The following is a 288,358-nucleotide window of genomic DNA, read 5'->3' as shown; positions in this document are numbered from 1 at the left end:
TCTAATGTTTGTAGCCTAAAGATGGCCTGTTTGAGTCATTTGTCCAATTGCTTTTGGTCCCTTGAAAAAGAGATACTACATATTAAAGAGCTGAGTGTTACAATAACTTACTGGTCCTTAAAGCCTCTAGCAACATTTTAATACTTAATTCAACCTTTTAAACGTATCTAAAAACTCAAGACTAGCCAATATTTTATTTTATGTACCTGTTCAAGAAGAAAAAAAAATACTATGATGTAACCATGTTTAACCTGTTGAATGCCATACTTTCTTTTCATTAAAGCAGGTGAAAATTATTAGGGATAATATTTTTTTTGCACAGTGAAATTTTACTAGTTAAATTTGGCTTACGTTTAACATTTCCTTTTTGTAGCTTGTAAACTTCTTCCCATGTAGAAAGAACATTTGTATTTTATGTAATTTTGTGAGAATTTATTCAGACACTATTTGACACCACACTTCATATTCTATGCATCAAAAGCTTGTTTTTTGCTTCAATAATCAGCAATCAGCAGTAGACTGTTATATCGTGTGATATGATCAGAGCACAGTCTATTAATCACACAATTCATTAGTTCATGCAATTGTAAAATGTATTCCGTTAACTATAGCGGACAGATATTTTATGTTATCAGGATAAAAATAAGCCTCTGTGATGTAAAAGGTGTATTTGTTCTATCTAATAGATGTGAAGCTGCTATATTCTTGTTTTTACAAGCACAGATGAATCCTAAATGACGAACACTCATGTTAAGGGAAGAATCCACTTTCCTGCTAGGTGCTCTGGTAGAGACAAATGTGTGTTTATTAATTTGTTGATGTCTTTATTGTAAATAATTAAGTAAAATGTAATTATCCAAATTGGTTGATTAAGTTTTAACAAACTAAAAAATAAGGAGAAGTGAAACAAAACTAAGGAACAAAGGTTGAGACCATTGACGGGAAACCAGTAGTAGTGGTATGTTAAAGGGACAGTTTAATGTCCTTGACGCCTACATTTTAGAAGAATGCATATAAAAATACCCTGCCAGTTAATTAATATGCATTCTGAAAACCAAAAATGCTGCCCTTCTCCTCCATGGTCCAACATTTCTTGCCACTGACTGGCTGTTTGAAGTAGTCAATCAGTGACAGGAAAGTGCTCCCATTAAAACCAACGGGATGGCTTTCCACCCATGTGAAGCAGAAGCTGGCTGTAGGTGAGTATATTATGAGCATAGCGATGTGTGCAGCAGAACACATTTCTTTCGTGGTTTGTAGCTGGAGGATGTAGAACGGGGCAAATGCATGTGATGGTTGGAATGTCCCTTTCTGAAGTGTTTGTTTTCTCTCCTCAGTGGAAACCTGACAGTTAACAAGATCTTTTTGGTCACCAAACAAGTACTATGAAGGGAATGACTTATATCTTCAAGGAAAAAGATTTTACTTCCTAAGCTTGCGAGAAGGCCTCTCTCCACCTAATGTATCGGTTGGTCTTAGTCTGTCAATTCTCGTCTTGTCATACCCCTTGAATACATGTATTGTATTAAGCGTTGTGTAGATTGTTGGGCTATATAAATAAAATATAATAATAATAATAATAATAACAACTTCCTCTCCGCAGAACATTTTTAGGTAGAGTGATAAGTAGAGCGAGCAAGAGAAGGGAGTGCCTTAGAATTTTTTTCATTTGTACGCTAAAGTAAACAATCCCAGCAATGCCTTTTTTGTCTGTTTAAATTTCATTTTCAATTAAAACTCCAAAAAACTATTGAACATTTATGAAAATATGTCTATTCTATTACAAAAAAACGATATTCCATTAAGTTTTGGAAAGTGCAGACAATTTATTTTAAACATTAGATCCCAGCAGATTTGAGGTCAGAAAACACAAATAATGCTCATGATGTTTTATTATATTAGAACTTTTAAAGTTTTTAATAATTGTATTTTTGTAAAGATTATTTATTATTCACATTGTGTATTTCACTCCTACATGGAGTTATCAGTTGCCACAGAAGCAGGGAGGCAGACATCTGCATGGCAAAATATAATAAATAACATGGAAAGTGCTAAAAGATCCACTGAAATATACAGTATATATATAAATAAATATATATATATGAGAATGAGATCAGCCTAAAAAAATACCCAAAAGTAAAATCAACATAAATCTTATAAGTTAATCATTTTACTGCTATTTTGATCAAAGGTTACAGGGACGGTTGAACCCCAAGCAAGATTCATTTTTGGTGCTTCACTCCTATTAGTTTTAATTTTAGATTTCAGTAAGCCTTTACAAATTTAGTGTAATTTATACAACCATTTAAATGATAGACTTATTGATTGCCGCTTTTATACGTATTATTGTGACTTTTAACACTGCGATATACTCAGCAAACATTCTGGGCTCCTAGAAAAGAGAGACAATGGTAAAAAAGAGGGGCAGAAAGGATTTGGATCCCATTAGGGCAATAAGACCAATGCAAAGTTGCCCAAAAGCTGCTACCACTGCAGACCTTTTTTCCTACAAAAAATATACCACTGCCTTGTGCCCCCCTGATTTACATACCCCAGGCAGTGATATGCTAAGACTGACACTGTATAGTGACATTGTTACAGACAGATGCTCACATGTTGGATTATGAGTTCAGCCACTTTATTTTTTACATTGCATAAGACAAATAGATAAATTCAAGTTAAAGTTTGTTGGACCAACACAGTGTTGTTAGTCGAAGTTGATACTTTTTTGGGACCTCTTAAGGAGGTCTCTTATTCAGATGGAACAATTCTCTGAAAGACAATATCTTTAAGGCCCTGGAAGCTTACGCAACTGTTTCTTCAATGTTGGCTGGATGGGCCAAAGTCAGCCATGTTTCTCAAGGAGGGCTTGAGGACACATAGGCTTACCCTGTCACCATTGTACTTCACATTGTGCCCTTTTCCAAGAACCATAGGGAATGATTTATAAATGTGCAACTGGTTCAAAAATATAGTGCAAAATTGTGTTTGCAATACTGTGCAAAACACATTCAGATTGTCATTTTTTTTGCAGGAGACTAAGTCTAAATCAAACTCTCTAGACCCTGTGGACATTTTTACTGCATATAACTGTTGGCTGTCAGTCCGTTCTATTATAATATTGTAATATAAAGTACAAAGTTGTCGAATGTAATTGCCCTGCTGCTTAAAAGGGTTAAGTACTTCCACTTGTTTCTGCCTCCTCGTTTTTCTACAAGAAGTCTAATAATAGTAATTGGATTTATAATAGAATTTAGTGTCTGCCTAACAGTGTTTTGATTTCCTTGGATTAGCAGTTGCTGCTGTAATTGTAATTCACTTATATTAAGAACTGCACACAGCACTTATTTGTGGACTTGGCTCATTTAGAACCCTCATTCGAATCCCTTTTAGACTGCTTTGGAGTTAATTAAGTAATCTATATTTAGACATTTTGCAACAATTCCTTCTTGTGCACTTTTTAATGTTAATCACTTTTTTTTCTATGGTAAGAAAATTGAACTTATGACAATGACGTGGATACTTGGAAGTACATTTAACAGTTTTACAGTCCAGATTGGTACATATTCCTTCACTGAGCTCTTCATCTCCTGCACAATGAAAAAAATAACTGTGATATTTATAAATCATATACATGTATTAATTTCCCACTGTTAATTATACAAGTATGTTAATTTACATTTTAAATAGTTTGTGAACGTAATTCATTTTGTCTATTGCTTTTCTGCATAGAAAATATAAATCTATATTGCACATTAGCAACGGCTTTAAATAAAATTATAGTCATTAAATGTCTAATTCAAATTGATATTTTTTCCAGTACAACACGTAATAAACTAATAAGCATTGCACTGGATATATTTGTTATGAGGGAGATATGAAATGTAGCTCAAACTACATTTTAAGAGATGCTGCTGGAGGCAAATCGGACTGATACAAAAAGGGTTAAGTATAAAAAGTGATATGTAGTGGAGGATTGGCATCTTCTGGCCCGAGGGGGTCATATAAAGCTGAGTGGCCCTTTGCCCTTTTTTAATATATATATATATATATATATATATATATATATATATATATATATATATATATATATATATATATATATATATATATATAAACACACACACATACACTCACTGTAACATGCATACGGCCCTCACCTCGCACGCAGTGTTAGCTTGTCTTCAGAACGGCTAGCACAGGTGGGTGCTGCAACTCTGGGATCATGTAAAGTAACTTAGCTCCACCTCCACAAGTTGGCCCCTAGTGATAAGGCCATTTTTTGGACCAGAACTACTTTTTATACCTAACTCCTAATATATTTTAAAAATGTTTGCTAAACCAACATCACATCCAGGGGACAAGTAATAACTAACAAAAACACCTGCACACACATTTACACACACTCTCACACAAACACACACTTACACACTCATGCTAACACATACACACTTACACCTTGTCAGGCCCCATCCAGGCCGCGGAGCTTCTTATGTCTAGTTTTTCCCTTGTCTCGCTACAGTTCCCCTGTCTTGCTACAGATCAGTTCTCCTGTCGCGCTACAGTTCCCCTGTCTCGCTGTAATTTATTCCTGGTTTTCCTTATGCTCTGTGCTGTACTTCTAATTCTTTGATTCCAGTCCAGCTCTTAGCATCAGCTTCTGTTTCCTTTATAAGTTGTGCCTAGATTCAATGTTTAGTTTCATCTTATTAGTAATTCAGTAGGCAGGGTTTAGCGCTAGGACCCACCGAATATTGGAGTACTTTGGCGTAGTGGTAGGCTAAGCATTCTATGGCAATAAGATGTGACTAAATCTCCAATTGTGTCTTGTCTGGATATGTTTCTTGCTCGGTCTCCCTGTTCCTTGCTCTGTCCCCCTTGCTTGCTGTGTTTCTTTCCTGAATTCCATGAATGGACTCTCTGGGTCATTACAGTAGTCAGTTTGGCCCCAGCCCCTGACACACCTACACATACACACTTGCACACATTCACATATGCACACTAATACAAATATGCATATTCTAACATTAACACACTCACCCTAAAAATACTTGCATACATACTCACATTAATACACTCACCCTAAAACACTTACACACTCATGCTAACACACACTCACTCATGCTAACCAAAACACATATATAAATGCTGTATATACTCCCTTGTCCCCTTTTGCAAGCTTTTACTGTGAGGTCATCCCCTTGTCTTGCTCTTTTGCTGCTTTTACTGTGAGGTCATATAACATTGTGTTATGTGACCAAGCTGTGTTCCTGTCTCCTCATGCAAGGTTTGAAGAATTTTGGACTGGCCGGGGGATTGTTGCCCCTCGGGCCAACCTACTCCTAGGTATAAACCCAGTAGGAATGATGATAAATTAGTTAGTTATGTTTTTTTCTAGAAAAAAAAAATTATACTATGGATTCAGTTTGTCAGCAGCAGTGAAAGCCACAGTATGTGCGTAGTTTGTTTTGTGTTTTGATACATGATGTTTAACTGTCTTTCTGTACATGCTAAAAAGGAAATGTAGCTACTGCGTGTATCTCAATATTAGCTGCACACATCCTTGCACAAATTGGAATTTAAATCTTAAAAGGAATTTAGAGCAACATTTTAATTGATATGAAATTATGAAATGAAAACTTATATCCAAAATGAAATTAAAAATGCAACATATCTAGCAAAAAATTTTGAAAACACATGTCCAAGAACAATGCAGCCTAAAACAATTATCTGATTAATCTGATTACTATACCAAGGCACATGTCTATATGCTCTTTATATCATATGGTGCACTAAATGTGACACTGAATGTTAGACTGGCTATAGCCCAAAGAAAATTTCTACTCAATTAGAAGCATTATTAAACACTCATCTACAGACACCAGACAAGCCAGAAGGCTTGTTTTTCCCTCAGAAATCTCATGGTGCTGCCATAACCACAAGGGATTCTGGGTAGGGGCATGCAAATAAGGTGACGAAACAGCTGTCCATGAGTGCTCCATGAGTGGTGATAAAATGATCATAGTCAGTAACTATTTCAACCTCATAGTTGCTTCATAATGTCTAGTTGATAGTAAACAGGAACTGCCTGAGCTCAATTTGACATTTAATTCTAGATATATTATCGTGCTCCCTGCAACCTTGCATTGATTTAACAAATACAATCACTTTTAAATGTTGGAAACAGTCTGTTTTTGTTGACCCTTGTACTGCTACTAATGTTTGTTAGATGTTTTTTTTAACAGACATGTTAGATGGTTTCTAATTGATACTGTGCCTTTGCTTCCTTGGACCATTTTTGACCACTGCAGACCATGAACACCAAACAAGAGCTGCAGTTTTGCAGATGCTTTGACCCAGTCATCTAGCCAACACAATTTGGCCCTTGTCATAGTCACTCAGATCCTTACACTTAACCACTTCAACTTTGGGTACAAAACGTTCACTTGCTGCCTGATATATCCCATCCCATGATAACAAGATTATCAGTTTTATTCACTTTAGCTGTTAGTGGTCATAATATTGTATACTGTATATATTTATAAGTAACACAACGTTTAAAAAAAAAAAAACAGAAATAGACATACTTCTGTTCTCTACCTTTCTTTTGTCAGAATATGGCTTGAAAACCAACATCACAGGATCTATGGGTGGTTTTGCTTGCCCTACTTTTCTAATCTACATTTTACAGTAAAGATCTTCAAACAAATGAATATTTATTGTATTCATGTATATTTTTCTGCAAACTGTCATATCAGAAAGTGCATCTCATTTTATGATTTCATTATCACAAAGCAAAAGAAAATAGGTCAGCTCATATCTATAAAGGTAATTACCAAGGGGCAATTCGGACATATAGCAATACATTACAATGCCATCTCCAATATTGTTAATAGCACACTAACACATTTTGTACAAAGAGTAACATAAAAAAATAATTTACATACTTAATATATGAAGATCCAGGGGCAGATGCACATACAAAATGCCATGAGGTAAGAAGACTAAAGTGTCTTCTTTACATGATTAAAAAATAATATAGCGCATATAAATAGGTAGATACAAAGTTTAAAATGGATGGGAAATTGTACCCATTGGTGAGGCTCTGGGTTTCCACCTGTCCTGCACCCACGTACCCCATATCTCCAACTTAAATACAGATGCATTGTTTTCTAGGTAGGAACTTATTTTAGGGGATGCATTTCTTTAACATGGAGGACCATGGAGGGAAGAATGGAAAGGAGTTTTTAACAGGATTTATGTTTTTAACATAGAGATTGTGATGGAGGATTAACATGATGAGTGTGAGTGACAAACTGAGTACAAACATTGTAGATAGTGGCCCTGCACCATGACATAAACATAATTAGCGTATAGAATTCCAGAACTGTCATATTAGGGCAATTATAAAGTACAAATATATCATTAGCTGCATCTAAGAATGAAAGACAACATGTGGGCCTGTGTTAATTGTTACTTTTTGGGTGACATTTCACCAACCTTTGGTTGATTTTGTTTTCAAGAGCAAAAAATGCAAACATGGGCATATAGTCATAGGTAAGTCCCTGTGTGTAAGCTGCATTACGGATAAGCTGAGGTTTCATCATTGTAAGTCAGTTGTGTCTGAGTCTTAGAATGTTAGTGTGTGTGATTGTGTTTCTGGGTATGTGCGTACGTCAGTTGTGTGAGTGTCTGGGACTGTTAGTCTGTGTGTCCTAGTATGTTAGTAGTGTATCTGTCTAGGTGTCTTAGTGTGTGTGTGTCTTTGTGTGTTGCTGTGCATGTTTGGGTATGTTAGAGTTATCTGCTTATGTGAAATGATTAAATGAGTTTCTATTAAAAATATGGAATCTTCTTCCATAAAAATTCTGGGAAATAGATTCATATAAGGGTATTTATAAGCACGGAGTGTTTACAATTTCAGCAAATGAGAAAACAACCATTTTATGTGGAATGACTAATTACTAATGTTGATTGATTTGTGTTGGTTAGAATTCATTTAAAATGATCTAATGTTTTCTGGTAGTAAGTTAAGCAATTAAGCAGCTATTGATCATTACTGATGACAACATGAACGCAATTATGTTAGTTAATTTGTGGGGGTAGGGTTCCAACTGCATGTGTACACAGTCTAACCAATAACTGTAAAGACTTGTGATTAAAGCTGTTTAAATATACTTATGATAAATTATTTTATACACTTCTGAATGGATGTAACTGCTGCAGCACAATATATCAATATCATAAAACACTTAATTAAGCCCCCACTGATATATATGCAGTTATGATTCTGTAGTTGTATCGTTATTTTACTTCCTGTAAAAAAAAAAAAAACTGCAAGGCAACCACGCATTTATAGTTGAGTTAGCTAATGATTTTGGAGCTGAGGCGCAAAACAAAAATAATGCTATTTTTCTATACAGTTTGGTTTATGACCAGAGGAGGACTGGTACTCTCTGACCTATGGGCAAGTAAAGCCCCACAGCCCTTTTCACCATCCCCCTAGTAATTCACATACATAGTTTATAACATAATTGTTACCCTATTACCCACCTCAGTATTATATATACATGATTCAAGGCTCTGGGTAAAAAATATGAGAGCCTCCTCAACAATCCCCAACTCATTTCCGACACATCCGTGGTAACACATTTACCCGTACACATCCATGCTCACACACATTCATGCTCACACAGAAACACTTAGTCAACGTACATACAGTCACACATGCATTCTCCCTCCCTTACCCTCATTCTCATTCATTTATAAAAAACATAATAGCATTTGCATAAATATATATATATATATATATATATATATATATATATATATAGTTTGGAATATCTCAAATAAACAAACAAACATATAAGTTATTTCACATAAGCAGTACCATAGAACTTTTTCTCCAATGCCAAAAATCTCAATTCATTTGACTCCATTTATAGACGCATGTTAAATATCATGCATGTTGACAATGGAGCACATGAAAGAAGATATCTGGTGTTGGACATAACATTTACATAATGCACAGTTACAATATTTTAATCCCTTGTAATTTAAAAAAAATCTGAAAAGGCTAATAGATTCCATGCCACATTCACTTAACATTTACAAGTAACCAAACACTTCATATTATTATTATTGAAGAGGTATATATTGTAGTATTAATCAAGAAAGGTGAGATGTTATTACTAAATTCGCTGTACCAAATGTTGTACATTTACACCTAGGCGCATTAAAAATGTATGCAAAACACAAGCACAGAAGCTACTGCTGAGGTCTGCTGTGATGGATTAAGTATTTAGGGCATATTTTATTAATCAGTTCCTTTGAATTTGCATTAGCATATATGTCATTTAAAATCAAGGTGTGAAAAAAAAATGTAGAATTTTCAAAGATTTTGTGCTGCTTGGAGCAGTTCTCTCTTTTGCTAGAGCAGATGTTTTCTCAATTTAATTCCACAGGCGTCCCAAAATGATGCATGCTTAACTCCTAAATATACTATTTCCCTTTAATTTGCTCTTCCTTAGTTTTTCTACTTGCGTTAAGCACACATTGCAGGTAGAATTTTTAATATATATAGAAAATAACAGTTCTAGAAACCACCGTAGATTCACCACAGGGTACAATTACGTGTAAATTACCCTATCTTGATTAAGAAATAGAAGTCAATTTTATTTTTTCATTGACTGCCAGAATTTTCAGAAGTCGTTTTGTACTTTAGAAGTTCTAAGCATCCAGCACCTCCCTCCAGGAGATCCTAGATAGACCCCCTTTACCATTTATAAGTAATGTCCACAGAAGGAGCAGTAAAAATGGAAGCCCCTGGTCTCTGGTGATTGCCTGAGACACGTGATGACAACTTCACATGCAGCCCAGTAGTTGTCATTCTCACAGCTACAGAAAATGAGGTGTATCTCAGTAGAATAGAAAATAACCTTGGTTTCTCTTAGTGAAGCCAACATTATTTTAAAAGTTTAAAGACACTTTAAAACTGCCCTTTTTTAGGGAGGAACTTCAGAGACCCAGCGAAAGATGACAGGAATAAGATTACAAATTGTGTCAATTTCACCAAATGGTAGATACATGGTAGAAAAATTCAGTTTCAAAGACAAAATATGATCTGTAAAAAAAATAAAAAAACCCAAACATTTTCTGGATTTGTATACAAACTCAGTTATAGTGGGCATTCATTTTCCTACAATACACCACTCTCCTGCTGTCCACACAAATGCTTTGCTTGTGAATCATGTCACAACAGAAAGGGATGAATGTCATCCTGTGGGGTTTGTTTGTTTGACTTTTTATAAATTAGAGAGCTAACAAAAGCAATAGACTAATCGTAATGCCAGAAACAGTGTGCGAGGGCTAATCCATCTTCTTTAAAAAGTGCTGACAAGGTAACTAAAGATTGCCTGGATCTCTCATTACTATTTTCATTGTGAAGCTCTCTGTCAATCATTTTTTTTACTGCTCAATGTAAATACAGTATGGGCTAGTTTGTTTCAATGCATTATTGTTTGTAGAAAATATATACATTAATTTAAAGTGTTGACTCTTGATTCTTGAGCTACAGATCCATTCTACAGATTGTTTTTAATTTAACATGTAATGAAAAAATCAAAATTAATGTGATCATTCAATTCATTTTATATCATAATGTATTTTGCTAGAACTAAGTTCCTCAAAAAAAAGATTTTTGAAAACATTTTTAAAAAAATATTTACATATATCTAAAAATAAAAGTTTATAGAGACTAACAAAAGATAGTTGCTTATTTTTAATTCAACAATACAAATGGCAAATTGTCATGTCCGCCATCATTGAATGAGCATTCACCACGGGGGTACTTTACCCGTGAATCAACTAGCAAGTTAAGCCTCAAGATAAGATGACTTGGACAATCCTAAACATGGAGGAGGCTCGGGGGTAGGCAGGTAATGTTTGGTACTAAGTAGACTTGTGTATTTATATTCAGGCGAACATGAAAATGGACACAAAAGGTGCGTTTTCGTTGTTCAGCCCGAATACTGAACATACGAACATGGTGGCGGCAAAACGTTGCGGCACCAGGATTTTAAAAGTTTGTACGTGCCACTCTATTAGTCGCCAGCATGGGGCTCGTCTGGCATCAACCAATTGGTTGATGCCAGAGGAGACCCCTGCAGGTGACCAATAGGCTCACTCGCATGGCCCTTTAACCCCTGACGGTGCAACTTGGCCGGCAGAGACCACTGGTCTCCCTGCTCCAACAGTAGGAGGAGGAGACCAGTGGTCTCTGCCGCTCAAGTTGCGGCACCAGGATTTTAAAAGTTTGTATGAGTGACTCTTTTGGGCGCCAGCAGGGGGCTTGTCTGCTATCAACCAATGAAGTACAAGTGTACTTAATTGTTGGTTGATGGCAGGTAACCAATAGAGTTGCTCTATTTAAATTTAAAATCCTGGTGCCAAAGCTGCTGCGTAGTCGGTACCGCGTTAATCCCGTATTAACCCCTTCTACAAAAAATGGCAAACGAACATGTACACAAATATTTGCCTTACCTAACACAGGAACGGGCCAATATTTCCAGAATACAAAGATCCCCCCCCCCCCGAAGACGAACGCAATGAGTTGGCCGGGGCTCTAGTATACCAGATACCTGTATAGGTAAACTGCAGGCTGTAGTCACAGATGGGTGATACAGGATGCTATGGGTTAATGTATAATGGGTAGTTCGCTTCACTAACTGGGTACTCTTACAAGCCAGGGGTCGGTACACCAAGCAGGTAGTCAGAAACGCCAGGTGTTATACATAGGTAGGGCAAGACAGAATCACTGGGCAGAAGAATAATCAGGTAAGCCAAGGGTCAATAACAGATAAACAAAAGATCTCCAATTCAGCAAAAGCAATAGCAGAACCACACGAGGGTATCTGTGCTGAGCAGTTCTGGATTTTTTAAATCAGGTGTCCAGCTTTCCCCGCCACCAGTCAGGCCTCACAGGAGCACCTCTTGCTGTACGTCACAGGCATGTCTACAGTGTCAGGGCAGGGATGTGTGAACGTCTGAGATTGTGCAGCAAGTGGGGATCGGGTAAGTGCCTGCTGCTTGGCGTGACACAAATGCTGCCTCAACCAATCAACAATAATCAGGAAAGCAATAACTTAACTGGAAAGAATAAATGTGCAGATCCTGAGAAAATTAGATATTTATTGCTCACTTCAATCCTACATAGGTGTACGTATGAAAAAATAGGGATTTTTGAAAGATCTGCTTCAAGAGAGAACCAATAATAGTACTAATTAGTATTACACCTTACGCAAAACTATAACGGCAAACACCCAATCTTATCCAAGTATGCTATTTCTGGCTATCAATTTCCTGGAAAGAAAAAAAATAACATCATAAACAAGCAAGGGTTCTTATTTCTCAAGTGTGCTGTCCCGCATTCATCTAACTATTTCCGCTAATTGCTCCTTAGTACATGATGAATGGAGTAAGTAATATAGCCCTTGGTAAATGTGTTGTTAATCAAGTTAATCAGTGGCTAGGTTTTTGTTTTTCTTATGCAGTTAATCACTTGTGTGATTTAAAGCAGCTCAAACAGAGATGAACAATAAGTAACATCTTGCTGTGGGACCTTCCCTTATACCTTTGGTCATCTCTCAAATAGCAATTTAAAAATTAAAATCTCAAATAAAAAGGGAAGTTGCAATGATCGTATGATGTGAAATATTAAATCAAAAAGCTCTAGTAACTAAGCATTACCTGTTACACTCAATGCATATGCCTACTAAGGTGTGTATTGTTTTAGAATTATTTTGCAATTTAATTACCTTTTTGAACATATAATCCTATGAAATGATTAACTCCCTGAAGATATAAATGGTAATACGACAGGGATTAAAAGTGCATTTCTGTTTGCTTATTTGTCACTCATAACATCACATTTTAACTGAAATCTTCATGCAAACACATGTTTAATTCTTTAGTGATTTCAGATCTTTAGCAGCTCCAAAGAGATGTGATGGATGGTGGTGTATTCTGACTTGAGACTTCTGGGCAGATATCTAGTTGGCAGCTGTTTTTTAATGTCCTCCTCTCCAATTATAATATAATTTAATGAAATTAATTTTCATTGATAAACCCCCTCATATGATCCCTTGCCTACAGTGGTAAAGTAAGTGGCCAATCCCTTATCTACAGTGGGTGAATCCTATGCACTCATAGCATCATCTTTATCTGGGAGTCTTCCCTGTGACTTCACAAACAAAATCCAATTAGGTGCGCTCGTGTCAACCGACCATGAAAAAAATTGAAAAAAATACAAAAAACGTGTAGACGTATAAGGTGCAAAAATATTGGCTAATGAATTTTCTCTATGCACTCACAAGGTTTGGATGGTATTCAGAGTAGGATTCCTTTTAGGTCTGTATGCCCGCTCACGCATGCAAAAAAGGAACACAAAAACAACCAACACTTTTTTGATAATTTTTGCACCTTATACGTCTGCACGTTTTTTGCATTTATTTCATGGTAGGTTGACACGAGCGCACTTAATTGGATTTTGCTTGTGAAGTTACAACACCTGGAGAGTGTTTTACAGGGTTCCAGCCGTGTGGCCTGTTTAAGAAGGGTAGTATCCCCCTTTATTTATTTTTATTTTTTTTCACTCCACATACGGGCAGAGACTGGTTTTCACATTCTTTTACACTTTAGTCTTCCCTGTGACACAGGGGCTTATCATGCAACGTTCCTGCATTGTGCCCTCTGGCTTGCTTGGGCACAACTATACCTGGGAAGCGCTTCTCTCATTCTCCGGGTCATCACGCGAATCCTGCGGGTCACGGGAGTGGGGTCTTGACACGTCCCACTCCCTGCCTATTTCCTTGTTTAAAATCGAGGGCCTTTCCCAAAATGTCAGCAAGAACGACGTCAGTATGCAGTCCAGGCCACATCACGCAAGGGAAGGCTCTGGGTAGCCGGAGCTAAGAAGTTCCCAGGTATGGAACAATCTCCAAGACACAAAGCAATTTCCAATGATTGATCAACAGATCTAGTACCTTGCTGCTGTAGCCTGAACGAAAGGCTTGAATGGGGCCAATAGACTTGAATGGGACACAATCTAGTCAATGGATAATGCAATACATTCTCTAAGCACCTGTAGCCATTTCGCAATCCACTACCATTGGGAGTTTTTGAAACTACTTTTTTTCATAAGGTTTTTTATTTTCATTTGTTTTCAACTACATTTTCCTTTTCCCACATTCCAATTCAATTTTCCTTTATTCTAAATAAATTGTTATTGTCTGCTCTCATGGATTGTTTAGTATTCTCTTTCTAATATATTCACTTGATAAAACAAACCATTTCATAAAAGCATACAGAGAACACACAATAGTATGACATCTTTAATATACATTATAAAAGCCTGAAACAATCACGTTAAATAAATAAAAATGCATAGTTTTATCATTCTATATGTTTATTCTAAAGATAGAATGTGGTATTTAACTGAAAAGGGTGGAGAAGCAACATATTGTTTAAGTTTAAATATTTGGAAACAGCAGAGCTAGCTAAGCATCTCTTTGTCTTTTCCTTGTTAGCATCTTTAATTACTAAAAAACAGAAAACAGATGCAATCAATGTATAGCAGAATGTACTTACAAATGTCCACAATCATTTGAAGAAAATGCATGCTGTTAATGCAAATTGTATAGTGATATTATGTGACAGCTAAAAGAACAGTTAACTCAGAGTTGAAAATAATACATAAAAAGTGACATTGAATTCTGCTCAATTATTAAATTACTTTTTATGAACATGTACTCTTTGACAGTGGCGTCTCCATCTTTCACATGGGGGGGCAGGGACCAAAGTGGGGGAGGGCATTTTAAAACACTACATATATATACTGTATATATATATATATATATATATATATATATATATATATACTGTTTAGGCGCCCTGTGTGAACTACTCATCCGCCCCCCCATACAATAAAGAAAGGAAAATAATCTTTAGATTTTTAGTTTTTTTTTATTATTATTATATATATGCAAACTAGTACAATAATAGATTACTGGAAACACTGGTAAATATAGAAATGTGTGGCCACACATTTATAGCCATCAGCTGCACTTACATCATCAGGTGGCCACTGGCTTTTAAGTGCTTGAGCCACCTTGTCATCGCCAGTCCGGCCCTGTCCTCACTTCTCATTTCCTCCTCTCTCTCAGTCTCCATTCCCCCCCCTAATGCAGTCAATGTAAGCAAAACAGACCATCTTTAGGCTACAACAAAAACATCATAGAGTTAGCAGGAACATTAGAAGTGGCCAAATCAACAGTTTGGAACATTCTGGAAAAAAAAGAACGCACTGGTGAGCTTAGCAACACAAAAAGGCCTGGACATCCACTGAAGACAACAGTCGTGGATGATAGTAGGATGCTATACATGGTTAAGAAAAACTGCTTCACAACATCCAGCCAAGTGACAAGCACTCTCCAGGAAGTAGGCATATCATTATATCTACCATAAAAAGTCTACCATTAAAAAGAAGACTTCATGAGAGCTAATACAGAGGGTTAGTTTTTCACACATAGCTTCTCCATTTTGGCTTTATTTTTGTTGACTAAATCATCACACGGTCTAATATGTCATGTGTTGTTGTTCATCTAAAGGTTGTATTGACCTAATTTTTAGACTTGAATTCTATGGTTTTACATATCATGACATAATAACAATCATCTGAATTGTTATTATGTCATGATATGTAAAACCATAGAATTCAAAGTGGGTGTATTTTTTCACATGACTATATATAGACTCTATATAGCCTAGATTGACTGGCAATTCCCACGGTCCAATCATATTTAAGCTGTACACATATATATGTAAGACAGTTTAAGGAATAGTTTGTTGCTTAATAATCATTACAAAAGAAGACCCTGAAACAACTAAGAAAAGAACTTCACAAAGTTATCAGAAAATATAAATTACTGAAAAATAGAGACAGCTTCTAGCATTTTTTATACTTACGGCTGATCTGGTTAGCACATTTACAGGAGATGAAGACTGTAATAATGGACTTTTTTAAGTATCCTAAAATATGCAGCCTGGAATTTATGAGATTATATTTTGTTCTTCCACTTGGACAATAAGAATGTTACATAAAACAAGGTTATAACATTGCGTTATAAAGTATTTTATTAGCGGCTTTAGGTTCCCCTGGCTTCTCAGAACTAGAAATTCATCTAGCATTTTATTTCCCCCACTTTACTCATGCTTTTCATTCACCAAATGAAAACAGCATCAACCCACGAAAAAAAGAAAAAAAATCACAATATTTTTGTTTACTTTAAATTCTAAGCGGCAATACTTTTGTACATAACTTTCCATACATAACATGACTTGTAGTCTCAAATTGGCCATCTGGCACATTAACTGCATCAGCAGATTAGCTATCCTGAACCTAAGAGAATGTTTTAAATCAGGAAAAATGGGCAGACTAGTTGGGCCGAATGTTTTTTATCTGCCGTCAAATTCTATGTTCACGAAACTGATCAATTACTTTTTCCAACTGCAGTATTTTATACTTGTGCATTCAGACGCGTATAAATTTTAATTTTAATGACATTTTCCAATTTTGTTAACCCTTTAATGAAAGGGTTTTATGATTTTATGATTATATATTATTTGTCAGGACAATAATACATTTCTTCAGATACAATTATTTTGATTATATTATCTAATTTACTATAAATGTTTACATTTGAAAAATCTTTCACTCATCTACAAAAGCTAATGAAAAAAAAAACTGCTAAATAGATTCTACTATTTGTTTAGAAATACCCAATGTATTTATGTTTTTGCAAGTTATAGGGCAATAAGTTCAATTAACGTATTGCTATTTCAAAACCATTTATTTTTTCTATCTGGTCATCTTTAAAGCCTGTGAATTCAAACCAAATATTTTGGAAAAAATGCTGATATTTTAACACTTTCTATGTCAGAATTTTTGGGAAAAATACAGCATCAATTTTAGGGTTTGCTCACAAAATTAAACTATTTTATTTATTTTTACATATTTTGGACATTTTCTTATACATTTTCATGGAACTGGATGGTTCCCCTTATTATGTCATGGCAACATCACTGGAACATTATTTTCAAATATTATTAAATGTGTATTTATTGTTTAATAACAGGGTATAGACAGAGCCTCTGAGAACTCTCTTACTTTTTAGTGGGCGCTGCCGTCTTGTGAGAGACAGTATGCCTATATCACAAGTGGCCGCTGATTTTTTTGTGTGTTGTATCCGGAGCCAATCAATTCATCCCCATCCAAACAGTCCTTTCCTATTTTTTCACGTCCCCTCAACCACCAACTAGATTTAAGCTCCCAAGAGCAGGACCCTCTTCTCCTTTTGTACCAGTTTGTTATTGTGTGTGTGACTTTAAATTATCCCACTGATTGTAACAGCACTACAGAATCTGATAGAGCTTTATAAATAAATGTAATGTAATGTATGTAATGTTGCTGAATGCCTCAATATTGAGGAATTTCAGCAACACCGGCTGAGCCTAGGAGAAGGTCATGATCTCTTCCTAAACTAGTTACTGCGGATGTGTGCCGCAATATTCTATATGGTGAACCTTACCTTTGGTTATCGATATTACATTTTGTACATTTATTCTGTCAACTTTGTTATGGTTATTTACCTACTATCCATTTGGTTTTCTACCACCCTCTCTTTGTAGTTTATTGTCTCTCTTGTTGGTGGTTAATTATTCCTTTAGGCATTGTTGCTTATGAGGCTTTATGTTTGTATGTCGAGTATGGCATCCTGGTTACCATGACAACACAATACACTAGCGATTCTGTTTAAAAACATAAGAAAAATTACATTAACAAGCAGACACAACATGATTTCACAATCTGACTTAATTTATCATGGTTAAATTTAATTTATTTTAATTTTTTTGTTTTGTAATGACTGCGTCTAAACATCCTGATGCCTGCCTGAGTTCAGTTTATTCATATGCCTTATTATTGGCCCTGGAAAAAACCCTTTTGTAAAAATGTTGGCTTTTTCATGTAAACAATATATATATATATATATATATATATATATATATATATATATATATATTTGTTTATTTTTGTGGATAGTCATTATTTTCATGTTACATGTTTGATCAGACTTACATGTTTGATCAACTTTGATCAGACCTTGCCAGGCAATATATGTAGAATTGATTTAGGGAGTGAGGCTTTCAGAGCATCAACCTACACATATGAAATGAACAACAATGTTAAAGCATTAGCTGCACTATATGGGTCAAGAAAAACTCATTGATAAACACAGAAACACGGCCATTCAAGGCTATATATTAATAAGGTCAATTTGAGAAGAGAATGGAGAAGCAAGGACGGTGGTCAATGGTTAAATAGAGAGAGAATGATAATTTTTTACCCATATTTATAGATGCATTCACATAATATCTTGAATACACTCAGAACATAAAATTGGCAAAGGAAATACTTTGAGTTGATTTTGAGATATTTTCATCTTCAATTTCCTGAATGTGTTCCTATTAAATATATTGGAGTTTTCAAAATGTAGCATCTCAAGTGGTGATAAAATTTATGTTCAGGTTGTATATGCTGCGCAATAATCATTTAGTCATCTTTCTGGCTGCCTGTGTATTAAGTAAATATATAATCTGAAGAGATTCAGTGCTTTGAATAAAACGGAATTGATTTAGCATACTCTAATCCTGTTGCCTGGACAGGTTGAGACATATCATTCTGGAAATTGCAGAAGGGATGTACAAGACTATTTGCTTTTCTTTTTTTCACATTTTCTAAAATTTAACACATTCTGAAATAATATATATATTTTTTCTTCCATGTGGTAATGAAAAAGACCTGATTTGGAGCTTTTGTTATATGCAATACCTAATGTTAAAATGAGGGAGTGATTACTTTGCCCTTTTTATTTTGTTTATTTAATCTTAAATATGTAAGATTTGTCATTTTTTTCTAATTAAAATTCTGTGACAAGTTTGCATTTCCCTTACATATCATACAATAGAATCAGTGTTCAACTAAATATCTACCTAGTTAAAGGGACAGTGCTGTCAAAAATGTAATTATTCATTTGCTTAATTAATTTGGCTCTATAGGGTGTAATTATATTTAAGGACTTATTCTATATTAAAAATACTATATTTCTTTTAAACATGCTGACCCATTGAGCTCGCTGTATTACCCTGGTAATTAGTGCCTATCAGGATGCTGCAATTGGACCAAAAACAAGTGTTTTTGCTTTGAGTACTTCCACAATCGGAGGAGAGTTTGTGTGTAGAGGCTCGCCCCTTTTGTGGAAGCACTCCGGGAGGCCTAGACAACACAGTTGATAGCGGGGAGATGCAGACTAAGAAAGAATACAGACGACAAAAGAACAAGAAGTGGCTATACAAAAGGGACGCTGCAGACCGGGACACTAAAGACTGAGAAGGTAGGGGGACATTGACAAAGAGAATGTGTGAGAGAGAGACCATGAAAGAGAATGTAAGAGAGAGTGAAAAGTTAAGGAAATGCAAACAAAAATTTGGACCTCCCTGTTTCATTTTGTTTCTTTGGGGCAAAACACAAGGAAGAACATAGACTGATAACCATAAGCTCAGTCTTTGAGATGTTAAGCTTCAGGTAGTGCTATTCTATCAATGGTGCAATTCCAGAAAGACAGATGTGAGTTACAAGAGAGGGTGAAAGTCAGGAGAGGAAATGTAGATTAAGGTGTCGTCCATGTATAGGTGGTACTGGAAGCCAAAGGAAGATATGAACTCTACAAGGCAAGATGTGTAAATGGAGTAGAGGCCCAAAAGTAGAGGCCCAAGAATGGAGTCCCTGGGAACACAACAGAGAGTGGTAGAGGAGAACATATTACAGCAAATGGTATGGCCAGAGAGGTAGGATTTGATACAGGAATGATACAGGAATGAGCTGTATCATGGATGCCATGAAGGGTTTGTAGAAGGAGGGGGGTGGTAAGAGATTTCAGGGTACAAGTTCAAGGGGGCAGGTGGTGAGGTGGGAGGAAAACATCAGTAGATGTGACTGGACTGAAATAAAATAGGTTTCTTTGGAGAGATGGAGGGCTGATGGATAGGAATGAAGCATGAGTTTGTAAAGTGTAAAGTCTTCAGGTGAGCGAGACTTCCGCCACAGGTGCTAAGAGGTACGTGAACACTTTAGGAGGAGAAGGGTCTGTGTGGAATGCAATGGCTGAGGTGAACGGCGTAAGGGTTGGCACACAGTTACCGGAGCAACCATATCTAGGACTGTGGCAAGTGTATGGTTATACTGAACTATGCAACATCAGGACAGTAGGAAATAGAGATGCTGGAGAGAAGTACACGTTTGTTGTGAGACACTGTCGATTTTCAAGCACAGTGGGGAAAATGAAGCTCATTGGCTGGCTTGGGGAGATCAGAGGATCTCCCCTGAATGACCCAGCACTGTTTGAGATCTATACGTTTGCGGCAGAACTCTCAATCACAGCTCCCATGTGGCCACCTTTCAACGCATTTCAATTGAGCACCACAAGGTGGCTGGATAGGTAAGGTAGGCTGTGGTAAAACCCTTTAACCAGATTGTCAATGAAAATGTCAGATTTGATCGCCCAAAATGTTTGGCCTCGGGGAGGTATTTCTAGAGCTTTTTGAACACTGAAATACCAGAAATGTTTTCAGCATGCTATATTATATGATAGAGGTATTAAAAAGGTCAATAGATGTATTAAACATTGTTACTTTTTTAGATGGATTTTTAAAACCATAATTAGCTTTACACCTATTATACTGATATATCATTATATCATTGAAATGTTTCTTTTTGTGTAAATAACAACATAATACAGTATTTCTTTTGCCATTATTCAATTGAAATTAATGTAGTAAAAATATAATTAATAAAATGGCTCATTTCCAAAATATAGTACTACAAGTTCACAAATATTAATATTATTTTCAGCAAATGCCAATATTGTCAAACATATCTCTCATCCCTGGAATGTAAAAATGTATTCAAGGAAACATGTCTGCCAAAAATATTATCTTGTTATTCCGCACAGACAGGTTTTAGATTTTTTTTTTATAAATTCTATAGACATTATTTTGTTCCACTTAACTTTTAATGGAGTGTAGTTTAAAGGCGAACAATGAAAACAGGTTAACTGAGTAACGCAGTGAAAATCATCCGTCATATTTATTCAAAATTATGTTTTCTGGCTCTGACATCCATCAAAAGCAGAAACATTAATCTTCAAAGCAACCAATTGTATGGTCCAAAATGAGCAAAAACATACTTACTCGCTATAGTGGTAAGACCACTATTCAAACCTTATACTAGAATCACTTTTTATACATAAAAATGAAGCCCTGAACTACTATAAGTGATATGTTCCCAGTAAGGGAACTAAATACAGTCTCTAAAATTAAAGCATAATAATTGATATGAATATATTTCTGCAATTAAATTAAAGTTTCAATTTAAGTGTTTAAAGACCTTCTGTGCACACTCTCTACCCAGATTGGGTAGAAATGGGGGAGAGGCTGTCCCTGTGGTGTGCTCTTTATAAATTAACCAAAAAGGGTAACACTAATATATTAGAATGTGATCTGGGTAAAAAGCAATACATAAACAAATAGACATCTTTTTAGTGAAATCTTGCAAAACCACAGAAGCATCTCTGCTTAACATTTTTCCAGCTTTTTTTTGTTAGATAAGCTTCCAGAGGGAATTAACTCTAACATCAGAAAATTAGCCATGCAAATATTACTTGCAGCAAAACTGCTGATCGCTAGAAACTAGAACATCTAAGACACCAACTATGGGACAAGTTGTGTCACTCATAGACGAACAAGATGGGTATGAGTATGCTGCTAATTCATGTCAGACAGATGATACTAAAGAAACAGCAGGGAGAATGAGAGGAACCCTATTGGGGAATTAGGGGACACCACCTCCTGACCATGGTACATTTAAGAATGTATATTAAAGTACTCGCAAAGTGCACAATTTTGTTTGCCAACTATAATACCAACGGTATTAACATAGAGTTGAACTCTGAAACAAGAAGAAGGTCTGTTTTTTCAGTATTTATACAGTATAAACTACATAAGCTAACAAAGGTTTCCTGGCATAAAGTCTTAAGTGACCCCTCAGTCAGTCAACCAGTACAAAGAAAACTATATATAGTTATAAAACTGGTTCAAATTTGAATATGCTTACATCATAAAGTAACAGTTTTAAGTTCTGACAGTTCACCAAGGACTTTTCTGCAAAATTCTGTACCAATAAGCTATAATAATTATTATATTATTATATATTGTTTTATATAGCGCCATCAAATTCTGTAGCGCTGTACAATGGGTAGACAGGACATAACAAGTAGCATGTAACATAACAAATTGACTTACAGAGACAACAGGTGAGGAGGGCCCTGCTCAAACGAGCTTACAGTCTAGAGGGATTTATGGTGTATTACACAATAGGTAAAAGTGTCATTGTAAGGGATGGACCAGCCATATTAGTGTAAGTATTGCATTAGAGGGACGAGGAGAGGTGAGCTTAGGGAATATGGGGTGTGTTAATGTGCAATATTATAAGCGTCCTTAAAGAAGTGGGTCTTGAGGGATTTTTTGAAGGACCGAAGGCAGGGGCAGAGACGGATAGACCGTGGGAGGGCATTCCAGAGGATAGGGGCAGCCCTGGAGAAATTTTGTAAGCGTGCAAGAACTAGAAAATCAGATGAAAGGATAGTAGGAGATCATTGGATGAGTGGAGAGACCGGTGTGGAGTGTATTTAGAGATGAGTGAGGAGATGTAGGGAGGGGAAACGCTGTGAAGGGCTTTGAAAGTAAGAGTGAGGATTTTGAAATGAATCCTGAAGCACACAGGCAGCCAGTGAAGAGACTGACAGAAGGGAGAGACGTTAGTAAAGCGAGAGGAAGATAAATCTGGCAGCAGCATTCATGGAGAGAGGTGAGATGGTTAAGAGGGAGACCGGCTAAGACAGAGTTACAGTAATCAAGACGGGAGACAATCAGGGCATGGACAAGAGCCTTAGTGGCATGCTGTGTTAGGAAGGGACGGATGCGGGCAATGTTTTTAAGATGGAGATGACAGTTTTTAGAGACAGACTGAATGTGGGGGGGGGTGAAAGGTCAGAGTCAAGGATGACACCAAGACAGCCGGCATGAGTAGACGGGGAGATGATGGCACCTTTAGCAATGAGGGAAATTGATGGGGGAATCTTAGCATTGGAGGGAGGGAAGATGAGACGTTCTGTTTTGAAGAGTTTAAGTTTAAAGAAACGTGCAGACATCCAGGTAGAGACAGATGCAAGGCAGTTAGGTACACGATCTAAGACAAACATCCTGTCACACATTCTCATAAACATTCTCAAAATGTTAGTAAAAGACAAAGATGGCTGCATTTATGCATATCACGCAATCCAGAGGCATCATTAGTCCAATCTTTCAGAAAACCTGAAACTACCTGAAACCTGAAAAAATAAACAGTTAAAGAACAATCTAGCTTCATATCCATTATTGAAAATCATAAAATTAGTCACAAAAAGGTAGCGTATTGTTAATTCAATGGTTCAATTCATTTTAAGACGCATTGTTCCGACAGCTCTGATTTATTCATGTCAGATGTAGATGAAAATGTAGCACAGCCTGTTCTAAAAAGTATCACCAACCATAAATAAACACATTTGGTTCTCTGCTTCAGCTGCAAACATAATGTTAAAAAGGAGAATTTTACAAAATACATTAAGTATTTAATGTTCACATGCAATGCAATTTGGATTATTTGTTTTCAAAACATATATCTCCTTTGAGACCATATGCACAAATATGATTCGACATTTTGAATAAAAATATTAATGCATATTTTTTTATATGGTAAGCATGTTTTTTTTTATGATGAATAATTAAGACATAATTACAGAAAGGCCAAGTTCTTTTTTTTAAACTTCTTTATTACAAAGCATACATCATAGTAACAGAGCAGTATAAAGGCATATTGACAAGGTAGGGACAATCAGGTACGAGCGAAGCACAATTCCAGTATCGCAAACATTATAAGTAATAACAAGTCACCTTTTTTAATGGCAACAAAAATGTGGGGCCAACTAATATATTATTTCCCAAGCTGTATAAAAACTTTGGTTTATTGAAAGAACAGTCATAAATAGCAGTAATAGTAACAACAATCAGGGACTGCCATATTAGTAAGTCAACCTAGGAAGTTGGCAAAGAAGCTGCCATGAAATTGTTTCTTAGGATAGCAATCAAGAAACAAGAGGCATGCAGAATGGGGTGCAGTGGCCAATATACCTCAGGCTCTGCCCTAGGCCAGACATAAGGCAGCTCTCCTAGACACCTCCTCTAGAATGCGATCCTTATTGCAAATTGCTACCATAGGTCGCCATACATTTGCGCTGCAGATTATGCAAAGTCATCTATAATGTAAATGGTTCAGTTAGGAAGATCAAAGATCTCCCTTGGAACCAGCCAGTAATGGATCAGTTTGTTCAATAGGCAATTTAATGTCAGAGGGGCTGCCGCCTCCCAGACCTGCCACCCTAGGCCTAGTGTAAGACTGGTAACTGCTGGAAAATTAACAAACAGGTCTAAATGCCATATGTAGTACTTTATTGGATGTATGTGATTAGGGTTAGAAAGGACAACATGTACCAATGAGTTAAAGCCTCACAAACCCATGTTACACTTAATCGTATGATAGGACATGAGACTTGATGAGATCTGCAAAAATTAGCAAACCACACTACTCTTATTGTAATGATTAAATGTCCCTTTCATGGTTTCTATTATGTTGTCAGATCACATCTGCATTTGTGTTAATGCAGCTGGATTTAGGCCTAACGTTTCTATGTAAATACTGAACCACAAAGACTGGAGGGTAAGTAACAATGTTAAAAGCCGTTCCTTGGATAGGAACAGGCCTTGACAAGTAATGTATGAAATTAGAAAATATGAGTGAGTAGAAAAGGCTAATTTGGTTCTAATGTACCTGCTAATTTCATTCTGTATTGTGAGTTTATATAGCGCCTGTACCTGCAAATACATTATCCTGGGCACCTTAATAGTGGCCTGAGTGGGATATTTGTAAGTCAAGTACATTTTTATTTGGCTGTAATGGAATCTACCCAAAAATTCGATAAAGCTGTTGAGCTACTTGGCCTTATGACTCCAGAAATCCAGTGTAAATATACTTGAAACAATGTTAAGTGTCTCTTTACTGTACTATAAGTACTGTACGTTTCTGTACTATAAGATACACAGTCCATAGTGCTGTGGCTATTATTCCGCAGTGTTCTGAAACAGATTTAGAACATTCTATATTGATGTTCATAAATTCTATAAATTAGGTCAACATAGCCTTGCTACAGAAATGTGTGAGAAGAGAAGCACTATTCACATGCTGAAACTCCTGAACCTCATTAAATCTTCTATATTTTATTATCTGATTTTCAATACCATTTATTATAACTACGAATTGACTTTTTCTATCTTATCAGAAACAGTATGCAAAATGAAACATGTTTTGACTTGACCTTCAAGAATGTTGGCAACGGTTGTTTCCATACGTGAAGAACCTGTTATAAACGGTGCAATTTTTCAAATAGGTTAAAGAACCATCGTATTTTTTGGTAGGTTGATATTATACAGGTTATTCTTTAAAAGACTATTTTTACATTGTATTTTCACTAGATATTTTAATTTATTTGGCAGATCTTTGAATAATTACTGTTTATCTCTCTTCACTCTTTCAGCCATCTGGATACAAAATCCATAGACGACTGCTTTCTCATTACACCATGCGATTCAAAGATTATTCCTGCTTCTGAGTTTAGTTCAAATTATTAACTGATTTCACACTTAAACATATACACAGACAGATTAATAGGAAACTTAAATTAAGTGATTATTTACCTCCAAAATATTTATTTATCGCAATAGTAATTATAAAATACCTTTTGTACAGCTCATTTGGCACCATATAGGAACACTGTTGTTAATTACAATAATGTCTATGTATATGATGGCGTACGTTAAGCAGATATTCTTAATAAAATTATTTTCCATTTGTGATTAAATTAATCCTTGGAGTGTTTAGGGGTTGAGATGCATTTCCTCAGTTGGGGCAGTTTTTGTAGTTTTGCTTTAGTTCATTTTAATTGACAATATATAAGCAGGTTTACATACTTTATATATTGTGAAAAATCTCTGTAGCTGAGGGCCATAAACATCAATTTCAAGGATCTTAAGCACTGTCATCTAGGGTAGAGAGTCTCGGGAATGTTGATTTGTGGTAAACGGTTCATTTTACATGTTGAAATCCCAGAGTAAACTCATAATGCCTAGCTCCCATTGGAAGCTTTCTGGAATATGCACACCATAAAAAGACATTTTGCAATATCACTAATAAAAATATTAAAAAATTAGAGGTTCCAATACAGATCCTTGAGCCACTCCATTAGTAACAACACTTTCTTCTAAATATAGACCATTAACTACAATCTTCTGTCTCCTGCCACTTAACCATTTCCTTATCCATTCAACTATATTAACATCAAAATCCAAACTCATGGTAGCATTTTACTTTGACTTTTATGGGCTCAGGTTCTTGATCTTGCATGAACGCGTAAATTTTCTGTGGCATTCATGTTAATGTGAACCATCACATTAACCGAACGGTTTAGTTTTCCTGACACCACCACTATAGAAGGATGCACATTAAAGCACCACGTGAGTACTTTAGTATGCATGTTTCCAAAACAAAAATAAAATAAACAAAAGCCCCCACCTGACACAGAAGTAGCTGTCTATGGCATCTATAGAGATATCAGTAGAATACCTTTACTCTTCCATAAGAAGACACCAAACACAAAAATGTGGGCAAAGGCTTGGCTACAGCTTTATTGAACAAATATTTACTGCCAGGTCAACTTGAAGACAATAACTACACGCCAGCTGATAACTGATTTAACATATCAGGCAGTTACACTCAAAGAATATACCAAGAGCTTCAAACAAGTATGGCTCGTCAGCCCACACTGGCCTGGTCTATTTCCACAGTTGTAGATACCATATAGTTCTGGCAAGGTGACCACAAACCGCAGCCGTAACTAAACATTAATTAATTAATATTAATTCCTGGAGAATCATATATCCACCAAGAGCTTCAAACCAGTTGTAATGGCCACCACTACCTTGGTCCCAATTTCCTCTGTTGCGGATACCCATATTAGTCTTTTTAGCAATCGTGTCCGGGCAGAAGAGTGGGAAAAGTCCCAGATCTTCTGACTGCCTTATCCTGGTCTACTTATATACCTGCTTGATACAAAGTTGTAAACATGACCAAGTAATGAAAGGGACACAAAGCATTCCTGCATAGGCCTTCAGTCATATCCCCCTTTCATATTGGTCCAGGAGGGGCCCATTTGAGCTAGCGTTACTTTTTAAAAGATGCGTGGATACTTGGTTTAAGAACAACTGTCCATTTTACTCGTATTAGGTGAGGTCTGTGGCAAAAAATAGTATATTTTAAAATACATTTTTAGTATTAAGTGTTGTCACTTTTTCCTCAGCACACCCATAAAGCTTCCATCACACGGGAAGGCAGGAAAAATATGGGATATTATAGAAAGAGAAAGCGATCTTGATAGGTGTAGATGGAAAAAGATGGGTATAAAATTGTAAATATTCAAATATTATTCTGTATACATTAGAGGGCATTTATAGTAATACTTTTAAAAATGCTGAAAGCAAAATATGTGCATGCGCAAGATATCATATGTATTCTACGTGTATGTTTTGTATAATATGCTAATTTAGTTCTTTACATCAAACTGTTATGAATTATTTATGTATGCATAGTTTAATAATTAGTTTCTAAAATAGCTAAATCCCAGTACAATATATTACACACACATTCATTCCATTAATTCTGTCTTAGCTACTCTCCCTCATATCTATCTTGTCCCCTTACAAAAATCCATTGTGAAAGCTCCTGCCAGATTTTTTTTCCTTTACCTTCGCTCTGCTAATATCTCTCCCCTCTTAGTCCCTTCATTGGTTGCCTTTACTCTTCAGGATTCAGCTCAAAATCCTAACTTTCACCTACAAAGCTTTTCAAAGCGGTACCCCTACATTTCCTCACATGTGTCTAAATACACCCCTTCCCGGATCCCTCGGCATATCAAACGATCTCTGTCTGTGCTCTGGTCTGATCTCTACCTCTCATGTACTTATACAACATGATTGGAGGATCGGGGAGGACATTTCCGCAGCGCTTCCATTTGGACGGGTGTTGCCGGGTTATGTCTGCGGATATGGGGACGAAGATAGAAGATACCAGATTAAGGATTGAAGATTGAAGATAGAATGGAGAAGACAGTAGAGAAGGGAGAAGAAAGATTTAAAGAAGAAGAAGAGGCAGAAGAAGATGAAGAAGAAGATGTAGTAGCGGAAGTGGTTGGCAGAGAAGGTAGAGAAACATTGACCGTGAGAGAGAGAATGAACAAGATTGAGAATGTGATTGAGTGAAAGTGTGATACAGGGAATGAGAGTCAATGTGGGCACTGGGCAAGGAATTTTGTTCACAATTAAAAATGCTTACCAATTTTTGGCCAAACTATTGTTATTTGTATTTTTACTTTTTAAACTTTTTTGATTAGAGATCTATCAACCTCATGTATGTCTTGGAACCAGACAGTATTTTTTTTTTAATGTTACTCCATTTTTTTTATAGTGTCTTCTTATTTTGACTATGATCCTCACTGCAGGTGATCACAGAGTGGTCAACAAGTAGGGGTTTATAACCCTCCTTTGCTGACCACAGTGCTGCAGTATCATTCGAGGTCTGTATAGACGCTTTGGTAACTCTCCATTATTTAAATGTAATTGGTGCTCACGCTGAGTGCTCTTATACTTAATTTATTAGCCCAGAGCGAGCTCCTACTGAGAGGGGAGATCCTGGGCTGTCTTATGACAGCTTGATCTCCCGTGTACCAGCATGGAAACTCCCACCTCTCCACGTCCTTATGATCACCTAGGACATGATCAAAATAATATAAGCTGTGATCATAAATGAATAAAAATAATGCAAATAGAGTGGAATAAAGTAATGCTTATATTGCATTAACATGTGCATTAGATATGACAAAATCAATGTACTGGTATAATTTAATAAAATATATATTTTAAAAAGATGAATTATAAAATTAACATAGAGGACATTATACCATAAAATAATGGTAACAAGTAAAGTCTCATGTCATTGTATTATGTGTTGAACTGTAAATAGTAATCAGTAATAGACAGTTATCGACTGAAGTGATTGATTCAAGTGGTGCGATAGCTGTAGTATATAATTATTGTTGTCATGCATATTATGTGCATTTCTACATGAAAAAGGCAGTCTTCTGTATGTTTTTCACATTTTCCCTGCTAAGCACTCAATCTAGAAACAAAATTTGCTAATGTCCGAAAACTAAGAGGGGCCTTAACAAAAGAAATAAAAAAACACAAAGAACTCCAAGTTTTTGTTTGCATTTCTTTGCGTTTTCACTCCCTCATGCTCTCACCTATGCTCTTTCTCATACATGCTTTCTCATATTCTCTCATGCTGTCACTCTATTTCACGCACACTTTATCTCACACTCTCTCACACATTTAAAATATATCACGCTATCTCTTAATGTCTTCCTACCTTCTCTGTTGATTAATTCTATTGTCCTTGTCTTCTTTTCCGCAGCTCCACTTCTTCTCTTGCCTCTTCTTGTTCTTCTTTCTTCGTCCCCTTCTCTCAGCTAGCAGTTCTGTTAACTAGGCCTCTCGGAGCACTTCCACAAAAAAACAAGCTAATTCCTAATTGGGGGAACTGTGAGAGGCTGTCCCCGACCTTTTGTGGAAGTACTCAGAGAGGCCAGTATAATGTAGATGGATTCACAGAGAAAGAACGTTTGCAGAAACATTTCTCTTTCTTTGTGGTTCTGTCTGCACTATTCTGGCCTTTTGCACTACTACAAAGGCTTGACTTGGTTAACGAACAGCAGGAATTAAAAGAAGAAGCAGGGCTGTGGAAAAAGAGACAGGGACACGGAAGTGGTTCGCAGAGAAAGGAGGGAAACATTCAGATAGAACGCAAGAGAGTGTCAAGAACGAAGTTCACCAGGACTTGAACCCTGACTTCCATGTTACTGGCTCTTATCCTTACCAGTTCTTCAGCCTGTTCCCTTGCAGTTTAGCCTTAGCCATCACTCTACAAGCCTTGATATCATTGCTACTCTCCTCAGCTGTGTCTGCTCTATGCCTATATAAGCCACTTCCTGTGTCTGTATATTTGTCAGATTATTGTGGTTCCTGTTTATCATTTAATCAAGCCTGCTGCTGTTTAGAATTACCAGTTACCGATTCTGGACCATCTGACTTTGCTGTCTTCTCCCACCTACTGACCTCGGCTTGCTGGACTATGCTTAATACCTTTAGTCCAAACTGAAAGAGCAGGGAAGTAAATTTGTAGTCTGAAAATGAATAGAAAACAAAAAAAAATCTGAATAGTTCTTGATTTATCTGCACAAGTCTACTAGAAACCCAATGTGGTATGTACACTAAAGCAAGTACTGTATTAATTGTTAATGTTTTCCAAAAAATAGCATTAACTTTACGAATCAAACAGGTTTTAAAATATACAATGTTTCATTTAACATTATCACATGAGATTATTTAACAATGTAGCTCCTGCTTCAGACTTTATATCTTCCACTAGCTTTCAAACACATACTTGTACAGGTACAGTGAGTTTTTAAATAAACAGTTAATTTGATACAGTGTGAAAAGCACTTTCTTTCCTTTTCAGGTATGACATAGAACCACCTCTATAAGATAGGAATGTTTATCTAAAAACATATTTTTATATAATGGAGGCGTTTCAATTGTCTTGGTAAGTCAAGAGGTTGTATTTAGAACTGACTTTAAATGGTGCATAGTTCTGCCCATTGTTAATAGCACACACTGCTATTCTTGCGTTCTTCTAGTATTTAGAAATCCAATCATGGTGAGCAACAATTCTTCATAAATATCCAAACCTGGTTCTTCTACACTATATATATATATTATTATTACTTGCTAGAATGTTATTTAGTTTTCATACTAGCTGCTACTTTGACAAAATGCTGAACATTGCTCCCTACTCAATAAGGGTTTATTTCCACAGTAATGGCTATTGGTTTCAGTTGCATGTCTATACATTTATTGTTTATATCGTTCTCTAAAGGGAGTTCTTGCTTTTGTTAAGCTAAGGGATTTGGTTCTAATACTTTGTGGTCAGGATTTAATTAATTATGTATTTACGTTTCCTTGCAAGCTGCCTCAATTTTATTGATCAGTGGTCTATAATCAGCCTTAGTCTCATATGTAACTTTCATTCATAATGTTGTGTATTTGGATTGGTATGGATTATAAGAAAATGTGTATATTTAAGAAAATGAGAAGGAACCCCCAACAAAGCAAATGAAAATGAAGCAAAGAGCTCTGTTTTTTCTTTAAATTTCATTGGTTCTTTCACTCTCACTTAAACACTCACCCACTCTCTCATTCACGCTCTTTTACTCTCTCTGATGCTCGGTCAGAATGTCTCCCTACCTTCTCTGCCAAATGCTTCTGTGTCCCTTTCTCCATGCTGTGCATCTCCACTTCTGATCCTGTAATGTCTTGTTCTTCTGTCTTCTTATGTCTTCCTCCTTTTCCTCCTTTGCATCCTGAGATAGGATGTGTCAAGCATTGCCATTTTACAGAAGTTTGCTGGAGGTCATGTCCCAAGTGAGTGTGAGAAGGCGTGAATGAGAGTGGGAGCGAGTGTTATAAAGTGAATGAGGGTGAATGAGAATTAATTTAGTTTCCCAAAATGGGCAGGAAAGATTGTAAGCTTGCGAGCAGGGCTCTCTCCACCTAATGTATCAGTTTGTCTTAGTCTATCAATTCTAGTCTTGTCATACCCCTTGAATAACTATAAATATATTTTATATATTTATATTATAAGAAGTGCTGTGTAAATTGTTGGCACTATATAAATAAACAATAATAATAATAATGAAAAGGAATGGACCAAAAATGAAACGTAAAAAAAAATAAATCTATTTGCACAAGTCTAGTTATGTGCAGGTATGAATTGTGCTTCCAGTGCATCCAGATTTTTCTTAACGTCATGCTTATCTTGGTGATGCATAGAAATGTGCTGGTGAATGTGCAGGCAATCCCTACTTTTGAATCTTTTATATCTAGCTCATTTGAATGGAGTTAGTGGCATAAACACACCAAGCTATGCTCCCAACTAGCACCATGTTTGCCAGATCAGTCATTCGCTTCTGAATCTATTAATCAGTTTTATAGTCGATATAGTTCATGTACATAAACTGTAGTAATACAAACTATCTTTAGATGGCAGCAGTACTTACATATTTATACATATCAAGGTCTCCAAGGTTAAAAATTGATTTTGCATTGATTATAAACTTCTAAAGTTAAAATATTTTTGTGAGCAATCTAACTATTTTTTGTCTGTCTGCGATAAAACATCGCACTAGCGTTAGTAAGTGTGCAATTACAGTGAAGATTACTGTTGCAGTCTTCTTGTCATCGTGGCATTTATGCATTTATGCTAACTTAGGACAACCAGATTGTTTCAATTCCTTCTAATTATTTGTCGCCAAATGTGTCTCCTGAATATTAAATATATTTTAAAAAATAACATGGTATAGCATTTTGCTTAAATGCTATACATAATATTTACCATGGTAAAGACCATAATAAAATCCACATCATTCATTAATTATACATAACATAACATTATATATTAGAAATATTTATCTAACAAAAAATATACATTTAAGTTCTATTTATATAAACAAAAGTCCTTGGTTTTTAAGATTTCTTTATATATTTTCCTATATATATATGGTGTATACATTTCCTATATATGGTGTATGCTTTGCATGTAAATTGTGAGAATACTACAAATAAATATGAGTATTGAACTAATTGAAAATACCTGGTTGATTTATGCTAAGGTCCTCTATACCTTTTGTGGTTAAGGCTAGGGAGCTTGGTGCATGGTCTACTGCAAAGGAGAAGCTATCTCGTGCATTTTTTTGCTCCATCAATGATAAATGTAGAGCACTGTGGAATCTATAAATCCCAAGTGTCCCATTTTTTTTTCAGGGAAAGTATCCTGAGTAGCTGTTTTACTGACCCACTTTTCTGGCATTGGGGGTCAAGGGCCAGTTGAGTAGAACCTCTGATTTCCATAAGCTGGCCCATCGAGGAAGGTCTGTGCTGTTGCTCTGTGCTATACCCACACCTCTCAGCACAGGTGTCCCAATTTACCTGGTGTATGGTGCAATCTGTTGGTGCTATATAAATAAAATATAACAACAATGAAGTACCAAGGTAAGAGGTCTACCTACAACAACCTCAGGATTTGTGACACTTAACTATATCGTTGTCTAATAATGTTCTGTGTAATAAAAAAAAATACTTCTCATTCCTCTATTCATAAAAAGGTAGCATTTGTGAGTAATGTGACACCCTCCTGGTGATAGGGTAGATGGTTGAAATTAAGTTGCTATTGGTATAGTGCTTTGCATGATTTTGGTGGGATGTTGATATTTCTAATCATGAGTCTTTCAATGACCATTTAGCTATTTACTTATCTCTTTTGCAATTGTTCTTATTTTCAACATATAAACACCAAGTGACAGACTGTGTGTTATCCTGAATTTCACAGACATTTCTGCAACTGTTCTATTAAAGTACTCGCAGTGCTTCTACAGAACCTCTGGTCATGGAACAGCTTCTGGCAGTGTTGGCTACTACATTCCTGACCTTCATGATTGACAGCAAGAATTAAACTTTCTGCCCTTGGACAATACTCAGTTCCTCATCTCACAATAACAGAAGTCTGTTTGTCTTTTGTTTGCAAAAGTAGATTCCTAAAGAATAATGTATTACTTTCACATGGTGTTAAGATATTATTTAGATAAAAATAAGGAACATATAATGCAGTTTTGCTTAATTTGTAGTGTATTGAGCATATTTATTTAGAGTGTTTATTTCATGAGTCTCCTATGAGATTAAATTAAGGCACTTTGTAATGTGTTGTTTACAGATAATATTCAGAAATTGTATTACCCCAAAATACCTTCAATGGATGAGCTGGTTCTGGAGCGCTTTTTTTTCTTAAATAGTGGTGTATGTTCTGGGAAGCCAATGGGATTAGTTAGCCATGTATATACTGGCCATTTTTAATATCATTTTCATAGAACCTAAAGAAGAAGAACAAACAAGCTTTTACAGCCAAAAGATATACAAACAAGAAGATTAAATAATAAACCCAAAAATGTATTTGGGCTGCACCATGAGGGCTGAAATGTAAAAGCTTTAAAACATTAAAAGTACATAGGCCTGTTTTATGTACACAAACCTTATTATCACCCTTATGAAAAATACTTAGTCTAGGTTCCACAAAAACCTTCCATAAAAAATTCTCAACTAAGTTAGAATTCATAGAAAATATGTCTGATGCCAGTACTTAATTTTGCTAATACATTTCAAATATACATCTATATAAACGCTAGCCTGAAATAAACTCATGTGAACATTAGTTCTAGTGCTTTCCTACCTATTATCCAAAGTCTTGCTTATTCTCTATGTCCCTGTTTGAACTGTACCGCTTATGCTAGATGTGTTTACCTGTTGTGACTTGTGTCTAGTTGCAATTCCCGGGTCTTATCTGCGACCCCTGTTCTTGTATAGGCATCATTGAACCTTGCACTGAACAGCCCTATACTAACTTCCATGTCATGGTTAACCGGTAAACATGCTGGTCATTGGTTACAAGGAACAACTTTTCCTGCTACAACATTATAGTATCTGACTTATAAGGGCTTTGGCAAAAAGCAAATATGGAAATGGCCTTGGGCCAAAGTAAAAGGGGGAGCTCTGTTATTAACTACAGCAAGTATCTTATGATGCAAGCATGGCCTTCCAATGTTTGACTGTTTAAGACCTAGTGGAAGTTTGACTCAGGTCTGCCTTGATTTTGGGAACAACAGTGTGTGTTTAGTACAAACATCCATATGTCAGAAAATAGGGAAAGGGCGGCAAAATTGAGTTGCAGAATTGTACTAGAATAGCATATTAGCTGTAGAGGAATCTGTCACTTACATATAGAAACATATGGTTTCATGACAAAAAAGAACCACTTGACCCCTCTATTCTGCCCATTTTTCATGGTGCATTAGACTGGGGATAGCTGTATTCCATGTTTAAGTTCCCCCACTCTATTAGCATCTACCACTCCTGATGGGAGAATGTTCTATTTATCTACCATCTCCTCAATAGAGTAAGACTTACATTACTTCTAAGCTTATGACTCTCTATTTTTAGATTATTATAAACTTCCCTCCTGACTTTAAGTCCCTTTAAGTATTTAAATGTTTGTATCACATCTCTCTTCAATCACCCAAGCTATAGATATTGAGATCCCTTAGTGTTTCCTGATAATTTTATCCTGCAAACCATTAATCTTGATTAGAAGTTCAACCACAAGACAACACAGACATTGAAGGTTTCTGGCAGTGAAGGAAAAGACCTTTTTGTAGCAACCAGAAAGCAATATGGGGTCATGTATGCTGCCTCTCCCCCAATGCTTTTCCTAATACGGTACCCTATTTAGGTCACTAAAGTATCAGTATAATCAGCGCAGGACCTAAATTGCTTTGATATCTTTCTCTTGGGATATGTTCTATTATTTTAATATATTTTAAATATCTAAGACAACCAACTGGAAATATTTGTTTTAAGGACAAAGACTTGCACAGTTTATCAAGGATGGATTTCACTGAATTTGTCACTTTTCTATTCAATTCATTTACCCATTCTGAGAATGCTTTTGGTAACTAGAGAGCAAATTGGTTGGATTACTTAGTGACAGCAATGAAGATTAAAAAGAGTACAGAGGGGCAAGCGTGTTATATGAGCTCTCTGTTTCAAAGTCTATTACCATAGAAAGAGTGACAAAATGAAAGGATTGAAACCTAACAATCCAATGAAAAAAATTAGTGAGAATACACAAGGTAATTGTTCCTAAGGTTGTTTGACAACTATTTAGAAGCTCGAGGGTTAGCCTATAATTCAAGATGTGAAATCTCAGTAGAATTTGTTTGGACAAGCACGCTAATTAAATTTTTCTTTTTGCAGTTTACCGTAAATTTTGTTGTTGGGTATCTGTTTGCCATCTTATGATTTAGACTGTGCCTGACACTGTGCTGCTTTTCTTTGAGGAATGCTAAGGGAAGTGGAACAATATTTAAATTTATATCATTGTTCATGACAAGTGATTGTAATGTTGACATTTTGCTTCTTCCCTTTTTATTGATCGGATATTGTTTTATCTAATAGCTAATGTTTTTTTCAGTGATCTGTCAGCAACACATTAATATTTTAACCCTTTATCCACTGGGCCTTGGCACACATTTTTGATATATCAAGCCAGATTTTTGTATTTTTCATATTGTTAGATTTAGGCAATGACTACCTTATGTAGAGAAACATATATATATATATATATATATATATATATATATATATATATATTATTAGGTACACCTTGCTAGTACCAGATTGGACCCCCTTTGGTTTAAAGAACTGCCTTCATTCATGAAAGTTGCTGCAGATTTCTCGTTTGCACATCCATGATGCGAATCTCCCGTTCCACCACATCCCAAAGGTGCTTTATTGGATTGAGATCTGGTGACTGTGGGGGCCATTGGAGTACAGTGAACTCATTGTCATGTTCAAGAAACCAGTTTGAGATGATATGAGCTTTGTGACATTATCCTGCTGGAAGTAGCCACTAGAAGATGGGTACACTGTGGTCATAAAGGGATGGACATGGTCATTTAAACAATGCTCATTTGGCACTAAGGGGCCCAAAGTGTGCCAAGAAATAGTCCCCCACATGCTTACCCTACCACCAGCAGCCTGAACCGTTGATACAAGGAAGGATGGATCCATGCTTTCATGTTGTTTACACCAAAGTCTGACCCTGCCATCTGAATGTTGCAGCTGGAATTGACTCATCAGAGCAGGCAATGTTCTTCCAGTCTTCCATTGTCCAATTTTGGTGAGCCTGTGCGAATTGTAGCCTCAGTTTCCTGTTCTTAACTGACAGGAGTGGCACCCGGTCTTCTTCTTCTGCCCATCTGCTTCAAAGTTCAACGTGTTGTGCGTTCAGAGATGGTATTCTACATACCTTGGTTGTAACCTGTGGTTATTTGAGTTACTGTTGCCTTTCATGAACCATTTCTGCCCATTCTCCTTTGACCCCTGACATCAACAAGGCATTTTCTTCCACGCAACTGCCACTGACTGTATACTACCGTATTTGCTCGGTTTATAATGATGACCCCCCAAAATCTAAATATTAATTTAGGAAAAAAACAAAAAGCCTGAATATAAGACTACCCTATAGGAAAAAAAGTTTTACTGGTAAATATTAATTCATGTAAACAATTTTTTCATATTTAATAAAAGCTATGATTGAGAAAAATATATATTTTTTTATTTCCCCCCCCAGTTTTTTTGCCAACCTCCTTCCCCCCAAGTAATGCACATCTGCCCCCAAGGTTGCCACTCTGCCCCCAGAAATGCCTTAATCCCCCTTTATTTGCCACTCTGCCCCATGATGTGCCTTTTAACCCTCTATATGCCACTCTGCCTCCAGAAATGTCTTATGCCCTTCTATATGCCACTCTGCCCCATGATATGCCTTTTAACCCCCTATATGCCAGAGTGGCATATAGGGGGTTAAAAGGCATTTCTGGAGGTATATATATATATATATATATATATATATATATATATATATATGTATATGTATATAACTGCTAACAGCAATCAAACTCCTATCAAGCCAAGGCAGCCAGTACATGCTGGAACCTGGGGATGATAGGAGTTTGAGTACAGCCTCCCTATGCCATGCTACCACCCCCCCTTACACATCCATGCTATCACACACACACTCATTCACAAACATTTAAATACTCATTCATTCCATTAATCACACATACACACACACGCTCAAACCCCCCACCCCCTTACCTGAACTGCAGATCTCCCACTCGCAGACTTCTGCAGGGGCCCGGCTGTGCGAGCAACTTCTCTGGCCCCGCCCCCAGAGGAAGGAGGGGGAGGCAGAATTATGTGACACTCTGCTAGCTTCCTGCTGCTAATAGAAGAGACGCTGCTCGGGACCAAAGCACCGGTAAGCAGCCTGGCCCCAGCAGACAGTTTTTTGAGGTCTAATTAGAAGACGACCTCAATTATAAGACGAGGGGTATTTTTCAGAGCATTTGCTCTGAAAAAAACCTCGTCTTATAATCGAGCAAATACGGTATTTCTTTTTTGGACCATTCTCTGTAAAACTCTAAAGATGGTTGTCCGTGAAAATCTCAGTAGGTCAGCAATCTCTGAAATACTCAGACCAGTCCATCTGGCACCATAACCATGCCATGTTCAAAGTCACTTAAATCCCCCTTCTTCCCCATTCTGATGCTCGGTTGTCTTGACCACGTCTACATCCCTAAATGCATTGAGTTGCTGTTTGGCTGATTAGCTATTTGTGTTATTAATAGATACCTAATTTTATGCAAACCATGGATCCAATCACATTATAGAATGTCAAAAATGCAAAAAAAAAGTTTCCCCATTAGTGCTACATATATACTGAACCAAATATTAACAGAGGCACTCCTCAACCCATAGTGAATGTATCCAACAGATATGGTTTTATATATTTGTGGATTTGATGCCTATGTAGATTTTTTTGTGCCTATGTGTGTATTTTTTTAATTGTTATGGGGGAGGGTTTTTTTTAATGTGGAGTGCACCTCTGATTTCTCAACTTGCATCCCTTTTTTTCTTCCACATCTCTCTTTTATATTTTGTCATCTCTCTTTCTTACTTTCAAATTGTTAAATCTTATTTTATATTAATATTTCCAGAGTAATATTAATGGAAGATCTGAAAATTATAGAGAAATGTTTCCCAATACACAATAAAGTTATTTTGTTTGCTTTAGCACATCACAAAATTGATTGAACCAGCTTGAGTCCTATTTGCTCAATTATATAAAGTAACTACCTGTATATTTGTCACTCAAGTAAAGAGAACATTATTGATATATTGTTATCTTTGAAAAATAACATATAAGAGGTACAATATGTGCACATTCCCAAGCAAACAACCTTCCAAAAAAAAAGTCACCTAGAAGTTGGTCTAAGTCTACTGTATCAGCTGACAACCTTAAATATTTATGCAAAAGTTTTTGGAGACAAATGTTACAATGGTTAAACCTCTATCCCTTTACACTGTTTCCCATTGGCTGGAGACAATTTGTTGTACCTCAATATTTAATAAATTATTGCTATTTGGAAAATAGAAAAACATAAGCCTATGTGAAAAATACTTCCTGTGTAAACACTTCCTTAAACAATAGTGTCCACTACTGGGGTTTCTTTAATACTTCAAGCCCATTTTCAATAAAATATTGAAGGACATATAATTGGAGAGTAAATAGTAAACAAATATAAATATTTATTACAAGCTAAAAAATACACTCTCAAGCGACGTGCATTTAAACCCAAATGCATCAGGGTACGCGTTTTCTCAACCGTGCTGGACTGAGGTTATTTGTCCCTTGTTGGAAACAACTTCCAGCTATGGAAGTAGCGACATATATTTCCTCTCATAACAGATCAATAGCAGTTGATAAAACACACTATTATGGATGGGACTAGCTCCAACTACTTAACATTTGTATGGGGATAGTAGGGGGAAATGACTATGTGCTGTGAGTGGTGCATGTCTAAACGTCGCTCCTGCAAGACGGAGAATATGGGCCTTGGCCCATTGACTTGGAGAAGCAACCTGGAGTCCACGGCAAAATATGGAGAGTTCCCAGGTATGAAAAGGACATCAGCCAGAGTAAAAACTCACTGCAAAAATAAAGGTTGCAGGATGATATTGATCAGGCATAAATCTCCAAGAATTGTCAAGGTATTGTTTAAAGATCAGTATTTTATAGTTATAGGGATTATGGAGGTATTTAATTCATTATCAAAAACAATGTCAATTATTCCATTGTCCCATTTTACATTAGACATTACACGTTTAAAGATTCTATAGACTGTAATATCATATACTTAATCACATTGCAATCAAAATTAAATAAGTATTCAAAGAATAATACCACAATGTAAGTTTTTATTACAATGACATGATGCACCATAGAAACATAAAAAGTGCGTAGGAGTACATGCCTAATTAACTCCAGTATGCATTAATCATGAGAAAAAGTGCACAAAAGTGGACATATAAATAGGTGAGTTGTCTTGAAAAACTTCTCAACAATTTAAGGGACACCCCAGCCATGTTGTGAAACTTTAGTTGCCTTAAATATTTTTGGTGTCACTCTTGAAAATACAAAATCCCCCAATATGCATTTTCCACACCCCTAGCCATATGCTATGCAGGAGATTTTGGAGTGCGAACACATCTTCACGCATGTGACTTACCTGCAACTTCAAGCAGCCAATCAGACCATAGGTATAATTCTTCTTTAGCAGGGGTGTCAACGACAGTAAACTGGCTGTTTAATTGAGCAGTATGGCTGGCTAGTTCAGACCATCTTGAATGAATAGCTCACTGGGGTTGGCCCGTTATAGTGGATAGTAAAGTCAGTGAGTTGAAACTGCAACTATCTTGCAAGCCTCCTCTTTAGAAAATATTCCTCCCTGACTACATATTTCACATGTTATTTCCCAACTGTCAGGTCCCATGCAGGCTGCGGAGCTGCTTCTCTCTAGTTCCCCTGTCTCACTACAGTTACCCCTTTGCTGTAAGCCCTTTCTGGATTTCCTTGTGCTCTGCTGTTTACTTCTGATACTTTGTTTCAGTCCTGCTCTTAGCTTCAGCTTCTGTTTCCTTTATAAGGTGTGCCCCACCCGTTTGTTATAGTTGTCTCAGTCTGCAGTCTAAAGGTATGTCCTTCTCTGTTCTGTGTATAGATTTAATGTTTAGTTTCAGCTTATTAGTAATTCAGTAGGCAGGGTTTGGCGCTAAAGACCCACCGTATATTGGAGTACTTCGGCATAGTGTGCTAAGCATACTATATCCATATGATGTGACAATATCCAATTGTTATGATATAGTCCTACCCTAGTTCTGTATTCATGTGTGTCTATCTTTAATGTACCTTTCCCCTCTTTTCCCTGAATCATCTAAGGATCTCGGTTCCTCTCTCCTCTCCCCATGTCCCAGTTAAGATATCCTATCCTTGCTAAAAGGAGAATCGTCTGAGGATCTCAGCTCCTCACTCCATCCCCTGTGTTCCTTGCCTTGTCCCCTGTCCTTTGTTGTGTCCTGTACATGTATGTCTTGTCTGGCTATGTTCCTTGCTCTGTCCCCCTGTCCTTTGCTCTGTCCCCCTTGCTTTTTATGTTTCTGCTGTTACTCTACTTAGCTTCCCTACTGGATCTTCCAGGAGCAGAGGATACTTCAATTAAAGGCTTGCCAGCACACCACTCCAGTGTGCTCAGCTTGGTGTAAATGCAATTATTTCTTATGAATTCACAGGTGTAGACGATACCACACAATTTTTGTTTTTTGTCTCTTTTGTATTACTTTTATATAGATAAAAAGAAACTGAGGAAGGCATTTGAAATAACAGACACACTGTGAGTGCAATCAGTCACCATAAAAAAAAACATTTTTGCTACACTATTATTGTTTTTGTTTTTTTCCCTCTTTTATTATTATTATTATTTATTGTTTTATATAGCGCCATCAAATTCCATAGCGCTGTAAAATAGGTAGACAGGACATAACAAGTAGCATGTAACATAACAAATTGACTAACAGAGAGAAAAGGTGAGGAGGGCCCTGCTCAAACGAGCTTACAATCTTGTGTTTTATCTTCACGACCGCCCCTAGGTGGATATGATAGCTTCCCTACTCCCAGCCTGCAGCATCCTGATCATTTCTCTGTTGAGCTATGTCTCATGCCTGCTCTAGGGTGCCTGGAGGATATCATCAAGTTTTGTTTTGAACTGGACAACATCCGGTGCTATGTCAGGGCCCTGATATGTAGCCGTACAACCTTAGGTGCTCAACACCCTGGATAGTGCAGTCACCCTGCAGCAGGCCTTGTCGAACTCCGCTACTGCGCAATAAGTCTTGAACACAATCATTGGGCCCTCGGGGTCATTACAGTCATCTGTATAGACCTTGTTCGTGACACCAACATTAAAAGTTAAAATGTTTTTTTTTTGGTGTTTTCTATTAATTTTATTGCAAATACACTGTCCAGATAATACAATTATGTCTTTAGATAAAAATAATTATGCATCGCCGGGGAATTGTAAACATACAGAATTGAAGTGACATATAAGTAGAATACAATTTTATATAAAATGTGCCTGTAGGTGGCGTAAGTTAAAACATAAGCATAACACTGGTTTTATGTATTTTTGGTTGTTGTGGAAACAGAGAAGAAAGGAATAGGATAAACTGATGAAAAAAATTTAAAAAATCAATGATAATGTCACAGAAAGAAATGTACATTTTAGCTTTATACACATTGTTTTACAACAAATGATAACATCTTTAATGTAATTCATTTTCTTTTTCATTTGAATCATCAAATACCTGATAGCATGTAAGGCTGCTAAACGCCTTCTGTTTGATGGTGCCAGCATACACTTTTGTACAGACATGTAATATAATGCAGTATGAAATCACTCTCTATACATATTTTTCTGCATCAATGTGCTTATTAGCAGGGTTGGACTACTACAAGTCATTCCAGGCAGCTTCCTAGGGCAACAGAATCGGTGGGTGCCAGTTTCACTGAGACAGCCTTGGGAATAAATAGGCAAGAGGTGAATCCTGGATTTAATTCTCTATTTCTAGGGAAATAAGGCATTTGCTAGGACAACCAGGACATTAGCCTATTTTTTGATATTGTCTTGGCAAATATTGGACTTTTGGCATACCTATGGTGGGGTGGCCATCTGTTCCAAGTAGTTTTAGACACAGGGAGTGCTTGAGTTGGGTATTGTATTGTATATATGTGCACTGTGTTTGTAATTTGTGTAGATGTACTATGTGTCTGTGCTATGTGTATATAGATATATGTGTTCTCTCTGTGTGTAGTACATGTATTAGATCACCCTTAACCACACACATTACACTTAGCCACAGACACCCCAATCAAGTGGAAATCCAAAGCCATACTTATAGTAAGCATTAAATCAGAGATCCAAGATATTGTATATTTGGCTTTTAACCATAAGTGATTATGGTTAAGTCATTACAAACCGCATGTAGCTGTAGTTGGGCAGGGAAAAGGGTAGCTAGGCAAGATGTAAATGGATCTTGGTGGAGAGTGGGATAAGTGTACCCCAATGAGCGGCCTTGCAATCAGTCCTAGGGGCAAAATTGGAGAGTTGATTATATGGATGTATTTACTTTTGGATCCCTACAACTATTTTTTCACTATAGCACTTTTTATGTTATGAACATGTCCCTCAATAAAGACAAGTCATCCAGGCAGCCATCATCAGGCACCAGGTTGTTGTTTTTCTAGTTCTAACTTACCACCCATTGCCTGCTCAACCGTGACCTGGATCTTCCCTTCTAGCTTTTACCCTCACCTTATTGTGCTGCATTACTTTTCTTGGGAGCACTATTTATACTGCTTATTTGGTATTGAACACACAGCTGTTACCCTGTCTTGTGAACTGACGTCAAGACTATTAACCTTGGATAACCCCATGACTTTGCTTGCTTTGAAGCCACTCTGGTACCTTGCTGATACTGATTCCACATCAACTTAACTTTAACAACACACTACCAACTCTGCACCTCCTGTCTGTTCAGACTGTTGATACAACCTGTAACCTTGGCCTTCCTTTACTTCCCAGTCCTAGCCCCCTGATACTTAGCTTTATTAGCTAACTGGTTCTTGTCTCTTCACCCACAAATAGCATATTGTATGCATTACCATTCTGCAATGGCTTCCCTGTGAGAAAGTTCCTCACCCGATGCAATGAACACATATATTTCTAAGATGATACTTTCATTTATTAAGGTTTATATATGTGGGCATATATCATTTTAACACAAAATATTGTGTTTTCTGATATTTGCACATTCAGCATATTGGTTTTCAATACAGTGCAACATAAAACATGTAACAATATATATTTAAGATTGAAAAAAAAGACCAGTGTGCCCAGCAGCCTACTCAAACATGCATTAACGTGTATAGCTATTAAATCTGAAGGGTGCATCAGTCATAATCATAACAACTTTTTGAAGGATGACTTTCATTTCAAGAATCCACTAAAATATATTGTCAAAGGTTGAGCATAATTTTATTTATTTATAAAGATGTTTTTTTGCCAGGAACACAAGAGCTAAAAGATGAATGGATATAGACAATGCCATTGCACCCTGCAACCCATTTATGAATTAATGTTCATTTTATGCTAACACAGAATCCACTGCCAAAGTGTGAGTAAAGATTGAAAAAATGGTTACAATTTCTATTAAAATCCATTTTAAATGATTCATTAAATACTCTGTATTTGGCAATGATATATGTTTATATTTATTAACTATGTTAATGGCCATACATGTTTTATGCACCATGATGATCTGACTCTGATATGAATGTGAGTTACAAAAGCAAGTAAAACTTAAAAAAATATATTATTTAAATTATTGTTTTATTAATTCTTGTTTAAACCTTTGGGTTTATATCCCATTTTTGATTAATTAAATTGTAGTAGATTTTACAGCTAAGAATTAAGTTATTCAGCTAAGCATTTTGCAGAGAGACAACCAACCTTATATCAGCACTCACTGCATTTCAGCTACACACTTACCATTTATATCATCTTCGTTTGGTGGGAACTCCACTCCGCCTTAGATCGGTTAACGAATAAATAAATAAAAGAGGTTAAGAAAATAAATTGAGCCCCATACGGCAGGTAGATATGACTGAGGACTAGTAAAATTCAGTAAAAAAAAATATATTTGTATCTGTGTGTACACTCATAGGAAATTGGGGACAGTCCTCACTCCCAATGCTCAAAGGCAACATGAAGTTATGTTCACAGATTATTTTAATAATATAATGTATTTTCTGCAAGAAACCCCCAACTGAAATTCCAATACACAGCTGGAATCATTTTGATTTTAAACTAGACACATGTACCCTTCTAATGCTGCCTTGTGGTAAACAACAGAATGTCTTAATCATTAGCTGTATACTAAATACCCAGTGGTATTTGAGCTTAAACGTGATTAATATCACATGATTGACAACAATGGCATCTCCCAAGTCTGCAGATAAATGTATAAAGTTTATTGGAACAAAATAAAATCAAGTTTTCTATGTTATTCGATACAACACTGTATTTTAGTAAAAATACTTTTTTCCATGGGACCGCCCATTAATGGTAAGAGTTGGAGGGAAGACATTTGAGCAGCAATAGAGGGAAAGAGACAGAATTACTCGATTCTTTAAAAAGTTGGGAGTTCAGTTCATTTAAAGGGACACTCCAGCCATCATATGCACTTTAATGGTCCCTTTATATTTTAGTGTGGTCCTATTTGCAAATGTATGGGGGGATTCTGCAGACCTTTTCTGCAAAAAAAAAAAAAGCAAGCTGGTGCTTAGTTGTATAATAGTAGCCAGAAGAGAGAGAGATTCTAAAGTTACAGATCTCTGGTAGAGTATTGTGTAGAGTTCTGGAGACCAAATCCCAAGAAGGATATTGCCATATTTGAGAGAGTTCAAAGGAAAGCTACAAAAATAGTAAATTGCTTGCACGATAAAAACTATCAATAAAGATGTATAACTTGGAGGAATGAAGATAGAGGGGAGATTTGACAAAAACATTTAAATACTTAAAGGGATTTGTACAGAACTATAAATGTTAGAACAAGAGGTCATAGTCTAAAACTAGAGAACCAGGGGCTTAAATCTAATGTAAGATGTAAGGGAGTTTTACTTAACCAAGGAGGAGGTAAATGCAACAGCATCCCATCAGTGGTGGGCTAATACAGTAAGGGAATTTAAACATGAACGGGACAGACATAGAGTTAGTCTAAATCTAAGGCATGATCAAGCACTGATTAATGCCGTGGTTTTTACATCAGGAAAAATAGACTAGATAGGCTATATGGATCTTATCTTTCGTCAAGTTCTTTGTTTCTATGTAAAGACCTAACAGAATTCTAGATTAAACAAAAAAAGGATTGCATGGGAGGTGTATTTAAAAATGTATTTTGTGCATATATTTAATTCCCTGTATTTCTCAATTTTAACTCACTAAATCATTTTCACAATGCTTAATCAGTTTCATCAATACTTTAAATTAATGGTGGCTGTGATTAAACTTCAGCATACTTTATTATCAAACTGTTGGCAGAACAGTTTAATACTATTAAGCATTTTTCATTTATACTCAAATACAAATAAAGATTGTAGTTTTTTTTTAACTGCTTATTGATTTCTTTTCTCAGACGATGACAACTTTTATTAAATAAAATAACTTTATAAATAAACTAAAACAACATTCAAAATAAGAATATTAAATATGAAGTCCCAGGCTACAGCTTGAAAAGCTTGAAAGTGAATATCACGCTTGTAAATGGAAAACAATGCCGAACCCATGAATTGTGTAAAGTAATTCTCTGAAACCTCATAGTAACTGTAGATTGCACACTTACCCCATGTAGGTTAAGGGGACAAATAATATAGTTATGCTATAGGAGAAAATCAGAAGAAAAAACACATTTCCACTAGTATGTCTTACTAGTATGTAAGTATGTGCCGAGGAAGTAGGTTTGACTCCTTTTGCTTTGAGTGTTTGTATCTGGGCTGTGAATGAGTCGTGGTCATGGATGTAGGTTACAAAAATTATCATATTAAATATTTGATTTGGGAGAGAAGAGAAAGGAGAGACAAGAAATAAAAAAAAGTGAAAAGAAAATTGATATGAAAAGGAAAGGGGGAAGAATAAAGAGAGAGAGAAAAGTGATGAGTGTGGGGAGAAAACAGAAACGGGAAAGGGGAAAGTAGAGAAAATATGGAAAGGAGAGTGGAGAAAAGTAGAAAAGAAAGAAGAAAAAAGGGGGATAAAAATAAAGAAAAAAGCAAAAAAAATATGAGAAGGGAAGAGAAGAGAAAAAGAAATGGGACATTACATAAGGACAAACTTATTTCCGGACAACAACAGTGTAAACAGCCTAGATTCTTACTTTGTGTTAAGCTTAATATCATCAACCACTAAGCCTATATAAATGCATCATATGTGTACCATTTTAATTTAGTCTTTTTAAAAGAATGTTCATCCTTAATTTATAATTTACATTATAAATCATATTCTTATATTCATCATATATTGTTTATATTATTACAGTCACGAAACAATGAAATGATCCTTTGTGAGTTATATAGAGTCTTGCTTTGCTTTTGTCTTAGCGTTATTCTAAAGTGCCTAATATTAAAGCAGCTCATCTCCGATCAATAAATTATAGAGGGAAATAACCTGCTAGAAAGTATATGGAACAAGTATATTTCATCATAAAATTGTTCAATATGTTCATCTACATATTAATAAAGGAAGTGTCAGATTTTGTAAACAAAGAGAAGTTCCTCTTATAAACAGGCATGCTTTCATTATTATGGTAATATAGTATCTGAAACATATGGTTTTGACATGTATTTTTATCCCTTATTTGTAAAACATCTAAACAAAAGAAACAATGCCCAATTATAAAGTCCCATACGAGGGAAAATAGTTCAAGCCTTATAAGAATGCAATAAATCTATAAATGCAGTAAAAAAATGTAATAAAAAAAACAAATTTTATAGGCTTTTTTAAAAGTATAAAACAATGTTTTGTATTTGCAAAAGTTTGACAGTCTGGTGAAAGATACGAGCCTGCGGAGCACGCTTACTGACCCAGAACTGTTACCACATTTTAATTTGAGTCTATTGGTGTAGATATATCTTAGATATTGTCTTTCACTCTTTTGGATTTTTTAACACATGAGATTAAAATTGTAGCGGCTTGTTCCAACGTCTCCCCTAGGATTGGTATATCAATGACTGCTGCACGGTACATGAAGAAACAGACTAGAACATTTACAGTGCTAGGATTTCTAGTTGAACTAAAAGCACTAAAGACTAAAGAATACTGTACATGGAGTTAAGGTATTTCCATTTTTGTTTCGCCTCTGACATGCAAACTGAATATTGTTCTGCTGACCAGAAGGATGAAACACTAGTTGGAGCAAAACTAAAGCTTAGATCCTATCAATGGTACAAGACTTCAGAAACACCATATTTAAACCAGAAAAAAAATATAAAATAAGTTTATTACCATTATTATTTATATAAATATATACAAGCATATAAATTATTACATTAAATATATATATATATATATATATATAATGGTAATAAACTTATTTTATATTTTATATATCAAAGAAATATTACCATTATTATTTATATAAATATATACAAGCATGTAAATTATTACATTAAATATATATATATATATATATATATATATGGTAATAAACTTATTTTATATTTTATATATCAAAGAAATATAAAAATTAATTAACTTCCATATCTTTCACATATTATACAGAAATGCAAATATATAAAGTGGCCATGCAGGGGCATAGCTAGATTATTTGGCACCTGGGCAGATCCTGCATATGGCACCCCCACAACTTCAAAATTTAAAGACACTCTGTCACGGCACAGCGTACAGAGGAGACTCCGTAGTCAGGTAGGACTGCAGGGGTGGTCCAGAGAGCCGAGGTCAGGATACCGGAGAGCAGGAAAAACGAGGAGCAAGCCGAGGTCAGGATACCGGAGAGCAGGATAAACGAGGAGCAAGCCGAGGTCAGGATACCAGAGATCAGAATAGTCAAAAACAAGCCGAGGTCAAATACAGGAATCAAGCAGAGGAACGCTATCTGGGTGCTAGCACAGGGCATAGACGACCATCAGAAGGCAAGGTCTTAGTGTTCTGAAGTCTCTTAAGTAGGCACAGGAAGTTAGGCACTAATTGGAGATCTCCCGCCAAAATTTCAAAGTGCCGTTACGTCACTTCCTGCGCGGCCATCTTGTGGTTGGCGATTGCGTAATCGTCCTATATAAGCAGGTGCAGTTTCCTCGGCCGCCACTAGGTGGCGTGAAGAAGAACGCGTCCGGACACCAGAGCTGGACCTGTGAAGCTGCTGGGAACGCGACGTGGAAGAGGTAAGTTCCCCTTCCATCTGCAGCGGCTGTCTCTGCTGCGCAGAAGCGGGGGGTCTCCCCCTTCTCCGCGGCGGCTGCGCCTGCCCTGCAGAAGCGGGGGGTCTCCCCCTTCTCCGCGGCGGCTGCGCCTGCCCTGCAGAAGCGGGGGGTCTCCCCCTTCTCCGCGGCGGCCGCGTCTGCTGTGCAGAAGTGGGGGGTCTCCCCCTTCTGCGCGGGGACCGAGGTTGCCGTGCGGGAGCAGGGGGTCTTCCCCTACCTCGCGGCGGCTGCTGCTGCCGTTCAGAAGCGGGGGGTCTCCCTCTTCTTCGCGGCAGCTGCGGCTGCCGGACCGAAGCGGGGGGTCTCCCCCTGCCTCGCGGCGGTTGCTGTTGCCGGCCGGGGGACCCAGCGGGTCTCCCTGCCGGTGGTGTGACAGTACCCCTCCTTAAAGGGGCGACCTCAGGGCGACCCCTGCCCGAACCACGCTGCCTCTTAGCATGGAATGCACGCACGAGATGAGGGGCGTGGAAGCGAGCTTCAGGAACCCAGGAACGATCCTCTGGGCCATGTCCTCTCCAATGAACAAGATACTGAAGACTCCCTTGTTGTCTGCGACAGTCCAGGATGGCTTGAGGAATACGCCCTGAAGTCCCCGCGACAGGGGGTCTAGTAGAAAAACGGTTGCAGACCAGTGGCTTCAATAGGGAGACATGAAAGACTCGAGGGATACGGAGTGTCCTAGGCAGAGAAAGTTCGTAGGCAACAGGATTCACCCGACGGACGATCGAAAAGGGACCGATGAAACGCGGTGCCAGCTTCATGCTGGGCACGCGGAGTCGCAGGTATCTCGTAGACAACCAAACGCGGTCCCCCGGAGAATACGCAGGAGTACCGGAACGTCTCTTGTTGGCTTGGAGTTCCTGTCGTCTACCAGCCAGTTCCAGAGTTCTCTGCACCGAAGCCCAGGTGGACTGTATATTAGTCAGTCGTTCCTCCAAAGCAGGATCAGTAGAATTCGGAAAGGCTCCAGGGAAGGGTTGCGGATGAAGACCGTAGACACAATAGAAAGCGGACTCTCCCGTAGACTCTTGTACCGCATTGTTCCGAGCAAACTCCGCCAAAGGAAGCAGGTCAACCCAATCATCCTGATGTTGGTTGATGAAAATGCGTAGATATTGTTCAAGGTGCTGGTTAGCCCTCTCTGCAGCGCCGTTAGACTGTGGGTGATAGGCCGATGAAAACGCTAGTGTAACACCCAATGCCCTCGTGAACTCGCGCCAAAAACGTGCAATAAATTGGGTACCGCGGTCGGAGACGATCTCGGTGGGTACTCCATGAAGACGGACTATCTCCCGCAAGAATATGTCCGCCAATACTGATGCCGTGGGAAGTTTCCTCAAAGGTATCATGTGCGCCATCTTTGAAAAACGATCAATGATCATCAGAATCACGGTATGCCCCTTAGAGTTGGGCAAGTCCACTATAAAGTCCATGGCAAGGTGAGTCCAAGGCCTTGAAGGACGGGGCAATGGGTGAAGCAACCCGGCAGGGTGTCTCCTGGAGGACTTATTGGCGGCGCACTTGAGACAGGAGCGGACAAACAGGGCAGTATCCTTAGTCCATTCTGGCCACCAAAATGTCCTCGAAACAAGGTCCTTGGTACGTGCTAGCCCAGGGTGGCCGGCGGTTCTGGACCCATGGGACAGGCGAAGCACGCGGGTACGGAGGTGCGCGGGAACAAACAGTCTCCCAGCTGGCAAGGAGGCTGGAGCTCGGGCTTGAAAACCAGCGATCCGGTCAAGCAAGGGAGTTCGGCAACAAGTATGTAGAGCCGCCAGGACCTTGGTAGCAGGTATGATGGGTTCGGGCGCACGACCCTCCTCCTCGGGGGACACATGCATACGGGAGAGAGCGTCCGCCTTGACGTTCTTGGAGCCTGGACGATAGGTCAGGACAAACGAAAAGCGGGAAAGAAACAAGGCCCATCTGGCCTGCCGGGGATTCAGGCACTTGGCAGTCTCTATATACTGAAGATTCTTATGATCTGTCAGAATCAGCGTGGGAATAGGAACACCCTCCAGAAGATGACGCCACTCTTCCAGCGCGAGGATGACAGCCAGAAGTTCCTTGTTTCCCACATCATAGTTCCTCTCCGCCGGGGAGAATCTCCTGGAGAAGTACCCGCAAGGATGGAGAGGACCACTATAGGAAGCCCTCTGTGAAAGCACAGCCCCGACTCCAGACTCAGATGCATCGACCTCCAAAACAAACGGTAACCGAGGATCAGGATGACGTAACACAGGCGCGGTGGTAAACTTGGTCTTGAGTCGGGAAAAAGCGGAAATGGCTTCGGGAGACCACTCCAGGGTATTGGCCCCTTTCTTAGTAAGGGCCGTCAGGGGAGCAGCGACCTTGGAGTAGTCACGGATGAAACGTCTATAATAATTAGCAAACCCCAAAAAACGCTGTAGGGGTTTGAGGCCCAGTGGTTGAGGCCAGTCTCTGATGGCCTGCACCTTGGATGGGTCCATCTCAAAGCCTGAGGGCGTAATAACGTATCCAAGAAATATCACCCTCTGGATCTCAAATTCGCACTTCTCGAGTTTAGCGTATAGTCCATGGAGCCGTAGTCGGGACAAAACGCGCTTAACATGGGTGCGGTGTGACTGCAAATCGGAAGAGTATATCAGAATGTCGTCGAGGTACACCACCACAAACTGTTGAAGGAAGTCTCGAAGGCAGTCATTAATGAACTCCTGGAAGACCGCCGGGGCGTTGCATAGCCCAAATGGCATAACGGTATATTCATAGTGTCCTGAACGAGTATTGAAGGCGGTCTTCCATTCATCGTCAGCACGGATTCGGACAAGATTGTACGCTCCCCGGAGATCCAGCTTGGTGTAGATAGTAGCCCCACGTAGCCTGTCGAAAAGTTCGGAAATCAGTGGAATAGGGTAAGTGTTACGCCTGGTAATCTTGTTCAGGCCCCGATAATCGATGCATGGACGAAGCTCCCCATTCTTCTTTTTCACGAAGAAGAACCCTGCGCCAGCGGGTGATACAGACCGGCGGATAAATCCTCGGCGAAGATTCTCCTCTATGTACGATTCCATAGCTTGGGTCTCCGGAATGGAGAGTGGGTAAACCCGCCCCCGGGGTGGCATGGTCCCCGGAAGCAAGTCAATCGGGCAATCATACGGTCTGTGTGGTGGTAGTTTCTCAGCCTCTTTCTTATCAAATACGTCCGCGAAGTCCTGGTACTGTTTCGGCAGGGAAGAGGCCTCCCTCGAAGAGGCTGTAACCGTGGCAAGCTTTAGAGGAGTGAGGCAATGTGCCTTACAGGACGCACTCCAGGACGTGATCTGAGTCGTAGTCCAATCAATAACAGGATTATGTACCTGTAGCCACGGAAATCCCAATATAATGGGAATGGAGGGCGAGCGGATGACGAGTAGTTGTAAACGTTCCTTGTGTACAATCCCGACGGCAAGGTTGAGTGGAGCTGTAGAACGAGAAATCTGATCAGGACGAAGCGGTCTACCATCAATAGCTTCAATAGCTAACGGTACGGGCAGGGATAGGGTGGGAATGCGTTGCTGCTCACAAAACACAGAATCAATAAAGTTGCCGGCAGCGCCGGAATCCAGGAAAGCCTCAGTGTCAACGAATCCAGAATCCCAGACTAAATGAACCGGAACAGTCATTCGGGTGGTGAACAGGTTAGGGGAATAGTTCACCACACCTATGGTAGGTTCCCCTGGCCTACCTAGGTGCGGGCGTTTCCCGGCCTGCTAGGACAGTGTCCGATAAAGTGACCCGAGAGTCCACAGTAAAAGCATAATCCCTCCCGTCTCCGTCTGTTCCTCTCTCGATCAGAGAGTCGAGTGGCTCCCAACTGCATGGGTTCCTCAGATGGTTCGTTCGAGGGGTCGGCAGAAGAAAACTGTGGTAAGAAGCGTGTAGTAGATCTCTCACCCTTGTCACGTAACTTCAAACTCTCCCGTTGTGCTTGCCTTTGGCGGAGACGCAGATCAATTTGGGAAATATACGAAATCACGGAGTCTAGTTCTGTGGGCAAATCTCTGGCAGCAGTCTCGTCTTTGAGGGTCTCAGAAAGTCCATTCAGAAAGGCAGCCACTAATGCCTCATTAGTCCAGTTCACCTCTCCCATCAGGGTCCGGAACTCTATAGCGTATTCCAGAAGTGGACGGGAACCCTGACGGATGGTAAAGAGCGAATTAGAAGCAGTGGCCCTTCTACCCGGAGTATCAAATGCGGCACGTAGACTGGAAACAAATTCAGCATAGGAGCGCACTGTAGAGACGTTTCTCTCCCAAAGCGGTGAAGCCCATGCCAAGGCTTTATCCGTAAGGAGTGAAATGACGTATCCCACCTTGGCACGTTCAGTGGGAAAGGCATAAGGAGACAGTTCAAAGTGTATCTCACACTGGTTCAAAAAACCTCGACAGGTTGCTGGATCCCCATTGTAGCGTTGGGGTGGAGGCAGGTGAGCAGGAACCGTGGCCACTGGTAACGGCGGTGGAGTAGGAGCCGCCACAGGTTGAGGTGCTTGCTGCGAAGGATCAGTACGCTGAAGCAAGGTCTGAAGAGCTTGAGCAAATTGATCCAGACGATGATCCATCTCGTCAAGTCGAGCCTCAGTGGACCCTTGTCCTACCGAAGCGGGTCTCATGATGGCCTTCTGATTCTGTCACGGCACAGCGTACAGAGGAGACTCCGTAGTCAGGTAGGACTGCAGGGGTGGTCCAGAGAGCCGAGGTCAGGATACCGGAGAGCAGGAAAAACGAGGAGCAAGCCGAGGTCAGGATACCGGAGAGCAGGATAAACGAGGAGCAAGCCGAGGTCAGGATACCAGAGATCAGAATAGTCAAAAACAAGCCGAGGTCAAATACAGGAATCAAGCAGAGGAACGCTATCTGGGTGCTAGCACAGGGCATAGACGACCATCAGAAGGCAAGGTCTTAGTGTTCTGAAGTCTCTTAAGTAGGCACAGGAAGTTAGGCACTAATTGGAGATCTCCCGCCAAAATTTCAAAGTGCCGTTACGTCACTTCCTGCGCGGCCATCTTGTGGTTGGCGATTGCGTAATCGTCCTATATAAGCAGGTGCAGTTTCCTCGGCCGCCACTAGGTGGCGTGAAGAAGAACGCGTCCGGACACCAGAGCTGGACCTGTGAAGCTGCTGGGAACGCGACGTGGAAGAGGTAAGTTCCCCTTCCATCTGCAGCGGCTGTCTCTGCTGCGCAGAAGCGGGGGGTCTCCCCCTTCTCCGCGGCGGCTGCGCCTGCCCTGCAGAAGCGGGGGGTCTCCCCCTTCTCCGCGGCGGCTGCGCCTGCCCTGCAGAAGCGGGGGGTCTCCCCCTTCTCCGCGGCGGCCGCGTCTGCTGTGCAGAAGTGGGGGGTCTCCCCCTTCTGCGCGGGGACCGAGGTTGCCGTGCGGGAGCAGGGGGTCTTCCCCTACCTCGCGGCGGCTGCTGCTGCCGTTCAGAAGCGGGGGGTCTCCCTCTTCTTCGCGGCAGCTGCGGCTGCCGGACCGAAGCGGGGGGTCTCCCCCTGCCTCGCGGCGGTTGCTGTTGCCGGCCGGGGGACCCAGCGGGTCTCCCTGCCGGTGGTGTGACACACTCACAAAAAAAATAATGTTGGCATTTTTTCACACATTTGTAAATTGTATGTGAACTGTGAAAACACTAGAAATCTGAAAAAAATACAGTATTAACTTATAGATAAATTAAATAGATTTAAATAAATAACATTTACTGAACCTATATGGTACAGCATAACTCCATATAATCACCATATACTAAGCCAGGTATTGATGGTAGTACAGCGCAACTCCTATCACTATATACTAAGCCAGACATTGACGTGGTAGGCCTCTGCCCCTAAAACAGCCTGCCTGTGCCACCTCTGCCCCTTTAACAGCCTACCTTTGCCTCCTCTGCTCATAACAGCCTACCTTTGCCACCTCTGCTCCTAACAGCCTGTCTGTGCCACCTCTGCCCCCCCCAAACAGCCTGCCTTTGCCACCTCTGCACCTTAACAGCCTGTCTGTGCTACCTCTGCCCCCCTAAACAGCCTACCAGTGCCACCTCTGACCCCCTAAACAGCATGCCAGTGCCGCCTCTGCACCCCCTACTTAGGTATGCTACTGCTCCCTTGTATTTCATATATACAGTATATTGTGCTAAGGTGCAAATATATAAGGTGCAAATAGTATATAGAGTGCAGAATATAATTATTGTATTAATTCCCTTGTTAACAGATATTATTTATTTATAGGGTTATATTTATATATTGTTTGGGTAAATGAGGAAAAAAACATATAAAATTAAATAAATAAATAAACCTTTGTATCTGGTCAGGTATTTTTTTAGCTCAGACTTTTAATATCGAAAGGATAGGATTGTTTCTACTCAGGAAGTAGCAACAGTCAAATTTACAGTGTAGCTAAGTATGTAATTTTAACCTTTATCTGGCCACTGTGCTTTTTCAGTATAGTTCTGTAGAATATAACTAGAACAATCTTAAGAGATCTTTATTAAAAGTAAATTTTTAGTTTAATTAATTTTGTTATTGCGTACTGTATATTAAAGTATGCTGTAAGCTCTAAATTACTTATTGGTAAAAAAAAAACAAAAGAAAAACACACACATCTACGATCACTATAAGCTGCCAATCACCTGCAGGAAAAAGCTTCCATTAAAATAAAAGGGAGCACATTATGCATGGGGGAAAAGTCTTGTTAGAGATCATGGAATTCCTGATTTCACTGCAGTTAAATCATGCTGTGCTATGTCTTTTAAGTTATTACACTTTTCTTCCTTTCGATAGGGATTCCATTAATTTTCTCACTACAGAAGTAAGACTCAGGCTATAGTTCTCTGATTTTCCCTTTTGTAAAGTGGTACTACGTAAGCAGTCATTAGAAACTACATCTAAAGATTTAGACGTTAAGTGAGTGTGCTGCACGTACAACCTTTAAAATGTAATTTTTTTGTAAAAGGAGACGGTCACCATTTTATTAGGTGAAGCTTCCTCAACCAGGGTTTTTTTTCTCACCAGTACTAGCTTAAACAACAAAGAAGGAATAATTAGACAGTCTGCAATAAGTCTGGCAACCCTCTTTTCATTTTCTTCTTTTACACATATATCCATAAATAATGTTGTATCATGCTCTTTTACTGACAGGTGTATTTCCTCTATGTTTAGCTTTAAATATTGCACCTAGATTGTTTTTGTTTACTTTAAAAGACTTATTTATCATTTACCAAATTATTTCCAATAAGTCAGTTTTTGATTTTTAGAATATCTTATCACTAATGAATGCAATAGGCTTTGTTTTCCATGCCTAAAGACAATTTCCTGCTGATAGAAGCATTACGCTTGTCAGTTGCTCCATTTTCTACTGCACAACCTATAAGACGTTCCACCCTTAAACAAGATCAGATGCTTCCTGGGTGTTTAGATCATGTTGATGATATAAGACTTCACTAAAAGCACATGTAACACTGGGTGGGCTAGGGGCGTTTGGTTGACAATCATCTATCTATCTATCTATCTATCTATCTATCTGTCTATCTATCTATCTCAATTTATTATCTATAATTTATTTATTATCACACATTTATTATATTTGCATGCATCACTGAAGTATGCATTTAAATGTATGTATTGCTTTCAGTTATACATGTTTTGTATGGTTGAGCATTTTTTATTAGGGTTAAGTAAATCACTTACTAATTATCCTTGGCATGGAACAAATTTTGCAAATGCAGCTGTTTTACTTTAATTAGTGTTGTCTTTTTTACATCAAATATTGAAATCCTCTACATGTCTCCTATAGCTGACACAGGTGTCCTATTTAATATCTGCTTGTGTCAATGGCTGGGACAAGGGACTGCAATGGTTTATTATTACTTTACCCAGATGCTGAGGATAAAAGCTTTTGGTACCTTTTCATGATTGCAGCTGTTTGAGTGTATTCACAGACATCTCAATGAACCCATGACATCAGAAGTAACTGAGCACTGTTAGACACTGCTAGAATCTGTTGGTCTTTAGATCAATTAAAAAAGTAATTAGGGCAAGGTTGTCATTTCATGAGTACAGTTCCGAGAATCAATGATGGAGTGAACTTCATATTCCTCATGGTTATCCAAAGGGAGAGAATGAGGACGAGAAGTGGTAGTGGTAAATAGGTTGCACACCAGGGGACAAATGAAATATGATGACAAATGAGACAAATGAAATATGATGTGGATACACATGTTTGGACGCTAGGTCCAGAGTGTACGCTACAAGGTTAACAACCAGAAAGGTGACAACCAGGCCAGGTGCAGCAACAGGGGCGACCTGAACCACAGGCTCTTGAGGTGGTGGAGTGTGAATAAGGTGCAACCTAGAAAATATGTTTGCCTGTACCCTCTGGATTCAGGGTCCTTGTATAATGTAAGGGACCAGGAACCAGGCAGACACAGAAAATGTCAAATATAAAGATCCCTTTATTAAAGCAAAAGCAAGGTAACAAAATTGTGATTCAAAAGACAAGCTGGAGTCAGTAACGAAAGCGGCTAGTCAGACGAACCGTGGTGAGGAGTATGGAGATCAGCAAGTCAGGGTATGGATGTCAGGTAACAGGAGCCAGGAAGGAAGTCAAACACAAAGCCAGGTCATACACATGAACACAGGATACTAAAAAAAATGTACTTGGTGGCCTGAACAAAACACAAGGGAGTGGAGGAAATGATTCTCAGCGGTAAAATACCTTGAAAGGGGCTGGCTGATAGTGGACAGGTGGGTAACTGCGGTAACAGAGATGGAAAAGCCATTAATTAAACATCAGCTTTCTTTCTGACACACACTGAAGAAAGAAATGATACAACACCTGGTATTCCCAGGCTGTCTCCCGGCCAAGTACGAAACAGAGCAAACCCTGCTTACCTTCCAAGATCAAAAAAGATGGGGCATATTTAGAGTCATATGGCTGTAGGCAACTGGCAACTGTGCTGTATTGTTATTGTGTTGGGTACATATTCATTAATATACTGAAAAGACCATTGTAATTTTGTTGCAGGAGGGCCTCACTTGCTCTTTACCCCGATAAAGGCTGTGTGTGTGTAATAGAATGTCATGCATGTTGTATATCTATGTTCTATAGGTGTGTCTAGCAGTAGAACTAGATCATGTATTTCCATTATAAAAGTATTTCTAAAGATACATGGTAAAAACAAGCAATGCAATGATGAGTTGCCTTTTAAAAGCAGCCTATAAATATCACTCCCTTTCCTGCTTTTGTTGTAAATATTGGACTAATCAATAGCATATTATTGTAACATAGCTGATTGCAAGGGTCTGGAATTTACTATATGGCACTAAAATATTGGGAACTAAATTATCATACCTTGTCATTTTGATTCGGAAGCCATTATTTTACTTACTGAAAATGAAAGCAAGCTTTCTAACCTTGGCTCAATTTTCCAGTATAATAGCTTTGTGTATTTTTAACTTCTTGTAAACACTGTTTGTTTGCTTTTTTACTGCAAATAACAATATTTTGTTTACAGGCTAAGTAATCAATCAAGTAATCATATATTTACTTACGAATAAGTGAATGCGTTATGAGCCGACAGCATTGTACTTTACTTAAGATGCATGGTGATTAAATATGTAATGCATTTCATGTATCAATATGATATATACCTGTGCTCTATTTGCATTTTGAGCCTGCATTCTTCTGCAGTAGCCTTGTGGAAGTTAGACAAAATTAAAACTTGAAAATTCATTAAAGCCAACGTGCGCTTGCAAAAAAAATCACAATGTATTATAAAAAGCCGACAACTAGCAAATTCGTTAAAAAAAATAAAGCCAATATGAGAGAGCTATGAATCCAACAGAAATAATAATAAAATATAAACAAGCTACTGTAGAACCTCATGTGAGTTTCACCATAAACCCACACAAGAAGAAAACAACAGTAGGAAAAGTGGTGAGATCAGCACCAATAAAATTATAAAAGCGAAAATGAATAAGGATCAGCTTCAAATAAAATGTGCTACAGATTATAATAATGTGCTATAAAAAGAACAAAGATATAATTCAAATAATAAAAATATATAAATCCCAAATGGACACATAAAAATAATAAAATAACACCTAGAAAAAAGTAAATATGCTAATCCTTTTGAGTAAACATTGAGGATGCTCAATTGAAAGGTTAATAACCACATTTGCCCAATATAAAGAGGTACACCAGGGGATAATTCTCATATGTAGTTATATGCCTTTACTTCCAGGTATACATGTACACCCATTTACCTTCTAATATTAGTTATTAAAAGATTAGTAGTAATTCAACCAATTGTTTTTGGAAAACGTATTCAATTGATTTCAATGTTTACGTACGTTATTATTGACAAGGGTTAAAAAAAAGCTATATTGTGTTAACTTTGTACATAGTAAAACCATTATTGCCAGGACTCAGTGTAGGATGATTCTTATATTATATTGCGCACACACATACTATGTAAATATTTATGATTCTTCCTTATTGACGTTCATATTCATTATTTATGATGCAGCCGTTATACCACCGGTAAAATTATTCGCCAGTCATGATGATTATTTTTCAATTCTTGTAGTGAAATGGAGCATAATTTGTTTCTTTTTGCTTGAGATATTTTGTTTTGCTGTTACAGAAACTACATCTGTGTTTACCCACAGAAAAAAAAAACTTTTTACTTTATCATAATTGAATTGAAAAATGTTCTGGAAGACTGTCAGTTTTCATTGGTACATAAATTTAGCTTTAAGATCATAGGATATATCATAAGCTATTTAGATGAAGGATAACACAATTGCTCCACTGTTTGCAGGGATGTGAAAAATACATGACTGCAGGTACCATCAAAAAGAATAAAAGATGAGCCTGGCGTGTATTTATTTGGTGTGTGTTCCCATGTGTGTCTCCACCGTCTAAAAAAATTGTACAATAGAATGTTAAATATTTGGCAGTAGTAATAGTAATACTATATTTTACATAATTTTAATACTATACATATACACTTCCTCAACCTTGTTTTTAAAGTAAAAAAAAAAAAACAATAAATTAGATCTCACGTATGATACCTAGAAATAGCAGCTATGGAGTCAGTTAGCCTTCCTAACAGTGGCGTCACTAAGGGGCTACTGGGGTTGATGCCCCGAATCTCAACTTCATGCCTCCGAAGACTCTGGGGCTACAGTACGCTTTAGCACCAGAGTCTCCATTCAGGGCCATGGGCAGGTTGGGGAGATCATAGATCTCTTGTAACTGGCCCCAAAAAAGGTCACCGGCAATAATGTTGAGCACCAGCATATGACGTTGTGAAAATCTGAAGCTGATCTGTAGCTAAGGGGAGTGAGTGAGGGAATATGGGAGAAGGAGGAAGCAGAGAAAGTGTAGAAGGGTTTGTGAGCATGCATGTATGCATGTATGTATGTTTGTGTGTGAGCATGGATGTTTATGTGCGTGTTTAAGCAGGGGTGTGTATGATTGTGTGGGAGCAATGTATGTATTATGTTTAAGGGTGTGTGAGCATGGATGTGCACATGTAAGTCCGTGTTAATGCATTTTTGTGAGCATGTGTGTTGGCATGAGAGTGTAAGTCGGTGCAAATGTAAGAGTGTGTGTAAAAATATGTGCCAGTGCATATGTGAGTTACGGGGGAGAGGCAAGGGAAATAAAGAAAATCATAATTTAGCAAATTTAGAAAGGTTTGTTAAATATGCGTGTGTGTAGATGTGCACTGTGTGCAGAGACCACTCCCAAAGCGGACTCCAATGCTTTCACTGCACTGGATATTTTAGAGACCTAGCAAACACCCCTGCTTCCTAGTCTATCACTGAAAAAAAATTCTTGCTAGGACAAGCCTTTGGAGGGCTCCTTGGTCCTCCACACAACCACACATTCGTGTACCCTCATCACATACTTATGTTCAATATGGATTTATTGTTTAAAATGTAGGGACTTGCAATGTGTAGACATGGGGGCATATGTACTTCTTTAACGTAGAACTAGGGAAAAAGGGGTGGAGGTTTTTGTTGTAACATAGAAGAATGTTATTTTAGACCCCTACCAATGTCTGCCCCCTCCCGAATCCTCCTCCTGACCTTAATCCTCATCCTTTGTTGATTTAATTTGTTGTACCATTGGTGCTAACATTAAAGTTCTATTGTGTGTTTGTTTTTTGTTTTTTTCATTTGTTTGTACATGGTATATGTTAAAAGCTTAATGTCAATCCTAAATGACATACAATAGCTCTATTACATTGCTACACTGAAATGAAATAAAGGGAGGGAAAACGACTACAAAAAGACTGTTTATTGGAGGTTAGTGGTGGATTGGAAGCATGTTGTTTAGTGATAATTGAATATGCTCCCGGGAAAGGTTCAGTAGTTAATAAGCTGAGAGATGTAGGCCTTCCCATAGACCCTACGTTATGGTTTCTTGGCAAAAAATAGCTCAACTTCTAGTTTTCCATGATACAGGAAGAAGAAGCACAGAAAATATTGGAACTCCCACACAATAACAGTAAGGAACTATAAGGGAAGGCAATTTGACACAAAATTACAACTGTAAATTCTAACATATTATAAATTAGAATTATTATAAAAATGCAAAAAAATTGGATATACATTTGATTTGCTGTTTTTTTTTCTATAGTAAATGCATATATATATATATCATACATATTGTTTCATGTAAAGAAATCAAGACACAGTAAGCTGTTGGTTTGAGGAATCATGTTCAACTGCATAACTGCATCCAGGTCAGAGGTTGGAACAGGAAACAGGAAATACAAGGCAATGTAATATTACCATAAACAAACAGTCACAGTATTTGCATAATAACTCCATAACATCTCCCCTTTTTTGCATTCAATACAGAATTTGCAAGCAATTAACCAAAAACAGATCCTGAACAGTCTAAAACATAACATACTGTGTTACTGGTAGATACACTACAGATTGAGTCTTTCTGGTGGTCTTGAAACTCGACCGCTACGCAGGGCCACAGGGATTTTGCCTGGGGGAAGCTGTTCAGCTCCAAAAGGCGTTGATAAGGGGCTGCTATTGCTCCTGGCTGGTGTGTTTGGCACAGAAGAACATACTGGCACATGCGGCTGCATTATGTCATCCTCGTATCCTTCTGATATGACAGCAGTATTGTCTCTGCCTTGCTTACGTGGTCCAGTAGGACTAGGGGCATTGAGCGCCTCGGTAGGGTCCCGTGCAGGATGTTCATAGGTTTGTTCGGTGAGTTGTTCAGCCACTCGCAGGTCAATTCGATTGCGGCGGTAGAGACTGCCTTCCACATCCACAAGATATGAGCGAGGAGCAACCCTCTGAACACAGGTACCCAGTCTCCAGCGACCAGTCCTGTCACCAGGGAGTGGCTTCATACGGATTGGCTCTCCAACACTTAATTCAGGTAAGTCTTTGGCAGAGACATCATATGTCAGTTTGGAGAGCTGTTTCCTCCGTCGCAGTTTCTCCAGTACACCTGTTACCACACAAGGTTCAAGTAATTTGTTGGCCACTGGCAGTGAAGTCTTCAGTCTCCTTGACATCAAGCGCTGTGCAGGACTACTGTCCATGCCTTCGGTTGGGGTGTTCCTCCAATGTAGAATGGCTTTCCATGGGTCATTTCCATCATACTTGGCCTTCTTGCAAAGATTCTTTACTATCTTTACAGCTGATTCCGCTTTGCCGTTAGCTTGCGGGTGCCGTGGGGAAGAGGTAAGATGCTCAAACCCCCAATCTGTAGAGAACCGTCTAAATTGCTCACATGCAAATTGAGGTCCATTATCCGAGATTACCCTGTCCGGCTGTCCATGACGTGCAAACTGTGCTTTACAACGCTTGATCGTAGTTTCAGCAGACAGATCGGGAAGGAGCTCAATCTCCCAAAAGTCAGAATAGTGATCAACAATTACTAGAAGATCTTGCCCTGCATAATTCAATAAATCCATGCTTACAATTTGCCAAGGTCGGGTGGGCAGCACATGCGACATCATGGGTTCTTTCTGTTGTGCCTGTGCATATTCATTGCATGCTGAACAACGACTAACAAAGTCTCTAATCTCATTCTGCATGTTGGGCCAGTATAAGGTATCTCGTGCCTGCCTATAGCATGCTTCTCCACCAATGTGACTGGCATGTATACGTGTCAGGATCTCTGATCTTAATGATCTTGGAATGATGACCCTTGACCCTTTGTACAGTACGCCATCCTGAATGCCGATTTCATCTCGGAAAGTCCAGTATTCTCTCACAATTAATGGCACCTCTGCTTTTGAATCTGGCCAACCATAAAGAACAACAGACTTAAGTGCTTGCAAGCTCTCGTCGATTTCTGTGTGCTGTCTTATCTGAAGCAATCGTTGGTCTGTGACATTTAAATAGTCTGAATGATTAATCTGCGACAGGTCATCCAGGTGCAGCTGAACATTGCAAACTGTGTGTTGTGCACACTCAGGTGTACCACCCGCTGCTGTAGCTCTGCTAAGAGTGTCACTAATGTACATTTCAGGTCCAGGTTTATAGACAACATTTAGGCAATAGTTTTGTAATGTGAGCAACATGCTCTGTAAGCGTTTGGGTGCACACAAAAGTGGTTTCTTGAAGATTGATATCAGAGGCTTATGGTCAGTTTCTGCTGTGATCTTGTCACGACCATAGAGGTAGTGATGAAAGCGCTGGCAGGCAAACACAATACTCAGATATTCCTTTTCGATCTGTGCGTAGTTTTGCTCAGTAAGGGTCAGTGCCCTTGAAGCAAAAGCGATAGGCTGGTCAGCTTGCAATAGGCAACACCCAAGTCCACTTTTGCTCGCGTCACTTTGAATAGTTACAGGTTTTGTAACGTCATAGTACTTCAGGACAGGCGTATCCGTGACCAAACGTTTGATCTCCTGCACCGCATTATCATGCTTAGGAAGCCAATGCCAAACTGCATCCTTGCCCAGAAGCCTTCTCAACGGCTCGCAAACCTCTGAGAGATGCGGCAGGAATTTTGCTAGGTAGGTAACAAACCCTATGAAGCGCTGCAGGGATTTCACATTCGCCGGCTGAGGCATATCCAGTATGGCTCTGATTTTTTCCGGGTCAGCCTTCAAACCCTCTAAGGATAGTATGTGTCCATGGAAGCGGACCTCTTTGTCCTTGAACTGCAGTTTTTTCACGCCAAGTTTTAGTTTCACCTGTCTACAACGATTCATCAGGTCAAGCAGTTTGCCATCATGATCTTGCTCTGCTTCCTCATCTGTATCCCCACAACCAACCACAAGGATGTCATCAGCTATTGGTTCAATACCACTGAGTCCAGCCAATAGTTCATGTTGTTTTCGTTGATACACCTCTGGTGCAACGGATACTCCAAAAGGCAATTTGAGCCATCTTTTCCTGCCCCAGGGAGTCCAGAAGGTTGTCATGTAGCTACTTGCATCATCCAATTTACATTGTAAAAATGCATCCCGGGCATCAACAAGTGTGAACAGACGTGCCTTAGGCAGCTTGTACAAAACATCCTCGAGAGTTGGCATGATGTAGTGGGATCGCCTCAGTGCCAGATTCAAGAATTTGGGATCGATACATATTCTTAGCTTATCAGGCTTCTTTACAATCACCATGTTACTTATCCAATCAGTCGGTTCCGTCACTGGTGCAATATGTCCATCAGCTTCATACTGGTCGAGTTGTGCCTTAACTGCCTGCTTAATGGCTACTGGCACATTGCGTGGTGCACATTGGACTGGAGGGACACTCACGTCAAGGTCAAAATGAACTTCCCCTGGTACAGATTCTACAGGTCCAGTAAAAACATCACTAAATTCCTGTAATAGAAGTTGTTTTGTCAAGGGCCCTTTGAATTGATTGTCCATCACGTTGAGCTCTGCAGGGATGGAGAAATGTATCAGCCCTAGACGCTCACAGGTTGAGCCGGATAACAGTGGCTTTTGGCAGGCTTCCACGATTTCAAACTCTAGCTTGTGCCTTAGTCCACGTATGACACATTCAGTCTTGAAGAGTCCTAAAGATTTCATAAGGTCACCTGAGTATAACTTTAGTCTGGTGTCACTTGGCAGTAGACGTGCTTCTGGTGCTAACTTCATTTTGTCTCTCAAGCACATCACATCACATGTTGCTCCTGAATCAAGCTGGCAGGATTGGGGCTTATTATTTAAATTTAAAGTGACAAACCATTTCTTTCCTCTGGTTTGCACAGCGCCGATCAATTCACTGCTGTATATCATTTCAGCGGTGTGTGGTTCTACCTCATATGCAGATGCATTCTCCATGGTGTGTAACTTTCCTATTGATGGCGGTCTTTTACTTGACAAACATACTTTAGCAAAATGATTTGTTCTGCCACAAGACCTACAAGACTTCCCATAAGCTGGACACTGCTCTTTAATTCTTTGATGCAGAGTCCCACAATATTTACACACTGTAGGGTCGGCAGCATTTGTGCTAAACAGGCGGCGTTGTTGCTGCGGTTTGCTTATGTGGTGTCGCTGCATTGCAATATTTATGCTGTCGGTCTGCTGTCTGTCCTGGTCCATAACTTTCATACGCCTGTCAGTGAGCTCCGCTGTACGGCATGTTTCAATGGCTGTGTTTAAAGTTAAGTCACGTTCTCTTAGGAGACGCCTGAGTGTGCTCTCACTAGCTATACCGAGAACAATTTTGTCCCTTATTAATTCATCCCTTAGTGTACCATATTCACAAGTTGCTGCCTTTTCTCTCAAGCGTGTAACAAAGTTATCAAGAGATTCTCCCTCTTCTTGTTTGCAGCATCCAAACACATATCTTTCATATATGACATTTTTAGCAGGTTTGAAATAAACTTCCAGTGCATCTAAAATTGCTGTAACATTCTCTTGCTGCCCTACTGTGAGGTTCAGATTGTGCTTATACACATGCCTACATTCACTGCCCATGATTCTCCTCAGAGTTGCTGCTTGCACTGCTGCAGATTTCTCATTCAACCCTGTAGCCAGGGAATAATCTTCAAATTCAGCTCTGAAAGTATCCCAATTGCTGCTCCAATCCCCACTGATTCTCATGCCCTCAGGGGGAGGTATGCAATTCATGGCTGCCATGTTTAAGCCTCTGAGCTCTCAAATGTCAGAAAATCCACAAAGCACAGTCTTAGGTTGTAATTCACAAACCTGTGCAGTATCCCAAAGCTGCTGTGCTCCAAACAAGAGGCTCAGTTCTGAATCTAGCCACTTCTGACACCATGTTTCATGTAAAGAAATCAAGACACAGTAAGCTGTTGGTTTGAGGAATCATGTTCAACTGCATAACTGCATCCAGGTCAGAGGTTGGAACAGGAAACAGGAAATACAAGGCAATGCAATATTACCATAAACAAACAGTCACAGTATTTGCATAATAACTCCATAACACATATGTTATGTTGGTCTTGCATGATATTGAATTACTTATAGTAAATTAGCTTTCTAGCTTTTTAATGTCAGATACATGTAAAGAAAAAAGGTTGGATTCATAATGGGGCAAAGGGGGCATCTGCCCTGGGGCCCCTAGTGACAAGGACCCCGCACTTGCTGCATAAGGAATATTTTGAGAGTTACCAACAGACCTTAGTTTGTGAGTATGAATAGCGACAGCGTAGCGGGCTTCTTATTACTTGCTTTCTATGACGTGACAGGATCTTCCAGAAAAAAAACTTGTTTTATAATATGATCATACGCTGTACAACTCTATTGCACCTCTTATGTGACAGCCTGTCTTTGTCTATGAGTGTGTGTATAGGTAGCAGTATACTGGCTTCCATGACAATGGCACATACAAGGATATTTTAAGATTAATAACTTGTTGGCATAAAAAATGTTTAAAATTAGTATGTTTGCCATATTGCTAATAATGAAGGATATTTCTGCACGTGATGTTTAGATTTCTTTAATTTCCATAATTATATATGCACTATTAATGCCCTAGATTTTGTTAATAGATAGGCATCTAATATTTACATACCATGCTGCCAGAATGATCAGTTCTGCATGTTGGGCAAAACTAAGCCTTACACAGCACATTGTTCACCAAATGCTCCCAGCAATCCTGAACTGAATAACAACCTACATAATGCACTGATAATTTGAGCCACAATTGCTTGATCAATAAACAAAATGCTACTGCATGAGATGTTTATTGATTTAAGCTCTGCTGTTTTCTGATTTTTCCTTAAGATAAATATTTGTTATTATTATTATTATTATTATTTTATACCTGATTAATTTTTGCCTCAAATGTAATGTTAATATGAAAAAAAACATTTATGTTTTTATTAATGGACATTTAAATAATTAAATAGGTTTTAGTGAATTCATAATGGATTGTTTGTGATTGTAAGAAAACTAAAATAATATTGTAATTGCATTACTTTTTTTTAACAATTCTCTGTAATCTTTGGTAGATGTTGTCCAAAATAAATAGAAATGTACTAATCACATTTAAAGAAACATCTACAAAACATAAACAAGTGAAAAGTGATCTGAATCAAACTTAAAGGAAATACAGTGAGCAAGTACAGCATATCTTGACAATGTATTAAAATAATGCATTGCATTGTACACTATATGACCAAAAGTATGTGGACATCCCTCATAGTTATTGAGTTTTGTTGTTTTAGTCACATCCATTGCAAACAAGTGTATAACATGAAGCACATAGGCATCACTGATGCCTAGGTGTAGCATTTTGAAGCCCCACGAGTCATACACAAAAAGACTGCCACTAAAAATAATACAATTAGTCTGCATGTGCAAGAATAGGGAAGGCACCCAGCAATATACTGAGACCTAAATACCTCCTTCCTAGTACCTTATCTCTGCCCAGGGATGATGCTCCGTCTCTGGGGGTTGAGCCTACAGCAGATTTGAGTGAAGTCCACTTTGGGAGTGGTCGCTGCAGACACTGCACATATATACACCCATATATACACACACATATTTGCAAAAGATTTATAAATAAACAAAATTCTGATTTCCTTATTTCCAGCCACCCCTCCTCCTCTTTCTCTTTATCTCACCTATCTATCTCTTCCTTTTATTTTTACCCCTTTTGTTTCGTTTTCTGTTTTAGTTCTCTTTACCTTTCCACCTTTCTTTTATCTCTCATCTTTATGCTCACCCTTTATCTATCCCTTTTCTCCTCTTTCGCTTTATCACTCCTTCCTTTTCTCTTTACCTTACCTTTATTCCTTTCTCTTCCCTTTCTGTATATCTCCCCTCCTCTTTCTCATAATCTCTCCTTCGCTTTATCAGCCCTCCTCTTTGTCTCTCCTTTTCCTCCCTGGCTCTCCCTTTTTCTCTATTTCACCTTTTCTTTGATCCAGCTTTTCTCATTATATCTCCTCTTATTATTTATCTCATCTTTTCAATTTCTCTTTATCTCTCCTCTGATTTCACTTTATCTCGCTCCTTTCTCTCTATCTTTCCTACTTTTTATCTCTTTTCTTTTACCTCTTCTCTCCTTATTTCTCTCCTCCTCTTTATCTCAATATTCCCCTTTGTTCCCATTTCTCCTCCATCTCATTATCTCTCTCCTTTCACCCTATCTCCCCTCTTATTCATTATTATATTTGGTATCCCCCATCTTTCCCTTCCCTCTCCCCCAGTAACTTACAGAAAACATTTGCACAGACTTACGCACTCACAACAACACACATGCCCACATACTCACTAACACACACTTACACATATACAGCCATGTTCACACACACACTTACACATACATGCTCACACATCCCTACACATACACATAAATGCACAAAAACACTTACACATCCATGCTCACACACATACTTAATATTGAATGTCTTCACTACTTTCGACCCTAGTGTGACTCCGGGTGAGACGTCCTCACGCCACATGCGTAGGACAGGGCCACAATACTATGCCAATCGCATAGCAAATTAATGGTGCAGGTCCGGCAAGTGACCTGAAACGGATGTGCAAGTCGCAATCATAGCCGGCCATATGTGCCAAGGTGCCCTGTAGCTCCCCATCATCACCCCCCAGAGTGCTTTTGTTCCCTTATTCAAAGGGGATCAAATAATGAAAAACCCTAAATTGCAGGAGTAGATCATGGTCACACACACCCCAGAGGCCAGCTCTGGCACCGAGATTGCAAACATAGGACTTGCCCGGCCCCTAGATAATGCACATAAGGACTTGTCTGTGGTTAGGGTTTATGTCTGTGGTTAGGGTTTCACCACATTAGTGGTCTCTGGAAAACTAATGACAGATAAATGATGCCAGGTAGTAAATATCATTGGTGGTGAAACTCCATTTTACACCAACCTGTTATGGTGCTGAGCCAACAGCAGGTGAATAATCAGCAATGGAGACAAATAGTGTCAGGCAGCACTTAAAATCTGGGTGCCGTAGTGGAACTTCACCCAATCCAGACGCAAACTATCAAACAAATAAAGGTATTGCTCAGCACTCAATTTGGTAGTGTTGCTTATTTCACCAGAAGTGGCAATGTCACAGGGATCTTTTTCAAGCCATAAACAGTGTTCTAAACTTGTGTACTATATGGGATAAATATGATTATGAGATGATATATATTTATTATTGGATCATATATTGTGTGTTTGTATTTGTGAATTTTTCATCTATTATGGCATTTGTGAATATTACAATATCACTTTGAGATTGAACTATATTGCATGGGGGAAAATATGTTTACTTTATGGATACTACCCCTTAGAATTAATTAGAGATTTTATGTTTATGTATGGAAAATGGATTTGTATATATTTATTCTTATATTCGTGAATACCATGCTACTTTAAGACTTGTAATATAACAACGCTACAAAATTAAGTGCTGAGTAATACCTTTATTTGTTTGATAGACTATTTTGTTGCAAGAGGGTGGGTGGAGAGGGTGATAGATTCCCTTTATAGTTTCTAAATTTAACTTCACATATTGCATGGTCCTTATCAAATACTTGTTACAAATATTTGTTTTCCTATATCGCATTTTTAGACTAAAGCATGACAAGACACGTTGCTCTGCTCCCTTATTTACAGCAGGTAAAAAAAGTGCATGTCCCTATACAGACACTTCAGCGCTGATTTGCATTTAAATGAGTCTCTTGGATAAGAGCAACATCTGCACGGAATTATTATAAATGTTTAAGGACGTTGGGCCATTTTACGTATGAATTAAGACCATTCAAATTTCAGGGATATTTGGATTACTCATTAGAGAAAATATGGTAAAATGAAATTTGTAAAATACCTTTATGACTCTTATGCGTGTTTGGGATTTTTTTTTAACATCAAAGTTAACACATATAAATGTATTAATTTGCCCACGAGTACTGCTTCAATTTATAGGAACCTTTTCATATTATTAAACTGTACATTTTATATGTCTTATACTTCTTCTGCACCGCTAGTTGAGCTAGGTGTAAGGTCATAATTTGCTTCTTTTGGAGTTAAAGCAGAGGCTTATGTCCTCTTGTATTGTAGCACCCATGGGAATGCAGATGTAAAGTAGGCAAAAACAGGCACTTTCTTATCTCTTTCCTGAAAATGTTGTATGTATTGTGTTGTAAACGTCAAGACATATACAGTGGGGCAAAAAAGTATTTAGTCAGCCACCAACTGTGCAAGTTCTCCCACTTAAAAAGATGAGAGAGGCCTGTAATTTTCACCATAGGTACACTTCAACTATGAGAGACAGAATACTGGGGGGAAAGAATACAGGAAACCACATTGTAGGATTTCTAATGAATTAACTGGTAAATTCCTCTGTAAAATAAGTATTTGGTCACCTACAAACAAGCAAGATATCTGTCTCTCACAGACCTGTAACATCTTCTTTAAGAGTCTCCTCTGTCCTCCACTCGTTACCTGTATTAATGGCACCTGTTTGAACTTGTTATCAGTATAAAAGACACCTGTCCGCAACCTCAAACAGTCACACTCCAAACCCCACTATGGCCAAGACCAAAGAGCTGTCGAAGGACACCAGAAACAAAATTGTAGACCTGCACCAGGCTGGGAAGACTGAATCTGCAATAGGCAAGCAGCTTGGTGTGAAGAAATCAACTGTGGGAGCAATTATTCGGAAATGGAAGACATACAGGACCACTGATAATCACTCTCGATCTGGGGCTCCACGCAAGATCTCACCCCATGGTGTCAAAATGATCACAAGAATGGTGAGCAAAAATCCCAGAACCACACGGGGGGACCTAGTGAATGACCTGCAGAGAGCTGGGACCAAAGTAACAAAGGCTACCATCAGTAACACACTACGCCGCCAGGGACTCAAATCATGCTTAAGCCAGTACATGTCCGGGCCCGTCTGAAGTTTGCTAGAGAGCATTTGGATGATCCAGAAGAAGATTGGGTGAATGTCATATGGTCAGATGAAACCAAGATAGAACTTTTTGGTAGAAACTCAACTCATTGCGTTTGGAGGAGAAAGAATGCTGAATTGCATCCAAAGAACACCATACCTACGGTGAAGCATGAGGGTGGAAACATCATGCTTTGGGGCTGTTTTTCTGCAAAGGGACCAGGACGACTGATCCGTGTAAAGGAAAGAATGAATGGAGACATGTATCGTGAGATTTTGAGTGAAAACCTCCTTCCATCAGCAAGGGCATTGAAGATGAAACGTGGCTGGGTCTTTCAGCATGACAATGATCCCAAACACACCGCCCGGGCAACGAAGGAGTGGCTCCGTAAGAAGCATTTCAAGGTCCTGGAGTGGCCTAGCCAGTCTCCAGATCTCAACCCCCATAGAAAACCTTTGGAGGGAGTTGAAAGTCCTTGTTGCCCAGCGACAGCCCCAAAACATCACTACTCTAGAGGAGATCTGCATGGAGGAATGGTCCAAAATACCAGCAACAGTGTGTGAAAACCTTGTGAAGACTTACAGAAAACATTTGACCTCTGTCATTGCCAACAAAGGGTATATAAAAAAGTATTGATATGAACTTTTGTTATTGACCAAATACTTATTTTCCACCATATTTTGCAAATAAATTCTTTAAAAATCAGACAATGTGATTTATGGACTTTGTTGTCTCATTCTGTCTCTCATAGTGTACCTATGGTGAAAATTATAGGCCTCTCTCATCTTTGTAAGTGGGAGAACTTGCACAATTGGTGGCTGACTAAATACTTTTTTGTCCCACTGTATGATGAAAATTGCGGCAGAAACTTGACTGTTTCAGGTGGAGTTTCTATGGGGCAGCCCATACTACCTTTTCTTGGCAAAAGTTTATGCTCAACTGTAACTAGAAGTGCAAAACCAACGTCATTTTTAACGGCAAGATATGTTATATGATACACTATAGGACGAAAATCATACCTATATGAGCTTGTCGTAAAACCACCCCCTTTTAGGCTACAACTCTTCTTGGAATGCTTTCCACAATTGTGGAAAATATCTGTGGGAATTTGTGCCCATTTAGCAAAAACAGCATTTGTGATGTCATGCGCTGATGCTGAACGTGAAAGCCTGGCTCGCAATCAATGTTCCAATTCCTCACAAGGGTGTTCAGTAGGGTTGAGGTCAGAGTTCTGTGTAGACCACTCAAATTCCTACACAATAAACTTGTCATGTATCTCATGTACCTTGCTTTGGTACAGGCGCACAGTCATGTTGAAAGAGGAAAGGATCACCATGAAGAATTGTGAAATTTTTTAGTTGATCCTCATTTCTCTTTGAATGCCCCCCCCCCTAGCACTGCTTGGATATTACCCAGGCATAATGATGCCATAGTTAGCCAGGAAAAAGGTAAATTTATTTCCATACTTACAATAATTTTCTTTTTCTGGCTATTTTTCAAGGTAGCTTTATGGTCCAGCCTTTAAACTGGCTATAAAACAGAGATTAAGTGTTTGGGGGGAAGGGTTCCTATACATAGTCTGTCTTATTTAGTTAATTCATTTTATTCCTGTGCTACCTAGTGAGAGCTAACGCAGACGTAATGCTGCCATGGAAAATAGGTAGGAAAAATATCACAGTAAGTATGGAGAAAAATTTCCTGTATCTCAATACCTTCAAAACAAAACATAAAAAATACATGAGTGATAGATGCTTTCAAAGCTCACCACAATTTCTTTTCTCAGATGTAACAGGCCCTGAATTCTGTTTATTTCAATGTATAACATTTTTTGGGATGTTCAATGTGAAAACCTAAATTCAAATAAATAACAAGATCTTTTTTTAGTATACAAGTCATGTATAAGGTATACAAGTCAGTATAAGTAATTACATAATAAACATTATTTAGATGTTCTAGCCATATTTTTGAACCCAGATATTTCAATTTCAAAATTTTAGCATGGCACTTGAAATTATATTAAATACATTTTCTTGTATACTTGATTAATAATAACTGTATAATGCTGACATCTTAATTGAAAATTTGGATTATCACAATAAGGATATAGAAGTCTATAAGGTATGTAGGGGTCATTAATATAAAGTATCTAGCTTTCATATGTGTTGAAAAATTGTACAATTTCAATTACAGCAGCAGAAATCCTCACATTGTTGAAACAATTATTTTATCAAATGCTTTCCCAGGATGTTCACATTGTGTTAGGAAATCACAATTCACAGTTTGATTCCATTCCAAGATGAAGTAAAGAGGAAAAGGGAAAAAAAAGACAAAACTGAAAACTCATCATAATTAATCACTTACTTCTCTTGTTAATTATTTAATTTTTTTCTTATAAGCTTTCTAAATTCATTTTCTATTCACCCACAGAAGAGTGAAGAAAACAAAAATCTCAATGCTACAGATCTACTTTAACTGGCATATAAATCCATTCTAACGATTATTGTGGTTTTATTCCATTTTTATTTTTTTAGCTATATGTTCAGTAATGAGAGACCGTTCAAGTCAAGCCAACTTTCTGTTAATAGGTAAGCAGCTTTTTATAGCAATTTGGTTCTAGCTAGAGGTTAAATCAAACTGAACTGCCGTTGAAATGGCAGTCAAGTAGACTTTTGTGAAGTCCAACTCAAATTGTCCAGACCAAAAGGACTTGACTAACCACACCTTTGTATCCTTCGTGAGCAGACCTCACTGACTCTTTAACTGTTCTAATGGCATTTCCACACTTTACTTTTCCATCATGATAATATATCTTTACTTTCCCATCATAAATGACCCATTTAAACATAATAATGCCATTAAACAAAGAACCTATTTTCAATAGTTTTAAATCTCAAAGAATATATGCAAATGTTCTTTTCAATGTATTAACCTGAGAAAGACTAACCTATAATTACGTGTGGACATTTCTATTGTTTTACATTCAGGTGACAAAGGCACTTTTATTTGTACATTAAATGTAGCTTTAGATCTTCTGAATAATTCAGTGACTGCAAAAAATGGTTTAATAATTAAACACTGATACTATAAGTTGCAGCTAGGAACTATACAAATAAATCCTCTCAAGTGAGCCTTTCCAGTATGCTTATATATATATGCGATTTGTTTAAAAATCTAATAAAGAAAGCTTACCAATCCCATCCTCTTTCAGTTCCTTCCCTGACATGATTGTCACTGACTTTTTTTTCAAACCGAACTGTTTTTCAGTATCCCATGTTTTATTAGCCATCTGCACTTATTGCATTTCTGACATCAAAGCTTATGTTACACAACATCTTGTTGGACCAAATATTGTGGCTTTTTAGGTCTCTTAGCAGAAACAAATGCTAAACATGTTTATATATATATATATATATATATATATATATATATATATATATATATATATATATATATATATATATATATATATATCCACATAGCTATGATTTTCAAATGAATATTTTATTTCTTACAAGTATAGCCATGGCATGTTTGCAAGGGTGTATAAGAATATATTATTGGCTGTGGCTAATGAAATACATTTTTTGCAGTATATTATATCAAATATAACACTGAACTGATTATGACATATATTATAAGAGCATATTGTAGCAAAATGTGTATGCAAGTTTCCATTTATTGAGAAGTCTGATATTTAGAAATGCATGGGTTCTTTTTCTACCAGATTCAGGAAGCAATTTTCATCTGAACACTTCACATCCAAGAAAAGGATAAGTAAATATGTGAATCTATGTACATCATATAATATTAAGGAATGTTGAACAGTCCAAGATAAATATCAAGATCTTTTTTTCAGTTAACAGAAATTATATGAATACTAAGAAAGAAAAGCTGGATAGCACAGATGGTACTGCGATTATCACAAGTTTGGATTACACAATAGTATTGAGTGCTGTTGTAAACCAATATGTCTTGTTTTCATTTCTGTATGATGATAATATTATATACTATATATAATGTAATGCTATTACCGTATTTGCTCGATTATAAGACGAGCAAATGCTCTGAAAAATATCCCTCGTCTTCTAATCGGGGTCGTCTTCTAATCAGACCTCAAATAGAGGTCTGATTAGGAGACTAAGATCCAGATCCCCCGCACCGCTGCAGGGGACCTGGATCCTCCTGTCCCCCCCATCATACACACACTTACCGGTGCTTCCTGCTGTATTGCCGGGGCAGCGGGTTCACGTCTACGCGATCCGCGTAGACAACGTCCGCTGCATCCGGAAGGAGGTGTGGCTAGCAGCGGGGGTTGTCTGCGTCCGTCGCATAGACCTTCCCCGACTGTCAGAGCACCGGTGCGGGGAACTCTGATCTCTGACAGCCGGGGAAAGTATACGCGACGGACGCATACAAACCCCCGCTGCCAACTCCACCTCCTTGCGGCTGCAGCGGAAGGCGACGTCAACCCGCTGCCCCGGCTGGAAGCACCGGTAAGAGAGGGGGAAGGGGGGTGAGAGGGGGGGGAGAGAGAGAGAGTGTGTGTGTGTGTGTGTGTGTTAGCTAAATGGGGGTATAGGGTGTGTGTGTGTGTGTGTGTGTTAAATGGGGGCATAGGGCATTTCTGTAGTGGCGTTAAGGGGGCATTTAATAGAGCACTCTGCCTCCTGAAATGCCTTATACCTCCCTATATGCCACTCTGTCCCATAATATGCCTTTTAACCCCCTAAATGCCAGAGTGGCATATAGGGGTATAAGGCATTTCTGGAGGCAGAGTGCTCTATAAAATGCCTTTTAACTCCCTTAATGCCACTCTGCCTCCTGAAATGCCTGATACCTCCCTATATGCCATACCCCTATAGGGGTATAAGGCATTTCTGGAGGCAGAGTGGCACATAGGGGGTCAAAAGGCATACCATGAGGCACAGTGGCATATAGAGGGTTAAAAGGCATATCATGGGCCACAGTGCCATATTGGAGTGGCAAGCCTGGGGGCAGATGTGCGTAACTGGGGGACAGGTTGGAAAATACAAGAAATAAAAACAAAAAAAATATTTTTCTCAATCATAGCTTTTATTAAAAAAAATAGTTTACATGAATTAACATTTACTGGTAAAACTTTTTTCCTTTGGGGTCGTCTTATATTCAGGCTTTTTCTTTTTTTCCTAAGTTAATATTCAGATTTTGGGGGGTCGTCTTATAATCGAGCAAATATGGTATATAGACTGCAAATGAATATGCCTAAGTCCAACAGCCTCCATGGCATGTTTTACCTAGTTCTATGCATCCTTCTGAGGAGAGAGATGGATATGACTTCATTTCAATGCACTGTGCAGGTAGGTACTAGGAGTTCTGATCCCCTATCAATCAGCAAGATGTCTGGTTCCCAGGTTTACCTGAATAAAAGTCACCTGTCCACAGAAGCAATCAATTAGATTCCAAACCCTCCATCATGACCAAGACCTAAGAGCTGTCCAAGGATGTCAGGGACAAGATTGTAGACCTACACAAGGCTGGAATGGGCTACAAGACCATCGCCAAGCAGCCTGGTGAGAAGGTGAGAACAGTTGGTGCAATTATTCGCAAATGGAAGAAACACAAAATAACTGTCAAACTGACTCGGTCTGGGGCTCCATGCAAGATCTTACCTTGTGGAGTTTCAATGATCATGAGAACGGTGAGGAATCGGCCCAGAGCTACACTGGAGAATTTTGTCAATGATCTCAAGGCAGCCGGGACCATAGTCACCAAGAAAACAATTGGTGACACACTACGTCGTGAAGGACTGAAATCCTGCAGCGTCTGCAAGGCCCCCCTGCTCAAGAAAGCACATGTACATGCCGTTTGACGTTTGCCCTGCTTGGGAGAGGAGGAATGCTGCCTATGACCCCAAGAACACCATCCCCACCGTCAAACATGGAGGTGGAAACATTATGTTTTGGAGGTGTTTTTCTGCTAAGGGGATAGGACAACTTCACCGCATCAAAAGGATGATGGATGGGCCATATACCGTCAAATCATGGGTGAGAACCTCCTTCCCTCAGCCAAGGCATTAAACATGGGTCGTTGATGGGTTTTCCAGCATGACAATGACCCAAAACACACGACCTTGGCAACAAAGGTTGTGCCATCAAGTACTAAGTCATGTTTTGCAAAGGGGTCAAATACTTATTTGAAATGCGTTATTCTGGACTTTTATGTTGTTGTTCTGTCTCTCACTGTTCAAATTAACCTACCATTAAAATTATAGACAGATCATGTCTTTGTCAGTGGGCAAACATACAAAATAAGCAGGGGATCAAATAATTTTTCCTTCACTGTAGCCCTTTACCACTACAGGACTAAATTTGCTCATTTTCTGTGTTCTGTCACTTGTTTTTTTGGAAACATAACCCAAAGCATTTCATCAAACTTGTTTATACCAGTATTCTGTCAAAACAGGTACACACACCCATACATACAAACTCAAACAAACATGCTAATCTAGGCACACACATACCCACAAACTCAGACACGCATGCCCACATACCTACATGGCCGACTCAAGACATTGTGCTGCCTGGGTCCAGTTATAAATTTCTGCCCCACCACCATATTCACACTCACCCAAACCCAGACATACACACACATAAAAACCAAGACAAACATAGACACTCAAACCTAGACAGCCATAGGCAAACATGCTCAGACACACACACATGTATCCCACACACGCAAATCCGGGCAAACACACCCAGACAGATTCACACTCACATACATATCCAGACAGACACACACATATACGCAAACATGACATATGCTATCATATCTAGAAACACACAAACCCAGACACGCACACAGAGACACACACATACCCATACAGACACATACCCAGAAACACACATTTCCAGACACACATACTAACATACCCACACACAGATTTATTAACCTCCTTTGGCACTGTTCCTTAAATAACAAACACGTGAGGCCTAGGGTATTTCTTTTAAACATTTTTATTATTTTTTATTTTTTTATGTAGTTTTCATGAGTGCTGTCACAAGTAAACAAGTCACAGTAGCTTTAACAGAACAAAATAAAATAAAAAGATGCTGTGACCCAAGCTAGATTTGTTAAGCAGTGAAAAGTATACAGGTTAACCACTGCTTCCCTGTGCCTCCTGTATTCTCTGGGCAGGGGAGTATTGTTTGGCCATCTTCTATCCTCATCTGATTCTATTGCCACCTAATTTAAGGCTGTCTGTGGCTAGCCTCACTCCATGTGTAGCTAGACCTATCCCCACATGAAGCTGCTCTTAAAGAAAAGGAAGAGCTACCCAGGGAGGTCCCAAGGTATGGTTATTCAATTAAATATAAAACAGAAAAAAAATATTTCATTTTATACACATGCACACACTTAAGATATATGTAGTTTTCAAATAAAAACAATTTTCTTTCTCATTTGATTATTTCACATTTTCTTTTTAAAATGCACCAAAGAAAACTTTTAAAATCTGTAGGAGCTTTTTTTTACAAAAAAAAAAATCCCATCATTCTGATTAATCGTCTTGGTGAACTTTGTATTCTGTGTGTGCGGCATCTTTTATACTAGGCTATTGAACAATTTTCTATTACTCTGTGGATTTTAAAATGAAACATACTTTAATTGCTTGAATTCTTCAGTGTTGAAGATATTGTTTTTATGAGTTAAACACTGGAATTGAAATAACTGAAATGACAATATTAGACATGAAAAATTGGTTAAAGTATAAAATCCTAGTAACCAATTCCAAAGAAAATAATCTTAACTTTAAGATGAGTTTGATCTTTTGTGCATTTTCCCAGGCCTTCATTTCAGATGAGTCAGGTTTAATACTGACCAAAACTTTGATGCAATTGTATTCTCTGAAGTACCTTTACTACATTGCATCTGGATGGACAGTTTCTTAAAAGAAGAAAAGTAGACACAAGAGAGAAAGACTGTTAAAATTTCACCAAGATAAAGTAGGCTTTTAAAGATGTAACAATAGAGGCCATGTTTCCCGTGGAAAAGATAATTAAATACACAGAGAAGACCAAAAAATAATTTTATTACTAACAAATGCCTAAAATCAGTACATAATCATTAGTTGTAGGATTGTCAACCCCTACACAAGGGTTTTTTATCCTATTGTCCTAGGAGCTTTTCACTATATGTTCGTTAAACTATGATTTCCCTTTTTGGTGTACCCACACAAATTATACTCAATTTTTTTCAGCACAAATAGGGCCTCCTTTTGAAGCCATATAAATGCATATAACAATGTTTTGAGATCTAACATGTAAGAAAGCATATGCCAAAAAAAAAATATCTCACTTTCAATGTTCCTTAGAATTTCTTCTACAAAGTAGGTGCCACTGCTAAGCAACAACCCAAGTTATGTTAAGCAACATTCCTTGAGTACATAATAACCTACATACACAAGGGTTTACTGGACTGCATAGCTCTCTATCTTGTATTTTTTGTATCTCTGTACTTTTAGTGGATAAAAGAAGCTGAGGGACCAGCTTAAGTTCTAAAGATCACTGGAAGTGGCACTGCAAGGCACTCAACCTACAATGAGTAGCTTCCTGACTCCATGCCCTCTCCATTGAAATGGATGCATCATCAAGGTGCCTTTTTCTTCAACATGGAGCCTTTTTGCCAGAGCACTGCTGGTGCTGGATAAAATAACATTTTTCATTGGAATGGTAAGTTTTGATGATATGACTAATATCTACACTAGACCAACCATGCTACAGTTAAAATTGCTAACACATTCAGTACCTACATAAAGAGTTGTAGATAAATGAAACGGCCAACCACTACAACTTGTAGAGACTAATCCAGGGAATTTAACCATGCATGAGAAAGACATTTGGCAGTATGGTTCTATGATTTTGGCTGTTAACAAAGTTTACAAACAGCTGGCCAAATTAACACATGAAATCTACTAGAACTGGCAGTCCTATGTTTTATTAGGAAATATTAATTTGTAAGAGTTTAAACTTTTTGCCCACTCTACAGAAAGGAAGAGTGCAGGGGGGTTTGGAAATATTTAAAAGATATTAGCTGATTTTAGTAAGGATGTCGGAAAGGTAAAGAAGGAGAGAATACCGTATTTGCTCGATTATCAGACGACCCCCCAAATCTGAATATTAATTTAGGAAAAAAAGAAAAAGTCTGAATATAAGACGACCCTATAGGAAAAAAGTTTTACCAGTAAAAGTTAATTCATGTAAACTATATTTTTAATAAAAGCTGTGATTGAGAAAAATATTTTGGTTTTATTTCCTTCTATTTTCCAACCTGCCCCCCAGTTATGCACATCTGCCCCAGAAATGCCTTATAACCCCTATATGCCACTGTGCCCCATGATATGCCTTTTAACCCTCTAAATGCCACTGTGCCCCATGATATGCCTTTTAACCGTATATGCCACTGTGCCCCATGATATGCCTTTTGACCCCCTACGTGCCACTCTGCCTCTTGAAATGCCTTATACCCCTATATGCCACTCTGGCATTAAGGGGGTTAAAAGGCATATTATGGGGCAGAGTGGCGTATAGAGAGTGAAAAAGACATTTCTGGAGGCAGAGTGGCATTAAGGGGGTTAAAAGGCATTTCATAGAACACTCTGCCTCCAGAAATGCCTTATGCCCCCCATTTAACACTCCCTCCCCCTCCCTCCTCCAAACCTACCAGTGCTTCTGACTCCCCTGTCATGTAGCCAGGGCAGCGTGTAGAAGTCTACGTGATTCGCGTAGACAACTTACGCTGCAGCCGGAAGGAGGTGTGGTTAGCAGCGGGGGTTGTCTGCGTCCATCGCGCAGACCTTCCCCGACTGTCAGAGAGAATTCCCTGCACCGCGATGGACGCAGACAACCCCCGCTACTAGCCACACCTCCTTCCGGCTGCAGCGTAAGTTGTCTACACACCAGGGACTCAGAAGCACCGGTAAGTGGGGCGGGGGGGGCAGGAGGATCCAGGTCCCCTGCAGCTGCGGGGGATCTGGATCTTAGTCGTCTCATAGTCAGACCTATTTGAGGTCTGATTATAAGACAACCTCAATTATAAGACTGAAAAAAACCTAGTCTTATAATCGAGCAAATACGGTACTTTTCTGCCTTTTTTTTGTTTTACTTGTAAAATGTACTTTGTATACTTTAGATCATTATCCTGAAAATTGCATACCATTTAGCATGTTTTCATGGCTACTGTATATGTAAAATAGTAATCTGGCTAGATTTCTTTGTTGAAAATTATGTTTAGTAATTTTGCTTGTGTCAACTGTGTCAGAATGAACAAATAAGTGTTTTCTATATTTGATAAATATATTCCATGGGGATGTTTTTACATAGTTATCTGGTGTCAGATCTGCCTTCTATATTCATGTGAATCTTTTATGTATGTAGGTGGGTGAAAAATAGGCTCTGAGAGCTAGAAATGTTAACATTGTAGTTATGTGATTATAATGACCTATTTGTCTCTAGTCAGTAAAACTGAAAGTGCTTGCTAATTGGAAACAAATGTTAGTTTGCAGTAGCAAACTTGCATAAGTTGGACAAAGTATGAACTACAAATTCGCTAAAGCCACCTTGCATATGCAGTTGCATATAAAATCGCAACTCACATACTCTCACCCTCATAGCTGCTCATCGATTTTCAGGTCTTTCAATAGCCAGCACACAATCAAGCTTTGTCTTTGGATGGTCGTGTCTGTGTCCAGTAGTTGTTCATTGTTATTTATCTAGTTCCTCTTGTGACCCTGCTTGTTTCCCACTGCTTATGATTTCTGTCATCCTGACCTTGGCTTTGGTATTCACATCCTGACTTTGGCATTCCAATTTCTCCTAACCTGACCTTTTGCCTCAACCGGCTATTCTACTGTTATGCAACTACCTGATCAAGGGAGACAGTTGCAGTTCCAGGCAGATCATCAGCAAGTCTCAAGGCTGCTCAAACCCAAGGGCTTAATTAAGGGGGTAAAAAAAAAACCTCTGAACTTTGGTTGTAAGGATGTCTCTCTTCTTCTCGCTTTGACATGCTGAGCATAGCAACAACCTCAGTGTGTGGTTGGGGATATTTATATAACATATACCGTATTTGCTCGATTATAAGACGACCCTGATTATAAGACGACCCCCCAAAATCTGAATATTAACTTAGGAAAAAAAGAAAAAGCCTGAATATAAGACGACCCTAAAGGAAAAAAGTTTTACCAGTAAATGTTAATTCATGTAAACTATTTTTTTTAATAAAAGCTATGATTGAGAAAAATATATTTTTTTTGTTTTTATTTCTTGTATTTTCCAACCTGTCCCCCAGTTACGCACATCTGCCCCCAGGCTTGCCACACCAATATGGCACTGTGGCCCATGATATGCCTTTTAACCCTCTATATGCCACTGTGCCCCATGGTATGCCTTTTGACCCCCTATGTGCCACTCTGCCTCCAGAAATGCCTTATACCCCTATATCCCATTCTGGCATTTAGGGGGTTAAAATGCATATTATGGGGCAGAGTGGCATATAGGGAGGTATAAGGCATTCCAGGAGGCAGAGTGGCATTAAGGGAGTTAAAAGGCATTATATAGAGCACTCTGCCTCCAGAAATGCCTTATACCCCTATATGCCACTCTGGCATTTAGGGGGTTAAAAGGCATATTATGGGGCAGAGTGGCATATAGGGAGGTATAAGGCATTTCAGGAGGCAGAGTGCACTATTAAATGCCCCCTTAACGCCACTCTGCCTCCTGAAATGCCTTATACCTCCCTATATGCCACTCTGCCCCATAATATGCCTTTTAACCCCCTAAGTGCCAGAGTGGCACATAGGGGTGTAAGGCATTCCAGAAATGCCCTACACACACACACACACACACACACACACACACACACACACACACACTTACTTACTTACCGGTGCTTCCAATTTCCTGCTGTATTGCCGGGGCAGCGGGTTGACGTCTCATTCCGCGGCAGCCGGAAGGAGGTGGAGTTGGCAGCGGGGGTTTGTATGCGTCCGTCGCAAATACCTTCCCCGGCTGTCAGAGATCAGGAACTCTGGAACTCTGATCTCTGACAGTCGGGGAAGGTATTTGCGACGGACGCAGACAACCCCCGCTGCCAACTTCACCTCCGGAAGCACCGGTAAGTGTGTGTGTGGGGGGGGGGGGCGACGACAGGAGGATCCAGGTCCCCTGCAGCGGTGCGGGGGATCTGGATCTTAGTCTCCTAATCAGACCTCTATTTGAGGTCTGATTAGAAGACGACCCCGATTATAAGACGAGGGGTATTTTTCAGAGCATTTGCTCTGAAAAAAACCTCGTCTTATAATCGAGCAAATACGGTAGTATCCCCAACCTCTGCTCTCGTTTTCAACCAAATAAAAGGGACCATCCAAAAAATGAAAGATTTAAAAATAAGTAATTCATCTTTGCCTGATGGCAGCAGATTGACAAATGGCTACTGGTTTTCATATGCTCCACTACACCAGTGGCCCCAGTGTTTGGAATTTGTATTCTATCCTTATAGGCTTGAATGAGCCCCATTTAAGTCTATAGGACACCATCAAGGTCTGTGGGGTACATAGCATAACCTAAATCAATTATTACAATTAGCTAGCCTTTTTGTATTTTTTTTTCATTAAAGGCTATTGCTTTAAACAAAATAAAACAAAACAAAACAAAACAAAAAACTGATTACTGTGTTTTGCAATTCCATTGTATGTCAATTATATTAAAAATAAACACTAAAAGTCATTATGAAAAGCATTGAGGAAGATAAGACAATTTCCCCACAAGACAATATTTACATTCCTGCGGCTTATTGGAGTACTGAAATGTTTTAAACAATGTGGTTTAATCAATTACTTAAACAATTCATTTTCTTAAAGATTTGACCTTAAGGCAGTAGTTTGTTTTTCACTAAATATTGAACTATTAAATAATTCAACGTGCAACAATTGTAACATCTGTTCACCAAGGCCATCAATTTTTTTTAAAAAAAACAACATAGTTCTATAGCAAGATATACTTATTTTTCTGCAGTATCCTTGTATTTGATTATTTTTACTATCATTTATCACTATTTATTGTCTTGGTGAATATTGTAGCCTTAAATTTTTAAAGGGTAATTGTCCCCACCATTGTCAGCCCAAACCTTACAACAATTTACAATGTTTTGCATAAACATGGGTTGTCAGTCTGACATGACTCTGGCAAGAATCAGCCATTGTTAGCATATTGTATGCTTTGTTTAGTTAGCATGTGGAGTAGAATCACACCTACTTTAAGCACAGTGAGACTCAGGCGCAGTCATGTTTGTTTGGTAAATGTGTTATTACTTTCTGGTTTTTATATTGGTATTGTTATTATTAGTATATTGGTTATTAATACTTTAAAACCGTAACCGTATTTTATGAAATAATGCAAAAAGTGCCCAAAAACCAATATTGATGGCATAGACATCATGAAGAAAGTAGCTTTGTGCACTCTTGTGCACACCACTACCCACCAGTTCCCAGCGCAAGGGAAACATAGTGTGAAAGTGCCGAAAAAGTCTTAGGTTCTATGCACAAACCAACGTAGGACTGATTCAGTTTTCATTTTCTACATTTCTCTTTCCCTGGGGATCAGTCTGCATTATTGTGGCCAGTCAGGGATGCACCAATGCTCTGTCCTATTCCAGAAGTACATGGGGGAGGCTGGAAACATGCGATGGAGAGCAGAGAGCAGCAGAGAGTCGGGAGAAGAAGTAGAACAAGAAGAGGAGCTGCAGACAAGGAGGCACATAAATGGTTATTGGAGAAGGCAGGGAGACATTAACAGAGAGTGTGAGAGAGTACGAGCGAGAATGAGTCCGAGAGAGTGTGACATCAGAGTCATCGAATTTAATTTCCAAATCAAAAAAGCCCTCTGAATTTTGTCCGAAACAAAAGGGCAGAAAACAAAATCTTCCAAAAAGAGATTGCGAGCCAGGCCTTCTCATTCAACATCAGCGCCTGACCTCAAAAATGGGCAAAAATTCCCACAGAAGCACTCCAAAATCTTGTAGAAAGCCTTCCCAGAAGAGTGAAAAGTGACTGTTATAGCTGCAACGGGGGGACCAACTACATATTAATGTCAACAACATGGCATAATAACTCATAATCAATAAACCCAGTGTGTTACTAAATCCCAGTTTTGTAATTTTTTGTCATGCTTCCCCTTTTTTTTATTTGTGCACCATTTACTACATACCTACTAGGCATGTCAAAATATACTTTCATAGCCATTTATATGTAAACCCTAAGTAAAGGAAGAACAATTTGACTTTATGTAGTCTCTCAACAAGATGAACCTCCACTCAGAAAAATATAACATGAATTGTAGTTTATGAACACTGGCATTGGAAAGGAAATTTAGAAGTTCTTCTGCAGAACTGAGGATTCAGATGATGTAACAGGGAAAGTCTTTGTCACTTGTCATTCCGTGTTGATCTTTCTCATTCACTTGCTCTGCTGCATGATAAGCCCACAAAATATCATTGCTTATAGTTCATAACAGGGCATGAGATTAATATGTATTCAAGCATTTCACACAAAAAATACTGTGTTATCACAAATGTGAACACTCGCTTCTCTGACAAAGGTCCATTGAAGCTTTTAAATGCTCTCTTATTCCAATGTCATCAAATGTCACAGTCACACATAGTTTTCTTCAAAAAACAAGTTATAATGGAAGAAATATATTAATTGTTCTCAAATGAAGACTCTGAAAGTACATGGATATTTTTGCAGAAAAACTCTTAACACATTAATTATAAAGATTTGAATCACCTTCACATTATAGCAACGTTATTTTATTATCAAGATATAAGTATTTTCAAGGGAAGACCATTTTAATTGGCCATATGTTACAATATTTGAAAGGGGCCTGCAGTGGTAGTTGTATAAAATCTCCCTAAGTTGCATGCCTTTCAAGCTTATGATACCTTTTTAAGGCCAGTTTTAGTGATTGTGTATGAATGAACATGCAGTTATGACCTTGTCATTGCTTATTCATGAGGTGGCAGAAAGATATCAAAAACAATACCACAACAGCAAATGTATTGATTTTCTGTTTGCTCACACTAGACCATCAGGGAAATGGGTCATAATCACAACTTCTGGAAAAAAAAAAACATTATAGTGACTGTGGTAATTAAACTAATGAACAGACAAAATCAACCCCAATCTCCACTTATCTAGGAAGCAGCATTTTGGCCTAGACTAAGACTGGTAAGCAGCAGTGACACGGAGGTGATGTGAAAGGTTCTGCAAGAACTCCATGTCTCTCTTTTCTCTACTGCTCCTGTGGAAGCAACTCAAATAGGAAAATATAGCTCCATCCCTTATAATTGCATTATGCTTTGGTTATACTTGGACATTCATATTTTCGGCTCATTCACAAGCTCATAAGAGCCAAGTTTACTTTTGAGAGCATCTTGGGGGTCCTTGCTGCAATAGCAAACACTGTTGCATTTCATTGATGGCCACTTAGGGAGGCCTGCCCTAAATACATTTATGCAAGTGTTTAACCGTGATTTTTAAAAAAAACAAATGCCAGGCATAGTGGGAGCAGAGAAGCAGTATGTAGGTTGTAGGGAAGTTGAAAAAGGAAAGGGCAAATGCAGAACCAACAGTGGGGGGAATCAGTGCTGGGTTGCTAAGTCTACCGGTTGTTTGACAAGAAAACTAGGCTTGGGAGATATTTGGCCCAACTATAATCTCTGGGAGGCACGGAGATCATCTCGTGCCTCATTCTCACCCTCCATCCTATGCCTTTGGGGATGAGGTCCATTCAAGTTGATGAGGAAAGCAATGCTTCCCCTAATCATTTCCATTTGTTGGTCCATCAAGATATATACTCTATACGTGATTCCATACAACCAACTGCCGTTTTATACTCCTTTACCATTTAACACAGAATAGCTTGTTATTTTTTTATTTTTGCATCAGGTTTTTATTTTTAAGGATCTGTCATTTTCCAGTTACATGTTGCGCAACAAAAGTAAAAAAAAAAGAGAAACAGAAACATACTTTTTGTGTGTTATTTATACTGTAGGAAAAAAAAAGCTTGGCATGTAATGCTGCTTTAATAGGAATCAATGGATGGTTGGTTTCAAATAAGTACTCAAAAATCATGCTATATGCAATGCTAAATACTATAGCTATATGCAACTAAAATACGTTAAGGCTAGGTTTCCACTTGGGTTTTTCCTGGTGTTTTAGCCTTCCTGTGGATATTGCTTTTTTTGACCTTAGGCAGTTTTTCCAGCCTTTACACGTTAGAATTGTCACCCAGCTAAAAGGGATTAGGATAAATGGCAAGTATCTGCCCTCTCTTGATGTCATTTCCATGGTAGAGTTCTACTTAAACACGCCCCGGCGGACCCTTTTGTCTCTTTTCTGTGGTTTGTAAGGCATGCTTTATTCCGAATGTCTGCTCCTCTAGGAAGATTGGCCCCAAATGATGGTGCAAATTGTTTGCTGTTGCTTTTGGCACGCAGGATCCAGTTGGGTATGTTTGTTTGTAATGGCATGTTTGTTCCCAATGGTGTAAAACTCAATATGAACTTTGTTTTGTGTGAAACTGTTTGTTTCCAGCCTATTTCTCGTAGGACACACAGATACCGGGTCCATCCTCTGCATTGTAACTGCGGAAAAAAATCCCATAAAAAACGACAAGGCAAAACCCACATGGCTTTTTCATGGTGTTTTTTCTCTCCCATAGACTTCTATTGGAGAAAAACGCCAAGATTTCCTTGCAAAAAACACCAGAGTGTCAGCATGCTGCGATTTTGAAAAACTGCCACAGAGCCCAAAAAAGCAGAAAAACGCCAAAGAGGACTGAAAAAAACGCCGAACAGAAAAACGCCAAGTGGATATGGCATTGTGCGATTTCCTATTGAAGAACAGCTAACATCTGGCCGCAGCGTTTTTTTTAACTAAAAAAACGCCGTGTGGCTGAATTGGCGTTTTTATGGGCGTTTTTAGCAAAAAAAATCCTAGTGGAAACCTAGCCTAATAAATGTGGATTTCTGACACATACACCAGATAATGTTAATATAAATGTACACCAGAATAAAACCAATACCCAGTGAATACATTTCTGCTTTACTTATATTCAGCCACTTGTCAGTTAAGGCTTACTTTAAAATTACAATACTTGAAATGCTTGCATTTCTTGTGTGTTATGCTTTCTAACACAACACGGTCTCTTAAAGGACTTTAAAATTTGCGATGACTCATCTTACAGTGATAACACAACACTAAGTGGATTTAAGGACATTTTATTCAGTTTCAGACATTTCCTTGCTGATTATCAAAAACATGTAGTTTCAGATATTCTTGTCACTTTTAAATACGTATATATATATATATATATATATATATATATATATATATATATATATAAACATTTTGGTAATAAAACAAGGCTTTATACTGGGTTCTAATATAAATATGGAAGTCGCCTTGCAATTACTTCAAAACGTTAGAAGAAAACCATTACATGGATTTGTTTTTACCATGTAAAAATTATATAAATAATCTGTTTTTTTCTTTAAAGATGAGGGAGAAAATTACATATGAAGTGCTGTCAGGTTTAGAATGACTTCTGTTCAATAAAATAAATTAAAATGTTTTTCCGTTGCCATTTTCTTGTGTTTTATATATGGAAATAAATATGCACTATTCTTTATTCTGTATTTTTTGGGTACTTTGATTCCATTAGTATCCATGATGAAAGTGTATTCAAAGTAAATAGAATCAAAATACTCAGTAGGTAAAAGGTAAGAGGTAAGTTTATTAGAATTAGTATTCGTACAATCATCTATCCAAATGTACGACAGAATCAGTCTATGCAAATGTAAAAGCCATTTGTTCTCTGTTTCGTGTAATTATTAGACATATATCCTTGCTTTTAGCTTTTTGAAATATTCCAATACAATGTTTCATGAATCATGCAGTTGAATAATGTTGCAAGAGGGAGGCTGTAATATTGAAATATTAGATTTTTCATCCTGATCTGGAACAGACTGGCCCTACCATGTAGGCAAACTAGGCAGCCGCCCAGGACGTTAAGCTGGAAGGGGCATAATTATGATGTTCCTTTCTACGTTTACAAAGTACATGGCACAGGGATAAGGTATTGTGATGTCACTGATGCCCCCTCCTTTAAAATCCCTGTGCTAATACAAATCATTAAAAAAAAATTATATATATAGATATATATATATATATCTATCTATATATATATATATAGATATATATATATAGATATATATATCTATATATATATATATATATATAAAATAATAAAACAAGAAATAATTTTGTAAAAAAAAATATACTTATATTGTGCTTCCATATGTTTTTTTAGCTAGGGTTTGCCTTTGCCACATTTTGTAGGCGTTTTTACCACTTTATCATGTGATCAGATGGAGATGGTAGGAAACTGCCAAAATTGGTTAAGACTCCAGCTATCCTACAAACTTTCACGTGTATAATAGCGGCCTCTCTTTTAAATAAACAGTTTTTGGCCACTTCAAATGCATAGAGGAATCCAGCAGAAGTTGCTGCTTTTCCATACCCCTCAGATCTTTGGCTTGCAGCAGATGTTTGGCTGCTGCACAAGGCACGCTATACTCTCCACCACTGGTGGCGCGGAAATGCGCATTTACTCCTGTTCACCAGCAGCGCTAAGTAGTGGGGGATTGTATTGCATCATTCATTCACTTTAAAGGCACATGTACACTACATTTATACCATCCCATAGTTTTATGTTTTATATAGAACTGTAAAATGCATATATGGAGGTCTGACCAGGCAGATGAAATGGCTTATCTTTTGTTCTAGAGATTTATCGCCTTCTTCATTCCTATTATTTTATCCTTGCTCAACTTACATCATGCCTCGGTGACCAGAGACAAAAATAGGAAACTTTACCTAATGATCCCAGAAGTATGCACAATTTAGCAATCTTACCAACACACCTAATTCCAATTTAAATACTGACTGCTTAATTTTCTGCTATACTTATCCAGAGAGTTATTATCAGTTTTGGCCTGAGGATTTCTGGCACTCTAGGTGAGCATTATCTCCCCCATGACTATTATTGACAATCTGTATTAAGTTGTCGAATCCGTGTTAACATGTCTATATATCTTGCCCTTTATTCTTTTGGGTTGGGGAAAGGGTCAAATGCATATAGGAGGAATGAGCAGAATGGTCCCATGTATTCACAGAACATTGACAGTTTACACAGAGCAGTTTATTGGCTTGCAGAACTGTCTCAAAATATCACAAATATTGCCAAATTATCATGTACCTAGAAAGTAAAGCAAGTAACAGTCTTCTGTTCCCTTTTCTTTAACCATAATTTATGTACATATTGAGTGTCCCTGTGCCCTTACTCATGCTCTAAAGTGGACCTGTCATCTAAGAAGACTTGACATAAGACTCCTAAATAAAGATTTTTTTTATACTAATAAGTGATACTAACTAAAAGTTATTTTTAATAGCAGATTTTATCCGGCCGTAGAACATCAAATCCGCTTCCTGATCTCTGAATTAGCTATAATACAATATGGAAAACTAGTTTCTTACAAGAGCATGATGGTAAATGTTGTGTTCTAAACATAACAGATCGTTAATTTAAAAAAGTGTTTAAAAAATATCAGATTACTTTTAGATTTAGTTTTTCTGCGGTTTTTATCGGTGAAAAGTTATTTTAGGTGAAGGTTAGGTAAAGGAGCAGAGAAATGCACACTGTGGATGGGGCAGACAGGGCATGGGGCAGAAAGGGCATATGACAAAAAAATCGTAGATGAAACATATGGTGGTGATGCATTGTTTTATATGACGCCAAGGCATCGGTTTTAGTGTGGGTGTGTGTGGTGTTCGAGAGGAAAGAAAGAGGAACGGAGTACAGAGCAGAGATATGTGAAGCAGTAAGATGAATGAGCAAGGAGTTACAGTAGTCTAGTTGAGAAATGATTAATGCATCCATAAGTGTTATGGCTGTAGTGTGAGAGAGAAATAGGTGGATTTTAGCAATATTTCAAAGACAGAAGCAACAAGTTTTACTTCCTTAATGTGGACATAAAAAAAAGAGATTAATATAAATATCCATTGGCAATGTTCATTTGCCACAGGGATAAATAGTGGAGCCACCCACGGTAAAACCGAATTGAGGTGTCGGGAGGCATTTAGGTAGAAAACTAACTCAGTCTTTGACTTAGCAAATTTTAATTGCTGATGAGCCATCCAGGAAGAGTCTGCTGCAAGGCAAGCTGTGTAGAGAGATCTAAATGTAATTTAAATTGGATAGAGTTGGTAGTTGAAGCCAAAAGGATTTTATAAATTGCCAGCAGGAATAGAGTATAGGCAGAGGAAATAAGGGGACCCATTAAGCGAGCCCTGGGGTACTCTAACCTAACAAAAAATACCATGAAAGATCGTTGGAAGAGATAGGACAAAAACCATTAATGAGACATTCCTCAAGTGCCAAGAGAATGTAGACCCTGCGAGAGTGTTGTCAAAGGTATCAAAATGCAACAGCTAACACAAGAAGGATGAGAAAGACCTTTGGATTTTCCTATGTGAAAATCATTTAGTACTTTATTAAGGGCAGTTTAAGTTGAGAAGACGGAGCAAAACCCAGGTTGCATAGGGTCTAGGAGACTACAGTCAAATAGTAATAATGATTCAATTAAGTAATTGGAGAGGGATATTGGGGTTTTGGAAAAAAATTTGATTCTATTAATATTATATAGTAGAGTTTTGCATTTGGATTTGACTGTAAGGACATTTGCATATTTCGCAATTTGTATGAATCTCCGAAAATGGGGAGGGACCCTTAACTAAAAAACGAATACAAAGTAAAGTGCTCAGAGTTTCCTTTACATTTTGTAGGTTATTTTACTCTCATTAACCCACTCTCATTCACTCAGAATGTCTCCCTGCCTTTTCTCTCTAGACCACTTTGTGTTTCTGTCTCTGTGCAGGATCTCTGCTCTGCTTCTGATTTTGCATCTTGTTCTTCTGTTTTCTTCCCCTGCCAATATAAGTCTTAATTTTTCAATCACATTTCAGTGGACAATGAGATAGAGACATATGTGTGGGACAGGATGTGCCCAAAAGCCATTTTGTTGATGTTTACCAGGAGGTTCTGGGTGGAGTCTCCAGACACACCCTCTCTATTGATCCTCCAATCAGGGAAGAGGATGTGCTTGGCCATTTTGCAGAAGTTCACCTGAGGTCATGTCCCTGTCCCATTGTCAAAGAAGCAGATAGAAGAAAGAAGACAAGGACAAGAGGATCCAAGATAAGAAGCGTAGCTGCGCAGTATGGAGACAGGGACACAGAAGCAGAGAATATAGGGAGACATTCAGAGAGAGAGTGAATCAGAGTGTGAAAGTGAAAGAGCGTTAAAGAGACTGAATGAGGATAAATGAGGACACATTTTGTTTCTAAATGTAAAAAGCGCCCCCCTCTCCGATTTTCGTTTAAAATAAACGGGCAGAAAATGGAATTCATTGTTCAAAAAACAATGGACCAAAAATGAAATTAAAAATGTATCTGAATTATTTTTGCACAAGTCTTATATAGTCCCCTATTTGTTCTCACTTACATTTATTGCCATCGCTGATGGGTTTTCTAGCCACTGCCAGGACTCAAAGCAGGACACGTGAGCAGACCCCATGAGAGTAACTGCATCAAATACGGCTGACTTCTCAGGGTAAGTGAGTTGTAAGTGTGTGAATGTTAGTGTGTCTAGGTGTGTATGTCAGTGTGTGTGTGTCTGAGTATGTTAATGAATGTCTGGGTGTGTTAGTGTGTGTGTGTCTGGATGTGCTCTTGTTTGTCTGGGTGTGTTAGTAGATGAAAATGTGTCTTTTAGGTATGCTAGCGTATCTGAGTATGTTGGTGAAAATGTGTGTCTGGGTAGGTGCGTGAACTTGTATCTTTGGGTATGTTAGTGTGTGTGTCTGGATAAGTTAGTGAAAGTGTTCATGTCTGTCAACAGTAGAGGTTCATAACCTCCAGTGAACTTCTGCAAAAAGAGCTTCTGGCCAGATCCTCTCCCCTGGTTAGAGGATGAGAAAGAGAGGTGCAGAAACACCCAAGATGCTTAATATTACTCAATAAAATAAAAAAGCCTTTATGTTTCACTGGTGCATGCAATATGAAATATAAGGATATAAGGAGGTTCAAATTAGTTCCCATCTCGCACAAAATCTTGCAACAGGTATTAAAGTATATATATACCGTATATATATATATATATATATATATATATATATATAGTTTTTAATGCTATATTGATTGATTAAAATGTATTTCTGATAACAGAGCCACATTAATTATAGTATAAAAAAATCTTATCACAAAATGGGTCTTGCTATGTTGTGCAGAGGTGCAAATTATTAGGCAAATAAAAGTCCAAAATCAAGCTCAGTGATGCAAATCAAAATTTTATCTAAATATAAATAAAATGTTATAAGAATACCACAATACGCATAATTAAAACAAAATAATCAAAAATGTTAATATTAATGCTTCGGGTAATTTGTAAATTATTTCACATTATTTTCTGTAGTATTTAGGAAAATAATTATTGCATACATGCATGAGACAGCGCTGCAGAATCCTTTATGCACACTAGGCACATGTCCAAGGGGCCACCAGCAATGAATGTCTTAAGGGATAATCCAGGATGGACTGCTAACATGGCAGCTCCTGTTGTGTGCAGATGTAGTGGAGATTGCCACCTGTAAACTAAGCAAAATTGTTATGTGTGTGCTTTTATGTATGTATGTTTATTATGTGTTTTATGCCTATGTATGTCTGTGTGTTTTGCGTGTGGCTATAGGCATATAGGATATTAATCTGGCACTGGCCCAAATTCTCTACTGTAGACTACTTACATGGACATATTAATCAAACAAGAGATTTCAAATTACAAGAAACGAAGGATAAAAAACAAACAAAACATCATACCCAGATAACATGCTAACTTTGCGTAATGGTAATTGTTGTCCCATTATGCAGACATGTCACAGGTTGCCTGGTCCTTGTACAGAATTGGTGTGATTTTTTTTTTAAATAGAATTTCACTGCCAAGCTGTATTTTAGGGAAAAAAAATGTTATCTCGCACTACACAGATGAAAGTATAGGCCCTCATTTGCATAGGAATAGAGAGTTGTCAAATCCTCAATAAGGAATGGTCTGAAAGAGGGTCCCTGGAGATGAGATTTTCTAGTCCTCAACATACACCTACATCATTTAGAACAAAGCATAACTAGAACAATTAAACTTTCCTTTTTTCCTTTTCTTGCCTTTGTAACGTTGTTGTACGTTCATTTTGATTTAGTCATTGCAACATGAAAGATTTTTCTTGTAGTATTTATTATGTAAACAGACTAAAGAATTAAACGTAATCTGACAAGATTGTGTCCTTGATAAAAATGCATTATGGGGGTCAAACATTAATTTGCCATTCCCTTTGTTTATAAATAGGCATGCATACTGTACGTGGGAACGAGACTTTTAGTTTAAAAATATATTATAATAGGGATTTGTAGCTTTTGTTGTTCTATTGTCATAGCGGCAGTGTCTTCCTTGCCAGCTCTGTTTATGATACGAAAGTTCTTTTGGGAAGCAAGAGAGGTTAAGGATAAAACTAAACGTCAGTGTCTGCTGAACTCAAAATATTCGGAATATTGCAGGTTATATTATCATTGTGTTATTAAGTGCTATGTGTTTACAGTTTTAAACCGGTGATAATGTCCTTAACCTATTTTAGAGTCAATGCAAGCTATATATATATATATATATATATATATATATATATATATATATATATATATAAAGAGAGATTCTGGTGCAAACACTGAAAAGTAGCCTTAAAACAGCAAACAATGGAATTGCCTAACCAACATTAACATACCACCAGATGCTATATGATAAGCACTTGAATAATGCAAGTCCTTCCAGAAGTGAACTACTTGGAAGACATAAAGAACAAAAACCAGTGCGTATTTTCAACTTTAGTTGGGCAACATTGTCACACAGAAGAAGTTATGCCAGTGAACGAGGTACCATGTAGGCTCAACCTTAGAAGTAAATATAAACATAACTTGTACTTTTCCCTTATATCTTAAAATATCTATTCACATGTTTGATGGATCAGCCTCTTTGTGTTTCTCTTTACAGTTCATAGTGTCTTTATTTCATGAATTCTCGTTCAAAACTGTGCTATTTATTCAAGCATAGGTCTTACAAAAGATTCATAAAATGACAAAATTATACTGTTTTCCAATACATCTTTTTCTCTTTTCATACAAGGTAAAATTGAATTCACCTTTGCAGCTGTTACTTAACGGTGAACAATGCTGTAATATCTATTGTATACAGGCACGCTGTAGTCCACCTCTGTTGTAGATGTTTTGTACAATTTCTATAAAAGCATCTTTACTTTAATATATATTCTTAGTTGCCTTTGTTAAATTTCACCACTAATTACCCATTGGCGCATGGAATGGATACAGCCAAACTGCTTGTGCCTTAATTTGTGTTTTATATATATAATAGCAATTTTTAAAGTCTCTATTTCTCAATTCTCTTAGCAATAAATAATATACTCTGGATTTCTGCATATATTGGTCATTAAATCTGACCTGATCTTCAACTAAGTAATAACAACCAACATAACATAGTCTTCTTATACTAATAACACATAATTACGTGCTTTCATGACTTTATTGAGCACACCGTGTAAACCCTACTTTTCCTATCCTAACTCTTAACCTCCCTTACAAGGAGTCAGTCCTTGTTTAGCATGTAAGAAGGAATAAATTGGAGTGGCATAATGCATAGTTCAGGCTTAAAATTCATCATAAAGATTACAGTAAACCCTTCTGCAGGTCTTGGTCACTTGGGTTGGCCATCCATATCATCCCAGGGATTTAGCCTGGTTGGACATAAAGGTCCAGGTATGGCACTTACTGCCTTTTTCAAATCACATGAAGGTAACCTGCTTGACTTATGCATTTAGATTCAAACAAGTTTTAATTTCCGAAATGTGGTTACATTTGTTAATTTGTAAAAATGTTGAAAATAAGGAGGGAGTCCCAAGAAAACGAAAAAGTTAATTTGAAATGTGTTGTTTTTTCCCTCACTCTCTCATTCCCTCATTCCCAACCACTACAGTGTTTCTCTTGCACAGACATTCTTCTTCTCCTTTCTTCAATATTCTTCAGAGTTCTCTTGAACAAGACGGATCCTTCATGCACACCATGAGGGCAACCTCTTCCCCTATTCACCCAATCACATAGGAGGAAGGGGGGGATGCTGGAATGAAAGTGGATTGGGCCCATACTGTAACAGACAGAGGTGGGACCAATAGAGGAGCTAGGAGGGAGGAATCCTGTCCTCTCTTTTTCTTTTACCTCCCCTACAATTTCTGAGTGAGAGGGCGCGAGAAATAACAACAAATTTTGTTTCTGGATAAAAGAGAGCCTTCTGCATTTCGTCCAAATGAAAGAGCAGGAAATTAAATTAGCTTCCTGAAAATGGACCAAAAATAAAGCAAAATGCAAATCTCTATTGGCTCTCCTTCCTAATGCTTGAGATGAAACCAAATGCATGTTGATTTTCTGAGCACCAACAATAAAAGTACAAATTAATTAAAAATATGTTAAACACGTCAGCACTACTTTCTTTAAATAATTGCTGGTGTAACCGTGCTACTTGATGTAAAATCGATAAATAACTTAACACTTCAATTAATAGAGATAATATAAGTAGATAATAGTGATGTGGCTTAAAATGGCTGGGGTCCTTCTTGCCATTTCAACAAAAAACTGTGATTTAGTAAAAAAAAAAATTGCACATGGCTGGAATAAATAATGTCTGACATCATAAGCACTATATTTGAAGGGCCTGCGGGTCACAAAAAATATTTGGGTCACTTAAAACCTGGGGATTGGCTGTACTATTTAGTCTCCTTGCACAAGTATAAAGATCTTAAGTAACATTATTTAGAGATATAACCAGTAATTAAACGCATACAAATCATTTTCTGTTTGTGCCTTTAAATCATGGTAAGTTTAATATTTTACTCTTTCGATTGATTTAGAATATCTGCTTTGTGGGGGTCCATTGTATTTCTTCTAAGCTCTGTGATATGCCTGAGTGGTTTTCTACTGGTGAATTGCTTGATTATGCTATAAGCATGTTATCATAAGATTGACTTAAATCATTTAATGCATTGCATTTATTAGTAGCCGTTCTACCGAAGAATGAAGCCTTCTATTTATTGATAATGCTATTTCCACAGGACTAAGTGGTATGCCATTGTCCGAGATCTAACATTATTACCGTACTAGAATAATTGCTAGTCTTTTTCTGTTTTATGTGTTATTTGCGTTTCCATATGGCTGCATAAATGTTATTGTTTTGTTATTGGAAAGCTGTCACTTTGTACGACGTTAGAATCAAACAGAATGCAAAGCGTATAGTGATTGTCTTTGTCTTATACTTAAAATAATTATTAAGTTTGTAAGTTCCTACTTTTTGAAGTGCATATACCTTTGGCATAAATTTAAGTTGTAAGTTTAGCAGTACAATCTTAAAAAGAATATTCTTTTTTTTTTTCCTTTTCGGATGTTGCTACCTTTTTAGAACATGTGCAGGGTCTTGCTTTCTTATTAGGTAGACTAGATGTGCACAGATTCTGGTGTCATATTTTTTAGAAGCACAGTGATGACAGAGAGTCATAATGGTGTCCCACCTACTCATGCCTATGCCCTGCCCCTTGGGCAGGTAAAACTGAGTGGCCCCAGATCCCCATAGCCCCCCAAGTAATTAACATATGTACTAGCGCTCACACACTCATACACTCACTCTAACACAGAATTCCACATTTACAATGAAACACACCAATGCATATACACGAACACACTCAATCTAACACATACTTGCACATACAGACGCACAATTTAATATTCTAACTCTATCACATCATCACACTTTCCCTTATCTCACACCCTTACATTTTCCATAGTCTTTTATAGCTGCCAACACACTGTGTAAGCTCCCACACTGCAGGGCAACATAACATCATAAATATATTTTTAAATATCGGGGTTAATTCAGTAAGAGGAAGAGTTGACCCTCTGCTCAAAGGGTAAGGATTCAGTACTTTAATATGCATTCATTGTCTGTACAAAACAAAAGATCTCAGGAAAGATCTCCCAATGAATTGAGTTTCTGTGAAGGTAATAGTTTCGAGGAATGCACATGAGGGGGTTCCATTAGGTCTCCTTGAAAAATCTTAAGTAAAAAAGCACTGGAGTTGGCTTATAGTGTCTGTGCGTATGTGCTGATGAGCAGGAGATGCATTTGATGAGGTCCATTTCCTGCAAGGCATATACTGTAGTTGGGGGATGAGAAAATAGAATGATTCACACTTAAATAGCTAGAGGGACATACAAGTCTATGAGTAAATGGCTTCATTGGTATAAGCAGCACAATTTAAGATCTTATATAAGCTTAATGTGGCTTTTTGTTTAGGAAATGTAATCCAACAGTCTAACTAAATGTAGACCTTCATCTCGTTAAATATATGCTACATTGCATTCCTGTATGCAACATTCACTGCTCAAAAACATTTCATTGTCCTTATGACAATAATATACAAAGGTTTGAGATCAATTCAACGCAAACCAGACAACCATTTAATAATCTGTCCTATAGTGTGTCCCTTCTTGGGCGCATCTCAAGCGGTAGCTGACTTGTGCTACTACAGAGAAAAACATTTCCATTAACATAACCTTTTGATTCTGCACACAAGAACAAACGAAAAACAAAATAGGAGGTTGAAATATACAGTAATTTCAACCTTCATGAGCCTTGTGAGTGTGATACATCACCTACCCTATGATAAACCCACACTCAGGAGTTTACTTACGCCATTACAGGTAAAACCTATATCAACAAGTTAGTCTGATCCTACCCACAAGAACAGGTCAGAACCAAAACCATGAGGAAAATTTCCTCTGCACAACAGAACAACAAGCGCATATATACGACCAAAGACATGTGGACATCTGACCAGCATACCTACATGATGGACATCCTATTCCAAAGAAATATGGAGTTGGTCCCTCCTTTGTGGCTGAAACAGCCGCTACACTTCTTGAAATTCTTTCCACAACTCTTTGGTGCGTGTCTACGTGAATTTCTACTTAGTCCGCAAAAAGAACATTTGTGAGGCCAGACACCGATGTTGGATGAGAAGGCCTCAACGATGCTCAATGAGGTGAAGTCATGCTGGAACAGGAAATGGCCTTCCTCAACCCCACAAAGTTGAGAACATAAAATTATCTGTGGAAGACAACACATTTAGTTTCAGAATATAAAAAGACCCTCAATTTTCAATCCAAACCAATGAGCAGGAAACTTAATTTGGCCCATTTGCACATGTCTCTGTAGTGAGTGATGCTAAAGAGGACAGACAATTGTTACATACTATGCGTTCAGCAATTAGCGGTCCTGCTCTGTTAGTGTGCATGGTGTACTGCCTCGTGGCTGAGTTGATGCTTCAACTTCACAATAATTACAGCAGACCAGGGCAGACCTTGCCAGGGAGAAATTTTAAAAGCTTGCATGTGGCAATGGTGGCATCCTATGCTAGTACCATGTTTAAAGTCACTGAGTTTTTTCAGTTCAATCCATTCTACAGTCAATGCTTGTCTATGGAGATGCCATTTCCATGTCATGGGTGGTTGTATTTATATAACTGTGAGCAATGGATGCAACTGAAACACCAAAACTCAATAATTAGGAAGAGTATCTGCATATATTTAGCCATATAGTGTTTATTTTAGCCGCCATGGATCTCCTCAGTGTGGTACAGGAGGTATCTTTGTAGACACAAGTGAGCAAGTAAGTCCATGTCTGGACTCACCTTTACACTTAGTGTAAACCACAGGAGATGCAAGAAGGGTTCTCCGCCAATGACACAAGTTTTAGCACTTGTGTCATTAAATGAAGGAACCAACAACCCCAGATGTATGTTTCAGCCTTCATAGGCCTTGTCAGTGGGTATGGTTGGTATCATTTGGCAGTAATTTCACCCTTCACGAGTCTCTTAGAGTCTACAACTAGTGTAAAGGTCCAGACTTGGATTTCCTTGTTCACCTGTGTCTAGAAGGATGCCATCCAGACCCCACTGATGAGGCTGCTAAAGGACAAAACATAGGGTTTCTTGTGCAGAGGAAATGTGCCTAACATTTTAGATCTGTCCTTGTAGGAAGGATCTGGCTGATATGATTTTTTTCTCTGTAACGGTGCAAGTGAGCTTAAACATGAGATGTGCCTAAGTAGGGACACACTGGAGGGCAGATCGTGGCTTTCTATTCTCAGTTGGGTTATTTTCAAACCATTTTCCCCAAGTATGGAGGTGAGTATAGATGTGGACCTCCATGTTGCGCCTCCAGGGAAACCAATCTCACCCCAATGAAAAGGCCCACAAAGGCTGAAGTGTATGTCTGTGGTTGCTGGTTTCCTTGTGCAGAGTAAATTTGCTTTGAGTTTTGGTTCTGAAATGTTCTTCAGGGCAAGATGCTCCAGAGCAGGGACGTAGACTACAAACCGGGTTGAATTGTTCTCAAATCCTTTTTGTATGTAATTTGTCCATGGAATGTCTCTTCTAATAAAGCATTACATTGTGTGGGGGGGGATACTGCTGGGTTGGCTAGCTTAAAACAGTACTTTGTGATATTATGATCACTTAAAACTGCCTTTAAATTCAGTACTAAAATCCTAATAATTTGTGTTATTAGTTTTAGTGTTTTGTTTTTATTTTCCAACATCACATCACATCTGCCTTCATCAAAAGCATGTCCAAGATACTTAATGCAATATTCCTTCCCATGAATTCATACTTATTAAAGATAGTATTATTATTAAAGACAGCATCCACCTTTCACATTAACGTTTCACAATTTTTTTTTTATTTTAATAAATCTTTATTTTCATTTTTAACAAGACAAACATTTAGTCTTTACATATAAACAATCATGACAAATAAAAAAGAAAATATTCGACATAAATGAATAAGACACAGCAAAGCGGTGCAAGGTAGAACTTAGTAATTATTATTGCTAAGTAGGTTTGAGATATTTACTTTTTTAATGCATGTTTCCCATATTTGTATTTTCTTGAAAGACATATGTGATATCCGCGATACTTCTCTCTCCATTATGATCTGTACATGTACTGTACTCTAAATGTACTACTTTAATAGAATTTAACTGCAGTTATAGCTGTAGAGATTGTAGCCCTTTTCTAAAGATATTCTCATCGTACCTTTCATCTATTTTAATGGGCAGAGATTATGTTTATACTAAAACAAAGTTTTTTTTCCTCTTAAAAAGTGAAAACAATAATAATTTAACAACCAAACTGATATAGACGTAAAAAGAAATCCCTGTGATGCTGTCACAAAATCATCAGGGCTCCTTCGTGTGCAATATAGATTCCCTTTGTCTACAAAGAAAGCTGCCAATAATAAGGGAGAAAAGATATTTAAAGAAAGTCCCCAAAACCCTGGACGCCTATCCTTTGTTTGGCTTATACTGTCATTCTTCCATTGATCCGCTAAGTGTCTGTCCTCCAAAATGCCAACATAAAGCTACAGTGGAAGATTTCCAAGTCTTCCTGTTCTGGAAGGAAGGAAGGAAGGAAGGAAGGAAGGGAGGAAGGAAGGTATATGCACTGTGTGCCTAGCCAAAACTCCTTGGTCCTACACAAAAAGGACAATTCATTGGTTTCATTGAAGTCTTGAAAGGAAAGCAGCAGCTAAAAAAACAAAAAGCTTAATAGCTAAAATGTATCTGCCCCACAAACATAAAGGCCACAATCTGAATCAGGTCCCCAATCTTCTTCTGGGGATGCACTCTCCACAGAGGCATGTGCACTATGCAGCCACTTCCTTCCCTCCCTGGCCAAAACCAAGGGAGGGCCATATCTTCTAGGGCCTCTGAGAGGGCATCTACTAAATTCCTCAAGGAGGGGTGGTAGCTAAAAGACACAGCCCATTACATCCTCCAAACAGCTGAATCTTCGGGGACCTAGCTTCACTTTGGCTTTTTTTCACTGGGGGAAGAAATCAGGAGAATTCCATGTGCACAAAAACAACTATAATTGTTCTGGTGATAAGTGTCGTATTGGCCCTAACCCATAGCTGGTATTTTAAAACTCTACCCCTGCACCCACAGGCTAGGGCATGTTTAAGTGAGGGGAAAAAAAAAGATAAAGTACAGGTTGAGGGGTCCAGCTGCATTTTGGTGCACTTACCAATCCAAACAGTATTATGAATAGTGCCCCATCACATGGACCAAATCAAGGGGGCTCCAAAATGTACCCTGGGCTTCATTAACCTGCTTGGCCTTAAAGTCAGAAAACAAAGCTTTCCCTTTTTTCACATGTACTCGCTTGATCTTAGCCAAAAAGCCAAGAATTAACCTTTAACATATGTGATTTAAATCACAAAGCCTGGTAAAAATGGTATGTGCTACTATAAAATCCCCCAGAGACTATTTACTGCTACCTGTTTTATGAGCCAGATTTGTAAGCGTATAATTCTAATTTCCTCAGTTCACAATTCGACTTGTCATCTGATGAGGTCTCTTATCCAACTGCCTGATGTAGGCCTCAGGTTGGGCTGTCCTTTGGAACTGTATCCTTAGATGGTTTTCTTGTGACTTCTCCTAACTATATTTACAGGTATCTCACGTAATAGCTAATTTTCGGAGATACCTGGGACAAGTTGGAACTCTTCTTTAGTTGAGTGCAATGTTTTGTGAGTGCAAATATTATTTGTCATGAATATGGAAGTTAGGCTTCAGGCCAACATGGGAAGTTTGCTACTACAAACTTGCATTTGCATTTTAGCAAATATACCTCTTTGTGGAAGCACATTTTGCGACCGTTATTTTTACTCCAATACTAATGTACAGTATATTGACCAGTGGACGGAATAAACTACAGCAAATGGCCGATAATAGAATAAATAAAAAACGTATTATTATTGTCTGCATCTGAAAATGCTTTGGATGTAATGCATACATGCACTGGTTTTATGCTGAAACTTCACTTTTTTTGACAAAAACGAGATTAAATATTTACAGGCAAGAATATCACATGTGCTCCCTTCATGACAATAAAAATGTGAATACCCATAAAGCTTGAGCACATTGTTACCAAACTGTGTACATTTCCCAGCAGTACTAGAGTTTAATTGGCCCTGACATCCCTGAAAGAATCGGTTGCTCATTACTCTCCTTTGCTGAATGTGCCAAATAGATTCATTTGTAGTAGCCAGACCTATTTGTTTAGTGTTCCAGATACTGTGGGCTAGTGACATTCCACATGAGTATTGCTCCTTCTATCAATAGCTAAGTATCCCAGCACAAAATAAAGTAGAAGGAGCAATGGTTGTGTGACATGCCTCATGAACATTGCTCTTTCTAGCCCACTGTGCTGGGATACTTATCTATTGAGAGAAAAGAACCTCCTTTTTAGGGAAGATTTTTATTAATTCCCATATGTCACCATATTAAAAAAGCAGATATAGTGACCTTAGTAGTAGCGAGAGCTGGAACCAAAAGCTATGTAGGTGAAGCTAGATTGCAAGCTTACGGGCAGGGTCCCCAACCTGTATGTGTACCATATTTAAACTGTACGTTGTTGCAGAATGTAAAATCTTAGTATACAAACAATAATCATCCTCATCTACATGGCTACATCTGGACACACGACCATTGCCTAACAGGAGTAACCTATAAAGCCAAGAAAGGGTTAAGTCCATACTACTATTGCAGCATAGGATATAACTGTATACAGAATAAATTCCAACTCACATTATTGTCATCAGTGAACAGAATTATACGGGATTCTTTAAATTAACTTTGTGAGAATTGACCAAAGGCAAGTACTAGAGTGATTGGCAAATAATGTGACAGTTTGGGTGGTCAGTACTAAGATACTACATAACAATACAGATATTTGATATTTTTTCTTTATATGATGGGGGGTATATTCTCTGATCCATTTATTTGAGGGGATCCAGAACATGTGCCGTTGTCCTTGTCATAGGATTTACATCATAGAACCTGAGATTTGGTAGTAAGAATGGCAAAACAATGGATATCTCCAGTTTTCTGCCATGAGGTTCTCTCTTTTCAGACACAAAGGGTGTCTACACAATTAGCAACTTAACAATATAGGAGAGGTAACTTAGTGGGGAGGAATAATCATGCAGATCCTTATTAAATTAAGATACCTGTTATCATGATATGCATATAAAGTAGACTTGTGTAACATTGGAGATGCTTCTGCACGTCACTTTCCCCGCAAACCATCTGAACTGAAAAGGGCAGGACACTAAATTTGTTGTATAAAAACAAATGGACCAAAAACTAAACAAAAATGTGTCCAAATATGTGACTGGCAAAGTGTCCAACTATGTATCTGGTACTAGGCATCAATCACTATAATAGATAATATAAGTCCTGAGAACACAAGTTCAAATTTGTGAGTCAAGTCACTTTTTTGAGTTGAGATAAGAACTTCTCAGTCTGGAAGTTTATTTTAGAGGACAAATGTTAGGCATGGTCAAAAACTGCAGCGTCAGAGGTAAAGATGTAATGTAAGGAACTTTTACTTTACTGAGAGGGTGGTAGATAAATGGAACAGACTCCCATCAGAAGTGGTAGAGGCTTATACAGTAAGGGAATTAAAACACGTATGGGACCGACATAATGCTATCCTGAATTTAAGTCGTGACAAGGACTGATTTAAGGTCTGAGTCTCTTTATCGGGAAAAATGGGCAGACTAGATGTGTTCTTACGCTGAATAGTTCTTATGTTCCATTTCTATGATTCATTTCAGAGCTGGAGCTTTTTTGTCCAACTTCTGCAACTTTGCACTAAAAAACGCAACCTGACCGGGGACACGCAATCACTTAATAGACCCAAGCGTCACAAACATCTTCACATATGGTGGTGAGTATTTATTTTATTAACACCTTTATATAGCTATTAAAAACATTACATTTTGGTAACATATGACTTAAATCACTGTATAACATGTTTGTGTAGTATAGAGTGATTGCAAAATTCACATCCAATAAAAAAATAAAAACATGTGCAGCAATAAAAAAAAGTGAAACTTGATGGTGTCTTTAGTGGTCTCCCTGGTGCAATAAAGTTCTCTGTAGTCACACTAACCACCCTGATGATTGTGTTCCCTTCCAACTGCACTGGAATTAGCTGCACTTTGCATTAGGTTGTAGATGTAGATATGGCTCCTGTAGTGATGATGCAGAATGCAGCATTCGATTGGCTCTTGGCTTTGTAAATTTCATTCAGTTTGCTCCAATAGCTGAAGAGGAACGACTGGTACAGCCTGGTCCTCTCTCTCCCTCTCCCTCTCCCCCCTCAATCTCTCTTTTCCTTGCAGATCGGTCTCCCTCTCGGTCTCTGCATAGGCAATCAGAGCTCTTTACTAGCAGAACCTCCTCACGCTGATTGTAATGAATTTCCATGCTGAATGAAATACAGCAGATGCTTTCTTTCCACCCCACCATCAAGACAGCCTTTTTCCTTATTTTTGGTTTACTACATTCCTGTGGACTGCAAGATCGCCTTGGATTTCAACAAATAATCTATATTTGTTCCTAGATGTAAAAAAAAAAGAAAGAAAGGAAAGGAGTCTGATTTGCATCAAGCAATCTGATTAGGATTCCCTTTGGCAGGATTTGGCTGTTGTAAGAAACACTGCATTTATCTCCCTCTCTCTCTGTGATACTGCTTTATCCAGGTAGGTTCATATCAGACTTTCACAAGCATCCATTCATGTGTTAGTTAACCTAAGTGTGCTTGCAACAAAAAAAAAAAAAAGAAAAAAAAATCATCTGTGCTGCAGACTACTTTTCCCTTATGGTTGCAAGTCAATACTTTTTTTTTTCCTCCCCAGCTACACACTCTGCCGTATTCCTTTCTTGATCCCCCCTTGATACTGTATGTGTGTTCTGGGCAGTAATGATCATTTTGCTGCAGTCCCCAAGTCTAAAAAAAAAAGAGAAAGAGATCCTTGATTGTGTGTTTTGTGTGATGTTTACAAAGTAACAGACAAAGCTTAGGGGTAAATAAAAACAGAGCAGAGAGATTGATATCTCAAATAATTCTGGGGTAATAGACAAACGGCAGGCTTTTCTGTTCTTCTTTTTTTTTTGTCTTGCTATAATGAGATCACAGAGAAAGCAGTACTTGTGCTGTGTGTTTGGCAAGCAAATTCACAAACCATGATGTAGTATTGGTCAGAGAAGAAGAAAAAGAGGATTATTCTACTCCTATCCTTTTACATCAGGGACACTGTGTCTAATCAACCCTCTTTCCACTTAAACATTGTTGCAATAGAAGTGTGTATATTGAAATCTTGTTATTTTTGTTGGAGGCTTTGATGATGTGATTTGTGGCTTCTGATGGGAAATGAAGGGCATACTGTGGGGAGAAAAAAAAAAATAATAATCAAAGGCTCTATTATAAGCTTGGGCATTGCATGTGGAATGATGATTGTTTTATTGGAGGCTGCTGCAACTATTGCAACACATTGCTTGCTTTCATGTACATGAGACAGAAATGTGCTTTATGCCATGGCCATCCTATTATCACCTGCAAAGGAAAAGTTATGATTCGCAGAGGGAATAGTACCCCTCCTGATTTACCAATACCTTCACCTGATCTATCCTACCCTATTGCCCAAACCCCCCCCTCCCCTCCTCCGTTGCCCCCTTCAACTCTCACCCACCCCTCCCCGCCCACATGCTAAATGGATGAATGCAGTTCTTCATAACTCGCTTATTGCCTGCCTTTCGGTTGGTTTTTCTCTCTCCCCATAAGCTAAAGCCGATCTCCCCCCTCACCCCACCTTGTTTAAGCTGCATGGCTGATCTGATCCCGCACTGAGAAGAAGACTTTAAGGTCCCCTGTCTCCTGCCAAGCAGGAGGGCACCTACCAGACAGAAAGCTCCTCCACATGTTATTTTTCTTTTTTTTGCATGATGTCTGTAATGTATCTCACACTAGAAGGATACAGTGATCATCATATGATAATTGTATGGGACTGAAACCAGTCCAACGAGAATACCAAGCACCAGCAAAGCTAATATGTGTCCTTCTCACCACCATGGTTATATGGGCATACTGCTAATAGTGGTGGCATATTAGTCTATATGATCCCTGATGACATATCTTTGGGAAAATAAGATTTTGAGGGACAAAAGCAATTTACTAGGTTCTGAACGAATTCAGGACGAATGCAAGACGAATGCAGGTAGACTATTGATTGTTGGACTCTTGGAGGCACGAAGGCAGGCGTTCAGCAGCATGTCTTATGTACAGAAAGTGTGCACATATGTGCCATATTGTTTAATTGTAAGAATTGGGTATACATAAATACAGCCATCAGTCATCAGAGCTTCAGCTCCTTAAATCTATTGGCATATCAGCCGTTTGTGACTCATGAAATGGCAAGTGATGGGTGTTTGCATGTTCCTAAATTATGGGCTTCACTGACATTAATTGACCACCAACTGTGAAATTTGACATTGTTCAACCTTTTCTTTGTAGGATTTGTCACATAACATTATAATAAACGATCTTAGCCTGAGGTCAATACTTGTACCTTTTACCAGCAACCTCCTATGCGTTCACTCTGTTGCTATATACGGGTCATTAACCCTCTCATGCCCGGAATGGAGGGTTTCTCGTACTACTCGACCTTCTTTCGCACAAAGGGTTATTCAGTGGACCAGTGAGAAAATGTCATTATTGAATTGGAGTGTTTTGTTTTTATTTTCATGTGACTACCCTAAAAATATGTTAGTATCAGTATATGTACATATACAGCTTTATACTATTTCCTTTTTTTCCAGAAAGCATAAAATATTCCTGGAAATGTCTGTGCGTCCTGACAATGATATATAACCCTCTGGGTGCTAAGTGTTGCATTACAAAGGTTAATCTGGTGCAGTGGATGCTTCTGGATACCCCTAAATTAACAGAATTCCTAAGAAACCTATTGCCAGGAACAAGAAACAGAATCTGTCCTTTTAAGATGAATCCACAAGGTGGTAGTGTGTGCACTTTTTTCCCTTAGTGTTCTTCCTCTGTAGTGGTCACTTACATAAAATATTTGGTTTGATGTATAAGGTCTTTTACAGAGACAGCTATTATACATTTAACCCCTTGTGTGCCAAAAAAAGGGGTTTGTCTGCTGGGTCCCTGCTATGGCTGAACAAGCACATAATGGCCTACCTATATACTTATTATGCATCTGAAAATGCACCCTATACATAACATCCCTGTACATTTCCGTTTAGAAAAAGACATGTTTGCAAAAAAAACCCCAGCATACTACTTTCAAATTGCCATTTTGTAAAAAGTTCACTCTCCTAACATACGTTTTGTACTAATATTGAAAATCATACATTGAATGATTGGGTGTTGACTTAGCTAATTAGAAATCTACTCTTGAGTTTCTAAGGTATTATGCAATTGCAAGGAAATTATTGACAGCTTATTCCCTATAGAGTTCCTGAGGATTTTCCATTAGTCTCAAAGTTCAGAACATCAATCTTACAAGGAATGCAAATGAAAGTCAATAAATAATTGCCAGAGGCATTTAATGGCACCCTTTTTCCGTCATTGTAAACAGTTACTCTTTATCCATGCGTCATATTATGCCCCCGGTTATGTGTAGGCGCCCTCTGTAGCTTTAGCTGGTGTGGACAACAACTCCCACTTTGCTGTTGCCAATAATTGAAAGTTTTTTTTGTGTATACTGGTTCTTAGTACACATCACTTAGTGCCGTAGAGGTCAGCTGTAGACTGTAGTCTACAGCACTTGTATGAGAACTGTAACCAAAGCAGCTGGGGCATAAAGGCATTACTAATTGTAGTTATCTGGCACGCAGAGTGGGAGTTGTAGTCTGTGGGGATGATGATTAACAAATACTGAGGATATAACTGTCCTTGCCATGTTTGCTATATTTATGTAAACCTGGAACACGCTACGTGGAATCATCTCAAGGTCATTCATAGACATTTATTATATTCATACATTAAAAAGTAGTCAAGAAATACATTATTTTTGGCACAAAGCTATGTATCTGACATTTTGTAATGATCGTCAAAAATATAATATAATTTATCAGCGTATTATAATGAAGTTTCATTTTATGACTTCGGATTCAGTCTCTGTCCTCTTTGTTACTGCAAGGGTCGTTCAGGCTTTCTTGCAATTTGAAGAGAGTGGAATGACCTGCAATGTTTCATAAGTACTCATTACAATTTGATTATGGGCATCTACTTCAAAGGCAATTTCACCAGCACTAGCAATAATCTTTTTTTTGTCTGTGACCTTTTTATTAAACATTACCATAAAAATGACACTATGGCCCAGTTTTCGTTATTTAGACCTGAATATTATCTATCATGTAATATAAAAAAAAAATGATTGGTTTGCATTGTACCATAAATGACATCATTATATGGTACAAGTAATGATGTTCTTTGGGAATTATTATTGGGAAATAATAAAAAAAAGGACATCCCTATTTTCCCCTTAAAGAATATTTATTCTAAGTATCTGTGTCTACTTTAACTAAATTTAATTAGGGTGTTGACATGTGTTCACTGAATGCAGCAGGGGTATAATCTGTGTGTTTCAGAATTGTAGAGTAGTTGGGTTTAATTGAGGATACTTAATTGAAAACATTAAACAGAAACCTTATGAGGAAACATTTTTATAGTTCGATGGAGTACTAATTGACTGGGTAAATTCGGCATACACAACAGAGGAGCTCTGCTTCTGTTTTTGACACATTCTCAATACAACCCCCCTTGGCTTTTAAGAAGGGATCTCTCTGCCTTTCATGTGACATAGTCTTTCATGGTGACAGAACCACCTGGGATAATAAAAAGAGACAAGGTTAATTCTACAATCCAACATATTGGTCTGTCAGTTCTGAGATAAATCATATTAAGGAATGGGAACGGCTCGAACATACGTGTTGCCAATGTATGGGGGGGGTACAAGACTACAAAAAAAAAAAAAACTTATAATAAAATGGTTGTAAGCTTACAGCTGGCAATAAGCCACACAGATCAATATGGATCTCTCATTTCAAATAGAAGTCCCTTTTCTGTCACAGTTCAGCTAAGGTGCACTCAAGCAGTGTTTGTAAAGCATTTATGCTCTGAATCATTTTGATCCCCACATTAGAAAGGGTTATGTACTCAGCCCTGTCACCTTTTAATAGTTCTCATTCTGTTTGCTTTACTATTCCAAAGATCTGAATGATAAAAACGATGCTCTGTGATTTCTAAACCTATACCCTATTTTAAATGTTTGTTTATTCTCTAGGAAACACACACTATATATATATATATATATATATATATATATATATATATATATATTGTAACAAATATGTAATGTTATTATTATTTTTTTAATTTATGTAGCATCATATTCTGTGGAATGCTCTCTTTAACATATTCGGATCATAGTCCTGCTGTGTATCATTTGCAAATATTGTGTTACTTGAATGTATGCGTTCTCTTAAGAAGAACACATTGTTGTAGGATGCTTTCATATGACACTAATCACTGTGGGAAAATACCTGTGAGACTCCATGGCAGCAATAGTAAGTTGCGGTTCAGTTGCATCAATAGCAAGTTTAACGCAAGGCTTTCCAAGTTCCAATATGGAGATACTACAGCAAGTACACACAGATGTTGTGAGCAAACACTGGAAGGTAGCCCATCAAGTATTTTGTCTCTCATGTCCTTTCCTAAAGATCGAGTGTTGTCTTTGGAGTTTAGCCAGTAATGGTGATTATTTGCTAAAAAGAAGGAGTTGGAAGGGACCTGTGGCAAACAGCCCTTATTCCTCTCCAGGATGATCTTGCTGACAGAGGTCTATGCAGCCACCTGCACATAACACGTCCTCTATGCTCCACCTTCTGCTGGCCTCCAGCATATTACAGTGCTCTGCAATGACAGAGGATGGACAGAGCTCTACAATGAATTTCCACCTCCAGTCTATGGTGGCTCGTGGGACAGCTGCCTTGGGCCTCTAGGGTAAGCCAAGGCCTAGGGCAGCTGCTCCTTTTTCCTTGCGCTGATTGTAAAAGTAGCTGCATTGGCTCAGCAAAATGCATAGTTCAATCAGTGAGATGGCTTTCAAGAAATCTCTCGCACTTAAATATGTGTTATTCATGTCCAAACTATTCTTGGATCTAGTAGCTCACTGGGATAGGCCCTTCATAACGCATACTGAGGACAGGGAGATGAAGTCATCTTTCATGCAATCTCTTGTATGAACTACCTTTTTACTAAAATGATATATTTAACATTTGTTTTTACGTTTTTTTAATTGGCTTAGCGAAGTCTCTGTTACCATAAATTCTGGCTCGGCAGAACGGGGGAGAAGCGTAGATTGCATGATCTGCTCCTTCAGCGTGACTTCTCATGGGGCCCTTCCCAAGCCTATGTGAACCCAACAGTGGATTCAGCTTTCACTCAGCTAGTCCGTTCACCACTATTTACTACCAGTCAAAGCAGGAATGTGTTATGAATTGTTCAATATAGTGCAATGAGGCTATCACCAAGAAGTCTAAAATATAATGCGCTAAAAAAGGACATTTTAAGTGCGCTACTCCTGTTTTGTAAATCCACATTACTAATGTAATGTAATATTTTGACATTTTTACAGACAATCAATGCTTTTACTGTAGGGAATTACAGAGTGGATAAGGTACTAAAACAGATAGACATAAAGGTGCATGTAGAATACATCCAGTCCTCACTGCACCTGTTATGTGTTACCTGTTTTCTGTCACTGTCAATCTTTTTACTGATCGAACAAATCTGTTATTCTGCCTACCCTGCTCAATTTGACACTTCTGTAAATAAATGCAGAGTTAGAAATGCAATTCCTAGCACTTATGGATGTCCAAACCCTTTGCAGAAATAATCCTTGATTCTGCCTTATTGAAAATTATTTCAGGGAATACCTAATTTCCATGTGACATCAAAGCAGGCACTGATTGGTTGTTGCCCTAAAAAAGACAAAAGCATCTTAAAAATGTCTGTTTCTTTATGTGATCAATCTGCTAAGGTTTAATACATGATTTATCTAAATGGAATTATATTTTTGTTCATAATTTTCCAAGCACTTTATTCAATTTACTTTTTTGTGACACTTGAAACTAGTGTATGGTTATGTTAGCTAGATTAAATATTACTGTGCTTTTTTGATATTATTTGATTTTAACTTAAACAGTCTGCAATTAGAAGGATATTGTTAATGCAGCAAAGTACATTTCAGTTACTGATAAATTGTGCATTTTACATTGATTGCTAGTGATGAACCATTAAATTTAATTGGCTGTTTAGAACAGATTCACAGGACAAAGTAACTGAAGAATCCTCACCTTTAATTGTGAGGATAGTTTCAAGTATTTGTGACACTAAATACAATAATCATTCGAGCAATAATGAGTATAATTGCATTCTGAATTCATGGACACCTAACTTTAACACTTGACATTGGAGCAAAGTAGGATACATTTTACTGACAAATAATATCGGTATCATGGAATAGCATCTTAAGACCACATATAATTAAATTTCAATGAACAAGTGAAAGCCCATCCATAACTGACTATAGCTAATTTAGTAGCTAAAGAAACCTAATCAGTAAGGTGATTTGTTCACAGACCAGGGCATCTGCATACTGAAAATAATGTTTAAAATCTGGATTTGGAATGAAATGGCTTGGCTACATGTAGAGCGTTCCAGTTACAATACAAATTGAATTATTAATATGATACTATCTTTTATGTGAAAGAGTATGGCAGCCACGCACACCTACAATGTCTAAGCGGTGATTTATTGTTGAAATCCCATTGAAGTAACATAGTCACTTATTCCGCTTGCCTCCTGGCAAATCGGCCTTAATCAATGGAAATCCATTTTCCTGATGAGTTTGTCACATCGTTGGAAAGATGTTGAAGCAAGCGACAGCAAACAGTAATGCTGAATTTGACAACGTCCCAAGTAGCCTTTCTGTTTAGCGTGAGAGGCTTAAAATAATTTCAGCAATGAAGCCTTCCTGCAATTCTAACTACAATATTTCCTTTTCACAGTTTGAAAAATGTTAGCCAAAAACTCGCTTCATTCATGGGGTTGTGTTACCTGTACTTAAAAAAAAAATATCTATTTTGGTATAGTAATAGTGTTCCCCTATTTTATTCGGGTGTCAGGTGGTGATCTGGGTTAAGAACCAGATGGCAAGACAGTATGCATCTTGTAGGCCAGTTCAAAATGTTGAAAGTCCAAAGATACTATTAATATAATATTAGTCGATACCCTGGTTAGGGATAAAGGATGGAGCCATCAATTAATGCAAATAATTAAAGAAAATAATGGTATTTTTTGACAAGGAGTGAATAAAAAAAAAAAAACAACTCTAAATGACACCAATACATTTACAGCTACTCTACCGAAACCTTCCACATGTGGAAAGCAACGTTAGCACGCACAGAGAAACATTTTAGTCCTTGGATTGGAGGTCTGAAAGGAGAAGAAAAGAGTAGAATAGTCATACTGTGTCAATTAATGAAATACAACATAATCTTGTTGCAAAACAACCATTTCTTGGCAGTATCTCTACTTGCGTTCATGGCCTTTTTTGGCTCCACTACACAATGTGAATAAGTAGAAGACACACACAGATGTGTGAAGATCTATAAATCACGGAGCTAGACCTGTTCTTTGTAGCTGCATGATTATTCTGCCCCATTAATTTGCCTCTCACATATTGTTAAGTTGAAGATAGTTGTTGATTTATTCGGGCAGCCTTTTTGAAGATCAGTTAGGAGCACAGAGATAATCTAAGACCAGGAAATTGATTGCTAATAGCTTTACCTTTTCCAAAACAATTATAGTGACAAATGGCGGAAGCAGCAGGTAGTCTTAATAAATTAATTTTATTATATATAAAGCTGTGATGGCAACAGTTCCTTTTAAAGGTGGTGTTCCACTTTGACTATAAATTATTTGCATATTCCAGTATTAAAAACAGACATTTTTTAAGGAACTTTTTAGTTTTTATGGCAATAATGTATAAGAGCCTGTTTTGTTGTGTCACAAGACAATTAATAGTTCCATAACAAAGACAAAAACGGATTAAGGAAGCAACATTTCACCATTCAAGCATACTTAGAATGATGTTCCTAATGGTGCATATAAATAGAAAAAAAAAATTACATATTAAGTAAATAAAGCATGTAATATTCTGATGACAGGCCAGACAGGTCCATAGGGAATATTTTGAACAGGAGAGGATCAAATTGCAATTTGCCGCACAATAACAAATTGCTCTTTCACCTATAATCTCCATGTGATAAATAATGTATGAGTTTTGCAAAAAAAATATCAATGTTCTTTTCTCGCTTCTCTGCCTTTTGGCTAAGATCAAGTGAGTACCTGTGAGAGTAGGAAAGCTTGATCCTCTTTCTTTAAGGTCAAGAATGCCAGGAAGCTCAAGTAAGGTTCACCTGGGCACCCAACAATTGTGTAGTTTTGGATGACATGTTCAATGTGAATATGTTTGAGATATTAACCCCTTAAGGACAATGGGCGGTCCCTAAACCCATTGAAAACAATGCATTTTGAGCCCGTACATGTACGGGCTTTGTCATTAAGGGGTTAAAGCGATGTCCTGCACATTGAAACAAGATACACTTAGATACATGTGAACATACAGTATGAGATTCATTGTGCTGCCAAATCGTCATCTTAGAAAATTAATTTTCTTTCATTTTCAATTCATTTTCACTTTGGCTAAAGAGATTCCCAATTTTACATAGGGGAACTAAAGTTACCTTTATTTATGCATTAATTAGGTTGCATGTTTATAAATCCCCATTAAAAAAATAGGACTAGACTATTTTTAGGATTCTACATTGAGTACTGAACTGAAAAAAACAAAGTTATGACTAGACAGTAATTAACATAGTTATGTAGTTGCATTGTAAAGTTGAAATAATACACGTCCATCATGTTCAGCCTGTCCAAGGCTGGTCCATCAACTACAGGGTATCCTAGACATATTCAACCCATTCAACATAAGCGTGACTATAGCAGTCCAAAACCATAGCACATATTTTGCAACATTAGTGGCCTCAGACTTGAGTGTTTCCTTAATTCCAGTGCCTGACTTGACCCATATGGACAAGAATGGAGGAGTATAAGTGTGATCTAGCTCAAACGCCTCTTATTAAGGATTTTGGCCCAAACGGATGCTTGCAAAGACTGTCTTTACACTGTAGGTTAGTCTGGTTCAACTGATGTCTCTGGGATCTGGCCCTTGACCAACAGCGGTCCACCCACCTCTAGGGACAAGAGGGAGGATTATTTTTGAAACTCAGGAAAACCTAGATTTTCTTTTTGGAGGAAGATGTAAAGCTATTGTCATGGTGGTTTAAAGTTGATTTCACCTGTATTTCTTTATTTATCTAAATATAGAGTATGACTGTTAAACATATTATATAATAGTTATATTTAACCCTTTTTTCTACAAAGATAGTTTTAGTTTTTCTTGATTTGAAGACGGAGAAATCTAAAACCAATCATTTTGCACGGCTTATATGGTAGTTTGGGATTAAGGAAACTGTAAAAGTACAGTATGCGGAGCACAGTGGCACTGCAATAACAGATCATAAATGAATCAGTTAAGAGTGGAATTTGTGCACGGTTTGTAATCATAAATGCTAATCAAAGCACAATTCCTAATTTTTTTGCTTTTTGCTGTGCCAAATAAGTGTTCTGCCAGATCTCAATAGTGCTATTTTGAAAGCTGCATCATTTTCGCCCACCTTATGTTGGATGAAAATAAAAATTCTAACAACATTTATCATAAGTCTGTGAGGTTCTCTTTACATTGCCATCAATACCGTGACACAAGGCCAAAAAATTATGGGGGAAAATGACTCACGATTGATTTCTAAATTCTGTTAATTTCTAAATTCTTTATATGGAAGAGATATTATGCTATGTGAAAAAAATACTATGCTGTATGATAAATGGGGGATACTTATCAGTACTACATACTGGTTACTGTTTTTGATAGAAGGGGTAGTAAATGCAAAATGCAGCTTTCTAAATGATAATTTAATTAAAGGTAAATATATAATCTATTTTTTTGAAGGTTAATATATAATCAAAACCCATGTGAAAAAAAGTTATTGCCCCCTAAATCTATTAACTAGTTGTGCCACCTTTGGCAGCAACAATTGCAATCAAACATTTGCAAGAACTGAGTCTTCTACATTGATGTAGAGGAATGTTGGTCCACTCTTTTTGTAGGAATTGTTTTAATTCAGCCGCATTGGAGAGAGTTCTCAAACATGAACTGCATTTTAACAACGTCTCAATCAAATTTAAGTCAGGACTTTGGCTAGACCACTTCAACACCTTCACTTTGTTTCTTTCGAGCCATTCAGAGACGGACTTGCTTGAGTGCTTCGAATCATTGTCCTGCTGCATAACCCAACCATGCTTTGAGCTTTAGGTCATGAACTGATGACCATTGATTAATTATGGTGACCAGGTCCTGAAGCAGCAAAGCAGTGGCAGACCATCATACCACCACTGCTGTGCTTAAACTGTATAGGGTTCTTATTGAGGAATGCTGTGGCAGCTTTACACCAGATGTAAAGGGACCTATGTCTTCCAAAAGTTACACTTTTTACTCAATGGTCCACAGAATATTATCCGAAAAGTCTTGGGGGTCATCAAGATGTTTTTGGCCAGAAATGGGTTTCTCTTTGCAAATCCCCCATGGATGACAAACATAGATGCACAAAAGCTGGCTGAATGCGATAGAATGTATTATCATTTTGTTTATTATTTATAAAGTGCCAACATGTTCTGTAATGATGCACAATCGGTTTGCGAACAATCTGACAGGTAATCAACATTGTAAAAAAGGGCTGCTGATGACAGCTTATAGTTTATACCAGGGTTGTAGAGTTCCAGTTCTCAGGATCTGCAAACAGTTTTAGAATAGTAAGTGCACAAACCTAGAGACATTTTAAATGAGCTGACACTAGCCAATTGTGAAGTTTCAAAGTAGTTACTTGCCAAATGTATTAAACTAATGGTTCTAACGCGAATTCTCATGGCAACCTTGACTTGTCATTATTTAAAAATACAGAAATATCAACCATAACCAAAGGAGGTTTATACTCTGGGAAGCTCGTCTTTAATATGGGATGTAAGTCCAATAAAAATGTATAATTTTATATTGCAACACTCATTTCTTTTTTGTTTTTTTTTATAATATGTATTAACGTCAGAGAGCTTAACAGTTCAGCCTTCTTGCAAGCACTCATGTTTACAAGCGTTAATAAGGTGATAATGTAAAAACCCTTTTCTCTTATTTAAAAAAAAATAGTTTAATTTTAATATAATGAGCTTTACCTGCATTTTCATTCCGTGACTCATGGTAAATGTTAGTGTTGTTCTAGTTTTCTAGCAAATGAGGATAAAATGATATCAGTGTATTTAGTGTTTTCTTTATTTTTGTGTTTGCCTGTTCTTCTTTTATATGGTTGAGGTTTTGAGGAACAATGCCTTTCTTCATACTTAAATGATGTTTCTAAAAGCTGCATATGTCACAATGATCAGAGAACTATGAAGTGATATTATGAGATTACTACAAATTGTGTTTAAAACAAAATAACAAATTTGCGATGACATCGCCCTGGTGTAGAAGCAAAAGCAATCGAAGCAGTGTATATATTTTTTCATGCATAAAAAGCTTTGTGTTAGGAGACATCACTACTTATGCTTATAGACATCTGTCAGTTTCAGAACATTGTAAACACGGAATAACACTTAACAACTGCTGAAATAGCACCAAGCAGTGAACAGAACAGCTTCCAGTGAATGCTTGTGTTTCTGTTTTTAATTAAAGTGGAATAATAAAGGCGGACTAGATTTTGAATATTTCATATATTTGTATGTTCACATATCTTGAAATATAGATAACATAAAGTGTGTTGGCTATAAGAGTAGTTATTCATACAGTAGAGGTGTTTCTAGAAGATGCTTTCAGTGTAGAATGTCTATTGTGTTCAAACCTGGCAAGACCAATCCATAAAATCCATTATGTTGTCTGGGTATACAAGACAATTTGTTGGCTCTTGTATATCTCACACAAATGCAATTAATAAGTAATGATATACTTAATATCCACTGGGACAGTTTAATGCAAGAGAATGTTTAAATTAATTTAGACTGGAAACTGACAAGATGAATGTGTCAGTAGAGGGACGTAATGTGAACCAGTCAAAGGCTACTACATTAAGATATATAACACTTTTATGTTTTTTTTTATTTTGCTTTGCTCAATTGTAGAGCAAACAGCCACATATCTACAGAAAGCATTTTTTTTGTTACTTGCCAAACACCAGAAAGAGCTGAACATTTGAACAAATTTTGTAAAGTGAAGCCATGTGAGAAGGTAATCATTATGGTTGTTAACAGTAGACCCTTTATACGAGCATAAAACATCAAAGGCAAGAACATGAGTTAAGCTCTGTAGATATTCTACTTATAAAGCTGAACTGTTTGATATCTTGGTTCATATAATTAAACTGCAATTTAAGACTAAATGTGCTCCAACACACAAAAAAATGGATTGCTAAGGCTGATCCAAATCTAAGACTCCATCATAAAGACCATTGGACATATGGTCCTAAATGTAGGTGGGGCACTAGATGATTACATAGAAAAAGCAATTTCTACTATGACCTTGGACATGAGTCGCATGTTTGTAGACTTTAGTCCTTTGTAGAAAACTTTAGCTATCACCACACACATAATCTATCTACACTTTAGGTTAACCCCTAAAATAAACTATGTATTCACTCTATACCCAGACATTTAATTCTTATGGTTTTTGTCTTATATTTCTAATGACAGAAGACTCCCTTAGCCATCAGTTGGCAATGCTTTTGGTGGGATATATTTTCTTTTTATATTTCTATATGGAAACTATATAACATCTATATACTCTATTATGGGCATATGATTGGGTTGGCTGCTTGTCATCCTGGCCTACTCACACTGATTTACTTCATATCTTCACAAATTAAAGATCTGTATTAAACAGCAATCCTCCTCAAATTTTCATTGTCGTATCCTATTCCACCAATTGCAGGAAAAACAAAACAAACATTTACCTATTGATTAATTTATGCAGTGAGGTCAAAATGAAATATGTATGTGTCCTTTCATTCTACCATGTATCAGAGGACTATTCACAAGATAGAAATTGCATCACCTCTTATTTCGTAGGGCCTCTTTTATACAATTACATGTATTTTATTGACATGTTCTTTTTCTATTATGTGTCTTCTAATTGGGTTCCTGGATACGTGAGCTTTTATCCATTTATTTTTTCTATTACAATTAACTCTTTGGTAGAGAAGCATGGCATAGCATGAATATTTTACTTTCTTCCTCTGCATGAATTATAGGAATCTGAAATAAAAGAATGCATTAGGCGTAACCTAAACAAGTTTCCCCTTTAAGCAGTAATGAATGTGGAAACTGTTCTGCATTGCTTCCCTGAATCATTTTATGCATGTCACTGTTAAAGGAGACATCTGGTCACCTTCATTTGTGACTTCTAATATTGTATTAAATTATTATTATAAACATATTAACCATTTCATTGGTTTAAACTGTACTTATTTTCCTTGGAATTAGCAAAAGATGGTATTGAAGAGATAAATTAGTTTAAAATGTGTAATGCTCCAGTCTTTGACTGTTTTGCTTAGCAGATGGCAGTGACTCTGCGAGCAGATAATTTGTTTCCTTTCCTCTTGTACTACAGTTTTAACTTTGTCCTTTTAAATTGTTGTTAGCTGCTCTGTTAACATATCTATATTTTTTCTGTTTCAGTGACAACTAATAAAATGTAAATGAAAATAAAAAATACTGCAAAATTGAGACAAGCTAATAATGAAAAATAATTATGTCATAATGGACAAACTAAGTCCTTCTGACTCTTTTATGAAAAACAAAAATTACATTCAGAAACAAAATTTGTTTTCACTCAAATTCTTTTATACTATCTTACTCTCTTACACTCATTCACTCTTTCATGCTCTCTCTGAATGTCTCCCTTTTCTGCCAACCACTCTATGTCTGAAGACCAGCTTTCTAATCACAATGTGATTGAAAAAAAATTAGAAAAAATGTAGTAACATTTAAAAATAATTATGCAGTGATGTCCCCATCAGTAGAACCTTGCAGTAAGAAAAAAGAGCAAAAATAATAAAAACAAAAAACATTTTTTGAGCAAGTGAAAAAATAGTGCTGTATCTCCCCAAAATTCCTGGCATAGAAATAGTTTATATATTTGCATTTGAAATACCCATAGATAATTCAATTGGCCTGGTCCAAAGAAATCCCAAATATGGGGGGAAGGATGACCAGATGGTAAGATTCTAAATTGGAAAATGCACAACTTACAAATGTGGCCTTTTAGCCCCCCCCCTAACATCCTGACATGCATTAGTGGTATAAATGACTACCACATTACTTTTATAAAGGCTGATAGTAGAATTAGTGTTTAGAGGGTTAAAACACCACCATTTCAAATACCCATGCGCTGTCTAGTTTTAAAAAATATAGGGTTTAATGGGGTCTGGGTTCAAAGATGTACCAAATGGGACATGGGGACAGAATGACCAAATAGTAATATTATAAATTGAAAAATGCACACCTTCCAAATGTGACCTTTTACCTCCCAAACAACCCAACAAACCCTTGCATTTGTGGTATCAGTCTACTTAGTAGATGTTGCTGTTGGGGTGTTTGGCAGTGACACATACCAGGGCCTGAAGTACAATTTGTGTGAAACCCCCCCCCCCACAATATAACTTACTGCCACAAGCCACAAAGTTTGATAAAAGTTGTAAAATGAGTGCATGGAAAATGTAAAAAAATGAGGGTAAATTGAATTCATTAGCTTTTATAGATTATCAAAATATTGTTGAATTAAAAGTGAGAAAATTTCAATTATTTGATATACCCATGATATACCTTGGTTAAACATCCCACTAGTTAAAAATCATTTGTAAAACATTTTTTACAGATTTCAATCTATGAAAAACAAAAAAGTTTAATTTTGCAAAGCTTTTAGTAGCATTTTACGTTTAGGGAATCTTGTCAGTTATCGACAAAGGAGTAGGTGGGAAAGTGGTTAATATTCTGATCTCTTCTTATAAGCCAAAAAAAATTACAAACAGAAACATACTTTAAGTTATATATATCTATATATCTATATATATATATATATAGATATATATCTATATATATATATAGATATAGATATATATATATATATATATATATATATATATATATCTATATATATATATATAGATATATATATATAACATTTATGTTACCTTCAGTATTGTTAAATAAGTTTATTATATTGTAGTGTACCAGATGGTGAACAGGGACTGGTTGTAATCCTAAATTCGGCCCTGCTATTTCCCACATACTTTCACACTTCCTGTGTAAATGGTCAATGATATGGGCATAGCAATAAGTAACCTAATCCAGCGGTGTGATTGCTTAAGACATTAAAAGACATCGGATTTGTATTTTTGTATATATACATGAGCTGGTGTGGACTCAAGTAGCCTTCTCCACACCAGCACTAAAGCCCTCCTCTTGCTATTTTAGTCACCTAGCAATTTGCTTACTTCTACTCAGTAAATGTATGCATTTTTTTCCTTTTTTTGAGGAATTAAACATTGACCTACCAATTAACAAGATGACAACGAGGGGATTAATTTAAATTTAAAAATATTTGCATAAAATTAATTTTTATTGATTTTATTTATTTTTAAAATGCATTAAGAAAACTAAGCAGTAAGATAGGGATATAAATGAATATGCATGTATGTATTTATATACAAACACTTCTAACTTGATTGGGTCAAAGCACCTCTTTTTTCTTTGGGAAAAAATACAATTCTTGGTATACTTAAGCCTTAAGTATAAAGGGCAAGGAAGCATCACAGAAAAGATAGGATAGCAGATTAAATCATCAGGGGAGGAAAAACAAAAGAAAGGAAATAAATAAATAAAAAGAAAAAAAGAAAGAGAGAGGATGAAAGGGAGGAAGGAAGGAAGTGAGGAATGGAGGGAGGGCACATAAAAAATTCAGTAAATGGACCATCAGTGCATAATAAATCCATTCCTGCTTATTCAAATGGTCAAAGTTTACTTCTTTACATACAGAATAGAAATATTAGAGGTATGAAAAATGGATATTATTACATGTCAGTCTTTCAGACAGGCTAATTACATTTTGATTTAAGGGAAAGAAAATGATTTCAGAATTTAACTCACCAGATACTAATTCCCCTTGTTGAATGCAAGTGAATGATCTATCATATGCTTTGGTGTTGGAATTTATCTCTTTGAAACAGAAGCATAGAAATTATGGAAATATGATAGAGATGGCAGAACCTGGAAAATTAGATTTTTTTCAGTTTAAAATCAAAACTTTATGAATTTAAAATATATTTTCATTTTAAAGAAAAAGTTTACAACTTCACAAAGGAGATCATTTCAAAAAAATATTTAGAATAACATAGTAGCTTTTAAAAATATACATGCATTCACAGTTTTCTGACATATATCAGTACATTATAGAGACATAATATATACATAATATTTTGCCATTGAATTGATTACATAAAGATTTAAAAAAAATCTAATTCTTTACATGTGACATTCATTCAAAAAATCCAAAGTGAATAGTTTGGCTAAAAACCAGCTATATCGGTTCATATGTAACTTTAGATACAACTGCCAAAATATCAGTAATTTAAGGTAGTTAATTCCAATGTTAATATATTATGCCAATATATATATGTGCATTCGGATTCATACAATTTGCAAATTTACCGAATTTTGGTAAACTTGATTATTCGTACCTAGTCCTAAGGCCAGCCCCTTCCCCCCATGAATCGGATAAAAACAAACCAAAAAGCTTGTCCACATTCACTCACACTCTCATTCACTCTTTCGTTGACTTTCTCTTTTACCCTCTCTCTTCTCTGTTCTATCTTCAATCCTTAATCTGCTATCTTTTTTCTTTGTACCGTATCTCTGCTGACATAGCCTGACAACTTCCACCAATCAGGGGAGAGGGCGTCACTGCAAGCACCACCATATTGGGATGATGATCTTAAATTAGTTTAACCAGGGTGAAAAGAATTTAAAAGTGTGAAAATGGAAAAAGTTTTTAAAACAATATTTTATACAGTATATACAGTATATACACAGTTATATACCAGAAAATGGCTTAGTGCATGGGGCAGGGGGAGGGCATGATAAAATATTGCTCCCCTGTCTGGAGAAGAAAAAAAGAGACTGACCAAGAGACCCTGAAACGTGGAGAGTGCCCAGTTATGTATATACATTTAAATATATAACAGAAATTAGATTACATTTACTATTTACATATAAATATATTTAATATTAATATTTATATATCAGAATGCAATATATTACAAATATCATCACGCATAAATAAATAATTATACTTTTTGTTAAAATATTGTCCTCAAATGCTAGATCAATAATTGCTTTTATAGGTTTTATGATAATCAATAATGGTCACAGGTACAGCTTTACAAATATGATTGTTCAAAAAAAATGTTCCTTTCTGAACATTGTATAGAAGCTGATGTTCTTGTTTACTATTTCTGAACCTTCCTTATAAATTATCAGTATCGCCTACTGGTGGCATAAAATAAATAAATAAGTGAAACATAGTGACTCATTAAGTATGTCATTTTGTTCTATTGGTAAAGTACACTTAATTTTTAAATTACACAAAATTACTATTTAAAAAAAATACAATTGGAAAGGACCAAATCTTTTTAATCTTTTGATTTATTCAAAAAAGGTGGATATGTTGAAACTTTCACTTTTAATAACCTGCTGTGCTATTTTAAATCTCTTTAATATCTTCATATTTGAGATAGGATTAGGCTCACTTATTAAAGACGTCTCTCCACTTCTTATGAATTATCTTTGGTGATTCCCATATGTGACATCTCAGAAGCTTATAAAGTCCCAGAATCATAATTTTAAATGACATGCAAATTGGAAAATGGGAAATGACGGATTAATGCTTTAATAATCACCTACCCATATTACTGTTGAATGTTATGGAAAAATTCATCATACTTGATAATTTTACTATTTTTCTATAAACCTTTTTACTAACTTTTAAAATAACCTTTTTTGGAAACATAAAAGAAATAATATGGGCAAATAAAGATGACTTGATTCTTGATTATAATAATTTAGCTACAGCTGAATGAAGTTAAGTTTAGTCTTGCCAAGACATATCTTCAAAACCTTCAGCTTTTTTTTTTTAATTTAGAGTTTTGTGGGATTTATGCTTGGAGCAATAGCAATAATCTAATAAAAGGAATATTTATATCATCGCTTTCATGGAATCTATTTTTAAAGCAGGAAAATACCAAATACATTACTTATAATAATAGAAATATAAAAATATTCATGACATTTCTCCAATATATGTACATTGAAACAAATATAAATACATACTACGTCTAAAAATCCATGGGAAAGTTGCTTGTGTTCAAATATTAATATAGCTACTTGCTCACTGGCCATTATCACCAGGTCCCTCGGTCCAATGACAATTTTCATATTCTAATTAATGGTATCATCCAAGATATAAACTTACTTCTTACTATTTTCTCACTTTCTACCAGATGGTATAGCCATTTTTAGTTGTCCTACTTACATCACATTAGGTCAGACACATTTTAAAAATGTTCATGCCCAAGACTCCTTTACGAATATAGAGCTCAGATATCTCTATCTATACATTATCCAGGCACTGTTGGCTCAGTGATCTAAATGTGAAAAATAAGCATTGCAGTACATAATAAAAGATTTTTCTCTGGCCAACATTGATTGTTAACGGGAATGCATATTAGAAAAGTCTTGTCATAAAACTAAAACAATATAAAACAATAAAACAATGGCATAGATACCATTGGACTAACACAACACTCCCCAATAAATATATTTTGTCTTAGACAAAGGTCAAAGCTGATACCTTTTGTTGGTCAAATTTTCAGGACCTCGGATCTCTTCGTTGGATTGAAATCATTCAATTCCCCAGAGGTGTCTTCTTCCTTTAATCTGAAAAAGAGAGCTATCAGTTGCTGAAGCTTATGTTACTTTAAAGCTTCCTCTACATTGGCCATGTACATTGTATTTATTGTATTGATTAAAGAATGCATGTTTTTATACCTAAAGCCATTTTTCATATACTGTATACACATTGATGGACATAAAGAGCCCCAGACTGGTGAGAAACGGTTAAAACAAGCATTCATTACTAAAACATACACAAGATAATTGACAGTGTTTAGACAAACCCTAGAAATGTTTGTGTATTGCTTGAATGGAACATCTCTAAATATGTATTTTAACATATATATATATATATATACCTATATATATATCTCTATATATATAGATATATATATATATCTATATCTATCTATCTATCTATATATATATATATATATATATTATATATATATATATAGATATATATATATATATAGATAGATAGATATATATATATATGTGATAATACTATTCTTTATCAAACACCTTCAAATTTAAATAAGTTTTAACAGCTTAAAACATGGAGAATATACTTAGTGGAAAATTGATAACAAATTACATGCAAAGTTGTGAGAAGTACTGTAGAAAGAGAAATCGGATAAGATTTATTTACAGTTAAGGGAAGCAGAAACATTAGATTAATCAAAATCTAAAGCAGCAGAGAGTTTATCAGAGAATAAGAGGATAACGATGAGCATTAAGGAGAAAACAAAACAAGGTCACTGGCAATGTTTATAGTATGCAAAACAGAAAGCCTAATTACAAATTGTGTGAATGTATATCATCTTAAATGAAAGAAAGAAAATGAAAGGAAGGAAGAAAGAAAGAAAAAAAGAGAGAAAGAAATGAACAATGCATTAATACAATAGTATTCTATTGATTTAATGATAAATACTGCTGTAGGACTATTGTCTCTATAAATTATATGTGGCTTCATACAGTCATTTTATTTATGCATTTATATTGACATCCACTAAAAGAAGAAAGCACTTTAAAGATTTTTAGACGTCTCCTTTCCGAAGATGCAATTCACTTAATGTGATCTCTACCAATTAACTTGATTGTGTGCAATTTTCCAGCTATCTAACTGATAGCATGTTGATTGTCTGGAATTAGTATAATAAAAAATGTCAAAGGGCATCTTTAAATTACAAACACCAATATTTCTACATAAGTACTCAGTTCTTTAAAGTGTATTAATATAATAAGTATGTAAGTATGGGAAAACATCTGACTAGCCCCATTGAAATTGTATAAAAGATAGAACAATACTATATATATATATATATATACCTATATATATATATATATATATATATATCTATATATATATATATATATATATATATATATATATATATATATATATATATATATATATATATAGATAGATAGATATATAGATATATATATCTATATATCTATCTATAGATATATATATATATATATATATATATATATATATATATATAGATATATAGATATATATCTATATATAGCCTTTAGCATCATTGAATGTATTTCTCATGCTTAAAATTTTAACCTCCAGTGTTACAAATTAGCTGACACCTATCCTAAAAATAACATAAAAATTCTTAGTATGTCTAAATTGCTTAATTAGTCCTCAAGATAATTTTAATGACACATTTGTATAAACTTTGTGTCATTTTAGAGTGGAGTATTTCCCAGCATGCATCTGACCTTCTGTTGCTAGCCTGTTTTGTAAATTCTATTTTGTCTTACAACTGTTCGATATAATAGTAAAGGATAGAGGGCTACACGTATGCCTTCTCAATGCCTTAATATAACAAGCTTCAATAGGCTATGTTGTATACTTCATTAGAGGAAAAACAATTGTAGAATCGGATAAGCAGAATTGTTACTCATTGGCTTATAACAAGCAGAAGAAGGAATGAAACATACTTTGTGTCCATGTAATCTTAAAGACGTAATGGTGTTATGGTAACATTTCACGGTTTCATTAATTTATTGTACTGCAAAAGTTGTACAAAACAATCCATATAATCAGGTTGCTGACCTTAAATACTTATCAGAAAATTACTGGCTTAACAAACACTCTTGTATTATTTCACTTGAGAAACTACCATTGCATGGTGTATTCACTAAACCATGCAAAAGTCACTAACTTTTAGGTATTTAAACCTAAAATATTTAAACTTTGAACCATGGATTTTTTTGGCCAACTGAAATATATATATATCTTTATATATATATATATATATATATATATATATATAAACCAGGACATTTTTATTCATTTATTACTATAAGTTTTGAGTTTATTCTTTATTTTTATTTCTGACACTAAGTTACTTTAGTTAAAGCTCTGATTTCATGTAAACGAATGCATATTGGACTCCAGTTTTCATTTCACTGAACGTTAATTGGTGCATGTATTCTTTTCTTAGAAATGAGATTTATGTATCATTTTTGCTAATCTTCTAGATGGGAAGATGAAACGTTATTAAAGTTACTGTTACTGTACCTGTTACCTTAGCATGTTATCAAAATAAACATAAACGCCCTTTAGTCCCCTATGGACGTACATGTATGTCCTAAAAAAAACATTCAATAAAGCCCTCTGTATGGTTGATCAGGCTGTCAACCTGGACTCCCCTCTGTCAGTAGAAGTCACTGGTAAACCCTTATAGAAGGAATGCAGGGTGGCAAAATCAGATATTACCTTCTGGGAGACCACATTGCTAATGTCTCCTGGGGATGGATGTGGCCCTCTAGAACATAAAACCAGTAAGTATGTAGGCTATGTCTGTAATCAGGGGATGTTGTGGAACATAAATTTGGCCATTGTTCAACAGTGGCACCTAAGTGTATAAGAATTTTTTTTTAACATACTAGCACTCACAATTATTACTTTTTTGCAAGTTTCACTGGTTTCAAATGAATGGCGTATTTTTTTCTGACAAAAGGGATGGGTCATTTGTGTGTGTACATCAAACACAGACAAAGGGAATCTTAATAAAACCCACATATGGTAAAAATGGCAAAAAAAAAAGCTTCGGGAGGTAAGGTACCAAAAGCCCCTGGGACTGAATGGGTTAAAGGCTCATCACTTAATGAATCAGTTAATGCTTTTGGGTCTCACAGCAATAAAGCATCCTCTGAAAACATAGGAAGGAAACAACATTTTATACAATTAAACTATAGAGTAAATGAAAAAAAAAAGGGGCTAAAACGTCAATTCTCTGATTCACTGATATTCACTACATTCTTCATGTCTCCTGAGTGTTCTTTTCTACGTTTTATATATATATATATATCTATAGATATATATCTATATATATATATCTATAGATATATATCTATAGATATATATATATAGATATATATCTATATCTATCTATATATATATATAGTAACCATATGCTGATACATTGCACAACACCGCAAAATGTGCTGTAGCTTTATAGATCAATGTGGCTGCTAATAACTTTATAAAATAAATTGGCTTGTTACTTAATAATATGACATATTCCTTAGGCTTGTTGTGTGTCATTTTGAAAAGGTTATTAATATTACATCTATATGCTTCATTGATTCTAATTCTGCAACTTAAAAAAAAATTGACTGGCATTTATGATACAAATTCATTATTTGAAAATAAATAACCCTCTAGCTGTAAGGAAATATGAAACACAATTATTGGCTTACCTTTTTACCTTATCGACATTATTTCTATTTGTCTGGGGATCCTAACTTGTGTTGCTAAAGGGGTCAGAGACGTTGAAAAACATGACGAGTGTCTTGTTTAAAGCTGAATTCCCACTGAATTGTTTTATTACAAGTATAATATAATTTATTTTTTTATAAATAGTTGTAGTTTTCACATACATTAAAAATCTGTTTAATGAAAGTCTATGGAGGTATACCGCTTTAGCATTGCCATAAAGAACGAGCTCAGTGTGGGGTTTGAGGTGGGAAAGTCACCCAAAATATCACATAAATAACAACAATGGCAGCCTCCAGGTCTGTGGAATTGAAGCAAAATTAGATAAAACCAGGTATCGATGCTAACCTATGTTAATGTATACAACACTGTATTTTCTGCTCAAGAAGAAAAATATTTTTTTTTTCTATGGAACTTCCCACTTAATTACCTGTAAGCCAGCCTTCAATTTCATTTCATTTAACTTTTCATAAAACTCGATTCTTTTCCAAATCTGCATCTTTGAAATAATGGACTCAAAGCTACTGCACTCTTTTTTTTTTAATGTCAATTTATAGCAATTTAATGCTGCTGGAAGTTCTAATGGAAGTGTTTCGAGATAAATGTGTTTATTGGGTAAATGGTAAACTTTCTTTTTGTGAAAGGCTAATGCAATACAATTGTATATGCTTTTTTTTTTAAAATCTACAGTTGCAATTAAAGTTGAGGTCTACAACTTACTAGTGTCATACTGTGAGAGCTATTCAGCAGAAATGTTCTCATCAACAGGGAATGCAACCAAATCGTGTTATGTAAGGCCCAGGGTAAAAGAAAGTCACTTAACCTCTATGTACTCTTTCACTGTGTCTTTATTCTAGCTGTGCTTTACTCATTTTTTCACCCCTCACTGTGCTGGCATATTAAAAATTGCTCCTTTGTTCTCGCTATAAATGTAGCATATTCTGTTACTATCTTTACACATGTTGGGAATTCTTTTTATGCACATTGCCTTACATTTTTTTAAATAAAAAACACTGTTTTAAAAAGCCCTTACTATTTATATAATGGTTTATATATATATATATATATATATATATATATATATATACACGATATAGTTTAGATTCTAGAATTGTATTCCTATTTTATGCAGCAATCGCAATTAGGTTAGTTAACAACCATGTGTTTATATTCATGTCAATATACTACAAAGTTAATAATACATCCTGTGTGAGAAGAGATTACAATTAGTAATTAAAGCACTTACTTAAATCTTTTTCACTTGGTAGTTACTAATTACATAAAGTGGCATTTTACCATGTCAGTTATCACTTAATATACTAAGTTACAAATAGAAAAGTATTGTATTTTTTAGATTATGCAAATGTGTGTTTTTTTGTTTTGTTTTTTTTTTAGCCCTTAAGACTTTCATTGCTGAGGGTTTGTTCCTACTATAAATACTGGAGCTTTTTGGCCAGCAAGATTAGAAACACTGATTCTTCTTTTTCCATGTTTAGTGTACCCACACACATAACATTGTTTTCTCATTCATTGGGTCTCTATAATTTTTTTACATTTTCTTTTCTTTTTTTCCCGGAATGTTTTTGTTACTATTTTATTCTTTTTTCCCTTTTTTTAAGAGGGAGAACTTTTGTTTCTCCTTCTACCTCTGATCTCCACTCCTCTGCTCAGCAGGTGCCAGCATGATCAGGCATTTAAACAGTGAAAGAGTCCCAGCAAATACATAAAAATGGGAGTCCAGGCTGTCTTTAGACACTGTTCTTTGTTCTGACTCATATTTGCAATTTGTAGATTAATTATTTAGAAAAGTATATATGAGCTGCGAGTGGTTGTGAGTACTTTAAAATTAATTTGTGAATTTTACTCTTGTCCACTTCATGACTTCAGCAAACAGGCATTTTTAAAACAATAAAAAAGATATCAGTATCTGTGAAATAAGCCACCAAAAATAGAATATAATAAATAAAATAACCCAATTAAAGCACCCTCCATTGCCCACTCAAAAGGACAAGCAAGAATTGTTAATATGTGTATAATATTGCACTCACAAACAGACTTGTTCACTTGAGCTCATCTTAAAAATCATTTACTTCCATGGTATCTAAAAACAAGAAAGTTACACAAATGGCACAATATTAGTATGGAAAAAAACAGATAACACTTACAGGAATAATTACACATAGATCATATGTACAAAAATCGCAGTAGAGACAACCCCTTTAGAGTGCTTGAGTCCAATCCTTCAATAATGTGCAGAATACTGCCATAAAGTGCTATAGATACACGCCATATCCTCTTGTTTGTTTATCACTATCCATTGGCAATGTAAATAGAGACAATTTGTGTTCCTAAGAGGATGTCTAACACCTCGACACATGGGACATCCCCGCTGCTGTTAGTTGAAGACATATGCATGAGAAACATATAAAAAACACAACCAAAACTTGAATAACTATAGCAATTTCTGATGTAGCCCAAGTATGGCGAAGCGGCTTGAGGACACTAGAGGACATTATTCTACAATTTTTGCATGTCTTTATATTTATTTATTTATTCATATCTATCCATTTAATTATCGGCGATTGCACTTTTGTTGTAGTATTTTTCACTTTATTGTAGGACTAGACTGAAGCACTTTGAAGGGATTGTCTCCACATTGTTTTTTGCACATACAATCTATGGGTTCTAGTTTTGGACCTGTGTTTTGCGTAAGGTAAGAGCTTTAAAGAGAATTTTTAGTTTTGTTTTGGAAGAATGCAGATTAAAATACTCGCACAGTACTTTAACATGCATTCTTCTATAGTGTGAGCGTCAGGCCCATGGAATTGTATCTTTAAGATGACAGCAAACTAACTTCTTTCAAAGGGATGGAATATTTAATTGTGTCCAAGTAATTGGGTAAGTCAGGTCAAGAAGGTGAGCATAGATAGCACTATGTGATGATATACTGCAAATTATCATGATTTACGAGACATCTGCTGTATAGAAAAGGTGCTACTGCTGACAAAATCTTTTAACTCGATTCTATAATGCAGCTTTCGCATCCTGGTGTAAACAATCTGTCACATATTGCGGTTATTGCTTTGGTGCTACCTCATTAGCTCAAATTCAGTCTTAAAGCATGTATTATATTACTACCAAGTTATTTTAAAGAACACAAAATGTGACATTGTCTGCAATATAGAATTCTTTATAATCTTTCTATAGAAAGGCAAGTACCAAATTATAATAATTATCTGGAACATCTTAATCAAACGTAATCAAAACTTCATCAAATGCTGTTCATTTGTTTGAGGAGAATGTCCTTGAACACTCTAAATGATATCAAATAGTAAGTGTCAATGTTGACGGTATTATTATGGTTTTCTAAAGTTTTACACCCATGGGGGTTGAGTCATAGTCATCACATATGGACATACCAATGACTAATAGTCTAAGTGCATAGAGCAATCCTAGAGCATTTTTCATGTTTTTGTTATGTCTTTCTTTAAGCAACAATTCTTATTTAGTGAACCCACACAAATTATATATATATATATATATATATATATATATATATATATATATATTTATATTTATATATATATATATAGATAGATATATCTATCTATCTATATATATATATATATATATATATATATATATATATATATATAGATAGATATATCTATCTATATATATATTATTTTTTATTTTAAAACCATATTGATATATGACATTATTTTTTAATATTTTACTGTTTATGGATATATAAATTATACACAGCTAGTATAAATGGTAAAAATACCAAAAAGATCTGTTTGTTAATCTGCCCTGGTTTGGAAACCACCCTGTATTCCTATACAATTTTTCATATATTTTAAGTTTTCTGACCTTAATTATTATTCTTATTATTTTAGTATAACCTCTAACTAACCCTATTTAACCGATCCCCCCTGACTAACCCCCACCATAATAAAGAATAATAATAATATATTAACTCCTTATTGTCAGGTAAAATAAACTAAACAAAAGTATTTTTTTCTTGAGTCTCTCCCTAACTCATGATTACAGTAAGAAGAAGAAAGAGAATAGAGATATTTAATGTTTTGCATGGAAGGATAGGCAATCCGCTCTAGACCGATCATAGAGAGGTGAGCAACAGAGGTGACGTGGGACCCTTTTTAACTCATAAAGGGACAATGTTTCATTATTTTCCTGTTAAAATTTAATTTAATTTTGAAACCGGTTTGGGAACCTCTATGTGATCTATGTGATGATGCTTTATATCCCTTTTCCATTCGTATGAAAATTAGTTCATATCTGTCACTCTGTGTTACAATCCTGAATCTGTATTATAAAGCAAATGCTGAAGTCGTCAGGGAATATTATTTTGTGCTTCCCAACGTAACTTTAAATTCTCATGCTAAATATTTGTATTAAAGCAAAAGAGACGCTGTGGTGTAAAATATTATATGGTGCATTTAACTGAAACAATTATTTTTCTTCTGAAGGAATTGAGTTTTAACTTTTGCATTGCCAGAGATGGGTAAATGTTATTTATTTGGTGGATTGGAGGGAAGAGAAACCATAATAAATGTTAACTTTTTATCTTATATCTATAAGCTTCTCCCCATGCCCTCCCTGGTACATTCAGCCACCACAACATACTTCTCAATAAACGATTCCTTCTTCGCAGTCTGAGGACCTGGATATGATGTCATATCTTGGCACCCTACACAAGGATGTGGCAACAAGAGGGCAAGTTTTAAGGGCAGACCTGGACTGGTCATCTGGCAAAAAAGGCAACTGCCCTGGTGGCCAATGGCAGCGCATACTTACCTTTTCGGCTGCTCCAGTGTGCAGCCACTGGCTGGATACATGTGGGTGCAAACTGTGAAAGTGTAAAAGCATTGCGTGTGGCCACATGTATCCAGCTGCAAGTCTTCTATCTTAAAGTGGTTGTTAAGATACTCAGGGGACAAGGTAAGCCCGGGCTCAAGGCAGCTGCCTTTGTAGAAAACAAAATATCATTGAATACAACATAGTATGCAAATGTTGTTTTATTAAAATGCAAGCTTACTACAGTATGAATGTATTTAATACATTACTCAGTTTGCGTTTTTGTTTTTTTTCCTGGAAATACCCCTCCTTTCTCTGCCCACCGATCACTGTACTCTTATGAACACTAACCTCAGGGCATAATCTTGCTGGATGTATCATTGAACTCTTTGTGTGCAGTTTAAATAGAGACTCATAACAGGGGTTAATGACTCAGTAAATACAATATGCATTCACTCTAACCAGGTTTAACATATTCTCATTTAGCTGTGATCTTGAAACACAGAGTGATCTTTTCTTTTCTGTCGTTTTTAATTATGACATATTAATTCTTGAGTCATGAACATCTGTGCCATGCTAAAAATGTTTTTCAAAAGCCTTATTAAAGGACTTTACCATATATCAAGGAAAGGGACTGAGAGAATAGAATTATTATTATTATTATTATTATTATTCCAAATAAAATAAAAACATAAATATAGGAGACGTAACTGACGAAAGTTATGAAAGTTATGAAAAAAAGGTGGTTCATTAACTACCAATGTCAGAACTCTGAAACCTTTATTGAGCTCAGCCTTATGTAAAAAGATCCTGAAAACACATGACTCTAAAATAGAGTAATAGGACTTATTTATTGCTACCTGCTGAAGAAGCCTCCTGAGTGCAGTAAAAAGAACAAGTCTAAATTTGAGGTTCCTTAAGGGAACATTTTAAGAGGGAGAAATCTCTGATATTAGAAATGTGTTCAGTGACTCTGGAACGTAGTACATGTATTGATTTAAAAAATAAAAAGTGATAAACAAATATGAGAAAAAGTGACTGATCCCAATGCCGTAAAAACTAACAACAATTACTGAAATGTAAAACTAACTAACAACAAAAACTGCTTGTAAAATAATTGTAAATGCTAACCAGATAATACTTTGACTAATAATACTAGTTAGTATAAGCAAAAGCCAACTGCATAATTGTGGTAAAATTATAGTGCCAACTTGACATACAGCAACTCTGTGTAGCAATTAAGTTGAGCCTCTCTAGATGACATTATTTTTTGGTTAGACTCTTTTGAGACTAAAGCATGCCGTGAGAACAGAATGTATACAACTGGAGTGGGAGTAATAAAGTATTAAGCACTAAGGAAATACTTAAAACACAGAGGACAAATTAGTGATTGCAAGAAATGCCCCATAAAATAAGAGTGATGAGAACTAAAGGTGCACCTTTAATTATTGTTGGAATCCTACTAAAAAAAATAAATGCTCTGGGTAGACAACTATTCCATCAAAAATGAAATACGGAGTACAGCTAGAACATGCCAGGAGATAATACAAATATTTCAAAACTTTGTAAGATTTTTTTTGATTTTAAACAATAATCAAATACAACAAACATGTGAGATGCTTACCAAGAACAGACTGCCACTTTGTAGTTTGGAATACAGTGCCTGCTTGTTAAAATATAAATGCTCTGAGTACGCAACTTTTCCATTGAAAATAAAATCAGGAGTACAACTAGAATACATTAGTAAATAAAATGAAGTAAAAACAATAATCAAACACTACATTTTGCAAGGTACATGTGTATGTACAAGCCTATGTTTCGGCACCAAATGGGTATTTTTTTATTTAATTTGCCTTCATAGTTTATTGGTATTGACATGTGCTTTACTTTATCCTTTGTGCATGTTTCTCCAATGGTACACAATAAGTGCTGGAGAAAATATTTTTCCTGCCCTACCTACTTGGATGTCTAATATAAAAGATACACTTTTCATTATTGACTTTTCGAATCCGTACTTATTTCCAAGCTATGCATTCTAAGAATCCCTTTTATACTTGTTGTTTTATCCTCCAACCCTTGAGTCATTAAGTAACTTTGGATTGCCGTCTTTTTTTTCTCTTTACAAGAATACTGTTTCAAGAATTGTGTGTAAGATACTTGGTAAAATCTTATACGTAATCAATAAAGTGCATAAATGCCTTTTTCACCACTCACATCATTAGCTTGTTTTTAAATAAATCAAAGAATTTTGTTTTTCTCCTTACAGAAAATAGTGGGTGCCATTTGCATAACATAACAAATGTCTGGTTTCATGACATTGCTACAATAAGACTAAGTCATCTTAACCCCTTATGGACCAGGCTATTTTTTTATTTTTTTTGTACCCTTTGTGACCATGGCTGTTTTAAAATCTTTACAGTGCTTGTGTTTAGCTGTTGTTATTTTCTCCTCTCCCATTTAGTGAACCCACACAAGTTATATATTGTTTTGTTTTCAGGAAAAGAAGGGCTTTCTTCAGATACCATTTTTGCTCATATTATCTAATGCTTTATAAAAAATATGAAAATTGAAAAATTTGAAAAAGTATTTTACTTGTCTACACAAGCTAAGGAAAAACCCTGCTAACTCGCTTCTACTATTTGTCCTGGGTTTATAACTACCCCATGTTTTTATGTTTTTTGCCAGTTATAGGGCAATAAGTACAAGTAGCTATTTTTTTTGTCACATCTGATCATTCTGCCCCATGTGCTATTTGGGACATCTTTGAAGCTAGCCAATGCAATTTACCCCATCAAATCATATATTTTTGTAAACTAGACATCCCAGGGTATTTCACATGCTGGTATTCTAACCCCTAGTAATTTAACCCCTAGTAATTTATTTTGTGATTATTTATCACACAAATTGTAATTCAGGTATAAATTGACAGCTCCTGGTATATGTCACTGGCAAATAACACCCCAATATGTGTTTAGCAACATCTCCTGAGTACAGTGGTTCTGCTGCCTCCATGTCCTAGTTCAGACATCTTTAAAGCTGGCCAATGGAATTTATCCCATCAAACCACATACTTTTTGAAAACTAGACACACCCAAGGTATTTTAACCATTTCCCTTAATGAATTCTACGACTTGCCTTTGCCAAAGTTTGTGGTAGTAATTTTTGTTATATTTTTTCACACAAATTGTACTTTTGTTGTACAGGTATGAATGTTTGATGTCTTTTTAAAATGTTTGAATGTGATATATTTGTATACTCAATTTAAGATCACTTCATTGCAAGCATAGACCATTTAGTAACTTACTCATGCTGATTACTCATATTCTAATTAAGACACAGGGAAGGCGTGCGAATAGACACTTTTAATCATCGATGAGGAAAATCAAGAAAAAAATAAATACCTTTTTCATGGGCTAAAAACAGGTGTCCTTAGGGTTGCCAATGTACACCCACTTAAGAATAAATATATTCATTTCAAATGTTTCTTTCTGGTGATGCTATAGATTACAATATCTGATTAAAATATTCAGATTATAATATCTGTGTTCATGAATAGGGATCAGATGATTACCTACAATTACTAATGTAATAAACTACATGATACTGCCATTGATCACTTTCCAAACATTGGCCAAATGCAGGAGACATTCTCTGTGGTGAAAAGGGTGATAATTCCCCTTTCTGGATAGCAAAAATTCTACTGTCTCCTAAACCTTAGTGATATTTTTCAAGCCTGGTGTATCAATGAAATAGAAAATCTGACATATTCAGTTATTTTCCCCACCAAAAAGGCCTTGCCATGCATCCGCAATAAAAGTGTGCTTTCCACATGATCTACGGCCAGAGAAGCATGTGAAAAACCAAAGGATTCATTGCACCATCTGTTTAAATTATGGAAGTCCACATGCAGCTTCGGTTGTGTTGTGAAAACAGATGGAGCACTCTAAATAATCTGAACTGTAATCATTCTACACAGGGCCATTATAAGGCTCCTGATAAATATTTTTTATTACATCAGGAAAGCCGAGCACAACACAGGTCCTCCACAAATTGGAAAGAGTTATGTTTGTTGTCTATTTTTGCAGGGAAAAGTAGAATAACTGTGTATCCCTAATGTAATAAGGCATTGTTTTGTTTCGTTCCCAGAACTACACTTGATATTTTACTAACGACTAATGCTGAAACAGATGATAATGAACTGATAACCTTGCAGTGAGATGTAACTTCCCTTCAGGGAAGATGTAATGCTACAGAGAAATGCTTTGAAAATGATATAAAGGTTGCTAGAGAAACTGCAGCTAATATCTTTACTATATAAAGCATATTGAGCTTCGGAGTAAGTTTGAAGGTCACCAGAGAGGCAGTTGAACTAAAGTGATAGATCTCTACGCCAACACAGTAAGCTAAAGTGTAACTGTAGCCAACGCTGGCATTTAGAATGTAGCCGGTAATGCTTTGTTGGGTAAGGAATATTTTTATGATCTTTAAAATGCACAAATGCAATTTTTGCAATTTTGTTTCTTTTTTTGTATACCATCAACATTTTACCACCTGTGAGGCACCTCATAAATGAACGTACACCCCAATTTTGATTTTGCAAGTTGTTTCACATTTCATATATGTATAAAATCCTGAAAATGCTAAAATGAACACATTAATTCAAATCAAAATGGATTTCCACACTTCCAACTTTTTTACACGTAAAGTACTGATAGTGGGATTACTACCCCTTGCACACTCTGAATTAGTGAAAAGCAAATTTCTTAGTGCTTTTTGTATAGATTTTCTATCCTAACCACATAACTGGTTTATTTAGATGTGGTTTGTTTAACCACTTGCATTAAATAATTAAAAAAGGCTGGTTTGTTAATTTGTTTTGCTTGCTGAAAGCACTTTCATGAAGTGCCTGTGATTAATGGGCCACTGGGCTTCAATTACTAGGATAGCATTTACGGTTGCCAGTCCAGTACAGCCTACAGGAGAGTGCCAGCATAAAAGTGTGTGCCTAGTTGTCATTTTTCTTGGTACATTGATTTTTTCTGATGTCGACAGACAAGCCATCCCAGAAAACAAGCATATTGGCTAAGGTCTGCACCCCTTCTTTGCAAAAGCCACTGTTAAGTATTGTTCTGTTAAGATTATAGTTATGCATTTGAAAAAATATGATCTCTTCTGTCAAGTTAACCCTTTAAGGCTGAGGACTCATGAGGGTATGTTTGAGTTGGGGAGGGGGCACTGAACAGACTCCTTACCTGCCTGCCCCTGCCTGCCCCTGCCTGCCCCAGTCCCTTCTTATGTCTAAGTAACCCTGTACTGATTGGGGGGCACAGGGTGACAAGGAAACCCCGTCTGGTCTGCCGGAACTAGACTCCCATGGACTAGCCGGCTATGGGGGCTCTACAAGCCAGGAAACGCTCTTAGCTTGTGGTGGACCATACTCAGTGGTGATTACAGAGAGGGAGCTCGTTTGGGAACCCTGGTTTTATTGCCAATCTTTAGGACCAGGGATTACCCAGCCGCAGCTATGAAACTCTGGCCGGGCTACCGCGCAGACTCTTCCGACGCTGTCACCCAGGGTTCATCAGACATCAGATCACGTCACTTTTTGGATCATAACATCTTCGGACCCTGAGCTCTCAATTGGTACCCCGGGATTGACACTGCTCCCTCAGGATCACCCCAAAATAGTGATTCTTTGTTGGGTGGACATTGCTGGCCATAGAACTGCATAGCGGCACCGGGCTGTCTGGTAGATGATGGGATTATACCTTTAATCCTGTCATGTTTGATGTATATATATATATCTGTGCTGTCCTCAATAAAGTTTTACCCCTACACTAAAGCTCGGCTAGCACTTTCAGCGGCAAGGAAGATCTCTATGGCGGACCTACTCAGTCCAAGTACGGGTCATATTTTCCATCTAATCAATCCATTATAATTCAAAAGCAAAGCATCTTGTTAAAAATATGTTTAATTAGCCAAGCAGAAGGAAACGCTGTTATTTCACTGTGTGACCATGACTATCACTAAGCAGTTACCATTCAAATTTATCGTAATGCTAAATAACGTTAACAGTGGATATTTAGGACTTTTTTTTTTTACATTTGGGTTGGACAATCATTACCCAAAGAAATATCATAAGGATACTGCTAAATCAAAAAACACTGCTTGATACGCATTACATTAGTTATACTAAGATATTAAATAAAGATGAGTAATCTGGCTGTTTTTCTTTTTCCGGATAAAGTTAATAGATCTCCTTAATTGGTTTATACTAAATAAACTAAAATGAAATGAGTCACTAAAAAATATTAAACATAAACAATCGGAGCAGATGTTGGAAAAAGCAGACAAAGAAAGAAGGCAGAAGAACATAAAGTGGCAAGAGAAGAAGTAGAGCTGCGTAAAAGGAGACAGGGACATGAAAACAGTTGGTAGAGAAGGTAGGGAGTGAGAGTGTAAGAAAGAATGAGTGAGAGTATGAAAGGCGTGAAAGCAATGAAATGCAAACAAAAATTCAGAGCCGTCTGCTTAGTTTTTATTTGTTTCATCGGGGGTCTCTACTCGTTTTCGGACATTCATATAAATTAACAAAATTGCCAAAAAATTAACATTCATAGAAATCTGAATGCACAAGTCTAGTGGCAAACCATAATGCTCCCATTGTTCTTTATAGAAGAATCTAATTAACTACAATTTCCACAGCACTTTGGGGTATTTTCCATGAAAAAGATTATCTGATATGGTTTGGGAGAAAATACCTGTATAAAATAAGTTATTACTTTAATTCAATTTTTTGTGTTTTTTTTAAAGATATAAGCTGCTTTGCAGCGTGAGGGAGACATGTTTGCCAAAGAAAATAGCCAGCATATTACATGACAAATGTTAACTGCAGTTCACTTGTGATAGAGCATCCATCATCTTGACATTCATTTGTGCACCTGATCTGTACTGTCATTATTAAAATCAGAAGGTGAAGTAACACTTCTTGTATGTTTTTTGTTGTCTTGTATATAGTTCTTGTTATACTTATTTCAGCTTTAAATGCTATAATTGCATACTTGCAACAATAAAGCACTTGAATGGACAGTAGGCTAAAGAAAACAAATACTCTTTTATGATTTTCTGTTTATTTTAATAACATACCGTATTTATCGGCGTATAACACGCACCCTTGTATACCATGCACCCTCATTTTAACACGGAAATTTGAGTAAAAAAGTTTAAATAACACACACACTAAGACACACACACAAACATTAAGACACACATACACACATTCATTTTATATATTGGCCTAAACACCCCATCAACCATAACTGCCCCTGAATTAACCCTAAAGACCCCGTTATCCATATCTGCCCCTAAATTAACACTTAAGACCCCATCAACCATACCAATTTATTAGGTAATTTATCTGGAGTACATGCAATTAATTTAGGGGCCGTTATGGTTAATCGGGTCTTTAGGGTTACTTTAGGGGCAGTTATGGTTGATAGGGCGTTTAGGGTTAATTTAGGGCCAGTTTGGCTAATGGGGTGTTTAGGGTTAATTTAGGGGCAGAATAAACATCTGAAAGCACAGGAGGACACTAGTAGTTAAATACCTGGGTTTATTTACTAAAAGTCCTGTGGTCAGTTAAGTAAAGTGTTAACTTGGCTAGCCAGACTCGACGTAAGTCACTCATGCTAACATTCATAAAACATGAGTTGCTTGTGAGTAAGTACAGGAGCATGCAATTTTAAAATTCGCAGAAGAGGGCATATAAAATTGATGGAAACTCACATTTCTGCATCTAAAAGTCACAAAAAAATCATCCAGTTCCATTCTCAAGGTAGTTAAAAACATAGTAAATGAAACATATTGGGAAGGGGTTTTTGAAGGAAATACCCAATTAGTGGGTTAATAAATCTGCCTTTTTCAACTAGCATCAACTCAACTCTCCTGCAGTCAAGCCTATGAGTTAAGTTTACATTTTTGGTGTGCAAATGTAAATTGGTAATAGTGAGTTAGTGAGTTGCCCTTACGAAAAAATTACTGCAGTTTTTCTGAAGTAATACTGCAGTTTTTTGGACATGAAAAAACTGCAATACTGCACTTTTACTGCAGTATTACTGTACATTTACTGCAGTTTTACTGCATTTGTACTTCACTGTACTGCAGTTATTTTTGTACGGAAGTACAAATGCAATAAAGCTGCAGTACATTGAAGTACAACTGTAGGTTTGCAGTCAAAAAAAAAGTGCAGTAAATGTGCAGTAATCCCGCAATAAAACTGCAGTACAGTGAAGTACAAATGCAGTAAAACTGCAGTAAATGTGCAGTAATACTGCAGTAAAAGTGCAGTATTGCAGTTTTTCATGTCCAAAAAACTGCAGTATTACTTCAGAAAAACTGCAGTAATTTTTTCGTAAGGGTGGGCTTTAAAATACAAAAAAATTTTGCCTTTTTGCATTATTCTGTTTAGTTTTTTAATATTCTTGCATTTTAGTATTTATTAAGATGAATGTCTATTCAGTGATGGAATGTAGCAGGAAATCAAATCAAGCGTTCTTGGTGGCCCACAGGGCCGGACCAACAATGGAGCCGAGTGGGGCAACCGCTCCAGGCGGCACTTTTGAAGGGGCGGCACTTCGCCGCCCCAAGCCCTTTTTTTTTTTAAAGCGAAAGAGAGAGAAAGGGGCGCCGAGTGGTTTTCGTTTACCAAGCTGTCAGTACCCGCTCGGCGCCCCTCTCTCACCGAGACCGAACAGGGAGACTCACCGCAGGACTGCTGAAAGGTAAGTACAAGGGGGGGTAGATAATGAGGGGGGGTGTCAGGGACGGAGGGAGAGGAAGGCTAGATAAGGGGGGGGCGGCATTTTAAAATTCGCCCCAGGCGGCATTTTGCCTTGGGCCGGCCCTGGTGGCCCAGGCATAAATATAAGCTCCTGCCCTGAGTATAGTCAAGACAACTTTATATATAGATCATTAATGGAGTATGGACTAAAACTTCTAAACTTGCATTTTTTATTTCCCTCTTGCAGCCTTTAGTTGAAGTTGATTGTGTTAAATATGCATTCGGGACCTCACTTCTGTACAGTATGTGGAGTAGTAATAAATAGTTTTAATCCATAAGTGTTTTGTGACTATTATACATTAGCTAGTTAAAAGTCCTTGTTTCATCATTGATGCAAATATCTTTCCAGTCGTTATCACTACCATTTCTTGTGAATGTTGTTCAATTGTGACCTTGAACATAGAAATTTGGTCCAGAATTATAGTTATTTCATGTTAGGATTCTAAATATAGCTCAAATCGGTCCTGAACTTTCTCTCACTTCTCTAACTGGATTACAGCGTCTTTCAGTATATTTGCTCTTGTAAAAAAGTATTCTCTATGAAAGAAACTCTGAGTTCAGTATTTATGAATATAAAGTCCATGCAATTATTATTATTATTTTGTTTTCTAGGTAAAGTGTAAACTCTTTATATGGTTGTCAACTAAATGTAAGATAACAAAATTATGACAACTGTCTCTATCTACCATAAAGAAAATAATACCTGACTCCCGGCACTTAAATGATTAATCCAACACTGATTTGAATACATTTGGAGCAATACCAGGGTTAAACACTGATGATCTCTTGTCACATGTAATTTGGAAACTGGAAATGTAAATGTATGTATCAACTAAAAATGTATATCCAAAAAATTAATAAGAATACGTGAAAACAATTATATTTTAAACAATTTTCAAAGAGGATTGATCCACCAGTATAACTTTGTAATAGTTATGGGTAATACAATAGAGCATGTTGTACAGTTGTTCTATGTTTGTCTTAAGGAAGATGACAATAACAAATATGGTTAATAAACAAGTAAATAAATATTCAAAACATACATAATGTATTAAATGTTAAATGCTTAAAGCAATAACTTTGGGCCCTGATTGGTCTGCGACTACGCAGCCCCATACCCAACAAAGTGCAATGCACTGTGTGTTCTGACACCTTTCTATCAGAACCGGCATTAACCCTTTAAACAATTTGAGCTAGAGTAGCTTGTCTGTTGGATTTGACCACACAGGCCATCCTTCGCTCCCCCGGGTGCATCAACGAGCCTTGGCCGCCTATGACCCTGTTGGCGGGTCACCGATTTTCCTTCCTTGGACCACTTTTTATAGGCACTGACCACTACAGACCGGGAACACCCCACAAGAGCTGTAGTTTTGGAAATGCTCTGACCCAATTGTCTAGCCATTATAATTTGGCTCTTCTCAGAGTCGCTCAGATCCTTATGCTTGCCCATTTTTCCAGCTTCTAACACATGAACTTTGAGGACAAAATGTTCACTTGCTGCCTAATATATCCCCCTACTGACAGTGTTATTCACTTGACCAGTCAGTGGTTACAATCTTATGGCTAACTGGTGTGTGTTTATATATATATATATATATATATATATATATATATATATATATATATATATATATCGATAGATAGATAGATAGATAGATAGATAGATAGATAGATAGATAGATCTATATAAATATATATATATAAAGATATATCTATATCTATCTATCTATCTATCTATCTATCTATCTATATATATATATATATATATATATATAGATATAGATCTATCTATATATATATATATATGTATGTGTGTTATATCCTCTCTTTTCCTTTCCATTATCTTACTCTTCACAGTTGTGCTGGCTGTACTGTTACAGCTTGCGATAACACATGCACTTACCTTTGCAACATAACCCTTTGCATTAATGGAAAGCAAATTGACCTCTCAACATATTTACATACATTAAGACCAAGTATTTCCAAATGCTATTATAAACACATACACACATGGGATGATAAATAAATAAAAACAACAGCCATCTATCCAGTTATATTGGTTTGCGGTCATTATTTATTTCTAGCAATTATAAACTGAATGGCAGTTATCACTTAATAACAGCCATTATAATGAAAAGACCAATTCACATCGGCCATGTATTTAATGTTTTGTTGCCAATACATGTTAATGGAGATTTAAAGCATAATTATTGAAGATGATACATAAGTATGATGCTTAAGCAAGATGATAAATATGAAATGCCCGCTTCAACCATGAAATTGTTAAATTGCAGCCAAATGACGGATAATAGTCTCTCTCAGCTTTGGTCAAGCATAAAATGTGGAGCACCCCACTTCAGCAGCAAGACAAAATGTAACAAAGTGTTGGCACTCCTTCAAGGAAGAGACGAACATGTAATATATTGTTTAAAATTATTATAAATCATTTTTTAGGTCCCTAGTCCCGATGTAAAACAAAACCAAGCAAGAAGCATACCGGCTGGTCAAATCCACTGATACAAGAGCAGAAGAAACCGGTTTCTTACCAAGAGGTTTAAACAATATATTACTTGTTTGTCTCTTCCTTTAGGGAGTGCTAACACTTAGTTACATTTTATATTATAATATAGGATAATATGAAATGCAATTTGTTATGAGAGTTCACTAAATTTTTGTTATTTTTTTTTCATCCACAGGCTGATCAACCTGGTCCTTTGCAGTGTATGAACTCGAAGCATCAAGAAAAAATTGAGCTTGGAATAGTGTGACAAATAATATTTCAGTTTTTGGGGAATGGGCTTAAATTCACTGAAAACTTGGAGATTACATATGGCAAAAATACAACGGTGGCAATAATTTTGTGCTGCACTTAACATCGCAAATTCAGCTTGGCCTGGCTAAAGATATTTGATTTGCCTTTGTCCTCTCAACCTGGGAGATATCACTTTTGCTGATGTTGATGTAAACAATGTCGAGACCAAAGGGATTACTATGGTTGCCTTTGATCTTCACCCCAGTCTGTATTGTGGTAAACTCGAATTTGCTATTATGGATAACAGCTTTTGCTGTACGATTTACAATAATTGATGGCCAAGCACAGCATCCAATAGTACCTACGAACTACGGTAAAATACGTGGCACAAGAACAGCTCTGCCCATTGAGATTCTTGGCCCTGTCGAGCAATACTTGGGAGTTCCTTATGCCTCACCCCCAACTGGAGAGAGACGCTTTCAGCCCCCTGAGCCACCTTCATCTTGGACTGGTGTCAAGAATGCTACGCAGTTTGCTCCAGTTTGCCCACAGTTCTTGGATGAAAGATCTTTATTAAACGATATGCTGCCTGTATGGTTTACTGCCAATTTGGATACAGTTGTATCATACGTACAAGATCAGAGCGAAGATTGTCTATATTTAAATATATACGTGCCAACTGAGGATGGTAAGTCTATTGGGTATGGATAAATTCAACCAACAGAACATCAGTAATACTATTACTCATTAAGTAACATTTTATAAATGTTTATCACAATCTCCATGGTTTTTTTTCATGGCATCATTTTAAATCCAAAGCATGGCTGATATAACGGAAAGTGTATTTGCGTATATGTAGAGATTTATTTTCAGTAATAAAAATATAATCTAACTGCCACTCAAGTTTCCATTTAGGCAAACTTTTTAATGTTATTTTTTTGTATTTCCCTACTTACAACAGATATATAACACTTTAGCCATCTAAAATGCAAATATATGATAAAATATACCACATTTATGTTATCAAATGTGAAGAGATTATGTGGCAATTTGCAGAGAAAGATTTTTCTTGAATATATGTGCATATTATCCTTACTTATCTTTTATTGTTTTTCATTATTGTAAATATCAAAGCTGGTTTTAACCAATCTTAGTTGTTTTTTTTCTTGGATTTTATTATAGTCACGATTTGAGTAACTGTATGATTTTTGGTACTTTACTTTACCACAACTAGTTCGTATAAAAAAAATATCTTTGTGTTGCAATCTATAAATGGGATCTTAAATCCTGTCAAATTATTAAATCAAAGCGACAGTTTCTCTATGAGAAAACTGAGGAAGAAAACAATAGAAACAGCATGGGGTAAGCAAAAGACTTCGCAACTGTTGCCCATATGATCTGATTAAACACATTATGTATCTTTAAGTGACAGTTCTCTGACACAAGAAGCCTAGTTGTTATGGAGACAAACCATGAAATTTGCTTTTTGGTGTCAAAGGTCTGAATGTGACTCAATGAGTTAAATTTGCATTAGAAGTTCTCTTGGAATACAAGTCTGAAACAAGACTTGCTTGTTATTGTGTCTTCTTCTTATTGAATGTGCATATCTTAGCATAGGAATTTTAAGGAGATGACAAAAGGAAACCATTTAATAAAACTGAGATATATATATATAATTAAATGGCAAACAGAAACTTTGCAGTTTTCATAACTCAATTAAACATGCCAACATATATATTACCCCCCAGTAAGCATATATATATATATATATATATATATATATACAAACAAAAATGTATGATACTCTTTCTTGGAAACATCTACTTAAATATATTATTAATCCTATTTTTTACATATATTTAAGTATCCTTAAAACCAATCATGATAATATTTAACAATGATCTCCTAAACTCTGTTAGCTCTGTGCACCATATGGTCGACAAGTATTACAAGTGTTGTCTCGTTATGATTAGTAACCCAGTGTAGTACATCAGGCAAGTAACAAGAAAGTTGGGGACAAAAAACATTTTAGGCACAAAAAACAGTAATTTAGGAAAAACTAAAATATATTTAAATCCTCATGTTTCTACATTTTAGAGCATCTAATTTTTCAATAAGATTTAGCTTTAAAGGGTTACTCTAGCCATTATATACATTTGTGTCTTTCCCCACCGTGGAACTATTTTCTAAGCAGGGTATGGGTTGGATAGATCACATCTTCATACTTGTGAAATACTTAAGACTAGTAAGATCGGTACGAAAGAATAGAAACCCATTGGTTTCATAGATTGGTTGCTTTAGTGGTACGGATTATAAAGCCAAGGAGGATGTAGCTGCAGGGCTGCAGCTTCTACATCAGTTAAGTGCTTCTGTTCTTCAGAGTACTTTAATATGCATTCTTCTTTAGTGAGGTTGACAAGGACATAATAGTAAATAAACATAAAAAATATTAAAGTGAAATATATTTGTTTAGTCCAAGTAATGAATCCGTGCATTTTTATAGACATTGAAATTATCATACAGAATTTTGTTTTTGCAATATCCTTCCATATTTATAAAACAACAACAAAGAAATATAATCACATGCATTGGTAAAGCATGAAAAAATGCACAGAAACCCAACCACTAAGAAACATGCTTGCTTCAAAGCATACAAACATGTCCAAAAAATCATACTAAAATGTTTATCTCATTAAAATAAAAAAATGTCATTTATTTAATGTATTTGAATTTATTTTCTCTTAAAATTGGGACTAAGGTGGCAGTAACTCCTAAAGTAGTCCTAAAGCTGCCAGCTTATTATTATATCCTTTAACAGTGCAGACAAATTAAACATGTTCAGCTGATTTATTCAGGTAAATTTACATATTAATCAACATTTTATTATATCTCATAACTTAAATGATTTAAATAGGCAAGCTACTATTGCACAATAGTGTATGAAGACATGCATTTGTGATTTTTTTTAAATTTATTGTATTTGATTTATTTTTTTGTATAACTTTCACCTTCACAAACCGTCCAACCATCCCATTTTTATCAGGACTGTCACAATTTCTGAACAGTATCCTGCTAAGCTGCCCTTTTGTCCTGGCTTTACTGGTAGTGAGCATCATAGGCTGGTTATGGAGATCTGAAGATCTCCAGTGACTTGCCAGATGAGCTGTGAAATTGATCAAAGTATGTGCTGTTACATTTTTACATTTGTAGCTCCCAGGTATACTCCTAGGGAGTAAGTCTATGGTCCTGCCCTGGCCCTACCTCTGACCACTCACCCCCAAAGATGGTGTCCAGATTTGTAAATTATTGAATTGACAAATATATTAATTACTATAGCCTTCTATAATAACTGTGAACCGTCCTGGTGACTCTGGGTGAAGTGGCACTTCCCTGGGTCTCATGGGTCACTCTGATCTGCCTCAAGACAGGAGCAGTATTTAGATATGCCCACTACCTGCCCATTTCCCTTCCCTGCTGCCTGGTGCTAGACCAACCCTTATTAGTGGCCAGCCCATAACACGGCTAACTGCCCAGACTGACCCGGAACGTTCTCAGCTATGCCTACTGTAGGCAATTAAATAAGTGTAGACACTTATTTAATGCTATCTTATTGAGATATTAGGGAATAATAAACACACCACAGTTATGACATTTGATTTATTATCTTCAGTCATATGTTTGCTTTACCCTTCACAATATATTGACGATATTGCTTATAATAACACCGAGACTCATTTAGTATTGTTGGATTTTGTGTTACTCTCTACTGAGTTATATACTCATTATAGTAACACGTATACATTTTCTTCACTTAGCATCTGCCCTTATGCAATGTTTTAATGTAACTGTATATATGATTAGACTAAGATTTGTATTTGTTTTACATCTGTTTTTATGTGTCTTAATCCTATTTTTAATTAGTATTAAATGTCCCAACATCAGCTAATCAGTATCAGCGTTGTAAGTTATGCTAATGACTAGTGTGATTTTATTGCAATTAATTAAAAATGTATTTATGAGTGAGAACTGTTTAAAAAGAGTGTGTGCTTAAGCTATTTCAAGGTGTTTTCTTTTCCTTTACGTTTATACCTGGATTATAATAAATGCAAATATTATTTGCATTAATATTTATTTAAAATTAATCTATTAAAGGTCTACTCTAGCCCTATTTTTATATGGAATAACTTAAACAGATCAAACTAATGTTTGTGTAAAGAGACATTTTGTGGCTAAATTTAACATTGTTGGTCAAAATATCAAATATTTACCAAGGATGGGCAGGCAGCTCAATATTTGCTTAGATTGGTTTGGCTCAATTCAGGGTTGGGTTGTATGAATCCTTTCATTAATTGCAATGGGAAAATGGGATAAAATAACGACACATTGTGTCACAGTTAATGAATCTCTCCCAATTTACCTCTGTTTTGCTTTCCCATTGAATTTAGCCCAATATGTATATTCGCTGAATTATATAATCATGCTATGATTAAGTAGTTTAATGGTGTCCTGGTTATTGGTTCTGTTGGTGCAGTGCATCTATGAGCAAAATAGCCATCTCCTTGACCAAGTAGGGAAGGGGGAGACATGAATGGAGACTGTTGTTAACACTGAATCCAGCACTTTTCCTACAAACAAAAACTTGGATGAGGTCATTGTCTAAAACTACGTGGATGGAGAATTTGAAGTAAAACAATAAAGTATTTCTTCACTTAGAGGGTGGTAGATAAGTGGATCAGATTTTCAGCATATGGTGGAGGGAATTTAAACATGTATGGAATGTAATATGAGACAAGACCAACCACCAAATAAGCTGTGAGGTCAGTGCTTGTTGGAGCATTTAACAACCATTGCTGCTTTTGAGGCCCTGAACAACAGATCGATATAATATGCCTATTATTTAATTTAAAGTAATAAACAACTGAGTGTGGCTTGCTGATTCAGCATAATAACGCTGGTAGTTAGTAGGTATCATAGTCATATGCAAGATGGGGATTGTCATCTCTGAGAAGAAAATAGAATTACTTTATGTACTGTTTAGATTGCACAAAAAAATAAACTCTAGTTCTTCTGCAGGCATCTGTCACATACACTTATATGTAAATGTGACAGTTTCTAGAAGAAATAGTTTTTGCCTAACCATCAGAATACCCTGGCATTTGTAGTTTGGATGATTAATATCTTACACAGTTAGAAAGTGTCTAGTGTGGTCCCAAGGAGGACACTTATATTTGTGTGTGCGTTTATGTTTGTGTGTGCTAAATATAAGACATTAGATCATAGTATCTCTAAACCCTGTGTACACCACATTATTAAGCAATAAGGTGAAAAGTAGACATACTATACAAGAAAGTCTCATAATTAGCATGAACAATGCTTATGAAAGTAGGTTCATATTAGTTATTTTAGTAAACGAAAAGCAAAACCTGAAAATTCAACTCTAGTTATTTATTGCATGTTTTCTAATCAAAATGTATTTAATCTATATCTCTTAGCTAATTGCCAAGTAGTTCTTTCGGTTCTGTGTCTGGATTTATTCTTCTTTTTTTTTTTTCATTATTCTTCGTTGACTTTGTGAACAGGTTCCAACTGATTATCATGACACTGAAGAAGGGTTGAAATGTCTTAGATTTGAAAAGAGCTTCTGTGACATGGTTGAATAGGATTATGCATACCATAAAATATTGAATCTTGTGCTCTCAGAAAGAATTTCTCCTGACTCTTGTAATGAATGTATCCCTGGAGAATAAATCTATTTTCTAAGGCAGACAACAATGCCATGGTCACTAAGAGGTCTACAATATATGGGAACTACGAAATGTCTTAACTCGAAGAGACCTTTTGAACAAGGTTTTAAATGGTCTGGACAAAAAAACACATGCCTTTAATAAGCTATAATAATAATAATAATAATAGAAGTAGGGTTAAGCTATAAACCCATAGGTGTTCTGTATTATTTTTTCTGCATTATTAAATTCTGGACATTTCTTTGGCCAGAGGGCTACCCCTGCAAGAAATATGCCTTAACTATCTTAATGAGCTGTCAAATCTGCTATTAAGCAGGGTAGCTGAGGCGTGGAGCTTCACACAGACCTGTATTGTACAGGAAGCTCATTGCAACCAACATCCCAAACACGAATGAAATCAAATCCAACAATCAAGCGTGTATACATTTGTTGGTTATATGGTCGGTAGTAGTCCATGATGCATGGTGGAGAAATTAGTCAAATATCCATCACAAATGTTCTTGCCATTGTTCTGCTTCTTCCACTTCAAAGAGTTGTCGTTTTGGGCACATCAGTTAAAGCCTACTTACATAATCACTCTATCCTAACTTTTTAAGTACTTCCTAACCATCCTATTAAAGCAAAACATACCTTCCTTTCTCAAGATTTGACATTTAAGAATTTAATTTAGTTGCGTTGCCCATCATATAGTGCTGTATTAAAGCAAACATATACTGCGGTGGTAGAATTATTTCATTATGTCTAAATGTAAAGTTATTGTATTGGTTATCTGTACAGTGAATTAGTAACAATAACCCTTGAAAGGTAGACTTTGCTCCATGCGTTAATTTATATGCTTTGGCTTGACTGTTGTATATTTTTGTAGATATTTGTGCTGTGATAGGGTCTATGTGCAGCACTAGCACAACTTGTAAAACCATTGTGTAAAATATAACAGACATGGTACAGTTAACTGAAACATACAAATGACTGTGTTTGCAATTAAAACATTAAATAGAATTGATCATATTTTAGTGTGGACGTGCAGAAACTGAATTTTTTATTATTATTATTTTTTTACAATTATATATTTTAACCAAAATTGACTGAATTCAGTCACGTCATTATATATGTATTCTTCTAGAGGCTGCAATTCAGAAAAAAATAGATTAAAATATTGATAGGTTATTTTGTCTCAGTTAATGAATCTTGGCTCTGTTTTGATCCTGCATTATCCCATTGTAGTCTAAAGCAGGATTGCTTTCCAGTTCTAGGTGATAGTTTTCTGGTGATTAAATCCGGCTCAATATGTATTCTTAACGTAAATGACTTTGCCAGTAAATTGATACAAATAATAATACATATTCATATTTTTAATAAAATGGAAATGTTGCTGTTTAAGAAATGTAGGAAGGTTCAGTTATATCGAGGATGGCCTGACTCTTAACAGCATTTTAGTATCTCTAAATTGGAGATTGAAGAGAATGCAAACATTAATCTGATATAGTTAATCCATGACCTTTCTCATTTGATTCTCTATTCTGTATAACACAAGAAAGGGAGGAGATTGCTGCCTGATTATCACAGTCTACCTTCAGTGAAGAGAGAAACGTTGTTTTATTAAATATCCCAGGCTTCCACCAGTAATTAGGTTTTAAGATCAAAAAGTCACCTGACATGTTATATATGTATATATCTCATCCATGTATGAGGTTACAATTTATGACTCCTTTTGGATGAGAAAGCTGGCATGGCAGGTTTTATGTTCCATTGCTCAAAAAAGAAAATCAGGCTCTAAAACAGTTATTTAGATCGCAGCGGGCATATGCATGCCAAGAATAAATTAAAACTGTCTTTACTTCTTAGTTGATGGCCTAAGTAAATTGAACTCTGCCCTTCTAAATAACCTTTGGTGAAGGAAATAAATGGATACCCAATAGCTTCATTCTGTGGGCTTGATAAGTGGATCAATAATAAATGATGGGCAACAAGAGATTATGCTCTATTGTTTTATAGCTTTGTATTATTATAATGACAATTATTATACGTTAGATTATTATACATGCTTACAGTATTATTCCCATTCATGCACATAACAATGAGAATGAAAAACCTATCTACATTTTAATGGGAAAACTGTTTGGGAAACATTTTATAGGAAATCTGAACCATACCATCAACTTAATTTTATACATACATTGACTATATTCAATTGCCAAAGATAAATCAGCTACATGCAAATCACTAGCACAGACTGCAATGGGAAAAAAAATAGATAAAAACGGTTAATTATTTGACCTATATTAGTCAATCTGGACCATTATAGCTATATATATTTTTTAATCATACAATTTCTCATTGCAGTTTATGGGAGGGGTTCTATTCAATTGTGATTAAGGGTGACATTTGCCTATGGCAGTTGATTTCCACCCAAGTTGTTTATAGTTGAATGCTGTCCGTAAAATTAATTAGTTATCAGGCTAATAAACCTATGAATTTCATATACGAGCAAATGATCCCTTTCGCAGCTTGCATAGCAACCTAGCCTGCTAACAATTCAGGACAGGCATCGGTGGGATTGTGATACGACTATTGCCAAGTTATTAAAGGAAAGTGTAGCTGGCTAGTGTTTGTTTAAGCAAAACAGAAATCAAATCGGATTAAACAGCATTTGTGGCGTGTGTAGGTCCGTGTATCATGAGGACTGCACAACAAGGGCAAAGAAAATAATCCTATTTATTAAGCAAAAAATATCAATGTTTGTATGTTCGAGCAAGTAAGTGTGTGTGTGCAAGGACAAGTGTAAGCCAGGATGCTTGTGTATAGGGGCAAACTTTAAAGTGCATGTCTATGTATGTGTGTGTGTGTGTGGGCATGTGTAGGAGTAGGTGTTTGTAAAGGCAGTATATATATATATATATATATATATATATATATATATATATATATATCCATTACTTATGCTACAGGGTTAATGTACATTGTTTGAGTGTCAGTGTATGGTGTTAGAATGTATGTTAGTCTATGATGTTAGACTGGGTGGTTGTTGGCATATGGTGCTTGAGCCAGGAAAGTGGTGAACAGAATGACACAGTGAAGAATCTGTACAGAGAAGACAGAGCAGTTGTGCCTGGGTGTGATGTATCCTGTCTACATCATAATATAATCATTTTTCTGCACCCTACCCCATATAGCTTCTCCATTTCTCATCCCTGCCTTAAAAATATTTCCATCTATGTAAAAGAATGTGGAGGGCGTGAGTGAATATCCTTGCCAGTGGTGCCACCCTTGGAGACATAGCACATTGTTTTGACCTTCCCATCATATAGCAACCAATACATACTAGCCAGCAGGGGATCAAACATGTAGAAGGCTACAGCAGTAAGATATTTTGTTTTCTCCCTAAAGCCTGGTAATATAAGTACTTCTCTAAGACATTTTATTTATTTGTATGTGTGTGGACAGGTAGCTTAATACTGTATCTATTGCAAAGGACATAATTTACCCAGTAAATCTGTACAAATTCAATTAACAGAAGATCTATAGATGAAACAAGAAATGGCAGCCGTTTCTTGTTTTCTTGAAATGCTTTAAGTATAAAGGATAACCGTTGCTTTTTGTTTTGTAGATGATCACATGGTTTATATCAGTTTTTTATATATCAGTTTTGTATACTGCTAGAAAATAAACTGTATATATAAGGGAGGTAGGAAATACTAGAGCATCAGTAAAAGAAGAAAAAAAAAATATTGAATGAATTTCAAATGGAATTCTGTATATTGAAATAAAATAATGTAGAATATCACAAAATTATTCATTAGAAATTTAATTTTGTATATTGAACTATAATACTAGCTATAAAGGGAAGGGATTATATGTAAAAATATCAAATAATAAATGTTATGTTTTCTCTATATGCCAAGTAATAAGTAATTATATGTATTATATGTAGAACTGTGAAGCTAGAATGCTCTTTCTTGCAGAGTAAGCTTTAAAATATATTTATACAGAATACATTGTACACAGGCACTGTTTGTGTAGAAAAAAAAGGTATTTATATAGAATTGCTATAATTTGAAACATTTTTATGCAAATCACAGTCCATACCATGATTGTATTATTTTTGGGGGATTCTAGGAAGCGGTGGCCATCTGAAAACTCACAATAGGGATGAAATGCCTATACACACTGAATTTATATTTGCATGATATTGCCCACATTCCAGTGAAGAAATTGAAGGAAATTGTTTGATGTTATTATAAGGGAAAGTAGGCTTACTTGAATGCAAATAGATTCCAAAAGCCCCTTTTCTCTCTTAGCACAATAGACAACAGAATTAGCAAATATAGCAAAGACCCAGCAGTATATCAGTTGCTTTTTTTATTTGTAGGTAATGTATATTTTATTGATTTGCTGTTTTTTGCATTTTAAAAACCATAAATCATATTTTATGTAGCAACATCTCCCCGAGGCTTTTCAATTCACTTCCCATTTGTAAAACAATGAAAGAATACATTTCAAAAAACCTTAATTGTTTAAAATCAGTTGCCAAATGAGCTTTGAACCTTTTCTTTACAATGGAGATGTAATCGAGTGTTTTATGCAAATCCATTTTAAATGTGGGGGGAACAGGAATTTTGGGCACTGCAGGCATTTCTACAAACATAGACTAGTAACAGCCATTTTACAATCCTAATTTGTATCCTTCATAATAAATTATATTATAATATATGATATAATATATAATGTATGATAATACAAAATATTATAGTTTATTGCATATTATATATTATAATGTATAATATTATATTGTAAAATATTATACTAATATGATATAGTAGAACAAATGAGGATATGGGGGGAATATTTGCCTGTTATAAGGAGAAAAAAAAGATGCAAGCAAGAAAAAGTCAAGGAGAAAAAAAAAGATGTTTGCACCAATGCAGTGTTACTGCTACTAAAAATGAAAAATCAAAAAAGAAATACAGAGGCCATGTAATCAATAGGGGATGGCAAGGGGACAGATTATTTTATTATAGAGGCTTACGTGTTGGTAGTATATGGATAGTTCCTGGATGGAGAACAAGATGCAAATAATAAAATGATAAATGGTTAAAAAAAAAAAAAAAAAAGTATGAAACAAAATAAAGCAATGTGATACAACAATAAAGACATATTTTTGGGTTAAAATTGGAAATGTATAAACATATAAGTTTATATATTAGAATGCTAAACATGTTTATTTGTAAAGATGAATCATTTAGAAAACAATTACCCCATGGGATTCTCTTTAGTGAGTTGTTAAACTTGATTATATTGACCCACCAAATCTCACGTAATATAGTTGAGTGGTAACGGTTTTCACATTAAGAATCTGAAAACTCACATGAAATATACAAAATTCTAAGCAGTATAAGAAACCAATTTTTAAATCAACATTTTATAATAAAAAATAAAAAAAACTTGATAAACATATCAGAGACTTCATGCCTAGACTAGGACCATTATTCTTTTTATTTATGTTGTGTGCAAAATATTTAGTGGAAATTATTCTAAGAATAATAACTACGTTTACTGTTAAGGCAAAGCATCCACAAACAATGCGGCCACTTCCAAAGATGACATAAATATATTAGATATCTATTTTGCAGATAGAACACATTTTTTTCTACTACTTCCTTTAAAATTAATAATATTTTTATTCTCATATTAGTTTAATTTCCAATGCCACTGGTAACTGGATGGAAGCAAGGGAAAGGCATATCTTCAGTTCTGTGTCTCAGGTTTAAAGTCCCCTTACTATTCTTGAGGAATATACTACCACCAAATGTAATGGTTTAATTACCCCACGATTGTCAACCTACTCTTGGTTAATAAGGGATCATGGAGTCCCCAGTTTCTTTATTTTGTGAGTTATAGACAAGGACATGTGAGATCTCATTGAATTCATGCTCTCGCCTGAAGCTCACAAAATGTAAAATGCATCTGTGAATCACAAACAATGGAATGATGCAAGCCATGTTCACTACGCCTTTGCACACAAAACATTTGTACAGAGAATGAGGTTGTGCTTGCAAAGACTTTTACCATAAAAAAAAGTCAAAATACAGTAGCAAAATAGGCATGTAACCCGTAAAGGCAGCGAACAACTGAGCTGTTTGTCCTGTAAAAATGATGTTGGTTAATATAAAATGCCTTTTACTTTATCTACTTTATCCATTTCTACTTTGTCAGAAATAATTGGCGAATTGTGCTTTGGGATTTGTTTGCTTTTGTCTAGATCAATGTAAAAATAGTTGACCCATCAAACATTAAAATGCATTTCGGTTACTTTCTCATTATATAAAGGAAAATAACAACAGAAATATGCAGGTTTGGGTATTTAGTTTATCAGCAAGCATTAAGTATTAATGAGAGCTGTGTAAAACATGTACAATAATTGTAACCTAATTATAATGCAAATATTTTAAGCCCTCAGAACATGGCAACACAATTAAAATGGGTTTGTATCACAGCTCCATTCCCATGAGGAAAACAAATCACTAGCACTCCATGGGAAGCAATAGACAAGGGTTGGACAATTCTGGCCTCACTCTTTCTGTGTTTTTTCTACCTTTTGGAACCATGATCCTTCCCTAGTTGGGTAATTCTCTTACATTCTTTTTCACATGACTATGACTAATTTGACACTTATTAGCATTTACCCTGGCACTTAGAAGGTCAATATTCATTTAGAAAGCATGGTATAGTACCTTCCGTTTGCTGAATACTAGACATGTGCAAATAGGCCAAATTGGGATTTCACGATTTGGACAATCTTTTTGGTTCTTTAGCCCATTTCCTGACACAAATCAAGGAGGCATTGTCAGACACCGACATTTACTCTCACTCACATGGGGTTATCTTTGGGCAAAATGGTGGAACTTCAGTGATGTACCCACCTCGATCCACCAAGCAGGCGAGAGAATGTCACCAGAAGCTCCACCACTAGAAGTTCACACAATTTTATCTTGGGGTAAAATGGCAGAGAATCCGGTGACCTTCTCTCCTATGATCCTCCAATCGGGGAATAAGACGTCACCAGAAGTTCTGCTTTTTTGGTAGTTATCTTAGGATAAAATGGTTGGTAACATCGTCATCCCAATATTCCAATCGTGGGAGAAAATGCCAATCGTGGGAGAAAATGTCACCAGAAGCTCCACCATTTTGATTGAAATTTCACACGAGGTTATGGCAAAATGGCAGAGCTCCTGGGGACCGCCTCTCCCCGAGTCAAGGAGAGGACGTCACCAGAAGCTTTACAATTTTGGCAGAATTTCATACAAGATTTTAGTGAAAAATGACAACGCTTCTGTTGACATCCTCTACTTCTACCCTCTAGTCGGGGGAGAGGATGTCACTGTAAGATCTGCCATTTTGGTAAAAGGTCGCCGAGAGTTCATGTCCACGAAGATGTGGACAAAGAAAGAAGACAGAGAAGAACAAGTAGATAAAGAGTAAGACGATGTGAGACACAGAAGCAGAGCTACATTGGTCGGCAGTGTTCATCATATTGACGAAATCTGCAAATTGTGTTAAATTTGCAATTTGTATGAATCCGAATGCAAAAGTCTATTGAATTCCCCTGAAACCAAATATACAAGCAAAGGTCAAGGGTATAATCCATATAAATTAGTGTATGTCTGATTGTGTAATCCGATAGAATTGCTTATAGTTCATTATTATTATTATTATTATTATTACTTTTGGCTGCCAAGCACTGCAATGTCTTGTCACATTGAGAGAAAACATTCAAATCTTAAGTAGTTATTATGGCTGCTGACAAAATATGTTTTTTAATCCATAAATATAATTTGGGTTTAGGTTTATATATCAACATGCAATATTAAATATATATAATAGGTGTGGATTAATTTTTATTTATGGAAAGTTAAAAAAAAAGGTGAAAAGCAGTTGAGCTGAGTGCACAGATGCCATCAAGTGATTAAATTGTTCTTAGCTGTACAGTACATGCTGCAATGGCATAAGCCTACTGTTAGCATTGTCTGATTTCCCATGGGAACTTCCTAGAAAGGGGAAAAAAGTGATACATTTATGGATCTCCCATGTGGCTAAATTGGGGCAGGGGGATGGTCACACGTATTTTTAAGGGCTGATATGATACAATGACATGCAATTTTATACATGCCTTCTTTAGCTGGGTATTTTTAAACCAAGAATTACAAGTTTATAAATATGCATGATTTAAAAAGCTACACCTTTTGTGGAATATGAAAAAATACAATTCCATTGAGTACAAATCCATTGTTTTTTTTATCTTTATTGTTATCTTTATTGTTATCTTTAAATCAGTGCAGCTTTCCTTGTTTGCCTGCGGTGTAGCATACATCCCGCTTTAAGACCTAAATCCATATTTCCTCCTTTGGAAAGATTTGGTTATAAGTTTGTCCCTAAAAGCCGAAATAATGTGTATAGGAACAGCAGAAAGTGTGTCAAATTAAACCATGTCATTAAAATGCATAATTCTTTAAGATATTTTACTTGCATAAAAAAATCTTTGTAAAAATCTGCCTCTAGCCACACCAACTAAAATAAATGTTGATAAAATGTCTCCACTACCCAATAAAGCAAACATATTATAGATGTTATTTATAGATTTAAAGTACAGCCTCGTGTCTGAACACTGTCTCACTTTGAAATGTACTTCTGTTTATGTATTTTAAGGTTTCCATCACATGCCAACTTTTTCACATTCCTGATCATTTTTATCCTGCAATCCTTTTTATCAATTCATAGCCATTCTCGGAACTCCTTACAATATTTATATTGTTCTGGGGATGGGGCCCTCCAGAATTGTACACAACTCTTTAAATGAGTTTTGACCATACATTTGTAAGGTAGCATAACCTCTGTTCTTTTCTTATGTCAGGGCAGTTAAGGTTTAAAATCCACTGGCAAAAAAATGTTGAATGCCTTCCAGCAAACATGGGCATATAAGGTTACAAAAATTAAAGTTTACCTTCGGTAGTGTTGATCCAAGTTGAGTTTAGATTATAAACTCACAAGATCAGGATCCTCTTCTACTTCTTTAAAAGTATGTCTTAACGTGTGTTAACGTCACGTTGTATCTTGTTGATATTAATGTTATTGTTCATTTGAACGGTCCCCTATTGTAATAGTGCTGTGGAATCTGCTTGCACTTTTAATTATTATTGCCTTTAAGTCAAGCGTGGTTTTTGTACCTCTTGGGATAAACGTCTTAATTTCTTTTTCTTTTCTTGTCACTCAGCACATATGGGTATTTTGAAGGGCTGAATGTGATGGCCATATTGATTTGGTATTTTAAACTAAGCTTCAAAGATTTTTTTAAATACAATTTGGAGACATTTTATACTAGATTTCAGTAGTTGAACCAAACAGCTGTGTAATAACAAAAAAAGAGTACAGAAGAAAAACAATCTTGTACAATTTGTCCCCAGTAATACAATTTGCATCTTTGATCTCACCACGGGCGCCCTTTGTTGGCCTAGGCCAGAATAAACCACTGATGATTTCCGCAAATTGTAAGCAAAGAGGAAGCAATATGTACTGTATTGGATGGCCTTCATCACAAATAATGTGTTTTATCTGAGATATAAACCTAAAGTGGCTGCTGGGATTTTTTTTTGTAATGTCCTTGACTATGGCAAATACATTTAGCAGCAGTTGAAGTAAAATTAGGTTGTTTTTGAAATATAATTGAATTTTAGACTTAATTGAAGATACAAATAAACCAGAGATAGAAGACTCAATTAGGAAGCAGTGCTCTTAAAATACAAAGCTAATCTAGAAATGTTTCTTACATTTGAAAATTTTGCTGGGAGATTTTGTTTTGTGTCCCGTTGGTGTGTAATTGTCTGCTGAAAGATGTAGCTGAAAATTGTGTTTGTAGAGAATATAGAAAAATATGGATTAAATGTATTAGAGTGAAATAACTCAAGACAGAATTGGCAGATATGATGATGCGGCCTATTGTTTTGCAGTGAAGTAATCAAAATGATAAAGAGACAGTTCAATGGAATGTAAACCAATTATACCTTTCAATGCATAGTACAAACATTACAGTACAAACAAATGTGCATCGATCTATACATTACTGAGCAAAAGTTTTAGGCAGATGTACAAAAAGGCTGTAAAATAGGAATGCTTTCAAAAATAGACATGCCATTCATTTATCTTTATCATTCAACAAAATACAGAGTGAACAGAAGAAACAGCTAAATCAAATCAATATTTGGTGTGACTACCCTTTGGAGATAGTTCCTAATGACTTTGGCTGTATGTTTGGGGTCGTTGCCATACTGCAGAGTAAATCCTCTCTGATGGCATAAGACGATAAGATGGATAAGTAGATTGTAAGCTTGCGAGCAGGGCTCTCTCCACCTAATGTATCGGTTTGTCTTAGGCTGTCAGTTCTCGTCTTGTCATACCCCTTGAATATATGTGTTGTATTAAGCACTGCGTAAATTATTGGCGCTAAATAAATAAAAGGAGGATGCGCACAGCATGTCTCCGGCTCAGGATTGCCTAATGGACACACCCCCACCCACTGTAGATTACATAGGTCCCCAGGGATCAGCCACTCCTGCGTTGCATGGACTATGGGGTGTTCCTTGCTCCTGTGGGCTTTAAAGAGTTATTCGGCTCCCTTGTAAAAAGAAACAAAGCACTATAACCTTTAGTCCCCACTCCTGTAAACTTTCCCCATATCATTAGATTCCCTGGGCTTTGACCCTTGGCTTCATGTTTTGACCCTGCATCTCCACTGCCTACCTTGACCATGGATTGGACTGACCACAATATCAATATCATTTAAAATATATGTAACATCGTAACATAGTCATTTAGGTTGATAAAAGACACATCTGTGCTGTGCAGAACTGCTGTTCACATGCATGTTTAGAAGTATGTTTTGGAAGAGTTTAATTCTGTATTTATCAAGCAAACTTTATAGGCAGCATGTTATCTTTTTATTATTATTTGATATGTTCTGTTTGTTTTGTTTTGTTTTTTTTTTGCTGTTTTGTTTAAGATGAATTATATCCAGCACCATAATTTTAACTTATTTTTGTCTTTGTGCCCAAATTATACTCCTTTGTGTGTTTCAAATGCATCAACTTTCATTTCTGTAAAGTATATTGTTTCAAAATCACTTTAATTCATAAAGTAGAGGCAGCCAAAGAACTCCCATTTTATAACTCCAGTAACTAAAGAATGCACATACTAATAAGCATTCACTAAAATGCAAAATCAGTTATTATTATTTATTGTTTTATATAGCTCCATCAAATTCCGTAGCGCTGTACAATGGGTGGACAGGACATAACAAGTAGTATGTAACATAACAACAGGTGAGGAGGACCCTGATCAAACGAGCTTACAATCTAGAGGATCCAACATGGTTAAAAAAATAAGATTTTGTGGACTACATTATTCATTTTAATAAAGGCCTGTGTGTAGAAAATTAGGATGAGGTGAAGTCTGTAAAAATAGACATAATATATGTATGCAGTGGACCACGGCTGGATAAATTTTAATCATATTGTACCATGCTATTCACGGCATAGCTTCTAAACTCATATTTGTCCACACACCTGTATGGCCAATACTAATCACTGATAGTTCTTTCCGATGTACGATTGAAATGGTTTTTATTTAGTGATCAACACTTAAACTTACTTTATTAATATATGTATTTATTTGTATGTTAGTTTGACATAATTATCTAGATTTTTCAGATAAAATGTATATGGGGATCTAGTGGTGCGTGATTATTTAATGTTTTTTAGTTTGTAATATTTACACAGTCTTAATCTGAATAGCACATCTTCTGTTCTAAATTTAAAATGTTTCTGATGAACAGTCTAGCTTTGTTAGAAGTGAAAACTGACTTCAGGTCAAATTACTTTCACAACAATGGCAAAAATAACTAAATTAGGTGATTCAAAGGCAACAGCGTGATATCACTGCGGAGTGCAGAATAATACTTCATATACCTTTAGGCGTTTTCTGTAAATTACCAACTTGTGTTAATGACTACATTGCAAGGATTTCCAACAATGGGTTTTTGTCATAAAAACAGAGACATATATGTTTAGAATATCAACTGTTACTGAAAGAGAGAGCAAAATTGGGGGTCAATAATTGGAAAAATAAATTTAAAAAATATAATAATATAGGCAGTACATAAGCACAAACTTATACGACATAAGCAACATGAGAAACATATGGTTATAATGTGGATTACTTATGGGAATACATGGAACAATAAGCAATTCAGTATTCAGAATCTGGCACCAGTGCACCAGTGTTATTTATATGTGATTTGTGAACAAATTTACAAAGGAATGTATGAAAAACAAAACTCCCTCTTGATCATATTTTAACCTATTCTAGATTCTTGCTAAAACAGCAAGGCAGTCTGGGTCGGGCTAAGCTTTGCCACTAGGCTTTTTAACTATGCCAATGATGTCACTTTGTGTATCTTAATTGAGACTGAGATTTTCCCATTAAAGAGGTGGAATTAGTGAATGTTATCAAAAGTCTAAATCTATCTCTAGATGCTGAGAATGTGTTTGATGGGGGTCGACTGGTCCATGTTTGTGAGGGGGCTGAAGAAGTTCTGGACCCATTGAGATAGAGTGCTCTTCTTTGACTTTAGATACATTTTAGGGGCCAACTGTTAAGCACTCAGGTGAGGGGAGGTAATACCCAAGCATCAAGCTAAGCAACTTATTACCAACCGTGCCCAGTCTAGACCGGCAATTTGTGTCACAGTCACCCCAGAGACTTAACCTGAAGAAGATGACATAAACATTGTGTTGGACCAATTAAAGTTTCCAGTGTATCTTGTTTTCCATGGAAGAGAAATGTTATGAATGTTAGCATTCAGTTTTGATGATTTGACTTTGTTGCTTACAGGTAACTTCATCTTAACTGTATGCGCTGTCGGTCTTTATCCAGCATAGTATCTGTACTATAACGGCTTGCAAAGGCTTCATGTATATCAAATAAACAAATATGGCTATTTTTCGGAGATCATGCAAATAACTGCTTCATTGTTGCACATCTATCCATTAAATGGGTTTCTTACAGGCATTTGAGTACAGGGATTGAAACGTACAGCTATCAATGCCAATAGCACTTTAGCCTACTAGTTTTAGCTGACTCACATATCATCAAAGCCAAGGGAGATAGGGGTAGGGCTTAGGTATCCTTAATTTCACTCACAAAACTCTGTAGGATGGAGAGAAGGTCTTACGTATTTTACTAGATGGAAAAAGGGTATTTGTTTGCCTTATCACATCTTCAAATGTTAGATCTAACTGAAGCTCATACTGTTGCTAGGCATCCCATGTGATGAAGCAGCGAAGGTGATAAAATTAAGAAATATTGAAATAATTCACGTTGCTTCCTAAATTGCTGAAGTTCAATCTATCTTAAATCATCAGAACTGCGAGCAGCTCTCCTATCTCAGTAGTAGTAAAGCAGACCCCCATTTTACCCCAATTTTGTGATTTTGCTAGTGCAGCGATGCAAAGTAAAGCTATTAAAGACAGGAAGTGAATACTGTGTGTTACTTTGTTTACTACTCCCAAATATCAGCAAATAATTTAAACATTAATAAGGTAATTAAAAGTAAATGTCCTCTTTCCTTGTCTGGTCCAACCTTAATCAGAACTGTAAAAGTTAAAATTGGAACCACACAAAACAAAGGACTTGATATGAAGACCCCACGATAATGCAGATGCTTGTGTAACATCTGTTCTATCTGAGACAAAACAAAAATATCAATCTAAAAGAAAAGACACAAAGCAAATACTCGGGAGGGTTAGGAGGGATATTATTTGCCTCCTGTTTTAAAAAGAACCTTTACTTTGTGTCACAGTGCTATGCAATTTTAAAGCACATCAATCTGCTTTTCTGAGGATGTCCTCCAGTGTTGCCCCGATATAAAGGCCTTAGAAGTCCATTGAAAAAGAAAGCACTGCAGAATGATGAAATTGAGAATATTTGATTGAAAACTGACTTCTGAAGTTTCTAGTAGCTGGATATCTCAAATGCCAATCTGCAAACATATTGCCCTTGGGATGTTTTCCACCTAAGTAGTAATAACCCTATAGGAGCTGAAGTGCAAGCTCTGCCAATGTCTTTGATCTGGTTCCGTACAATCAATTGATATATTAAATGGCTGAAATGTTGTTCATTTTCAATGGAATACAACAGCTGACTTTGTCTTTGGTGAAAGATCCTGCTAAAAATGCTTAGCAATTTGTATGTAGTTTTGATTCCTCTTGGGAACATTTTCCTCCCCTGGTATATACATCACAACGAACTCCCAGCTTAGACAGCTGCCATCTGATTCTATAACTGATTCTATATGGTCTGATATCATACTGCACTACATTCCAGGTCGGAACATGCTTCAGCCACCAAAGTAGTTCTTCTGTTGGATCTATTGAAAGGGGAATGATACACGTATTGGAGACCTTTTCATGAATGTTAAACCTTTAAACTTTGGAGAGTTCTGTAAGGCGGGGTTAAATTCCTAAACGGAATCTGTTTCTTCACAAGAAGGGACTGGCTTTCTTTATGATGACTTTTCATTAGACGTTTTCATTGGAAAACTTAGTGAGGCATGTGACATGTTTATGGTAAAGCCTACAAACTCTATAAGAGAATCCACAATACATTTTTTTTCCAGTTTATAAGAATTCCAGGCTTATCAAAAGATCCACCATCCATGATTTGGTATGCACTTGGTTATGTCCCTTGCTTTGGGACATTAAAATAATGATCTCTTAGTGTACTATTATCTTGATGCATCTGGTTTGGGAAGGGGTAACCAATAGTTTCAACATCATATGCATCTTTGAGGTATACTTTTGTCATACTGTTATTCATTGAAATGATGGTAACATATCCATGTGTGATCTTTTATATTTAGAACTGGTCTTAATCCAGCATTTTTCATTTTGACTATGAAAAGATTGCTTGTAAATCGTGAGGTAACAAGGGAAACAGAGATTATTACCCTTTTTGATTATTGTACCTCCGAGTCTAGATCTATGTCTTTCGATTAAGAATGAAGCGATTGGGGTCATATACCTTGTTTTGGGAGGGCATAAAGCTATATATAACATAGCCCTAAATAGTAAGAAGAACCCAAGGGTACAAAGTTGTCTTCTGTTCATTAATGGTTGACCATCTGCCTAAAGTAGATCAGAACTTAGGAAATTCTCTGTTTCCTGTAGATCTCTAAGTGTGAACTGTTTTGAAATTTAATTTGTTGTGTAATGTTAATTGGAGCATCTTCCTAGGGGTTTGTTAGCTGAGTTACTACACCTGGAAAAACAACTTCCTCCATTTTCTAGCCCTGGTGAAATCTATGTTGGGATTAGGTAAATAAATATACTGACACATTTACCAAGTTTCTTAAAAAAATACTCTCCTAATTACCCTGAGCTGAGGGGCCAGATTCCCTTCTTGTTGGGTCTGCCAATTGGGGATTGAGACATAAAATGAGGGAGTGTTTCCTTTACATTGTAATAGATGAATTGGCATTTTTCGAAAGACGTATGGCCCTCTGGGTCCAGCTCCTTAAGATATTAACATTAACAGTGGTTTTATTTTTATCATGATTAGCTAAGTCAAATATTTTAGCCAGGGATCCCTCCAAATCCATTATTTTCTCATGGCTCCTCTTAAGGGAGCAATCCACACCTTTCTCCTGTCCTTCCCTCTGTACCGCACAGGTGTCAGTGACCTTCTGGGCTAAAGAAGGTCTTGGACTCTCTGCCTGTAATTCGTTCCATGTACCTCTCTCCATTGGTTTACCAGCAATGCTTTTTAAATACTTTAACAATACTTTAATTTAGGATTAAACACTGTACTCTACGGCGCTCATATTCCTTTCAGAAGAATAAGGAAATTCATAGCTTAATTTATTCCTTCTCATGAGATGGTTTTGTGTGAAGCCTGTAAACACACTTGTCATTATGGCTTAGTCGTTGAAGTCATAGCTTTCTTGTTCATAAGATGCTTTCAATTGTCTGTGCTTAGAGTGTTACTTTAGGGGGGCATCATGAATGTCACAGTGTCATCTCTTTTGAAGATCTTTGCCTGATTTAAGACTATCTTTAACATTATCCCCTAAACTAGTATGGATCGGGGTCTGTGAGTTATGATGTATTATTTTTCCTTTATTGGCAATGTCTGTATTTGCCAAATATTTCCCATATATTGAAACTGATCTGGCAATTGTTTCTATCATGACACACATAGCAGATTGCAAAGCCTTTGACGCATATCTAGTCACCGACATCTCCATAAAGGCTTAATCAGATTAAAAATCTATCCTCTGCTTGGAGAGAGCAGCATCCACATATTCGAGATTAGACCTTGGTGACCCCTGTCCACTGCCAAAAGCTGCTACAATGGGCACATAAGCATAAGAACTGTACCACGAAGCAATGAAAGAAGGTGGCCTAGTCTGATTAATCATTTTATCTTTTACAACACGTGGATGCCTGGGTGCGTGCGCTTGCCTGGAGAACACATGGCACCACGATGCAACTTGTCCTCGCAACTCACAGGACAAGACCTGCTGCTAACGCCAGATACCACAGCACACCTTCAGTGGTCTAGTGGAGTCCAGGCCTCCACAGGTCAGGGCTATTTTGGCAGCAAAAGGAACTACACAATATTAGGCAGGTGGCCATAATGTTAAGTCTGATCCGTGTATAATATTTAGATAAATGATGAAAAAACTGAATGTAAAAACAAAATAAATGGAATTGTGTCAGAACAGCTGCTAGCAAATAAAAGATTTCCTAGACAAACTTGTCAAAGCTTGGTTTTCTGTTCAAAACCAACTAATATAGACAAAACAATTACTTCAAATATGTACGCAGGAGGTATTCATGCTAGGAAAACTCTACAGAAATGGGAAGAAATGTGCCGGACCACAGCAACAATGGTGATTGAAGTAGTATAAAACATAACATAAGGAACTGACTCTAGAATCCCAAACTGACATAGAAAAAGGTAATAAATGAAATACAGTAAATGACAATGCAAAGGAAACGCAGTATATGAAACAAATACTGTATCAAATTATGCAAATACAATTAAGATAATCAATGATATAATGATATATAATACTGAAATGCCCTAATGCAAATCAGATAGTACTAGCTTTTCAGGGAACAGTACTTTTCCACTCAGGGCCATGTTTATATATATACTCTGATGACCTGTTATTGATGGATTTGAGGGGTTCTGTCAATGGCCCAATGCTGCTGTTTGTGAGTAGTAAAGAAATCAAGGTATAATATAAAACCTCCAGTACAGCAAAGACTGTCTTTGGCTACTGTAATCTCATACTGACTATTTCCAGTAATAGTTGTCATATTTTTTTTCTGAAACTTTAACAGCTTTTTAACATATAATGGTTTTACAAACCTATGCATTGTTGATTGATTTGTTAATAATAACTTAAACACTACACTTGTGCAAAAAAACTAAAAGGATTTTGGACATTTTTTTTTCATTTTGGTTTTATTCCATTTGTTTTTGGACAACACATTTTATTTCCTGTCGTTTCACATCAAATCCAGAAGGCTTCTTTGATACAGAAATTCAGTTAGTTGTAATTCACTCTCTCGCATTTTCTCACACTCTGACATTCTTTTACACCCACTTACACTGTCTCTGTCTCTGTACCTTCTTTGACAACCGTGTCTCCATTCTTCGCCTCCTTCTCTGCACCTCCTCCTCTTCTTCTCCTGGCTCTCCGCTACTGCTGGCTCTCCCTGCATTATTCTGGCCTGGCCATGTACTTACGCAACAGTGTGGAGCATCACCTTACACCCTCTCTTACAATTAGAGAAGGCTGTTCCAGTGATGTCCACCAAAACGTCACCATGTTGAGAAAGTAGTACACCAGGCCAGAATAATGCAGACCGAACTGTGGATAGAGAGTGTGAGAAGGTGGGTGAGCCAGAACGTGGGAGAAAACATGTAAAAATTAGTGAGAGTGAAAAAAAAATGAAAATTCAAAACTCTCTGCTCTGTTTTGGCTTGTTTCGTTGGGGCCACTTCTCATTTCAGACATTCATACAAATTTTAAAATTTAATAAAATTTGTTAAACATAAAATTTGACTGTGAACGCACAAATCTATCAAACAGTACAATTTTTTAAGTCATATGCCAATTTGTTCAAGTGCAAAAGTAATTCCATTTTTACCAAGGGCTTTAGAATATTTTGTTTTGCTTGATACAGTTAAATGCCTTTTTCACAATCACTGGTGCCATTATATTCCATTATTCAGGTTTTTCATATAAAGCTAGGTATACCACGTAATATCTGACATACACGATGGATGCTAGCAATTACTTAGAATTCTACTTGTATGAAATTTGCTTTTATCTTCACAAAATATTGGCAAATTACATTTCTGTGAGGGTTATCCATTAACTTATACTGCTGTGCGTTTGCATGAATTAATACTAATTGGTTGAAAGCATCAGAGCCTTGGTGTAGGCAGTCTTAAAATAAGTAAAAATGTATAAAACTATTGCTGTAAAAATAGTTCCATCAATGTAATGTAAATTAAATGGAAAAAAGATGCAACAATATACATTTAATATTTACATTAAAAAGGAAACAAGTATAATTTGAATTGTAAGGCAGTGCTAGTGTTTAGCTGTGCGTTTCACAGTTACTGAACCCACACAAGTTATATATTGATTTTTTTCAAAGGGCTTTCATTAGATGTCATTATTTTGATTGCATCATATCATTCTACTATGTGTCCTAAGTTTAGAAATACCCAATGTTTATAAGTTATAGGGCAATAATCACAAGTAGCATTTTGCTATTTCAAAACCACGTTTTCTAAATCTGGTAATTCTGCCCCAATGTGTTATTTGGGACATCTTTGAAGATGGCCAATGCAATTTACCCATCAAACCATATATTTACGAAAGCTAGACACCCCATAGCATTTCAAATGATAGTATTTTAACTATTCCATGCACTAATTCTACCACCAGTGTTTGTCAAACTTTGTGGTAGTCATTATTTTGCAATTATTTTGTCCACACACGTAATAAAGTTACAGGTCCTGATATGCAACTCGCAAATAACACATCAAAATGTGTTCAGCAACATCCCTTGTATGGGTGTGTTGGGCTTTTGGGGGGCCACATCTGGGAAGTGTGCATTTTTCAGATTGAACCAATGAACACTTTCTCAGGTATATTGTATGATGATTTCTAAAATAATTATTGCAAAGCAAATGCAGCGCTGGATGTCGGGGCAAACTTTTTCAGTGGGAGGCTGGGGCAATTTTTGTACTTTTGCTAAATAGATTATAATCATATGACAGTCTTATAAGCCTTACAATTTAGCTATGGAAACCTATATATATATATTTCTTTTTTTTTTCTTTTTTTTTTTTTTTTTTTTATTATTTATAACAAAGTACAAAATACATCTCTTATAAGTTGTTATCAGAAAAAATCAACAGACAAGAGCAAAACAAGTACAAAAACAAACGTACATGACACATTAAAATTCCCCTGCTACGACCATAACCTTAATTAAAATTAAATACTATTACCAAGATTTCTATTTAATATTATTCATTTCACAGATTTGGCTTCTATCTAGGTTTGAAGTATTCTGTCAGTCTAACCTACTTTGTTGAATTTGATCTATCCAGGCATTCCAGAAGTCATATTTATTTTGAATATCAATTGATTGGAATAAAATTCCTTTTTCCATCTGGATTTGATAAATCAATTGACTTTTAACTTTATTCCAGCTAATTCCTTCCGAAGTTTTCCAATTTCTTGCAATCACTATTTTAATAGATAATAATAAATGTAACAGGAATCGGACATCTTTTTTGTTTATATTAGGAGGATTTAAGTGTAGTAAAGCCAAATCTGGAGTCAGCCTCCATTTGGAGCCCAACTTCTCTTCTACCCAGAAGGAGATCCTTTTCCAAAAACTTTGTATAGAGGGACAGCTCCACCATATATGGAGCTCATCCCCTCTTGATGCTCCACACCTCCAGCAATTTGGAATATTATTTTTATACATTTTTGCTAAAATTGTTGGTACTCTGTACCACCTATTCATTAATTTAAATTGTAATTCAAATAAATTAAGATTATGAATAGATTTATTAGTAAGATTCAAGGCTAGATCCCAGTCTGATGTCTCAATTTTCCTATTTAGATCTTTTTCCCATTTTTTAAGTGCTGGGGGACTTAAATCTTTTTTGTATGATTTAATCAGCATCAAAGATTTTGTAATAATTTTCCTATAGTCTTCAGCTTTTAATATTCTTATCAAAAGTCCTATAGATCTATTATTATCCTCTATATATAATGATTTAGATAGATAACCTTTTACTCTTAGATATTTAAAGCAATTAGCTGAGGGCAAAGAAAATTGTGTTTGAAGTGTGGCAAAGCTCTTTATATTTACATTATCATATAAATCTGCTATTGTATTTATGCCAGCTTTCTCCCAATCAGCTAAATTTAAATCTTCATTTAGGTTTTGGATTATCTTCAGGGGTAAAAATGGGATAATTTTATCCCCAAGCCTAATCTTATTTTTTATATATCCCCAACTCTTCAGTAATTGTGCCAGCACTGGATTTTTTGTAGTTTTAATAAATTCTTTAGATTTTTTTCTTGGCATCCAAAAAAGAGATTGGAGATCTTTAACTGGAATATTTTTACTTTCCATATCATACCATGTTTCATAATTTGCTTTTTCATTTAAAGTAAGTAGAATGTGAAATAGTTGTGCAGCATACACATAATCTTTAATTATAGGCATACCTAGACCACCATTTTGTCTATTTTTTGCTAATAAATGAAAATTTAATCTTGGTCTTTTCGAAGCCCATATAAATCTCGACAGTGCATTTTGTATTAGGTCTGCCCAGGCTGTGGATATCGCAAATGGGATCATCCTAAAAATATAGGTAAATTTTGGTATTATATACATCTTAACTGTATTCAGTCTCCCCATCCAGGAAATATATAGTGTTCGCCATTTTTTAAATGCTTGATTCATTTCTTTAATTATTGGCAACATATTAATTTCCATCCATTCCAATGGGTTTGCTGAGATTTTTAAACCTAAATAGTTTAATGTACTTTTTGTCCACACAAAGCCAAATTTTTCAATTTGTGCTTTTTGTGAATGTTCCAAAAACAGAGGCAGTATCTCTGTCTTTGAGACATTCAACTTATAGTTAGATAAAAGGCTGTATTGATCAATCAGCTTCATAAGATTTCTCAACGATTCTACAGGGTTCCGTAGTGTCAATAGGATATCATCAGCATATAGTTGGATTTTATGAGTGCCCTTTGTCCCACAGCCTGAAATACCTCTGCTTAATCTAATCTCCCTAGCCAGAGGTTCTAAAGAAAGAACATATAAAAGGGGGGAAAGAGGGCATCCTTGCCTGGTCCCATTAGCCATTGAAAACCATATAGGTTCTATTCCCTGGGACACTACTCTTCCCATGGGGGTGGTATATACCGCCATAATTGCTTGATGTATTCTTCCAGTGAAACCGAACGCTATTAAAACTTCTGACATATATTTCCAGCTGACCCTGTCAAAAGCCTTTTCGGCGTCTAGTGACAGGGTCATCTGGGGTACTGCCATTGTCTCTGCCTCAACCAGAATATCGGCCAGGGTTCTTATGTGATTAACCGGAGATCTACCCGTTAGGAATCCTACCTGGTTTCTATGAATCAATTTAGGAAGAACCATTTTCAACCTATGTGCTAGGATTCCAGTGTATATCTTCATATCTAAATTTAATAATGTAATGGGTCTATAGTTGGCGATTTCCTCCGGATTTTTCCCTGTCTTTAAAATGGGTATAATATTACCCCTTAATAGCTCTGCTGGGACAATTCCTATGTCCATGAATTCATTGAAGGCTATAGTCAATCGTGGGGCTATTTCGTTTATAAATAATTTATAAAATTTGGCGTTATATCCATCTGGGCCTGGTGATTTATTGAGTTTCAATTTTTTAATACTATCTATTACTTCTTCTGAAGTTATACTTCTGTTCAAGTCCTTTAGGCTTTCTTTTGTTACTTTAGGGAATGTTTTTTGAGTAAAATAATCAATTATCTCGGCATCTGACGCTTTCTGAGGAATATTATATAATGAGAAATAAAAATCTCTAAAGGCCTCTCCTATTTGTCTAGGGGACATCAAAGTTTTATCTTTCAGGACTATCCTAGTTATATTATTTTTAGTCCTTTTATTCTTTAATAAATTAGATAACATTTTACTGGCTCTGTTACCTTGATAGTATCTTTTTATTCTTAATGAATTAAGAGATTTGTTAGCTTTCTCTATAAGTACCTGATTTATCTTTTCTTTAAGTTGTTCAATTTTTTTTGTCAGTTGAATATTCGGGGCTACTTTATTCTCAGCATTCATTTGATATAACATAATATATAATTCTGAGAGGGGGGCTCCTGCCATCTTCTTTGCCCGAGCTCCTAACTTAATAAAGTGTCCCCTAATAACGGCTTTGTATGCGCACCATAAAGTGCTAGCTGTTATATCTTTTGTGTCATTTTCCTGAAAAAATAATTGTGTTGTTTCCTTTATGTACTTAATATCCAAATCTCTCATCATTAGCTTATCATTAATTCTCCATTCTGGTTGAATCTTATTGGTTGTATCTTTAATGTCCACCGTTAAGAGGTTATGATCTGACCATGTGATTTCATGAATTTTAGATTTTACAACCCAGGACATCATGGTGATATCAGCAATTGCCAGATCTATCCTTGAATAGGCAGTATGTGATTTAGAAAAACACGTATAGTCCTTATCTATAGGGTGTACAGTACGCCAGATATCATATAATGAGTGTTGTCGTAAAAGAGCTTGGAATTTTTTTGCTCGCGAAATTATATTTTTATCTTTTATATTTCCCTTTAAAGACATCTTATCTAGATGGGGGTCCAAGACACAATTGAAATCTCCCATCCATATTAATGAGCCCTGCTTAATATCCATTATTTTCTGCGTTAATGATGACAAAAAAGGGAGCACAGATTGGTTAGGAGCATAGACATTTACCAACGTCATCAATTTCTTATTTATTTCTACAATCATTATAATGAATCTGGCGTCGGGATCTAAATCCACAAATTTCACATTTATATCAATCCCCTTAGCAAACACAATTGCCACTCCTCTCTTTTTTTTTTCCTTTAGAGATGCCGAGAATATCAGAGGGAATCTCTGAGTTTCCCTTTTGATCTTATCTAATGTCCTCCAATGAGTTTCTTGTAAGAAACAGATTTTAATATTTTCTGACCATAAGCGGTTTAGCAATATTGAACGTTTTTGTGGAGAGTTGAGCCCCTGAACATTAATTGTAGCAAATCTGAACATTGTTATATCAAATTAAATATAAATAGTTTCTTGGTAAAATCATTCCTTTGGACGTTTACAGCGGGAAATCTACCTTCACACAGGTTAACATTCAAATTCCACATACCAAAACATGAAACATACATTTGTAAGCAACACCTTCTATTGGGTGATTGCATACTTCCACCTATGTAACTCAAAGGTACACGAGTGGATATTGCCATCTAGTGATGGCCGTCGAAGTCTCCAAAGGGCAATAATATATATATTTCTTAATATTGGTCTCATATAATTCAACGGGGCGAGAAAAAAAAAAAAAAAAAAAAAAAAGGAATATAAAAATGTCTAATCTGGTTAATATTCCAGAGAATATGACTCTAACTAATATACTGTATCAACTTAGATAAACCAAGTCTTAAAGGCTTATAGTGAAGCATGTGCAATTCAAATATATGTGTATGTTGATATTCTAAATAAGAAGAAAAAAAAAAAAACAAAAAAAAACAAAAAAAAAAAAAAAAAAAGGAATATAAAAATGTCTAATCTGATAAATATTCCTGAGAATATGACTCTAACTAATATACTGTGTCAACTTGGATAAACCAAGTCTTAAGGGCTTATAGTGAAGCATGTGCAATTCAAATATATGTGTATATTGATATTCTAAATAAGAATATCAATATACACAGGATAAACCAAGTCTTAAAGGCTTATAGTGAAGCATGTGCAATTCAAATATATGTGTATGTTGATATTCTAAATAAGAAGAAAAAAAAAAAAAAAGGAATATAAAAATGTCTAATCTGGTAAATATTCAATAATAATATATATATATTTCTATTATATAAATATCAGACAAACTTTTTTTTTTACCAAAATGTGCCTGTTTTGTACATTTGTTCGAATCTCCGATAATAAGAAGGCTTCACAATGAAGCAACCAAAAATGAATGTCAAAAGCACCGAAATTTCGGTAAGATTCCTTCATTTTTTGCCACTACAAGCCTTTTATGACTTTATGCTTGTGGAAGAGACTGTGTGTAGCAGGGTACATATAAATGAGTGATAGATAGAAGGAGCCAAAAAATCAGTCCAACAACGAGTGAGTTTTCTTTCTTTTTTCACTCTGGGCAATCAGCATTTACAAGGGGAAGGGACAAGCCGTATATATTTAAGTGTGACAGTTAGTTAGTGGAGGCTGAGATTGATAAACAACAGTGTGGTGCCAATAGTGTAGTGCAGAAAATTTAGCGGGGTGGGGTGGATTGGATGAATTAGTGTTTTTAGTTGTTCCTGTTATTGGGTTTCAGATATCTGTACATTTATGCCACCACAAAAAAAGGTAAAACTTACTTTGCCTTGTTCATATGGGAAAAAGGATACTGTGGACAATGTCAATGATGATGAGATGGACTTAGATTATAAGCCAAAGGAGGAGGAGTCGAGCCATACACCTTCTTGTAGTTTTATTTCACTTTTAGATGTGTGCTCATTCTGGAGAAGCAGCAGCTGTAGTATAGCTATGCCACTAGCACCAGTACCACCACCATCATCATCATCATCATCACCGCCATCATTAGTACTCATCATTAGCCCCCCTGTGGGGGAGGGGAATCAGACATGTGGTTGGATGTGTCTTTCTGCCAGTGCTTGATCTGCCTCTGGTACTGCAGCTCAATCTCCTTCCATTTTTGAAGTATTCAGTTTTTTAAATCACATGATATCATGGTGAAAATACAAAAATAAAAGAAGAAAATGTAAAAATAAATGAAGAAAAAAAAACAAACATTTCCCCATAAATGCCAACGCAAGTAGTTTAAGTAACAGAAAGTAAAGTGTTTTCACAAAAGCTTTCTCACTTCCTAATGTTGGCGAGATAGCTAAACTAGTAAGTGTTCCCAACTACAAGGCTGATTCAAACTGCATTGTTGCAGGTTCAAATCCCAGCAGGGGCAATTCAGCTCTTCATCCTTCTGAGTACCATTCGCTTCATGGTAATAACAACTATGATTCAGCTGCCAATTTGGTTAATTCTGAAAGCCCATGCTAAAAAGCACTTTGAGTTCCACTAGAGTGCTTGGTGTATTATAGTATAAACATAATGCAATTCAGGCACACATAACAAGGTGTTAAATTCCATTACTGTGCTGAAAGGTAACAAAATACAATTCTTTTTAAATGAATAAATGTGTCTTTGTTTTCTTTATTTTTTAACTTTTTAATTGGGTGGAACAAATTTCGGGGAAGGACGCTTGCGACATCACCTTGATAGACTTGTGCACATGTAATTGATTGGTGTGAGGGCTAACAGATAAAGCGTATGGACATTTTGTAGCAAAGACAATCAATATTTAATACATCATGATTAAAATATATACTGTTTAAATGATATTATTATGCATTTAAAGGCACAGTGAAACTTTTTAGCAAGTTTGTTAAAGAGCCTGACAAGTTTGGCCTCAGTGGGCTTCTTTAAAGGGGGAATTGAAAATTCTGGGTATGGCTCTAATCAGCCCTGTATTTACAGTGTTAGCCCCTGGGCAGTGATATAATGGACTGATGACTAGGAAAAAAACACTTATGGTGATGATACTCCGTAAAGAGGGAAATGGGCGTCTGTGTAATAAATGTTATACCTAGCCTGAACTGAGTGACGTTGGCGACAAGAGAGGAGACTTGTACACATGGACCAAAAACAATTCAGACTTATATTTCATTTTTGGTCATTTCGGCTTCTTCACCTTCTTCTTCCTGTTCTCTGCTTCTTCATTCTTCTTCTCTGGTGATCCGTGGAATTACGTTGGCATCTTGGAGCACCACTGCATCATAACCTTATAAACGTATCCGGTTGCAAGAATACCCTTCTGAAGTCTCCCACCGACTGAATCTTGCTAGTACTTAGCCCTGTCAAGTTTGTATGACGCCAGCAGCTCTTTGCAGGCTTAACTTTAAACTAGAACAACAACATTTGGACTGTCCTGTGAATGTGGTGGCAGTTGGGGAACGTGTGCTTATTTCATTCATACACCATGTCGGCAAGAATGAGCAAATGAGTCTAAAGACTATTTCACCAGAATGTGAAAACATTTTCTATACACCTACAATTACCTTGATTATACACTTGATAGTACAGCAGTCATATTCAGCACCACGAACTATACAAAACTGAGTAAGCGATAGAAGAACATAATTAGTTAACAAAACAAATTCAGTCACATATTGGCAAGAGAAAATTATTTTTCCTTATACAGTTTTATACATAGTTAGAGAAAGCAAAGGACAAAATAAATTGACTACCTTAAGAGAAAATGCTTCTTATAAACCTTTTTTATCAGTATTAATATGATGATCAGAATCTTTAGGACTGTAATCAGTTTAGTAAATCCTCTGTTTGGGTTTTTAGTGTTTTTTTTAAACTTTTATTTGAAAATTCAATGGATATATATACTGTAAGTAAGGTTGCAAAATCTGTCCAGCTGTAACTTTGTTAGGTAAATAGAGGTAAAAAGAGTAATTTAAGCTTTTCCTTGCTGTGAAATCCTAAATAGAAAAAAATGCGAGAGTTAATATCCTAGCTTGGTCACATTTTCATGTAATTTATTTCTTTTTTAATTTGTTTTATTATTACCCCTTTTCTGTATCACAGGTTGCTTTATCTCTTTTACATAAAGTTACTAAAAAAGAGCTGTTAAATTTCACTTAGAAACATAGACGTCAGATATAAACAGTTTGGCCCATCAATTTTTTTTTTCTGTTTTATTTTTTACTTGCTTACAGAAGAAAGAAGATTCCTATGAAAGGGACACAATACCTATATACCCATTTGTTACAGATCAAAATGTATGTCAACACAAACAACTCTCCACGGGCCTGTTCATCAATAGGGCTTTACAGAAGTCATTAAGTTACCCTGTGGGGCTTTTACAGAGAATTTTTTACATTTAGGAAAGAAAGGGGTCAGTTACAAGCCACTGAAGATAGATAATCCACTGTCTCAGGGGGATGGGCAGATGATTTTTTGAAAGCAATGTCAGAGATGTGGTCTTATTGCATACTGAACAAAGTTGTATTCTCTGGTTAGCTTGCAGGTTCTTCATTTTTACATGACGCAGGGAGTTGGCAATTTAGATATGTTTATATTGTTTATAGACTGTTTTGTTAATTAAGATCATATTATATGTGTATATTCTACATAATACAGATATTGCTGACAACATTTGTGTTCCTCCTTTTCATTTTTACATCTGTCCATATAATAGGTTGATATATGTAGAGGATTTTTGTTTTTTTTTTACAAATGAAAGAATTATGGTGATAGACCTATACAATAGGCTACCTTAAAATTAAAAAAAATAGAAAAATCTGTTACTGCAAAGGCAATGCAAATTCAAGACAAGACATATTCATCTTAATCTCGGATGTAAGATCTTTCATAAAATGACACTAGATAAATGCAAATGTATTTCTATCCCTATTAAACCATATGTAGTTATCATTGAGCTGTTTAACTATATGGGTAATAAACAAGCTTGCTTCTGTTTCTCTTTAGTGGTATTCCCTTGGGACGCTTGCTATGGAAATTGTTAATTATTTAAGCCTGGAATGAATGTTACAGATTATAAACGACCAAAAAAAAAAACCAAAAAAAATGAAAATAAATATACAGTATAGAGTAAAAATTGAGAAAAGGGCTCAGATTTCAGTTTTTTATTTTGCCAAGTTTGTACCAGTAGTAAATGTGTTTAGTGTTCCTGCATTGTATCTTTGGGATCCATTCTCATCTTTCTGTTTATCCAGTCTAATGAATATGAGAAAATGCCTTACTCTTGATTTTTGTTAAAAAAAACCAAAACACTTTTAACAAAATGCACAAACATTAAATAGCAAACAATCTTGATGTATGCTGAAACAAGAATGAATAAATACAAAAATAATGAAGTTGTGGCAATGAAAGCTGTGGTGTTTAATGAGATTGTTTTTGCTATGCAATATTTGATCAAAACATAATTCCAAAATTTAAACATTTTAGATGCTACTTACTACAGTGTGTCGCCTGGGCTACAGAAAAAGTATTAATTATTAATGAATGCTCTTCTCTACCTAATGAAGACCCCACACCTGATGCATTTTCAAGAAACGTTCAATTGACTGTAAAATGTAAGAAAGCTTCCTAAGATTAGTAAATGGGAACATTTTATGTGTTATCAATGCAATCGTAAAATGCATTACGTTCTGCAGACCCATATAATTCACAAGAAAGGTTCCTAATAATATATCAAGACATGTAATAAAATGTTGATGAAATTGTATGATGTCACTGACAATTGAAGGTATACCTTGCTTTAACATGGTAATAGATCCCTAAAATATGACAATACGAGAAGGCTCTGTTTGGTCATGTGAGGAGATATTCGGTGGCCTATTGAAAAAGGCTAATGGAGATACTTGATTGGTCGCAGGGTGGGGGGTATTGTATTTCACTAGGAAGTTGAATATGTTTTATTGTTATATATGGAAAGGAATTCTGAATATACATAATGGCTGAGAAGACAATTGTTATCTTATTACAAAACCGGATTTTGAGAGGTGAAGAATTAACGACTCCCAAAATGCTTGGCATGGGGAATGACGTGTCCGGTTCATGGAGTTGAAGGAACAGTCTAATTTCCCATACAGTCCCACCAACAAATTATTCATATTAAAGTCATTTGCATGTACTCAGGGTCCATTTAATATGTACCATGTACAGAATGTTGCATGCCACATACAATGAGTTGCTAATTACAAAATGAAAGGTATTTATAAAGAGGTTTTATTGTGCAGAGCCTAAATATGGTGATATCACAACAACATATATACAATTGTGCAGTCAGCATAGACACTCCATTGGTTGCTCTTGTGATGCGACTACTTTTAAAACTATGCAGAAGAACAGCTGTTAATGAATAACCTTGATTATAATATATATGTTTGCTTTCTTTGCAATAGTTCTAATGTACGGTATATTTTGAATGCCACCATCAGTATAAACTGATGTGTGTGTAGGGGAAATCATTTATTTGTGCTTGCTTGTCTCTCGCTAGTTACCTGTTTGATGACAGGAAGAAGAACATGAGGCTGCCCATCACATACCTGTCTTTAATGCAGGTTGATGGAGTGAAAACACTGGAGTTCTTGAATGCATTTGGCATATTCAGAACACATACCAGATAAAAATCGTTTTCCAGATGGAGCTAAAATGCTTAGCTAAAACGAAACACAATGCTTCCCTGCTTAAGGCAAGAGTGTGAATTTCAACATTGTTTTAGATTTTATTAGAAAAATACAAGAAGTTACTTATAGGTAATATAGAACTGGGAATGGTTAAAAAAATAGACATGAGTTATGTAAGCTGTAATGTAATAACAAAGTAATATGTAATATTGTTTGCAGTAATGAAAAGAACCTAATATAAGCTGATCACAAACAGATCACAAACAATCAAAGACAAAAAACTTCCATAAAAGAATGGAAAAAAATTTCATATGCAATGATTGATTTGATATTTAAGCATACGCTTTATGGACAAAAGTATAGGGGCCCCTGACTATTTCACCAACAATACGTTTATGACACTACATTCTAAAAACATAGACATTAATGTGTAGTTGGTCCCCCCTTTGCAGCTATAACAGCTTCCACTCTTCTGGGAAGGCTTTCCACAAGATTGTGGAGTGTTTCTGTGGGAATTTTTGCCCACTCATCCAGTAAAGCATTTGTTAGGTCAGACGGTGATCTTGGCAAAGAAGGCCTGACCCACAATCTTGCAGCACATCCCAAAGGTGTTTGGTAGGGTTGAGGTCAGGGCTCTGTGAAGGCCACTCAAATTCTTCCACACCAAACTGACCCAACCATGTCTTTATGGACCATGCGTTGTGCACTGGGGCATAGTCATGCTGGAACAGAAAATGGCCCTCTACAAACTGTTCCCACAAAGTTGGAAGCATAACATTGTCCAAAATGTCTTGGTATGCTGAAGGGGACATGCCAAGACATTTTTGACAATGCTATGCTTCCAACTTTGTGGAATTGTATTTAGAATGCAATGTCATAAAAGTCTCTGTTGGTGTAATGGAAAGAAGGAAGAAAGAAAAGGAGGAAATAGTGACTGCATATAAGATTTTAGCCTATATACTTTATCATAATTAATATTTTTGTTAATATGTTCTAAGGAAAAGGGGAGATTTTTTTAGGCAAAATTGCTTTTGCAGTCATGTGATACTTGGTAATAATCCTTAATTCTCACCTCATTCTTTTGTGTCTACTTCAAAGTTTGCTTAATCAGGGTGCTCCTCATCTTTTCTAAGTTGAAGTTGTTAGGTGATGCACTGCTTAATATATCCTGTTTAACTATCGTACAACACTGTGGAATATGAGAGCAATATGTATTCTACATATCATTGAATAATAGACTATTGTGGAAATGGGGAATTATGGGAAATGAAAAGATATGCTGTATATAATGCACTTCTAATGTGCAACGGTGCAATGTTAATATCCTCTTTAAATGATATTGAAATAAAGACACAGACACAGAGACCTGGAAATAAAAGGGTACAGTGTTATAGAACAATGTGACAATTCATTTTAAGGCAAACAGACCATAATAAGTGTTAGAATTATGCATTCAGATTCGTATGAATTGCAAAGTTATCGAATTTTGTTAAATTCAGCAACAGTATGAGCATTTCCACTGATGTTGAAGGTCCAGGATTTGTGAGCTGTCCTGGTACTTCAGTGTCCCGCTAAATCGGCAGTTGCAGTGTTTGGTGCAGGGCTGGTTGAGGAGATCATGGATCTCCCAAAATTTGAGAAGCATGAGCTCTGTTCCTTCAGACCTCTGCTTCAGCTCTCCTGAACACTGTGTATGATGGTGAGGGCTGGGATATGACATCAGTATCAATCACCAGCACACAGTGTTCGGGAGTGCTGAAGCAAGGTTTTGAAGGAACAGGCCTCCCGCTCCCACCACAGTCCTTTTCAAGACTTAAAGGGGGACCTACACAATTAGGCAGGCGGTCATAATGTTATGGCTGATATTGTATATTATGTGTATGTGAAGCAAGATAGATGGAAAATCAATTTATTTTAACATAAGTATTGTTAAAAATATTTTTTCTTGGTCTGGTTTTGAGCCTGCCCCTCGATGGCACATTAGCCTCGGACAGCACGGACAGGTGCCTAAAGGGTTCATGGCAATGGCAAGTCTTGTGGGTGCCATGGGATGTTACTGAGTGGCGCGCAAGACCTGTGGGTGGCATAGCAGGTCCTGTGGGTACAATGGCAAGTCCTGTGGATGTGCAATAGCAAGTCACTCTGTACAGGAGTCAGTCCTCCGGGGGCAATGGGAAGTCAATTTGGGAACTTGGTGATATTATCTGCACCATAATAAATAGGTGGAGCTAAATTATGCTAATGATGTGGGTTGGACAGAGAGGGTGGAACTTTGAGGCAGTAGTTGTACATCTGTAAGTAGGTAAATAATAGTGACTGGGCCACTCCAAAAGGCAGATTTTCTTTAAAAAAACATTCTGTGGTAGATTTATTTTGATGTTTAAGGTCACTGTCCTGCTGCATCCCTTAACTTTCAAAGAGCTTCAGCTCAATTAATTGGTTAATTTAATAAGTATAGGGGCAATTACTTTTTCACATAAGACCAGATAGGGTTGTATACCATTTTTCCTTCTATAAATGAAAACATTTTAAAACTGCACTTGTGTTTACTCAGGCTGTCTTTAAATTTGATAGGCTGAACGAAGAACTAAAATCCACTGCTACCTTTTTGGAAAGGACCCTCGTGTGCAAACAGAAAACAGCGTATCCTCGCTGTCAGTATATATGAACCACACAAATGAAAGGGTGCTCAATTTCCCAGTGGGTGAAAAAGTAATTCCAATGACTCTGGATACAGTCATAAAACCTCTCATATGTTTATTCAGTCACAATATACAATTAAAAAAAGAAAGTAAGCACAGCAAATCCGGATCTCACGCGTTTCACCCATGCAGCTTAATCATAGATTACTCTAATACTAAAATTATTTTGATGATCTGAAGTGTGACAGATATGCAAAAACAGAAGAAACTTGGAGGGGACAAGTTCCTTTCTACAGCACAGTCAAATATATGTTACCAATTTAAATATATAACATATAATATGAACAAAAACAAAACAATATCAACACAACCATTTCTTCCCTGCCAAGAAAATAAAATGAGATGACTTTTTGTGATTTTGCTAAAAGCAAGAATTTTATTTTTCTTAATACAAATGTTACATCTCTTCTATGTGAAACCTTTGCACTCGATGTTTGAACATTTAATTATTCCAAGCATTTACTGACGTCTTACCCTTAATACTTGCAAGCACCTTTTTTGTAAGTTTAACATAAAACCTTTTATTTTCTAAAAGGCATGAAATACATTTGCAATATTAAGAAATATTGCAGCATTTTAGACTTATAACTACACATATATCCCCACATTTAATGATTAGAATTCTTATATTAAAATATTTCCAAAAAGTGCTAATTTTTAACATGAGCCTAGAAGAGGTGGATTTTTTATTTTTTTTTTACATTGTTTTGGTTGTTATTTTTGTAAATATCATTTTCCACAGTTGAAAGGTTATTCCTCAGCATCCAAGCTAACATACTCTGGAAAAAAAAGGAGAAACTTTGACTGACTGTTTAATATGTAAAGCGTTTTCACAGAAGGGGATACAAGATAACAGTTCTATTTCAATTAGTTGTGGATGACTGCGTTGTTTTCAAAGTAATTTTCATCAGGACATTTTTCAATTGCAAAATACCCTCAGCTATTAAACTAAACCAAGGAAATTCCAGGTTACTGGCAAAACATGTTTATTTTTCAGTTTTGAGAAACACAAAACTATATTTATTTTCTCACTTCTTTGAAAACATGTACTATGGCAATGGATTGGTAATTTGCATATTCAATTAATTTTTGAAAATCAATCTATGTTTTGTTCAGAAATTATGCCTGTTGTTACCAAGGCAGTGAATTATATTTTTTGATACTTAACATATTTCTTATAAATAAACACTGTTTTTGTATATGTATATACAATACAGTATTTGTCTGCTGTTTCACTCCTATTGACCCCTTGATTTAAAACTGACAATGAAAACATAAATAATATGTATGCTTATTTCATGAATTAAATGTATTACATTGTGCTTAGATAATAATATTTTGGTAACTATTATAAGTGCAGAGCACATACTGCGCAATAAGCAAACTAAGAGCAGGGCCAGACTGATACTTTAAGGCCAGTGGTTGCCTGATGACATGTGTGGCCAGAAGCTGGATATGGTACGTTTTTACTCTCAAATAATGTGCAGCCAGGCATATCCAGCTGCTAGGAGCAGATCAAATTCTTTGCCTGTTTACTACATTATTTACTTCAGAAGAGCATATTTATTTCAGACTTAACAGTATTATGAACATGGGCTTTGTTTTGATGGTTTTGGGAACAAATATTGTAAATAATGTCAACTGAATCAGAAATGTTCTATATTGTCTCACGGAAATCTAATCTTTTTCTGCAGAAACATGTTCATAAGACAATGCTCTTTCTATTTTTTTTTACCTCATTTACAACAGAGATAGTTCTAGTTTTAAACAGCTGATGAGTTAGTGTTTCGAGAAATATAGTATATCAATATCTTGATTAAGTCTTTAAAAACTTTAATATTTATCTTATTTTCATACCTGGTAATTTTATGGCTCTGTTACCCAGAGCATTCCTTGTGGGATGCGGGCAGGAGGTCCTGATGATGTTGGTGAGCAGTCCTGCTGACACTGGCGAGCAGTCCTGCTGATGTTGTGGGTGTTCCCGATGCCGTTATTTATGGGGGGGGAATGGGTGGGGAGTGTCAAAATTCTGCTCCCATGTCCTAGAAACCCGAAGAGTTTCCAATAATGCTTATTTTATTTAATTTATAAACATTTTCAGACTATTACTATTCAATTACATAGATTTCCCATGGAAACTGGCTTGACTCCTGATGAGCATTTTTTTAAACTGAACTTTTCTGAAAATAACATTCCAAATGTAAATGGAATTTTACCACTACTATTTTTGGTTAATATAAAATTCCATATAAAATACAATAGAGAGAGACATTTCCGTGACATATTTAAAGTGTATTATTAGATCAATATTAATAAGTATATTTAGTAATTTACCTAAAGTTACCATTTTTAACTTTGCTTTTCATTTTAGAAAAAGTTACATTAAAAGGATGGCTAAAGTGTCAATCTTTTTTGGCAACTTTGTGAATATTTATTGAAATTTCAGTGTTGGGGCAGAATTTTAAGGGAGAGTGATCTTATTTTTCAGCAAACTACATTAAATTGGCCATTCACCATTTTTCATACAGCAGAACCTAAATAACGTCCAATAACATCAATTTACTAACATTTTTCATCTTCATTAAATCAGACAAGAAACAAAGCATTTTTGTGTTTTTTAAACATCTTTGAATATATTTTGGCATTTTTGATTTTGCATTTCTATATATCGATATATTCCAATGTAACCACTTCTTACACTTTTGTGTTACAATACATTTTTTTCCCCACAGTATATTTTTACCCCTTTTTCACAAACCAACTGGTTTTGAATTATCTTTTTTTCCTTTTATTCTTCCTATTGTAACCCTCAGGAGCCAACACAAAGAAACAAGCTGATGATATTGCCAATAATGATCGTGGTGAAGATGAAGGTATTTTTTTCTATTCAAGCTCAATCCTGATGCATGAATATTTTTTATTCAATACCTTTTTCGTAGTTATCTTTATGGATTGATTTAGTGCATTTTTTCTTTTTCTTCTGATTTGGATTTTTTTTATTGTAACTGGCAAATAACAATGTAAATTATTGGACTACTAAACATGTCCAATTTGACATGTATATTTATTTCTTCTTGTATATATATATATATATATATATATATATATATATATATATATAATCCAATACTCTTGCACTCCAACCACAATCAGAAACCGCCCAGGTGCTATTACCGCTGAAAATATGGAAATCCGTATAGATTTATAGATATACTTTAACTTTGTATCTTGGGGGAACGGTAGGTAACAACATTTTATCAAATACAGTTCTCTGAATTTCTATAATGCAAATGTAAGCAGATATAAAGAACACCCAAGTGACCCAATGCGAATCTTAATGCAATCCTAATCAAAGGGTATTCAATTACAGAACATGAAATTCAGATAATTCACAAAGCCATAATATCCAATGTGATTTGTGATGTGATTTGGCTAAAAATGTTCATAAATTGGTTCTGGCTAAGTGACTGTCATGAATTTTACTTTTTACTCATTTAACTAATTAACATGGATATATTTCATATAATTGGGTTTGTACTATGTAACATTCTCTCTTGGCAACTGGGAAATGAAAAATTATTTTATATATAATGTAGTTATAAACAATATATCATTTATAATAGGCAATGCTTATAAGTATATATTTGAAGGAAAAAATGTGCATCACACTCCTCCATATTTATAGAAAGTCAATGTAAGACATAAGGCTGAAATCTACTTAGAGTCCACAATGGCTCATGCAGCTATATGTTACTGTTTGTATAAGATATAGAGGTTTAGAATCATAGTTGTGTAGCAGGGCCTAGTATTGTGTGTCATACTATTTTCTTTTTTTGTCTTTTTCTATGAAGTGCCCATCTGCATTCTATTTATAAAGTAGACTTGTGCACATGGACCACCAGCGAGTAGGAAATTATTTTTGTTTTTCATTTTTGGTCCATTCGGTTTTGGACAACAAATTTAGTTTTCTGCCCTTTCACTCCGGACTCGTGGAGAAATAAAGGTACAAAAATGCTTCTCTTTCCTGCAATTTTGTCTGCAATATTCTGGCCTTCCTTACATTAAGACTGTCTTACATTACATAAAACTTTCATACATTAAATAATAGTAAAAATCTTAGAGGGTTCTGTGGACCTCAAGCTATTTCTGCTGTGAGGCTGTTCCACATATAAACCACCCCCTTAGTAAAATAAAGTTTCCTTACATTCAAGCACTAAATAAAAGTACACATGTACAAAAGTAATAAAAGTATATCAGTACAAACTAATACATCTTAGGCAATTTAAGGAAGCTTCTATTGCAGGCACAATGTACACTACACATCCCTTGTCATTTTTTTCTCTGCAGCAACAAATTCTCTTATATACTCATTCCCTCTCCTGTCGGTATGGTCTCTGTAGCTGAACAGAGAGATCAGAGGAGACCAGACAATGACTGGAAAAGATAAGTGAGCAAGTGGGGGAGGTGGGATACATGGTAGGAGGAGGGTGCAGGGGGCAGAGAGAGAGCAATTAATTTAGTTTATGAATCAAAAACAAATGAGCCAAAATGAAAGGAAAAATGTGTCAAGAATTATTTTGATCACATTGAACACATTGATTTAGTGATGTATCACTCTATCTATCTTTAAAAGTGGAGCTGTAATTAATCCCAGCATCTTTTACTTCTCACCACATACCTAATTTACTCAACAGTTTCTATTTTTCCAAATTAACTTTGCGTAACAAACATAATATTATTCTTAAAAAGTTAGAATTTAAAGGTATGCATATTATACTTTGTATGCATTCAGATTTGTGCGAATTGCTACCATCTCTGCCGATCACTTCCACTTCCGTGTCTTGCGGCTTCACTTCCCTCTCCTTTCTTAATCTGCATGTCTGCGAACATAACCTACCAGGAAAAACTTCAGCCAAAATGGTAGAGCTTTAGGTAACATCCTCAACCCCGATTGGAAGGTCGGGGTAGAGGATGTCACTGGAAGCTCCTCCATTTTCGCCCTAAGATAACTCTATGTAAACCTCCGCCAAAATGATTGGAGGATTGAGTAGAGGATGTCACTCCACCAATTTGCGCCAGGGTAACCTCATGTGAACTTCCAGGAAAATGGCAGATCTGGTGACATCCTCTCTCTCGAATGGAGGATCGGGGAAATAGGATGTTTCCAAAACCTCTGCCATTATGGCGGAAGTTTGCCAGGAGGTTATGTCCGGTGGAGATGTGAACAAAGACAGAAGAGAGGATAAAGGAAAAGAAGAACATGTAGAACAAGGATATGTGAGATACTGAAGTGGCATTGCGAGACACAGAAGCAAAAGTGGTCAGAGAGAGTGTGAGAGAGTAAGAGTAAATGTTGGCGTCAGACACAAATTTTGTTCCCGAATTTTAAATGTTCCCTAATTTTTATCTGAAACGAATGGGTAGGAAACAAAATTTGTTGTCCAAAAACTAACGGGCCAAAAACGAGCTGAAAAATTTGTCCAAATTGTTTTTGGCCCATTTGCACATGTTGAATAAATATTATAACTTTTACACAGGAAAAAATAAATTTCGGATTTAAATGTAACTTTCAAAAAGCCAATCTCTTTATTTAATTGAAGCCGACACTCTGAATTTGCACCTCTATGACAATATACAATACGTTTTGCTGATAGGAACCATTTCTCAAATCTTCATCCTTGCGATGATTTGAATAAAATGTATGTTCACCATTTCGTTATAATTGTTCCAGTCTATAAGGTTTGTATGGGAGCTTTTTTTTCTTCCATATTTAAACAAACTGTTATATATTAAACATGTCACTAGCTCATTTCTTTCTGGTTGTGCATTTTCATTTAAAATACTTATATCTCTATCATTCTCAAGAGAAAATATGGTTTATATGGTCTTTTTATGCTGGAATAACTGCCGGGCCTGTTTTGTTCTTTAATATTATTCATGACACATTTCTTTTCAACATCTCACTTCTCTAATCATAGCTATAACTATATTTCAGCATGAATACATTTGAAGAAGTGAAATCTGCAAAAATCTTTAGTTTGCTGTTTTTGAAACTTAGACAGGCATGAAGAACAAATATAATAATAATAATAATAATAATAAAAAAACTTGATAAAATATACTAATTACTGCTTTTATTATAAAGCTGCATGTCCCCAGCAGCTAGTAGACTTTGCCACAAGACTCAAGAGTGAGCGAGTTGTGAGATGTCCCATCATGGCTCTGTGCAGTGATCCTATGCAATGCATAGTCTCCAATGCATAATCTTTTATCAACATATACTCTGCTTGGTGATAAATGTGGTCTAAGTTTCTGATGGGTAGATGCCTTACTGGTTTTATTTATATTGTGTTTAATTGTACATTGATCTGATTATCATTGTCTTTTATGAATACATTAAAACATATAATATCCATCTAGGGTACATTATTTTATATGATCCAACAAATGAGGAATTATGTTTACTATATACAGTTTCTATTGATATGCTTATATTATATTGCTAATTATTTTACAGTGAACCTGTTTTAATAAGACTATGGATTGGATTTAAAAAATAATAAGTGTTATTATGTGATCCTCACTTGTATTTTCTTTTAGATATACATGATCCAAACAATAAGAAACCTGTCATGGTATATATCCATGGAGGATCCTACATGGAAGGAACTGGGAACATGATCGATGGAAGTATTCTTGCAAGTCATGGGAATGTCATTGTTATTACCGTCAACTACAGGCTAGGTGTTTTAGGTAAGTACACATGATTTTAATGCATGTTTAAATTACATAAAACAATGTGTGTTTTAATCACATAAAACAGCCAAGAAACGTTCAAGAAACTTTTTTTTTCAATCTATGGCAATAACTTATCAGTGCCTGGTATGATGTCACATGACAATGAAGCATTTTGCCTGAGAATTCCTGAATCAGGCAGAATTTTACAGGATTAAACAATGATTGTAATGAATGAAGGTTCTGGGCCTTCAAAAGTACTAACAATGATTGTTCTAATTTGCTGTTACTGTAAATTCAGCAGATTGCTTATTAGTCCAATTTAGGTCACAAGTTTTTGAAGTTGTATGTTTTTATATGAAAATGTAGTTCTCAACATTTAATATTATTTCAATAACAACAATTTTAAGGGCTAACACACTAGATTGACAGGCAAGGAGAACACTATAAAATGATGTATTAGCTTATTGATGTATGTATGTTATCATTTGACATTCCCAAGGAATATTTCTTGTTTTCAACATATACACATATTTGTATGTTTAGATCCATTTAATTATATTCAGGGTCCATTGTTGATATAGGAGAAAGCAAACAAAAAGTAAACTGTGGAAGCCCATAGCCAAATTATCACAAAGGAGAAAATAAAACTAAATCAAAGCAAATATTGTTTCTTGTGTTTAATATAACTGAGTCAAACATACAAAGTATTTTCCTGCCTTTACAATGTAGTGTTCTCCGTATTAGTTTGGCTGTAGCAAAACGTTTTGTGTAATTCAGAACAAAATATCCGAATGTTGCCATATTAATAGCATGCACTATGCTAGCTTACTTTACATAAAATAAAAGGCTAGTCATATTTGGTTAAACAATCTAAATATGAGTCATTGTTTTGTGTCATTGTCAAAAATAATATATGTGCTTTATATGCTTTATAATGATTTTGTAGACCACAAATATATTGCTCACAGTGTATGTATTTATTTGCTGATGATAGTATGTTTAGTATCTTTAAAAAGAAATAATTACAACATTTTTTGATCAGGGAAGTCATAACTAAAGTTGCATTTTCCCATATAAAAATATGGCCCTAAAAAAATAATACTATAAAATAAACCTCTCAGATGAACGTCATGACCTTCAAATCTAAAATTTATCCTCACTTATGGTACATGAATTTACTCTAGCCTTCAGAGAGTGTGGCTGTGAGTTTCTTGTCATAGAAACATAGAAATTGATGGCAGCTAAATGCCGTTCAGCTCATCTAGTTCAGCCCATTCCTATTGTAAAGACTCAGTCTTATCTTAGATTAAAGATAGCTTTGTGCATGTTAAAAAATCACTCCCTGTATTAGCCTGTGCCACTTCTGCTTGGAGGCTGCTCCACTTATCTACCACCCACTCGATAAAGTAAAAGTCAGGGTCATTATTTTCAGAAATGGGTTCTCATATCATACCACTTATGTGGGGGCAGCCAGAGAGTGTTACAATCCTGATAAATTCACCGTAGTGGAGATTGCTTTACTACTCTTTCCACTGGCACACTGAGAAGCATATTCTTTTCATAGCAGTGACTCGGGGTGTGCTTAAATAAATGCTTAATGTTTGATCCAAATTAATTACTTGAAGTTCTATGCCTACTTTTAACAGGAATTTTGTTTTTTGAGTTGGACTTCGCCATTAAGTTGGTTCTTAATTATTTTACCTACACTTGGCTTCTGTTATCCTAATCCTCATGGTATCTTGTCCTAATCCACATGTTCTCTGTTCATCTAGAGATGCCCATACCTTTTGGGATGAGCATCTTCCTGTGGGGTATCTCCCACTACTGGGTGCCCAGTAAGGCTGATGTGACTTTTGGTATTGGTAACACTGTAACTAATCGATGTGTGGGACAGTTCCCCAAACACGTTTTATGAAGAATTCACCAAGTGGACAGATGCACCACTGACTTGTTATGATATGTTTTATGGGCTGTTATATGAATAGAGGGCTTATCAGTGTATCTTTGCCCACTGCTGCTATTGACCAACAGCCATTTTTTCTTGCATGGTGTTCTCTGAGGTGTCTGCATAGTGCTTTAACAGTTGTTTTTAACTAGCTGTCTCATCCTGGGTGCCATAATAGCTGTAAATCTCTAAGCCCTCCCATACACACATTTAGAAGCTTGGTGTCTCTTGTGATTACCTAGAGTTGTTTACTTATCCTCATTGAGACAATGTCCCAATTATCATTTGAGGTTGGGGACAATCTAGAATCAAAGAATGGCTATTGGCATCTCCTCCATAAGAAAGACCACAAAGTATACTTCTCTGGTTAGACTTTGGTATATGTGGTACCTTAAACTTCAAAGACTATCTAAGATTTACCCTGCCAGGTTAGGACTGTGTTGGAGAAACTACATTAAGAATGGCACCTTCTTCCACATGTGGTAACAATGTCCTGTTTTGGTCATATGTTTTGTGGATCTACAATTATATAGGGAATCTATAAGGCTAGTTAGTTATATAACATTAATGGTGAAGGTCATTTGAATTACAAACAGGGTTGGTTTCATCCAGAATATCACAAGGCCCTCAACGCTCTACATACTTTTAAAAACATATGGGCAGTGTAGATAACTAATGGCAATAACATAGTTTATAGTGTTTGAATACAGTGGCTTTTTTTTTTTTTTAAATAATGGTTATAACTGCAAAACAATTCAAATTGTAGATCTTAGCTTTTGTTGTGAGGAAGACAAACAATTCAAGGATAAAACCTTATAAACCAAGCAAATTCCTTTTGGGAGATCTGGCAGCTGGAGATGATATTGATTCCTCTGTAGTGTGACATAAGCTTCTTGAAGTTGGAAGAATAGTGAGAATAAAATAAATAACTATTATTATGAAGACAAAACACTTATCATGGGAAATATATTAAAGCATGGATGGAAAACAGCGATTTTATTGCTAAAACTCCATTTTCCATTAAAAAATATAACACCTTTATGATAAAAAGACCTGGTGGGCCTTTAAGATATGGCCATTTTCAACACATTGTAAACCATCCAACAATTAAAATAGGAGCCTGGAGGTCTTGCCATCTTTGAAGTAATGATGAAATCTGATTAATATATTGAAATCAGAATTGTTCCACAATTAGATAAATCCTTAAATGCAGATTAAACACTGAAATCCAACCTTACTTAATGTCACATATCACTAATAGCTATGAGCTTTATTCAAGAGATGTAGATAGTCATGCTTCAATGACATAAGACCTCATCTTTTTTATACTCCAATGAAAACGGTTGGGGTATCATTGAGACTAAATATGTGCAAAATGAACAATTTATCAAAGTAATGCTTAACATCTCATGTGATAAACTTTTGGTTTTAGGTATAATGAGGAAAAAGAGCATGTGCCAGAATCTTGTTGTCTCAGTGCCAAACAAGCGATTGCCTGTTAAAGTAAAAAAAATATATCAATTTATTTGACATCTCAAAAATGTTAATATAAGAGAGCCAACTTTTTAATAAGAATATATATATATATGGGTATTTGAGAATTATTTTGAAAATGCTTTCGGATGAAGGATATTTATAGAAGATGCAAATGTGACAAATTAATTTGGATTGCTTTATAAACAGAAAATATTAAAAAAAATAATATACACTCCCATTTATGGCATACATGATGCACTAGATGCTTTATGGATCTAATATTACATAAACAGATTTAGCTATTTTCAATAGCAATAATAATTGATCTGTTATTGGGATAAAGAATATTCTTATGCATTCGGATTTGTACTAATAAAAATGTAACAAGTTTTGGTAAATTTGACAATTGGTACAAAAGTATGAAAATAAGAAAGAGTCCCCAACGAAACAAAAGAGAACTAAGCAGAGAGCTCTGAATTTTAATTTGCATTTCGTTATTTCGTTATTTACGATCACATGCTGTCACTCACTCCCTCTGGGTCTCCATTAATGTCTCCCTACCTTCTTCATCTTTCTACTTTTCCTTTGCTTCTTGTTCTTTGTTTCTTCTGTCTTCTCCAGTGGTCCGGCTCTCCACAGTGTGAATCCAGCCTAGTTCCATCACAGGGCAGAGCCTCAGCGCACACCCTTTTCCACCATTGGATGAATAAGGGAGAGGATATTACTGTGTTGTGCACTGAGGCTTCATCATGCCAAGGAGGTACTACACAAGGCCAGAAAAATATAGACGGATCCGTGGAGAAAGAGAAGCTTTTCTATACTTCTCTCTCTCCCTGCAAATCTGTGTGTGTTATTCTTGCCTGGTGTTGTACTTCAGCAACAAGGTGGATGCTCTGAAGACAGCCTTTCCCCCATTCTTCCAATCAGGGTAGAGGGTGTGCTCCTGTTAAAGGAGTACACAATAGAGGCCAGGATAATAGAAGGGAGAGCCGAGAGAAGGAGGAGAAGAACAAAAAACAGAGAAGAACCAGAAGAGGTAGAGAGCTGTAGAGAATGAGATGGAGAAGCAGAGACACAGAAGGCAAACATTGAGAGCGAGTGTGAGAGAGTGAGGGAATGTGTGAGAGAATAAATGAGCGAGTGACAACAAATTTTGTTTCTGGACAAAAAAAGCCCTTTCTAATTTTGTCCGAACTGAAAGGGCAGAAGATGAAATTTGGTGTCACAAAACAAATGAACCAAAAACGAAACAAAACATTTGTAGGAATCCTTTTTGGTCCATTTGCACCAGTCTAAAACAATTATGTACATTAAAAGAAAGACCTCAACCTTCTTTTTCATTTCATAACTACGTGGAATGCATTAGACATCAAACCTGCTGTGGTAATGTCAAGAAAAAAATGTTGCACATTATTTGTGAATTTCAATTTATGTTTAGCTGTTGGCTGACATTTAAAGAAGATTTGGCTTACAGACACCATGTTATGCAGATGATATGCAAATGTTCCAGTTTTTGTGCCAGAAACAAAGGATTAAAAATAAATTAGCATTCACTATTTCCAACTCATGGGTTACATTGGTCAATAAGAACCATTAAAAAAGCTATGATTTTTAGGATAACTAATACTAATCACTAGAAATCATTACAAGTAATCTAGTTAATGAGTGGCCTGTGCTGAAGCATACAGAATATAATAAAATCCTGCATTTTTAAAAGTTGTGTTAGTTATTCTAGTAAATATTACACAGCTGATGATATCAAAATACTCTTTTATTGCCCATGAATTATGGTCTTAAATTCAGAAACTATAAAGTTTGACTTTAGACTGCTGTTAAAGCCATAGACTTCTTTCCGGTTCATATGCAAATATTTCCTAAAGCCCTACTTTTTATAGTTAAAGCTCCACTAATTCTTTTTGTAATTAAGCAAGATTGATTTATATTAAATCAAATCTGCGGAATTGCTCTTTTGGGAGATAAGATAAATTTTCAGTATACTTATTTGCTCCATACTGTCTCTTCGTAGTCGGAGACCAGTGGTACACTGGATAAGGTAAGTAGTTACAATAGTTAATATTTTGTATAATATCTATAGGTCATGTCAAACATCACATGCTTAATTGGTAACCTGGCCAATGAAATTAGGTATATGTTCAATATTATATACATGACATGGATTGTACTGTATATTGTTCAGTATGTAGCATCTGACTTTTTAAGTTCATATGTTTTCATGTTCTGCATACACCGGTAATATATATATATATATATATATATATATATATATATATATATATATATATATATATATATATTAAGGATTGTACTGTATATTGTTCAGTATGTAGCATCTGACTTTTTATGTTCATATTTTTTCATGTTCTGCATACACCGGTAAGCACTGCATCTGCCTTTAAGATGTTACTATCATGACAGTACATGATGCATTATACTTTACACAATTGTGCCACTAAGGCGGTCCATCAATCTTAAGCAATGTCTAGCTGGCCTTTCCATAGCCTTGAGCAGATGATTGTAAATCAGCAACCCTGTAATAAGTCAATGCATCTAAGGCTGTAAAAAAAACCCAAAACATTAAAAGATATTATCAGATATTGGCAGAAACTGAATATAGTGATTATCTTAGAAGGACCATATGATTAACATCACATATACAAAGCCTAATTTTATTTTATAATTGTCTATTTATATATTTTCCTTTGTTTCTCAGTTGGGAATCATGTTACAAATGAAACATCAGCATATCACTGAGTATCAGGAACTATCTGGTATATTTTTGCAGGTTTTCAATACTTTATTTCACCACAACTCAGTTATTCCATGTTTTGAGAACCTCCTTATATATATTGATATTTCTAATTAGTAATGTTGAAAGGTCATATCGATCATTTAAAAATGTAGTCAAGAGATTTGGACTTGGTCTATTCTACAAGTTTAATGAGCGCATTGCTAAATAAAATCTATTCTACAATTGAGAACAAAAAACATAATTGTGTATTCCATTACATAAAACATTCATGATATAAGTTCAACATGACAAAACGGAAATTTGTATTCCATTCTCAGTCCCATTTGTCCCCCTCTAGTAGTAGACCCTAGCATTGTACACTTATGACTCGTAAGATTTGGGTTCCTCGCAACTAAATACCAGTTTGCTAGTTTTTCCAGTAAAATCTATTTACTCTGCTCAATTCCCATAAAAATGTTTTAAGTGAAATTACATGCACAGATGACCGTAACCATAAATATTCCATAGAGTGAACAATCGTCAAGAAGTCAACAGTGAGCAAGATTCATAACAGCGACTGCAGTTTTATAGCATTCCACTCAAATTAAACTGTAAACCAAACATCACAGAGAATAAGCAAAAGTCCATAAATCTTTTCATATTAAACTTTGTATATGCCGTCATCCCTCTCTCCAAAGCAACCAACCTGATCTATTATAATTAACACCATGCATAGGTGAATTAGGTTATTTCAGCAGATACATTTATAATTATTATATTATTAACAATTAATGTATTTGTAATTAAGAAGTCATTTTATGAACTTTACAGATTGACAGTCAGTGCTATTGCCATAATCCTGGTCTTTGATTTAAAGACAAATGTTGCAGTCGCAATTAAAAATAAACAAGGAAGAAAAAAAACATTGCATGTGCCACATAAGGTAAATTCTCGGAGAATGTTTTTGTCCTATTCCTGTAAATCAGTGATATCACTAATATTATCACAGGTTCCCTTAAAAGTGATCATGCTGTCAGTATTATGAAGGTTTTTCTTGCCCTTTCAGAGTATATTTGTGATAAGAGGCAGAGAACAATAGTGTCTATCTTTTGAATGCTTTGCAGAACATATAGGTTTACATAGGCTTGAATGAGTCCACAAAGTATTGCATGTAGAACATACAAGATAGGTTCTGTGGAAGTGATAATTGTTCATATTCCTGTAAATCAATATCACTTCCATTTTCATGGAATCCAACAATACTGATTGCGGTGTCAGTATTATGGTGGTTCTTTTTTGCCCATTGAGAGTATACTTCTGATGATCAGAAGAAGGGAACAATAGTGGTGTGGAACATTTCCATGCTGCTTTTGTAGACCATGAAATGAGTTGGCTATGCAATTGATAAAAGAACATCTAAATTATCAACTTGATAAAGTTCAACTTGATAAAGACCTCATTGTGAGGTCGAAACGTTGTTGTCCGTTTCCTTCAAATAAATCTGTCTGATGGAACCCTTGAGTGCCTGGAGCCTTTTTCTATTTTTATTATTTTATTCAGTCTCTTTTCGTGTGTATATATATATATATATATATATATATATATATATATATATATATATAGATATATAAGCAACAGTGTTGATAGCCACTATTTTATATGTTATAATTTGTTTAAAATGAAGGCTGTAGAACCAACATATTGTTCTAGACCAGTTGCATAGACAGATCTTTAGAACACTAATAATGTTGTGGAACATTGTGTTACAACAAAGATATTGTCAGGTTTATTGCTTTGTAGTTTATGCCTCACTGCATGTAGTTATTTCTGCCTTTGTTCCATGAAAGGAGCACTGACATATATTGCCTTAGGATGCATGTAACACAAATTATTCTAAGGCCCATTTCTAGTTCAGATGCATAGCATAAGGCATTTCCAGTGCTTTTCAGTATAATTAGAAATATTAAAGCAGCCTATTGTTTTCGTGGACACTAAATAGATAATTACTTTGGGGATCCTTGGGTCTACATGCTATGGCTGTCCAGATATTCCATGTTATTCCATGGGATTCTTTACGATGTACATATGATGTAAACAGATGGAACCAAATGTTTTTAGTAAATATTAAAATCATAGTTTTTTATCTGTGGATAAACTATTGATCAGAGCACATGTAGAGAACTTAAGCTTTACCAGTATGTACCAGTGTGTACTATGTGATACATACATAACTTGATAAAAAGATAGATTGCTTATGATGGCTGTTGCATTGGGAACCTAGCATCTAACCTAGGAGAGTACTATCTACCCAGAGACTGGCCAGAATATTTTGGTATAACTCCCCCCCCCCGAAAATACATTTTTTTAAAAATCATTCCAGTGGTACAATTCATGGCTTTCCAGCAACAGAGTAAAAGTGAAAGAATGATTTCATTCAATCTTTTCAATTAAAGCTTACCAGTAATTTTTTGATGATGTATTATATTCAATGACCTTGTGAGAACAAATTTGATTCTAATTACTTTGATTAAGCATTGACAAACAGATGGGCAGTAACAAGCAGAAAATCTTTCTTCATTTGCTGTTTATTTTTCTAAAGGCAAAAAGAAAAATATTCATTTTACAGACAAACTTAATTATTCATTAAATGCATTATGACATAGAATAGCAAAAAATGATATGATTACTGTTTCCTGAGGAGCATCATTAATGTGAAGAATTAAGTAAGTTAATTCCAGTCTGAACATGTCCTAGTTCTAGAAATATATTATAGTTATAGTTTATTTTAAAATATTTGCTATTGACCATATATTTTGGGCTGAGTTGTACAGAAGCCTGGCTCTCTATTTATGCCACTTATTCCATAACTTGACATAAAGATCTACACTTTGAAAGAAAACCAATATTTTGCAGGGCTAATGTCCAGCAGGCCATTGGCCAACAGGGCCAAATACTTACTGATACTTCAGCTCAGGGGCGAACCTAGAGTATTTGGCACCTGGGGCGGATCCTGTATGTGGCACCCCCCAACACACACACACTTTAAAACTGCATAGCTTCTATCAGTAGGCAAACATTGACAGGGGTACAGCATAACTGCTATCGTTATATACTGAGGCAGACATTGATGGGGGTACAGCATAACACCTAACACTATCTAGGAGGCAGACATTGGCGGTGGTACAACATAACAACAACAACAAGTATTTATATAGCACTTTTTCTCCCGGTGGGACTCAAAGCACTTTACAGGTATATGCATATAACTGTTATCATTATATATTGAGGCAAACATTAACGGTGATACAGCATAACTGTTATCATTATATACTGAGGCAAACATTGATGGTGGTACATCATAACTGTTATCATTATATACTGAAGCAGACATTGACAGTGGTACAGGATTACTTTTATCATTATATACTGAGGCACGCACTGACGGTGGTACAGCATAACACCTATCACTATATACTGAGGCAATCATTGACGGGGGACAGCATAACACCTATCATAACACCTATCACTATATACTGAGGCATGCACTGACAGTGGTACAGCATAACTCCTATCACTATATGCTGAGACAAACATTGACGGTGGTATACGATTACTGTTATCATTATATACTGAGGCAAGCATTGACAATGGTACAGGATAACTGTTATCATTATATACTGAGGCACGCACTGACGGTGGTATAGCATAACACCTATCACTATATACTGAGGCAAACATTGACGGGGGTACAGCATAACACCTATCACTAACATTGATGTGGTGTAGGCCTACCACTTCAGTGTCTGGATTAGTCTGGACCGAAAATTCAGCATTCACTTGGCCGAAACCGAAAATGACCCCTCACACACACACCTTTAAAAACAAAAAAAAACTTTTATTAAACATAACCAAACACACCAAAATTAGACAAAAAAATCAACAATACTATATATATATATATATATATATATATATATATATATATATATATATAATTGCTAACAGCAATCACACTCCTATCATCACACTCCTACATCATGCTAGAATCTGGGCATGATAGGAATGTGATTACAGCCTCCCTATGCCATGCTACCCCCCCACACACTTACACATCCATGCTATCACATTCACAAACATTAATTCACAAACATTCAGAATAAACTACAGCATAACACCTATCACACTCACACACTTACTAATCCACTCTCACTGGATGTTTTCCTACCTTTTCTACCTATACAGCATTGCACCTTTTTTTCATGATCCACCTCTGTACTGTGTGATGTTTAAATGGAAAATAAGGAATAGTCTGGAGGTAGGGGGTTGGAGAGTGTGTCTACATAGGAGACTGGGTTAAATATATGTTGGGGTTTCCTGCTGGGCTAAAAGTGTGTCTACAAGGGGGGAGGGTCCTGGGGTAGGAGAACAGGGGTGTGTCCCTGTGTTGTAAGAGTGTTTAAGGAGGGTTCACACTTTGGCATTTGGTAATGTTGAGAGGTATCTACCTATCATATCTATCATCAAATTGGACAGATGACCCTGCATAATATATAAAATGTGGCGCAAATTTTTTAAATATCATATTACTGATTTAACGTTACTTTTATGCCAGGTTAGTTGAGTATATTGTGGAGAAGTCACTTACTGCCCTATTATAATAAATTTGATGTATCGAAATGTTCAACTCACCATATATGTTGATAAAGAGGAAGTATCAATATAGCAAAATATAAGCAATGGAACTATACACATTTTTAAAGGTACACCGCTGATAGATGTAAAGTGATCCTTTTAACAAATATCTAAAACGTAAATGTTAGTGGATGAGACGAATCATCCATTTCCATCTTCTCAAATGCTTCCCCTAATCGAATCTAATGACTTCCATCTATAGGAACGAAAATACTTATTCTCCCGTAATTTATCACTGCAAGGTTTCTTACAGTAATAGTACAGTGGATAGCGCAAAGCATTGATTAGAAGACTCTTTAATGAGAAACTCATATCTCATAAAAAAGAAGAAGGAAATCCTTGTGAGGGCCAATTTGGATTTGGATAGCTTGCTGTGCTTGAAATGGAATACTTGCTGGGCTTGCAATTTAATACCCCCAGAGGGATATAAACACAGGGCTCGGTATAAATGATAAACCATTCTTTTGGTTTTGCAAAAGGCTAAACATACACCATTACATCAAATATTAAACAAAAATACTCTGGGGTCTAGTTCCGATTCGTTCATTGATCTAAGCTGTTAACAACGTTTTAAGAACAAACCGATAAAAATAAGAGAACCACACAGCATGATTCCTAAAAATGGGCAAACATTACAAAGGATGAAAACAATACGAAAAAATACGTAAGAAAAAAGGAAAACATCTTGCTACAAATGTTCATATTTCTTACAGAAAGGGACAATTGTAAAATTAATTTAGAAAAATACGATTTTTTAAAATATAGAATTGCCCATTGTTTGTAAATTAAAAGTTTAAGGTAACACCCCAGTGTCCCAAGGAACTTATCAAAAACAAAATGCGGTGATACATGAGTGCATAGATGAAAAATAATAGAGTCCATTTGTCATGCTGGACTCACGCAGGGGTTTGGCATTAACCTAGCCATTTGTGTTTTACAGCCAACAACTTGCCTTCTTAAGTCACTCAGACTGACACCTTTTACATACCAGATCCCTGCCATAAATTCATTCAGGTTCAGCCTCAGTGACCATTAGTGGGAACTCCCCTATGATATGGAATTTAGGGTGATGGTCTTCTATGCTGGGTTTGGGTCATCTGGAGGACACAATGGGATCTGTCAATCTTAACAAATGTTAAGATGTAGTTTGATATGCGTGTGATACTAAGAGCTAGGCCTGGGACATCTCTCTGTGACACTGGAGGGGGGGGGACATCTCACCAGGGGATAAAATTGTCTGCTTTTTGAAAAATCAGAGAACCTCTCCGAGAACCTCTCCAAGAAGCTCTCCTGGAACTTTTATGGATTTGGAACATCACAGAAAATCATCAACAAACTCAACAAGGACATTGAGGTTCCCGCAGTTTCATATAATTAGGTTTTTCTGTGTTTCTCCCTGTTTATTTTTACAAACTGTGTCATATACCGTGTGAATAGCTTGTTATTAACTTTGTTCATATTATTTTTGTACCTAAGCACTGTGACATTCGTCATATTAAACTACACATTAATCCAGTTTCTGTCTCTGTGCTCTAACCGAACTCTACCTTTTATACATGGGCTAAGGCTGTCCTCCGCACTTATCACCTCTTCCTTTTCCCGTCTACAACATTTTACTCGAGCTGCCCCATATCCCTGAAATGTACTCCCAACAAACCTTCAGCATTCACCCTTCCTCCCAACATTCAAGAAACATCTCAAAACCCACTTCTTCAGAGAAGCCGCACCATCTTAGCTGCTAGAACTTCCTTGTCATTGATACAACCGCCACACGACCTCTCACCCTTTCTCTGTGCCTTATGTTTGTCACCCCATTCCCTCAAGACTCTAAGCTTGAAAGCAGGGCTCCCTCCATCTAATGTATCGGTTTGTCTTAGTCTGTCAATTCTTGTCTTGTCATAACCCTTGAATATATATATTGTATTAAGCGCTGCGTAAACTGTTGTCGCTATATAAATCAAAGATAATAATAATAATAATAATAATATAAAGTAAATAATAAAAATAAAATGTAAAACAATCCTACCTTCTACCTAAAATGAAGGTCCATCCAATGTTCCACTTGTACAATGAACCAACAGTGTATAGGCAGGTGGACACTGGAAATCATCCTCTGTTCCCTTGGCAATTGAAGGGTGCCATCTGAAAAAACATGTTTTTCAACTTACATTTTAATACAAACATAATTTGAGAGCTATGTGAAAAACTATATTTTCAACTTACTTTGTAACAGACTTACATACTGTGTAATGTCATCCATCAATCAAAATAATTTTGATTGTTTTGTACAAAAAGTTTGGTCTGTTTTTATTTGTTCAAACCAGGTACGACAAAACCAAAACAAAATTATTGCTAGTGAACACTTACTCTACAGACTTTTCCAACCTTACTGGTTGGACAGCTTATATGTTTACCAACAAAAACTGGTTATTTACAAAGCATAGTAGAGGTCAAATATAGCAGCTTTCTCTCCCTGCTCTCAGGGAGCTAAATTTACTCCTCCTCCTTAGATGGTATTAAACCGCATCTCCCATTAATTAGTAAATGCAAATGAGCCCAAATGAGAATGTGTTGGAACCTTTCGGACTGGATTTCTTACCTGCTGATTGCCAGCTACATATAAACGATGAAGTGAAGCACTGCCCCCCTACTTGCCAAATGCTCCACTCTAAGGACACAAAATACACTACATAATGTACAAACAAAAATTCCAAACATCTCCCTGGGGCTGGAACCTCTGACTACTCAGCCACCTTGCAGAATATATGGGGATATATTATCATCCCATAATTCTGTCACACATCCCCCCCTCCCAGCTCAGACCTGATGAATTGAGCAACCATAGACATCAGTTAGTGCATTCTTGACAGCCCATCAGCATTCCCTGTTTGCATCCCGCCCTGTGTTCCACAAAAAACTATACAGTTGGAAACTAAGGGACCAGTGTTACCCTACTATTTTTTCTTTATTCTGTCTCATCCATGTAAGTGAAGCATGGTCTGTCACTAGTCTGAATTTTCTCCCTAATGAATAATGTTTGTCCACTGCCCACTTTATGGCAAGACATGACTGGAGGAGGGCCTACCTGGCAGCCCCCCTTTTCCCCTCCTCCAAGAAACCACAATAACAGACGTACACCAAATGTAACTTTAACAATTGAGTTTATTTGATTCTTTCTTCACAATGTAAATAAAAGTCAGTTTATTTTGTCCACAGTGCAATCCAACTTGCATCTCCGCACCGTGACACTAACACAATTAAAACTGTAAATGGTCAAGTACCATTAACCCTTCGTAAACTTCACTCCAATGTGTTGGGCGCTTAACGAACGCCCCCCTTTTAACAATTAACCGCCATCAAAATGAAAAAGTAACCAGTTTAACCGTCAATGAATAACACCAGCTGGCATAGGCGTGTAAACCGTATCCCTGCTGTGACTGACGGTGTCCCTTGCCGGTAAGCCTGTGGCACCACTAGGAATCTCAAGGGCCTCCAGCCCAAGGAGTGTCTTCCACTTAAACCCGAAGGCTTGTGCACCACAAGTCAACCACCCCTAAAGGTGAGTAGCTCTAGCACCATGTCAGCAAAAAACCTACAAGAAAAGAACAAACCACAAAAGGGGAAGGCTGGGAGGGAATATTTTCTTAGAAGAGCACAATTGAATAATAATGAACAACCCAGTAGGGAGCACAATTTATAGTCTAACTTACAGGGGGTGTCACCAGAGGCTGCTGACCAACCCCGAGTGATCCCCTTGTGACAGAATGACCTGTCATACAGGGCCCCAAGGTAGATAGAGATGGCTCCAGCCTGGCTGACAAACAAACATGGCTCAGGCAGGAACTCCATTGTGTTAACAAATCCCATTAACAGGATTACTGCCAGGAGGATATTCAGTAGCCAAAGGGGATTAAAGGTTGGGTTGTCTACATGCACCTGTTTATTAATGTTAATTCAATTATGTGGATATATAAGGCTATGTTTTACAACAATAAAATGTTCCATTTGTTCTTCACAATCATGGTGGTCGTGACTACTTTTGTGATCTAAGACAAAGATCCATCTATTAGCCTTTTGAGGCTGGAGACTATCCTGGAGGGACAGACGAAGGATTCATAGGGTATCTATAACCCTAACTAAGCAACCCATTACACCCCTAATCAGCCATTTACATACAGCTGCCCTGATTCTTATAGCTATCTCATAAGGGCAAAAGGTGAAAGTGGGGGAGGAGAAGAAGGGCAGCAAGCCCCCCCCCCAGTCATGGGCCCCTGTGTGCATTTCTTCCCCCTGGGGCTGTGCTTTCTTTATCTACAATAGAGTAATGTCTTTCTTGTGGGTTAAGCTTCCTGCTTTAGTACAAGATAGGGTGCACTTCATTTGGCAAAAGTCAGGGGTTACCAACATTGGTTAGGGATAAAAGGTTTATTTTATTGTTTTAGTTTCTGGGGACAATTTTACCATTATACAGGCTTTTGATTTTGTAAGGTCAGTTAAAGGACTTGCAATTGTACCAAAGTCAGAGATAAACCTTCTGTAATACTCAATTAGACCCAAGAAAGTTCTCTGCTTCTAAGTGACTGGTAGTGGCCAATTTTGTATGGCTTCTTTTTTGCCAGCCAATTGTACTGGGATTAGCAGTTTAACTAGCAACTCAAATTGAGTTTGACACAACTTAAACCTTAACCCAAATACGCAGCTGCATATCACATTTGTGGTTTCAGTATCCTGCATCATTGTTTGAGGCAGAGGCCACATGCAAGCCAAAACGTAAGACTCAATATTAAAAAAAACACCATCGGGGTAGAAAAGGCAGTCTTTAATTTTTTTGGCCTCTGAACAGAATCGCCCGATCTTTTTTTGGTTAAATCAGCTGTAGTAAGTCTTTCTACTAGCTCATCAACTCTGGGGGTAGGATATGAATCAAATTTTGAGGTGGCATTCAATTTTGGATCATTGCAAAATCTTATCGTACCATCAGGTTTTGGTACAAGCATAGGGCTGCTTCAGTCACTGCATGACTTTTCAAGGTCTCACATTTTCTTAACTTCTGCTCTAACAGCCTCTCTGAGGGCTTCAGGTATTCTATAAGGCTTATATACCTGGTTATGTAACAATGCCATGTTGTATATTTGTTCTGCCAGAAACTGGGAAAATGTATCTTTGTTTGGTCTAACAAACTCATTTACCTCCTGTGTCTGGTGTATAGACAGGGTTTCATGGTTGGGAAGATAGTAGATTAAACGATTAAACAGTATTTTAATTTTCTTTCCATGTCTTGAGTAAATTTACATGGTATATTTGTTTAGGCTTTCTTCTGCCCAGCTGTCTTATCTTGTAATTTACTTCCGCCACCCATTCAACAATTTCATACAGTCCATGCCAGGTTGCTAGGAATTTATTTTCTATCGTGGGGACCAAGTCTAAAACTCTATCACTAGGCTGAAAGAGCATCAAACTTTTATCACCAGAGTGCAGAAAACATTTAACCTCTTATTACCCATACTCTCCACATCCTAAGATTGCACACAATCTAATTTATTATAATATATATATATATATATATATATATATATATATAGTGACAAACACTTTCTGTTTTTTATCTGAAACATATTTTACTCTTCTGCAAAAGCTAATGAAAAAACCTCCTAAATAGATTCTACTTTTTGTCCTGGTTTAGAAATGTTTTATTTGTGTCAGTATTTCTTGTGGCTTTTTTCACACACATTGTCATTTAGATGTGAATTTACAGCTCTTGATATATGTCACTTCAGAACAACACTCCAATATTTTAGATTGGGGCTAAAGGGCCATATTTGGGACATGCGCATCTCAGTTTCTAAACTTGGAACTTGGCATCTGGTCATCCTGCCCCACTGTCCTGTTTGGGACAGCTTTGAAGCTGGACAATTTAATGAAACAATGTTATAATTTTCATTCCAAACGATGATACATTAACTCTTTTCATGCACTTATTTTATCACCAGCCTTTGTCAAAGTTGGGAGTAGTATTTTTTTTTCATACACATTGTACGTTATCTGTGAATTTATATGTCTTGGTATATTACACTGACAAACAATACCCCAATATGTATTTAGCAACATATCCTGTATACAGTGATACCACCCATGTATCTGTTTACATATATTTCTTTATCACATTCTTCCACTCTATCAGTGTCTCCCTTCCTTCTCCACAAACCGCTTCCATGTCCCTGTCTCCTTTTCCGCAGGTCTCCTTTTTGTCTTCTTTATTATTTCTTCTGTCTTCTTTCTTGGTCTGCTTTCATTAAAATGTACATTTATACTAATGTGACTGTATAAATCTATTACATATATCATCCCTCAAGATAAGCTTGTGAGCAGGGCTCTCTCCACCTTATGTATCGGTTTGTCTTAGTCTGTCAATTCTCGTCTTGTCATACCCTTGAATATATGTATTGTATTAAGCGCTGCGTAAATTGTTGGCACTATATAAATAAAATATAATAATTAATATATGGTTTCAAAATTTTACCTGTCCAGAAGAAAAATAAGAAAATATATATGTATATATAATTTGTGTAGCTACACTAAATGAGAAAGAGGAAAATTAAAACTAAAGAAATACATAGAAAAATTTAAAACACTTTAGTCCTGTAGAGTAAAATAGCCATGGTACTTAAGGGGTTAAATTAACTTTTGACAGGACTGGGTAGTACACATTAAGGGTTTTGTCTGGCAGCTATGTCTTATGCTGCTTTTTAACCGCTGACCTGGCTTTGTTTTTTGAAGCTGAATACTGCTACAAAACTGCAGCACACCATCACACCCGCCATGCTCTAGTTTTCTTTTTTGCCAATCAGTGGCATGAAAGAGTTTTTTCTAAATTTCTCCATACATTTTCAAGTGGGAAAAAAAGGGGACACAGCTATCATATACATTAATGTGCAAGATGCATTAAGTTTTTTCCATGATATGTTGATTGATATTAAGTATCTTAAAATAACACATTCAGAAATGTAACCAATCATTTTGTTAATATAGAAACTCTAATACATATCCTTACAAATAGCTTCTTTATCATCTACAATATTCTCAACCTCTAGTAAAACCGCAAGTGTCCTAATGTGGTAGTGATCTGAATTTGTTTTACATGCATTATCGCATGTTTCAATGCCCTTCATGCGCCACTGCCTTCCTATAATTAGTTATTTTATTATAAAGGTTATCTGTATTATTCAGTCTTTCAAGCATGCGTTTTTGGTAATGGTGGTGTGAGAGCCATTTGATTAATAACTATTCTTTTGATCCTTAGAAGACCTCTTCCTGACTAATGAGATAGGATTTTTTTTTTAATATTTATAGTTAATATCATTAGTGGTGATTTTAAAAAATGTTATCTGGATAGTTCAGACCTCAAAAAGGCATTGTATTCATCTCTTGCCTAGTTGTCTGTGGTCATTACATTTCATGGTTACTGAACCATCATTAATAAGCTATTAATCATTCTTGAGCATCATACTGAACCAGCCTGTACCCAATATAATATATTTGTATGTGAGATTCATAAATTTGTCATAATGCTTAGGTAAATTTATTGTCATAGATAAAAGATGACAAGTCCTTGAGTTTTCTATGATCCATAAGATTTTTTTTTATAATGAATAATAGAGATTTACTTTTTAGAGAAAGATTCAATTTCAGGAGTAAACTTATCCCAAACAGTGAAAGGTGTAACATAGAATGGACATGAAGTGCAAATATATTGGGCAATATTTAGAACCCCTGCTTCAAGCCATTCAGTGCACATGCCAATCAATGGTAAGAATTGATAGATTGCAGAGGATGAGAGCAGCTAGAGCTTCGACCCCAGGCATTTTTTTCCCCATTTTTTAAGAATACAAATAAAAGTACTCTCATAGTACTTAAAGGACCAGACTGTTTTTTTTTATTTTTTGTACCCTTCGTGTCCATGGCTGTTTTAACATTTTTGCTGTTCTCCTGTTTAGATGTAATTTGCTTCTCTTTCGTTTAGTGTACCTACACAAGTTATATATTGTTCATATATCATCTAATTTCCTATAAAAAGTAATAAAATATGGTGACAAATTGATAAAAAAACCCACTTTTTCTCACTTTTATTTGAAAAATCTTTTACTCTTTTAATCTACAAAAGCTGCTAAATAGATGCTACTGTTTGTCCTGAGTTAAGGAATACCCAATGTTTTAATGGTTTTTTTTACAAGTTATAAGGCAATATATACAAGTAGCATTTTGCTATTTCAAAACCATTTATTTCCATATCTGGTAATTCTGTCCCCATGTCCTATTTGGGACATTTTTTAAGATGGCCAATTCAGTTTACTCCCATAAAACAATATATTTTTGAAGACTAGACACCCCAGGATATTTTAAATGGTGATATTTTCCACGTGGTATTTCTCCATGCCCTAATTTTACCACCAGCCTTTGTCAAAGTTTGTGGTAGTCATTTTGTATGTTTTTTTTTCCCACACACATTGTAGATAAGTTTTTTTGGATGGTCCGTTTATATCATTGAGGATCAAAGGCTTTGATATTCCTCATTGGTCGGGCCCTTAAAAACTGACCCTTTTCACTTTACAGATGGCAGCCTCTGAGTGTTAATGCCCCTATCCCACTCCCTTAAAGTGTTTTTAAATATATGTTTAACAAAGCCTTCCAGGTTTATTTAAATACCCCCACCTCACTGTGTACATTTTTATTTTTAAATGACTTAATTTTTGTAAAATATATTTTAATGCAGCTGTGAGATGATTTTACAAGATGCAGACAAGGGCATGAAAGTTCACATTAAACGGGACAAATAAATACTGTACCCTAACGCTTGACTCAACAAATTCTGGAGAATGTGTTACATTTTCAAATTTGGTGTTAAAACTTGTTTAAGAGCCATAACGTTGAGACACGATTTGTTCAGTTGTAAACATTGAACAGTATTTTTAAGTCAAGTAACCAATAGCATTGTTTTACAAGCCAAAAATGTATTCTGTTTCACCTGATAAATATTGCACATCTGTAATTTCTATGGGGCAAGTGGGGCACCTGATAAATACTGCATATCTGTAACTTCCATGTAACAAGTGGGGCAGCTGTCATAGGCACTTTAAGGTAAGTTATGCTCTTGAGCTGCGCCGTTGACCTTGCGCTTCTTTTTGCTTTCTGCTGCTTCTTGAAGAATGCGCACTCTGACCTTGCCCAGTTGCCAAGGTCCCTATTTATGGCTCGTATTAATATTGTATGTGTCAAACATAGAGATTTTCATCTTTAATATTAGCAGGTACGGAACCTTCTGCAAGTCTGTATTTGGCTTTTATATTTGATTAGAATTATGATTATTATTAGCAAAATAGATTCAAATTTTAGTTAAAAATACCTTAATTAAATAAACATAATTCTGTCTTGGCCTATGTAATATGAACGGACAAATTGTCATCCACATATTTTCTCATACATTGTGAATTAAAGCTGACAGTTTGTCATAGAGAATGCAGTTTCATTTCATCAAATGAAAAGTTGGATGAAAAAACTGCTTTAGTAGGCTTTGCTATTTTACTTTACTGACTGCCTTTTTTACATATTTTAAAAAGCAAGACAATTTGTGGATAAATTATTACAATATAATTCGCAAACAGAAATGTCAACAGTTATGTCTAAGTATACTTGCATAAAATGCATTAAACATTTTATAATTACAATTTTTTTAAAAAATCATCCCCAAGACCCCGTATTAACTAGAGGGGTATGCAAATACCCCCCTCTCCTCCCAACATAAATGTGGTGGGGTAGGGGGTAATTAAAAAAATCAGGATGAGATGTTGAAAGAAAATACATGACCTGTAAGGTAAGTCTATGACAGGTGTCAGAGGGAGAAAAAATATTTTTTTTTTGTATTTTTTCTAATTTTGATTTACTGCAACTTGTGAATGCCTACTGCAAACCTCACTTTTATGCTATTCAAATTGGGAAGTTGGAAAACCCACAAAGAATTTGGGCACCCTGGATATTCAATAACAGAAGAAGCCTGCATACCAAAAGCTGAGTATGCATACATAGGGTAGGTCAATTGCCTCCTTCTTCAATTCCTTTGCTTTCTTTATTCCTAGATGTTATATCCTATGCCTAAACCAGAAGCATTTATAATTAACAATAAACAATTAAAATAGTAAAAAGACATGATTACATTTTGGCTCATACCTTAACAATTAATTTATATTACTTTTGAAAAGCCTGTTTAGAATTAAAAACGTTGACCTGCTTCATTCTAATGCAATCATTTTCCTCATGATGGGATTATGACAGATAAAAGTAATCCTGCACAATTCTTCTAGAATCTTTTAGTAAAACATAAGTTAGTAACAAGCCATGGTTCGGCAAGAAGCAATCAAAGGACTATACATTCCTACCGCATGCATTCATTAATATGTTGTACGTGCATGCATAAAACGTGGATTGTTTGCTTATGAAGTGCAAGCACCTCAGAAAAGTTTTTCAATTAATTAGACTTCAAGCCAGAACAAGATGACGAGTGCACTTTAAACAAGTTAATATTAAAACAAAATACATTTAAAAAGTTTATATAACAAATCAAGCATGTCTGTATTAGTAACAATCACAAATGCGATGATATTATAAGGTGTCAAAAATACTTCTCAATTCATTTACATTTACTTAGAGGTATAGTTTTGTTGTTGATAAATAATAAATAGGAGAAAAGATATTTTGTTTTAGCAATTCAGGTACTTAAATTTAAATAAAAAAAATGTATGCACAAATTTCAGATTACAATTCCCTGATGTACAATGGCATATGTTATAATTCCCCAAAAGACACTATCAATATGCCCAATGTACACATTATCCATCCTATACATACAGAACATTGTAGAGTTGAATCCACAATTTGTATATTAGCGTAAATCCTCAAACTCACAGAATCAGCTCCTTTACCCACCCCCTAGTAAAGTTTGTGGTTGGGTTGCCCAATGTTTTCAAATATTTAGGGCTCCTCAACTGCTACTTATCTCCTCCCTTACAAAAAAATTACTGCAGTTTTTCTGAAGTAATACTGCTATTTTTTGGACATGAAAAAACTACAATACTGCACTTTTACTGCAGTATTACTGCACATTTACTGTAGTTTTACTGCATTTGTACTTCACTGTACTGCAGTTGTACCCCAGTTATTTTTGTACGGAAGTACAAATGCAATAAAGCTACAGTACATTGAAGTACAACTGTAGGTTTGCAATATAAAAAAAAAGTGCGGTAAATGTGCAGTAAAACTGCAGTACAGTGAAGTACAAATGCAGTAAAACTGCAGTAATTTTTCGTAAGGGCTCATTCATCTCCATTCCCAGGAGGCAGAGGATTGCATGGGTAGATGGTATCTCTTGTGGCCTAGCACAAATCGGTGCAGCTCTTTCTGGATCATAGCCAATAAAACATCTGTACATTCCTGCACTGGCAATATGAGTCACCAAATATGAGTCTCAAGACCTGCCGCTCCTGGTGTAAGCAAGTGTTCAAAACAGTAGATCTATTGAGGGGCTAAGTTGCCAGCACTAATTCCTATGTTACCTGTTTCACCACATTTTGTTTGCTTGTTTGCTACGAGTTATCAACATTATTTAATGACTTAATACCAGTGACAGATGAACATAATTGAATCTTACCTTAAATATGTCTCTTTTGGCAGTATGGCTATTTACGCTATTTGACTAATAACTGCTTTTTAAAAAAAGCATGAGGTCTACTAAATTATATAAGAGTAATTAATATTAATACTTAGTCCTATAACAAGAACTTTTTCAGATATTTTGTTACAGCTGTCTACTATCTACTCCCTTCCGTATATATTTACAATGTTATTGTCTGTCAAACAGTCTTCTATGAACAAATCACTCAATATGTGACCTCTAATCTATGTCAGACTTTTTTGGTCATGGCAATGTGCTTTTTTTACATTATGCATTTTCATTAAACCATAAAAATTCCATTTTTTTTTACTTCTTTTTTTTCAGTAATGGAAGACTTGAGAATAATCTAAATTTGTCCATTTTAAAATTCTTAAAAACAGTTGCATATTGCGGGACAAAATGTGTATGTGTATTAGCAGTAAACCGCAACTAATATGAAACTACATTTATATATTATATTAGACAATGATGTCCTTGTGCATTAGAAAGTGCCGATGTTGTGTTCTATGTTCACATGAGCAAGGAGACATTTGTGTATAAAATATACAGAAAAAATGGTTTTCGTATATGTGAATTAGTCTTGTACTCATCTGTCTCCATACTACTTCACCATTAATGCATTGTCAATGGAGGATGGTGAAAGTGATGATTTAACTATATCGTGGACACTTGCTAAGTGAAATAACTTTTACTACAAACAAATTTCCTCCTGTCTTTTGTAAAAGTAACAAAATGTGATATTTCCAATGCAGAACACAGAAGGAAATCAGATTGTGGCCTCAAATCATAAGAACTTAACAGCAAAATGCAACAGAAACACTGAGCCAAGAGAACATGCGTTATTTTCAGTGAAACTGCTATTTTCATGCTCTATTGAAACATCACATTTTCTTGTAATCATAGTCATCCCTACTTGTTACTTTGGGTTAGTCGTCTATGATAGATCTTTGAGCAGTAATCAATATCTAATTATAAATCAGCACCTGAAGAATTTTACTGCAACACAGACTGCATGACAAGTAGTTAAAGATTACATTTTAATTGGATTTCCCAGGCTTATTGCGTGTGTCTAGTTATATCACTAAATAATTAATTATTGTTAGATAGGTAATAGATAGATATAGATAGAAAGATCAATTTGCTATTATACCTGTTGTATCTGCGTTATAATACAGTATGGTGGCTGTTAATATCTTATTTTGGAAATCATCTTTTTCTTATACTGTGTAGTTTCCTCGGATGCTGAGCTCTCAGACTTTCTAAGTTCCTGTCCCAGCCTTAAATCCTTAAAAGTCCCAGAAAGTTCTAAGAGTAAAAAAAAAAACGACACCATTATTTAGCATGCTGGCAATTCTTCCTTTCAATCATCTGGTGATTACCATTCCAGAACACAGGTCATTGAAGAAACATGGTCTTAGGCTGTGTCAGTCCAGACTATCAGCTGCTCTGATGCGGCACAGAGTTGCATTGTATGTCTTACACGAGATGGCTATACAGATAAGGCGGGCAGGTAATTACGCCTCATGCCTACTTCTGGATGGACTCCACTCGTTTCCGCACCACCCAGCCCCTCACTACTTCTTGCTACACTTTCCAACACAAGTGTCTTGACTTGGACAACTGAAACGTTGGTTGGTATAAGCTAGGCCTATCCGTCCTAGATCCGCCAGATATGCCACAGAGTCAAGAGGGTCTGTAGTTAAATATGCTACACAGAAAGCAATAGTGAGAGAGGTGACTCTGAGTACAGGTTTACAAATGCTACCAGTTGAGTTTCATATTAAGAACCCGAAGAGATTTTAGTATTTGACTGAAAAAAATCTGAGCAGGTCATTTGAAAGATTTGTGTGCTGCAACTAGTGTCGTGTAGGTGTGTAAGTCTTCCCTAGATGTTAAAGATCCTATCATCTGAAAAAAAATGCAACGCCACTTTTTTTGCCCCAAAAATATCCCTGTTTGTCTTTTTTCTTTGTTTACTTAATTCTAATGCAAGCCAATTTGCCTGAAAATGACAGTACTTGGTGTCTGTGTACACAGGTAAAGTACATTGTTCCCCAGATAAAAATGATATAAAATTACAGCTTGTGGAAATGACGGCAATGAGAGCATTAGTGTTTGTCAAGTAGACCTTGATCAGGGACACATTTACAATTGGAGGATTGCAGGATTTATTTGTAATAGGGACATATTGAGAAAAGTTCCGAAGAGATTTGATACTTATTTTTAGCTACAGTGCACATATGCACATAGAAACAGTTGGTCTGATGTGTTTACAGCACTAGTCTCAAGAATATAGAATTTTGAGATTTCTATCCTATTAAATAGTGAAAGCCAGTAATTATCTGTCATGAGATGTACTCAGAAGGGGGAATTACTAATGATGAAGGCATTGTAAATTTCATGATAGTTGCTTCGGGCTACTAGGATTGAAAAAGGTTTGTTGACTTACATTACAGCATCCCTTATCACTGGAAGAGGATTTATGTGACATAGGTCATCAGATTCATGATCTTGAATGTATTTAACGCTGATAAATAAATCAAGATTATAAGCAATAAACAATTAAAATGTCAGTTTGTAAACGCATTTTAGCTGGAAATGGGAAATATCACTGGTAAAAAAAGAAGATGCTTTATTTTATTGTAGCAGAAGAAAGAAAAATTTTTGGAAAAATACTAAATATTTTCTTCTTATAAAAAAACATTATTATTATTATTAATTTATATAACTAAGACAAACCAAAATATTAGGTAAAGAACACAATTCATTATTTGTGCTTAAACAATCTAATATTTAGATGGGAGTAGGATAATGAAAGGAAAAGAAAACAATGCAAGCAAAGGTTAATACGTATGATTGAAAATATATTTTAAATTTATTTATATTTCTATTAATTGTTTGCTAGGTAATGAATTTAAGGGCTGGGCAGGAATGGTAGAAATAAACAATATTAAAAGTAAACACATTTCCTGGCATGTGATATCTATCAGCCAGATCCAGCACTGGCTCAGTAAATGTTAAAATAATATGCATTCTTCCTCCGTGAGGCTGCCAGTTACATTATACTGTCCCTTTATGTTCTAATAACACCATTTGATATTTTATTAGTTTATTTAGTTTGCTACAGCATTTCCAGCAGGTAGCAAATGTGATACAATAGCCTAAAAATATAAATTGGAGGTTTTAAATATATCACTAACTTCATACTGGAGTTTAACGATTTGCAAATATGTACAGGGATTCCTTATTTAGTGGAGCCCCCTCCTATTGGGGCTAGCAAGTTGGCCTGGTGGGCAAAGGGGCAATTCTTCAAAATCAACCAGTCTGACCTGGCCCACTCACTGTGAGGGTCACGTTTGGGTGAATAGCTATTTAAAAAAAGGCTCCGGGATGTTACCAGGGGGAAAGTGTCAATGTGAAATATAATCTTTTCTTTATTTAACTGTACCCTGGATTATTTGTTTCTATCTGAATTATCTATGCATATTTGCATGTTAGTGTGTGTAAGTATGTGTTAGCATGTGTATATGTGTACGTTTTACATAAATAATAAGTGATATATTTTGCATAGACTCCAGTGCACTTTATTGTTTTTTAGGAGTCATAAAATAACACACCGGTCTTATAACACACCGGTCTTATATTCTTCATTATCTACACTCTTCTAATGAAGCAAACAGCAATAGGGCTACTTGGCTTTACCTGCCTGGGCAAGTTCCATTCCTGCTTCCTTTCCCTGATGGCCTCTACCAAAAACACAAGCTCTGTAGCGCTCCTAGTAAAGTCAGTAGCTTTAAGCCAGAATACATGAATTTGGCTGATACTACTCCCACTGATTTCATTCACTCACTTTCATTCCTCAATGCAGTGAATGCAGCAATCTGCATTATACACGGCTACACACATACACATAAACTTTATTCTTTAAAAAAATGAAGCTTCAAAATCTTATAGGATACATATTCATCACTGCACTAACATTTCAAAGCCATTAATAATGATAAAGAGCTGGTTTTACAAATTACAGTTATGCTGACACAAAAAATTAAAGCCAATCTGCATTACATGAGGTTTATAACAGGGGAACCGTTATGATATATAGTATAATATGAATATGCATGGGTGGGTTAAAATGTAATCTATCTTGCATGTTGGTTTAATAGTGATTTTTGTTGCTAGAAATAAACATCCTTTAAGTACCTGTCTGCCTATAATGAGCTTGACTAAAATGTGAACACCATATGGGGACAAATTTCAGCCTTTTGCCTGATGCAATATTTGTATTATATGGTTATAATTACGCAATTGCTATTCAGCAGTTCATAGAAACACATTAATATTATATAGCAGTTCTACCTGGGGATTTATATCACATGTATAAGCAGTGAGATTTGTAGAGCTACATTGTAACACAGATGCAATATGTCATGTAGTGGTATTTTACCTGGTCTATGGTTAGAATTTAAGAATACCAACCTTTTGTCCCTTACGGCACACGATAGACAAATCCAACACAGAGCATTTGACGAGAAAAAATCTACTTATGTAGCATTAATTGAGTATTTTTTTTACGCCAGCTCTATGATTTAGAATTTAGTCTTGCGAGAGACAGGCAATCACTGTAAGGAGTGACAAAGTAGCCAAGAAGCAGATAAGTGACAAGTGAAAAAGTAGTCTTCCGAAAATGGCCAATTTTAAGCAGTCAACATTTTGAATAAAAAAAAAGATTTTATCATAATGTCACATGACAAATATATTAAAATGTATTTACTTAATATTAAATACATGCAACCTTCACACAAAGCTGAATAGCCCACTAAGGAGTGTGAAAGGGTTTTCTTCTCTCTTGCACCATTATAGAGATTTTTTTTTTTCATCAGCATTTCAGACTAATCCCCTTTAGAGGAAGAGAGAATAGCTGGAGTAATTGCCATAATGGGGTTTGGCCTGAAGCATGCTTCCCCTTTCTTTGTGCAGTAGAGTGGTGTTTGACCGCTTCTCCTCCTACATCCTACTCACTTATGAGTGTCTAGGAATAGCCCCACCATTATTCACAGCTAGACTTGCCCCACACATGGTGAGCTACAGTTAGCCTACCTGGGAACTTCCCATGTATGATCATTAGTCACTGTAAGTAAAGCAAAATCATCCAAATTGTTTGGCGAGGTCCTAGGAAAACTAAAGTGTTCAAGTAGAGATGTTGTTGTTTCACTATGCAGAGATTTGTCTTACATTTCAGGAAACCCATTTTCATGTATGCATGAGAATACGTTTCCAGAAGAACCACAAGGATTCAATTTCGGATGATAGTAGGGCTCCAATGAGATATATTCTGACACGACATAGGAAATAACATTAAATGGCTATTGGTTTGGTACATATAATGTGATATGAATAAACCGAAAATCAAACATAAATAACAATAACAATATGTGAAATATTTTGCATTGACTCCAGTGCACTTTGGTGAGTTATAAAATTAGACTTCTGTCTCACATTCGTCCTCATCTGCATTCTTCTAATGAAGCATCTTAACATCCTTAAGTAGTGTACAAGTTAAACTGCCAATTGATTGTGGGGGGTAGAATAGCTAGTGTTTTGTTGGCGCTCTAGGAGAACTATGTTTATCTAATATAGCTGAGAACCTCCTGGCAGCTCCCTCTACTAGCGCAGTGCCCCAGGCAGCTTCAGAGTTTGCCTATATGGTAGAGCCAACCCTAAATTAGAGTTAAACTTGGATGGGACTGGACACAAATATGGGATCAGGAATGTCTCTTAAATGTTTATAAGTTGACAGTAGGTTCTATTTTAAATTATATTTTATGGATGTCATCATACTAAATCAAAGCATTTTATTCATTGATCTTGTCATTTATGAAAAAGCAATTAGTGGAATGAGTCATTTCAAGTGTACTATGAACCATACATACAGCATTGGGTAATCCTGATATGTGTGGTTTGCATAATAATCACTGTTTTGAAGGTCAAATCAGCCTTTGATGAGTATGGCGGTTATGCATATCAATAATAAATACTGATTCATCAGATATCTAATATTCTTGTATTCGGATTACATGATAGAAAGTGTTGTTAATGATCATGTATGATATTTTTTTTTATTTTTAATCTGGAAAAAAAACAAATATTGGGTTGGCAATATTGGTCAAAATAAGTGAAAAGCCACAATGTGGTATGTGCCAAACCCTAAATTATTAACTTTTACATAAATTGATTTTAAATAAACGTTTACATAAATTGAGGCAGTTTTGTCTTTCTACTGGCTGATGAGTGGGTGTGTGACCACGCCCACACCTCCCATTCACTTTACCCTAATCCCAACCCACATTCCATCCCATGAAAGGAACTATGGGACCAACACCACCACCACATGTGTCTAACCCCGACCAAAGCAAAGGCAGAGCTCCAGGTAGCCTGCCCAAAGAAATTCCCAGGTATGATAACTGGAAACTTTATAAATGATAAAGACTCATCAGCTATTAACCATTTAATATGCAATCACAAGGGATTCTACTATAATGATCTATTAATAGTGGTAACAATTAAATAATGAAGCCAACTGTACTAATATTGGAATTTTACCCAAACAACAAAGATGTTCAGATGATTATTAAATCTGAGTGCAATATGAAGGAGTCATAGTGCAACCCTGAAGTTTTCCCATTTGTGCCAATATCTTAATGTTCACGAGGGAAGTAAGAATAGCATACAAGAAAAAAAACAATAAATGTAGAGTTCCATATGCTTTAGCAGCTCATGTAATAGGGGTTAAATATAAGGCTGTGCATGTGTTATAAATCTGCCTCAAATGTATACTATTTCAGCTGCCATTTTAACTTTATTTTAAAGATTTGTATAATTATTTCTCCACATTAGGTTATTCCTTCCCATTTGTTGAAAAAGATCTGGTTCCAGGAGAGTAATAAATTAGAGAAATGAGTAGCAGAGCTCCCCTGTCTATGCTTCCAAACTCATGCAGCCATCATGTACATTATATTATTTTTAAACTTTTTTTTAACTTTTAATATGTTTTTTTAATTCTATCCATTTGACTGTGCTGAAGTCATATTGATGCCAGTTGAGTTACGTTGCAGTTGAGCATCAGCTGGCAGTAATGAATATACAAGTGGTACATTTAGTCCAATTTATGGGAATTTGTTACTGTAAACCTGCCATGGCTTTTGTGAATAGACTCCATTATCTGCTGCTGCTGCTGCTCTGCTGGGGTTATGTAGAAAAAAAATGATCTTGTCATAAAAGTGACCGGTCATGGGAGATATTTCATCAATTGCTGCAGATATAATTTTTAAGTCTTTACACCAGATTATTTTTGTATACATAAACATAGAAATGAACAGTGACAGTAAAAAAACTAAGATAACTTCAAATATTATGCATTTTTCACATACCAAAAACATAGTATCACTATGAACATAGACATGCAATTATTATGACCTTTAGACTTCTTGGAAAATATGAAAAATATGCTATTCGGTACTTTAACATAATTTTAATAACTCTTAATCGCTTTTTCTTATTCAATAGCTTAAAGTATATACCAGGATTTTCCAAGACTCAATTATCTCATCTTTATCTACAGGATTTTTAAGTACAGGAGACCAGGCTGCAAAAGGAAACTATGGATTACTTGACCAAATACAAGCTTTGCGATGGATTGAAGAAAACATTGGAGCATTTGGGGGAGACCCAAAACGAGTGACTATTTTTGGATCGGGGGCAGGAGCCTCTTGTGTTAGCTTACTGACATTGTCCCACTATTCAGAAGGTAATATTATTCTCAGAATTATTATTCTCAATAACATGTCTACAGCTTTGTCTTGGCATTCTTTCCACCTGCCAATTACCAAGTATACTGTAAAAATAAAACAACATTGTTATTTACAAAAATATATACATCGCACAAATAAATCAAATGTTTATTATTTGAACAGTAACAGCATGTATACAGTATATTTTCAATTATATATATATAAGCACAATAAAGCTGATATTAATTTAAAAGGAGACAGGTGTTATGCGTATAAAGACATTTGAACATTAAATGGTAAGTCCTATAGACAAACAATGCTCTCTATGAATGTTAAATACATAGTACATAGCAACTTGGTTTTATTTTGTTTTATTCCCATAAACCTTGTTTACGGGCAGTCCTGGAGGCTTGTTGCGGTCAGTCATGTGATATGTTAGTCGACTTTCTCTGCTCAACATTACATTGAGTTGATTCATGGTAACAATATTACTTTAAAGACTTTAATAAGTCAGAGTGTCAGGGTCTGCATGGTTTAGACTAGACTTGGGCACCAGGGGGCTCTTCGTCTTCGTGCTCGTTCCTGTCTTCTCAGGTTACTATGCTAAGTTAAATGTCCATACCAGCGACTTTGTTGGTCACTGGCACGGACTTTTAACTGTTGCAGCAGGGTCCCAGTGGTCTCCCCGCTGTGTCAGTTAAATGTTCGTGCCAGCGACCAACAAAGTCGCTGGTACGGACATTTAACTTAGCAAATAACTTATTATAACTTCGGACACAATGCTGCCCTCTGTTGGTTAGATACATTGAGTAGCTTAATAAGTTATTATGCTACTCAATGTAAAACCAACAGAGGGCAGCATTCTGTCTGTTTTTTTTTTCTTTATTCTGCATAGCAACTAGTGGAAAGGGGCCGTGCGAGTGAGCCTATTGGTCGCTTGCACGGCCCTTTATCCTACGGATTTCTGCTCCCGTTATCCAACGCAGTATCGCAGGGATTAACGGGAGTGAAAATCAGGAGTTAAAAAGGCCGTGCGAGTGAGCCTATTGGTCACGTGCAGGGTCTTCCTCTGGCATCAACCAATTGGTTGATGCCAGAGGAAGACCCTGCAGATGACCAATAGGCTCACTCGCACTGCCCTGTAACCCCTGACGACGAACCTGACGACGAAACAAGTCTAGTTTAGACAAAGCCATACTTTTGTTTCTAACAATGGTGTTTATCTAGCAGACGTGGCTAAACTAGAATATGCAACATACATTTTAAAAAAGAAAGCACAATATTTTAAATCATTTTAATCTGGCTCTAGAAATTAAAACATGGTTGGACTACCCTTTAAAAGAGAAATAACTTTATATAACATATGGTGTTAAAATATCCTAAACCTATGTAATATAATTTTAGCACAATGCTTATCTAATCACTTCCCAAACAACTGATAATGTTTGTAGATGGAACATTTTATTACATTCCCTTACAGTTTTCCTTTCCCTTTATTGACAGACCTGTGGGTGATAAGGTAATTTAAATCAACATATTTTTACAGGACTGTTATACATGACCTTAAACACACCTCTGAAACGTAACTGTGCTATGCATAGTGTTTTTGTGTGAAACACTTTGCATAGCAACTTAGAAACATAGAAATACAGAATTTGAAGGCATAAAAGAAGATTTCTGCCCATGAAGTCTGCCCAATTTTTTCCTGATTTAAAAACTCAAACCTTAATCAGTTCTTGGTATTGTCTTGGTATAGCCACATGTCTATTCCTTACTGTGTTAGCTTCTACCACTTCTGCTCCACTCCTTTTAGCTTGATGATCCATTACCCTAATGTACACCATGTCGTAGATATTCAAGTAGGGTCCTATCAGAGGGGTAAGAGCTTTGTCATTAGAGTTACAACATAAAAAATGAAAATTGAAAGTATATGTAATGATGGATATAAACGAATAAAGTGAAAAGCCACTTGTTGCATACTATTCCATAGTAGAATTACAAACTTGACAAAAAAGATGTTAGGGTGAAAATATGTCAGTCTGCTATTGGAAATGATTTAGATGTAGGTTTCATAGGGTTAAAATACCTTACATTTAATTCAAATGTGTCTCATAGAAAATGTGGGCTAATTGGAGAAATTTAAGGACAGTTTAAATGCACCTGTAGTACATCATGTATTACATCGTTTGAATAGGCTTCAATGAGTAAAATGATAGGCTGAATAATAAAATAAGGTAGTAGTAAAATAATATAGTGCGTTTCTAATGTTTTGTGTTAGCAAAATACATTTTGGTAACTGAGCTGCCATAACTACTACTTATCTTCTCCAGACTAATGTAAGATAATGGCAGTTTCCCACAACACAGTTTTTGTCAATATATAATAAATACATAAATAAATGCTAAAACGTGCAAGTTCCATAATAGTCTATACTTAGAAGCTCTAAAAGGTTTTTACACAAGTGTCCAGAACTCAAGGGGAATGTGCAGATTTTCAGGATCACTCTTATTCTACTATTTTTTTTTATGAGATCAAGGGTTAAGTGGTATGTGCCAAACCCTACATTATTAAGGTTTACATAAATTGATTTAAGATATAAGTTATAGACATGTGCAATAATAACAATTCACTACCACATAAAGTAAGCAACTTTAATTGAATAGGAAGCATAATATCACAGGAAAGCAGGAGAACAACAACATTTGAATAAACTAAAGTTATCAAAGTACCGTAAAGTACCCAACAAAGTAAAGTTGGGTGGGGGCAGGGGAGTGTTAAATGGGGGGCATAAGGCATTTCTGTAGGCAGAGTGTTCTATGAAATGCCTTTTAACCCCCTTAATGCCACTCTGCCTCCAGAAATGCCTTTTTTACGCTCTATACGCCACTCTGCCTCCTGAAATGCCTTAAACCTCCCTATATAACACTCTGCCCCATAATATGCCTTTTAACCCCCTTAATGCCAGAGTGGCATATAGGGGTATAAGGCATTTCTGGAGGCAGAGTGGCACATAGGGGGTCAAAAGGCACATCAAGGGGCAAAGTGGCATATAGGGTTAAAAAGCATATTATGGGGCACAGTGGCATATTTCAGGGGCAGATGTGCATAACTGGGGGGGGCAGGTTGGAAAATAGAAGGCAATAAAACCAAAATATTTTTCTCAATCATAGCTTTTATTAAAAAAAATAATTTACATGAATTAACATTTACTGGTAAAACTTTTTTCCTATAGGGTCGTCTTATATTAAGGCTTTTTCTTTTTTTCCTAAATTAATATTCAGATTTGGGGGGTCGTCTTATAATCAGGGTCATCTTATAATCGAGCAAATACGGTATTCTAAATGAACAACAATAGCAAGTTTGTATGAACCAAAACACTGAACAAGTACAATAATATGAAATTATATAAATGAACAACAATCAATATAATTTTCAGGAAAGACAATTCATAAATTTAATGATTACTAACATCTATATGTAGAATTCATAGCATGCCTCTGCCAGGTTCAGACTGCCAAACAAATAAACATCTAACCAAAAGTGCTAGCATCTGGAAGTCAGAGGATATGAAAGTTCTGACCCAGCATACTAAGAAACTACTTTTCTTACAATCCCACCCCATTGATCCCACGTATCAGTAGAATAGGCTACAAGAAATGATACTGATACTATACGACGCCAGTGCACAATTCCTGATAAGTAAGTGTTTTATGACCAGTCTGTCTGCCTTCTTGTAGTGCTTGGATGGTAAATATCAACACTTGTCGTACAATCATAATGATAGCCTATAAAGAGGTATTGGGGTGGGAGAGCCCATACTCACACTCTCTCATGTTCTTTCACACTACCAAATAATCTTTTACACTCTCACTCTCTCTCACATTCTCACTCACACTCTCTGATGTTCTCTCACACTCTCAATCACTCTCTTCTCTATGTGTCCCTACCTTCTCTGTGTCCCTGTCTCATTTTGCGCAGGTCCACTTCTTCTCTTGCATCTTCTTGTTTTCCTGTCACCTTTCTTCGGTTTTCTTTTTTCCTCCGCTTTTCCCCGGTATCAGCTTTGTTAACTGGGCCTCCCACAGCAGTTCTGCAAAATGGCAGAGCCTCTGCACACACATTTTCCCCTAATTAGAGGGACAGAGTAGAGGCTGTCCCTGCGGTGTGTCAGAGGCCAGAATAATGCATACGGATCCACAGAGAAAGAGAAATGTTTCTGCATGTCTCTCCCTTTTTTTTCTTTTCAAATCTGCATTATTCTGGCCTCACGGAGTACCTCTACAAAAGGGAAGAGCCATGGGGGCAGCCTTTAGCTTGTTTCTCCGGTCAGGGGAGAGGGTGTGCTCTGAGGCTGTACCCTTTTTCAGAAGTGCTCTGGGAGGCCTGGATAACAGAGCTGAAAATGTGGGAGAAAGGAAGGAAAAAAGAAAACTGAAGAAGAAAACCGAGCAATAGAAGAAACAGAGCTGCAAAGAAAGACACAGAAGTGGTTGGCGGAGAAGGAAAGGAGAAATTGAGAGAGTGCATGAGATAGAGTGAGTGAGAGCGGGAGAGCCTGAGTGGGAGTGTAAGTTAGATTAATGACATGAGTGTGAAGGAGTGAAAAAGCAACAAAAAACTCTGACAATGATAGCTGAGCATTCCAATTGGTGCTTTCTTCACTGGTATCTTCTTCACAGTTAAAATCACTGTTTAAACATAGCTGACAGTTCAAAATATGTACAAAAAATGTAGGGTGACAGTAATAAATATGCAAGTTTAACACCGCTATGTGGCACCATATTCAAATGAACCACTTCCATGAAAAGTAACAAATCTGCATATATTACCAAAAGGTCATGTCAGAAATCAAGGATCAAACATGTTATATCTTTTACTTTGATTTATACATTTGCATCTTTAAACCCATAACCAATTAATTCCTAAATGAAGCATGACGGCAGAATAATGTTTATATGAACTCAAATCTCCTCGTTATTCACTAGTTTGTTCATGATAATAGTCACATTTTGAGGGGTACTGAAGACTATATGTAAGCCCTGGCTTTTGAATGCAGAATGGAACAGCTTTTGGCTAGTTAGGTGTTTTATATAGATCCATGGAAATTAAAACAGTATGACTTGATGACAACTCACCCTTACGATGAATATTTGTGTTTATGCTCCTCCTACCTAAAACATTTATTTCTAAAAAAATATGATTTCCCCATCTCCCAGTGTCTTCTCTTATGACCTAGTTTCCGTTCTGTGTGCCCCAGTACCCAATGCCCTTCTTTCCACTGCCTCTATGCTCTTTACCTAGTTTCTTAATGTCCTATACCGTTGCACCTTTCCCTCTATCTTGGAGGCCCCAATTTCACCAAGTAATTGGCCCCAATTTCACCAAGTAACATGTCCCACAGTGCCACCTTTGCCCCCAAACATCTTGTGAGTGCCTACTTTGCCCCCAAAAATGTGAATCGTTACTCCACAGAACATGTTTCCACTGCGCCAGAGTCCAGTGGTGGAGTGGTTTGCACAACTCAATCTGATGCTTGGCATTGTACGTGCATGACTTGCATGAGCCGCCCTGGAACCGCATGAAGCTCCTGCCACATGTGCTGATACCAGTGGAAGTTTGGAATGCACTCGTTGAAAAGAATAGAAAGAGGACAATTTACACATGGACAAGGGCTATGACTTTATGTGGTCTCCCACTTTGTGGCTGAGTTGCTTGCTGCTGTTCTAAACGCTTCCACTTTCCGATAATACCACTTACAGTTGACCGTGAAATATCTAGCAGGGATGAAATTTCACAAACTGACTTATTATAAAGGTGGCATAGATAGACAGACAGGTATGACTACAAAAAAAAATCCATATATGGTTATATTTCTATGTATATTATCTAGAAATCAGCCTGCAAGCACTCGCATGACAACTCGCAAGCTGTAGGATGGTGACTTGTAAGCAGTCATATGACCGCTTGCAAGCTTTTAGCAGCACTCAGGAGCAACACTCAAGCACTTTCAAAGGCAGTGCCTTTCAGTAAATTAGCAAATTGTCATATGATTTGGATTTTGTACTTATGATATGCCAAATCACTTTGGTAAAAGATAATCCTATGACTCCACTGACAACCTAACTTTTAGTAATTCTACCTGAATGTGCGAAACATACTGTTATTACTGTCAATTTGATTAAACAAAACTAATATTAATACCGCGAAGAGTACATTTGAAATTAAAGGTGACTAAAATAGTCTCAATAAGGTATCTTTTAAACAAACCAAAATGACACAGTAAACGCAATTATCTGCATTGATTTTAACTTTTGTTTTGATATAATTACTTAAATGCATTCTAGAAGGAGGACACAATTCACAATGCAATTTTCAATGTTCCTTTCAAACGAGAAAGAAGTGTCAATTACATGGACAAGAGGACATGATTGCCTGTGACTTTGAGGATTTTTATATAAATATGATCATTTCTACATTATGCAAATACCATAAATGTATTTAAGCATCCATTCATTTCTGGACTTTAGAATTAAGCAGATGAGAGTTTACAGTGCAGTTAAATGCTACCCTGGAAATAAGTGAGAATTGTACCAGTTAAGGGAACGTGATTCTCCTGTTAAATATTATTCTAGTTACGGCTCGGATTTAGATTATAGAGACACAATGTATGTATAGTCTACTTAGTAAATGCTGCATTGTTTTTTTTTTTTTTTTTACTTTTAAGGTTTTTCATTTGAATTTGTAAATTTTGCACCTGCAGGTTTGTTCCAGAAAGCAATCATACAAAGTGGAACAGCCTTATCCAGCTGGGCAGTGAACTACCAGCCTGCCAAATATACTAGGATATTGGCAGATAAAGTGGGCTGTGACATGTTGGATACTATTGACTTAGTTGAATGCCTTCGAGAGAAGAACTACAAAGAACTCATTCAACAATCCATCACCCCAGCCACGTACCACATTGCATTTGGACCAGTCATTGATGGTGATGTCATTCCAGATGACCCTCAGATTCTCATGGAACAAGGGGAGTTCCTTAACTATGATATTATGCTTGGAGTGAATCAAGGAGAAGGTTTAAAATTTGTCGATGGCATGGTAGATAATGAAGATGGCGTTTCTCCAAGTGACTTTGACTTTTCAGTGTCCAACTTCGTAGACAATCTCTATGGTTACCCCGAGGGAAAAGACACACTTAGGGAAACCATTAAGTTCATGTACACTGATTGGGCTGACAAAGAAAACCCTGAAACGAGAAGGAAGACTTTGGTAGCACTTTTCACAGATCACCAGTGGGTGGCTCCTGCTGTTGCAACAGCTGACTTACATGCTCGATATGGTTCTCCAACATACTTTTATGCATTCTACCACCATTGCCAAAGTGAAATGAAACCAACTTGGGCTGATTCTGCTCACGGTGATGAAGTCCCATATGTGTTTGGCATCCCTATGATTGGACCCACAGAACTCTTTAACTGTAATTTCTCAAAGAATGATGTCATGCTTAGTGCAGTAGTTATGACATATTGGACAAATTTTGCCAAAACCGGGTAAGTCTTCCTTGCATTATTTTCTGCTGTTAGTCAGTACATGTTCAAGGAATATAGGTCAATACCTTTTAAATCTTTATTTGTGAGCTGTTGCTTTGTGCAGAAAATTTAGTTCTAATAAGGTTCTGCATAATCTTTAAATGCATTTCTTTTTAAGGCAATTTCTCTTGCCAGTATTTATCACAGTTGGGAGAAAGACATGTATTAAACAATCTATTGCTTACCGTATTTTAAATTTTATATATATTATTCTATAGCATTATAGTATCCAATATTTAGTGGATTTTTGTAACTGAAGGTAACATTTTATTTTATAAATAAACAAGAAGCATATAATCATATATTTGTTTTCAACGGGCTCGGCATTGCAAAAAAAGTGCATTTTTCCTCTTGTTTTTATGTCTAAAAGCCAATATCTCTGTCATTAAAGCAAAGGCTTTGCAGAGGCTAATGCTAATTACGACCATTGTATACCATCAACAGCTCAATAGAGCCCTTTTGATGGTAAATAAATACATAAAAAAACAGGATGCTTGATGTTGGAATGATTAATAGTATTAATGGGAAAATAGCAATTTGGTTTGAAGGAGTTAAATAAGAAACACAAGTCAACATCTACTGACTTTAAGAAGTCATAGGTATTGTAAAAATGATAGCATGTATTTCTAGTGATACCACATTTAATTAAATATGTAACTGCTGTATGCCTGTGGGTGTGTAAATAATCATAGTATAAAAAAATACTAGGATATAGTCAATTTCCTTGCTACCCATGATCTGTAGGGAAGCCCTCCCTGATCTAAGACAATTCATTCTTACTGAATACACAACCCTCTAACATCTACGACAACTACGTTTCTCTCCTCTGGGAGGATTTCATACAATTAGGAGAAGAGACTCCTCTCATATAAAAGGCATACAACTGTTGCAATTGTGGGTCACCCTAAGCAGGGCTTAAAGCACTGGTCTAAGCAAAGTCCAATTTCCACTGTGCTATGACTTTTATATATGAAGCACGTTATATATTAACTTAAAAACTATTTATTTTTTTATCACACTCAACATTACACAACCCTATAATCCAGTAATGGAGTAATATAAGTAAAATTTACTGTCTGGAACACTTTAGAATAAAACATTCTAATATATATTTATCAAATGAGTTGCATGGGTAAAAATGATTAATGCAGAGTAGTACCATAGTTTAAACACTAGATGGTAATGTGGCTCACCGAATTGTGTTCAGGATTGTAATAATCATTCTTAAAGGTTCAATTTATGTAAATGCACTGCTTACTACTAACATATTTAATAAAATGGGGTACTATAGGCAAAATATTGGTAACACAAATGCAGAAAGCAAAAGATCTCAAGAATTATTTTTTTAATGGGGCAACATACATAATATTTTTAACATTCGCTGAAATTCATATATTTAGATAGATGACAGATAGATAGTTAGATAGATAGATAGATAGATAGATAGATAGAAATTATCAGGCAGACAAATTGCCTTAATCTGCCTTATTATTCAATTGTAAGCACAATAAACGAAAAGCAATATAAAAAGAACAGAAAATCATTAAGACTAAAATAATAGTATATAATTATATATCAATGCTACAATCAAAGTGCATAGTGTCAATCCATCTCAATACGATACCTTCAATACATTGAGAGAGATCTGCTTTGTAATCAGATCATTAACTCTATTGAGGTCAGTCTATAACATTCAGTGTACGTGCCATGGAACCGTAAGAAGTTGAATGCCAAGATATGATGTTATAACTCAGCAGACAAGATGGTGTGGCTGTAAATGGGGCTTCGCTGTGGGTTAGGTGTATTGTGGCCCCCAGCAATGCACCACTGGCTCTGAAGAGTTAAGAAATGCATTGAATTTGTAGTCATAAAATATAAGTACTTTAAATAAAACAGAGGAAATCTATAAAATGGTAGGTGGAAGTCTGAACACTAAAAATCAGTTGACAAAGCTTCATGGATCACATAACATCGGTAAACTGGGAGGACTAACTGACAAATTGGTAACATTTATAGCATATTAAATAGCTCACTTCATATCATTCAGATATCCCATTAAAATGGTAGTTTGCTCTCGAGCTCCTTACTATGAAATGAAGTGCTTAACCTATCATACCTCTGCAAATAATTCCTCAAGCTTGTAGTGTTTCAAGCAATTCAGACAGGCTAGCTGATATTTTAAATAATTCCATAGCATTTGTAATTGAGACAAGTATGGCCCTCAGTGATACCCGGCAATTAGCGACCTGGCTAAGTCTCTCTTACAGTAGAGATTATATACATACGTTTATCCATGCAATTCTGTTTTTAGGGGGAAAAGCTTGAGAGTTTACTGTTATTAGGCATATTCTGGCCTAACCCAACTAGGCTCATGCCCCCATGTTGGGCGACCAGGGTACCTGAAATGCCACTTCTTAATAGGCTAGTTAGAAGGGAGATCACTGATTAACACTATGAAGAGCTGTGATGACTTGGCCTATTCCTCCATAGCCGCACTTCCTTTATTGCCTAGTAAAAGGGACTGCACTGGGTTAGGCCTAGGGCAGGGCCAAAGATAAACATGCCACTGTTTGCTGTCCCTTTAAATTCACATTAATAATACTTTTAGCATGGGTAAATTGATAAGTAGACTTTCTGTATATTAGTTTGTATCATGTAGTTCCAGACTAATAAATAAACACTCTGTTAAAGCACAGGCACTATGTTAATCTTTTAAGCAACTGGACATTGCCACAGGACAATATGACTATAAAATCTTTAGAAGCATGTGGGTAAAATATTTATTAATATTTATGCACCTATGTTTGCAAGCATGGAACTTAATTAAAACATAACTTTTCTATTTCCCAGATCCTACATTTTACAGTTGAGTACAAGAAACAGACCAATGTAATGTGTTAATGGATTTAAATATACAATATAGGTATTCCATTCATGCTCGCTGGTGAGCAGGAGATGTGATCAATGCATTCCCTGCAACCAAATAGCTGGAGGCTGCAAAGAAAGCAAATGCATAGAGGGGATTCTGGTCAATCCTGCTTTGGATGTGCATGCAAATAAATAAACAAGCATTTAAAGGGACACTCCAGTCACTTTTTAAGTAACTTAATATGCATTAACTTAAATAAAGTAAATACATGAAATAAAATTAAACGACTTACCGTCATCTTGCGCAACTTATTGTTTGCTTAAGGTTCTTAGAAAAGAGAGCAGGATAAAAAAAAATAACAGCAAAAACTGAGAGAGAATGAATGTGATAAAAATATTTAACCCTTAGAGTACCAGCTACGTAAGTGGTATATAGCTAGCTCAAAAGGACTTTAGTCCCCTTTTGAACCCCCAATATATCCCCTATCTCAACACCTAAGTGTATGCGAGCTGTAATTATATATATCTATATATAGATATCTATATATAGATATATATATATCTATATATGTATATATATATATATCTATATATAGATATCTATATATATATATATATGTAAAGCCAACTCATATTTGCACTTGCCAAAAAAAATGATATATATATATATATATATCTATATATATATATATATATATATATATATATAGATAGATATATATATATATATAAAAATGTTTTCGCAAGTACAAATATGAGTTTAACTTTAGTAAATTGGATAAATAGATATTTATTTTCTGATATTTTGTGAATGTGCAGCATGCTTATATGTACTGCTTTGTGTACTAACCTTGATCTGGCATCATTTTGTTACAGTACATTTTAAAATTTCTGCCTGCATCGTGTTTTTCTATAACCTTGAGTCTTTTGCATTGAATTAAAATTAAAGGCAAACTCAATGTTTCACTAGGGGACTGTAAATCTTTCCAATGAAGGTTTTAATGGCAGCATTAGGCTTTCCAAACTGCAGCCCTACTGCAGTGCAGTGTGCAGACTGCAGCATTATAAAAAAAAGAGTGCAGTGACATCGGAATTATAATGCTAAGAAATGTAACACTGTGGACGTTGGATTTTACCTTTATTATAGTAAACAATCAAACGGACACAATGAAGAATATCACAAAGGCAAAAAGAAATAGCTAATTTGTGTATTCAATATTAAAATTAAAAAAATGAAAAGATAATTGCTTTTCCTGCAGTGTAGATGACTTAAATAATGAAAGTTGTTATTATAATTTTTTTTACATTTTTTTATTTATTAAAGTGAGTGTGCATGTCAGTTGGGGGAGCAATATATATATATATATATATATATATATATATATATATATATATATATATATTAATATATATTCTTCTTAAATAAAAACGTTAATTTATGTGCACTTAATATTTCTGTTAGTTCATGCTGAGGTAATTTAACAGATTAAATCTCTTCTGTGTTCCTATTATCTTTATCGCTGAGCGCTGGAGGTGCCACAAAGAAAACATAGTGACAGTGGAGGCTCCTCCATAGGAGCACATGCGCACGTGAACCCCCAAGCACAAAAGGAAAAGAAAAATTAGCAAAACTCATCAAAAATCCATTTTAATCAAAATTAAATATAAATAATAAGTGTGTTATAATAAGCAATGTTTATCATAATACACTTATTATTTCTATTTAATTTAGATTAAAATGGATTGAGTGCTACAGGTAGCTTTTGTAAGGATGGAGGAGGAGAAGACAATTTAGGACAGGTTATTGATTACATCATGTTGGTTCCATCACTCTGACACACTTATCTCAGCTTCCATGTGGTGAACCTTTAAATTAAATATCTCCAAAACAAGTGCACTGGTTCCTAAACACAAACCACAAGCTGTAGATCATTTTAATTAATTAATTAATCAGCCGTAGCTGCTAAAAGTAAAAGCCGCGTTGGCTATTGTTGCCATTTCAAAGACAAATTCTTTTTCTCAAAGATTGCAAGCTGACAAGCTTAGAGCTGGACATAGAAAACCCTTAAACACACAACTGTTATAATTCTACACTGTTTTTAAAAATATTGCCATAAATATTTTTTTAAAATTTGCAAACCAATTGTAAAAATATGTTATTATTTTTCTGCACCTGTATATGTGTGTATATATATATATATATATATATATATATATATATATATATTCATATGTATTCTATATAGACTTTTCATTTATTTGTATATTACATTTTGTAGGGGTTTGTAGGAATTTTATGATTTATAGTTACATTATTTTTATTCTTTATTCAAACTAAACAGGATATTGTAAGAGAAGAAAGTATGTGAAGTACTGTCCATTTGCTATGCTTATCAAATAAACAAATTATTGGTTAATTTAATACTATTAGAATAGAATATTTTAAAGCATACAATGTGAGGTGTAAACTCTTAATGTTATTCAAATGAATTTCTAAAAAAAAAAAACCTTATTACTCGTAATCTTCAATTCATTTTTACTTTTCTTCTTTTTTTTAGTGATCCAAATAAACCAGTCCCACAAGACACAAAGTTCATCCATACAAAGCCCAATCGATTTGAAGAAGTTGCATGGTCCAAATATGATCCAAAGGATCAACTCTATTTACATATTGGCTTAAAACCAAGAGTAAGGGATCACTACAGAGCAACAAAGGTGGCTTTCTGGCTGGAATTGGTACCACATTTACATAACCTGAATGAAATCTTCCAGTATGTGTCAACAACCACTAAGGTGCCTCCTCCTGATATGACATCCTTTCCTTATGTCACAAGAAGGTCACCTGTTAAATCAAGGGCTACCACAAAACGTCCTGCTATGACACCGGCAAATAATCCTAAAGAAACTCAAAAAACTGTTTTGGGAGAAAGTACTATTATTACAGAAGACAAGCGAGATTACTCAACAGAACTCAGTGTTACAATTGCTGTTGGCGCATCCCTCTTGTTTCTTAACATTCTGGCCTTCGCGGCTTTATACTACAAAAAAGATAAAAGGCGTCATGAGACACACAGACGCCCAAGTCCTCAAAGGAATACAACAAACGACATAGCTCATATACAAAATGAAGAAATAATGTCATTGCAGATGAAACAGCTGGAGCATGACCATGAGTGTGAGGCCTTGCAGGCGCATGATACTTTACGGCTAACCTGCCCACCCGACTACACCCTCACACTAAGGAGGTCTCCAGATGACATTCCTCTCATGACTCCAAATACTATTACAATGATTCCGAATACACTAACAGGAATGCAACCCCTGCATACCTTTAATACCTTTAGTGGAGGCCAAAATAGTACTAATTTACCCCATGGGCATTCTACCACTCGGGTATAGCTTTGCCACTTTTTCAGCCACGTGAAGAAAACAAAAACAAACAGAATATTCATCAAGATGTAAGAAGGAGTTATTTTCTTACTCATTTTATCCAGGCTAGAGGATGTATCCAATATCTATAAAGAACAGACCGAAACATGAAACGTGTAAATACTCTTATGATGTTACTTATGAATTTATCCCTGCTAGATGAAGAGCTACACTTTCTGGACATTCTCTTTACAGTGAATGGATGTTTCCTCAATCACACATGACAAAAACTGGTTGCTTTGGAAGATGTTAATTATCAATCTGCTTTGTTTTTGTTTTCTGAGCTCTCTATGTGCCATAAAATGAATGGCCCTTGGTCAAACAAGTAAATATATTAAGCTTTTTTATGAAGCTACACATTACGATGGAAACTATTTAAAATAAAAAGAGGGACTGACTATGCAGAATATATGTTCTGACAAGGAAGGCAAATGCCATTATGAACTGTATTTAAAGAAAACAATATTTGTAAAAAATGTAAATAGCTGTGAGTTAAAAATTATCTTTTATCGATGTTTTAAGTTTAAAACAAAAGAACTTTTAGAAAAATTGTGCTTTTAGTTGTTACCTATGTGTATATACATTAGTCAAGACCCATCTCTGTTGCCTCCAGAATAAGAAAGAGTTTTCTTCTTAATAACCTATCCTTGAGAAGGTTTTGGAATTTTTTAACCTTATTCATTTGTAGGGAAAAACTGCAAGTTCACTTGAAGATGACATTTTGAATATGTTAACAAAAAAAGTTACCTTTTGAGGTTCTACAAATGCATGTTCAATTTAATCTGACAAGCTGATTATTATTACTATCACTTTTTTTATTTTGTTATTTTTTGCATTTTTCATTTTGGGCTTTTGTTTCTTAAGAAAGACAGAGCGGTACATAAAATTCATTTGAGTATGCTTTGAGTTGCTGTTTTAAGTGCCCATATGAATTTAGGAAAGCTTGTTAACTGGTTAGTCAAACTATACCATATGTCTCTGTATTCACCGACCTCTGCGGCAGAGTTAGAACTGTCTTCTGTAACACTAACAGAATCAATACTGAGGTTCAGTTAGTTTAAGTGATGAGAACTGAGTCACTACATAGACTATACAACGTCTGTCATTTTATATGTGGGTCAGGAAACATTTTAATTTTTTAATTTTAATGATTATGTACCTGTTACATGAGTAATGCACATAATGAAAAGATATAAAGAGAGATCACCAAATGATTTTCAAATAAATTCTGAACATTTTATTGGAAAAAAATATAACATTTCTATTCTTTTTCCTTTCTTGGAAGATTTGCATTTTTTTAATACAGATATATTTGTCAGAAGTATAAAACATGGGTCTATTGCTATGTTAACCAAATATATTTTTGAATGTTTTTAGGTATATATATCTCACGCAGATGTTTGTGGAAATCAGTGCATCCATTTTTATATCAATGAGAATGTAACATTCGCTTACAAATTCCAGAATTCCATGTCAACTTGTAAATTCTGCAACAGTAAGGTCTTGAGCAGAATCAAATCACAGCGCCAACTACATTTCAGAACAATTCCTTTTCCCTACAGTCTGGGGCTCAGATCACTAGTGTCTGCTATTGTGCTTGTTCCCTGAAGTAGACAGAGAATCATAGTCAGAGGACATCAAAAGGTCAAAGTTTAAACTCAGAGTTTAGTCATGGATAGGTAGAAGCTCACAGCACAATTCTGATAATATAAGCCAAATACATAAGGTAAGAATCATAGTCAGAAATCAATGTCAATACACAAACAAGCAATCCCTAAAAAGCACATCAAGAGTAGTAGCACACTAGCTCTTTCAACAGGATGCGTGGTGTCTTGTAAAGGCTGCACTTAATCATTTGATCCAGGACAGCCAATGGCATTTTGCACCAAGATGGCGTGATTCAGGATTTGCAGTTGGTGAACCTTTGATCAGAAACAGTCAAATGTATTGTGGTCTGGAAGAATGTTAGTAAGGATTGACTACCATTGAGCTCATTGGTTGTTCCTTGGGCTGTTTAGAATTCAAGTATTTTGTTCCCTGGAGGCACTGGAACCTGGGGGGGGGTAATGGAGGAACTGGAGCCAGAAGACCATAGGCTGATGCTGTACCTCAAATGGGCCTATTTGTGCTGCTGCTACATCTTTTTAGCAGCATACATAGAAAGATGGAATTTGACGGCATACAAAAACCAATTTGCCCAGCTAGTCTATCCATTTTTCCTGATGTAAAGCCTCAAACTTTAAACAGTCGTTGGTCTTCTCTTAGATTCAGTATAACTTTATGCTATGCACATATAAATTCCCTCACTGTATTATCTATCAGTACCACTTCTATTACTTCTGCTAGGACTTACTTATTGTGTTGAATGCACATTAGAAACATGGTAGTTTTAAGAACTTTAATAGAAGTAGGCAAACAAAGTAGTAGGCAACGTTAAATATACTTTGGCCAAATGTTTTGGCCCTTTTTATTAGGAATTCTTACCCACATTTCAGGTCACCACATTTTAAATACATTACTCACACTAAATGTTGGATTATACATATAAAAATGGGTTTAAAAGAAGGGTCTATCAGTCCTTGAAAACCAATATACAATTTGTTTGGGTATAATATGCATAATTTGTCTGTTTTTTTCAAGAGTCCTTCAAAGGGGGTGTATTATACCCAAGTACAAATGTGTTTATGCTGCTTGATCATACCATGAAAGCGATTGTTAACCTTGCACTGAAAAAAAATCTTCAACAGCACCGGCCTGGAAGACAAAGATGTTTCCAAATCTGTTGCTGTCACCAAGGTCATAAGGTTAAACCCCAAAGAAATGACACACACTCTTAATAAAACTATATATTTTATTAATATTTTTACATTTGTATTACATAACTATCGGATTCACCAATCCATACAAGTGGCCCAAGTGATCTGATATTGTTTATGTTTAATATGTATTTGAGTTTAACCACTTCATGACAAAGCCCATACATGTACGGGCTCACAATGCATTGTTTTTAATGGGTTTAAGGACAACCCATTGTCCTTAAGGGGTTAAACATGACATGAAACGAATGAATTGTTATCTGATCTATGATTAATGACTCAGCAATCACCACCCAGTGACCAAATCTGGTGGATTGAATAAACATATAGTAAAAATAGGCAAAAAAGCTCAGATCAGGTGTGAAGAAACCCTTGGTATGAGGTTTTAAGGGTTATAAGGGTTAGCCATTATATTTTCTCCAATGGTGAAAACAAGATTGTCATCAAACATACATAAAGACATATTTTATTTATTAACACAAAGCAGGTAAATGTACTTACAGACATTTTGTTAGATAATTAAACATTTTAGATACCAATGTACCTACCAATTTACCTTTTTTCAAAGAAACAGAACAAATATAAGCCACATGTTTGTTTTGAAGCATAAATCAATATAGTCAAGTAGTAAAGCCATACTTTATTTTGACTATAGTGAATTATATAAATAATGCAGAAGTTACCAAGAAAAATATATGTTTGCTGTATGTTTGTACATTTTTATATTCAGATATTAAGCACTGTGCAACAGTGTCTTATAGAGGATGAAACAAATGATGAAAAGTATGCAAACATTATACTACATATGCATATAATTAGATGGGAGGAGAAACTAGTGTTGCTTCTAATACTATTAGTGAGTGAGATATTAATGTATTCATCTGCTTAAGAAAGATTTTTTTTTATTTTGTCTTTTTAAGCACTAGTTGAGGCCTGGGTATTTTTAGGGTCATCTAGCCGTTGTGGTGTATGTTAAGCATGTGTGTGTATGTAGTTAAATGGTTACATATGTTGAAACACTATCAAGTTCCACTTTTCCAAGTACCCATATCAGCTGATCCAGAAGACGGCAAAAAAAGACATAATGGAATGGAAGCTATGTACAGAGGATACAACAATATTAATCAGCCTTTTTGCAATCACTATTTAGAGACTTTGTCCTATAAACAATGATTGTATTATGACTGTAGAACATAGAAAAACAGATTTTACATTTCCATACCTCAAATAAACAGGAAAAATGTATACAGTTTTGCACCTGCCCTATATTTATGAGACCATCATGTGGCATCACATGCCAATTTTTTATGCTTCAGTGAAGAAGTTCAGTCCATAAGATGCCTCGGGTGGGTCTATACACTTGATTAGAATTTTGCTAGCACCTTGTATAGATGTCCTTCGATGATTTATACTTTTATAACATTTATGTCTAATGAGCCTTTCAGTCAAGCACCCTCTAATAAGAACCTTTCCCTATCAAGTATTAGTTATATCTTGATAAAAATTGCCTCATTGCTTCCAAGTGTTAGGAGGCACACAACAGGTTAGAGAAACCTTAGCTAGGAAGATAAGTAGTTGAACTTTCACTGTCATAGCTTTTAGCATAAGAGAATTCATTAATTGACGCTACCTCCTGCTTGCATTTCTATGCATTTTGTTTATTGAATCGTACAAGAGAAATCCTCTCTTCAGCAGCATCAGCAACATATGGCAGAGCCACTGTTATCAGTTACCTGTCCTGACATTATCACTCTTCTCCATGCCCACCTCCTACAAGGCTGTCTAAAGCAATCACCAGCAACATACAGTAATTGTACACCCTCATGGAGTACACCCTCTTGGTTGAATTCTATGGTTTTACATATCAGGACATAATAACAATCATCTGTTCTTTAGCGGGCCTACAATTTAGGTAAATACAACTTCAGATAAACAAAACATGACATATTACACTGGGTCATGATTTATTCAACAAGAATAAAGCCAAAATGGAGAAGCCATGTGTGTAAAACTAAGTACACCCTAACTGCTTCCATAGGAATTAAGATGATAAGTAGCAGACAGGTGCTGCTAATCAAATGCCCTTGACTAGACTATATCTATAAAAACCCAAGCTTTAGCAGTTTGCTGGTTTGGAGCATTCAGGTGTGTGCTAACACAATGCCAAGGAGGATAGACATTAGCAATGATGTTAGAGAAGCAATTGTTGCTGCCCGTCAAACTCGGAAGGGTTAAAAGGCTATTTCCAAACATCATAAAGTCTATCATTCTACAGTGAGAAAGATTATTCCAAAGTAGAAAACATTCTAGACGGTTGTCAATCCCTGGAGTGGACGTCCCAGCAAATTCACCCCAAGGTCAGACCATGCAATGCTTAGCAAAAAAATCCCAAGAGTTACATCTTCGACTCTACAGGCCTGCTTTAGCATGTTAATGTTCATGACAGTACAATTAGAAAAAGACTGAATAAATATGGTTTGTTTGGAAGAGTTGCCAGGAGAACCTATTCCTCTAAAAAGAACATGGCAGCATGTCTTAGATTTGCAAACTTGCATCGGAACAACTGCTTCTGGAACAATGTCAATGACAAGGCCAAAGTGGAGATGTTTGGCCATAATGCTTTAGTGAAAACCAAACACAGCATATCAGCACAAAGACCTTATACCAACTTTCAAGCACAGTGGTGGAGAGGTGATGATTTGAGCTTGTAGCCACAGGACCTGGAAACCTTGCAATCATTGAGTCAACCATGTGGCCATCAGTCCGACAGCTAAAAGCTTTGCCGAAATTGGGTCATGCAGTAGAATAATGATCCCAAGCACACCAGCATATCTACTACAGAACGTTTGAAAAAGACCTTAAGACAGCTGTGCATAAACAAATGCCCACAAACCTCAATGAACTGAAGCAACGTTGTGATGAAGAGTGGACCAAATTTCCTCCACAATGATGTGAGAAACTAAAGTCATACAGAAAACAATGACTTCAAGTTATTGCTGATGAAGCTGGTTCTACAAGCTATTGAATCATAAGGGATAATTTGTTTTTCACACATGGCTTCTCCAGTTTGGCTTTATTTTTGCTTTATAAGTCATGACGGTGTAATATGGCATGTGTTGTTGTTCATCTGAGGTTATATTTACTTAATTTTTAGACCTGCTAAGGAACAGATAATTATTATTATGTCCTAATATGTAAAACCATAGAATTCAAAGAGGGAGCATTTTTTCCCCACAGGACTGTAGATAATAGGGAGGAATAATCATACCTGGAAACTTTGAAGGAAAGTTGTGGTTTCAACTAGACTTGGGCACCAGGGGGCTCTTCGTCTTCGTGCTCGTCTTCGTGCTCGTCTTTGTGCTCGTCTTCGTCAAAAAAAAAATCTTCGTATTCTGCGAATATTCGCCCGTTCCTATCTTCTCTTTGGGCGAATATTCGTGGACCTTCTTCGTGTTCGTTTTTTCTATGTTTTTTTTCCGGTTAAGGGGTTAATCCGGGGTTAACGCGTACCACAGCAGCTCTGGCACCAGTAGTTTAAATGTGCGTATCAGCAACTCTATTGGTCGCCAGCAGGGGGCCTCCTACTGGAGACCAATGAGCACACTACCAAATGTTGCTAATATATTCTCGGGCAGAATATTATGCTACTCAATGTAAAACCAACAGAGGGCAGCATTCTGTCCGAAGATATATTAGCCATATGTGGTAGTGTGTTCATTTTCATTTATTAATTATTTAAATAAAATATATTCCCATGATCCGCTGGTCTCCCGCTTGCAGGGGTTAATGGGAGCGTAAATCAGGGGTTAAAAAGGCCGTGCGAGTGAGCCTATAGGCTCACTCGCACTGCCCTGTAACCCCTGACGCCGAACCTGCGGATTTCCGCTTCAGTCAGCTGCAGCGATGCCGTGAAGATAAGGTAGGCTAGATGGGGAAGGGACCGGGGAGATTAGTAGACAAAGGTGATCACGAAGATTCTTCGCGTGTGTGTCTTCGTTTTACCGGCACTGTATACTCTTCTACGTTTCTTCGGAACGAACAAAAAAACGGACTCTTCGTGTTCGTTTTCATGTTCGCCGGAAGACGAATGCACAAGTCTAGTTTCAACATGCAATCTTCTTAATGCATTTTGGTCTATTCCCTAAACTCCAAGTGAGTCGGCAACTAAACAGGAATATGGTTATTTGTATCTTACAAAACAGTTTGTACACTCTGAAAGTATAGTCTATCTATTTCATATACCTTTGCATGAACACATTTTCTACATTGTATGACATCACAATTCTGTATCTAATCTATAAAATATAAAAAATGATATTAACGTCACAGCAAGACAAACTTTGACAAGTCAAAGGTTGCTCCCGGAACTTTAAAAGTTTTATAAGATATCATTGCCTTTGGCTTTAGGGTACAAATGGAAATATGCTAATGTCAAACTGTTCATAACTCTCAAGTATATGTTTTTCATATGAAACATGAAATAGTTTTGTATCAGATAATTATAAGGATATCGTTGGTTTGGTTTAGCTACAGGGTTGTCTGATAAATTCTTCAGATCAGGAGTATTTTTTATTTGTCTATTCAGATAATACTCTTTGTGAATATTTGCTAGCTCTATGATTTTGTTTTATCTACAGGAGTATAGATTCTGGGACTATTCACTAATGTGAAATGGCCAGTCAATTTAGAGACAAGACTTGACTGAGGCTGCATGCCCTCTTTTGCTTACAATCTTAAAACAATTTATATATTCACTAAAATTCGAGTGGTTTGCAAGAGCATCTTTAAATTTTACAACTTTCAGTCGTGATCAGAAATATTTTGGTGGTATCTGTGTAGTCAGTAGGTACCTAGTGTTGTGTGCTTAGGTAGCTAGTGTTAGGTGAAACAGTATGTTAGAAAACCTACTTGTAGCTTTCCTTGGGTGCCCTTGCTTGCTGGTTCCCTCCATGTGCACAGGCTGCCTTTTCTCCAGTCCTAATAGATTTTGCCTTAACTAGCCAGATGATGGGCTCAGGGCCAGACTGGGAATGAAAGAAGCCCTGGAAACATTTGGAGACCAGCTCTTGTACCCACACGCACCCCTTATACATACCCAAGTCACACTATTTGTCATACAAATAACTATGAAACATTCTTTTTATCTCATTATTTGTATTAAAATGCCAGAAAACAAAAGTGTTAAAAGGCCCTAATAAACTAAATAGACATTAGACACAATGGCATCAAAACATTTGCTACTGCAAACATTTTTAAATGAAAAAGTTCAATTTTATTCAGTGGAACAAAACAGTGATCACATTATTCTTCACGATATTCTTGTAAGAAACTTTTATTTTTTTATTAATTCATGTAAATTATTTTTTCATATTTAAGAAAACCTATTATTGAGAAAAATATTTTTTTGTTTTTATTTTCTTTTATTTGAAATACCTTATACCCCTATATGCCACTCTGGCATATAGGGGGTTAAAAGGCATATCATGGGACAGAGTGGCATATAGGGGGTATAAGGCATTTCTGGAGGCAGAGTGGCATATAGGGGGTATAAGGCATTTCTGGAGGCAGAGTGGCATATAGGGGGTTAAAAGGCATTTCTAGAGGCAGAGTGGCATGTAGGGGGTTAAAATGCATTTCTGGAGGCAGAGTGGCATAAAGGGGGTTAAAAGGAATATCATGGGGCAGTCTGCCTCCAGAAAAGCCTTATGCCCCCTCATATAACACTCTCCCCCCGACTTACCACTGCTTCGGACTCCCTGGTGTCTGGTGGGGGCAGCGGGTAGAGGCTGGCGTTCATGAAATTAAAGGGGCCGGCGTGCCCGTACCGCGCCGCCCAATGGCCGTGCCTCAGCTCTTGATGAAGTGGGATGAAGTGCTGAGGCATAAGGCGTCGGCGGCCGGAGGAGGTGGCTTTCAATCCCGTTCGCAGCTGCTCAGCGGCTGTTTTGAATGTTGGTCCGGCCGGCCCACCGGGAAATTTCCCGGTATCCCTGTGGGCCAGTCCAGCCCTGCATAGGATCAGATGCCCCTCTTGTGATGCCACGTATTGCTGATAATGAGGCCACAATTTGCTGCTTGCTACCATGACATCTCTAGTAGTAATAGCAAAAAAAAAGGTAATACAATTGTGCCTGCATGCAACATTATATCAGCTGGATGGAATGCTGGAAGCATTTTCTGATCCCTGCTGACGTGCAAGAACCAGATATCGTGCATCAAATGTCCCCACAAATAAACATTTAAAAAATATATATTTTATAAATGTTTGTAACAAAAATTTGTCAGATTCTATTTTTCAAATTGTTTTTGTGGTCTGCAGCTTACATCATCCTCATGAGGATGCATGTGCAGTCTACATGTATGTACAAACTACATGCAAAACATACATTTGCTAACTAGGCTAGGGGCTTTTTATACAATAGTTTGACTTGGAATTTAGGTGGAAATAATGTGAAAATATGTTGTTGTTTTTTGTTTTATATAATTACTGTATATCAACTTTGGGAGTACACTTAAATAAAATGGGAAATCAGGCTCCAGGGGTTTTTAATGCCCCACACCTGTGCCTGATGCCGGCCCCATAGGAATCCCGGACCAGATCCTGCAGACGTCTCGCCTCCTGGAAAACCTGGCATGGAATTTCCACAGCATGGGGAAACGGAGCATTGGCCCACCCTGCTCTCCAATTGCTCCACCCCAGGGACCCATATGTATAATCTGCATAGCAGCTGTACCCAGATGCCATGCTACTCATCTCCCTGGGGTTCCCAGTCTCGCAATATATATATATATATATATATATATATATATATATATATATATATATTCTATAGATAATTTACATCTATTATATATATTAATTTTCCTGTATTTGTTACTAAACTAGCTCCAAAATAGATATGAAATTAAGTGCATAGGATGCTTAAATCTAAGTACCATACTTAGATTTAATATATAAAAAAAACCTTTTCATTATAGTATACCTATATAGTAATCATAGGGTCATTGAGAATTAGAAGGAAGTAATAATTATCTGGAGACTTATATCTGCAACATGTTTTCAATTGAAAACAATCTAGGCATTATTGCTTAACCGGTTATTATTGCTGTATCTGTTGTTTTATAGCCTCTAAATCTATGATGCTTGAAACTTCTCTACAGAATATAATGTTTCTTGCACTCAATAATGTCAGTACCCACATAGCAGAAAACATTAAATAAACCCCTGCCCCACAATACCATTCTCTGTGCACCCTCTGGTATTCATTTTATCGTTTGATAAGTAACAGAGAAAACGAGAAAATAAAACATGCATTTCATTAAACTATTTACTCAATAGCCATGACGCCATGGATAGCCTAAAAAACTGTTCAGTCTTACATTTACCCATAGGCAACTAAACTGCTTTCAATGTTGGTTTAATTGTTTTAATAGCTCAGTATGAAAACATGGTACTTTTCCTTGATTTCAAACAATATGCTATTTTTTTTTTTTTAAGATAACAAGAAACTCATTATGTATGAGAGGAATCCAGTCAGTTGCTATGGTACTCAGGGCCAATTTAAGGATCCAGTGGGCCCTGGGCAAAAAAAATCTAATAGTGGAGCCCTCTCCAGTACTCAACTTTGTTTCCAACACATCCATGCTGAGTCTAACACATTTACCCATGCACATTCATGCTCACACACATATACATATCCATACTCACTCATTTGTACATACATATTAATGCTGACACACACATACATAAACGCTCACACAAAGACTCACTTAATACTCTAGATCGGCTACGGACAAAGCTTGAACTCAAGAAACAAGTCAACCTCCATATTTTAAAAAGAAAAAACTATAATATACTTATTACAAGCATATTACAAACACACTCACAGTGGTAATGCAATTAAGCTCAAATGCTTAAAGGTAAGCGTTCTCATTGTCCCCTGTACTTAAAATGTAATCCTTCTTTGTAGGATTTGGTCAGAGGGCTTGCCTAATTTTGAGTCGTTTGTATGAAAGTGATATTTTTTTCCTACATAGCACAATTGATTGTCTCAATAAAATGCATAGATTTAATGTTTTATATATTTTCAAAGACTTGAAATGAGGCAGTCTAATTACAAGATATTTTTGTATCCACTGCTATGGATCGATCTGTTACGGGAAGAAAAGTACGTTCTTACCTTTAGTTTTACAGCTTGTCCTAACAACATAACCTGAGATGGAAGAAGGCATTCCTGGTGTTATACAATTTTAGTCCAGTGTGGGGGGGTGAAAACGCTTACCTTTTTGCGTTTGGGCTTAAATCTAACACCTCTGTGAGCGCGTTTTATGCTTGTAATAAATATATCATAGTTTTTCTCTTGTTACACTATGAGTGTCTTCCTGTTTTTTTAAGATAACATTTTACTGAAAGTGGATCTGGAGTGAAAATAGTAAACCTGAAATACATAATAGTATAAATTTTATTTATACTATTAATTTATATTATTATTTAACATTATTAGTTCAGAGATATTCCACACCAGTGTGATATTTGCCACAAACCACTTAGGTGTAATGCTAGCATATATCAGATACCTGTGTTCTAGATGACAATGTGCCTCCTGCAAAGTGCATGAGTACACCTCAACAATAGTATAATATTGTTGGCGCATATCAATTCCTAGTCCTAAATAAATTGTTGCTCTAGACAAGTTTACCTTATATGGTGTGTGTAGCATATGTAGCAAAGACACTTTGTTTCCTGCCCGCTCTATTTAGGTTACATTTTGTTATGTTATTGGATTTTGTTTTGGAAAGAAAATTCATTGTTTTTACTCACTTTCATGCCCTCCCAACCTTCTCCAACAACCGCTTCCATGTCACCTCTTTTCTGCTTCTCTTTTTCCACCAATTCGTTCCACCTTCGCTCCACCTTCGCTGCTCTGTCTCCACTGCCCTCTCTCCCCTTCTTTGTCTCAGGGGAGACCTTGTCCTCAATGGTGTGCGCAGAAGCTCTGCTCTATTGTGGAAATTGTTACCTACTGCGGTGTTCCGTTGCTCCCTCGGGGAGGGGAGCTGAGATGTAGTCCTTGCATTTAGCCCCCTGCTTGTCCAGATAGCGGGAGCTGCCGGCAGGTCCTCCCAGCTTCTAGACGTGCGTCGCCACGAGGATCGATAGATCAAAGTGGGCGCGCGTCATGACGACATGAGAGCTTTCTCCGCATGTGCAGATGGCTATCTCATGAATATCCATGTATTTGTCTTAAAGGGACATTTATCTACCCCCCCCCTATTAGATGGGTAGGAGGGTTTAGAAGCTTGGAGGGATATTTAAATCAGTTCGTATTCCTCATTGCCTGTGATAGTGCCTCAGTGCTTCACTAGCATTTTGTCTATCTCTGAACCTTCTGGCTTTGAATTCTGCTTGTTCCTGACTACCACTGTTTGCCGCCTGCCCTGAACCATGCTACGTGATCCCGACTACTCTTTTGTAGTTCTGATTTTGGCTTGGCTCCTGACCACTATTGGTTCTGGTCCTGCTGCCCGCTGCCAAGTGATTCTGTTGCCTGCGGTGTCCCTGTATTCATTATCCGGCCTCTTCGGTTTCCTGTTGACCGCTAGGGGCAGCCTTCTCCAGTTTCTGCAGCAAGGATCCACTTCTAGCTTGCTGAAAACTACAGTTATACTCTGAAGAGCAGAGAAGAATCCACACGGAGAAGCAGAGGAGCAGCAGAAGTAAAGATGGGGAGAAGGGGATGGTGTTTTTGTGAGGGGGTAAAAAGTAACATGCACAAAATATGTATACTGAGTTGAGCACTTGAGCAATTATGTTACTTGACTGAGTGGCCAGAGAGTTGAGTTAGATGATCATGTTATGTATAATTTAACATAAATAAATGCTGAAGATGATTAACGTCCACAATGCAATATCAATTAAACCAATATTTGGTGCTTGTGATATATTTATATGATTTATATTTTGATTCAGAAATATACTCCATGTAAATATACACTATATTTTGCGAGCCAGGCCATCTTGAACAACATCAGTGCCTGTCCTCACAAATGCACTACTGAATAACTGAGCAAAAATCCCCACAGAAACATTCCAAAATCTTGTGAAAAGCCTTCACAGAAGAGCGGAAAATGTTATAGCTGCATCGAGGAACCAACCACGTATTAATGTCTTTGTATTTAGAACTTAAAATAATAAAAATCCCTGTAAATGTGATGTTCATGTGCCCCAAAACTTTTGTCCATATGGTGTATCTTAGTAATAAACTTAAAATTTGAGCTTTGTAGGCTAAAAGATGAATTTTAGAAGGAAAAAAAAAAGAATTACACCTAGCAATTTGTTATGTTATACTTTGACAACAATTTTCCCGGAAGAATAAAACAAGAGGCTGAAATTCTTTTTCACTGACTGCAAACCTGTATATAAAGAATTTGGTAGTGTCAGGCTTAAATGTTGATAGATCACTACAGTATGATTCGGTGCAGTATTAGATGAAAAGCTAGAACCCAGGGGGATTCAAAATTTATTAGCAGTAAACAAGTTTCTTCTAACAAACAAGGCAAAAGAATATATATTACTTCAAGTTAGTTTCCCATGTAAGTCTCTAATAATTGTGAGGATTCCTAATGCAATCTTCATTAGACATTTCAAAGGCAAAAAAAATCTTATTGTGCATGGGATTTTATTAGCAAATTATGTACTCAAGCAATTTGATAATATATTAAGAGCTATCAGCCTGATTTCTGAAGTGCTAATAAGGCAAAATTGCTAAAACTCTGATAAAGTAATTAGAAGATGGGAAATGTTAATAGGATGCAGGAAGACAGATAAATAAGAAAATTAAAATCTAAGCAGTAAAAGTAGGAAATTAATATTTAATGGAAAAAATATTAAACTGACAAAAAGACCATGGAATCAATATTTAAAAGGCCTAGAGACATAGGTAGAATTTGTAACATGTTTAGCATATGCTATGGATTCGTAAAACGAGGCAGATTTAAAAACTATTGCTGCCAAAAAGTTCCCAGTATAACTCAAGATTGTAGGTAGGATGCACTCATGTGTGTCTTCTAGAAGTACACACTGGGCACAAGCAACTAAGAAACTACGTTAGATTAGGGTTGCCAAGTGGCTGGTGAATGACCGGCTTGAACGTTTCTTATAGGATCAAGCTAATTGTCGGTTGGAATCAATGACTGACTCTACAGATATCTGATTCTTACAGTTTGTTGTTCCTTCTGATAGTAGGAGCTGGCACTGATTTTTCCACAGTGACAGACACAATATAACGCTGCTATTACTGAGCACTGTGACTTTTACAGGGAATGCCGGGAGCATGTAGCCTCCCCTTTGTTGTCAGACAAGATATAATGCTTGCATTGCGATGCTTGCGGTACAGATAACTATGCACTAACTTCTGCCTTTTGTTCCAAAGCCACAAACATGTATCATTCATAAAAATTAGGAATTTTATTATTATTTTTTTACATTGAAATTAGGGAGACATTCAGAGAGAGTGAATGAGAGTGTGTATTAGTGTGAGAGAGCATGAATGAAAGTGTGAGAAAGTGTGAAAGAGCACGAGAGAGTGAATGAGGGTGAGTGAAAATTTAATTTCTGAATGTAAAATTCCCTTCAATTTTCTTCCAACCCAAAAGGGCAGGAGGCTAAATTTGTTGTTCAAAAAAATTTGTTGTAGACATTTTTGTTCATTTTTGGACATTTCCACAAGTCTAATATACAGTATAATTTTACTCCTCTACTTATTATCTTTTACAGTTTACTCCATCTAAATAAATAAATCAATAATTACTTGTTGCTCGTTTATTCAATCTAGACAGATCCTCTAATTTAGTCTCAAGATTTTGCAGTTCAATTCTTCCTGGAAGCAGCAATGGCTAGAAGATGTCCTCTAATAATCAATTTGTGAGCAGCCAATAAAACCAGTGGCTGAACCTTGTCATTAATACTAAAATATTGCTCTATCTCATCCAATATCTTCTCCCTGACATAGAGGCTAATTTAACCTCCATACCCCCCCCAGTTTCCCCCATCCTCAAGAACCACTGTAATGAGTGCTGGATCTAAACATATAATGTTGATCAGTACAAAATAAAACCAGTGCAAGAATATGATTTGTGTAGAGAGGAGTGTTCACTAAAGTCGTTCAACAAGGTTCTTTGTTCACCATACATCATGCAAATTAAAAAGAAAGGAGTAACTCTCTAAACGTTATGCTAGTCCTGATAGACGAATTGTGTGTTTTACTCGAATGGCTCCTATCTTTTTATTAGGATCTAACACTAGATTGATATCCCCACAGACTAATAAAGAACCTCTTTTCAACGTTTCGATCTTAGTAAATAATTTTGCCAGATAATGTGCTACACAAATGAAAGCTGTCTATGTATAAGAATGTAAGCAATTAAATACTTAATAGGCACAATCACATATTGCTTGGAGAAAAAAAACTTGGGGTCATTATCTTTAGTAAAAAAAATATTATTGTTCTATAAATAAAATCCCTTGTTTGCAAAGGCTGCTGCTGTCCTTATTTTGTCAACAACTGTTTCATGTGGCGGGCCACAGATGAGCACTTATTTATTACATATAAAGCTGATTGCATTCAAATGACTTTCAGTATGTGAGGCATAATATGCAGCATTTTGTTTCATCCCTTTTAAATTACTCCTCGTTTTCAGCTACTTGACACTGATCCAATCAATCAGGTATTGGATATTATTATAGATACAAGCTGTATTTTTCTCCATCTTCAGAACTCTACTATAACTGCTCATTTTAAGTAGATTGCTGCTCCCAATATAATTTCATCAAAGTCTGCCCTGACCTTTTGGCAACATTGGCGTCAACAGATTAAGCTAGAGAATTGTCTGGGATTATTCAATTACTTCTCTCACAATTTAAATCATACAGATATAACTGGATAAAAAGATCAAGTCCAGAAAATATATTTTCCATTTTACCTGCTGAAAAACACATCCATTACTTTGAAACATGAAGTTTACTTGCCATTATGTTCCAGGTCGTCATGCCCCCACCCACAGGTTTGCTATGGGATTTGTTTCCTGTGGAAATATAGAACACTGTAATGGGGACCCAAAATGTTGTGCCATAGCTTTTAACAGAAGAGTGACCATGGTCTGGCTCGGTCCCCAAAAATGGTTGTGCCCATATATAATCATAGTTTTTTAGACCTAGGGTAGCAGGCCCAAGGGGTGGAAGTTCATCTGCTGCAAAACTAGAGGGCAGAACACCCTCTTGGGTGATCAGGTCTCCTGGTGTGCAACTGCTCAATGGGCTAGTTACAAATGAGATCTCTGATGTGCCCAAATTGGGAGGAGTTAGGATTGGAGTGTTGTCCTGGGTTAGACCTAGGGCAGTGTAAAGGGTAAAAACTTCATAGGGTATGTGACAACAATGCGTAAAGATAAGGACTGAATAGCTAGAAAGCATGAAAGAAAAAAAAGCAGAAAAAAATGGAAGAGCATGAGACTAGGTGGATATGTAAAAATGTAAAAAAAAAAAAAAGGAAAATTAGGAATGTAACTAATAATACACAAACGTACCTTCTAGACCAAATGGATGCAATAGTTTCTCAACACCTTCCCTAAAATGGGTCACAAAAAATTATATAATTAAAAGAAATATGGCCAACTCTAACAAGGCAACTTCAGAATTTTTTGTGTTATTCAGAATATAGTTCTTGCATGTACTTTTCCAAATGTCCATCAGCAGTGGTATAAAAAAATGATCAGTGTAAGAAAAAAAGAACAAAAAAAATGATGTCTTCAAATTACATGTTGTGGAATCACTACTACTGCAAGTATGTTCATTAACCAAGTACAAAATAAGCTCCCCAAAATTCACTCTATGCATATCTAGAGAAGTTGGGACACTGCTTAAAAAATTGGCTCTTCAAAACTATCCTTGAGCCACCGAAATGCTACTTGGCACAAAGGAGCACTCCTACCCTTATGTGGAGTCATACATATTAACATGCGGAGATTGGAATTGGTCACCAGTATAGTATACTATAGCAGCAGTTAGTCCAGGATGAAATGAATTCCTCTATGTTCCCTTCTTGTAGTCCACTTGATGAATTTCCATGAGTCTGTAAAGTCATTTTCATTAGTTTGTAAAGTAGGAGCCCTGGTGAGCATGAGTGACTTTTTATTGTTTTGTTGTTACTATACTAAGCTTAAGCTTTAGCAGGCTGCCAGATTCCAACATAGTTAACCGAGAGGCTAGGGAACTAATACTTCAGCTAAAATCAGCTAAATTGTTACTTTTTGGAACCTGTTGCATTTCAGAGCCTTACATAAGTGGAGCTGTTGACATTAAACTGCCACTCCAATGTGGCACCTGTAGGATGTGACACATTTTAATCCTCTTCTGCATAGTGGCCAGCAGGTGAGGGGCAATATAGTTTATGGTTTCCTACTTACACAGTATATAGGAACAATATACTATGCACATCAAAGTACTTTAAATAAATATTCAATTTGCTTTATAAATAATGTTGACACAGACAAAGAGAATACAATATATAATAATCAGCTTGAGATTGTCCCAAAAAAGATTCAAAAGAACACCTGCATGTATAATCTAGCGGCTTTATTACTTATTCAAAACAATGCCATGCACAGCAAATGCTCACAGAATGCCATTGTAAAATACAAGCAGCTGCAAAACAAAGGTAATGTTTCATTTCAATTAGAACACTTGTATAGACTTCAGCTGGTTGTTTCATTTTATAGAAGAGAAGATGAAACATTTTTAGCTTGGTTATTTAGCTTTGGGGTTGTGCTAATGAAGACCCTGCGGTTTGAAACTGTAAATCTTTTCTATATAAGAATTTTAGAAATTTACCGGCTGGAATTTGTATCTAAATATTTGAATGTAATTATGTAACCATCATTTTCTACATAGAATTTACAACCTGGTAGAGAAATGTATATATGCTGAATGTCACACAGCCTGCAAATACTACAATCAATAACAATTACCAGTATATACAAGGAACCTTAACTCTTTGTCCATGTAAAAGGTCACACCATTTTTTAAGGTTGACAATGCCAATATATGTAGGCTGCTTACCCATTCCCAAAGCACCTCCACTTCCAAAGCACCCACCGATTTAGACAACCACTTCTAGCTTTACCTCCTTACCTATCAATCCTTTGTCTTTGACAGGCCATGTACTGTTGGTCCCAACCGCCCTTTTTCTCCCACATCAAAATGGGAGCTTCTTCCCAAATTTAATAGCCTTGTCACTGTGGGAATTGTCAGTGATGCAGGGTGGTGCTTAAAGTAAGGTCCAATCAAAGTACACATGCTGTATGTGGGTCCATGTCCTTGAGGACAACTGCTCCCTGTTGCCCACCCTATGCCTCTGCTACCCACCATTCATTGTTGCCTCTCCCCTCTGATCCTCCCAGGCCCTTTGTGCCCTCTCTGCTCTAAACAGAGTAAATGTATTTTGAATGACATCCAAGAAAATCTCTTGCAGGTTCCAAGTGATTGTGTTAAGGAGATGAAAGCTGAGATAAGAGAAATAGATAATAAGGAATGTAGATTATAGGTGAGTTGTGGAGTGGAGAGAAAGAAGGATTGGAAAGAAGGGAGAGAGAGAAAAGTGAGAGAGATCTGGGGAGAGAAGGAGCATCAGCATTGAAACAGTTAAAAGAAAAATTAAAAAAATAATCATTTAAAAACAGCACTGACCTGAAAGTCCAGGGTGCTTCCAGGTCAAATGCTGTAAGTCTGGTACCTGCAGCTGTAGATGATCAGATCACTCCTGGCCAATAGGAGTTATCTGATCATTATGGCAGCCCCTGATGACCCTGCCCTAGAAAGAAAGAGGGGTAATTATGAAAAACCCACAAATGATTAATACAAATTACCTAATTATTACCTCATCACTTCTCAGTGACATTTTAAGTCACTGATTATTGATTGGTCTCCCTAATCAATGTCAGCGGCCTAAACTTGTCACTTACAAGTGATCTGATAAAAAAAATATTTGAAAAAAGTTTAAAATTAAAATGTGCACGTTCCAGTTTTGGCACCACAATATCTGAGACACATGACTTATCTATGCATGTGGGGAATCGCTGTACTCGGGGGTGTTTCTAAATACAAATCACAAGTTGTTTAACCCCTTAAGGACAATGGGCGGTCCCTAAACCCATTGAAAACAATGCATTTTGAGCCCGTACATGAATCCCAAATACTTTGGGATGTCATGTTTCAAAAAATATATACATTTGTTGAGCAGTTTTTCTTTTTCTGGGCGCTATTGGGGCACAACTCCCACCATACCACATTTTAAACAGTGATGCGCATCATTCATATTTAACCCTGTAAGTGACAAAATAAATGAAAATACCAGGCATATGAGGTGTTTCCAAAATCAGGGCAAATACCTTAATACACTTTTGGAGTTTTTATTTTCCATTTGCACTGGTTATATATAGTTTTTATAGGTGAAACTATGAAAATATTTCCTTTTTCTTCCCTAATTTCCTGCACATTTTTGGATATTTTTCATACTTAATGATGGTTTATATATATAATTATTATTTCAAAAGAAAGTCCTACTTGTGCTGAAAAAACAAATAATATATGATTTCTGTGGGTGCACTGAGAAGAGAAAATTATAGTTAAAGAAAGACATAGCAAAAACACAAAAACTGCTCCGGTCTTTTAGCGCAAACGTAGTAACAAAAACCCGGCCCTGAAGGGGTTAAAATATTTCAGTTTGGGGTATCCAATTGCCAACTTGCATGTTCACTATTTCAAACCAGCGTTTGTACTTGCATAAATTAACATTAGACTGGCATTCAATTGACGAGTATAGTTGACGCAAGTTGAAAAAAAGAAGCAACTCTTCATACAACAGATTCACTTGGTTGTAGTTAGTTGCTTGGTTACAAGTGACCCTCTCTGTTAACCAAGTTAAGATATATTCAGTGGGGTAGGGGGCAATCAATTAATTTGGGGTTATAGTGCCAACCTACAGTTGATTCAGCTTCTTGGTAAGCAATGTAGCCATGAAAAATTAGATAGGACTCACCAAACTTTGCGTATTTTAATGAAGTGGGGGCTAACCAATATATGGCCATATAGTGTGACGGAATCCCCAATATTTATGCCTTAGATAAGGTTTTTTTGATATTGTTAGTATTCACTGGGCGTGTATATATATTTTTTTATGTTCTAGAGACCACACCTATCCCTTATATAATATTCTATAGGATAGTAATTTTTCATATTTCTGGATAAAAGGGTTAGGGGGGGTAGTGTCATTTTTACATGTAGTGCTAGGGCAATGGAATGTCAGGGCTTTTTTTGTGTACTGTTATCAGTGCAATATTGATAGAGATCACTTTGTGGCTTGTAGAAGTTTAATCCGTAGCCCTATACATAAGCATTCATGTGCAATAATGATGATGCATTCAGATTTAGGAAAGATAACACTGAGTGACTTTTTTTATAGAATGATGAATACCGGTGTTGTATTGTCAAAGCATGTTTGAAGCAAAACAACACAAATTATATAATAAAATGTCTTAAAGTAAAAAAGTCTGCAAACATATACAGTATATACAAAAACATGTTTCCAGCATTAAGAAAGAAGAGGTCAATGGAGACAAACCAAGATATGATGAGAGGAATACACTAGAAAGACCTAGTAGGACAAGTTGTGGTTTCAAAAGCTAATTAGTCGTCTTCATTGCTAAAATAAAGAGGCATGGGAGAGCAAAAACAGCTAAATATATTTAAGTCAAACGATGACACTAATATGTAAACCAGACTTTCTACGTCTTGTCAAATATATATTGAAACAAAAGACTTTAATCTAGCAAAATAATAATATGCTTAGGGACCTTAGAAAAATGTGTGTCTAAATTATTTTTTACAGATTTTATTATGTTAATTATATGTATATAACAATATGTTCCTTCATATGAATGCACTTAGTAACTGAGCTCATAACTTACAATCTAATGACTGATTTTACCTTGTAACCTTGCAGCATTATGTTTTTGTACTATTTGTAATTTGTTTAATGAGTATAAGATATGTACAGGCTCAAGTGTCAAATTATTAAATGTGATATGTTAATACAAGTATCAGCTGTTTACAAATAACATTGTGTTTGTCTTGTTTTTTAGAATATAAGTCTCTAAAGAGGCAGTTCAGACGTCTTTTGTGTTTGTCCAAACTTTAAGATGCTGATTAGTGATGTACTAAAATGGATAAACAAGGCCAACTAATTGTCTTTATGGTAAAAACAAGCTTCTTACTCTGGACCTAATGCGAAGGGGGCAAGCACCTACTTGAAATTTAAGAAAACCCCACAAAGGAGGCAAATAGAGAGAATGCAATCAACATATAAAATGCTGCGGAACATTTTTGTTACTGTAGATACTGTTTATATGTGGCATTGCAAGTAAACACAAGTAGGACACTATTCACCAAGCTTGCTAAGCCAAAATCCTCTTCTCCATCTGTACTTTCATATCTTAAATTGTATTATTGTGTATATTATCAATTTAGTCTAAAAAATTATTGTAACTGAATTTGCTGGTGTTTCATAAAAACATTGTAATAAAAGTACAATCATAGCAGTTGAGTATAGGAATTTGCAGCAATACTAAAGCCATATCATCATATAGTGATCCAGACACTAACAGGGGTACAGTATATCTCCTATCATTATATAGTGATCCAGACACAGATGGTGGTACAGCATGACTCCTATCACTATATACTGAGCCAGAAATTGACAGTGGTACAGCATAAGTTCCATCACCTTATACTGAACCAAATACTGATTGAGGTACACCATAACTCCTTTTACTGTATACCGAGCCAGACATTGACAGTGGTACAGCATAACTCCCATCATCATCATGTTTGTTTGCATGATGCTTTTTTCACTCTCACTTGTTCTTACACATACTCACTCTCTCACACTCTCAAGCTTACTCACTCTCTAATGTGCTATCTATCTCTCACTTACTCCTTGCCTTCACAGATGACCCTTTCTGCATACCTGTCTCCTTTCCCCCAGCTTTGTTTCTTCTCTTCACTTATAATTCCCATCTGTTGTTTTCATCCGATTCTCCTTGTTATCAGTTCCATTTACCACACCTTCAAGGGTGCTTCTACATAAGGGCACGTCTTTCACGCACTATGTGGACAACCTTTACCTGTACCTTCAATCGGAGAACAGGGCTGTGCAGAGGCTCTGTCCTTTTGGGGAAGCACTGAGACGATGCTGTGCAGAAGCAAAAATAAGTGGCAATAAGAAGCAGAGCTGCGGAAAAGGAGACTGGGATGCGGAAGGTAGGAAGACTCAGGCGGCACAGACTTTACACTTTGCGCTGCAGTCCCAGCTTAATGTGCCTCTGCTATTCAGATTGCCCAGGTGCAATGCACCCCATGCACCTGCCTAGGCACGGCTTTGAGTTTACCCATACCCCCGTCACCCAACTCAAAGGGATGGGTAAATAACAGTGGGAGGCAAGCACCTGATCTCAATTCTCCCCTCACCTCCATCCCATTCTCAGTGCAATGTGAAAGGTTAAAAGCACCCACCCCCAGTCCTCTCTGACAATTGAGAGCAGAGAGTTACCGTATTTGCTCGATTATAAGATGAGGTTTTTTCCAGAGCAAATGCTCTGAAAAATAACCCTCGTCTTATAATCAGGGTCGTCTTATAATCAGACCTCAAATAGGTCTGATTATGAGACTAAGATCCAGATCCCCCGCAGCGATGCAGAGGACCTGGATCCTCCTGTGTTAACCCCCCCCCCCACTTACCGGTGCTTCTGAGTCCCCGGGGCTTAGTCCGGGCTGCGTGTAGAGCTCTACGCGATACAATCGCGTAGAGCTCTACACGCTTCCCGGACTAAGCACTGGGGACCCAGATGCAGGAGACCTGGATCCTCTTGTGTTAACCCCCGACCCGACTTACCGGTGCATCTGAGTCCCCGGTGCTTAGTCCGGGCTGTGTGTAGAGCTCTACGCGATATAATCGCGTAGAGCTCTACACGATACAATCGCGTAGAGCTCTACACAATACAATCGCGTAGAACTCTACACGCTGCCCGGACTAAGCACCGGGGACTCAGATGCACCGGTAAGTTGGAGGGGGGGCATAACACAGGAGGATGCAAGGGACCTGCATCCTCCTGTGTTATGCCCCCCCAACTTACCCGTGCTTCTGAGTCCCCAGTGCTTAGTCCGGGCAGCGTGTAGAGCTCTACGCGATTCGCGTGAAGCTCTACATGCTGCCCGGACTAAGCACCTGGGGCTCAGATGCAGGGGACCTGGACCCTCCTGTGTTATGCGCCCCCCCCAACTCAGAAGCACCGGTAAGTTTGGAGGAGGGAGAGGGAGTGTTAAATGAGGGGTATAAGGCATTTCTGGAGGCAGAGTGCTCTGTGAAATGCCTTTTAACCCCTTTAATGCCACTCTGCCTCCTAAAATGCCTTAAACCTCCCTATATGCCACTCTTCCCCATAATATGCCTTTTAACCCTCTAAGTGCCAGAGTGGCATACAGGGTTAAAAGGCATATCATGGGGCACAGTGGCATATAGGGTTAAAAGGCATATCATGGGGCACAGTGGCATTTAGAGGGTTAAAAGGCATATCATGGGGCACAGTGGCATATAGGGGGTATAAGGCATTTCTGGGGCAGATGTGCATAACTGGGGGGCAGGTTGGAAAATAGAAGGAAATAAAACCAAAATATTTTTCTCAATCATAGCTTTTCTTAAAAAAAATAGTTTAAATGAATTAACATTTACTGGTAAAACTTTTTTCCTATAGGGTCGTCTTATATTCAGGCTTTTTCTTTTTTTCCTAAATTAATATTAAGATTTGGGGGTCGTCTTATAATCGAGCAAATACGGTAAATTCCTTAAACAATTGCCATACCGTACCTCTCCCCCTGGCTCTATCTCTTTCCTGCGGGAATACAGATGAGCTGATTCGTTCCCCACCTCCAGGTTGCTAAGGTAAAGGGGGTGTGAGGTCCATCTATGCACATCTTAGGTGCCAATAAGGTAGACAGTGAAAATTACTTTTATTATATCCCACCACATATGGGGTGGGGAAAGAAAAGAGACAATTGTAAGCCCTTCTTTGTAAATACTGGCTAAGGGGCTGCCAAATATATACTATATATCATACATTGCTTTCTTATTTCTTATGTTACTGTTGGTTTACTATTATAATATATTATTACAGTTATGATGTATAAAATATGATTTAGTATTGCATTTTAAACTATGGTAAACTCATTTTCAGAAAGATTTAATGTAGTACTTAAGGATGAACTCTGGAAAGTGCTTCAGATGTAATTTACTCAAAAAGTTAAAAATATGTTAGAGTTAATCCATCCTGTGAATGTGTACAAGAGCCAATTAGCCCTGAAATATCAATGATTCTGTGGTTCTATTTAACTAAACACTTAAGCTGTGTAATACATCATTGATCTTTAAGCGCAGCATGGTCTCTTTTGCCTTCTATCCTTTTGGCATTATTTCCTTTCTTTTTGGTGCTATTGGCGGAATGATGAAAGCCATAAAATGAAATTAATTTACCATTATCTAACTTATTAATAAAATCTAGTTAGTAATTATGACCATATCTGGGAACTTTCTGGGTGGAGCTCTGCTTACCCAAGTCTCAGGGTCACTCTACTCTTTCTCTGTGGCAGAGGAGTAGCATTTAGCCCGACCACTCCTTACCCTACTCCCAATTACCCTACCTTTCCAAAACAATTCAATGCTATCTGGAGCTAGCATTGCCCTTTCAGTGGCCTACCTCACAAATTGTAAAGCATGCCCCTTATCAAATATATAAAAAATAAAGGCCTGCCACCCAAAGTAAATGTTGGGAATATTTGGTATTTTGTGTAATTCATTGGCATCGCAGTCTTGCTAATGCATTATTATTATTATTATTATTTATTGTTTTATATAGCACCATCAAATTCTGTAGCGCTGTACAATAGGTAGACAGGACTTAACAAGTAGTATATAACATAACAATTTGACTTACAGAGACAACAGGTGAGGAGGGCCCTGCTCAAATGAGTTTACAATCTAGAGTGATAAAAACATGCCCCCAAAACTTGTCAATTCTAGATATTGCACTTACCCCAGGTATACTCTCATTGTTACTCCAATTTTTATGTGTGACACCTCTATTTTGATATTTTAGGTTGTAAACTTGTTTGAGGAGTGCCCTCCTTACCTTTGGTTTCTGTAAATCAAAATTGCACTAATGCTTATGTCCTGCTTACCTGTTGTATAGCACTGTAGAATATGATGGTGATGTATATGTGTATATCTATCTATTTATCTTTTATACATACAGTATATTCTACTTCTGCATTAGTAGGTCTTAATGTGAATTAATCTGTTAAATCATCATTTTCATATTGTCTTCAATATGCTATAGCATGCAGGCATCGTTGGTGAGGATTGGAGTCCAACCTCCAATAGGTTGCCAAGTTAAAATATTCAGTAGACGTGCAAATGGGCCAAAAACTATTTGGAATTTTTTTCAGTTTGTTTTTAGGGCCATTCGTGCACCCACATTCAGTCTCTCTAAACGTTTCCCTACCATCTTCTCTCTTTCTTTTTTATTTTTTCCGCATCTCCGCGGACATAACCTAGCGCAAACTTCTGCCAAAATGACAGTCCTTCTGTGTGAGAGAATGTGAGTGAAAGGGCCTTTTTCAGACCGAAATTCTGAACATTTTGCTCTTATTCAAGTAAACAATAGCCAAACATTTTTAAAACTGTGGGCCAAGACTACATATCTAGTAATCTTTAAATAAATATTACATTTGCTATATTTTATTAACCTATTTATGTGTTATTTCTATTTGTGACTTCATTTTTATGTATAGATTATAGCGTTGCATTTTCAAATATTTTGTCAATATTTTTTTTTTATTTTTTTTCTAAGAGTTTTATTCTGTCACATTCTCCTAACATTCTTCAAACACAGTTTTAGATCTCAAGAGCTTTCTTTCAGTGATATAGCGAGTGTCGCCACAGATCAAACAACAGACACTCATTACTTATGCATCAAATAGTTTTCCAGAAAAAACTACAGTGTCCAAACACTTGTCTTTATGCAGTGTTATTAAGTATTCATCAGCATTTATCTTACAACTGTGTCCTTTCTTTGTAGAATGCAGCCAAGAATAACAAGAATACAAAGCATCTGATATGCAATGACCTTTTTTTTCTTATAACATACAAAAACACTTAAAAGTCAGGGTCTGTTTTTTCCTTCAGACATGTATCTATATCACAAATTAAAAGAAAAAAACATTATTTGATAATTGTAGACATATCACCCTAGCTGCAAGCATGTAAAACCTATACAAAAAAATAGGAAAGGATAGTTGGTGGGGAACATATGTAAATAATGTAGGCATATCCAGTTATGATTCACGAAAATAAAAACACGTGCATAATCAAAGAAGATTTTTTTTTAAGCATTCCATTTAAATATCTCAATGCTGAACATAAGGTGGATAGGCCCAGTAAAAGAAAGTAGAATTGCATGAAACGTTTTGGAAGATCACATTGCGACAATTATCAAATTAGAAAACCTCAATATTTGGGTATAAATATATAAATGAATCCAAAACAGTGGAGTGGTATTCAACCTGCCCCAACAGGGGTTAAAAAGATATACAGGAAGAACTACTTCACTGCAGCTGAGGAAGTTCGCTAACAAAACACGTCCTGCTTGTTTTGGCGCCAGCCTGGCCAGGCACAGTCATTTCAGTGGTAAGTGTCTTTTTATATATATGGAGTATATGTATTTTCCCTTTAGTTCTTCCTGTATATCTAAACTATAATAGGCTGGACTACCTATTTTGTTTCAAGTATTTTTTTTTTGCCTTTTCTTCACCCTGTATCTTTGACTCAAGCAGTGGAGTCCACAAATGACCGCCAAAAATTGCCATAGCTGACATTGTTCTTGTGAAAAAAAACCTTTAATATAAAATATTTTATTGAATATAATTTAATTTAAATTTTTTTAATTAAAATATATTAATCATTTTCATACCTTTAGAATTATTGTTTTTTTCATTGTACCAAGTAAACATGCCTGAAGCAGACACTAGTGACATACTTTTGTAAACTAAAAGGAGTGTGGCTTTCAAAGGAGACTGTGCAGGGGACAAGAGCAAATAATGAATGTAATTGTGTGTTGTAATAAATATAATTGCACAACTGCTAAATGGACAAAGGTGCTTTTTTTCTTTGCAATATTCCATTCTACATGTATATAAGACAGTACTTTGAAGGCATGTTTTACTTGGCATTTCATAAGCTGATGGAAGCATGTTTTGTGCTCTGGGCCACAGAGTAAAAGCATTGTGGTACTTTTATCTCCCTTGTCTTGCTTGAGGCAAAAAAGGAAGAAAGAAATGGTGTGCTCTAATAAGAACTTTAAAAGGAGACTTTTGCAATGTACTTTTTATTGTTGGAAATTAATCTTAACTGCCTACGGCTTGCAATATCCATGACAAACTTTAATTTGCAAATTTTTAACATCTAGATAAACCTGGTCTTCTAGCAACAGGCCAGAACAACAGATTTACGTGAAGAACCATTGTTCTCCTGAAAGGATAGTGCTCCTTATGTTTGGCTTTTTTAAGCTAGCTTTTAATATTACCTCCTGCTTATTCAATTTGCCCAAATAGTGATATATTTTGGAACAATTATGAGTTCAATCAAGATAAATAAAATGGCATGAATATTCCTATTCTTGAAAAAAAAAGGTTACAATACACAAAGGTTACATGTATAGAGAGAAATGTATTGTGAACATGTAAGAGCAACAACTTTCATTAGCCATACCCAGGCATTTCCCAGGGTAGGCTATCCGCGCTCTCCACAAGTAGAAGTAGTACTACCAAACCAAGCAAACTTGCAAACTTTTGCTAAAATGTATACAGAGTGGACCAAGAAATCTCCATAATTATCTGTTATTGTTTTTTGTAATGTTATTATTATTTTCCTGTTTCTGTGCTGTATAGCCTAGGAATGCCCATACTGGGATATGTAGCATTTCTTATTATGGGTGATTTTAACATTCCTTTAGATATATCTAACAACTCTGCTAGCTCAAAACTCCTTTCCCTGATATCCTCTTGTGTTTTTTCTCAATGGACTAATTCACCTACAAACACTGAGGGACACTCACTTGATCTGGATTTCTCCAGATTATGCTCCCTTTCAGATTTCTCCATCTCTCCCTTGATAGGGTTCTATTATATACAAAATTAAAAGTGTGTATTGGTGAAGTACTGGCTAAGTTAGTACCATATGCTGGGTTTTATGTTTTGGTACATGTAATCCAGCAATGCAAGGAAGTACCCCAGTGCCCCCCTAGAGTTCTTTCTGTGAATGCCATCTTTATTGCTGGGCATCAAGATATGATGTCATCAAGACAGTAGGCGACAGTTACAGTATGCTCTGGATAGCTTAAATGGGTTGGTTGGGGAGTTCAGAGATCTTCCTTGGAAAGGTGGTCATTTCCTGGTTTTGTGCCAGATGGGATGCTACCCACCCAGACCTGCTAGAATATGCCATTGCTTTTTCCTGTTTTTGTAAAATGTATTAGACTAGGATACCCAGTTCTAGCCATAAGGCTTTTACCTTCTATTGAGATTCTAGATCCTCAGTTGCTGCCAGTACTTTGCTGTGTACCACTCACTGTATACCTAAGAGTCAGGAAGATTGTAGACTCCAACTGTAGAAACACATAGTCTTTGGACAGGATGCAAGAAAGCTCGATAATACCTAAGCAATGTTGCCAAGGGTTCTAGAGATATTGAAGGGTACCTCAAGCTCAGGGAATAATCAGAACAACAAACCAGGGGAGTAAGCAAAGTTTATCAGCATGGGAAAAAGTCAATGAACATGTTCATCCCCTTGGTATTGAAAGTTTACAACCTGTGTGGAAAAAATAGTTTCCCTTACCTATTCAGGGTCCATCCAGTGATGATCAATGAAGCCACTGAGTGCTTATCTTCGCTACAAGGACAGGAAGCACACAAACATGTAAGACATTTTAGACTGGAAATTTTGCATTAATTATTGGTCAGACAATAAACAGAAAGAAGCTAGCTCTACAGCAGGCATATAAAGTATACTACCTGATTTATCCAGTGCAAAGCCAGGTATCAGTGTCCTTTATCACCCAGGCCAGAACAGTGAGTGAGCTTTAGAGTGTGCTCCATCTTCTTCCATTGACTCATTGTCCTCCATTTCTTTTCTCTCCATGGGGTTTGCAGACTTTGCTGGTGAGAGGACGGTAGCCTACAAACAATAAGGGTAATAGTAACTCTAGATCATTTTAGAGGAACCTAAGTGCCTATTTTGTAACCCCTTTGTTGGTAAAATTGTGTTGTACCCCACATTATATTTTATGACAGGTGTCCCAATATGAATGAAATGGTCTTTACTAGGAGTTATTTGCCACTTTTCAACAGTCCTATCCAATGTCACAACAAATAGACACTTCATTCATCAGTAAACGGGACATAACAAGTAGTGTAGAATATAACAATTTGACTTACAGAAACAAGAGGCATGGAGGGCCTTGCTTAATCAAGTTTACAGATGCATTAATGTATAATTATGCAAAGCCCATCCACCTAAAGTTATGTTCTCCCAAATACAACCAAATAACTATTTTGAAAGGTGTCTATGATATGACTTTTTTGTAATCTCAAAAATTATAAAATAGTGTCCACATTAATCTACAAATTCAATCACATTAAAATTGTTATCAGTAGAATAGCAATAAAAATGTAAATGATTGAAGAGAAAATTACTAGAACGAGCATCTTGAAGATAAGCTTCTTTATTTTGACAAAGCAATTAGCAGACAGGTATTTTTAAATTCAGCATCTATGATTCGTTTTTCACAAAGTATATACTAGTTGCATATTTAGCATTTCCTTCCTTATGTACAGACTGATTATTTTCATGCTGCATTTTATTCAAAACAATTGATCAATTTTTCTTAAAGCGGAAGCCTCACAGAAAAATGAATATTTTTCTTTAATTATTAAATACAGTGCTGTGTATTAGACTTGTGCATTTGGATTTGTACATATTGCGAATTTACCAAATTTTGGCGATTCATACAAAGCCACAAAAATGAGGCAAGATCCCCTAATAGGGGGAGAGGACATCGTCGCAAGCAATGCGATGTTGCACAAAGTTCAAGTGAGGGCAAAATGACAGCATGTTTTCTGTTACGTCCTCTCCTCTGATTTACGGATCACAGCAAGCGCTACCGTGTCGCCCCGCGTGAGGAAAAAATGTTGGCATATTCGGTGACTTCCTCTCTCCTGATTGGAGGATCGTGGAGAAGACATCACCAGATGTTGTGCAGTACAACCATCAGTGCAGTACAACCATCAGTATCTGGATCATTATATACTGATAGGAGTCAAGCTGTATCGTTGTTTATGTCACTATGTAATGATGAGGCTTGGAGTGTACCACTATTAAGCTCAACATATATAAATAAGAGTTAAACTGTTTCACCTTCAGGCTCAGAATATAATGAGGGGAGTTATGCTCTACCACCCTCAGTATCTGGCTCACTATTACATGATAGGAGTTCTGCTGTAACATTGTCAGTTTCTAGTTGGCTTTATAATGATGGGAGTTAACATATTCATAAGACATTTGGGGAGGTAGAGTACCTGCTCATACTTTATCTAAGATGTTACTGCACACCTGGTATGCCTTAGGGAGCGAAGATACAGAAGACATACATAAGAATTTTACTGGCCTACTAAGACAAGTAGCAGCATACTGAGAGGACCAGGACAAAATATCAGCTATGCATCAATCAAAACTTGGATTATGTTGTTGAAAACAAGGGTAAGCAAGGAGCACCGGAAACTGAGGAGAATTTATTACTTTGAGTTGCAATGTTTCATGGTCAAAAACCCCTAAGGACATAGTCAAGGCAAACGGTCTTGTGAGTAATTCAAACAGGCTGTACCAGAAGTAAGGGGCTCAACCCCTAAAAAACAGCCCCATATCATTATCTCTCCTCCACCAAACTTTGCAGTTGGCACAATGCAGTCAGGCAGGTAATGTTCTCCTGGCATCTGTCAAACCCAGACTGGCCCATCAGACTGCCAAACAGAGAAGCATGATTCGTTACCCCACAGAAAATGTTTCCACTGCCCCGGAGTCCATTGGCGGCATGCTTTATAACACTCGATCCCGTTGCACAATTTTTGTGCTGATATTAGTGCCAGCAGACGTTTGAACTCCTCAGCTATGGAATCAGCAGAATGTTGGTGAATTTTACACACCATGCACCTCAGCACTCTGTGACCCTACTCTGTGACTTAACATGGTCTTCCGCTTTGTGGCTGAGTTGCTGCTGTTCCTAAACACTTCCATTTTCAAATAATACCACTTATAGTTGAACGTGGAATATCTAGCAGGAATGACATTTCATGAACTGACTTATTGCAAAGGTAGCTCTTCAGAATGACCCATTTTTTCACAAATGTTGGTAAATGCAGACTGCATGGCTAGGTGCTTGATTTTATCCCTTGTGGCAATGGGTCTGATTGAAACAGACTTTTGTCTATATAGGGTTCTTGGATTTCCATAGCCAGGAGGTGGGAAAGAAAGCAAAAAAAGAGTGTGGTGGTAAGTGCTCATTACTTGTCTCACAATATGTGCTTACGGGAGGGATAATTAGTCCTGACAGATTCAAATTCCATTTTCTGACCTTTCGGTTCTAAGAAAATTCTGGCTTTTTTATTTCAGAAATGTGTTGTCCAAAAATACATGCACACACTCTCTCTCCCCCAGAGACCATGCTGACAGGGATCGGGGAGGAGAGGGAACAGTGTCCTGTGCCATGGGAAAAAAATACAGGAGAAGGGCATGTAGTGCACACAGTGCGTGCAATAGAAACTGCTCCAAATTATAATATAATCCTTGCTTGTTTGTAGAATGCACACCTTTCCTTACAGGCACTCAAAAGGAATGCAAGAAATAGGCAATTTTCATTAAAAAATAAGTGGACCACTCCATTTTTTCTTTGTTTTTTTCATTTGTTTTTCATTTATTTTCACTTTTTTTTAAGTTTCTTAACATGGGTCAGTGTGAGACTTTTTTAAAGTTTCATTTTATGGGTCAGTTTGAGACTTGCAATCATGCCATAAGTTGTGTTGGAGATCAGCTGCTCATGTGACATTGATTGGAGCTCCCAATAAGTTGCAAGACATTGCATCAACTGTCAAAAATATAAGAATATAAATGTTGCATGCACATTGCACATTGTGTTACTGACTACTTGACTTTTAAGTAAATTGTCTGAGAATGAGCATATTGTCTAATGTTAGCTCTCAGCAAGGTTCTGTAAACAGCATGGTAACACATCTTTTCAGATAAATTAAACATCGGTTGAGGTGTTAAAGTCCTTTAACTCGACAGAAAAAACTTGACTCCATATGAGTAGGGAAGTTGACCCAGGAGACCTTTAAACTGAATATCGCTGTCCAACTCAACAACCAACTTGACTGCTGACTATTAAGACAGAGGCAACTACTGATCTGCACAGTCAACTTAACTAATAGACTTGATGAACGATATCCAGAGGAGTCAAGTTTAACTAAATTGCTTTAAAGTGCAGTTGAAAATCTGTAACTTCCTCCAGATTCTAGCTACCTGGTAACGTAAACTAACATAATTTTAAACTCAACACCTTACAAGAAAACTGAAAATATGAGAATCATACAGTTGCAATGTAATTAATAATAATATTTTCTGACTACTTTATAAAATCGGACAGGAACAATTTCAAGGTAAAATGCTTCATGTAGAAGAATAAGCCTATAAACCAGTGACATATTTCTGTGTTCCACATTTAGTTAATTTACTGGTAGAGATAAAACTGTAAATATTACCTTTAATATACATTGCACAGTGTATGTACACACACCTATCTTTATAGTGACCGAGTTTAGTTAGTATCTTAAATAAACTCCACTTCCACACTTCTGTCTAACAGATGACAGATGTAATGTACCAACACAGTGTACTTCATTTCTTCATGAACTATTGTGATCCTTTCACTTGAGAACAAGGGCATCAGATAAAACTGAATTCACTCATTTTATAACAAACTATGTGGATCTGTATCAGGAGTATTAATGATGCAGTGTCATGCCAAGACATAGTACTGCTTCAAATAACTGCTACAAGACCTTTATGTCTTCAAAAACAAGCATTTTCATCAGAGATTTGTTTTTTACAATATTACCATTTTTTTGTTTTAGGTTAGGTTTACAATTTGTTTTGTGTTGATAACTCTAATTTTTGAACTGTTGAATCTTCATAGATTTGTCAATGATGACCTTAATATAGTTATAAAGGTATTATATATATGATATTTATATCATTCCTACGACCAGGGCGGGCCTTAGGGGTGTGCGACCTGTGCGGCCGCACAGGGCGCGATGGCGACAGGGGCGCCTGCCCAGGACTTAAATTAAAACATCGGAGGATGTTAAATAAAGTTAAAACAAAAAAACCCCTGATGTGTTAATTTAAGTCCCGGGCAGGGGCGCCGAGCGGTCGCTCGTGAAGTTTTCAGCAACCGCTCGGCGCCCCCACTCTCCGTGACCCCGTCGCTGTGCCGGCGTTTCACGCTCAGCTGTGAAGCGCACAGCGTGGCAGAACAGGAAGACAGATGCCTCCCGTTCCTACCGCAGGACTCAACAAGGTAAGTAAGGGGAGGAGTAGTGAGAAGGGGCAGGGGGGGGCAGTGAGAAGGGGCAGGGGGGGGCAGTGAGAAGGAGCAGAGGGGGGGCAGTGAGAAGGGGCAGAGGGGGCAGTGAGAAGGGGCAGAGGGGGGCAGTGAGAAGGGGCAGAGGTGGTAGATAGTGAGAAGGGGAAGAGGGGGGAAAGGCAGTCAGAAGAGGCAGAGGGGGGAAGGCAGTCAGAAGGGGCAGAGGTGGTAGATAGTGATAAAGGGGGAGAGGGGATAGATAGTGACGAAGATTGGTACCAATAGTTTCACATACCTCTTCAATTAGTATCCAGTCCTTGAATGTATTCATTTCACACAGTTGCTTTTTGACCTCTAAAATTTACTCCCTCCTTCAAATTGTTCAATTCCTGCTCTACTTGATATTACAATAAGCTAGTCTAGTAAATCTATTTCATAATTTGTCTACTGTCAAATAAAATTCCATCATCATCTGCGGTGTCAAAACCATAAAAAGTCCCAACTGATAAGGATGGATGCTGTTTAGTAGTCATAGGTCTGTTTGCTGAATTTCTGTAGCCCTACCGTGATGAAGGCCGCAATTATAAGGCCAAACAAACTTGATATCAATATTTGTATTTTTAAGTTAAATTTGAAACAGTAATAGCTTTATAAGCAGAACCTATTTTATTCCCTATAATCGACTTTGCGATAAGCTAATCTTACTGCTTTGTCAAAAAACATAGATTTTATTTGATACCTGTCACGGAAAATTGGTGAGCATTCTTCAGAATGAAATTCATTTTGTATTCTGAAAGGCACTGAGAGCTAAAAAAAAAAGTAGATTTTTTTGTATTCGGACTAGAAATAGATTCCCTTGAGTTGAGATTTGAATATTCAAATGTTAAGATTGACATGAACTGTTTTACTGTTAAAAAGCCCTGTATAGTTGTGTCTCCAATGAGACATGAATCCAGTTTTATAATTAGTACTCCAAGTATCATGAAGTTTAGAAGCATTGTTATAGTTCTTTGTGATATTTTGTTTAGCTTATTCCAACTCTCCAATCATGTGCCTAAGGGAAATGAAGCAAGCACATCTGTAACTGGGACATCTTTTTTTAGTTGCAAAAATTTCTACGGATTAGCGAATTGCAATAAAACAATGTCTATCCATACAATGAAAATAATCACATGATCTATATATATTGTTAACACATTTTCCAGTGCCATAGACTGAAACACCATTCAGTGTAATGGTTTCCTGGATTTTAGTTTAATTCTTTCTTCCTATTTAATGGCATATTAAAAAAGGATATATTGTTATTATTTTACTACTGCTAACCTCCTCCCTCCATAAGGTGGTGGGAGGAAGAGAGGCATAGGTTGTCTACATTCCTCCTAAAAAGCTATTTTCCCTTTAACCCCAATCCCAACTGGTAGTGGTTGAGGGATGGTGGGTCATAGGTGGGCTTTATTCCACCTAGTTTTTCATTTTATTGTGTATTTTATTTTATTGAACCCTCCATATCGCCAGGCATAAGATGGAGTAGCCACTGAATGGGCTCTTGGGCACTCTGAAGGTTTTTATTCTAGGTTAACCCCTCCCTTCCCACTAAGCAAGGGATCAGATTAAGGGATGGTGAGAGAATGGATGCATTTGTCACCTCCCTTGGATAGCAGGTGCTCGGGGTTTATTTTGTTTTTTTATTATTGAAGCTTTCATAATCAGAACTAGGCTCGTTCTATGGAAGTAAAATAGTCATGCTATTATGTCTTTAGTGTTAATATCCCAGCAGAAATGTAGTCTTGCAAAAATACAGGGCTTGTGCACATCATTCTCTGAAGATTAAACAGCCATAGATTAATGTATGATGTGTGATGTATGATGTATGATGTGAACAGGGTGTCTGCTGGAGTTCACCAGAGTCACCGGTCAAATTTCTGACGGTATATATTCCAAATGCTCAAACACCAAGGCTGCCATAATTTACTACACTCGTGCTGAGCTGAAGGAAGAAAACTCAGGATCCAGTAATTTAAATTAATGGAAATGTAATAATCACACGTAACATCACAAATAGGAAAAGTTGAAGGAGCTGAAACTTTACGTTTTAACGTAAAGTGCTTAATCCTAAACTATCCCGGACTCCTCAGTAACCCCAATAAATATACCCACAATTGCCATTTAACAAACCACATGTCTACACAGTTAATAGAATAAATTACTGTTCTACTGCTAAAGGTGTATCACAACTATAATTGTCAATTGACAGTGATTTGTTCTATTAACTGTGTAGATGTGTGGTTTGTTAAATGGTAATTAAGGGTATAGTTTTTGGGTTATTGCGTAATCTGGGATAACTGCAGTAAGTTCTTACACGTTTCTCTAGTTTCTATTTGCTCTGGTATGATAATTATCTTAGTACATCATAGTCTCATAATGTCTACAATGTCCATACAATATTTGTTTGCTATTGCATGCCCTATAGCATTAACTATATTCGAAAAACATGCTGGATAAACCACAACATTGAACGCTGTGGACAAACATGATCAAATTATTCTTTCTTGCTGTTTTGGTGACACCTGTGTTACATACATAGATTTCTCAGGTCAATCTATTAGCATTGTTTGCTTCATGCATCATGGCAGGTGTTAAATTGACACATTAAGATTTCAACTAAGTACCAGTGGAAAGTAGTTTTCAAATTGTGGATAATGCTCAGATCCAGTGTCCAAAAGAAACCTGAGACTAAAAATGAAACTGACATCGTGACTAGAGGTTTAAATTAGTCAATTCCTCTATTTAGTCCCAAAAATTCATAAATGAGATGGCAATGAATGATCTTCCATTTGCCATCTGATGCTAAATCAAAATTCAGATGTATGGTATTTCAAAGCGCCTTCGACACAATGAACTACACCAGTTGACAAGGAACCTAATTGGCGTCAATGACCTTTTGAGTCACTGTTGTTTTGGTTGTATTTTTACTCTTAATAGTACAATATTATGTGCTAAGTTTGTATGGATAAAATTTATTTTTTTCTCGCTAGAAGCTTTCATAACTTAGCTAATTTATACACTTCATTCTGGATTCGTAGAGTTGCATAGTGATCCTTAAAGTACACTTATCGCCTACACATAATCTAGTCACATAAAATAATGATTTGTTTTATAAATGCAGACACTGAATATTAAAATCCCAAAAATGTGTAGAATCATTCATTGTTGATTTCACTGCAAACATCTGAGAACTGAACAACAGCAGTGCACGTGTATTCATTCATGTTTTTGTAAAATGTCTAGTGGTATGAATGCAGATATTTGAAAATTCTCGTTTATAGTCTTTTAACTTTTTTGGGACTAATAAAAATTAGTCAATCCTGTGGCAACACATTGTAAAATAGTGCCAAACTTTACCTAAATGATCTCTAAGACAACAGGTTATGTTTCTTTTTGCTTGAAATTGATATGTGCTTGCGTATCCGTATGAAAATACATAATGATGGGCAACGCAGTGCCAACTCAAGCTCAAGATCAGCCCTGCTTGTTGAAATGTCAAGGGAAGAAAAGACTTGGTGTAGCTGAAGTAATAACTCTGAAGGGCAAAGACTTTGTTAGAAGAGCTTTTTGACCTTTATGGAACATGCTATTGTGGTAGGATAACCACCTTATACCTACAGTTTCCATTCATAAAATAATAAGCAGAAAAATAAATATAATTATATAATTATAATTAATTATATAAAGAATAATTACATTGCTTATTTTATAAACTTATATAATAACCATATTGATGTTGATAATAATAATTATTATTATTGTTGTTGCTAGTCCTAACCAGGGTCATCTTTAATATTGATTGGACACTCAGCACGCATTTGCTTGCCCCCCCCCCACGCACTCACTAGCAGCATAGATGTATGGACCAAGTTGCTTGCTGGTAGTGGGTGACTGGTCAGCCAAGTGTGTGACACTTGCCCAACCAAAATTCTGGAAGAAAGCATTTATTTATGATTAAAAAAATTATGTGGCTGGGGCGATCACATGTTAAATTAATTATGCGAGTCCGGCAAGTGGACCTGCAAGTCCCAATCCTCCCAGGTGTTGTTGTGGGTTCAAGAGGCAGCTGCTTTGGACCCAGGGCTGGCCAAAGATATTGTGCTGCCCCACAATATACATTTTAAAAATAAAAGTGTATATGTCAGCCTCAAAAACATGTAAATATATGGAATCAAACAATGGTTGCTTTTTTTCCTTCACTTTTTCGCTCTTCTCTTTTTTTCTTTATCTCTCCCTTGTATCACCACACCTCCCTTCTCATTATCTCTTCCTTTCTTTCCCATCTCTCTACTATCCTCATCTATCTCATTTCTCTTTATCTTATCTATCCCTTTCTCTTTATATTTCTGTTTTCTATCTCTCCTCATGTTTATCTCTATCTCTCTTTATCTTTCACCTTTGTCCCATCTCTCCTCCTTCTCATTATCTCGCCTGGACCAGCTTTTTCACCATTTTAAAGATGGCCCTGTTCTTATCTGGGCAAAACTCTTGTTTAGAACATTATCTCTACTATTAAGTAATATATATGGAAATCATCTTACTTTTTAAAATTATTATTCCCTGATCCTGCCTGAGCTGTTTTTTTTGTTTTTAATAGAGTGTCAGTCCTTTGGTAGATGTAAGTGACCTTTGTGGATGTGTTTTTGTTTCTTTTGGTGAAGATGATTTAATTGCAGAATTGACCTTTAACTGGTGAATAATATAACTATAATATAAGGGTGCTGTTAGCCTTGCCATCTTGTGCAGAGTATCATGTTAAAATTTATACAGGTAAAGGTTAGCTCTCTAATTCGTATTGATGATCATTTGTTTTAATAAAAAAAGAGACATTAAAATATGCCTTTATTTTTCTTAACATTTGTTTGATTTGTTTGATACAATAAATTAACATTGTTAGGAGATTATTTCCGGTTAAGATACAAAATACACACAATATATTATCATAATATAATACAATCATAATGTAATTGTAGCGCTATGTAGGTAACTTTGAAAATTATATTTGTCTCATTTCTGTGACCATTTTGCTTTCATTCATTCAAATATAATGATTGTATTAATTGGGAAAGTTAGGGATAGTTACAAGAAGGTAATGGGTTAATTGAATTCACTGAGCTCTTTACAAATGCTTATAAGTACAGACTGGATGGCTTGGTGATTGATTTTATACAACTGTTGCAATGGGTCTGAATTCAATAATTAAGAGCAGTGCTCAAATGTTACATTTGCCAACAAAGGCATTTATATGAATGCTGTTATTTCCTTGCAAAAAGCCACCTGTAGAAATTTTATTCGAGCTGGAATAATGAAAACAGATTGGCTGAGAAAGTGTTTCTGCACCTCTCTTTCTCCACTTATCTATTTTTATGGACTTCTGAAAAAAGGTGGAGCTACTTGCCCATAGGGAGGCTCCTCTCTTTTGCAGATGTTCACCGTAAGACTAGTTGTCTATAGAGAAGGGGAGGAAGAGAGAAGACATTTTGAAGGATCAAACAATGAAGGCAGAAGAGAATAATTGGAATTGTGCAGCAAGGAGACAGGGGCATGGAAGTGGTTGGCTTAGAAGGTAGGGACATATTCTGAAAGATAATGAGAGGGAGTGAATGAGAGTGTGAGAGAACATGGGAGTATGAGAAAGTGTGAGAACATGAGAAAGTGAATAAGGGTAAGTGAAAAAAAATGGAGCTGCTTGCTTCATTTTCATTTGTTTTGTTGAGGGTCCCTCCTTGTTTTTGGAGATTTGTTCCAACTGACAAAATTGGCATCCTTTTTAATTATTCTCTGAAGTGACTACGAATTCAGGAGGGTGTTCTATCTCTGGATAAGTAAAATTGAAATAGATCAATTTATTTCAACTGTAAGTAATGTGCCAGGATAACCAAATACACAAACCAGGACAGACTATGTCATACTGAAGCCCAAACAAACACACACCAGGACAGACTCTGCCACACCGACACACACACCAGGGCAGGCTCTTCAACACCGACACCCTAACACACACACACAAGGACAGGCTCTGCCACACCGACACCCAGACACACACACGCACACCAGGGCAGGCTCTGCCACACCGACACCCAGACACACACACACCAGGACAGGCTCTGCCACACCGACACCCAAACACATACACAAGGACAGGCTCTGCCACACCAACACCCAGACACACACACCAGGACAGGCTCTGCCACACCAACACCCAGACATACACACACCAGGACAGACTCTGCCACACCAACACACACACCAGGGCAGGCTCTTCAACACCGACACCCTAACACACACATACAAGGACAGGCTCTGCCACACCGACACCCAGACACACACACACACACACACCAGGACAGGCTCTGCCACACCGACACCCAAACACATACACAATGACAGGTTCTGCCACACCAACACCGAGACACACACACCAGGACAGGCTCTGCCACACCAACACCCAGACATACACACACCAGGACAGGCTCTGCCACACCGACACCCAAACACACACACCAAGACAAGCTCTGCCACACTGACACCAAAACACACAGGCACAAGGACAGGCTCTGCCACACCGACACCCAAACACACAGACACAAAGACAGGCTCTGCCACACCGATACCCAGACACACACACCAGGACAGGCTCTGCCACAACGACACCCAAACACACACTAGGACAGGCTTTGTCACACTGAAGCAAAAAAAAATTTTTTCTACACTGCTTTGTCATTAACTGTCCATTTTATATTTTTGCCCCCTTATGTATTGATGCCCCAGCCAGGCCCCCTTTACTATTGATTATAGTAAACAAAAGAACCACGTTCACGTGTAGATGTGAAAATAAAATATATATATATAACCTACACGTTCTGCTGCTCCCAAATAACACTCCTCACAAGTGTTCAAAAGGTCAATATAGCGAAAAAGGGGCGCATGAACATGTGGAGAAAGCAAAAAAAATACAAATAGTGTAATATGTTCTGGTCAATAAAATTAATAATTGTGTGTTGATTGCACTCACAAAAGTAACTTTAAATGCAGCTCATCAAACAAGACCTTGGTGTCTTCTTAGAATCTGTAATACAGATGAAAAACCACGGAAAAAAGTCCGTGTGTCCGTAATTAAAATTTTGTATATGTCTCAACGCAATTCGCCAAGCGGATTGTTGGCTTCCTCAGGAGAAAATCAAGTGTAGTCTGTGTCTCTTGCAGGTTCGTTTAAAAGAGCTCCGGGTGCCGTCCTCATGTGCCTACGTCATCACGTTTCATTCCTGTTATCTATCTATCTCCGTGGACAGGCTTGTTGTCATCTTGCGATGTATACACATAATGTTCTTCGTATGGTGTAATCGGATGGGCGGGGGGAGATGCTCTCTTCTACGGCATTGTGAGGACTTGCGGGGACCCGTGTCCACGAACGGAACAGGAGATGTCAAAGACAGAAATAATTGTAAATGAATGGTGCAATAAAACATCCAATCGGGTCCTGTGTTTGTTATATTAGGATAGAGAACAGGCAGGTAGGAAAAGACCCCGAGAAGAGTGAAGTAAATTGAAGATGGTAACAAACAGAGTCTGAAGTATATGAAGGAACTATATAGGATAAATAAATAGATGGCATAATGAATTGAAAACTCTATATATAAAAAGTTAATATATAAAAAATAAATAAAATGTATATCAAAAATGTGTATATAGAACATCCTTGGGATGATATATGCTTGTAAATATATACATACTATGTATGAAAAAATTGTGTCCACTTGGTAAGTATATAATAATGGAACATCCTAATGGCAATATATGTATATAGATATATATATATATGGTATATATGAAAGCAAATAAATAAATAAATAAATATATCCACTTGGTGAGTGTAAATAAATATCTAAATAGAATGTAAATAAATATGTAAATACCGTGTTTCCCCGAAAGTAAGACAGTGTCTTACTTTCTTTTTATCCCTAAAAGCCCCACTATGTCTTACTTTCGGGGTATGTCTTATATTGGGAAAAAATTGAGAGTGATGGGAGTTATGATGTACTTTTAGAGCATAATTAGATCATGAAAAAGACATTGGAAATGGTACAGCATAACACCCATCACTCTCACACACTTACCAATCAACACACCTACCAATCCACACGTATACCAATCCACACACATATACACCAATCCACACGTATACACAAATCCACACACATATACACTAATCCACACACATATACCAATCCACACACATATACACCAATCCACACACATATACACCAATCCACACACATATACACCAATCCACACACACATATACACCAATCCACACACACATATACACCAATCCACACACACATATACACCAATCCACACACACATATACACCAATCCACACACATATACACCAATCCACACACATATACCAATCCACACACATATACACCAATCCACACACATATACACCAATCCACACACACATACACCAATCCACACACACATATACACCAATCCACACACACATACACCAATCCACACAAATATACACCAATCCACTCTCACTTAATGCTTTCCTACCTTTCCTTTCTTCTTTCAGCTTCTTTTCCTCCTCTTCGCTCCTCTTCTTCAGTTCTTGTCTCCTTCCGGGTCAGAGGGCACGGACAGCGGTGGGCGCGGCTTCAGTGTTGTGCGCCGGGATCTGACAAGAAACCCTGGCGCACAACAGCTGTTGCCGCGCAGATCACAAGGGAGCGGTATCGGAGGTCATTAACAGACCTCCGGCTCCCTTGAGTGATTTTAAGCCGGGTTGAACCCGGCTTAAAATCACTCAAGGGAGCCGGAGGTCTGTTAAAGACCTCCGATACCGCTCCCTTGCGAGCCTGCTCCTCCAGCGGCGGACATTACTGTCCGTCTCTGGAGGGGTGCCGGGTGCCGCAGGTTGGCACCCCCTGGAGTGTGGCGCCCTGTGCGGTCGCACACCCCAAAGGTCGGCCCTGCTCTAAGGGGCCGGCCTTAGGGGTCTGCGGCCGCACAGGGTTTAAATAAAAACATCGGGGGTTTTTTTCAACTTTATTTAACATCCTCCATGTTAAATAAAGTTAAAAAAACTTTATTTAACATGGAGGATGTTAAATAAAGTTAAAAAAAAACCCCGATGTTTTAATTTAAATCCTGTGCGGCCGCAGACACGTAAGGCCGGCCTTGGTGGGGACTTCCCGGCCCCTTAGAGTGGTGGACCCGGCAAATCCCCCGTGTTTCCCCGAAAGTAAGACATATGTCTTACTTTCGGGGTACGGCTTATATTAGCCGACCCCTCTGAAACCCCCGATACGTCTTACAATCGGGGGTGTCTTACTATCGGGGAAACACGGTAGAATGTAGATAAAAATATATATCATGGTGTCTATATTTACTATATTTACTTAACTATTGATTAATGTGTGTCCCCACAGCCTTGTGTATTGCCCCCCTTTGTGCATTTATGCCCCCACACCTCTGTGCATTGATTTATGTGTCAGGACTTACCAGGAGCTGGAGCACAGTTGCGGGAGATGGCGCACACCCTTGCAAAATAACACTGCTCAGAGTGACAGTACAGAGAGATCACTTGAGCAGTGAGAGTGTGCATGGGGGCAAAACAGGTACGCGGTACAGACAGGGGATATCCAGAAGCAGAGTCAAACGTAAGCAGAGGTCAGGGCCACAACAGGGTTCACAAACGGTGTATCGAAGCAGAGGTCAAAGTCCAGGAAATCAGACATATAATCACAGCACATCCAGAAGCAAAAACAACAACCAGATACTGGGTTGGAGGTGAGGCTGATCTTTTAGAGCCTGGTGACAAGGCCAGGTGAGAGAGGCGGGGTTCAGTCTATAACAAAACTAGGTAAAGGGGCGGCCACGCCATGCGGTCTGTGGGACTCTGGGTGATGCCTGACAATGTGGTGTCCCAGCTAACCCCCTCCCTTATGTATTGATGCGCCCACCCCTTTTGTATTGGTTAATGTAATGCCCAACCACCCTCTTGTCTATTGATGCCCCCACTGCCATGTTTATTACCCCCAGCCACACACACCCCTATTTATATTGATTTTCTAATGCCACAACCCAGCTAACAATTGTTTTGGTAATACTTACATTTTTGTTTTTTTCTTTTTTCCTGCTCTCCTCCGATAGGATGACCCGATCCTTGCCACGAGGAACACCTTCTGTGAGCCCGCCCCCTTGAACGTCACGTGCGGCTATAAGACCGCCTCTGGTCTGCCGGTTTCCAGGTGGGCCAGTCGGGCCGTGTGAATAATAATAGCAAATACAATAACAATATTGCTTAATAATACATGAGTAACTAATTTCATATCCCCCATCATTTCAGTTCACTGTATCAGTGTACGGGGGTATCACTCGCAATTCTCAGCTTCAGCTTTTGTGGCCACATGGGAACTACAATGGAGGTCTGGGTTGCAACAGCACCTTGGGCTTGTCAAGAGAGATCAGTGGAGGCAGAGGGGCAGGTACCCAAGGCAGCGGAAATGTACCAGAAAATTTGGACAGTCCTGTGAAAACAGACTTTTGTATTCTTATATCATTGTCTTTTAATGCCTTTGTAATATCATTGGACCAATTGTGATTTTGCTTTCTCAATAGTGAACTAGTTTGATATCAGGATCATAAGTGTTTCAATTTTAGCAAAATATTTTACATATGAATAAGAGACTTCTGAGATCCTAAAACCTTATGTGACATTACATATTTTTTCTGCATTGGCTCAATAAAAAGTATCAACTTCCACTAAAGACTCCATCCTCTCTTGGACTTTTATGGGTATATCAGCAGAGACTGTTGGTCAGGCTATTTAAATTTGTGAATTCCCAACTGCTCCTTATGTTATTTTACATGTTTTAAGACTCTAGGTGCTCTCTCTTTTGATTTATACAGTAAGGTCAAGGTCAGAATTTTGCAACAGCTACAAGAATTGTAGACTAGATGAGCCGATTCTATATTATTTAGCATTCTCATAAAGTAGTTACTTACAAAAAATATAGCACTGCAGTATATTATTTTATGTGACCCTTGCATGATGTATGTAGAATAAAATATTTTGTGCACAGACAATTTAAGAGTTATTTAGAAGTAAGATGTTAAATTGAAATTGTATCATAAACTCCTCCATAGTTACATTTATTTTCTATGCATTTTGTTGTAATAAACATTTAAATGTTATAAGTATGAATCCATATCTCAGGGTTATTTCATGTTTATGTTTTGTATAATTAGTGTAAATTTCAAAAAAACAGTTTAAAGCAATGGCAGTTATCCAATGCAAAATCTTTTGCCAAGAACTATCCAATGGGGAAACAATTGTGATGATCAATAATCAATCCTGCTTATGTTTTTGGCTGAACTAACAAACCATCTGAATGAGCACTGTCTTAAAGTACCCATCTGCTCTAAGTTTATGTAATTGTACTCAATGTACCATTTTTTATTTGTCTCTAATGAAATTCAGTGAGCATTTATAATCCTTAGATGCCTATTTACTCAGGTCATGTGCTGCCCAAAATGAAAAGGTAATTTTGGAACAAAGAGAGGAATGCCTTAATTTATCCGCAACATAGTAAATGCTATTTTTCAATTTAAAAAAATACTTTTTTTGAATCAAAAGCTATATGTACATCTACACAAATTAAAGATATTAGATAATGAATTGTGCTATTTCCATGAATTCATCCATGGCATTTGGAAAGCTATGTTCTTATATTTAAGATTGTTTTAGAATTGAAGGTCCTTCGGAGAGATTTAACTATCTCACAATTAAGCAACACATCATCTACTCTCATTTTACCAAAATAGTATTAGGCAAGTGGTCCAGATGAGAAGCCAGGTGGTAAAACCCTCTAGTGGTCAGAGAAGATAAAGACTCAAATGTGTTTGTTACAAGATTAACTAAAAACACATAATGTGTAACAGTTTAATGTGTCTCTCAGACCATTACATATGAAAAATCTCTATTAGAGTATCAGACCTGGCAGGTCAGTCCATGTCTGAAAATATAAAACAAATCTCTCTCAAGAGATTAAACCACCACACCTGGGCCTCACCTGTAAGGAGTGGCTTGAATCCTTTACAAAATGCAATGGTCAACATCTGAGCTACCTTTTTACTCCTAGGAAGTACACTAAAATGGTAGGAAATTTTCAAATCGCAACTGAACTTTAAAGAAAACCTAACCAACCATATGGTAATTCACACTGAGAAGTGTAATAAATGGTTTTATGCTCACTTATGTGATCTCAATGAGAAAAAAAACACATCTGATAACCCCCCCTCTTTAGCCTCTATGGGGGCAGCATTTTCATTTACACATAAAATTGAGAAGCTAACGACTCTGGTGCTTATGATTTTTATATTTTGTTTACCCAAAGTTCACTCCCCAAGTATTTATCTTTTTGGTAAACTTTTGTATATATGCAGTACTTTAAATGTTGTGAGTTGTAAGCTAGGACATGCAAACTGTCATTCACCTTACATGCAAAATTTTAAATTGCATGCACTCCCAAACATATATGACTGAAGGCAAATGTGGTTGGTTGAGTTAATCCTTAACTCAGTTTAATTCAGTTGACCATTCAACTCAGTAAATATAACTAAGAGACTGCCTAGGGTCCTACAACACTAGAGGCATGATAAATAGCCAAAAACATGTTTTTCTGTTTTCGATTTGCAAACTATTTTACTTATCTATAAAAGCTAATGAAAAAAACTGCTAAATAGATTCTAATATTTGCCCTAAGTTTAGAAATACCCATATTTTTTTTTACACACGTTATAGTGCAATAAGTACAAGGAACTTATCACTATTTCAAAAACAATTTATTTACAATATGATCATCCATTAAACCATACATTTTTGGAAACTAGAGACTCCGGGGTATTTCAAATGCTGGTATTTTAACTCTCGATTATACCATAGCCTTTGTCAATGTTTGTGGTAGTATTTTTTTGTGTTTTTTTCCACACACATTGTACTGTAGGTATAAATTTACAGCTCCTGGTATATGTCACTGAAAAAAACTCTTGCATGGGTTTGGTCGGGTAGTTTGAGGGCTAAAAGGTTACATTTTGGAAATCCGCATTTTGTTCTTTTGGAATTTTGACATCTGGTCCTTTATCCGATTTGGGACATTTATGAAGTTGGACAACTCAATTTACTCCATGTATTTTTTAACTATGTTCATTTGGTGCTTTTGTATGCTCTACGGAGTAATCACATGGCAATCTGGGAGTGTTTGTATTGCTGAATGCCTCAACATCTAAGCATTTCAGCAACATCGATTACGCTTAGGAAGCAATTGTTGATCCCTTTCTAAGCTCTGTTTTAGCCAGCCGCCATCTTTGATTGCAGCAATTTTGAAGTAGTCCGTACATGTTCGGGCATTGTCACCAATGCATTGCATCATAAGCTCATACATGCTTTGTTGTGAAGGGGTTATCACACTGCAATCTGTCTGTGGTGTGACACATAACCACCAATTAGATCACAGAAAAGCTACAAAACCACAGTGGAGCATGGTCTTGACACAGTGAATGCTGATTACAGCTAATTGGGATAAGAAAATTGCAACAACCTTTTGTTTGTTGATGGATCACTAATTAAAACAAGACCATTACATTTGCAGAAAAAACAGATATTAAATTGTTCAACAATGTAGTAAACATAAATCCACTTGACGGATCCATGAAGAAACAGAAGCATCTCTGCGCTTCTTTTTCTTAATAGACCTGTCTGTGTAATTCTGGCCTTTTGGAGCACTTCCGCATCAGAGCAAAGTCTTTGTGCACACCACGGATCAACCTCCAACAAGTCCAAGCTCCACCCTGATGTGGAAGTGCACTAAGAGATCAGAGTAATGCAATGGATCACAGAGAGAGAGAATCACTGGAGAAAAAAGAAAAATTAAGTTCCGGCCTATGCAAAGAAGAAAAAAGGAGCTCTGGAGACGCGGAGCACCCTAGCCAAGGGGGCAGAGAATGAAATTTGTTGTCTGAAAATGAATGGACCAAAAACGAATTATAATTTTTTTCCAAATCATTTTAAATCCATGTGCACAAGTCTAGTTGATAGACAAAACATGAATATGGACACATCAGGGACACATACGAAGTTGAGAAAAAAATGTATAAATGGAGATTAAATGTAGCAGACTATTTGAATTCTCACCAATTCTGTGTAGAGTATTATCTTAATTTCCAACTACTCCTTTTTCATGATTAAAAAGTTTTCTATATAGTCGTCTTTATCATCCGTCTCAATTGTCATTCTCTTTACGTGTCCCATAAATTCATCCTCTCCCTCCCTCTCAAATATTTATTTTCCACTTGCCTCTTCCCCTCATCCATTTTCCTCTATATGCTTCCTTTCAATTATTTCTTCACCAATATAAATATAATCTTACATCTACCTTTTCTCTTAACAATTTAATAGTTTTCATAATATTTGATGTCTGAACAACAAAATATCTTAAAAATATATAAAAGCATTGAAAAGTTGTTTTACACCAGCAGGAGGTATATTGATATCAGCAGGAATCTTTAAATGCTCTGTAACAAAATTATAATCCTATAATATCATTATGCTTTCCTATAAACAGAAAATATACAAAATCTATCTAGACAAGACACTGGCAGCTGGAAAGAAACAATAAGATTATACATTTCATGATCTTAACAACATTAAAAAAATGTAAGGTTTATTTCACAGTTGTAATAACTATCTCTTAAAATTTAAGGATTTGGTTACATAAAAAAAAACAATTTTCAGATTCTAGGTAAGATGTCTGATCTATGATTTGTTTAATTAGGTTAAAGATCTTAAACTAACTGATGCAGCAACTTCATCTAACATAGCACTCTCGTTATTATTTCTACAAAACTATATATATATATACAAGCACTGGCCAATTTATTAGGTACACCTGTTCAATTGCTTGCTAACACAAATAGCTAATCAGCCACTCACATGGCAGCAACTCAATGGACTTAAGCATCAAGACAGAGTCAAGACAACTTGCTGAAGTTCAAACTGAGCATCAGAATGGGGAAGAAGGGGGATTTAAGTGACTTTGAACATGGTATTGTTGTTGGTCCCACACCGGCTGGTCTGAGAATTTCATAAACTGCTGATCTACTGGGATTTGCACGCACAACGATCTCTATGGTTTACAGAGAATGGTCTGAAAAAGAGAAAATATCCAGTCAGTGGCAGAAAGGAGAATGGACAAGGTGGTTCTAGATGACAGAAAGGCAATAGTAACTCAAATAACCACTCATTACAACCAAGGTATGCAGAATACCATCTCTGAAAGTACAACACGTCGAACCTTGAAGCAGATGGGCTACAGCAACAGAAGACCACACCGGGTGTCAGCTAAAAACAGGAAACTGAGGCTAAAATTCGCACAGGCTCACCAAAATTGGGCAATGGGAGACTGGAAGAACATTGTCTGGTCTGATGTCCAGCTGTGGCATTCAGAGGGTCAGACTTTGACGTAAACATTGTGAAAGCATGTATCCATCAGGCAGCTGCTGGTGGTGTAATGGTGTGGTGGACATTATCTTGGCACACTTTGGGCCTCTTAGTACCAATTGAGATTTATTGAAATGAGACAGCCTACCTGAGTATTGTTGCTGATCATGTCCATCCCTTTATGACCACAGTGTACCTATCTTCTGATAGCTACGTGCAGCAGTAATATGCACCATGTCACAAAGCTCACATCATCTCAAATTGGTTTCTTGTGCAGGCGAGAAATCTGCAGCAACTGCATGATGCCATCATGTTCATATGGACCAAAATCTCTGAGGAATGTTTCCAGCACCTTGTAGAAAGCATGCCATGAAGAATTAAGAAGGCAATTCTGAAGGCAAAAGGGGATCCAAACCTGTACTAGGTTTACCTAATAAAGTGGCCAGTGAGTTTATATATATATATATATATATATATATATATATATATATATATATATATATATATATATACAGTATCTCACAAAAGTGACTACACCTCTCACATTTTTGTAAATAGTTTATTATCTTTTCATGTGATATAATAAAATATTTACAAAAATGTGAGAGGTGTACTCACTTTTGTGAGATACTGTATCTTGTACATAATCCTTCCAGCTAACAGGGTAGGGATGAGTGAGTACATATTAGAGTCCTGGCAGTGCCAAAGGGTCTTGCTAACCCCTATCACCCCAATGGGCAGGGAGTGGGGGTCAAGGATGACCCAGATCATTAAATGTTACTTTACTACACCATCCCACTGGTGAAACTCCTCCATTATACTAAAATTATAAATAATTAAATATACATTTCCCCAGGACCCCTTGCTAAAAACATTGTGAAGTCCCATGAAGTGATCAAAAATGTGCCAGAACCATCAATATGAGGAGCCAATCAAATTTGCTTGATTGAGTGTTGACTGTTTTTTTGATGATGTAAGAGTCTACTCATGTTTTACATTGAGGGACCTGTATGCAGGAAGAACACACTTGCTGTCACGGAACACACTATGAAAGACCTGGGGTTGGGTAGCCATAAGCATGGGTGAACAGGAGAGATGGAAGTAGATGAAACCAAAGGGCTACAGAGATGAGCACACCAGGAAGTTGTGTTCAAATGTACTACCACCGGAGAAAGGACATCAGAGATCACATATGTCATCAGATGTAGCCAGGGCCAGGGCACTAGAGGTCACAACTAACGTGTATGTGTATATATAGCCATGGACAGGAAGTCACGAATAAACAGCCGGCGTCAGGATCTTAGAGGTCACGGATAGTTACATAACATTGCTAGGGTCAGTGTTCCAGAGATCAGAAAGAATATTTATGTATCCAGGGAAACTGCAGAGAAGCAAGACAAATGACAAGTGTGCCACAGAACAACTGAGCACCGGCAGTATGGTCTAGGATTTTTAAATAGCCCCGGGAGTGTCCAGAGCCTCAAAGGCATGCCCATATAAATATTCATGAGGCACTCACACTTTGCAGGGAGTGTGTGTGTGTTTTCACATTGTTCGCTGGTCCCCTGCAAGCAGAAGAGGACAATCCTTTCAGAGACCTCTGTTTGTTCATGATGACATAATTGTTCTTTTAAGGATTATGGAAAAACAGGAATAATGGGTGGTGCAGTCTATTTTCCCCTGTTTATCTTACTTCCCCTGCTGCTCCTTTGCCTCTACTGACATCTTAACACATGAGGGTCTGCTTGGTCATTGATGACAAAAACATGGTAAATGGACAGCACTTAATGTCACTCCCAGTTTGTCAAGTCCCCTCTTTCTTGTGGAAAACATACTTTTATATAAAACTTATTTTAAATTTACTTCTAAAACATGAACACTGAAAAAATATTTTCAGAATTTTAGAGTGCTAAATAATTAAACCGTCATAACATTTTAAGGAAATGGAATTCTGTGGCAAAGCAATACATATAAAAACATATATAAGCAGAGAACAGAATGCATTAATCACCTTGTTTCATAATTGAAAGCATGGAATTATACTTTAAAATACATTTAGGAAAAAACTACAGGAAACATTACCTCACACAGAGTAATCAAGTACATAATTAATCATTCTGACAAGAGTGAATGTAGGCTGCAGGTAGAAAGGCTATTTGTTACCATACATTTGTTTCAATTTAGAAACATTTATTTATTATGAATGTAAGTGACATTGAAAGACATATTTAATTTTAATGTGTTGTATAATATAACTGTAAATCAATACATATACCTATATAAAATAGTAAAACTACAGTTAATAGTTAATGGCTCACACTTTATCAGCTCTTGTAATGTGTGTAATATAACAGGAAACAACTACATATACAAACAAATGTAAAACACACATATATCTATCCACCAATCAGAGGTGAGGACGTCAGTTAAGTGCCGCTTTCAGTGACATCCTCTCCCTCGATTGGAGGATCGGATTAGAGAATGTCACTCAAAGCGATGCCATTTTGGAGGAACTTCGATGCAGGTTCTGTTTGTGGAAATGAGGACGAAGATAGCAAATAGTAGTGAGAAGATTAAAGAGAGAAAATAGAAGATTGTTGTTCACTCTCTCTCTAACTCTCTAAATGTTTCCCTACCTTCTCTGTGTCCCTCAATTGCTATAAACATTTTGGGCTACTGCAACGCCACATATAGCCACCAAGATGTCTAGGGTATGAACAACTAAAAATCAGCATTTACAGCCTACATTGAGCCTTACTATCCTTGCTGTATATGTTTTCTGTGCAATTCCTTTTAGTGAATGTGTGTAGGATAGTGTCCACTGGGCATATTTTCTGCCTTATGTTTTTGAAACCCTATATTACTGGGGCAGATGCCCTTTCTTCAGATGCTGCCAGCCTTCTCCTATCAGCCGTAATCTTTTGGGTGACTTTGTTTGTTTAACCAATTTATGGCAATGCTAAGGTAGTCTTTTCTATCCAATGAAGTACTTTTCTTCTTAGAGTTTTACTTGTTACAGCGTCTGTCTGGATAATCAAGACTAAGCAAGTTTATTGTTTACAGCAAGGCAGTATGATAAGGAGTCTAAGTTTTTGTCTAGTAGATTGAGCTAAAATGCCAGGGTTAGAAAAACTGATATTGTGCAGCTGTCTGAAAAGATTATATTATGCAAAAAAATGTGTTCCCCTGTAAGTAAAACTGGCCTAATGCAACAATGAATGTTCCTAATGCGTTTCCATGGCACCTGGCATAAAAGTTTCACGAAATCCTTTGAAACTACTTTAAGGTGCTGTGTTAGAACAAGAGTGGAGTTAACATTTGATAATGTCTTAGAAAATAAAATTTCTTAATACATGAACATTTAGCATTTTTTCTTTCCATCAAGGTTGAGCACCTTTTCTCAATCTACAGGAACAAGCAAAATGGAAAACAATTTAACCCCTCAGTCCCAGGTTTTTTATAACCTAAGGACCACCATTTTTGTTTATTTTTACCATATGTTTGTTACACCCTGATTCCCTTTTTTACATTTGATGAACCCATACAAACTATATACATACCTGGGAACTTCTGG

The 288,358-nt window shown here is 36.5% G+C and overlaps 1 protein-coding gene and 1 long non-coding RNA gene across 3 annotated transcripts; both read left to right on the top strand.

Annotated features, from left to right (window-relative positions):
- Positions 1-88,353: 88,353 nt before the first annotated feature.
- On the top strand, positions 88,354-88,894 carry LOC128475055 (uncharacterized). Its single transcript, XR_008346430.1, has 2 exons — positions 88,354-88,426; positions 88,750-88,894. It is a non-coding gene; the product is annotated as an uncharacterized LOC128475055 (long non-coding RNA).
- A 17,521-nt stretch (positions 88,895-106,415) lies between these two features.
- Positions 106,416-236,819, top strand: NLGN4X (neuroligin 4 X-linked). 2 transcript variants are annotated; one of them, XM_053457386.1, is made up of 7 exons: positions 106,416-106,798; positions 146,393-147,136; positions 187,382-187,441; positions 191,169-191,321; positions 221,509-221,694; positions 228,438-229,227; positions 234,693-236,819. In XM_053457386.1, exons 2-7 carry the CDS (start codon positions 146,665-146,667, stop codon positions 235,531-235,533), a joined length of 2,502 nt encoding a protein of 833 aa, XP_053313361.1. In that variant the 5' UTR covers positions 106,416-106,798; positions 146,393-146,664; the 3' UTR covers positions 235,534-236,819. The 2 variants fall into 2 exon arrangements, with proteins under 2 accessions (XP_053313361.1, XP_053313362.1); XM_053457387.1 differs by lacking the exon at positions 187,382-187,441.
- The last annotated feature ends 51,539 nt before the right edge of the window (positions 236,820-288,358 follow it).

Source organism: Spea bombifrons, chromosome 2, assembly GCF_027358695.1.
Source record: "Spea bombifrons isolate aSpeBom1 chromosome 2, aSpeBom1.2.pri, whole genome shotgun sequence".
In the NCBI taxonomy this organism is placed as follows: domain Eukaryota; kingdom Metazoa; phylum Chordata; class Amphibia; order Anura; family Pelobatidae; genus Spea; species Spea bombifrons.
The sequence above is the reverse complement of the archived record's forward strand: the minus strand, read 5'-3'. Positions and strand labels throughout refer to the sequence as shown.

Excerpts from the sequence above, each read along its gene's own strand:
- NLGN4X (XM_053457386.1), top strand. The coding sequence starts at position 146,665 with ATGTCGAGACCAAAGGGATTACTATGGTTGCCTTTGATCTTCACCCCA. Across the intron at positions 187,442-191,168 it reads TGATCGTGGTGAAGATGAAG|ATATACATGATCCAAACAAT; the intron begins GTATTTTTTTCT and ends ATTTTCTTTTAG. Across the intron at positions 229,228-234,692 it reads ACAAATTTTGCCAAAACCGG|TGATCCAAATAAACCAGTCC; the intron begins GTAAGTCTTCCT and ends TCTTTTTTTTAG.